Below are 288,358 nucleotides of genomic sequence, written 5' to 3' on the forward strand. Positions count from 1 at the left end.
TACATCAAGGCCAAGACTGGGATTTTAACTTCACTTCTCCAGTTACTGAATTTACTTGTTTCTGATTCGACTTGACGTCTTAGGTGGTGTTAGCGTCGTGAAAACAGTAAGCCTGTTTCAATAGTGACTGCTGTTTCAGTGACAAATAATGCAAATGGTCATGTAATAAACCGTAATTAGTGACATCACAGGAAATGCGCTCCGTATAATATTATTATTGTGTTATAGTAACTTTTTTTAACTTTTATTTTCCTTAATCGGCCTCAATTAATTACTTATACAACTCATGAAAACTTAGTCACATTTCGGCTTATATGTACAGCAACTGGCGTAAGTTCATTTATTTCTCTATTTAAATTTAACAATACTAAATATCTTTTAAAGCCTGACGCCAATTAAAAATGAAAAAAATTAAAAAACTACGCTTACGTTTGAAAATAACGAAATAATTCAGGATGGAGATTCTACTATCAAATGAGATTGCCGTGCCAGCATTTAAATAAGCTGCTGCAGGTGTATTTTGAAAACTTGAGATGGTTATAAGAAGTGCTGACATCAGGTTAATGGTTTGAAAGTGTCTGCACTAGGAGTTATTTTCATATAAGAGTATGACACTAACAGTGTCGTGGAAGCTGGTAAGGATGAGGAATAACGTAATGCTACGGTGAAGGAACTCTTTCCGTGAAATGCGAAATACTAAGGAAAACATCAAACAAACTGGAATATATACTGAGAAGTAGAGGCTCAGAGTGGTACAACAATGCAAACGAATCCTGCAGTTAAAGTCGTTATTCATTATGGTACCGTGAAATATATAAAAAGGCTCGTGTGCATCAGAAATTTATTTACCAGTTTTTGCTTCAAAATATGTTTCGGAAAGTAAGCAAGAATTTGTATTCAGCAATAGTGCAGTTTGATCACAGAGTACGATACAAAACCGCCTACGAGAGAATTTTTGAGTCTTTTGTTTCTGATTTCTTAGTGGTAGGAAACCTGATTACGAAGAATCGCGTTTCGCTAAAAAAGACGCGTTAAGTCTTTATCACTTCTCAGGTTGATGAATGGCTATTTTGAATGTTTTATTTTTTTATTCATTTATTCCGTGCTTCCTTCTGTAAGTTATGAATTACTTTGATTTCCTGTTAATTAAATGAATTTCTATTTGTACTAAATATTCCTGTAAGCTAATATCTGCAATGAATTATTGTATGACTTTTGAGCGTTCCTTGTTATCACTTAGCAGGACGTGTGTTTATGGAACTTTTTCTGCATTGCTTCGATCTCAAGAACCACCTGCTATTCCTCTTAAAGCTTTCGTGACCATCCTTTACATTGAGAGAGATTCATTAATAAAGCGGATATTTTAGAACCGCACAAATCTTTTACTGGAGGAAACCAGTTCGAATAAAAGAATAGATAACTCGAAAATTTCAATTAAATGCCTCGAATCTCTTACCTGCCAGACGTTGCCATCTCCAAATTCATGATTGCGGTTGGGGAACAACACTCGTGTGGTCGACGTGGAGGTAACCGTTTCGAATCCGGAGGAATTTTCATCGTCAATATTTAGCGGAAGGGAAAGAGAGATGGTGATGTAAAGTCGGACATTAGCACACCTTGCACCAATTTTTTGGGTTAAATTCCAAATCTGTCTGTAGCACTGTCTTATCAATCGTCGTACCACTCTCCTTATTTAGGCTTACCGTGATTTCTCTAAATTGGTTAAGGATAATGTCGGGCTAAGAACATGTATTACACTTTGATATTATCCATAAGACAATGCAGGGATACCTCCTATGAAAGGGTATGACTGATTTCATTCGCTAATCCGAAATTGTTCTCCGTCTCTAATGATATTATCGTCCACGTCATGTTAAACTTCATTCTCCCAGCCTCTCTTTTGACCATGTAATTTCGAAGGCTTTTTATGAATCGCCCTTGTAATATACCGGTTCTATTGCGGAAAGGACTGCCGCTACATTTATTACAGATAATAATGTTACATCGTTTTAATAATGGTCTACAAAAACAGGGCTATTCTTTTAACTGATTGTAATTGACCCATTTCTATTCATTACAATGTCTTTTAGTGGTAATTAAAAGCAATACACCACAAACATTTAATTAAGGGCCGTAATTTATTTTCTCAATAAAGGGAATGAGGAATAACACAGTTTTATTAGTTAGAAGTTTGTGTATGGTTTTTGTTGATTGTAACGTTTTATCTTTAGAGGGTATAATTAGTAATAACTGAAGAACTATTTAGTACTTGCGTTTTTTTTTTGTTGTTTTGGCACTTTCGAGGCTCACGCAGTACGCAATAATGCCCTTTGTGGCGTTTTTGGTATTTTCTCTGCATAGTGGTAGGAACAGGAATAGAAACAAAAACATAATAGGCAATCTGATGAAGTCCATACACACTTAACGGAAAAAAACGATGGCGAAGGGGTCTGGGCTGAAAGTAGACGGTTGGAGAAATCGGCAAATCGCTCGCCGTTTGAATAGGAGCAATGCAACTATTCGGCGATGTTGGCAGTAATGGATGATCCATAGCGGTACACGGTGTCAAGAAGGAAGCGGTCGCTCTAGAGAGATGACAGAACACGAGTACTGAGCAATCGTGAGGCACGCAGAGCCCCGGATTCATCACTGCCATCAAGCAGACGTTGTAACATTATGTGATTGTCTTATCATTTTAAATCATTCACTAATCGAGCAGTCGCTCGGCAACAGCTACAGTTAGCAAATAATGTTGCGAGAATGTAAAAGGTGAACGACCTGTGACGTAACTTGTTTATTGTCGAAGCGCCGTCAGAGATGCAGTGAGTTATTGACTTTGAAAACCGCGGCGCGAAAAACAGACAGAAGAAGAACACTTTTACACATTTTTTTTTGAGGTACGAGATATTCTCGATGAACAGTTACTCATTCTTCTCTTGTCTCTTGTGTCGAACGCGCATGTCTTGCCGCCGTATTATTATCGTTAAAAATAATATTGTTTTAGTGAAAAGTGAATGTGTAATACTAAAAGTGCCTAGCAGTAGATTTATTGTGCGACGTGTATGTGAAAACGTCGAAGGAATTGTTTTCGTTAAGAGAAGTGCCAGTCAAAACGGCATCCATGTTAAATCCGTCATTGCAATGTAAGTTTGTCTATTACTTGCCATAAATTCAGAGTTAAATGGAAATGGTGTATGGACTATTCATTTAATATAGAATCTATGTCTCACTCCTTCATGAAGTTATTTAATTTTCTTTATGTTTCTGCCAAATAGATAGTTCACAGTCACGAATTCTTTCGTCGAGGTCGGACGGAAGTTGCATGCGGCGAAATACTTTCTCCGCGCCATATTCTACTGGTAAATGCATGATAAACTACGGTCCCTTAGGAAATTCATGTTGAGCTATCCAAAATAATTATATTTTGAATAGGCATTTACTCTCCTATGCAATGCAACTTCCGACTGATCAGACGACGAACGGGGACATTTATAACTGTATGTTTATGTGTACACATTACGTAAACATATCGTTGCACGCAGAGCCCCGGATTCATCACTGCCATCAACCAGACGTGCAAGTGATGCTTCAGTGACCACAAGGACCATTAATAGGTGGTTGACAGAAAGGGGGCTGAGCGCAAGGGGCGCCGACTACCATTGACTTCTATAAACCGACAAACCCATTTGCAATGTTGTTGGAAATTTGCAGCCTGGAACTTCGTTGTCTTCAGTGATGATCCCGCTTCAAACTGACGCCGCTGGGCAGCGAAGAGGTGTATGGCAGCGGTGGGGTACCAGCCCGACTGCCACCCGTAATTATGCCCGACATCCAGGAGTGATGGTCTAGGCTGACATTTCATTTCATAGCAGGACCGCTTTCATTGTCTTCTGCGGCACCCGTACAGCACAGTTGTACGTCGACGATATTCTGCGTCCAGTTTTGATGACCTTCGTGGTAAACTATCCCGGGCTTACATTTAATCAAGATAATGGCCGCCCGCACACGGCGAGAGTTTCTGCTTCTTGTCTTTGTGCTTTCCAAGCCCTATCTTGGCCAGAAAGGTCACCCGATCTCTCCCTAATTGAGAGTGTTCGCAGCATTATGATCAGGGCTCTACAACCAGCTCGATGTTCTGACAGTCTAAAGCACCACTTGTGCAGAATTCGGCACAATTTCCCTCAGGAAGATATCTAACAAATTTGTCATTCAGTGTCAAGCCAAATAAAATTTTCATAAAAGCCAGGTATGGACTAAAGCGTTATGGATTGCTTATTTCTTTCTCTTGAATAAATAATCAATTTAATAGAAATGTAATCATTTGTTTGTGGAATACATGTAACTCACGTCACCTGATCTTCCTTCCATTCGGATAGTTTCTTCGTGCTACCCCCTTTTTTAAGGAAATTTTACATGAGGCAACAACCAGAAGTCAAGAAATTCTCCAGTATGCAACATGATTTTTAGACTGTCCTGAGTATGCTGCACTAATCATGACAGAAAGCTATTCCTATAGGAGGGGCCAGCGTTGTTTCTTGGAAAACTTTTCAGACTTTCGCCTCTAGGTAGCCCTGCGTTATAAATTTAATATATTTTCTTATTCCGTTTTGCATTAAGCAATCACTTCATGCACGCTGTGGTCTCTGCCTGAAAATAAAACAAATTACTCCGGAAAACTAAGGTTTCTCCAAATGTGGATTGTTCCAAGGTACAACAAGGTCATGTACCCAGGAACAAATATTCTATTGAGCTTTAAAGGTGTAGCAATAGAGAAAATACTGTATTTAGTAGTCCATGTGTCGTTATTACTCTACTACACATCAATAATCAGTAAGTGAAAGCAATTTAAGAAGTATTATCGAAAACCAGTTACGGGTTAATAACGTTTTGAAATAGAAGCAATTGATAACTAACACAAATTTCCGATTCCAAGACAAAGAAAGTTGTTAAAACATTAAAATAAACAATTCTTTTGCAAATATCACATCTTCCATGCCAAAAAAAATTTTGCATCACCTCGGCTCCGAGAGTTTCGGAACCTGTACAGAAAATTGGAATAGAGATCAACATAAACAACATTTCCGTCATTTTTATTCCTCATGAAAACCACACATTGCATGTTATACCACCATACTGCGAGACCTCCAGGCGTGGTGGTCCACATTCCTGTACACACCGGTGCCTCTAATACCCAGTAACACGTCCTCTTGCATTGATGCATGCCTGTCTTCATCGTGGCATACTATCCACAAGTTCAACAAGGCGCTGTTGGTCCAGATTGTCTCACTCCTCAACGACGATTTGGCGCAGGTCCCTCAGAGTGGTTGGTGGGTCACGTCGTCCATAAATAGCCCTTTTTAGTCTATCTCAGGCGTGTTCGATAAGGTCAACATGCTTGACACTCTAGTCGGACGATGTCGTTATCCTAAAGGAAGTCATTCACAAGATATGCACGATGGGGGCGCGAATTGTCGCCCATGAAGACGAATGATTCACCAATATGCTACCGATACGGTAGCACTATCGGTCGGAGGATGGCATTCACGTATCGTACAGCCGTTACAGCACCTTCTATGACCACCAGCGACGTACGTCGGCCCCACATAATGCCACCGCAAAACTGCAGGGAACCTTCACCTTGCTGCACTCGCTGGACAGTGTGTCTAAGGCGTTCGCCCTGACCGGGTTGCCTTCAAACTGTCTCCGACAATTGTCTGGTTGAAGGCATATGCGACACTCATTTGTGAAGAGAACGTGATGCCAATCCTGAGCGGTCCATTCGGTATGTTGTTGGGCCCATCTGCAACGCGTTGCATTGTCTCGCGGTTGCAAAAAATGGACCTCGCCATGGACGTCAGGAATGTAGTTGCGCATCATGCAGCCTATTGCGCGCAGTTTGAGTCGTAACACTACGTCCTGAGGCTGCACGAAAAGCATTATTCAACATGGTCACGTTGCTGTCAGAGTTTCTCCGAGCCATAATCCGTAGGCAGCGGTCATCCGCTGCAGTAGTAGCCCTAGGACGGCCAGAGCGGGGTACATCATCGACAGTTCCTTTCTCTCTGTGTCTCCTCCAAGTCCGAACAATATCGCTTTGGTTCACTTCTAGACCTCTGGACACTTGCCTTGTTGATACCTTCCTGGCACAAAGTAAAAATGTGGACGAGATCAAACCGCGCTATTGACCGTCTAGGCATGGTTGAACTACAGACAACACGAGTCGTGTACCTCCTCGCTGGTGGAATGACTGGAACTGATCGCCTGTCGGACCCCCTCCGTCTGATAGGCGTATCTCATGCATGGTTGTTTACGGTTGTTTACATCTTTGGGGGGGGGGGGGAGGTTTAGTTACATCTCTGAACAGTCAAAAGGACTGTGTCTGTGACACAATATTCACAGTGAACGTCTATCCTCAGGAGTTCTGGTAACCGGGATGATGCAAAAAGTTTTTTGACGTGTCTATAATGAATTCCTAGGTACACTATCCTCCATGTACAACAGTCCCCCCGGCTTCGCATTACTTACAACTTGAAAAGTATACTACGCTGCTAGATCGTTTGCTACTTAGCCCAATAAAAATACCCTCATGGTACCAAATCAATTGTTTTCCAAAACAAACGAAAAACTCCGTGGCCATAGCTACAATATTGTCCGAAACTGATCGCAGCAAGTACCTTAGTTTGGGAATTTCTATGTGATCGTTAGAGCTTTCCACGATGCTCACACAGAAATTAATTCTCAAATAGTATAATATGCGTGACGTCGCAGATCGGAACACATGGCATCTGATGAAAATGCTAACGGCTTTTTAAATCGTTCCTTATGTAATTATTGTTTCGTAAATAAATTTGACGAATAGGACCGGTAGATTAGTACTTCGTACTACTGATTAAGGGGTAGTATCTGTGTGTAGCAAACGATAATCCACAAATTATTTCAACCGAAAGCACTCTTGTGTCGAGAGAGTGACGGATTTTTCTTGACTTTTTCTTGAAAATCATATGTGGCTCGTATAATTCCAGACGATCGCGGACTGCCAGCATTTATCCAGTATTATGGGTTCTTTAGCTTTCAGAGTAGCAGACTGATATTCGACAAGTAATAAGCACTTTCGCACTTTAAATTTTGTTAACATATCAAAGAACAGTTTCACTTATTAAATCAGAGCGACATGCGTTAATAAAAATTCTTTAATACGTTCAACAAATGTAATTCACCGCGCTTAGCTGGAATGATGCACCAATTCTTACCGTTAAAGCTCGATGTTGAACGCAATATCCTGAAGTGGAAGTTTTTAAATCGCACGCAGCTCGCGTATCTCTGATTAAGTCGACAGAAACAATCAGCGGCGTAAGAGCATTGAGTCTCGCCTCTTCGCTCGCTTTTTGTTTGCACTTCTTACATTCAACTGTCGGAACAAAGGAAAGATGCTATAAGCCCAATAGCAGCTTTTACTTATAGACAATTGTGTGGTATACAAGAAAGAATTTTAATTAACTTGAAAGCGAGCGCAGCGAGGCGGCGAACAGCCGACTGCTTTGGCTGTTAATTTCGTCGCAATACTTTTACGCTCCGCTAAGAGGCGGCAGACGCTCTACGCTCGAGTTTAGATGCGAAGTCTTTCGCGCTTTCGCAATTACTTGCTTCTCACAAACAGGTCACTGTAAAAGTCATGTCCATTAAGCTGCAAATGCTGTGATTAAATTCTTATTGACGTTAGTAGAGTTGCAATTGTTTGTTCATTTCCGTTCTCAACATAACTCAGTATTGGTATCGTCTTTATCTTGGGCATCCTAATAAAGCAGTTTTTTTGCCAGAAATCGTGCTGAACTACGGACGTTTTCCTTACCAACGAGAGAAAGAGGGTAACAAGTTAATTCAAATACAGTCCCAGATACGAAAGTCGGCGTCTACACTTCAGTCCCCCAAGATGTACGGGCCATCTGGCTTTCTTAGTTATAGATCAAGAAGAAATTGCGATACCAGCCGTTGGCTTTGACCAATATCGTAATAGTAACGGCTGCTGTGACATCACTTGCCCTAAGATGTACGCACCATCTGGATTTCTTAGTTACGGGTCAAGAAGAAATTGCGATACCAGCTGTCGGCTTTGACCAATATCGTATTGGTAATAGATACTGCGATATCACTTCTTGATGCGTATTTTGAATTATTTTTCTCAATAGTGTTATTTGTTGTCAAGTATCCACTGGTTTCGAAATAAATTACTTTCAATCTCTGTTTTGTGTCAGAAAAGAAAATGTATTCCATTTCGACGGTAATTCTAAGATTCTGTCGACTTTTCATTCGTTTTCTTTGCAAAATATGGAGGCGGTTGCAGATCCAGGTACTGTGTCTGGTGTAATGATACTTCCCGAAAGTAGCGGTAGTTCGTTTCACCATTCTGAAATTAACTGAAGAGAGTAGAATTTTTATTAATGCTGTCAGCGTAGTGAAAATCTTTAATATCATGATACATCTACCGTTTAGCATTCGTGTCTTTATTCGAAACTGGACATCGTAAACTCCATGTGAGCTACATAGGTAAAGTGAAGAAAAAACATGAAAATTCATCAAAGTAACCAAGCGAAAGAGAATAAGAACGTCTAAAGGATGATACTGACAGAAAGTGTAAAATGGCTGAACAGGAATCGCTAGGTACCAAATGCAGAGCGGTAGAAGCATGCGTGACTAGAGGAAAGATGCTTGCCGTTTACAGAAAAGTTAATAAGACTTTTGGAAAGAAAAAAAGCAGCTGCATTAACGTCATGTGCTCAGACAGAAAACCAGTATTAAGTTAAGAAGGAAAAGCTGAAAGGTGGACGAAATATATAGAGGTGCTACCATAGGAAATGAACTCGAAAGCCATGTTGTAGAAGGAGAAGAGAAGAGAAGATAAATCAAGACGAAATGCTGATATGTTACTGCAAGACGAATTTGACATAATACTGAACGACCTAGGTAGGAACAAGGATCTTGGAGTAGACGATAATTCCTCAGAATATTAGGGCTTGTAAATAGGACAAACGAGACAGTTGAAGTGGATTTCAAGAAGAACGTCAGAATGAAATTCCATAAGAGACACTTGCTAAACCATCAATATAATAAGTCATGCTTGCAAAATACTGACACGAATTATTTAGAAAAGAACGGAAAAACGGGTAGAAGACGCCCTCGGAAAAAATCAGTTCTGGTTCACGAGAGATGCAAAGACACGCGAGGCAATACCAACCCTACTCCATATTTTAGAAGATAGACTGAAGAAATGCAAACCAACGTTTATGGCACTTGTAGATTTAGAGTAAGCCTTAACAACGTTGACTGGACCAGAGTCTTTGAAATTTTGAAGGTGGAAGTGATAAAATACATGGAGTGAAAGGTTATTTACAATCTGCACAGAAACTAGACGACACTTATAACAGTCGAAGAACATGAAAGCGGATCAGTGGTCGCGAGAGCAGTGTGACAGGTTAGAGTCTGTCCTCCATATTATTCAGTCTGTACGTTGAGCGAGTAGTAAATGAAACTAAGGAGAAATTAGGAAAGGGAATAAAATCTTAAAGGTCTGCTGTTGACATAGTCATTCTCTCAACCTAGTCGTCAAAATGTTGGGAAAGCAACTTATCGAAATGGATACTGTCTTGAAAAGAGGTTATAAGATGAATATAAAAAATGGATACTGTCTTGAGAAGATATTATAAGATGAACATCAACAAGAGTAAAACAAGCGTAATGGAATGTATTCTAATTAAGTCAGACGATACTCAGGGGTCTAGATTAGGAAGTGAGGCACTGAAAGTAGTAGATGAGATTTGCTATTTGGGCAGACAGATACACTACTGGCCATTAAAAATGGTACACCAAGAAGAAATGCAGATGATAAACGGGTATTCATTGGACAAATATATTATACTAGAACTGACATGTGATTACATTTTCACGCAATTTTGGTCCATAGATCCTGAGAAATCAGTACCCAGAACAACCACCTCTGGCCGTATTAAGGGCCTTGATACGCCTGGGCATTGAGGCAAACAGAGCTTGGATGACGTGTACAGGTACAGCTGTCCATGCAGCTTCAACACGATACCACAGTTCATCAAGAGTAGTGACTGGCGTATTGTGACGAGCCAGTTGCTCGGCCACCATTGACCAGACGTTTTCAATTGGTGAGAGATCTGGAGAATGTGCTGGCCAGGGCAGCAGTCCGACATTTTCTGTATCCAGAAAGGCCCGTACAGGACCTGCAACGTGTGGTCGTGCATTATCCTGCTGAAAGTTAGGGCTTCGCAGGGATCGAATGAAGGGCAGAGCCACGGGTCGTAACACATCTGAAATGTAACGTCCACTGTTCAAAGTGCCGTCAGTGCACCCCATACCATCACGCCGGGTGATACGCCAGTATGGCGATGGCGAATACAAGCAGGCGCTCCTGTCTGTGATGCAGCGTCAAGGGTAATCGCAACCATGGTCTCCGAGCTGATAGTGCCTGCTGCTGCAAACGTTGTCGAACTGTTCGGGCAGATGGTTGTAGTCTTGCAAACGTTCCCATCTATTGACTCAGGGATCGAGACGTTGCTGCATGATCCGTTACAGCCATGCGGATAAGCCTTCATCTCGACTGCTAGTGATACGCAACCGTTGGGATCCAGCACGGCGTTCCGTATTACCCTCCTCAACCCACCGATTCCATATTCTACTAACAGTCATTGGATCTCGACCAACGCGAGCAGTAATGTCGCGATTCGATAAACTGCAATCGTGATAGGCTACAATACGACGTTTATCAAAGTCGGAAACGTGATGGTACGCATTTCTACTCGTTACACGAGGCATCACAACAACGTTTCACCAGGCAACGCCGGTCAACTGCTGTTTGTGTATGAGAAATCGGCTGGAAACTTTCCTCATGTCAGCACGTTGTAGGTGTCGCCACCGGCGCCAACCGTGTGTGAATGCTCTGAAAAGCTAATCATTTGCATATCACAGCATCTTCTACCTGTCGGTTAAATTTCACGTCTGTCGTACGTCATCTTCGTGGTGTAGCAATGTTAAAGGCCAGAAGGGTAACTAACGATTGCCGAAGTAGAAAGGATATAAAACGCAAATTGGAAAATAGGAAGAAAAGCATATTTGAGAAAGATGAGTTTATTAACTTCTAAGCGAATTTAATTGTTACAAAGACTTTTCTTGGGATATTTTTCTCGAGTCTAGCCTTGAACGGAATTGAAAGTTGGATGGTAAGCTGTCCAGACTACTGGGGATTTGAAGCTTCAGAAATGCGGTGCTCAATACTGGATGGATTGGTCGTACAACTATTGAGGAGGTACCAGCATTAATTAAAAGTAAAAAGAAATTTATGCCACAGCTTGATCAAGCGAGGGGTTGATTGACAGGACACATCCTGTGATGTAAAGGAGTGGTTAATTTAGTGACAGAGTGGATGAATGAATACAACAAGCAGCTTCAAATGGAGGCATGTTGCAGTAGCTACGGAGAGATGAATATGCTTGCACGGGATAGACCAGCGCGAAAAGCTGCACGAAACCCGTCTTCGGACTGAAGATCACATCAACAAAAGCAGGAATGTTGATTTCGAAACTCAGCATGGGCGTTTCAATATTCTGAAATTAGAAATCCGATCACCTCCAAAATTTTTGAAAGAGTATAATGTCATATTTCAATTAAAGTTTTGATTTCCTTCTGATATATAAACATATTCGCGACAGTGCATCGTACACTCCATTTGAGCTGGATATCTATAGTTTCTAGTTTCATACCAGCTTCGTTGATGCTATGACGAATACATTATTTTTTACGCTCGTTTGCTGTAGCAGTGTCTCCATTTCAGCTGTAGAGAGGACCATGTGATTTTCTAGAAGTGCTTGGGAGTGAACTATTGCTTTCTTCTGATGATCTGACGATGGCCGAAACCGTTTATTTCTTGTTGAATTTATGTATGACTGTACCGGAAAGCAAATCATATTTAAAAAGGGAACTTCAAATTTAAACGTAGCCAAAGCCTTGTTGACAAGCAAAAACTGACAGAAGCTAAACTGAGTGTAAAGAGAGCAATACGCGACGCGATCTGAAAGATAATCCAAAGAAGTGTTGGTATTTCTTTAAGTTAGTATGTGGAACGAAGTCATCCGTCTAGACAGTCTGTGGCTATACTGGCACCGAGAAGGAGGCTGACAGAGAGGCAACCGAAACGAATCCACACTTGTGGTTTGTACACTTAGTATTTTCGTTTATTATGAAAGTTGCAATAAAATAAACATTGTCAGAACATGCGAACATTGCATTAGAGCAAAAATGAGGCAGAGAGACAGAGAGAGAATATCAGAATCGTAGATTTTGACAATGAGAGATTCAAGAACAAATTCTAAGATCCGACAGCTGAACAGCTGTTAGACCTCATTCCTAGGGCTTCAACTTGGAAGATTTTTACTTATACCGCATTTATAAAAATTTACTATTAAAAGTTCAGGATGTGTACAGTTCTTCATAGTTAAAAGTCCTAACAGTAAAACAGCAGTGTGTGTACTCGTATTATTCGTTAAAAAAGCGGAACATGGAACAGGAGGAAGTCAGCAAAGCTTTAAGACATCTGGAATAATAATGTAACTATAGATCAGTGGCAAAAGCAAGAGCAATCGGGAAAAGTTAACACGTATACATAAATTTGGTACTACAGACATTATGATCGTGGTCACTGAATATTTGAATCTTCGTTAGACACATAAATTGCTTATATGGAGAGACAATCGTTACGTGCCAGAATGAGAGGGAAATGAAGAAAACTCTACATATCGGATAAATTATCAGCAAAGGCTACGAAATGGGCTCACATTATTCTGGGAGCACGATTCATATTTAGTCAAAAAATAATTAGTGGAGTGAAAGTCGTAGGAAGGAGAGAAAATTATGAAGGATGGCTTCCAACGCTTATAGTAGTGTTGGGACTAATTTTGAAAATAGTTACACGATCATACTTAGTAACTGAAACTTCTTTAATTGCTCAGTAGTCCTAGTTTGGCTCAAAATTGGCTCTGAGCACTATGGAACTCAACATCTGAGTTCATTAGTCCCCTACAACTTAGAACTACTTAAACCTAACTGACCTCAGGACATCACACATATCCATGCTCGAGGCAGGATTCGAACCTGGACCGTAGTGGTCGCTCGGTTCCAGAATGAAGCGCCTAGAACCTCTCGACCACAACGGCCGGCAGTTCTAGTTTGGTAGGTGTGATTGAGGTTACTTTAGAGTAGACAGTAGGTAATGTCTAGAGAAAAAAGCAGTCCGATTCTTTGTGACATGGTTGCTGCCCATTTTAAATGGAGGTACGTAGCAGTAGCAATAGGGACAAGTTCTAATAATGATTTCCTTAAGACTTAAATGTGTAGAACACTTTCCGGACCACAGAAAACGGAATTTTATTGTGGTAGAACGACCCTTTCAGAACCTAGATGACGGGCAAAAACTTATCAACAAAAATATCAGTAAATGAAACAAATTATAGAATAATTAAAACTAACCGTCTTCAGTGATTTATTGCGACTATGAGTTTTTAAATCCTAACACATAAATATTACAAACAGCTTCACTTCGTCACAGTCAACGAAATTATGTCAGTGGTAGTACCGCTTCGGCGAGGACGAAACTGAAGTGAATATTGCAGTCAAAAATTAAGTTCTGAGTCACAGGTTGTTTTATAATGCATCACGTAAATAATGAAGCAAAACAGGGACAGATGTTAGTTGAAGCAACTATAGGTAAAACAATTCTCAGCGTTAACTGCTGCTAGTTTGAAAGCATTCAAAAAATAGCCAGATACATCGAAAATTAGCTTCTGGTTTCAAACTGAATATAGACAAAGAATTTCAATATTAAGAAGAGATGAAAGAGATTGATTACGATGCGAAGGGCTTAGTATAATCCATTTTGGGAAAAATATAAGTCCAAAATTTATCCTGCTCAGTGAGAGATGTTCTGAAAGTCGATGCCATGCTAGCTGCATATGAATATCAATAAACCTTACGTAATCGCAAGTCAAGGTTGGGACGCAAGGAGTTTATTTTCTCTCGGTGTCTTAGATAATTAGCTCTAACAGATTCCATGTAAGATTTGTAGCTGTACAATACTCTTAGCATAGTTTCCCCACAGAATGTCGAACACTGGTCGTAGTGAAACTTCCTAGCAGACTAAAACTGTGTGCCCGACCGAGACTCGAACTCGGAACCTTTGCCTTTCGCGGGCAAGTGCTCTACCAACTGAGCTACCGAAGCACGACTCACGCCCGGTACTCACAGCTTTACTTCTGCCAGTACCTCGTCTCCTACCTTCCAAACTTTATAGAAGCTCTCCTACGAACCTTGCAGAACTAGCTCTCCTGAAAGAAAGGATATTGCGGAGACATGGCTTAGCCACAGCCTGGGGGATGTTTCCAGAATGAAATTTTCACTCTGCAGCGGAGTGTGCGCTGATATGAAACTTCCTGGCAGTTTTAATCTGCCAGGAAGTTTCATATCAGCGCACACTCCGCTGCAGAGTGAAAATCTCATACTGGGCGTAGTGTTACGTTACGGCTACATCAACAGCTCATATGAAGAACTGTTGTTATCACGGAAAAGAATTAAACAGTAGAAAAAAGTATTGAGAAATTCGGGATATTGTTGAAAGTCTAAACAGACAGATATAAATTCCAAAACTTGTTTCAAAAAAGGAATACTGCAAAAATATTTATGTTAGCTATATTACTTTATTTGCTCTCCAACCTACCGTCTAAAGGCTAATGCAGATTCTACTGACGATTGAAAAATAAACAGCCCTTTTATTCTACTGATATTTCTTTATTTCGGCCAGGTTTTCAGCTTTTTAGTCCATCGTCAGGAAACATCGTAGTCCATCGTAGGAAACTAAACACTAGAAACAAAGATACTTTCAACACAAACAGAATCTTTGGTAGTGACGTCAGGTGAGAAACGTCAAATCGAGCGCTCATAACTGATGTTATGCACCATTAACATGTTAAATTGCATTATATTAGTGATGAACGCTCCGTTTGATTTGTTTCTCAGTTTACGTCATGATCAGTGTTTCTCTATTTGCTGACAGTATATTTGTTTCTAATATTTAATTTCCCACGCACTAGCGTCTATCGTACACACTAGTGTTTTCCTGACAAGACTTAAGAAGCCGAAAACACTCTGGAAGTAAACAAATATTAATGGAACAAAAATGCAATTTGTTTGTCTTTCAGTGCTAAATATAAAACTGTTCTATCAAAAAGTGATGCAAGACTTTACAAACACCATGTATTGGTTATCAGATTCTCTCGGCATAATCCGAACACACAGCTTTCGATGGTTAAGTACGTTGCATTTCGTGATTGGTGAGATCTTAACAAATATCATGTACGCTGCTCGACCGAACAAAAGGTTTCTCGAAGTAATCGTGAAGATAAAGTATGCCACACTAACCATAAACGAGCAGTTTTTGGGACTGTATGTGAAACGGTGATGCTTTTTCTTTTTTTTTTTTAAAAAAAACCTTTTATAAGCAAGCAACTGGTTTTCCGAAATCTGGTATCCAGTGTAGCGAGATTCTGCGTTCCGTCGGTACTATAGGCTGACTCTCACAACGGTCGGTGCGTGGGAATGCCGGCTGATGGTACTGAAAACAGCGATTGGAAACGTTTATAGGTTGTCTCACGCGCAGTTGGCCCTCTGCGCTCGATCTGCCCAACACCCGCAAATGTACAGCGGGTTTCTGCCGAAATTAACGCCGACCGGAAATCGCGCCTGTGTTCTGCTGTAAGTTCCAGCCCATTCATCCCGATGTCGAATTATGCTAGGGAAATATGGCCATAAAAGATCATAAAATTTTAGCGCCGGCGTGATTAATCGGAGGGCCGTCCGCTGAATGACGACTGCCAGATGGTAGTGAATTCCGCAATCCCAGAGTTAATGAACGCGTGTGCACCGAGTCCTCTCTCTCTCTCTCTCTCACACACACACACACACACACACACACACACACACATACACACTCGCTGTGTAAACAGTATCCAGCTCTACCTGGTCTGTTTCGTTGCAGTTCCTCTCCCAGCCGTTGCACACTTTCCAGGCCGTGGAGCCGCTACTATTCGGTCAAGTAGTTCCTCAACCGACATCACGAGACTGAATGCCTGAGTGCACCATGTAATATACAGGGTGAGTCACCTAACGTTACCGCTGGATATATTTCGTAAACCACATCAAATACTGACGAATCGATTCCACAGACCGAACGTTTGGAGAGGGGCTAGTGTAATTGGTTAATACAAACCATAAAAAAATACACGGAAGTATGTTTTTTTAACACAAACCTACGTTTTTTTTTAAAATGGAACCCCGTTAGTTTTGTTAGCACATCTGAACATATAAACAAATACGTAATCAATGCCGTTTGTTGCATTGTAAAATGTTAATTACATCCGGAGATATTGGAACCTAAAGTTGACGCTTGAGTACAACTCCTCCGCTGATCGATCGTGTGTATCGGAGAGCACCGAATTACGTAGGGATCGAAAGGGAACGGTGATGGACCTTCGATACAGAAGAGACTGGAACAGCACATTACGTCCACATGCTAACACCTTTTTATTGGTCTGTTTCACTGACGCACATGTACATTACCATGAGGGGTGAGGTACACGTACACACGTGGTTTCCGTTTTTAATTACGGAGTGGAATAGAGTGTGTCCCGACATGTCAGGCCAAAAGCTGTTCAATGTGGTGGCCATCATGTGCTGCACACAATTGCAATCTCTGGCGTAATGGATGTCGTACACGCCGCAGTACATCTGGTGTAATGTCGCCGCAGGCTGCCACAATACGTTGTTTCATATCCTCTGGGGTTGTAGGCACATCACGGTACACATTCTCCTTTAACGTACCCCACAGAAAGAAGTCCAGAAGTGTAAGACAGGAGAACGGGCTGGCCAATTTATGCGTCCTCCATGTCCTATGAAACGCCAGTCGAACGTGTACCTCACCCTTCATGGTAATGTACATGTGCGTCAGTGAAACAGACCAATAAAAAGGTGTTGGCATGTGGACGTAATGTGCTGTTCCAGTCTCTTCTGTACCTAAGGTCCATCACCGTTCCCTTTTGATCCCTACGTAATTCGGTGCTCTCCGATACACACGATCGAACAGCGGAGGAGTGGTACTCGAGCGTGAACTTTAGGTTACAATATCTCCGGATGTAATTAACATTTTACAATGCAACAAACAGCACTGATTACGTATTTGTTTATATGTTCAGATGTGCTAACTAAACTAAAGGGGTTCCATTTAAAAAAAACGTAGGTTTGTGTTAAAAAACATACTTCCGTGCATTTTTTTATGGTTTGTATTAACCAATTACACTAGCCCCTCTCCTCACGTTCGGTCTGTGGAATCGATTCGTCAGTATTTGATGTGGTTTACGAAATATATCCAGCGGTAATGTTAGGTGACTCACCCTGCATACGGGTGAACATTAATAAAACCGAAAAACTTCAGGGGCGGATTCTTGAATGGAGATGGAAGAAGAAAGGTCCTATCAACGTGTGTCCGGAAGTGCATCGTTGCCACTGTACACGGCGCTGATGTGAGACAGCTTTTCTGACGACATAACATGGGCTCCTTCTGTACTGCAGGGTGTGTGACTGACGTGGCGTACTGTAAGCAACGGAATGGTCCGATATTCATGTCGGAAACAAGCCTAGATGGTGCTTGCTATAGTCATGCAGATGGAAACGGTCGAGAGGCAGCACGGCTATGCCAAAACAAGTACCCTCACCGACACCAAACACATCAGACATTTCACGCCGTTTTTTAGCGTATGTATGATCATGGATCCTTTCAGACAGACGAACGTGCAGCGAGGCGAAATACTGTGTGTACAGCAGATTTGGGCTACCGGGTTCTGCAGGATATTGAGGCGAACCAGAGTACAAGCTCCAAGCAAGTGGCCCACCAAGTATGACTATATGTATCATGCATAACAACCACTACTATCCCTGTCACCTGCAATCCCATGGAGGCCACTTTGAACGCCAGTTGTAATGAGTATGTGATGAAGTTCTGGACTGTGTTCCGGGTATATTTGATGTCGTTGTATGCACGCCGTCAGTTTCCGGACACATGTTCGTAGGACCTGTTTTCGTGCATTTACAGTCAGGAATCGCTGCCTGCAGTTTGTCAGTTTCATTAATGCTCATAATGTTTAACGTATGCAATTTAGAGCGCATGTTAACCATACATTTTTCTTGGTTTGGTCCATACTAACAATTCTCAAAATATGCACAGCAAAGAGACTGCAGTAGCAGAAATTTCACAGTATCGAGGATCAAGAATTGCTAATAGCTCGTAAGGTATGAGTTTTAGAACCCATGTTTAGTTGACTTTTTTGTTTCGGAAGATCGTTCATATCATATCCTTGAATATTGACCATCACTTCTGAAACAGCCGGCCATAGTGGCCGAGCGGTTCCAGGCGCTTCAGTCAGGAACCGCGCGACTGCTGCGGTCGCAGGTTCGAATCCTGCCTTGGGCGTGGATCTGTGTGATGTCCTTAGGTTAGTTAGGTTTAAGTAGTTTTAAGTTCTAGGGGACTGATGACCTCAGATGTTAAGTCCCATAGTGCTCAGAGCCATTTCAACCATTTTTGAATTTCTGAAACAACCTGTATATGTGCATTGAAGCGCCAAAGAAAGTAGCATATGCATGCGTATTCAAATACAGAGATATGTAAACAGGCAGAATACGTCGCTGCGGTCGACAACGCCTATATATAACAGCAAGAGGCTCCTGCAGTTGTTAGATCGTTTACTGCTACAATGGCAGGTTATCAAGATTTCAATAAGTTTGAACAAGGTGTTATAGTCGGCTCACGGGCGATGGGACCAAGCATCTCGGAGGCAGCGATGAAATAGAGATTTTCCCACACGACCATTTAACGAGTGTACCGTGAATATCAGGGATCCGGTAAAACATCAAATCTCCTATACCGCTTAAGCCGGAAAAAGATCCATCAAGAACGGGACCAACGACGACTGAAAAGAATCGTTCAGCGTGACAAAAGTACAACCTTTCCGCAAATTCTGCAGAACCATTCAACGAAATATCATCGATATGGGCTTTCGCAGCCGAAGGCCCACTCGCGTACCATTGATGACTGCACTACACGAAGCTTTATGACTCGCTTGGGCTCGGCAACACTGACATTGTACTGTTGATGACTGGAAAAATGTTTGTGGTCGGGCGAATCTCGTTTCAGATTGTATCGAGAGGCAAGACGTGTACGGGTACGTAGACGACCTCATGAATCCATGCACCCTGCATGTCAGCAGGGGCTGTTCAATCTGGTGGAGGCACTGTAACGGAGTGGGGCGTGTGCGGTTGGAGTGATATGGAACCCATGATACGTCTAGATACGATTCTGACAGGAGACACGCACGTAAGCATCCTGTATGATCACTTGTATCCATTCATGTTCATTGTGCATTCCCATGGACTTTGGCAATTCCAACAGGACAATGCGATACCCCGCACGTCCAGAATTGCTACAGAGTGGCTTCAGGAACACTCTCCTGAGTTTAAAACACTTCCGCTGGCTCCCAAAATCCCCAGACGTGAGCATTATTGAGTAAATCTGGGATCCCTTGCAACGTGTTCTTCAAAAGAGATCTCCACTCCCTAGTCTTCTTACGTATTTATTGACAGCCCTCCAGCACTACTTCAGGCATTAGTCGAGTCCATACCACGTCGTGTTGCGGCACTTCTGCGTGCCGGCGGGGCCCTACATGATACTAGGCAGGCGTACCAGTTTCTTTCGCTCTACAGTGTATATCCGAGCTCTTAGCCAGGCTGTGAAGGCCCGAGTGATGTCTACCGCCCGCCGGATTAAACTCTGCCATGTGGCCCATACAGATGCAGTGTGGTGCCGCTTCTGGTCAGCACACAGCTCTCCCTGCCGTTGCAGACTTTCCACACCGTGGAACCGCTGCTATTCGATCAAGCAACTCCTCAATGGGCAAAACTAATGCATTACAACACGGTAGTTCTACCAGAACCACTCTACGCTGAAGAAACTACAGAGATTCATTGTCATACGAAACTAAGATAAATCTAAAAACAGGAATATTCTAAGGAAAATATTCGGACCTGTTTCTCGCGAAGAAATTTGGATAGCGGGATCACCAAAAGAGATCTACAAAAAGATAGAAACAATAACGGACACATTTAGAAAGAGAAGGATAAAATATTATGGATATATCAGTGGGGTGAATAAGAACAGGCTCATAAGGCAAATGTTTGAGATAGCAAATACTATCAAACACAGGATGAAACAAGTGAATGAAACAGAAGAAGACTTCAAGGAACTGAGCATCAGATATGACCACACAAACAATCGAGAACAGTTCAGAAACATCATAAAGAAACACAGGCCTACATTTGAACAAAAACACACCCGAAAAAGAACAGAAAATAAATGGTTGAGGGAGTGCCACAGAGAACACAGCTGGGGTACGAAGAGAATTTGGGAAAAACGAAGGAAGAATAAAAAAATCATGACTACTCAATTTCGGTCGCTCTCTTAAAACTGAATGGTCGAAAATGATGTATTATTTCAGTGCGGATGCACACTAAATCCGATATCTTGCGGTAATCCGAAATGGCGAGTGAGGGGTTAGTGGGTAGAAAAATGTTCAAATGTGTGTGAAATCTTATGGGACTTAACTGCTTAGGTCATCAGTCCCTAAGCTTACACACTACTTAACCTAAATTATCCTAAGGACGAACACACACACCCATGCCCGAGGGAGGACTCGAACCTCCGCCGGGACCAGCGGCACGGTTAGTGGGTAGGTGACGCTATACTATTGCTGTGTAAACAGCTAGGGATTCGGTTCGGATCATAGCGTGCTTGTCTGACCGAGGTGTTTAAGGGTACCGCTAGCTTTAAGCAAGAAATCCGGGTTCGAGTTCCGATTCGGCACACATTTTCGACTCTTCCCATCGTTTCATTTCGATGCTCACACGTCATTGAAGACCTTTGAACTGTCGTTTGTGGTTTTGCATAGCCAGTAATTTAGAAAGTGGACCTTACATTTGGGACAGATTGAGGACGATGGTAACGTTCCATAAAGGAAATGTCTGGGACGATAACTTTCCACAAGATAACGCAAGATCACAAGTTGCCCTTGTGGGTCGTCCAAGTTGAGTTCAACCCGATGCCGACTAGGACTAGAGGCGCCTTTCTTACCAGAGGTGGCTGTTCTATGAACTAAACGTCGCACCGTCTATACCTCAAATCACCCTCAAATTCAATTTTATGTTCTCCATACTAAACTATACTCACAACAAGGATATATTTAGTTACTGTCTATTCTTCAAGATCTTGCAGTTTTAATGACCAGCGACAGACAATTTTGTCACATATGACCAGAAACGTCGATAAAGCGTTACACCTCGTAAGAATGCAGACACGTAAAATATAATGATCTCAAGAAGACAATGAATCTCAGAAAAAAGAATATATGTTTTTCATGCAGTGATATCAGGAATGTATTAAGCACTATAAATGATTGTAAAGGGGGAGAGAGGACTGTGACGTGCACAGATTTTGTGGTTGCATTGCCTGACACACTGATATAAATGCTGAGCTACTTTTTCATGTCAACACAGCTGACGATTACCGTCAGTGACAACTAAAGAAGAGAAACACTGATTACATTCTGGCAGTCGATAGACAGCCTAGTTAATAACTCACTGACGCGGCACCGGCGATCTAATCCCGCCCCGTCCCGGAGCGGTGTCCCATAAATTCGGCATGACGCCGCCACAGCATGTCCCCGCACCAATTAACCAGGCGTCACCCACACCGGCGACGCATCACGCCCTCTGCACTATTCAACGCCTCCTGTTCTCCCCCTGAACACTCAGTGGCCTCGCAGAACGACGATCCAAGACTGATTCGTATGTAACAATAGTAACACTCCGTGCGTGGCCTGCTGGCTTGATATTGGGTTAATGCATTTTGTTTGACTTACTTTTACTGAGGTTGCGCAAGGCTTGTGTTGCTTTCGTACATAGTCGCCATGTTTTTTCAAGCATTTTTGGTGACATGAGAGAAGTTTTTTCCGATGCAGTATCGCACCAGGTCCTGTCCTGTGCTCATCACCAGTTGTTCACTATTAATGTGACTTCATCATGGTGGTGAAGTGCTAATCTTCAAGGCGACCTTTGACTTGGGGGGCCACACGTGAAAATTACTTCGGGCAAGATACGGCGAATATGGAGAATGCGGGACCACTTCCCAGTTGTGTGGTGTCACCGCCAGACACCACACTTGCTAGGTGGTAGCCTTTAAATCGGCCGCGGTCCGTTAGTATACGTCGGACCCGCGTGTCGCCACTATCAGTGATTGCAGACCGAGCGCCGCCACACGGCAGGTCTAGAGAGACTTCCTAGCACTCGCCCCAGTTGTACAACCGACTTTGCTAGCGAGGGTTCACTGACAAAATAAGCTCTCATTTGCCGAGACGATAGTTAGCATAGCCTTCAGCTACGTCATTTGCTACGACCTAGCAAGGCGCCATTACCAGTTACTGTTGATACTGTGCATAATGTACCGTCCAGAGCGACGTTCACCATTAATGGATTAAAGTTAAGTATTCCACCAGCTACGTCCGTTTTTTCTAAATTCTAATTTCCTTGTCCTGTTCCAGACCTCACGCCAGCCTGCGTGAGCTACAACGCGTGCCTTTCGGCCTCCTCTAGTAACACGGTGTTGGCTCTCCTGCCAACCAAAACAAGTTGAATCTTCCGAGATACGCCTGGATCGTCCGAGCTCTATGAAGCTCGAAATTGTCATGCAGGAACAGAACTTTGCGAGACAGAAGTCCATGATACTTTCTTTTGATGATACCGCACAGATTCATCAAGACATTACAGTACATCTGTGCGCTCATTGTGGTGTTGAGAGACAGGTAGTGAACGACATACACCCCCCGGTCAGTCTCAAAAGATGGTTGCCGTAAGTGTGACCTTTGCCTTTTCCGTGGCACTTTTGCCAAGTTTCTTCCATACCATACTGTTACGTTTTGTTTCCGGGGTCGAATGATTGACCCAGGCCTTATCCACGTTTGTATGCTCATACAACCTTCCTCATTGACGGATATTGACAGAGATAGTTTTTTTGTGCAAAAATAAATAAATAAATAAATAAATAAAATAAAAATAAAAAACGGAATGACGGAGTGCAGTTCACAAGTGGACACACTTTGTGTTAGTAACTTATTGCTAACTGGCAGCACATACCATGATGCTGTGGTGTGCATCGTAAGCAGGTGTGAGCGTTGTCAGCACAATCCGGTCGAACTCGCCAGCCCTCACAAAGCACGGGAGTACGGGCACAGTTTATTTTTCAAAAAGATAAAACAGGGAAACTTAGTTATTGGACGACCCTCGCACATCATTACTCTGTAACGAGCCATCCACAGTGAAAGTGAGAAAGAACTGAAGGACGTGTTGAATGAAACGACCGGTCTCGTGAGCAAGTGCTACGGATTTAGAGGAAACGGAAGAAGGCCAAAATTGGTGAGAACTAGCAGACAAGAAATTAGGGATAAACTTAACGCCGAAATTGGTACCACAAAATAGACGAAGTAAAGAAATTCTTCTATTTTGCAAGCAAATTAACGCACGACGGACGAATGACGGAGGACATACATTGCAAACTAGTACAGGCAAGGAGAAATATTTTGACAAAAGAAATCTACTAGTATCTAGCTTAATTTAAGGTAAAAACTTCTGAGAAAGTACATTTGGAAAGCGGAACTGCATGATAGTGAGACATGGAATTTGGATAACCTAGAAAAGAAGGAAATCGAATCGTTTGAGAAATAGTGATGTAGATGTATGTTGAAAATTAGGTAAAGTGGCAAAACAGGGAATGAAGATGTTCTCTGCGCAGCTGTATGAAATAGTAACATACGAAGAGCGTTGATAACAAGACATGCGTTAAGGTATCAAGGAATAACTTTCGTCGTACTTAAGAGAGGCGTAAAAAATAGTAAGTGTAGAGGTAGACTGCGATGTGAATGTTCCTAAGAAATAGTTGAGTACGTTGAGGGAAAATGCTCCTCTTAGATCAAGACGTTGGCACACGAGCAGAGGAATTCATGCGTGCCACTGCAATTCCGTAAAAAATCTGACGACCTTTCCCACGTCCCACCCCCGAAGGGCAATAAACAAATAAATAAATAAAGTAAAATAAATGAAGAAATGGGCATTGGGCGAAAACTCCATCGTGTAAATGTATTCAAGATAATCAGAACTCTTACAGTTGGATTTACCTTAGGAAAAAATGAAATTAAATGAAATAAAAAACGTAAGGAGTTCGATCCTTGGCAAGAGTGTATGAATTTAGACTGGTATTTCAGGGCACTTGCTCCACGCGTCTACGGAGCAATTTCTTACGCTTGTTCACTGTATGTTAACCATAGAAGTCAACAGTTGTGACAGGTTCCATCTGTTTGCTGTTACCGTCCCATTTGTAGGTGGAGAGCTTGGGAAGGCAACTAGCGGAAACATAACACAGGCGATTCCCTACGCAGATCAACAACCCCATTCTGTCTCCGTCCCTCTAGCCTCTAACCGTGGTGTAGTATTACCAGCATCGTCCCTTGTCACGTTTAAGCTCCTTTCTATTCTGCATATTTTAACATGCAACTGAATGACCAATATCTATTTGTAGTGGAGAGCATCTTTTGCAGCCCACGCAATACATCGGTTTCTATGACGACCATACCATAATAACGAGAAACAGAAAGCACTATTTCGGACAAAGGGTAGCTTCATCCATCCCGGAGGGAGTTCTGGCAGGAGTCGTAAGCAGTATTTTGGTCTCCAGCTTGAATATTCCGCATGGGAGGCCCCGAAAGAGACTCGAGAACGCTATAGCGGCCATCATATCCTTTGTAAACTCATTGTGTTCTGCCATATCGGACAATGACAGCTGGTCAATAAATAAACTCATGGAATTCACAGCTTTGCACATTAAAGTGGCTCTGTTCAAGACGATAAAAAAATTTAAATTTACAGTAGGTCTTATTTTAAACACTCTACTTGGAAACTGAACATATTAGCACCTTAGTTAAAAATAACGAAGCCCACACCTACTACAGTAGTACAAGTTTATATGCCAACTAGCTCTGCAGATGATGAAGAAATTGAAGAAATGTATGATGAAATAAAAGAAATTATTCAGATAGTGAAGGGAGACGAAAATTTATAGTCATGGGTGACTGGAATTCGAGTGTAGGAAAAGGTAGAGAAGGAAACGTAGTAGGTGAATATGGATTGGGGCTAAGAAATGAAAGAGGAAGCCGCCTGGTAGAATTTTGCACAGAGCACAACTTAATCATAGCTAACACTTGGTTCAAGAATCATGATAGAAGGTTGTATACATGGAAGAACCCTGGAGATACTAAAAGGTATCAGATAGATTATATAATGGTAAGACAGAGATTTAGGAACCAGGTTTTAAATTGTAAGACATTTCCAGGGGCAGATGTGGACTCTGACCACAATCTATTGGTTATGACCTGTAGATTAAAACTGAAGAAACTGCAAAAAGGTAGGAATTTAAGGAGATGTGACTTGGATAAACTGAAAGAACCAGAGGTTGTACAGAGTTTCAGGGAGAGCATAAGGGAACAATTGACAGGAATGGGGGAAAGAAATACAGTAGAAGAAGAATGGGTAGCTTTGAGCGATGAAATAGTGAAGGCAGCAGAGGATCAAGTAGGTAAAAAGACAAGGGCTAGTAGAAATCCTTGGGTAACAGAAGAAATATTGAATTTAATTGATGAAAGGAGAAAATATAAAAATGCAGTAAATGAAGCAGGCAAAAAGGAATACAAACGTCTCAAAAATGAGATCGACAGGAAGTGCAAAATGGCTAAGCAGGGATGGCTAGAGGACAAATGTAAGGATGTAGAGGCTTATCTCACTAGGGGTAAGATAGATACTGCCTACAGGAAAAGTAAAGAGACCTTTGGAGATAAGAGAACCACTTGTATGACCATCAAGAGCTCAGATGGAAACCCAGTTCTAAGCAAAGAAGGGAAAGCAGAAAGGTGGAAGGAATATATAGAGGGTCTATACAAGGGCGATGCACTTGAGGACAATATTATGGAAATGGAAGAGGATGTAGATGAAGACGAAATGGGAGATACGATACTGCGTGAAGAGTTTGACAGAGCACTGAAAGACCTGAGTCGAAACAAGGCACCGTGAGTAGACAACATTCCATTGGAACTACTGACGGCCTTGGGAGAGCCAGTCCTGACAAAACTCTACCATCTGGTGAGCAAGATGTATGAAACAGGCGAAATACCATCAGACTTCAAGAAGAATATAATAATTCCAATCCCAAAGAAAGCAGGTGTTGACAGATGTGAAAATTACCGAACAATCAGTTTAATAAGCCACAGCTGCAAAATACTAACACGAATTCTTTACAGACGAATGGAAAAACTAGTAGAAGCCGACCTCGGGGAAGATCAGTTTGGATTCCGTAGAAATACTGGAACACGTGAGGCAATACTGACCTTACGACTTATCTTAGAAAATAGATTAAGGAAAGGCAAACCTACATTCCTAGCATTTGTAGACTTAGAGAAAGCTTTTGAAAATGTTGACTGGAATACTCTCTTTCAAATTCTAAAGGTGGCAGGGGTAAAATACAGGGAGCGAAAGGCTATTTACAATTTGTACAGAAACCAGATGGCAGTTATAAGAGTCGAGGGACAGGAAAGGGAAGCAGTGATTGGGAAGGGAGTAAGACAGGGTTGTAGCCTCTCCCCGATGTTATTCAATCTGTATATTGAGCAAGCAGTAAAGGAAACAAAAGAAAAATTCGGAGTAGGTATTAAAATCCATGGAGAAGAAATAAAAACGTTGAGGTTCGCCGATGACATTGTAATTCTGTCAGAGACAGCAAAGGACTTGGAAGAGCAGTTGAACGGAATGTATGGTGTCTTGAAGGGAGGATATAAGATGAACATCAACAAAAGCAAAACGAGGATAGTGGAATGTAGTCGAATTAAGTCGGGTGATGCTGAGGGAATTAGATTAGGAAATGAGACACAAAGTAGTAAAGGAGTTTTGCTATTTGGGGAGCAAAATAACTGATGATGGTCGAAGTAGAGAGGATATAAAATGTAGACTGGCAATGGCAAGGAAAGCGTTTCTGAAGAAGAGAAATTTGTTAACATCGAGTATAGATTTAAGTGTCAGGAAGTCATTTCTGAAAGTATTTGTATGGAGTGTAGCCATGTATGGAAGTGAAACATGGACGGTAAATAGTTTGGACAAGAAGAGAATAGAAGCTTTCGAAATGTGGTGCTACAGAAGAATGCTGAAGATTAGATGGATAGATCACATCACTAATGAGGAAGTATTGAATAGGATTGGGGAGAAGAGAAGTTTGTGGCACAACTTGACCAGAAGAAGGGATCGGTTGGTAGGACATGTTCTGAGGCATCAAGGGATCACCAATTTAGTATTGGAGGGCAGCGTGGAGGGTAAAAATCGTAGGGGGAGACCAAGAGATGAATACAGTAAGCAGATTCAGAAGGATGTAGGTTGCAGTAGGTACTGGGAGATGAAGAAGCTTGCACAGGATAGAGTAGCATGGAGAGCTGCATCAAACCAGTCTCAGGACTGAAGACCACAACAACAACAACAGTTAAAAATACAACTATTAGATTACAACGTTACAGGGCAAATGAATTTTGTTATGCGATTTTCACATTGCAATTGTTCTATGTAAGTAACAGGTCTCCTAGACCTACATTTCCATGATTCGTAATAAAATATGGATTCATATAAATAAAATAGAGGGGCGTACAATAAGTAACGAAACATATTTTTTTCCTCGGGCAATTTCCGTTGAAATGTGGGATTTGTTGTGGGACATAGCGGAATATTCAACTTTGCAACGTCGGTGCGCTGCTTATGCTGTAGAAGGTCGAATGCTGTACTCTTGACGAAAACCATGCAGCACAGTTGCAACTGAACTGTACTTGTGGAAAGGGAGACCGCGAAACGCTTTATGCTTCCCGGTTGTCACCACCACGACTCGACTCGTATTTGGTGAAGAAAGGAGCAAGTTAACTAATTGCATCGGGCAACTCAAAACTTTATGACAACCTACTTAATCGCGCATTGTTTAACTTTTGGAACGTTATATAGCAGATATTCATGGGGCGAGACCAATTGATAGACGAGCAGCATGGCTTCAAACCGGGAAGGGCCACTGTTGACCTCAATTTGCAGTGAGGTAGCTCCGGGTGTACCAATGTAAGTTTGCGGAAGACCTCGTGACTGCCTTTCTCGACAAAGAAAAGGTATGTGATAGCGTTTGTAGAAGAAAAATTTGGGAAGCACTAAAAGAGACGGAAGAGGAAAAAAAGATAACAAGCAGAGTAGAGAAGATGTACATTTGATGTCTGAGACGTGTGAAAGCGGGCAACGAAATGGTTGGTTCCAGCAAAGAAGTGGTGTGAAACAGGGCAGTGCCATGTCAGTTCTCCTCTTCATTGTAATCTTGGATGAGATAGTGACTAAGGTGGCACAAAAACTAGAGAAGACAAGATGAAAGCAATGGTGTTGGCGGATGACTTGATGCTCTGAGGAACAGGCAGGAGGAGATTCAGGAAAAAGCTGGATGCTTGAAAAGAAACTGTGAGACTGTATGGAGTGAAATTTAGTGAATACAAACGTGAAATCCTGGTTACAACAAGAAAGACAGACTAACTAATGGGATAAGGATTGGAGGAGAACAACTGAAACAGATCGAAAGTGTCAAGTGCTTGGAAAATATGATAAAGGAAAATAGAAGAAATGAGATCAGTGAACGTGGCAGACAGGTTAAAAGCATTCCTGCGAAGATTTAGGAGCCTGTTTCGGAATAAATGTCCCACGAAAAAGCAAACAAGTAATATGTAGAAGTTACTGTATCCCAATTTGAAACATGGGTAATGAAGAAAAGTGATGTAAAAAGATTACAAGTATGCAAAATGAAGTTCCTCAGAAGTAGGATAGGTGCAATAAGGAGAGACAGAATGAGGAATGAAAGGGTAAGGGAAACAGCGAAAGAAGGAGGCTTGAAGAGTAAGATAAAAACATCAAGGCTAAGATAATATGGGCACTTAGAGAGAATGGAAAACAAGAAGGTTCTCAAGAAGACACATGAAACGGAGATGCGAAGGAAACTACCTACAGGAAGACCAGGTCACAGATCGCTGAAGTGTATAGAGGGGTATGTTGAAAATGAATTCAGGAAAATGGTGGGAAAACAGGATTAGATGGCGAGGCTTAGGTTCCGAATAGACCCAACCTGGGGCTGAACGCTCTTCAATATTATGATCATACAGCAGCTAATCTGCTTGGCATGCTTCCGATAAGTCGTTGATAGATTTTCGAAGGTATGTGGCAGTAGACATCTACGCGCAGGTCACGTGAGTCCCCTAAATTAAAGGCGGATAGTCTATCGGTGCGGACCTGGAGCCCAGTAGCGTCCCAGACGTGTTCCATGGGGTTCAGATTCGGTGGATTTTCCTACACGATAACGTGAGCTCACTATCATGTCCCATCGTCGTAGGATTATTATTCTGCTGCAACATGTCGTCGATCTAGGGAAAGGCATTAAGCACCAAGGGATGCAGCTGGTACGCAATGATATTCACGTAGTTCATAGCTGTAGCGGATCTTCTGATTACTACCACAGGGTCAGTGGAAGACCAGTTTTATTTCCTCTATAGCATAAAAGTGACCTCACCGACCTGCGTTCGTGGCGCAGTCCATGTCTCAAGCAGCTGTACGCCTGGATAACAACGTATCGGACATAATCTTCGGCATGGTGTAACAAAAAATGTGATTCATCATCTCAATCGACACATAACTTTTGGTCCACGGACCAGTCTCGATGATACCATGACCGCTGTAATTGATTTCAGCGATGTCGTTGATTCAACATATGATGAGGTACGCGACAACTGCTGCGGAGTTCCACGTTCAACAATGAGCACTGAACAGTCCGAAACACTTGTGCCGTCACGAGTATTGTACTCTGTCGTAAGATCTGCTACCAACCGCTGCCTAAAATGGTTCAAATGGCTCTGAGCACTATGGGACTTAAATTCTGAGGTCATCAGTCCCCTATAACTTAGAACTACTTAAACCTAACTATTCTAAGGACATCACACACATCCATGCCCGAGGTAGGATTCGAACCTGCGACCGTAGAGTTCGCGCGGTTTCAGACTGTAGCGCCTAGAACCACTCGGCCACTCCGGCCGTCAATCGCTGCCTATCTTGCTTTTCAGAGTGCACGGATTTCCACATTATGTGATGAAACGAGGAAGTCAAAAACCTCATAAACCCGTGGTTTCTCCGTTCTTCAAATACTTTCCATAGATGATCACCACTGTAGCATGCGGACAGCCGAATCTCTTTGCTGTTTCCGCGATGTACGTTCGTAGAGGCCGGATCACAACAGTTTTCCCTCTGCCAGAGTCGCTTATGCCAGTGGATCATGTCATCAGAGACCCTTATCGCCATTAGAATGATTCCCCATTCATCTGTACTCCTTTTATATACTTCCCTTACCGCGTTAACTGCCCTCAATGCTACCAATGCAACCAGGTGACATTCAGTCTCACAGGCAATGGTAATAATGTTTTAGCTCGTCAGTTTAGACTTGTAACATTGGATGACTCTTTTTGAAAAAACTTTATATTCTCGTAATCACACACACACACACACACACACACACACACACACACACACACACAGAGAGAGAGAGAGAGAGAGAGAGAGAGAGAGAGGTAATCTATATAAATAAAAATTAAAATCCCTTCGTTGGAAAGCGCATAAACTGAAAACGGACTGACCGATTTGGCGAATTCGTGATTTTTGGGGGGACTTTTTTGTCAATTCACGATTGGAACAATAGCTTTGCGTAATTCCTTTTTTGTTTTCCTTTTTCGTTTCGTTTCTGAAAATATTTTCAGGAAAAAAATCGGAGCTATTAAAATAAAAATTTTAAGAATTCGGACAAACTGCAAAATCAACAATGACTGACGATGGAAACGACATATTTGGTTCATTCGTTTTCTTGACTTGTTTCTTAGGCTACGAGGATGGAAATATCTAAATCGAATGTTTACAACTGAAAAAAATCTGGTGGATTTGGAGAAACTTGAGAAACGCATTCCGGTCTGAATTAAAATAAGGTTGCATTTGTTTTTACTTCTGCGTTTTTTCGAAATTTGTCCATAAATGTAGTCTCTTTATTTCCGTTATAACCCCGATTTATTTCCCTACTAAGACGTAAGGGTCATTTGATAGCTGACTGTCAGATTGTGAATCCAGTGATTTAATAGTGACGAAAAATTGATTCAGTTGTTTATGTTCAGTTGAATTGCGATTGTGGTCCAAGTTCATCAAGTTAAGATTCAGTGTGACTTCAACTTTAATGGAAGAAGATAAATCATTTGGTTGACATGAAATGCTGACTTAATTCAATAGGGAGTTAAATTTTGTAACGAAACTGTGTGGCTCCAATTGGATCACATTCCAGGCACATCGCACTTTTCCAGCATTTCAACGTTGTAATGCGGATAGAATACGTCTCACATGTAAAATTTCTCATTTTCGCACTTCCGAATGTACTCCTCCTCAAACTGAATATCCATGGTCACAACCGTACGATACAATGATGCCGGTCGTTGTGACAGAGCGATTCTAGGCACTTCAGTCCGGAACCGTGCTGCTGCTACGGTTGCAGGTTCGAATCCTGCCTTGGGTATGGATGTGTGTGATGTCCTTAGGTTAGTTAGGTTTAAGTGGTTCTAAGTTCTAGGGGACTGATGACCTCAGATGTTAAGTCCCATAGTGCTCAGAGCCATTTGAACCAACCATTTGATACAATGATCACTCAAAACTACGTTTTCTCATCTTTCTGCTTTATTTAAAAGTTTCCAATAGTTTTCCATAGATTGAAATAAGGTTCACAAACAAATTTATTGAAATTTAGAGAGGAAAACGTCTGTCGGGTCTCCTAGAAGGAAATGAAAGCAAAGAAAGGACGTCGGGATTTTTTATGCGACAGTGCTAGAAGAAAGGACGAAGGAGACAGACTCCTCTGGGATACGCCGAGAACAAGGAACAGATACGCCTCTAAGGAACACTTTCCTCTAAGAGCAGCTGAAGAGAGGAGACGCTCCTACGCCATATACGAGGCAGAACCGAGGCGCGCTGTCGGTGTCAAAGCCCCCGTGTGGCCGAAGCTGTATCTGACAACTGCCTCGCAAACACTTTGAGCTCTGCACGGCTAGTCAGCCACGACGCTCCCTGTTTCGGTGATTCGAGCGCCTCCTTAGTCAGGGTACAGGCTGTGGCGACGGGTGAGAGCCGGCCGCGGTGGCCGAGCAGCTTTAGGCGCTTCAGTCCGGAACCACGTGGCTGCTACGGTCGCAGGTTCGAATCCTGCCTCGGGCATGGATGTGTGTGATGTCCTTCGGTTAGTTAGGTTTAAGTAGTTCTAAGTCTAGGGGACTGATGACCTCAGATGTTAAGTCCCATAGTTCTTAGAGCCATTTGAACCATTTGACGGGTGAGATGGCAGGCACATCCACGAAGTTCTCGACGAGAGCGCGGACAGAGAGATGCAGGCACTGAACGTTGCAATGGTATAAGTTGTGTGTAGCATTGAAGAGATGACATGCCGTTTCTGGGTTATTTTTGCGTGCAGATTATGTAACCTGTGGAATCCAGCTTTGTAATCCACAAGCACAGATGTGAATAAACTATACACATTGCGCAACAACAATAAAGCATCACTTTTAGAAACCACGTAACTGTCACCTACTGCAACGCTTGAGTTTGACATTTCGCTCAAATGTGCCTACAACCTTCCTCTGTAATGGCGTAAAATACTGTGGCGCTGCGACACCACACAGTGACTCACGCATCGCTTAAAACATATAGGTGACGACACATGCGAGAAAACGGCCACAGGTCAGAAGTTCATGTGAACTATAAGGAGATTAATGTTATTATATTGGCACCGAGTTGTATCTCAATTCCCCCAAGCGCCGCGCTGGATGTTATAACTGCCCACGTCGTGTTGTGCCGACTCCACTGTAGCTTGAATAGATTTTTAAGTTCGTTTTATATGCCCGACGTCCAGTTCCACCACACAAGTCTCCAGGGTTGAGCAGTTATTGCCCGATGACGACACGCAATACAGTTTGTTAAAGCGGAGTTCGCCGTTATTATGTTTTTATATTTAGTTTTATTACTCGTACAGAGACTCAATGTTTACTAATTTCAATTTAAAAATGGTTCAAATGGCTCTGAGCACTATGGGACTCAACATCTTAGGTCATAAGTCCCCTAGAACTTAGAACTACTTAAACATAACTAACCTAAGGACATCACACACACCCATGCCCGAGGCAGGATTCGAACCTGCGACCGTAGCAGTCCCGCGGTTCCGGACTGCAGCGCCAGAAAATTTCAATTTACTTCCTATCTCAGTTCAGTATTTAACACAAATTATATATCAATGTTATTTCAGAGATATTACGTCAGTTCCACACTAACGGAATAACACGTAATTGTCATTTAACATCACTTTTATTAATAATCCTTTTTGTTATGACGTAAATGTTAATTAATGATCACTATCTAGGAGGAAAGAGGGACTGATCCTAATCATGAGATAATAGCTTTTAATGAGCTCGCAATCGTTAATTAAACAAAAAGTCACGTTCAAGGATGATAAACGAACAACTTTCGTTACGTCCGTTTTCATGTATCTGTCAAAACTAATCCTGTCGCCCACAATTCAAATTAACCCTGACCTTAACCCCTTTTGTCGGAACATCGAATCGTAGCTATTATGTGAAAGTTTATTATAGTGCCCGAATTAATTCCTTTCAGATACGCGCACGACCGAACAGCAGAACGGAACACAAAAGACTTGTTTTAACAACCGAACAACGCAATGACGTTACGTTACGACAATGTCTGCCCATTGAAAATCTCTTTGACTTTATCTTTTCTACTCTGCTTAGTTAAATTATTCCTAATCACAATTTATTCAGCTATTTAACGAAAACATCTAACAAAAAATAAAATAAATTTATCCCAACGTAAAAGATCTGTTATAATGTGTCACACGATGGGAGGGCCACCACAGCGCCTCTTACTCACATTTCACCCTTTCTTTTATCGGCGTGCGATAGACGTCAGAACCCCGACACCCGACGTTGGAATAACACGGTTTTCTTGTCGTCCAAAGAAGGGGTGAGTTGTGGATAGAAGGGAGTGTGACGACTCTCCCATCGTGTGACACGTCCACGATGGCGCTGAGAAGAACTGTGGTGAATTCTGGTATCAGTATGATGTCTTTAACCTACTTCACAACCGACATGAACGTCTGAGGTATAGCCTTCTTGCCGGCCGGAGTGGCCGTGCGGTTCTGGGCGCTACAGTCTGGAGCCGAACGACCGCTACGGTCGCAGGTTCGAATCCTGCCTCGGGCATGGATGTGTGTGATGTCCTTAGGTTAGTTAGGTTTAATCAGCTCTAAGTTCTAGGCGACTGATGACCTCAGAAGTTAAGTCGCATAGTGCTCAGAGCCATTTGAACCATTTGTAGCCTTCTTTTCGCATATATCGACGCCTTGCTGTTTGAAATATTACCGAGCCGGAGGGTGAAGTCGCGGGGCGCAACTACACTCCTGGAAATTGAAATAAGAACACCGTGAATTCATTGTCCCAGGAAGGGGAAACTTTATTGACACATTCCTGGGGTCAGATACATCACATGATCACACTGACAGAACCACAGGCACATAGACACAGGCAACAGAGCATGCACAATGTCGGCACTAGTACAGTGTATATCCACCTTTCGCAGCAATGCAGGCTGCTATTCTCCCATGGAGACGATCGTAGAGATGCTGGATGTAGTCCTGTGGAACGGCTTGCCATGCCATTTCCACCTGGCACCTCAGTTGGACCAGCGTTCGTGCTGGACGTGCAGACCGCGTGAGACGACGCTTCATCCAGTCCCAAACATGCACAATGGGGGACAGATCCGGAGATCTTGCTAGCCAGGGTAGTTGACTTACACCTTCTGGAGCACGTTGGGTGGCACGGGATACATGCGGACGTGCATTGTCCTGTTGGAACAGCAAGTTCCCTTGCCGGTCTAGGAATGGTAGAACGATGGGTTCGATGACGGTTTGGATGTACCGTGCACTATTCAGTGTCCCCTCGACGATCACCAGTGGTGTACGGCCAGTGTAGGAGATCGCTCCCCACACCATGATGCCGGGAGTTGGCCCTGTGTGCCTCGGTCGTATGCAGTCCGAATTGTGGCGCTCACCTGCACAGCGCCAAACACGCATACGACCATCATTGGCACCAAGGCAGAAGCGACTCTCATCGCTGAAGACGACACGTCTCCATTCGTCCCTCCATTCACGCCTGTCGCGACACCACTGGAGGCGGGCTGCACGATGTTGGGGCGTGAGCGGAAGACGGCCTAACGGTGTGCGGGACCGTAACCCAGCTTCATGGAGACGGTTGCGAATGGTCCTCGCCGATACCCCAGGAGCAACAGTGTCCCTAATTTGCTGGGAAGTGGCGGTGCGGTCCCCTACGGCACTGCGTAGGATCCTACGGTCTTGGCGTGCATCCGTGCGTCGCTGCGGTCCGGTCCCAGGTCGACGGGCACGTGCACCTTCCGCCGACCACTGGCGACAACATCGATGTACTGTGGAGACCTCACGCCCCACGTGTTGAGCAATTCGGCGGTACGTCCACCCGGCCTCCCGCATGCCCACTATACGCCCTCGCTCAAAGTCCGTCAACTGCACATACGGTTCACGTCCACGCTGTCGCGGCATGCTAACAGTGTTAAAGACTGCGATGGAGCTCCGTATGCCACGGCAAACTGGCTGACACTGACGGCGGCGGTGCACAAATGCTGCGCAGCTAGCGCCATTCGACGGCCAACACCGCGGTTTCTGGTGTGTCCGCTGTGCCTTGCGTGTGATCATTGCTTGTACAGCCCTCTCGCAGTGTCCGGAGCAAGTATGGTGGGTATGACACACCGGTGTCAATGTGTTCTTTTTTCCATTTCCAGGAGTGTATTTTGCACCATTACAGAGCCCTCCAACCATCTACGGACTGACGTCACTTCGGCGACTTACGTGTCGATGGGGATGAAATGATGGTGATAGGGACAACACAACACCCAGTCCCTGAGCGGAGAAAAATCTGCGACCCAGCCAGGAATCGAACCCGGGCTGTTAGGTATGACAGTCCGTCGCGCTGACCACTCAACTCCCAGGGTCGGACGACGATCTGATGCACCAGTTGGACAGAATCAGGCACGATATTCCTCAGCAAGACATGCAACAACGCTGTCAATAAATGGCACGGTGAATAACAGTTTGCATAAGGACGAGAGGTGGACCAACGCATCGTTGACCTGTTCAATTTATGAAGCTCATTCTTTCCAATAAATCATCAAAATTTTCTGAAATCGTTATCATTTGTTTGTCTTCACATATGCATCACATCTACCGATTTCCGTCCCATTCAGATAATTCCTTCGTGATGCGACGTGCTTTTCTCCTTCATTTTTAAGGTGTGCGACGGAGGGAACTTAGGTTACCACTATCATCTATTTTGTGTTCCATTCGCGAAATATGAGTGGAATGAAGCACTGCTAAACACTCTCTGAATTCGAAATATGTAGAATGTAGTTAGAATGGAAATAAATTCACAGTTCATTATGTAGCTGATGGTCAATAATTGTGTTCCACTTGCACGGTATTGAGAGTCGTGCACTTGTTTACGGTGCAATGAGACGAGGCGTGGGTTGTGCAGTAGTGCAGTATTTACCACAGACTCGGCGCAGACGGGGCGTCCCGGCTCCAGCGCAGTGGAACCGGTACGTCGACCGCATCGGCGGTTAATTAATTCTGAATGATTAAAAGTCGTGCTGGTGCATAATCCGGCGCCGGGAGAGAATTTGGCCATTAAAGCAGTGCATAATGCAGCAGCAGCTCCGCCACAGTGGACGCTGGGCTGTGGGAGCGAGTCCCAGCGGTGCCCCAAATACCGTGACCCGGCATTCGCTCAACAACTGTACGCGAGATTTCACTCTGATCCGTCGCCTGCCATTAACGGCACTAAACTGGTTCTTTGAAAATCGGTGCTGACTACCCAACATACAGGGCCCAATCTGTCCATTAATAACGGATAATTCGCGGAAGTCCTCCAGCTCACCATCCCTCGCCACTTTTTCCACAGATTTCTTTGTGAAGGCACCTAGACCTATACTCTGGAAGACTCCTAATGGTGTACCACGGGAGGTTCTATGGTGAACCATTGTTACTTCCACCTTACCCGTTCCAGTCATTACCGGTTCGCGCGAAGAACGGATGTTTATAAGCTTCCGTGAGAGCTCGATTATCTCTAGTTTTAACTTTACAGTCTTTTAGCGAGATACACCTTGCAGGAAACATTATATTGGCTGCCTCTACTATGGACAAACTCTCTCGAAATTTTAGCAGCTAAATCACGTCGTGAGGATGATGATGAGGCTTTTTGCGGGTGATGCTGTAGTATATCGAGAGGTAGTAACAATCGAAATTTTTTTCTGAAATGCAGGAGGATCTGCAACGAATTGACGCATGGTGGAGGGAATGGCAATTGAATCTCAATGTAGCCAAGTGTAATGTGCTGCGAATACATAGAAAGAAAGATAAATTATCATTTAGCTACAATATAGCAGGTCAGCAACTGGAAGCAGTTAATTGTATAAATTATCTGGGAGTACGCATTAGGAGTGATTTAAAATGGAATGATCATATACATCTACATCTACATCTACATCTATACTCCGCGAGCCACCTTACGGTGTGTGGCGGAGGGTACTTATTGTACCACTATCTGATCCCCCCTTCCCTGTTCCATTCACGAATTGTGCGTGGGAAGAACGACTGCTTGTAAGTCTCCGTATTTGCTCTAATTTCTCGGATCTTTTCGTTGTGATCATTACGCGAGATATATGTGGGCGGTAGTAATATGTTGCCCATCTCTTCCCGGAATGTGCTCTCTCGTAATTTCGATAATAAACCTCTCCGTATTGCGTAACGCCTTTCTTGAAGTGTCCGCCACTGGAGCTTGTTCAGCATCTCCGTAACGTTCTCGCGCTGACTAAATGTCCCCATGACGAATCGCGCTGCTTTTCGCCGGATCATGTCTATCTCTTCTATTAATCCAACCTGGTAAGGGTCCCATACTGATGAGCAATACTCAAGAATCGGACGAACAAGCGTTTTGTAAGCTACTTCTTTCGTCGATGAGTCACATTTTCTTAGAATTCTTCCTATGAATCTCAACCTGGCGCCTGCTTTTCCCACTATTTGTTTTATGTGATCATTCCACTTCAGATCGCTCCGGATAGTAACTCCTAAGTATTTTACGGTCGTTACCGCTTCCAATGATTTACCACCTATGGCATAATCGTACTGGAATGGATTTCTGCCCCTATGTATGCGCATTATATTACATTTATCTACGTTTAGGGAAAGCTGCCAGCTGTCGCACCATGCATTAATCCTCTGCAGGTCTTCCTGGAGTACGTACGAGTCTTCTGATGTTGCTACTTTCTTGTAGACAACCGTGTCATCTGCAAATAGCCTCACGGAGCTACCGATGTTGTCAACTAAGTCATTTATGTATATTGTAAACAATAAAGGTCCTATCACGCTTCCTTGCGGTACTCCCGAAATTACCTCTACATCTGCAGATTTTGAACCGTTAAGAATGACATGTTGTGTTCTTTCTTCTAGGAAATCCTGAATCCAATCACAAACCTGGTCCGATATTCCGTAAGCTCGTATTTTTTTCACTAAACGTAAGTGCGGAACCGTATCAAATGCCTTCCTGAAGTCCAGGAATACGGCATCAATCTGCTCGCCAGTGTCTACGGCACTGTGAATTTCTTGGGCAAATAGGGCGAGCTGAGTTTCACATGATCTCTGTTTGCGGAATCCATGTTGGTTATGATGAAGGAGATTTGTATTATCTAAGAACGTCATAATACGAGAACACAAAACATGTTCCATTATTCTACAACAGATTGACGTAAGCGAAATAGGCCTATAATTATTCGCATCTGATTTATGACCCTTCTTGAAAATGGGAACGACCTGCGCTTTCTTCCAGTCGCTAGGTACTTTACGTTCTTCCAGCGATCTACGATAAATTGCTGATAGAAAGGGGGCAAGTTCTTTAGCATAATCACTGTAGAATCTTAAGGGTATCTCGTCTGGTCCGGATGTTGATCGTCGGTAAAGCAGATGCCAGACTGAGATTCATTGGAAGAATCCTAAGGAAATGCAATCCGAAAACAAAGGAAGTAGGTTACAGTACACTTGTTCGCCCACTGCTTGAATACTGCTCACCTGTGTACGATCCGTACCAGATAGGGTTGATAGAAGAGATAGAGAAGATCCAACGGAGAGAAGCGCGCTTCGTTACAGGATCATTTAGTAATTGCGAAAGCGTTACGGAGATGATAGATAAACTCCAGTGACAGACTCTGCAAGAGAGGCCCTCATTATCTCAGTACGGGCTTCTGTTGAAGTTCCGAGAACATGCCTTCACCGATGACTCAAGCAGTATATTGCTCCCTCCTACGTATATCTCGGGAAGAGACCTTGAGGATAAAATCAGAGATATTAGAGCCAACACAGAGGCATACCGAGAATCTTTCGTTCCACGAACATACGAGACTGGAATAGAAGGGAGCACCGATAGAGGTACTAAAAGTACCCTCCGCCACACACCGTCAGGTGGCTTGTGGAGTATGGATGTAGATGCAGATGATGATTGGTTTGTGGGGAGCTCAACAACGCGGTCATCTGCGCCCGTACAAAGTCCCAGTTTTTACACAGTCCAATCCAGCCACTGTCAGCGCGGGATTAGCCGAGCGGTCTAGGGCGCTGCAGTCATGGACTGTGCGGCTGGTCCCGGCGGAGGTTCGAGTCCTTCCTCGGGCATGGGTGTGTGTGTCTGTCCTTAGGATAATTTAGGTTAAGTAGTTTGTAAGCTTAGGGACTGATGACCTTAGCAGTTGAGTCCCATAAGACTTACATACATTTTGAACTAACCACTGTCACGAATGATTATGATGATGATGAGGAGGAGGAGGAAGGAGAACACAAACACCCATTCCCCGGGCAGAGAAAATCCCTAGTTCGGCCGTGAATCGAACCCGGGATCCTGTGATCCAGAGGCAGGTACGCTAATCAGTAGACCACGAGCTGCGGACTCACACCATGATGAAAAACGCTTCTCTTGTAGCGTCAACAACTGAAGTTGAATTATCATCTCTGTGACGCTGTTGCTCTTACTAAATGAACCTGTGACGGAGAATGCTTGTCTGCTTTGTCAATACTATCTGGTATAGACCCCAGACTGCCAAAGGAAATGTCCCATCTGATTCATTGGTCTATCATCGACCAACCCAAACAGATACGGTTAGAAACTTGAAATTAGGAGTTAGTGTGGGCATCCTTTAAGAAATGATTTTTCAAAATTCTAGTCGTAAGGGGATGAAAGGCTTTTTGAAAATATCTTGTTATCAAGACAGTTTTGAAACTAGAACTACGAAAACGGGTATTTGGTTCCACGGTCAGAAATAAAATAAACATGTGTTTCAGCATTTTTGGAAATTCAACCGCTCACGAGGTGATATAGAGGGTGAAAGTTCTTTTTGTTAAGGAACTACGTCTATGAAAATTTGTATTTGACCTCGCAGTTTGAAATAAAAAGCCGCTCGGGATTAGCCGCTGCAGTCATGGACTGTGCGGCTGGTCCCGGCAGAGGTTCGAGTCCTCCCTCGGGCATGGGCGTGTGTGTTTGTCCTAAGGATAATTTAGTTTAAGTAGTGTGTAAGCTTAGGGACTGATGACCTCAGCAGTTAAGTCCCATAAGATTTCACACACATTTGAACATTTTTTGAAATAAAAATGTGCTTCGGTGTTTTTGTAAATTCAACCCCTAAGAGGGTGAAATCGGGGACGAATATTTGTATGAAAATATTTTGTTACAGTAAGAGATAGAGGTGTTGATCTTCTACTGTAGGCATTATCTAAGTAGTGATTTTTCGAAATTCCAACCCTAAGCGGGTGAAATTGTGTATGAAAAAGTTTATGAAAATATTTCGTTGTATTAACCTCTTTTTGGTCAGAAGTACATTCGGAAACGTCCATGCCACTATGGCATTAATTAGCGTGAGAAGTTGCAACGTGTAAACCAAATGAAGGAAATCTGTTTAATAGTCTCCACGAGAACTAGGTTTTGTCAGCATTACATAGAAAAAGAAACTGATCTATATACTATCAATTTTTCAGTAGGCCTAATATATGTTTATAAAATAATTTTGCTTATAAGTACTACTGAAACTAATCAATCCGATTCCACTTACAATAATATCCATTCCAGATATTTTTAGACTGTTGATTTGAGCACAAACAATGTGCGTAAGAATAAATAAATTCAACTTTTTTTTTAAATGTGCAAATCGTAAACGAAGATTTCCCTTACTAAATTTTAATACCCTACACTAGATATATTGTTTGCACAATATGTACATTTACACAAGAGTAACGGGCGTAGCAATACAAAAATTCGATTGAAGGAAAAAGAAAGATGCCGGCCCGAGTGGTCGATCGGTTCTAGGCGCTACAGTCTGGACCTGCGTGACTGCTACGGTCGCAGGCTCGAATCCTGCCTCGGGCATGGATGTGTGTGATGTCCTTATGTTAGTTAGGTTTAAGTAGTTCTAAGTTCTAGGGGACTGATGATCTGAGATGTTAAGTACCATAGTGCTCAGAGCCATTTGAACCAGAGTAGATTAGAATCCTACTTCTCCGTTTGCTACATGTATCATGGGAAGACTGTAGCCCTAATATCCTCCCCGTCTGTGGTTCTTCATCACAGACCATAGGAGGCTCGTTTATATGTTCCGAAACGAATACGATTCAGTCATTTCCAGTAAAAAAATTCTCAAGGTCATCTAACAATAGCATGGATACGAAAGAATGCACCTAGGTCGATCCATAACGAAAGACCCATTTCTGAGTGATTGTACGATAGCACAAATCATCAGATTTTAATTTAGGCTAATATTGTTTAGTGTATGCACTGCTGCTATTCGTACGTTGTCTTCATTGTGGTGCAGTTTCTTAGTTGTAGGCAAAAAGCATCGTATTTAGAAACTTACCTGTCCCTAATCTTACATCTAGCTGTATCCTGTCTTTCATCCATTCCCTGACAAGGTCGATGATTTAGATGTTTAAGTGTTGATGACACACTACAACCTTGCCTTACTCCCTGGTTCGTCCGTATTTCAAGTGTAAATACAGTGCCATTTGTTATTTTGATGTTTTTATATAAATCTTGACATAGTTTTTGCAGATGTCCAGGGTAACTTCTTTTCTTGACCGTGGACCACAGCTTTTTTCTGTGGATGTTGTAAACTGCATTTTCATATTGAATCATCTGTGTTCGTATTGTATATTTATTCGTAATAAAGGGAAGAGAGTTTAAACTTCTAATTGACGTCGAAGTCATTAGAGCCGTGTTCTTTTTAGAGGCATTGTCCCAGTATTTGCCTGAAGGAGCTTAGGCAAGCCATGATAAACCTAAATACGGATAGCCAGCAGAATCCTTTCTTAAAATATGGCAGTAGGAGTAGACTGTTCAGTTACACGGTTCTCTCTAACTGGAATAAGAAATACTGAGAATTATATAATCTATCGACTTCGAACTTAATATACAAATGCTGCAGTACAGGATTATACTTGGCTCACCCTCATCCAGCTAGGGTATTCTGTACAACATGGCGCACTACAGATCATTCACGGCAGTAAAAGCATACAGGAGCAGGGTGTGGACGGCCAGTGATAAAATGACAGCACGAGGACGCCACACCACTTTTCAACCCCTTCGCCCCTCTCCCTCCACCCTTGCACTTCCGGTCACGATATCTCTCCCGGAGGTACATTACTGGCCCACCTGTTGGGCCCTCTAGAGAGGAGTCTTTGGTCTAACATGAAACGAACTGGACGTGAACGCGACACATTGCCTGAAGATGACACGTAGTAGATTCGTTGAAACCTTGCAGGGACACGATACCACGAGCCAGCTGAAAACCCAATAAAATTTCTTCAATTCAAAAGATAGTAAGTTGGTTTTCTTAAGAGTGCTAGTAGAAACGGAAATCTGGCAAATTATTTACTAAAAATTTCAGCCTAAACGTTCAAGGAAACGTTCTTCGATATTCTACTGACTGCCATAGTTTCAGACGTGAATACACCGCATTGTGTAAAGTCGTCTAGTTAGTGTATAACGTGTAGTTGCATTTATTAGTACTGTAATGTGAAAACTACAGCAAAAGTACCATACCAGGGGCGATTTCCGGTAATTCTGGACCACGTGCTTTCTAGTAAGATACTGCAGCGCCTGTGTTGTTCATTAAGTTAGATTCAGTGATCCTGTGGACATACATGCATGGATGTCGGAAGGGGCAGGTACTGCCGCGACTGCTGCCGTAATGAAATACATAAAATGTGTTCGCAGTTGCTAATGTGGACAACCATCAGCTGTATAATGGAATGACGACAGTGAAAATTTCTCCCGGAGCGGGACTCGAACCTCGATATCCCGCTTATAGTGAGCAGTCGCCTTACATTCAGGCTATCCGAGCACGCCTCACTGCCAGACCGAAACTTCCAGGTCGTCAACCACGCAAGAATGTCTGAAGGAACATTCCATCTTAATTCGGAAGAACACAGGTACTGCAATATCGTATTCATCCGCCAACACCGGGCAAACAACATGTAAGTAAAATGTCTCCCCTGTATGGGAATATACTTAACGGATGTTCTATTGCAGGTTGTAGACATATGGATGGCGACATATTGATTGGGTCTGGTGTGACGCGTGTTCGGATAGCCTAATGTTAAGGCGACCGCTAGCAATAAGCGGGAAACCCGAGTTCGAATACTGGTCCGGCAGAAGTTTCCTTTGTCGTTATTCCATTATAAAGTTGATGTTTGTTCATATTCACGACTGAAAATACATGTCATGTATATTGTAGTGTCGTCACTGATTCACGGGAGGTTACTAAACCCTTCCACGATGTCTTACTCAAATCCTGTGTACTAAATCGGGCCATTAACAGGTGTAGATAAAGTGATACAAAGATGGAATGACGATCAGGTCTTAGGAAATCAATGTTTGAGGAAACTACGAGCCTCTCTCACATCGTATCTTGCTTACCACACCACGCAATCGTGTAAATGAGTTCAAATAATTGGTTCATAATGACGGATGCAATTAGGCGAAAGGAACAACTGTTGAACCACAGTGAAGTTTTAGAAGCAGAATCATGTTACCATCAGAAATGCGTCTTAGTCACGCACATAGCTCATAAACGACGCCTTAAAAATGATATATTCCATTACGTGCGCCTTTTTAACGCGAGTATAGTAAATAGAAATGCCGTGTGGCTAGGGCCTGGTGCAAGTCTTTCGAGTTGACGCCACTTCGGCGACTTGCGTGTCGATGGGAATGAAATGAGGATGACAAGGACAACACAACACCCAGTCCCTGAGCGGAGAAAATCGCCGACCCAGCCGGGAATCGAACGCGGGCCGTTAGGTGTGACATTCCGTCGCGCTGACCACTCAGCTACCAGGGGCGGACGCGAGTTCGGTAATGGCCTGCTATAGGTAGTGGACTTTTAGCGAGGCCTTTGTTCGTACTGCTTGCGCTAAGAGTGGGCAATCGTGTGGGAAGTGATCTACATTCGTGAATACCTGTCGCGGGGCGTTCACTACGCCATGTGTACCGTACTGCAATCTGAACCGTGCGATGCATGGTGATCACGGACTTACTATCGTGATATCTGACTTTGAGTACAATGGTTATCGCGACGGACAAAATACCGTTTGCTCATGAGAAATCAGTCGCTGGAGTTGTGTGATCTCGCTTAGACACAGATTCTAATGTGATGAGTGCACCCAGGAAAAGTAACATTCGAAAACAGAAATTAAATTCTATCCGAACTTTGTTATTTTGAACAGAAGAGCAGTAGCACCCACCCACTCACTGCGAGTTGAATTACTTGAACACTATAATATTTCTGGCATCGATAGTGTCACAGAGGAAGTAGCGGTCCTCCACAAACCTAGGGACAAGTGATTTAGGTGCCGGTTATTAAACATTCCCTTCATCTGCCTGTGAGGACATTATTAATGTTATTATTCTTGCGTATATAGCGCCGTTTATATCAGCGCGGGCCGCTTTGAACTCATCGCTCTTCGAAGTTTGCCGGCAAGCCCCTGAATCACTCCTTTACACCAATTCCAGCCATATTTTGCTATTGTGCACCCACATTGAAACGTCCCCTTAGAAAATTAATGAATTACTGTGCTGATAAACCTCTAACATTATTTGATTTTCAAACATCTGAGCAGAACCGAACGTACTCAGACATTTCGCTCTTTACCTATTCTGATCAACACTAAACTGACACACAATATTTGTAGCGCAACGCAATCTGACTTTCAATAATCCCTACAAAAGAGTGGCCCTGACTAACATTAAACTATACCTTTCACAAATCACTTACCTCACAAAAATCTTCGTTACTCAAACTACTGCAATACAGCGAGCGCCACTACTGCCAGGTAAATAAAAGATTCAAACTACTGAAGGCACTAACTTCTGATAGGCATAGTTAGCAAATGAAAGATTTTGATAGAGAACAAACAATGTATTTACCTTAATAGTGGTCAAAAGTCATAATATATATAGCAGTTCATGACATCCAGTCTTACAAATTTACTGTCTCTGATGGACACACGTCCAGATCATCCGCTCTCAAAACTCCGCCATTTCTCTCCCCACATTCACCACTGCTGGCGGCTCACTTCCAACTGCGCAACGCTACCCGCTGTTAACAGCCAACTGCCCAACAATACAATAGCAAATTCCAACAATGCACACCAGCCACTGACTGCACACAGCACAGTCAGTGATATTCATACAGAGCGCTACATGGCGTTACCAACGTAAAAACCGAAACAGCCTACTTACAACATAGCATTTGTTATGATCATTTAAAAAATACATCCAAAAATGTAAAACAAAATCTAAAAGTATTATATTGGAATAAAATATTTTAGCCGTTTGCAAGACAGTTCTATAACCGGCAACGTCGCTGTACAGCTGTCATGTGTAAATAAAGCGGAGATGTTTTCTGGGGAATGTTTCTTGTATTTGGAGTGGCACTTTTACAATCGCTATATTTGTAGCACTAACGTCGATGCAGGAAATCGCCCAGCTGCATCTGTCACTTGCATCGAAACAAGAATTCGCAGAATATCCGACTGTAAAAGACATCAGTCTCTATAGAGATTCGCGACTGAATTTGCTGACACTATAACCGTCCGTTTAAGAGATGGCTATCGTCGCCGTCGCACGGCATGAGGGGGTGGAATTGTCCGCAGGCTATCGGAGTCCGCTGCGATACAATAGGTAATCCTCTATTGAAGAAACAGTTTCTTTCACAAAGATTTTTCACAAAGCCGCTTCACAATGTGAGTCCTTCCCTATGTACTTTGCAGGAACTGAGAAGTAAGAGGTAGAAAGCCAACAAAAGTAATAGACAGGAAGGGAGACGTCACGGACGTTATAAAGCGAAATGTAAGTCGTAGAGAACCCTTAGCTGGATGGGGAAACGATCAGATTACTTGCTCCACCACCAAACCCAACGCTTTCACACGGCAAATACTAAAACTGGGCAGCTGGTAGCGCAGTGAAATGCCACTTTGAGGAGAATCAGTTGGACAATACGGCCAACTCCCCTCATTTAGTTCCAGTCCTATCAATTATTTCTCCGTAGCACTGCTCTAGAATGAGAGGAAATAAAGCTGGAAGGAAAAAAAAAGAAACGAATCATTCTTACCACGAAAGTGGTTTATGTCTTGAGAGTCTCATCCGCGCCAAAATATGATAAAAGAAATTTTTCAAATGAACGCGTGATAGGTGAAATAATAATTTAATCTTTCTCTCCCACAGTTTCATGTATTGCTGTATTTCCTTGCAGAAGTGCGAATTTTAGGTAGATGTTGCTTACGATTAATGTAACTTATTTTTAAATGTCACGTACCACATGACGACGAACTTGCATATCAAGAGAAGACTGCATATCGAATTAGATATAAGGATGACAGGAAACAGACTAAAAATCTTGTAAGGGTGTTGTAGAGTAGGGTGTTCTGAGAAATAATCGTTAGTAAAAAAACATAGATATGTTGCGCCGTTTCCAGGTTATTTAGCATTGAAGACACCAAATCAGGCCGCCGCTGTGCGCTCAAACACAAGCTGCCCTACAAATACAATTAGTATCCGTTGTTCTCACAGTGTACATAATAGCGCATGAGACTGCCCAGCCTTTGGCTCCGGTTCGGTTCTTACTACCGTCCAACGTCCAATTTTTGTATCGCTGTCTAGTCCGGTTTTAGGAAACCAAACGAAGCACGCTTTTGGCGACACTGTCTGTGGCGGGCCTCCAGAATTTGCTCGCAACTGTCTGATTAACTATCTCCAATGCTAATTAAGACGTTAACTTCGCAGCCTATCGAATTTTTTTCTTAACAGTTATTTCTCAGCACAGCCTAACCTGCAACACACTTACAAACTTTTAAGACTGTCCCTGACCACCCTGCATATCTCTTTTACATTACGTCGAATGAAACTGTGACGCTCGAGGTGAATCACCTAGGCGGGCACATCGATACCGATCGACCGCCGTGTCATCCTCTGCTAATCAGATGCGGTATGGAGGGGCGTGTGATCAGCAAACCGCTCTACTGGCCGTTGTCAGTTTTTGTGACCTGGTGCCGGTACTACTTTGTCACGCAGCTCCTCAACTGGCATTACAAGGCTGTGTGCACCCGTTCCAATACTCCCACCAAGGAAACAGGAAAAATCCATAGCAGTGCCGGGAAGTTAACCCGTATCCTCCGCATGGCAATTAGCTGACCACTCAGCTGTGTGACACTACAGTGTCTGTGGCAGAGATTTTTGAATTTTTTATGAATGTTCTTGGGCTGCCCTACAGCTGACTTCCACACAATGTAAAATGAGCTACGTGAAGTTTGAGCTCAGTAGAATACGGAAAAATGGTGCACATGGACTTTAAAAATTTGAAAATCCTGAAAAAATATCTGACAAGGAGCTACGTTGGTACCCCATCACTGTCTGGAGCGTCTCCAGACACGTCATCAGCCTGGAATTTCATAGACTGGAGAAGAATTGTCTTCAGTGATCAGTCCTCCTTCGAACTGAGTTCTGATGACAGGCTAACACGTATAAGGAGACGCCTCAGACAATAGTGGGACACCAACGTGACTGTCGACCTCCATTCGGCCCAACAACCGGGAGTGATGCCCTGGGCTATCATTTCATTTCATAGCAGGACCCCGTCGATTGTCATCTGCAGTACCCTTACAGCATAACGGTACGTCAGCGATATTCTAGGCCCCGTTTCGTTGCCCTTCTTGGCAAGCCACCCTGAACTTACATTTCACACGGCGAGAGTCTCTACTGCTTGTCTTAGTGCTTATCAAACCATACCTTCACCAGTAAGGTCACCAGACCTCTGCGTGAGTGGGAACGTTTGGAGCATTATAAGCAAGGCCCTACAACAGACTCAAGATTCTGACAATCTAACGCGCTAATTGGACAGAATTTGGCACCATGTCCTCAGGAAGACATCCAATAAATCCATCAACCAATGCCCAGACGAATAGCTGGCTCGCATAAGCGCCAAAGGTGGAGCGACGTGTTATTGACTTTCTCAATTTGTGAAGCACTTTCTTTTAAATGTATCATCCAATTTTTCTGAAACTGTAATAATTTGCTCATATGTGCATGTACGTCACATTTATCGTTTTCTGTCCCATTCGAATAACTCCTTCATGGTTTTTTTTGTTTTTTTTTTGTTTCACAGTGTATTTGTAAACCTTCCTTGTAAATCACTCTACCCATTGTTAAAAACCGTAGCAAAGTCCGTGCAGCAGTTCCTGAGATTAGCGCGAATATACGGAAAGATATGAGCAAGAAAATTCAGTTTTTATATCTAGAGAAGACAAGCGTGCTTTAGATTAGAGTAAGATGCTCATCATAGCTGACAGTGAAATTTCACTGCCCTCTTTGTACGGACGGTGTTAGAAGCATTACCGTTCGCGAGGTCGGGCCATGGTGTGACGAGGTCCTTGGGTTTCCGAAAGAGGTGCTACAATTCCCCGTCCGGTTATTCCAATATCGGTTTCCCGCGGTTTTCCTAACTAGCTCAAGCCAAATATTGGAATGGTTCGTGTCAAAAGATGCGATACAGTCGCTTTGTCCATTCTGAGCTTCAGTTCTGTGTCCACTCACCTCGCCGTCGAAAAGACATCCTAATCATCGCTCTCTCTCTCTCTCTCTCTCTCTCTCTCTCTCTCTCTCTCTCTCTCTCTCTCACACACTCTTTAAATCCTCCTGTCTTTCAGAAAACTTTACTTAATAATTTTTTCCCCGAAACCCTACATATTCTCTCATTCCTGCCTTTACAACACAAAATTCCTCTAAGTAGTTCTTCGCGATCGCGTGTATTTATTTAATGGGATAGGGTAAATACATTAGACGAGTATTGAAAACATCGCAGCATTTTTGGATACACAGCGAAAATCCTGCTCGTCAGTCACTACAGATCGTGGATTGAGGCAGAAATGTTTTATTAATGGGTATACGCGTGAGAAACTCTGCGAAAATGACGAAAAGTTGGCGAGGACAGTAATCCGACTCATTCCTTACATAGATTGCTTGAGAAGCTTTCCAATTCTGAGCCTCTGCTAAGGTAAGGTTTTCGCATTGGTGCTGCCAAGAATCCCCCCTTGGAATTGCTATTGGAGATGTATTGCGAGGAAATCCCACGATTCGCCAGCAATCAAACTGAAAGCTTTGCGACAAAGACGCTTCGCGGAGCGCCGTCGCGTTTGAAGCAAGAAGCCATTCGACGTCGCTGCGTCTCAAGTTTGTCTCACGACGAGGGAACAGACCGCCAGACGTGAGTATTGTCCACCGCTCGTGACGTAGAAAAGAGCGTCTCGCTACGTCCCGATACCCACCTCGTCACCTTCTCATTTGTACTTGCGTATATACTTTCCCACACTGGAGTAGGGAAGACGAATATCCGCACGTCTATTATTCGAGCGAGAGGAATTTTTCAGCTGACATCTTGACGTCAGAGTGCACTTAGTCTCTTCAGTGACAAAGAAATATGTTTCAAAACAATTCTTTCTCGCTAACATCAAATTAATCAGTTTAATTTGCAATCCATTTTTAAGTTCATCATTTTATTCCAAACGTTTTCGAAATACATGGTCGTCTATACAAGTAATCAAAACGTTTTTTTTAAATTTAGAATTTCCTGTCCGTCTGCTAATAATGAAATCTTCCAGTAATTCAACGTTACTCTGTGACTTCTCCATTGAATCGCGCAAGTGTTGGAGTGGAATGTCTAAGGTTAATTGATAAACTAACAGGGAATGCCATTCCGCAGTAGACATAAAATAAGCCGCGGATCAAAATTAAAGTCGATCAGTTACAAACTGAACTGTAATATTTAATCAATGAATGATTTCGAGAAGTCACATATGTACTCTCCTTTTCTAGACACGCCATAGTTTCGACCATTCTTGGTAACGTGGGATAAATTTCTTCATACGTAATACATATAAGTCCACGCCCACTTATTTTAACCAACGCTTCACTAATACTTTCAGTTTCTGTCTGAAGTCGAAACGATTAGACAGAAGAAATTTTTTGAGATATTTTTTCTGTGTATGATGATCTGTGAGCATTAACAGACCCAATACACACATATAGTTTGCGGTAGCTTAATACCGTCAGTGACGGTTCTCTAAAGTTTTATAAACTTCGGGAAGTTCCAAAGATATACCATACTCTCAGAGAGACCATCTGCTAAAACACAAGAGCAACCACTTCCTGCCATCATGAATATCCTGTCAACCTTCCTTCAGCTAAAGAGGACATTACCTGCCTCTCTAATGATTCATTACAGAAGGCAACTATTTGCCTCAATTGATGGTGAATTTAAATTGGAATATGCCCTCGTTGCGTTTAGGTTCATAATTACTAACTAACGCTCAAAATCAGTGGAATTATTTCTTAAACGTTCATTTTAGCACACTGTCTTACGAAGAGGATGGAAGACAATGAATCCTTAAATGATAGCATTATGGAGCTTACATTATCAGTTAATGCTCGTTCGAATTATATAACCAATAGTTATTATCAGTCACTTCAATCTGAACAGTGCTCTGTATCTGCAAACTCAAGATGACTGATTTCCATTCATAAGTGGACCTGGAAAAGGGAAACAACACGTGGAAAGAGAGCTAATAAACTTGATTTTCCGTCACAGTTACAAGTCACCCGAAATTTATTACGACGATATTAGTGTAGTGGATGAACGTGACGAGGTGGTAGAGGGACTTAGTAACAGGGTATTTACAAGTATTTAAATTTTGCAGTTGTTATGTTTCAGTAAACTTAAATTATATGATATTTAAGTTCCTCGGTCCTTATGTAGCTTAAAAGATCTGACCACTGTTTATTTGTTCTAACTCGGGATATAAATTAAATTCGCTTTGCCCCCTTGCAGCATATGCACTACACCATGTGAGGCCGCGTGAAGTGGCCGCGTAACTTGAGACGCCAAGTCACGGATTGTGCGGCCCCACTCGCCGGAGGTTCGAGTCCTCCATCGGTCATGGGTGTGTGTGTTGCTCTTAGCATAAGTTTGTTTAAGTAGTGTGTAAGTCTAGGGACCGATGACTTCAGCAGTTTGGTCTCTTAGGAATTCACACACACAAACACACACCATGTGACATATGTGCGTCACTCGTTTTCTATTTTACATCTTCCCATTAGGTGGTTGTGGTGTCACCGCCAGACACCACACTTGCTAGGTGGTAGCTTTTAAATCGGCCGCGGTCCATTAGTATACGTCAGACCCGCGTGTCGCCACTGTCAGTAATTGCAGACCGACCGCCACCACACGGCAGGTCTAGAGAGACGTACTAGCACTCGTCCCAGTTGTACAGCCGACTTTGCAAGGAACGGTTCACTGACAACTACGCTCTCATTTGCCGAGACGATAGTTAGCATAGCCTTCAGCTACATTTGCTATGACCTAGCAAGGCGCCGTATTCAATTGATATTGATATTCTATTAATGTATCATCAAGAGCGATGTTCTACAAATGTGGATTAAAGTTAAGTATTCCAGAAGCTACGTACTTTTCTTTATAGCACTCGTTACGTATCCTATTTCAGACCTCACGCCAGCCTGCGTGAGTTTAAGCGCGTGCCTTTCGGCTTCCTCTCATTGTGTCTAGGCTGTCTTGTCTAGACACAACAGTGGTAGCATCTGCCGTAAGGAAGTTGTTTATCGTAGTGACAGCATTTCATAAGAAATAGAGTTAATTTGTTATTGTTTTTAGTAATTTTTGACTAGAACTTGTTCAGAATATGCTAGAAATTACTAATATACTCCGCCGGACAGGTGATTGTCAAATCAATGATATGTTTTTTTTTTTTTCCGGTGTAGCTCTGGCAGCATTGGGAACGATCTATAACATGCACATTACAGTGGCATTGTTTAAGTAATTTTTAGGTATTTGATTTCCACTTCGCGGAGTCCGGGCACACGAGAAAACCTCACGCCCTTGCCCTCACCTATGATTCATATTGATCGAGAGAGTAGATCATGGCTAGGACTTCAAAATACGAAAAAAGTAAAGCGTAAATCTCAACCGTTTTCGAGAAAATTTAGTTTGAAAGTTCTAGGCATGTATATATACTAATGCGTGGTCGCTAGCGGCCAAGGAGTTCGTAGCCGACCCAGTAAGCGCTTGGTCTCATAAGATGGAGGACTCTTAACTGAATTTCACTCCCGCTCTCTCTTTTTTTTACTTCGTTCTACGTAATCCTAACGCTAGGTTTATTATGACTGTGCAAATTATCAGTGTCTATGGAATCATTCACTGTCAATATAATCTTCACCTGCATAGTATTGTATTGTATTGTATGGAACTGGGGACCTAGAAACGATGTAGTGGCTTCGTCCCCGCCGTAGCCCGCAGTGGTTCACAACCCCACAACAGGCTACAGCACTCCACTCACCCCACCGCCGGACGGGCTGTGACTGCATTGCTGCAGATATGCTTGGGACCACCATGAGTCCATTTCCCTCGTACAGGCACAGGTGCAGTACGAGTCACCGTATGAACCCATTTTTCCGGTAATGCTGCATTTAGTTTTGACCCACCAGGTTCAAATGGCTCTGAGCACTATGGGACTCAACTGCTGTGGTCATAAGTCCCCTAGAACTTAGAACTACTTAAACCTAACTAACCTAAGGACAGCACACAACACCCAGCCATCACGAGGCAGAGAAAATCCCTGACCCCGCCGGGAATCGAACCCGGGAACCCGGGCGTGGGAAGCGAGAACGCTACCGCACGACCACGAGATGCGGGCTGACCCACCAGAAATAGCTGCAAGTGCACAAACGATTTTCGGCTGGTGGAGGGAGAAAGGGAACAGCGCTTACAAACACGAAGAATACTTCATTCGTACGTCAGCCTCCGAGATAGGCTCTTACTTCGACAGCAAGAGAGCTTAAACTTCATTGCAAATCCGAATCGCTTTACAGTGCAGTTTCAAAAGTACAATTAGAAACGGCACTTGTGCGCAGTGAACAGCTCCTCCTCCAAAATAATCTCGTCGTTTCGAAATATTCTGCGGTGGCAATAAAAGAGCACATGGGTACCGCAGAAGAAATATTTCGCAGAATTTTCTAAGTCCTAGCGGAGTGGTACAAGACGAATTAGTTGCTCACCAAGACATCGATGAAGAGGCTGTGTTTGAAGAAACTGAAAAGTCGCTTCGTCTCCATTAAACGATAACGAGGCCGAAGAGAAATAGTCGAAAATGGACAGAGATTGCGTTTCTCAGTATTAAAAGATGAGGGTCGTCAATCTAGGGACAGTGCGTCCAAGATGGAGTCTGATACGTTTCGTAGAGAGGGAGCTTCATGCCTCGAAAGCATAAAAGATTTAAAAAGATCGGAAGAACATATAAAACAAGGTCTGGTCAACTTAAAACAATTGATTCGTGGAAGAGTGATCGTTTCATAGATGCTACAGAATGTAATCTTCATGTGACGACGAAAGACCTGCAGCAGTGGGCCCTAGAGCGCGTGGCGACTCCGCGCGGCAACAGGAGAGATGATGAACTATGTTTCCATTGAGAGTGATCTGTTAGACGGCTAGAAGAATATTGGATTTGGAAAGTCGGTTAAAATGCTCAATTTACATTCACACCTTGTTTCCTTTCTGGAAAATTCTGGAGTCGTCAGCGATTAGCAGGGTGAACGCTTTCTCCAACTCATGCTTGCGGTTAATTACCGTTATCAAAGTCATTGTAAGCCACCTATGATGGGTGATTACTGCTGGAATCTTGTTAAGGAGAGTGAGGAAACGGGAAACAAAGAAAGACATAGTTGTCACTTACCAAATTAGAAGTTGAATATATGTTGTAAATTAATGTAGACCTTCCATGGGTATCACGTCAATATATAAATATTAAATAGTATAGGGTTATGAAGTTTCGTATATGTATTTATAGTTAGTTTCAATTCTGTCATCATTCACGAATACTGAAACTTCCTGGCAGATTAAAACTGTGTGCCCGACCGAGACTCCAACTCGGGACCTTTGCCTTTCGCGGGCAAGTGCTCTACCATCTGAGCTACCGAAGCACGACTCACGCCCGGTACTCACAGCTTTACTTCTGCCAGAACCTCGTTTCCTACCTTCCAAACTTTACAGAAGCTCTTCTGCGAACCTTGCAGAACTAGCACTCCTGAAAGAAAGGATACTGCGGAGACATGGCTTAGCCACAGCCTGGGGGATGTTTCCAGAATGAGATTTTCACTCTGCAGCGAAGTGTGCGCTGATATGAAACTTCCTGGCAGATTAAAACTGTGTGCCCGACCGAGACTCGAACTCGGGACCTTTGCCTTTCGCGGGCAAGTGCTCTCTCTGATTCACGAATACTGCTTTCGATTGCGCTGCATAACTAGAAAATGTGACGTGATAGTGAAAAACTGCTTTCACCAATGAATTCGGCACCCCTAAATTAGGTAAATTCACTCACTTACAAACAACATGCAGAAAAAAAATTTTAATTTGTTGACTCATGTTATGATGAGATGCAGGCGCTGTTTCCTAGTTAACCACTAAAAGTAATTAAAGTATTCATTTCTCCATCTTCAGACCCCCTGAGCGGAAAGTCTGTTTTAGACTACCGCTACCACTTTGAAATACGGTGTTCATTACTCGTTTCGAAATACATTTCACTCGTGTGGTGCGTTTCAAATGAGCATACGAATAAATGGCTCTTTCTCTGCGTAGCCAGAGAGGAAGTTTTTATAATTAAACGTCAAATGTGTCCCCGGAACTAAAATAAAAAAAAAACGAAATAATAATTTGAGCACCCGAAAGTGGGAAACATTATTTTACATTCAAGATAAATATTTTGGTTTTTGTAATGAAAAGTACCCAACTTCACTTTTTTGTCTGGCAATTTAATTGCACGGCGGACGGGCGCTATGCTCACCCCCCTCCGCCCTCCCCTTTCCTGCAGGGTTTATTTAAATTACAGCCGCTTGCTGCCGCCGGCAGGGCGCCGACCTTAATTTGAAAACCGTGTACCGCCAGCTGCGGTGCCACCTAGCTGGGGCCAGCCAGCATCTTGTAAGCGCGTGATTCGGCGCAGGCGCGCCGTGTTTTATTCCACCAATTGCGGCCAGGGGGGGAAACTCCATGAATACAAATTTCCCTACACCCCCCAAGTTCCCAGGCGGGAACATCCAGAAAATAATGCAGAGATAATTCGCAGGAATTTATTAAGCTTTTCAAGTAGATGAGCCTGAGGGAAAAATTCACATTTAGATGAGGAGCTGCGACTAGTACCCGAAAATCACAATACGACAGGATAGTTGACATTAGTACTAACAAACTCAGAACCGCATCAACAAGTACTAAAACAACCGGTTTGCTCTAATGTGTCATACACTGCCGCAAAAAAAAGGTACAATCTATAAGAAAAAAAAAAGAAATAATAATTTAAGCACCCGAAAGTGGGAAACATTATTTTACATTCAAGATAAATATTTTGGTTTTCGTAATGAAAAGTACCCAACTTCACTTTTTTGTCTGGCAATTTTATTCCACGGCGGACGGGCGCTATGCCCCTCACCCCTCCCCAACCACCTCGAAAATAAAGTTCTATGTACTGACTTGGCGGAAAAGCCTAAGAAATTTTGGTCTTATGTCAAAGCGGTAGGTGGATCAAAACAAAATGTCCAGACACTCTGTGACCAAAATGGTACTGAAACAGAGGATGACAGACTAAAGGCCGAAATACTACATGTCTTTTTCCAAAGCTGTTTCACAGAGGAAGACTGCACTGTAGTTCCTTCTCTATATTGTCGCACAGATGACAAAATGGTAGATATCGAAATAGATGACAGAGGGATAGAAATACAATTAAAATCGCTCAAAGGAGGAAAGGCCGCTGGACCTGATGGGATACCAGATCGATTTTACACAGAGTACGCGAAGGAACTTGGCCCCCCTTCTTGCAGCGGTGTACCCTAGGTCTCTAGAAGAGCGTAGCGTTCCAAAGGATTGGAAAAGGGCACAGGCCATCCCCGTTTTCAAGAAGGGACGTCGAACAGATTTGCAGAACTATCGACCTATATCTCTAACGTCGATCTGTTGTAGAATTTTGGAACACGTATTATGTTCGAGTTAATGTCTTTTCCGGGGACTAGAAACCTACTCTGTAGGAATCAGCATGGGTATAGAAAAAGACAATCGTGTGAAACCCAGCTCGCGCTATTCGTCCACGAGACTCAGAAGGCCATAGACACGGGTTCCCGGGTAGATGCCGTGTTTCTTGACTTCCGCAAGGCGAACGATACAGTTACCCACAGAACAATGAACAAAGTTAATGAACAAATTAAGAGCATATGGCCTATCAGACCAATTGTGTGATTGGATTGAAGAGTTCCTAGATAACAGAACGCAGCATGTCATTCTCAACGGAGAGAAGTCTTCCGAAGTAAGAGTGATTTCAGGTGTGCCGCAGGGGAGTATAGTAGGACCGTTGCTATTCACAATAGGCATAAACGACCTTGAGGATAACATGGGAAGTTCACTCAGGCTTTTTGCGGATGATGCTGTAGTATATCGAGAGGTAGTAACAATGGAAAATTGTACTGAAATGCAGGAGGATCTGCAACGAATTGACGCATGATGCAAGGAATGGCAATTGAATCTCAATGTAGACAAGTATAATGTGCTGCGAACACATAGAAAGAAAGATCCCTTGTCATTTAGCTACAATATAGCAGGCCAGCAACTGGAAGCAGTTAATTCCATAAATTATCTGGGAGTAGGCATTAGGAGTGATTTAAAATGGACTGATCATATAAAGTTGATCGTCAGTAAAGCAGATGCGAAACTAAGATTCATTGGAAGAATCCTAAGGAAATGCAATCCGAAAACAAAGGAAGTAGGTTACAGTACACTTGTACACCCACTGCTTGAATATTGCTCACCACTGTGGGATCCGCACCAGATAGGGTTGATAGGAGAGATAGAGAAGATCCAACGGAGAGCAGCGCGCTTCGTTACAGGATCATTTAGATATAGCGAAAGCGTTACGGAGATGATAGATAAACTCCGGTGGAAGACTCTGCAGGAGAGACGCTCAGTAGCTCGGTACGGGCTTTTGTTGAAGTTTCGAGAACATACCTTCACCGAGGGGTTAAGCAGTAATTGATCCCTCCTACGTATATCTCGCGAAGAAACCGTGAGGATAAAATCAGAGAGATTAGAGCCCACACAGAGGCATACCGAGAATCTTTCTTTGCACGAACAATACGAGACTGGAATAGAAGGGAGAATCGATAGAGATACTCAAAGTATCCTCCGCCACACACCGTCAGGTGGGTTGCGGAGTATGGATGTATGTATAGATGTAGGTAAGAGGATTCCATTTCACTCGGGATTTATTGTTGCAAACGGTGCGTATGGAGTACACGCAATGACTGTATTTACAGATTAATAGCACAAGCAGCTCTGAGGTAAAATCTGTTGACCCATGCTGAAACACCCACATTAGTATTTGGTTTAGCCTCCATAGGCGTCAATGCACGAGCTCACTCTGGCATCCGGTCGATCGTGCAGATGGCGAATACTGTCCTGGGATACGTTACTCCCCGCCTGCTCCAAGTATTCACATAGTAGAGTATTCATAGTAAGAGCTCTGGTTTGACGAGTCGTACGAGTCGCTTCTCGTGCCATTATATCCCACACGTGTTCGACTGGAGACATGTCCGGAGATCGTGTTGGCCAAGGAAGTTGCTACACGTCTTGAAGAGCACGTTCAGACCCATGGGAAGTGTGTGGGTCTGCATTATCTTGTTGGAACAGTACGTACTTCCGTGCTGCAAGAAATGAGAAAGAACGGACCCAACAACATTCTGCACGTACCGCACGCTGGTTAGAGTCCCCTCCAGAAACACCTAAGGTAAACGAGAGTTGTAGCTTACTTCACCTAGCACCACAAGGCCTGGGGTGGAGCCAGTATGTCTTGAACGAATGCACTCTAGGAGACAGCGGTCACCATATTTACGTCGTACACGCGAACGACAATTACTTGCTTGGAGGCAGAAACTGCTTTCATCGCTGAAGACCACGACGCACCATTTCATCTTCAAAGTGATTCTTAGACGGCACCAGTCAATCCGTGGACGTTGTTGCTGAGACATGATTAGAAGGCGCGCTAGAGATGTGCATGCCCGTATCCCACCACTAATAACCGGTTCGCAACAATTCGTCTGGGCTCACAAGCCTCTTATCTGTGCTGTGGTAGCTGTGCGACCTATCACTGCTGTACGTAGAGTACGACGATCTCGGCGGGCGTCTGTGTTGCATGGTGCAAAGAAAATGATGGAGGAACAAACGCTGGTAGCACTTACTTCTGTAAAATATCTGGGAGTATGCGTACGGAACGATGTGAAGTGGAACTATCGTATAAGATTAATTGTTGGTATGGCGGGTGCTAGGTTGAGATTCATTGGGAGATTCCTTAGATAATATAGTCCATCAACAAAGGATGTGGCTTACAAAACACTCGTTCGACCTATACTTGATTATTGTTCATCGGTGTGGGATCCGTACCAGGTCGGGTTGACAGAGCAGATAGAGAAGATACAAAGAAGAGCGGCGCGTTTCGTCACAGGGTTATTTGGTAAGCGTGATAGCGTTACGGAGATGTTTAGCAAACTCAAGCGGCAGACTTCTGGCAGCGTGCATTCCCTATTAAAAATTAGACAGATGGTGCTCTGATAGCTATGCCACTACGCTATCTGTTGGCTGATGACGTTGAAACCCCTGTGAGGACATCTACTATCCCAAAGTTGGCATATGCCGTCATCAGATCAAAATCTACGTCGTCTTTCCAGGTGTACTAATTATTTTCCAACGGTGAATGTAGTGTCTGAATGCGTCCGGATAGCCATGTGTGTTAAAGTGCCGCTTCCGGGATGTGGAGAGGCGCCGGCTGCGGATCTAATCTACCCGGCGAATTAACGACGAGAGTCGGTTCACCGGATGTGGTTTTTAGGTGATTTTCCGCATCCCACTAGCTGAATATGGGGCTGCTTCCCAAGTATCGCCTCAGATACACGATTCGCAGATACTTAGAAAACTTTACCTCACTTTCACAGAAATAACATACACATAGATAGTTGGGATGCACATAAGAGTATTCCATCATGGGGGTTAACGGAGGGGGACAATAACGGCTTCCAGCCACCCTTAAATTCCCCATTCCAAATCCGTTAATAAATATGCGGATCCTAGGCCAATGCGGGAGAAAGGTACAACAAAAAGAAGAACTGTAACATAAGGGACAGTCAAATGAAAACCGAACATCCGCGACAGCGGCACTACGGAATCGTTCCATACGAAAGTAATCACCTCGCGCATGAAGGGGTTATATGTGAGAAAACACACGGGTACGTATAAACTAATGTAACTCTTACTGTTTGAGAGGTCATTGAACAACATTTAGAACATGTCATCATTACGGTATTAGCTATAATCTGAATTTTTAAAGTTTTAGTCAAATATTCTGATACGAAAGTCGCTGGATACTTTTAAAACACATGTTATTACGTGAGGAGCAGTTTTTCAATGGTTACTTTACCTGTCGCTTTCAAAATATGGTAGGTTATTCTTAGGACTTAGATAAGCAAGCCTGTGTACCAGTTTTTTAAAACTATTCTTAGAATTCTCACAGTACTCGTTTTAGTCTCGTGTGTACGACAAACAGCGATTATTATTTTAAAACATTTTTAAAACATTTTGACAGTAATGCTCTTTGAAAAGTTTTCTAAAACAAAGTTATGTTGTAGTATGTACTGTACAAAGCCTGTAGCAAATTTGACATTTTAATCTGCAATGGTTCAGCAGAAAATGTTCCTTATACATATAGAAATGAAAATTGTGGGTAATGCAGAACAAATAATTTATTAGCATTTATGCCAGAAACAAGTAAATTTATGCCAGGAACAAGTAAATTTTGTCTTTCTGGTCTTCGTGTAGCTCTTTTCTTCTAATCTGATCTTTCTGGTGTGCCCTTTGGCAATGTCCTTCGGTGAAATTTCAGGACTAGTAATATGCACATCATCAAGCTTCTTGAATAGATTTTCAGTGACGCAACCCGTATCAAATCCTAGTCCCCTAAGGGCCATTATTCTTCCATTATTACCATCTTTTAACACCGTACAAGCATCATATGAGAAAACTTTAACGATAGTAAATGAGTAAAATGTTGTCTCTGGGCGTCTCCTCTAAATGACGTTATTAAAGCTTTCGTTCGGATTTTGTGTTCCGGCATATCAGCCTTTCTTTAATAAATCGTAATTAATCGCTTCGTGCTCTACAGAAGTCTTATTTAACGGCAGGAAATTATAAAATATCATAAACAAGGACGGATTCTTGTAGAAAAGGGGCGTGGTACTGCGTCTGGTTTGAAACAAGTTGGCATTTACGTCATTTGTAGGGCGAATTAAACTCTGAAAATTCTAATACTCTTCGAAAAAATTTCAGCATTTTTTGACCAATTACACACACATTCAGCCTTAAGATACGAAGATGAGACGGACAGTTCCTGTTTTGTAGAAAGCAGTCGGCCGTTGACAGAGCGAAGACGGCACCCACTCCTGTGTTTAGTCGACCGAGTAAAACCAAGGTCCACGCATGTCTCTCTTCAGGTCGCCGAAGATGTGTAAATCACGCGGTGAATGGGCCAGGCTGTACGGATTATGTTGCAGTGTTCCCCAACCGATCACTGAAGCGTAACGTTCGTCCGATTGGCAATGTGAGGAAGGGTGTTAACGTGAAAGAGGATGATTTTTGCAACAGAGTGACCCCTAATGAGCAATCAGGCGGTACTGAGGCAGGGGAAAGCCATCAGCTAGCCAGTAGGCTGGTCTCATTATGAGATTGGTGTCAACAGCGGCTTAAACCGAGCCGGCATGCTGGCGGAAATTAGGTAATCCCTCTCCAGCGGGTACTTGTTCTCATTTTTGTTGTGTTCGTGCCCGCTACAGCAGCACGTACGCAAATGGTATTAGGGTGAAAGAGCTCCCATAATTTTGTACCCGACGGTTGTTTTTCTCTGACAGATAACTGCTGTATCGGATGTTCTGGCAGAATAACAAACTATGGATGTCACAGATGAGACTTATACACACTTCAGATGTAATGTGAGCGGAATAGTAGATCATACTAATTCTTATTTCATATGAATGTACCCGACATCACTGGTTTAGTTGGAAGAAACGCACCAGAATATGGCCACCTTGATGAAGGAGAGATTGTTGAGCCTAGAAGATAGTGTACCTAGGTACACATGACCTTTCTTGGTCGGTATTCCAATCTAGTGACTAATTTTGAATCAGGTGAAGGAAGTGCACTAGAAGCTGCCATAAGCAGTTTCAGACATTATCTATCGTTTTTGTTGTTGTGACACATGGGGTTATTCAGCGTTTGTAAATATTACAAGTTCTACATAGTTAAGTGATGTATAACATAGTAATGATGTTTAAAGGATAGTGTTAATTCTTCAGTTACAGAGTTTTATGCTAAGTACAATTCCATATATTTTAAAAACTAGTTATATAATGTGTGAGCGGCTGACTTATACTTCGTCAGTTGTGCACTATCTTGTACCTTGAAACGGATGTGTTCTACCATGGAACAGATGAAGTCTGCTAACAAACTGAGATTCTTTAATATATTAGCAATTTCCCCTCTCTTGAAAAATGGAAATTTGTGTTAATTGCCAATAGTTTCTATTCCAAAACGTTTTTAACTTGTAAGTGATTTTTTTGTTATATGTGTTCTTAACTTAATTTCACTTAAGACCTACAAATTATTGGTATATATTACAGTAACAATATCACTAATTGTTAGATACACTATTTACGAGGTTTTCTCGAGTGGAACACTTTTAAATACGCGAACTAAGACGCCGCTCTGAAGCAAGGTGACACTACATGTCGTAATAGAGAATTTTTTCTTTTTTTTTTTTAAAAAAAAAAAAGAAAAAAAGGGAAGGACTATGGAGTAGGAAAAGGAGATTTACTGTCTGTAATAGAACATACAGTCACCATTAATCTTTATTTTGCAATTACCATTGCCAATCACTTAACTTTGTCGCAGGTTCGAATCCTGCCTCGGGCATGGATGTGTGTGATATCCTTAAGTTAGTTAGGTTTAAGTAGTTCTAAGTTCTAGGGGACTGATGACCTTAGAAGTTAAGTCCCATAGTGCTCAGAGCCATTTGAACCAATTACTCCACTTTCTTCTTGTAGAGAAAGTAAATGGCTTATCAGGAACAAGCGTCCCATAAGGAACTTTAGCAACGAGTCCTGTACTCTCTGTTATACTCTAAGTCTTCCAAACCAAGATATTAGCATCAGGAAGAGCATGTGGCGGTCATGCAGATTATGGTGGCCTTGAATCTTTCCCTGATGCTAATATCTTGGTTTGGAAGACTTGGAATATAACAGAGTGTACAAGATTGGTTGCTAAAGTTCCTTATGGGACCCTTGTTCCTGATAAGCCATTTACTTTGTCTACAAGAAGAAAGAAATAGCTGAATGCAGACGACTATCTTTTTATCTGGGCCAAAGTTGGAAATGGTAATTGTAAAACCTGTGTCGTTGAACCTTGGAACAGATACCCAACCGATTAGAAGCCGTTTCAAGGTTAAGAAAGCTGACAACGAACGGAAGAGCGTTGAGCTCACAATATGCCCATCCATAATGCATCTGGTGATGCCACTGGCAAAGGATGACATCGCGGTCGGTGGAACCCAGTTGGCCCGTCTAGCTGTATAACGCGGAATTTAACCTTCTTCATCCATATTAAATATGACGGTTCAAAAAAATAATACTCCACAATTTTGCTCTCGGAACATGTTTATTCTTATGAGTTAGAATTTGGTGGCAATGTCAGTCAACATTTCTTTTACAGTGCCTTTTTTTTCTCAAATGTACCCATCACGTTCAATAGCCCTACGGCGGCGTTAGACAAGAGCATATACTCCATGTTGGTAAAACACTTGTGCTGGCAGCCATGTTTTCACCGAAAATTACCAACTCGTCCCCTGAGAAGTGTGTCCCATGTGGAGAATCTGTAAGTAGCCCAAACAGGTGGATGTAAGAGGATACCAGGTCTGTGCTCTTGGGTGGATGATATGTTTCCCGCTCCTGAGACTTGGCTGTCTCCATGCATTGTAGTGATGGAGTCAGCTTTCTTTTGGATTCTTGTCAGACCTAAGACTTCGGAAACGTTTCTTGAATTTCTTCAGAATGTTCACATATGCCTCTGCATGAGGGGATTACCCTTTTGGCAACACATTAACGATAAAGATACCATTACTGTCCTAAAAGACTGCCACCATGACTTTGCTAACGAGGGGAGCTGCTTTTTATTTTGGTGGCTAACAGTGGTACCACTCCAGTTATGGTGTTTTTTTGTCAGCCGCCTCTCAACAGGCATATTCCGCATTTCTAGGTTTCTGAAAAGCATTCGATGCGGTACCCGACTGCAGACTGTTAAAGAAGGTACGTGCATACGGAATAGGCTCGCAAATATATGATTGGCCCGAAGACTTCTTAAGTAATGAAACCCAATATGTTGTCCTCGAAGGCGAGTATTCATTGGAGACAGGGGTAACATCAGGAGCGTCTCAAGGAAGTGTAATAGGACAGCTGCTATTTTCTATGTACGCAGATGATCTGGCGGGCAGTATGGGCAGCAATCGGTGGTTGCTCGCTGATGATGCTGTGGTGTACAGGAAGACGTGGAAAATAAGTTACTATAGGTTGATACAAGATGACCTAAACAAAATGTCTAGTTGGTGTGATGAATGACAACTTGCTCTTAATCTAGAAAAAGGTAAGTTAATGCGGATGAGTAGGAAGAACAAACCTGTGATGTTCTGGTAAGCATTAGTAGTGTCCTGCTTGACACAGTCACGTCGTTTAAATACCTGGGCGTAACGTTCCGAAGCGATATGAAATGGAACGAGCATGTGAGGATTGTGGTAGGGAAGGCGAATGGTGGAATGTGTTTATTCGGAGAATTTTAGGGAAGTGTGGTTTATCCCGTAAAGGGATAAACCACACCTACGGTCGCAGGTTCGAATCCTGCCTCGGGCACGGATGTGTGTGATGTCCTTAGGGTAGTTAGGTTTAAGTAGTTCTAAGTTCTAGGGGACTGATGACCTCAGAAGTTAAGTCCCATAGTGCTCAGAGCACTACCCATACGACGCTGGTGCGACCTGTTCTTGACTACTGCTCGTGTCTTTGGGATCCGCACCAGATCCGTTTGAAATGAGACATCGAAGCAATTCAGAGGCGAGCTGCTAGATTTGTTTCCTGGTAGGTTCGATCAGCGTGCAGTGCAAGTGTCAAGGACATGCTTCGGGAGCTCAAGTGGGGACCATTGGAGGGAAGAAGACAGACATTTTGAAGAACACTACTGAGGGAGAAAGGAGAACCAGTATTTTAAGCTGACTGCAGAACGATCCTACTACCACCGACATACATTTCACATATGGTCACGAAGATATGATACGAGAAATTAGGGCTCATATGGAGGCATATAGATAGTCTTTTTCCACCCTCACTCGATATGCGACTGGAAAAGGAACGGAAACGACTAATTGGAAAGGGTACGTTCTGCCATGCACAGTACGGTGGCTTGCAGAATATATGTGTAGAGGTAGATGTAGATCTGTAACAGAAAGGTCTCTCCATTCGGTCGGCCGGGGTGACCGTGCGGTTCTAGGCGCTACAGCCTGGAACCGCTCGACCGCTACGGTCGCAGGTTCGAATCCTGCCTCGGGCACGGATGTGTGTGATGTCCTTAGGTTAGTTAGGTTTAAGTAGTTCTAAGTTCTAAGGGACTGATGACCACAGATGTTAAGTCCCATAGTGCTCAGAGCCATTTGAACCATTTGAACCATTTTGAACCATTTGAACATATGGTTTATACCCTGACGAAAAAAATGCACCTGGAAAGATGACGTTGATATTGATCCCGCGACGGCATATGCCTCCTGGGGTATAATAGATGTACCGGTAACGATTTGATCATCGACCGCGAACAGGTAGCCTAATGTAGTAGCTTCCCAAGCGCCATCTGTGTCTGCTTTTTAATAGGGAATTCTCGCAACAGAAGGCTCATTGTGGTGCAAACGTGTGAAGCAAGCAGGTAACTATGCAACAGGAACATCTTCGTCCATCCTACAGCCAACTGAACGAGTTCCAAAGGAGTCAAATTGTGGCCTTGCGAGTGGTGGGATGGTCCTCTCGGAGAACTCCCATACAAGTTGAACGTGCTGCATTAGTTGTCCAACAATGCTTCATCCGTGGCCACGTGAACATTCTCACATCCGCAGACGAGGTTCTGGACCTCCACGGAGCACATACGCCCGCCAGGATAGTCGTATTGTAAGGGCAGCAGTGGCATGTCGTACAGCTACCACAGCACAGATAAGACGGCCTTTGGGTCCACACGTGTCGCCGGCCGGACTGGCCGAGCGGTTCTAGGCGCTACAGTCTGGAACCGCGCGACTGCTACGGTCGCAGGTTCGAATCCTGCCTCGGGTATGGACGTGTGTGATGTCCTTAGGTGAGTTATGTTTGAGTAGTTGTAAGTTATAGAGGAGTGATGTCCTCAGAAGAGCCATTTGAACCATTTCCAAACGTGTCAACACGAACTGTTGGGAACCGGTTATTAGAAGTGGGACTACGGGCACGCACACACATCCAGCCCATCTTCGACTCACACCACAGCATCGACGTAGACGGCTCGACTCGTGCCATCACAGGATTACTTGGAAGATGGAGTGGCGCGCCGTGATCTTCAGTGATGAAAGAAGAGTCTGCCTGCATGCAGGCCACTGTCGACCTAGACCTGGTGAGTGCTTTCTCGCAGAGTTTATTCGTTCAAGTAACACCGGCCCCAATCGAGGCCTCATGGTCTGGGGCGCGATAACGTAGAGCCCTCGTTCACCTCTGGTGTTTCTGGAAGGGACTCGAGCCACCGTTCGGTACGGCCAGAATGTTGTTAGGCCCATCGTTTAGCCGTTCTTGCAACGGGAAAGTATGTGTTGTCCCAACATGATAACGATCGCCCACACACTTCCATGGCCAGCACGAGTTCCGGACTTGTCTCCAGTCGAGTCCGTGTGGGGTATGATGGGATGAGAAGTGACTCGTCTTTCTCATCAGCAAACAACACTTACAGAACTACGAAAATAGGTCGAGCAGACGTGGCATAACGTATCCCAGGACAGTACTCACCACCTGCACTATCGACTGGATGACAGAGTCAGAGTCTGCATTACTGCCTGTAGGGGTTACTAGACGTACTAATATAGATGATTCAGCGTGGGTCAATACATTTTAACTCAGAACCGCTTCGGCCAGTGATCTGTAAATGTAATCATTTCGTGTACTGCATATTCACTGTAGCAACAATAAATCTTGAGTAAACTGGAAACCTCTAAAAGGGCGCACAAACTTTTTTTCTGGCAGTATTTTTTGTATACTGCATCTCTAAGCATTATAGAATTTCTTCCTAATTCTAATAACAGAACAAGTTACTTTAAAATTTTTGAAACAGATTAAATTTCTTCGCCAAGAAAACTATTTCTTGTATCTTTGACATACGTCTTTTAATGACCAATATAAATTAATCGACAACGGATACTTAAAAAGTTTCATACTGCATTACCTTTGGTATCCATATGCTTTCGAAGACAAAGGTTTTTTTATGAAAATTCTCTCAATATTCAATTCGTAATAGGCATGCAGTAATAATCTACAATTTGCACATTTTTATATATCTGTAACATCTCTAAGAAACTCAGATGTCTGACTGTGTAGACTTTCCCGGCGTATTAGTATATAAAATTCTTGTCGGGTTCCAGCCGGGTCAAACTGTCATCTAAACACAATATTTCAGCGGTCCACCTGGCCGCCATCATCAGGTGAGGAAATCTACGCTGCTCTCGCCAGTAACTAATTCCACTCGCAATACTTCCGATGCATATAAAGGTGCAGTCATTTGCGAGTGGAATCAGTTATCGGCGAGAGCAGCGAAGCTTTTCTTACCTGATGATGGCGGCTAGGTGGACCGCTGAAGTATTGTGTTTAGATGATAGTTTGATACGGCTGGAAACCCGACAAGAATTTGATAAACTCCGATATCTGTTCTTAATTTTAATTAAAACCAAAGCCATACGTCTTCTTGAAACAGGATACGTTTTCGCGTTCGATAATTGTTTTATGAACAGAAATTGCAGAAAAAGACGCAAAAAGAAACAAGGGTCACCAACTACGTTTATATTTAGGGTTCTCAGTCGATAAAAACGGATCCCTTGTAGCATCACTTTGTTCTCCATTTGCCTGCCTGTGTGTCTGCCTGCCTAACTGTCTGTCCGACTTCTCAAATCCCTTTTTTCTCAGGAGCAGGTAGTCGCATTAAGTTGAAATTCGCGTCACATTTTAAAGTCTGCAGTTCTTTGTCGATGTAAAAAGTGAAGTTTTTAAGTCACATATTTTGACATTTGCAAACTCACTCGTCAAAACCTACAGGTCACTTCCCATTGACTGAGAACCATGAAATTTACAAAGAAGCAAGGATCAAATAACAACAACGAAAGGAAAAAATTAGAAAATGGTTAATTTGTAATAGTTGTGCACATAGTCCCGCGTAGTTAGTGCGTACACAACTTTCCCACTAGAGCGCGCCCCGCTAAGCACAACAGCACAGGCGCAGCACTCGTCCATCTCCGCACTACGAGATGGCGCTGCCATAGAGACGGACAAAATTCTGCTTCCGCCGATTCGCGTATTAATATGTAACGCAGCCAATGAGATTGCTGCTAACGTAGAACCTTTTCTCCTCGCGGGTCACACTCGCGCAGTGATACAAGAATGCGCGAGGTATTATAACGAGTGTACAGACCTCCGATTAGGCAGTCTGCATTTGTCTGTACCGGTCTGCATTAGTCTGTACCAGTCTATAGTCAAGTTTCAGTCTGCGCTTAATAAGATTACCCTATTCCTGTACATAGCCATGAAGATATATGTATAGACACTTTTGTCAAGTATCAGAGATATATGTGAGAATAAGATTAACGCACCAATACCCAAAGGAACTTCAGATTGTCAATTGTAAATAGCATCCAGAAACAAGTTAAGTAATTTTTATGCTTGTTATTATTTTAATAAATGTGTGTGAAAATTAATAAAGTTCTGCTTAAAGTTGGTTACCGTCAATCTGCTACTCTAACTGTGCAAGTGGCATTTCTATCGTCTGACCTAACAGCAGAAAGTCCGCCGCTCGTGGTCTCGCGGTAGCGTTCTCGCTTCCCGAGCACGGGGTCCCGGGTTCGATTCCCGGCGGGGTCAGGGATTTTCACCTGCCTCGAGATGACTGGGTGTTTGTGTTGTCCTCATCATTTCATCATCATCCAGGAAAGTGGCAAATTTGGACTGAGCAAAGATTGGGTAATTGTACGGGCGCTGATAACCGCGCAGTTGAGCGCCCCACAAACCAAAACATCATCACATCATAACAGCAGAAGATAAACATGCCACGATAAGACCACGAGACATACTGCTGACACTCGTCTACTTTGTTAGACCGACAAGTCAAATAATCTGATGGTGTGTGTACTGAAGGTTACAGTACGCACTCCACAGTAATTATATCACACGAAAAATATTTCTTATCATTTGTTATGAGACTGTCTGCCTGTTCGTCCGTCCATCCGTCTGTTAAGACCCACAATTCTCCGTAACAGATAGACGTAAGACGTTGAAATTTATATCGAATATACAGGACTCAGTTGCCTTGACGGTGTAAAAAATCAAAGCTTCTAAGTCAATGCAATCAAAAGACACAGCCATTTATATCACATATTTTGCTACTCGCAAACTCAAACCTGTACGAGTAGATGCCCTTCAGGTAGTACCATGAACTATGGCGAGGGCAAAGGTTTCATAGTACAGGCAAAGGAAAAATGTCAGAAAACTGTTAATTTATAATTGTATTGCACAAAAAAGTTTTCATTCATCATTTGTCATCCGACTTCAGACTTGAAATTAAAACATTTTCGAAAGTATTGGAATCCCTGGAACTGATGTATTACCAGTATCAATGTCAACAACAAGCAAAAGTCGTCGAGATTCCCGATTACTGGAATGGAGGATATGTCCATATGATGTTGTTGTTGTTGTTGTGGTCTTCAGTCCAGAGACTGGTTTGATGCGGCTCGGCATGCTACTCTATCCTGTGCAAGCCTCTTCATCTTCGAAGAACTACTGCAACCTATATCCCTCTGAATCTGCTTAGTGTATTCATCTCTTGGTCTCCCTCTCCGGCGGAGGTTCGAATCCTCCCTCGGGCATGGGTGTGTGTGCTTGTCCTTAGGATAATTTAGGGTAATTAGTGTGTAAGCTTAGGGACTGACGACCTTAACAGTTAATTCCCATAAGATTTCACACACATTTGAACATTTCTCCCTCTCCATTCCGTTCAGCTGCTCCTCCAAGTCCTTTGCTGTCTCTGACAGAATTACAATGTCGTCTGCAAGCCTCAAAATTTTTATTTCTTCTCCATGGATTTTAATTACTACTCCAAATTGGTCTTTTATTTCTTCTGCAGCTTGCTCAATATACAGATTGAATAACATCGGGGATAGCCTACAAACCCTGTCTCGTCCGCCGCTCGTGGTCTCGCGGTAGCGTTCTTGCTTCCCGAGCACGGGGTCCCGGGTTCGATTCCCGGCGGGGTCAGGGATTTTCACCTGCCTCGAGATGACTGGGTGTTTGTGTTGTCCTCATCATTTCATCATCATCCAGGAAAGTGGCGAAATCGGACTGAGCAAAGATTGGGTAATTGTACGGGCGCTGATAACCACGCAGTTGAGCGCCCCACAAATCAAACATCATCATCATCAAACCCTGTCTCACTCCCTTCTCAACCACCGCTTCCCTTTCATGCCCCTCGACTCTTATAACTGCCATCTGGTTTCTGTACAAATTGTAAATAGCCTAACTCTCCCTTTATTTTAACCCTGCCACCTTCAGAATATGAAAGAGAGTATTCCAGTCAACACTGTCAAAAGCTTTTTCTATGACTACACATGCTAGGATCGTAGCATATACGTCCATATACATAATTAATTTTGTATGGAACCCTGAGCGCACGGGTCCTACTAGCACCTGGCCAATTTCTTCATTTGCCTCGTGTTTGTGTTCCATGTTTTGGACAATAACACCATAAACGGTTGTGGAGGTCGTTGAAAACGTCTCGCGTGTCTCTGCCACTCAGCACGTGTATTTTCGAAATGTACTGAGAACTATCGGAACACACGCAGAGATAGTATGACACAAGCTATTCGATATTAACGAATTGTTTGTGTGTACACTGCGCACTTGCCTCCAAGGAGACGGGTGTGAGCTTAGGAAGTTCAGAAAGAGCGAGGTTCAGCCAGCGTTGCCCGTGTTCCTTTTCCGTGTGCATTCTTAGCCCCTTCCCTCTAACAGACACGAGATCGGCAAAACGGTGACACGACCGGGTGGAAGGCTCTTGCTTGTATCGAAATCTACACGCCGGAGGAGGCCGGGGCGAAATGGAGTCAGGTGGCGAGATAAGGTGAGGAGCTCGCAGCCTGATGGGACGACACTGCGTCAGGGAGTCGAAGCCCCACAGCGGAACGGGAGGGAAACGGACGGGGGTTGGGGGTGGGGAAGGGGTGGGGGTGGGGGGGAAGGGAGGCAGGCGGCGAATCGAAAGAAGCAGCGGAAGGAAGCTCGCCGAGGAGATGGCGGCCAGATAAGTACAGCGGGTCCTGGTGGAAATTGGTAGAGATAAGTGCCCGCTTGAAAGGCTGGCGCCCGGCCACACGCCGCCGGCAGATTACCGTGTAATAGAACGATTCCGATAGAATTTAATAAGGCGGCGAGCACTTTTAAAGCAGACGACTCTCCACGCGGGGCGACTTTCATTCCGATCTTGCACTCTGCACCACCAAAGAAGACGAAGTAAATACGCCACTGCCCATTAAAAATTGCTACACCAAGAAGATATGCAGATGATAAACGGGTATTCAATGGACAAATATATTATACTAGAACTGACATGTGATTACATTTTCACGCAGTCTGGGTGCATAGATCCTGAGAAATTAGTACAGAACAACCACCTCTGGCCATAATAACGGCCTTGATACGCCTGGGCAGTGAGTCAAACAGAGCTTGGCTTGCGTGTACAGGTACAGCTGCCCATGCAATTTCAACACGATACCACAGTTCATCAAGAGTAGTGACTGGCGTATTGTGACAAACCAGTTGCTCGGCCACTATTGAGCAGATGTTTTCAATTGGTGAGAGATCTGGAGAATGTGCTGGCGAGGGCAGCAGTCGAATATTTTCTGTATCTAGAAAGGCCCGTACAGGACCTGCAACATGCGGTCGTGCATTATCGTGCTGAAATGTAGGGTTTCCCAGGGATCGAAAGAAGGTACAGCCACGGGTCGTCACACATCTGAAATGTAACGTCCACTGTTCAAAGTGCCGTCAATGCAAACAGGAGGTGACCGAGACGTGTAACCAATGGCACCCCATACCATCACACCGGGTGATATGCCAGTATGGCAATGACGAATACACGCTTCCAATGTGCGTTCACCGCGATATCGCCAAACACGGATGCGACCATCGTGATGCTGTAAACAGAACCTGGATTCATCCGAAAAAATGACGTTCTGCCATTCGTGCACCCAGGTTCGTCGATGAGTACACCATCGAAGGCGCTCCTGTCTGTGATGTAGCGTCAAGGGTAACCGCAGCTGATAGTCCATGCTGCTGCAAACGTCGTCGAACTGTTCGTGCAGATGGTTGTTGTCTTGCAAACGTCCCCATCTGTTGACTCAGGGATCGAGACGTGGCTGCACGACCCGCTACAGCCATGCGGATAAGATCTCTGTCATCTCAACTGCTAGAGATACGAGGTCGTTGGGATCCAGCACGGCGTTCCATATTACCCTCCTGAACCCACCGATTCCATATTCTGCTAACAGTCATTGGATTTCGACCAACCCGAGCAGCAATGTCGCGATACGATAAACCGTAATCGCGATAGGCTACAATCCGACATTTATCAAAGTCGGAAACGTGATGGTACGCATTTCTTCTTCTTACACGCGGCATCACAACGTTTCACCAGGCAACGCTGGTCAACTGCTGTTTGTGTATGATTAATCGATCGGAAACTTTCCTCATGTAAGCACGTTTAGGTGTCACCACTGGCGCCAACCTTGTGTGAATGCTCTGAAAGCTAATCATTTGCATATCATAGCATGTTCTTCCGGTCGGTTAAATTTCGCGTCTGTAGCACGTCATCTTTGTGGTGTAGCAATTTTAATGGCCAGTAGTGTGCTTCAGAATTCGAATTAACAACTACCAATATGAGTAACTCAAAAGTAAAAATCTATGTGTAGCGAAGCAGCTTGGATCACTTCATAAATGCAAATCCTCCGGTTCGTATTATATAGAAGTCAGGTACCTTTCAGATTATGCTGAAACAATAAGTCCATACTTCGTAATCATATATAACCGCTAGCTCGTCGATGCATCCGTACCTAAAGATTGGAAAGTAGCACAAGTCATCCAGTACCCAATAAAAACAACAGGAGTAATTCTTTGAATTACAGACCAATATCAATAACGTTGAATTGCAGTAGGATGTTGGAACATTCACTGTGTTCGAACATTATGAATTACCTCCAAGAAAATGATTTATTGACATGTGCTGAACACAGACTGAGAAAATACCTTTCTTGTAAAAGAAAACTAGTTTTTTGATTTTTTATTTTCACGATGAAATAGTGTTATCTGTTGAATCTTGCCTAGTCATCGAATATGGGAAGTTTAGGAAATCTGGGATCGCTAGAAAATAATTCAAGCATATCGTATTAATGAGTTTCATTACAGAAAATAAATGACAACACTTAACTTTGAGAAATACAGAAGTGTCGCAAGCAAAGGGTGACATGCAAAATAAACGATGTTCTTCAGTATATACAATTCCTAAGGTGTCCTACGAATCGCCTGTCGTGACAAAGGTTCAAATGGCTCTAAGCACTATAGGACTTAACATCTGAGGTCATCAGTTCCCTAGACTTGGAACTACTTAAACCTAACTAACCTAAGGACAGCACACACATCCATGCCTGAGGAAGGATATGAACCTGCGACCGTTGCAGCAGCGCAGTTCCGGACTGAAGCGCCTAGAACCGCTCGGCCACAACGGCCGTCTGTCGTGACAAGGGACAAATAAATTTAGCATATAAATGGATATAAGAGGGAGGCAAGCTAGTCGGCAACTTTTCTGACGCATCTCTGTTGTTGGTCGACCAATGGATTTTACTGAACACACCAGAAGAAGACGTACATAGTCTGAAAATGTTTCCACAAACCCTCTACCAAGCACTGTAGTGTGAATTGCAGAGTGGCCACGTAAAAGTAGATTTAGACATGGCACAACACAACAACGCGAATCTCTCGTTTCGTACAGATACACACTGGTTTTAATAGCTTCTAGTACACCATCGCCAAGGGAGATTCCATCTACACTTATCTGTTACTGGAGTGAGACGGGTGTTAGCCTTTCCAGCATGTTACTCAATTTGTACATTGAGAATATGGCAAAGGAAACCAAAGACGACTTGTAAGGGGAATTAGAGTTCAAAGCATGGAAATAAAAACTTAACACGTTTGGTGATGTAATTCTAGCAGAGTTGGCAGAGGATTTGATCAGTTGAATGGCATGGATGATGTTTTGAAAAGATACGGACAACAAAGTGTAGTAAAGTCAAATGTTGCTGAGGAAATGAGATTAGGAACTGGGAAACTGCGAGTAGAAGACAACTCAAAATGGCCGAAGTACAAGAGACTTTAAACTGGGGACTGGCAGTAGCAAGAAAAACCCTCGTCCATAGCTTGCGTGATCTGCGCGGTTGACTGACATACGGGGGACACAGATTCGATTCCCAGTACTGCCAGGGATTTTTCCTTGGTGGTAGGGCTGATACGGTGTGCACTCAGCCTCGTGAGGCAATTGAGGATCTGCTAGACCGATTAGTAGCGGCTCCAAGGTGTTTTATTTCTTCTAACCTGTATGTTGTGGCAGCTGCCACAGAGCCGATGTTTCTCATTGACAAAAATGTGGAAGAGATCGCAACGTATCGAAACTGGAAGAGTTTGTGGAATTTTAGAGGGTTTCTAATAGCTATCCGAAGGTGATGACCTACACAGTTCATCTCATCTTCCACAGTGAGAGGGTAGCGGATGCCTCGGTGTTCCATTTTGAAGAGCATTGTTTCTTGCTTTGGCAGTCATGCACATGATTACTGTCTCTGTGTTGACCATCGCTCGTGCTACTAGAAGATACTGTTATCTTATTGGTAAATAAATAAATAAACTAAAAAAAACATATGGAGGGCATCGCAGCTTATGGAAGTAGAATGAGTCGGCACCATTGAGGGACTCTTCCAAACAACTGTCTGAAGGTGATCACCTCCACATTTAATCCCTTGTTCCACACTGACAAGTAACAGATATCCAATGTTCTACCATGGCTCTCTCCATCTCAACCAAGTGGTGTCAGTGAATCATTATGTGGTAATCAATAGCATACCAGTGGATGGATGGGAAGGACACAGTTGGTATGGGACTGTAATACGCACCGCAGTTGATAGCCCGTCAATTTTAGCAATTTCAGCAGCTGCTCCGTAATTTCAGTGCCAGCCAATGACACAACAGAATGCTTCCCAGTCCATGTATCATCGCTAAATCATTCCTCCACTACTTTTCAATTACCATATACTACATTGCAAATGCAGACAGATGACTTTGCAGTACGTTCACTCTGTCTTATGCACCATACACTGGATTGCAAATACAGATGGATGACCACGCAGTATTTCCATTCGATCATACACACCGAAGTATACCAGACAGCGTCCTATACCGATGCATTTATACCTATTTCTAGCACATCGATCATAGTGCAGAATTTACGATTACGAATGGCCATCTTTCCCTGTGTGGATGGGCGTCACAGAGTATTGTCGCATTCGTAAGATAAAGTTTGAGATTGACAGATCCCTCACCCATTATCCTTGACCAGTCCTCCCTGCAACAAAAAGTGGTTCAAACGGCTCTGAGCACTATGGGACTTAACATCTATGGTCATCAGTCCCCTAGAACTTAGAACTACTTAAATCTAACTAATCTAAGGGCATCACATAACACCCAGTCATCACGAGGCAGAGAAAATCCCTGACCCCGCCGGGAATCGAACTCGGGAACCCGGGCGCGGGAAGCGAGAACGCTACCGCACGACCACGAGCTGCGGACTCCCTGCAATACCGTCGCCAATTTAATCTGTAACTGACGAAACATATGAGGGTCTTACACCCACTACATTCCTTGTCTCATGAAGGAACAAGGCGAGCTGTGTCCATAAATGCTATTCAGCGAAGACTGTTCCGCACCAATGATACCCAATGCACCCATCCAAATGCAGAAGATCTCCCTAGATGCGTGCATGTCGGGGAAGGTGGCACTCCTAATCAGTATGTCGTAGACATGAGTGTGTTGCACTTGATATAAGAGGCGGTTAATAAGAAACATGTGGTTTATGCATGACGGGGCTCTAGATGGATGACGTTTGAAACATTTCATGCAAATCAGCTGTGGTGTCAATTATGAAGTATTACTCCACTGTCTGGTGTCAGTTAACAGGATGGTACTCGCATGATAAAAACGACTATAGAGTTTAAACACACACTCCTATGGCTACACGGTTCTGCACCCAAAAATTCTATATTGTTAAAGCAATTTCCTTTGTAGGCTCATTGCATTTTCCTGTTATTTATGCAATGAACCGCAGCCTATCATCTGCTTGACCTACGCATGAGCGTATGTGATTATTCCATTTTACACCCCTATAAATTGTATGGGTCGACCTATTCCAATTATGACTTACTGATGTCGTAGTTTTTTTCCTTTCCGTGAAGTGCAACATTGTAAATTTCTGAAGATTTAAAGTACTGCACCACTTTGAATCCTATTAAGATATGACTTAATATTGGTACAGCATTTCTCGGACAGTACTTTATCCTGGGTAACAACATTATCTGCGAAACGTTACTGTTAACCCGCGTGAGCGAGGTCGGGTACGTCATACCTGAGAAGTAGTTGTATTTAAGCCCAGATTATTGGATGTCGTTCCACGCAGATCTCGTCGACTCAGTAGCTAGAGGTAAGAGAGAGAGGCGAGGTGCAGTATTTAGTTTATTGTTATGCTGGTGTCAGCTGGAGATACACGTGTCCAAAGGTGGCTGCGGTACGTCATACCCAACGTCGTAGTCGGTGTTACATATTTTATTTGTCAGCAAAGATTATGAGAAATAGTTATTTATAGTACTCTTTGATTTATTTTTAGATTTTATATTTCTCACGACGTCTTAAGAAAATAATGAATGTCGGCTACAGAAATTATTGGGTGAAGTCTTAGAAAACTGTTCAAGTGTTAGTGCATGTAACTTCGAGAGCGAAGAAGGAATTGACAACGTTTGTCAAAGAAGAAAGTGATTCGAAGCAGGATGGAATTTTGTATGTTGTGGAAGAGCCAAAATATGTGTCGGTAACATTTAATCAGTCATCTGCGGTATGTAAGGTATTTTATACATCCAAAGATGGTAATTTTGGATGAAGGACTGTCATAGACAAAGCGTTCGTATTCCTTCTGAGAATATTATTAATAATTCTCCAAGCGTAAAAGATGCTGCAAAACTTGGCGAATCAGAGAATGAACGTTCGAGTCTCTTTATAACAAACATTACATTCGATACTATACTTGCATATGCAAATAATCAAATGAGGAATGAAAGGGGAAAGCGTCCATAAAATAAAGAGCAGTATCACATGTAAGAGGCAACGATGGAGGATTTGATGGCATTGATGGGACTTTCATACGCTTATCAGCCAAAACATTATGACACCTGCCCACGGCGACGTTGGATGCCGCCTGTTGACGTTGCGATTACGTGACGCGGTAACGAAAGAATGTAATCGGAGCAGTCACGAAGAAGGTATCATCCCAGGAAGATACAAGCTGGAAATGGGGAAATGGACTGAGATAAGCGACTCTGACAAAGGGCAGATTATTACTACGCAGGGCCGCTGTCGTGCTACTGTCGTGAGCGTGTACAGAAAGAGGTAGCAGGACAGTGAAACTACCACCAGGCGCTAAATGGTTGGATGTCCACGAGTCTTTACAGAACATACGCTTCAGAAGTTTGTCTGCTCTGTAAAGTAGGATAGATGGTGATCTGTGGAATCTCTGCCAAAAGAGTACAATGCTGGTGCGCACACAAGTGTTTCGGAGTACACCGTTTTTCGAGCATCGTTGAATACGGAGCAGACCACCCATACTTGTTCACATGTTAACCCAACTACAACGTCAGTTACGACTGAAGTGGGCACAGGACGATCGGGATTCGAACGTCGATCAATGGAAACATGTCGGCTCTTCTTGAGAATCAAATGTTTGCTGCACTAGGTCGTTGGTGGTCTCCACAGACGCCGTCATCGACGTGAACGGCTGCTCGAAACATGCAACGCCCCACGGATGCAGGCTAGCGGGGGCTGTATTGTGCTATGGGAGACATTCTCCTGCGCTTGCATGGGACCTGTGGTATTCACGCTGACAGCTGCGAACCAGCTGCATCCCTTCATGCTCGATGTCGTCACCGACGGCTATGTCATCTTTCAGCAGTATAACCGTTTGTGTCTCGTGTCCACAAACGTGCTACAGTGGTTTGAGAAGCATTGTAGTGAACTCACGTTGTGACAAGATTCGCTCAATATAAATCCTGTGGAACCAACCCAGGGTGCTATCCGGCGCCATCACCATGCATGCAGACCATCGGATGGTTAATTACTCGAATTACATGACCTGTGCGTAGGAACTTAATGCCACATGATTCTACAAACCTACTAACAAACTGTCGGACGCCTGATACGTACAATCAGTATTCTATCTCGTTCCAAAGATGGACAAACAAGCTATTAAGCTGGTGGTTTAAATGTTTTGGCTCGTCAGTGTATCTATGGGCCCTAAACTGGTCAAATAGACAAAACTTGAACCATTTGTAGCTTGCAGATGATATTGGAGTTGCAGTCTTTCGGATTACAGTGTCACTACAAAGGTTTAGCTTTCTTCAAAACTGTTTGAAATTCGATGATAGAAACACCTAGAACCAAAGAAAAATGCTGCTGAAAATACTCAGCAGCGTTGTACGCGTTCTGAGAACCTTTCTATTGAAGAGGGCGACGTCCTTTCCGTATATACGTTCCAAATAAACTAGCCAAATATGACACAAAAACACATTCTCTTGTAGATGCGAAAACATTATATATCCTCAAACATGAAGTGTACACGTGAAAACAACCATAAAGTCCTTACCAGCTGAATAACAAAGCGTATTATTTCGCAAGCCGTTTAGTGGAAGTAATAAAAAAAGCTAGTAGGAACATGACTTTCGATAATTGGTTTACTGTTTGCCCCCTTATGACTTATCTCTTCAAAGCGCATTCATTCACTTCTGTTGGAGCAGTATGTAAAAACGAGACAGGTGTACCTGAGATTCTCAAAAAAGGAACAGAAGAAAATAGCTCTCGATTTGGGTCCAAGAATGACATTACATTGGTGTCACCTAAAAAAAATAAAGTTGTGCTGGGTATGTCAACTTTAAACCATGACAAAAATATAGATCAGTGAACAGAGGATAAAGAGAAAACAGAGAATGATTACTTATTATAATACAACTAAAGCTGGTGTCGATGTCATAGATCAACTTAGTGCTACTTACAATCTTTCCCACAACAACAAACGTTGGCCTATGACGATTTTTTATGATGTACTCTATATGACTACCATTAATGGCATCATAATCTGCTGAGACAGTGACATAGATAGGAAAACCCGCATGAAGTGCCAAGATTTCATTTGTAACTTAGCTTTGAATCTAATAAATGATAGTCTTTGCATGAGAAAACAAAACATATATCTTCCAACAGAAACTCGATAGAAGACTGCTGACATGCTGGGAGAACCTTTATCACCAGTTCCCAAGAAAATGGCTGATGGATGTGTCAGGTGTGGTGACAGCTCTGAAAAAGGGATACAATAACAAAACACTGCTGTTCGAAGCCTGAGAAGCCAATATGTATGGAGCACTCGATTTGTGTGTGTGTGGAGAATGTGCTGGTTTGTAGGTGTAATGTTAGTGCTGCGCTAACTGATCTCATAAGCTATTCTTTCTGTTTTTGTAATCATAAGATAATATAGTTGTGTTAATTAGCCAAGGAAGCTGTAATTTTATTCGAAATTTATATGAGATAATATTAAACTTCTAAAACTTATACTTTCTCAAAGAAAGTGTAGACACTGCCTTACTTCACTGAAAAAATTTACTCATCTTCTTTAATAGATTCTATTACTAATTTCCAAAAATACTTAAGAAACAAAATATCAAAACTTCCTCATCAAACTTTCGGGCATCTACTACCACATCATAGCTGGTGTTACAATTTCTCTACTCATTCACGCCTGGTTAATACTGTCTGTAAAATCATTCAAAGACAACATGAGCTGCAGGGATCTCAACACATTTCCGTGGGTCACACGAGATGTTACTTCTTTATCTTTCGATAACTCTCCATCCATAACAACGTGTTGCATTCTCCCTACCAAGGAATCCACAATTTAGTCACAATTTTCGCTTGGTACCCTCTTACGATCGTAATTTAGATACTGTTAACTAATTGACTATTCAAGTAAGTAAAGATACCTTCATGCATTAGTTTTGAAACGATATTAGAATTTATTGCATTTCGGCTATTATCGCTTTCTTTTAGAAAATTCCATGTTTCGCGTAAAATGACGCTTCCTAAAACCAGGTTGTGGGTGATGTACGACAGCATTCCTTTCCAATTGTGCAAGTACTTACGTGCTGATAGTCCTTATGTTGACGGTACTTAATCACTTCCACTCGTTCCATACATTGTATGTTTATTAGTTCCTTCACGTGACTGAGAATCATCAATTACAATAATAATAATAATAATAAATGATCATTCTCAGTCACGTGAAGGAACTAATTAACAAAGAATGTCTGGGACGAAGGGAAGCGATTAAATGCCATCAACATCTGCACTATCAGCACCTAAGTACTTGCCCAGTTGGAGAGGAATGCTGTTGTAAATCACCCACAACCAGGTTTTCGGAACCGTCATCGTGTTTCTTCCAAGCTATTAGGGGAAAGCACGAACAAGCTCAGTGCCTTGGAAGTCAGTTTGAACACGCTTGAACGATACGTGGGTCTCACAGTCTTCCTTATAAACGACACTGACAGATTTTTATGCATAATTTTCGTCGATTTTTGTAGATGATTGAAATCTTACATCACTTGTAACTGAGAACTTTGTGAAATAACGGTGGATAAAATCACACTTTCAACGGGAGCGAAGTTAATGTAACCTTTCTTTTCCTCTCGTACATTTATTAAAACTTTATAACAACGTATCAATCTCATTATAGAATAACATTAAAAAATCAACATATTATTTCAGATCCACTAAAGAGTTAAAACGCATCCCTATATCTGTTCACGATGTTCACATGCTTCTGGCACACAAAATAATTTTGCAAATACAGCAGGAAGCCTTTTTTCACTCTCGTGTTTTGGTCTGAATTCGTTTCGAAAACTGTGCGCCGTCAGTTGTATCGCTGTTTTAATTATTTTTGTCGATATCCACATACTTAGAATCTTGGTGTTAATTGACAAAGTTGACAGCCACAAAATTAATTCGTAATTCGCGACCTATAGAGTGACGAGAAGATTTGCTCACACACAAATATCGGTTTGCGCTTGTTAGGAGTGGTGTTAGCCGGCTGCGCAGGAGGTGGATGTGCGCAGTGTGGTGGGTGTTAAAAAATTAAATTTGCATCCCGATCTTCAGTAAATGAAAAAAAAGAACAGTCTACGAAGTCATGCTACTAGAATTTGTTGCCATGTATCGCTTGCAGTTCAGTTGCTCGTTAGATCATGAGCTAGGCAACTACTGAGTGGCAATTCTTGGTTTTATTCAGCTTCTTCATCACAGTCTCTCTTCCCCCCCCCCTCTCTCTCTCTCTCTCCTCTGTCTGTCTCTCTCTACTTACCTCCCTCCGTCCATCTCCTATTCTCCCGCTCTTCCACAACTTCCATCGCTGTTTCTCTCTCTCTCTCTCTCTCTCTCCTTCTCTCTCTCTCTCTCTCTCTCTCTTTTACACACACACACACACACACACACACACACACACACACACACACACCCGCACACCTTCTTTCCATCCCTCCCCTTCCTCTACCCAACCCACACTCTATGGGTATAATGATGAAAACATTGGCCCCAGGTGGACATGACATTCCAAAAAAACCTACGAAACCACGTCCAGTATATTACGAGGTCATAGGAGAGAACGTACAAACGCAAGTTGGACAAAAATTATGAAGGAACTCTGGCCACCTTCCTTGTATCAACTAACTCGGGTTCCCGTAGAACGACGTAGTGAAACCGAAAAAATTTAGATCTGGATGAATGGTCTTACAGGGTTTCGAAAGACACACCTTACTGGAACGAGACTTGTGCCATTACCAATACGTCACGTCATTCGGTTTCGTCCAGGAATTTTTCCAGTATCCCAAGTATAAGTAAGAAGAGGAAATACGGATCTAACGGAAGTACCATTAGTTACTGCAATGATAGATATGTCGGTATATGGCTAATATCGACCTCTTGTATGTGTACGTGTATCTAATACTGTCGATGTATCGGCAAAATCTATTAGCGTACTCGTTACATTGGGCTGTTTAAAAACAAGGAAGAAGATTACGAGTTTAAAAAAAAAATGGCTCCGAGCACTATGCGACTTAACTTCTGAGGTGATCAGTCGCCTAGAACTTAGAACTAATTAAACCTAACTAACCTAAGGACATCACACACATCCATGCCCGAGGCAGGATTCGAACCTGCGACCGTAGCGGTCGCTCGGTTCCAGACTGTAGCGCCGAGAACCGCACGGCCACTCCGGCCGGCAGATTACGAGTTTATTACAACGTTTGCTCTTGGGGATAAACCTGAATGAAATCAGAGTACGCTTTCGAATAAACTATCCCCACAATTGTCATAGTTATTTGGGGAAACCACGAAACCATTAAATATATATGGCCAGAAGAGTTTTGAACAATCATCTTCCCCTGTGCAATTCCAGTGTCTTACCACTTTGCCAACTCGCGCAGTTTTCGTAATACTCCATATTTTACTTGTTAGTGTAAATCACGATTAGAGCAGAAAAATGGTATAACTACACATATACAAATTAAAAATTGGTTTTCTACAGAAATAAGATACAAAAATAAGAAAAATATTTATGTTAGTTTTGGATGTTAGAGATACACGATTTGTGGCACATCACCAATGTTTTTAAAAGAGAGGCTAGTCTTTAACAGACCACTTTTTGAATGAATTATAGTGCAGTACTTTTCGGTACACGTTGTTTGAACCAACATTGAACTACAGAAAGGAAGTTTAAAAATAATTAATCTTCCTGATTTCGAATTGATATTTTCAATTTTCCTCTGACAGCCATACATATTATAAAAATAAGTGAATGTATGTATGTATGTTTCACATGGCCTCCTAAACTAATGGACCAACTTGTTAAACATTTCAATTACTGTCAGGAAAGAATCGCTGTGGAGGAAAGAACCAGCTACCTATCAAAGAAATGGGTGTGGCGATGCAAAAATGTACAGCTCACGACGCACGAATATTCAGATTTTATTCATCCTGTATTTTAGAATGATATAACTTAGTGACTTGCAACAAACTTAACACATAATTTAAAATCTCTACGAATTTTTCGAAGCCGAAAGCCTACTCTTGTATGACTTCTCGACACAAAGCCTTACGCCTCGTCTGGGCCCGTCAACAACGACATTGGACTGTAGATGACTGGAAACATGTTGCCAGATCGGACGATTCTCGTCTCAAATTGTATCGATCGGATTGACGTGTACTGGTATATAGACTACCTACTTGAATCCATGGACCCCGCATGTAAGTAGGGGACTGTTCAGTTTGGTGGAGGCTCTGTAATGGCGTGAGACGTGTGCAATTGGAATTATATGGGACCCCTGATACGTCTAGATACGACTCCGACAGGTGACACGTACGTAAGCATCCTGTGTGATCACCTGCATCGATTCATGTGCAGTGTGCATTCTGACGGACTTTTGAAATTCCAGCACGACATTGCGACGCCCCAGACGCTACAAAATGGCTCCAGGGACAATCTTCCGAGTTCCATCACTTCCGATGGCCACCAAACTCCCCATACATGAATATTATTGAGCATATGTGGGATGCATTGCAACGTGCTGTCCCCAAAGAGATATCCATCCCCTTGTACTCTTACTGATTTATGGAAAGCCCTGCAGGATTCGTGGTGTCAGTTCGCTCCGGCAAAACTTCAGACATTATCTCCATTCATGCCGCGTCGTGTTGCGGCACTTCCGCGTGCTAGCGGATGCTCTACACGATATTAGGCAGGTGTACCACTTTCTTTGACTCTTCAGTGCATTTCTGGTGTATGTTATGTAATTTTATGCGCTACATTGGAAAAGAAGTGGACTGTATATACATTCTGTATGTAGGTCTGGTTTCCGTTTGGAACCGGTATTTATCTTCATTTGTAACTCTGACTTTTTAGTTGTTATTCATTTACAAAGCATACAAATCTGCGGTGTATGCAACAGCGTAACAATACTTTTCAAAATACACTCCTGGAAATTGAAATAAGAACACCGTGAATTCATTGTCCCAGGAAGAGGAAACTTTATTGACACATTCCTGGGGTCAGATACATCACATGATCACACTGACAGAACCACAGGCACATAGACACAGGCAACAGAGCATGCACAATGTCGGCACTAGTACAGTGTATATCCACCTTTCGCAGCAATGCAGGCTGCTATTCTCCCATGGAGACGATCGTAGAGATGCTGGATGTAGTCCTGTGGAACGGCTTGCCATGCCATTTCCACCTGGCGCCTCAGTTGGACCAGCGTTCGTGCTGGACGTGCAGACCGCGTGAGACGACGCTTCATCCAGTCCCAAACATGCTCAATGGGGGACAGATCCGGAGATCTTGCTGGCCAGGGTAGTTGACTTACACCTTCTAGAGCACGTTGGGTGGCACGGGATACATGCGGACGTGCATTGTCCTGTTGGAACAGCAAGTTCCCTTGCCGGTCTAGTAATGGTAGAACGATGGGTTCGATGACGGTTTGGATGTACCGTGCACTATTCAGTGTCCCCTCGACGATCACCAGTGGTGTACGGCCAGTGTAGGAGATCGCTCCCCACACCATGATGCCGGGTGTTGGCCCTGTGTGGCTCGGTCGTATGCAGTCCTGATTGTGGCGCTCACCTGCACGGCGCCAAACACGCATACGACCATCATTGGCACCAAGGCAGAAGCGACTCTCATCGCTGAAGACGACACGTCTCCATTCGTCCCTCCATTCATGCCTGTCGCGACACCACTGGAGGCGGGCTGCACGATGTTGGGGCATGAGCGGAAGACGGCCTAACGGTGTGCGGGACCGTAGCCCAGCTTCATGGAGACGGTTGCGAATGGTCCTCGCCGATACCCCAGGAGCAACAGTGTCCCTAATTTGCTGGGAAGTGGCGGTGCGGTCCCCTACGGCACTGCGTAGGATCCTACGGTCTTGGCGTGCATCCGTGCGTCGCTGCGGTCCGGTCCCAGGTCGACGGGCACGTGAACTTTCCGCCGAACACTGGCGACAACATCGATGTACTGTGGAGACCTCACGCCCCACGTGTTGAGCAATTCGGCGGTACGTCCACCCGGCCTCCCGCATGCCCACTATACGCCCTCACTCAAAGTCCGTCAACTGTACATACGGTTCACGTCCACGCTGTCGCGGCATGCTACCAGTGTTAAAGACTGCGATGGAGCTCCGTATGCCACGGCAAACTGGCTGACACTGACGGCGGCGGTGCACAAATGCTGCGCAGCTAGCGCCATTCGACGGCCAACACCGCGGTTCCTGGTGTGTCCGCTGTGCCGTGCGTGTGATCATTGCTTGTACAGCCCTCTCGCAGTGTCCGGAGCAAGTATGGTGGGTCTGACACACCGGTGTCAATGTGTTCTTTTTTCCATTTCCAGGAGTGTACACTGAGGTGATAAAAGTCATGGCATAGTTCCAACTATCGTGTCGGACCTCCTTTTGCCAAGCGTAGCGCGGCAACTCGACGTGGCACGGACTCAACAAGTCGCTGAAAGTCCCCTGCAGAAATATTGAACCATGCTGTCTCTATAGACGTCCATAATGGAAAAGTGTTGACGGTGCAATATTTTGTGCACGAAAGTAGCTCTCGGTCACGTCCCATATTTGTTCGACGGGAAATCTTTTGTACACAACGTTTGTAAGTAGACTGTTTAGGTTTTTATGTTGGTAACGCCACGTAGCGCTCTATATGAAAATCACTGGCTGTGCTGTGTGCAGTCTGTGGCTGGGTGGCATTGTTGGAATTTGCTATTGTAGTGTTGGTTAGTTGGCTGTTAACAGCGCGTAGCATTGCGCAGTTGAAGGTGAGCCGCCAGCAGTGGTGGATGTGGGGAGAGAGATGGCGGAATTTTGAGAGCGGACGATCTGGACCTGTGTCAATCAGAAAGAGTAAATTTGTAATATTGGATATCATGGACTGATTAGATATTATGACTTTTGAACACTATTAAGGTAAATACGTTGTTTGTTCTCTATCAAAATCTTTCTTTTCTTAACTATGCCTATCAATAGTTAGTGCCTTCAGTAATTTGAATCTTTTATTTAGCTGGCAGTAGTGGCGCTCGCTGTATTGCAGTAGTATGAGTAACGAAGATTTTTGTGAGGTAAGTGATTTGTGAAACGTATAGGTTAATGTTAAAATGGTTCAAATGGCTGTGAGGACTATGGGACTTAACATCTGTGGTCATCAGTCCCCTTGAACTTAGAACTACTTAAACCTAACTAACCTAAGGACATCACACACATCCATGCCCGAGGTAGGATTCGAACCTGCGACCGTAACAGTCGCGAGTTCCGAACCTAGCTCATAGAACCGCTAGACCACCGCGGCCGGGTTAATGTTAGTCAGGGCCATTCTCTTGTAGGGATTATTGATAGTCAGATTGCGTTGCGCTAAAAAAATATTGCGTGTCAGTTTAAGCACAGTCATGTATAATTTTTCTAAGGGGACGTTTCACGTTCTTCAAACCAACTGCCAACCATTGTGGCCCGGTGATACGGCGCATTGCAATACATAAAAATTTCAGCGTTTTTTTGGAACATGAAGTCCATGAATGGCTAAAAAATGGTCTCCAAGAAGCCGAACATAACCATTTTCAGTTAATGATGGGTTCAGTTGAACCAGAGGAATCAGTCCATTTCATGTAAACACATTGCGGAACAAACACTGGTAGCAGTTACTTCTGTAAACTATCTGGGAGTATGCGTGCGGAACGATTTGAAGTGCAATGATCATATAAAATTAATTGTTGGTAAGGCGGGTACCAGGTTGAGATTCATTGGGAGAGTCCTTAGAAAATGTAGTCCATCAACAAAGGAGGTGGCATACAAAACACTTGTTCGACCTATACTTGAGTATTACTCATCAGTGTGGGACCGTACCAGATCGGGTTGACGGAGGAGATAGAGAAGATCCAAAGAAGAGCGGCGCGTTTCGTCACAGGGTTATTTGGTAACCGTGATAGCGTTACGGAGATGTTTAACAAACTCAAGTGGCAGACTCTGCAAGAGAGGCGCTCTGCATCGCGGTGTAGCTTGCTGTCCAGCTGTCGAGAGGGTGCGTTTCTGGATGAGGTATCGAATATATTGCCTCCCCCTACTTATACCTCCCGAGGAGATCATGAATGTGAAATTAGAGAGATTAGAGCGCGCACGGAGGCTTTCAGACAGTCGTTCTTCCCGCGAACCATACGCGACTGGAACAGGAAAGGGAGGTAATGACAGTGGCACGTAAAGTGCCCTCCGCCACACACCGTTGGTTGGTTTGCGGAGTATAAATGTAGATGTAGATGTAGATGTAGAACCCACACCATTAAGGAACCACCACCAACTTGCACAAAGCCTTGTTGCCAACTTCCATTGCTTAGTGGGGCGTGCGGCGCATTCGAACCGCACCATCGTCTCTTACCAACTGAAATCGGGGCTCATCCGACCTGGTCACTGGGGCATAGGGCCACTAGGACCCAACCGATACAGTCACGAGCCCAGGAGAGGTGTTGAAGGAAATGTTACGCTGTTAGGAAAGGCATTCGCCGTGGTCATCTGCAGCGATGGCCCAATAACGCCAAGTTCCGCCGCACTGTCCTAAACGATAAGTTCGTCGTACGTCCCACATTGAATTCTGCGATTATTTCACGCAGTGTTGCTTGTCTATTAGCACTGACAACTCTACGCCGAAGTCGCTGGTCTCGGTCGTTAAGTGAGGACCGCCTACCACTGCGCTGTCCGTGGTGAGAGGTAATGCCTGAAATGAGGTATTTTCGGCACTCTCTTGACACTGTTGAAGGCGAAATAATGAACTCCGTAACTATTTCCGAAATGGAATGTCCCATGCGCCAAGCTCAAATTACTGTTCTGAATTCGAAGTCTGTTAATTCCCGTTGTGCGGCCGTCGTTTACATCGGAAACAGTTTCAGATGAGTCAAATGTTCAAATGTGTGTCAGTTCCTAAGGGACAAAACTGCTCAGGTCATCGGTCCCTAGACTTACGCGCTAATTTAACTAACAAACTCACTTATGCTAAGAACAACACACACACCCATGCCCGAGGGAGGACTCAAACCTCCAGCGGTAGGGGCCGTGCAATCCGTGACATGGCGCCTCAAACCGCGCGGTCACTGCGCGTGGCTTCGATGTCTCACCTGTGTACAAATGACATCTCCATCAATGCACTGCCGTTTCATACTTGGTGTACGTAATACTACCGTCATTTGTGTCTGTGCATGCTGCTATGCCATGACTTCTGTCACCTCAGTGTAAACTGGTGTACGATGCAAGGCGGAGGGTAAGATCTCAAGAAAACGGAAATATATATTCTCACAGTATTGTCACGTACTTGACTAATATACCTCTATAAAAAACAAAAGAAATACAAAAACTTGACGGAAAGTTCACTACAATCTTCTGTTAGCGGAGAAAAAATAGTCAATGTCGAATGGTTCTATAAAAAATTTATACGAAGTAACTGAAAATTTTACCCACATGAACACCTACTTCTACACACCCCAGTTTTGAATGTTTTTCGTCCGTCACTTTCATTTTAGCCGTCCTCTGTTCATGGCATGCAGAAAGAATGACTGTTTAGAATCCTGAGTTTGAGCTCCATTTCTCCATCTACTTTATTAATCTCATCTGTTAATAGACTCGACTGACGAGTAATACTGAAGGGTGCTTCGAATGAAATGTTTTCAAGCTGCTTTTGCGTGGATAAAACCTTTTTCGTTAAGACTGTTCCAATGGATCTCACTGTGGCATCTGCTGCCACTGTATTCGGTTATGTGGCCGCTCAAAGTTAGAGAATTTCGGACCCACACTTCTGGATAATTCACGTTATAACTGTTTCTACTGATTGATCACCAATCGTGTAACTGAAAAGTAATGAGTCTTACCAGTTATTTGTGCCAAGTAATCGTTTCTCTCCAGGTCTTCCTGCAGTTCGTTACAAACATATGGCGCTGTGGCCATTCGGTGTACATCACCATTACCTACTGAGGACCTCATGAAGTTCGAATGTGCGTGAATTCCTAAGGGACCAAACTGCTGAGGTCATCGGTTCCTAGTCGAACACACTAGTTAAACTAACTTTCGCTAAGAAGAATACACACACACACACACACACACACACACACACACACATGCCCAAGGGAGGACTCGAACCTCCGGCGGGCCGCTCTGCCCGTGACATGCCGCCTTAAACCGCGCGACCATTCCGCGCGTCTCACGGAGTTCCCGACGATATGTAGGCAGCGGAGTAAGTGGGGCATACAAGCTGTGGCGCCTGCCTCGGGCTTCGTTTTGCGGGGGCGTGTTTTTCTGACTGACGAAAACAAAAGAGGAAGGGAGAAAGAGAAGGGAAGAGGAAACGGGAGGAGCAGTGGGGAGAATATGTAGGAGGAAGGGTTGTGGTAATAGTAGCAGTATTAGTAGTAGTTGTTGTTGTTGTTACAGAAGAATGAGAAGTAAACGGTTAGAGGGGACTAAAATGGCAAGGGTGCGGATATACATGAAAGAGAGTAATAAAGAGATTCGACTGTGTTGCATAACACAGTATGTATTCGAAACAGAGACACTTGCAGTGTGAAAAGTGTATTTTCCACGTGTTGAGACTTGCAGTGATCGAGAGTGAACCGATTATAAAAAGCCCATTATTTGTGCAAGCATAGCGAATTTGTAATGTGTATTTACCAACAGGATGGGAGGGAGAGAGAGAGAGAGAGAGAGAGTGGGGGTGGCGGGGGAGGGGGGAGGGGTGCAACGTTGAAGGTTGCTCTGGGCGCCGATTACCCTACTTATGACACTGTGTCCAATGGTAACTCCAAACTCTTAAGGCAAACACCTGTTATTTTGCTAAGCTAACCTAGTGCATAATGTAGTAAGTAGAAAAATTATATTAATCAGTTTAGTTTTGCGAACTTTCAGTATAAATACAAGACATCTTGTTTAAGCATTAGAAGTAAAAAATTGAAAAACTTTATCATTAAACAGAGACATGCATTATTCTGTCATGAGGGTGATCTGGGTCAAAATCGTGTTTACCATTTCATTTTCTTTAGTGAAGATTTCTGTCATTCTTAACCATTTCAGAAAAATTCCTAATAATTATATTTTAAGATTTACGTATTTCGCCTTGACGGACTGTTATTGGAGTGTGCCACCCACGGACATATCATTTCTCGTTTTTCTAGATAAACACACATCGTTTTACCTCGCTCAGGAGGTAAACTGAACAGTGTTACTGCGATGTTAATAATTTTAAGACAGAAAACAACTGACTTCACGTGTCGATTGTTGAAGATTGATGGCTGTTGTCCGTGAGTAACTGCCATTCGTTGGGAGCTCCAGTTAATTCAGACTCGCTTAAAAGTATCGTTCATCGTTCATTTCACTGTATATTGTGTAGTAATTTTGTTGACTAGTAATACATAGAACGCAGTAACTGTATTGTCTAGTAACACGTAGATTGTGTTATTTAAGTTACTTTGACGATTAATTTAGGTTAATTTTAAAAGTATTGTCTAATAATGAATAAGCAGTATGATGTACCGTACAGCGATTCCGGCAAACCTTTTAATCTCAGCTCGTAAATGAATATATTGATCGAGGACATTCAGGTCTACCATTGACGTAATTTCGACAAGTGAGTAAGACGCGTAGATTACATTACTGTAAAAATATTGTTGCCGGAGTTAAGCGTCCATAAATGGTCAGCGCGGGATAATTGTTTTAACACTTAACTACGTGGACCCTTCAGTTATACTGTTCGCGATTCTAGGGACAAGTTCTCTATAATGCGAAATGGTTAACAGGTTTAGTAGAGTGGCTGAATTGATTATTACTACTCCGTTGGTTGCTGTGTTGGAATTACGACGATGTGAGCGCTTATTGTAATCGGAAGGGCGATGGAGAGCGAACGGGATAATAGAAAAAAACGGCAATAGATGGCAGTGTGCCCAAGAACGAACAAGAAATAGATTAGATCGTGAAACGAAATGGAATCATGTAACGCGAGGAGATTCGGGAAAATGGGAATGGATGAGGCAGCGATAGATGGTGCGTGAAGGAATGGGGCTCTCTGCTGCCCTCCATGGGTACCGCGCGTGCGCAGTTGCTCCTTGCAGCTACTTGTTCCGCGCAGCGCAGCGAATAAATATGCCGGATAGCAGAGAGAGCCGAGTGCCCGAAATGCAGCAGCAGCCATCAAACACTATCGCGGCAGCCTGGAGCTCATTGCGGTCAGGAAGAGAGCATCCGTTCTATAGCACGGCGGCGTGTCTGCTAACTTCACTGCGAGATGAAAAGCTGCGCGTAAAGATGGCATGGAGAATCTTCCTCGTCCTGGAATAAGTAGACCCTGTGCTTTTAGGTGTCTATATTCTGAAGTATATCTCTCTTACTTCAATGCAAATATGTAACGCTATTCACAGTGTGTGTTCTCAGTCACTGAAATTTTTGCTTCAGTAAAAACTGTAGAATATCCAATAGAGATGTCAAATTACATTAACTGCATTAAGACAACAAATTAAGATAGAAATCTGTTTAGTCCTTTACACGAGTCAAAATAAAAATGTCACCGATTGTCTTCATTTACTCGTACATCGTCTGTTTTATTTCCTTTTTGTCAATATGCGAATATGTAACGCTATTCACAGTGTGTGTTCTCAGTCATTGAAATTTTTGCTTCAGTAAAGACTGTAGAATATCCAATAGAGATGTCAAATTACATTAACTGCATTAGGACAACAAATTAAGATAGAAATCTGTTTAGTCCTTTACGCGAGTCAAAGTAAAAATGTCACCGATTGTCTTATTTACTCGTACATCGTCTGTTTTATTTCCTTTTTGTCAATACAGTTAGTTCACGGAGTTTGGCTGTATACATGAAGTGAAGTATTAAATAAGACGGAATAGTGTGGTTATCAGTATAAATAATCATTGTAGTATTGTGGGATTTTTAAGTGTTACTTAACACTCTTGACATATTTTATTTAGATATGTCGTAATATCTAATTTTAAATTCCACAGTAGAAGTAAATGAAGTAGGAATTTGAAAAACAAAAAACAGGTCTGCCAAGGGGGAGCGAGATAGTACTTTATGCCCAGCTTATGGAAATATTGTAATCTAGACGATTACTTTATATTTTAAAATTTTGAAGAAATGGTTAAATGTTTATTATTATTATTATTATTATTATCGTATGCATCAATTACAGTAATACACATTTAGCAAAACAAAGAAATATATATAAAAATGAACATGTGAACATATATACAGTGCACAAGTTTTAAAACGGCTCAGACATCACTCGTATGTTGATGGACTCGATCCAGAGGAGTGCCTCGTGGGATCTTTTATGGAGCTTCTCAATGCCACCAGGGAAGCGTCTGATTGGACATTCATTCACAATGTGGCTCATTGTTTGGGTGTCACCACAGTCACACACAATGTCACATGAAAAGCCCCACTTGTGCATGTTGTAATTGCACCTACCCTCTTTGGTCAGATATCTGTTTAACTGCACCCACACCTCCCTAGGTTGGTGGAAGCCTGGAACTGGAACTGTTGGATTGTCTACAAGTTTGTGGTTTCGAGTTCTCGTAGCTTGCCACTCACGTTTCCACTCTGTGTCCTGGTCGAATCCTGTGGATAGCATTTCATATGCTGGTCTTCTAGATTTGAGGCGTTTCCTGGGCAGTGACAGAAAATCGTCATGAAGAGGGATCGAGTTGTTTTTAGAAACTTGCTGACAGAGGTTGTAAAGAGCAGCCTTTCGACGGAGGTCTGATGGACAGATGTTTGAAAGCACTGGTAGACAGCAAGTAGGTGTAGACCGGACTGTACCACTAATTACTCTCATAACTGAGTTCAGTTGGACGTCTACAAGAGGTACGTGGGTGCTTCGGAGCCAAACTGGTGCACAGTATTCTGCTGCAGAGTATACCAGTGCAAGGGATGCTCCTCGGAGAACTGATGTGGTTGCTCCTCATGTACTGCCTGCCAGCTTTCTCACAAGGTTCACTCGTGTTTGTATCTTCTTGGCCAAGTTGGAAAGGTGTTTTTTGTATGTTAAAGTTCTGTCCAGAGTGACTCCCAGGTATTTTGGGCTTTCGTTGTATCTGACTGTGCCAAGAGGGCCGAACTGTGGACTGATCTTTGCTGATGAAAGGCGATTAGGGAGGTGGAACTGGCTTACCTCGGTTTTAGAAGCATTTGGTCTCGGTCACCATGTCTCAAAATACTCATAAAGTTTAGTAAGGCTGTTTGTTAGGTGTTCTTCACATTCAGAAAGGTCTTCACTCTGATATGAAATTGCCAGGTCATCTGCATATTGAAATTTTCGGCAGGTCAAATTCGGCAGGTCAGCTGTGTAGGGATTGAATAACACTGGAGCAAGAACAGAGCCCTGAGGTTATCCGTTATTGAGTACATGCCATCTGCTTTTCTCTTCTCCTTGATGTACTTTAAACTACCTATTTCTTAACATGTTACTTAAGAGCTTGCCTAGAGTTTTGCAAGGTATTGCTCTCAAAAATTTCAATAATAGGCCCTCGTACCACACCGTCTCATAAACTGCTGACAGGTCAATGAACACTACTCAAGTTTTAAGTTTCTTTTGGTATCCAGATTCTGGTGAGTAGTCAAGGAGAGCACTTGTTCACAGCAGCTTCTATAAGGTCTGAATCCAGTTTGTTCAGGTGGTATCATATTAAATTGTTTTATTTAATTATCAGTTAAATAAATGTTTTAAATTTTTCAGTTAAAGTGAACCCAAAAATTTAGGTCTATGTAGAAAATGTCACTTGCCTCTGTGAAAGTTATTCAATATCTTCAGGTTCAAGACCTTACATACAAATCAGAATCTCTTTAAACTGTCAACAAAACAACAAAAGGAACGAAATATGCCTTTAAAAAAAGTTTTTTTATCGTGCTCATAAAGCTCGGTAGTGCACAGTATTGAAAATGTATTGCTATTGCTAAGAGTGTGACAAAAGGTAGTTTCAGGTTCTGGACCGAGCACGAGATAAACTGGCGAAGGCCACAACAAAAAGTCCTGTAACTCACGTCTAGAAAGTATAGTAGGATTTTACTGCACGTTAATTCTAACTTTTCTGTTGTACCGTCTGCATTATGCCACTTTTACGATTCCGTGGCTCAGTCTGTAAAAAAACGGAACTTTTATGGAATCGCTTTGTTGTCACTCAGTCTGTCTGTCTCCTTTCCGACTGTAAAGAACACTTCCCTCAGGAACAAGTAGATGCGTCAAGTTAAAATTTATGTCAATCATTGAGATCTATGGTCCTTTGTCAGTGTAAAAATTTCAAGCTTGTAAGTCAATGTACTCAAAAGACACTGCAATTTATGTCACATATTTTGGCACTCAAAAATTACCTCAGCAAAACCTATAGTGTATCTCCCGTCGAGCTATAATCATGAAATTTGACAAGAAGCGAGAGCTTTGACAGTACGAGTGAAGAGAAAAATCGAAAACTTTAATTTGAAATTATCTCACACAAAAAAATGTTTCTTCCGTCATTTGTTATCCGACCTCGAAATTAAAAAGTACTCGAAATTCTTGGAATCCCTGGGACCCATATCGATGTCTTACCAATATCATTGTGGACAACAAGCAAAAATCGTGAATACCCTCGATCCCTCGAATGGATAAACTGTCTCTATACATACCAAATGAAAGGATCGGTTGATTGGACGCAGCCTGTCGCATCAGAGCATGATTAACATCCTAATGCAGGGAAGTATGGTGAGGGAGGCGGAGGTTGGGGGTAGGAGGCAAAAATTATGCCTGTACGGAAACCTCAACGTGCGAGTCCTGCCCACGCATGGACAACTTTTTGATGTTGAAATCGAACGACATTGTAAGTTGGGTAGTACATAGCACTCGTTTGCAAGAGTATGTGAGTTGATATCACAGATCAGGCAACCAGAGGAAATTTTTCTGCGTTATCCGTAAATCAGTTTAAGCGAATATCGGATGTTTATTTATTTCTTGCCCCATTGTTCCCCAGTAAGAGACAGCCTCTGACGATCTCATTGTAGCTTGGCCAATAGCCAAAATGATAAAATGTTGTTCTTTCCTCTCCTTGAATGTTTCTGATTCGTATATTCAAAAGCATATTTATACAGATTCTACCTCTCCAAAAGTCTTCATACTACGACTTGCACCTTATCCAACTCAGAATTTAATCTTCCAATTTTCATTTTAAGGATGAACAACAGTTTGATGATGAGCGTATACCCCAACTATGCTACTGGTATCTGAACGGCTTACTTTCCCCATAAATCACTGCTGTATTATCCTGAATCACGAGACGGAGTTCTGTGTTCGCATCACAGACAAGAGTTGAGGACGGCGCGGGCGGATGTGACCTCAGTATCGGATAACCAACCAAAGGTCACCAGTTGGTTGATTACCGGCGGCGTTTAATTTAGGGCATTAGCCCCGCGGCATCCCCTTCCGATATTAATAACCGCCAACCCGGGGGCGACGGCTTCAGCCAAGTGCAGCGTACCGCTGCTGACCGCAGTTCGACGGTTCAGCTCAAGACCCTGTATGGTAATTCTTGCTAGTCCTCCCGTATCATAATGCCTCTCTTATCATCACGCACACTCCAAGATGTAATGCAAAAATAGAGTCATAAAGCATAACATATCGTCGAGTTTAAAATCGAACTACGAGATTCTTGTGATAAATAATGAATATTTTGGCAACACTAAGGTTTAGGGTAGTATAACAATGGTGAAAATTAGGAAACTTAAAGAGCAGGATTTTGCGAAGTAGTTCGTTTTTTCATTTCATCCATTCTGCTGTCTGCCTTCAAGTGACTTGTTTATGAAGTGAAGCGTGAATGAGTTTCTTATATTACGATTACGGAAGATCAAATGATATCTATTGCAGGTAGACTATATTTTCTTCAGGTGTTTACAGAGTTCACCGTATCTTCCGAAGACCTCAAAATCTCTACTATTACAGTTGTCTGCTGTCCGTCACTTACTGCACTCCCTTATTAGATGTTCTCCACTGTCATCTTCGTATTCGCCTTTCAGATGTGAGTCACTCCCAAAACTTTACAACTCAAAATGGTTCAAATGGCTCTAAGCACTATGGGACTTAACATCTGAGGTCATCACTCCCCTAGACATAGAACTACCTAAACCTAACTAACCTAAGGACATCACACACACCCATGCCCGAGGCAGAATTCGAACCTGCGAACGTAGCAGTAGCGCGGTTCCGGACTGAAGCGCCTAGAACCGCTCGGACACAGCGGCCGGCTTTTACAGCTCACTTTTTCTTTTCTGTTCTGTTCTTATAAGATGCCCATACCACAACTGCTTGGTTGGTTCTACCCTCATTTACTCTGTCCAGTAACATTAACATGACCACTGCTTAAGGTCGACGTCAACGTGCAATCTCGGGATAGCCGCGCGGTCTGGCCCCTTGCCACGGTTCGCGCGGCTCCCTCCCTACGAAGTTTCGAGTCCTCCCTCGGCTCGGGCATGGGTGCGTGTGTTGTCCTTAGCTTAAGTTACTTTAAGTTAGATTAAGTAGTGTGTACGCCTAGGGACCGATGATCTCATCAGTTTGGTCCCATAGGAACTTACCACAAATTTCCAAATTTTCAACGTACAATAACCACTCCCCGACGGCAAGCGACAGAGCTAATAGTGGAGGATATATAAGGCGTGTCGGGAAGACGCGGAAAACAGTGCAGTCGTTGGCGTAATGCGAAAACTGGTCGATTTATTTGACGCTCAAAAGGCCGTGATCGTTTGCTTTCGGGTCAAGTGTGGAAGCATTTCTCAAACGGCTAAGTTTGTGAACTGGTCGCATGTCGCAGTGGTTAAAGTGTACCCGAGGCAATTGTGGTGTACCACGGACCATAGGTGACAGCTGTAACCGACAGCTGCTGAGAATAATTGTACGGGCCAATGGACGTGCAACTTTTGAGCAACTAACTGCCCAGAACACGCTACTCAACGACCATTCAGTGAACTTCCCTGCGTATGATACTCTGCAGCAGGTGCCTGATTCATGCTGCCAAGCTGACTGCTGTTCATCGGCGACGAAGGGTGGAATTAGCACATCAGTATCGTAAGTGGACGTCGACTGGGTCGCGGCAGGTGGCCTTTCCAGCTGTATGCTCTACCGGACAGATGGCCGTAGGCTTGAACGGCGTGAAACATCTGAAAGCATACGGATCCAGGCCAGAGAAGGCAGCCTTAGGGTCTGGAGAATGTTTCTGAGGCATTCCCTGGGTGATCTCGTCACTCTGGAAGGCCCACTGGATCAACAAAATTATTCACCCATCCTTGAGGACTATGGACCACCTCTACATGCAGTTTGTTTTTCCTTGGCAAAGTGGCATCTACCAGCAGGACAAGGCAGTTCGCTGAGTCCGTGGACCACCTCGATTGGGCTGTTCGCACCATGTGTCCTCAATCGAGAAACCTAGGACAGCTGGCCACGCCGCTGAAGTCGACGTGACTCCATATTCCTGTTGGTACCTTTCAGCATCTCATTTACCGTCTTTATGCAGATCTCGTAGCGGTCCGCGATGCATAATGTGGCTGTTCAGGTTTTTGACACGTGGTTGTGTTCTTTGTGGGAAGAGACCAAACAGCGAGGTCATCGGTCTCATCGGATTAGGGAACGATGGGGAAGGAAGTTGGCCGTGCCCTTTCAAAGGAACCACCCTGGCATTTGCCTGGAGCGATTTAGGGAAACCACGGAAAACCTAAATCAGGATGGCTGGACGCGGGATTGAACCGTCGTCCTCCCGAATGCGAGTCCAGTGTGCTAACCACTGAGCCACCTCGCTCGGTGACAAGTGGTCACATTAATGTGACTGGACGGTGTAATTCCATCTCTCAGGTTTATTCTTTCCTCTTCAGTTATAAGTGCACTGAAAAAAAAAACAAAAAACGTTGTAACCCCAGGGTACATCAAGCTAACCCAGTGTAAAACCTCTTCTAGTCTTGATAATGGAATCAATTCGGGTAGCAAGGGAACCAACAGTGGTACATACAGCTGAAGCTGGTCAATGATTGTTTGATCCAGAAGAGGTACCAAAGTGAGGGGATACTGGTTGCTACATTTCACCTGCTGTTCAAATTAGTCTCGAACATCGTGATCTAGGTGGTCCCATAGATTCTCGATTGGTGCGAATCTGGGGAGTTTGGTGGGCGGGGAAGTGGGGTAAACTGATCCTGTTGCTCTTTCGTCCACACATGTACACGATGAGCTATGTGGCACGTTGCATTGTCCTGCTGGTAGAGGCCACAATGCTGAGGAAGCACAGACTGCATGCAGGGGTTGGTATGGTCTCCAAGTCAGATGCATACTCGTTTTTATCCATAATGCCTTTCACAATGATGAGGCTGCCCAGGGAATCCAAACCTTAATGTTCCTTCCTCCTAGCTGGGACCATCCGATACTTTTCGCAAGGTGTTTGGTTTCAGAAGTTTCACGCCCAACACGCCTACGGCCATCTGTCCGATGATTCATCTGGAAAGGATACTTGTCGCCACTAAGTGGACGTCCAATTTTGGTACTACCGTGCAAATTCCAATCTTCGTCGCCGCTGATCCGCATTCAGTATGGGTGTATGAAACAGACCCATGCTGTGAAGGGTCATACACAACAACATACGGTGAACTGTTCTTCAGTAGACATTGTCCGTAATGCTCTGGTTCATCTCAGCACTAGCACGTCTGCCCGTGCACATCCACGCAGCCGTCGTTCAGCCCTGTCATCTATGACGCGCAGTGCATCTTAGTTGTCTAGGCGCCCGTTTTGGGTAGCGCCAATTTTCACGATGCTCTTTAACCACTGCGTCTCGCGAACAGTTTACAAACTTATCCATTTCGCAAATCATTCCACCCTTGGACAGAAAACCAGTAATAATCCCCTTTTGGACGTCAGATAAGTCGTTCTGTTTCCGCGTAACATCAGCTGCACACTGTTTTCCGCATCCTCCCCCCGCCCCCCGGCCCGACATGCTCTACATACATTCAAACGCTAATGCTGCTACATGCAGTGTGTGAGTAATTATTTCACGTTGTTGTCGTACATTGTTACTGGTCACATTCGCGTGGCTGGGCCGTGTACCTACTAAATCTCATTTATATATCATACACTTTCTCCATAGAAAACAGAGAAAATCGACAACTAAAAATAATTTCCGATTCCAAATGCCTTCCAGCGCTTGCTGGACGTTTCCTCAATCATATGGCTACTCACTTACGCCCCACACTCAGTTAGTATGTGACCGGGTGTTGGCGAGCGAAGCAACTGCCGATCTTATGCTTCCGCGCCGAGTGCAAAGTACGCTTTTACGCTAGGTCGCCACGTGGATGTAGTGCGTTGATTTCAAGGGGTTGCAAGAAGTTGACTAACAATTTGTCCAACGAGCTTATTGTATTTAATGCTGTTGTTCTGATGAGTGTGCGAGGTATATTGTTTTGTAAGTAGAATGCAGAAGGCACGTTAAAATGACAATTGTAATTAGCAAACGATAGGAATGGAGAACTATACGAAACAAATGTTAAGATTGATGACAGCAAATGCAGTTCATTATTGCTTCCAGATCTGTTTACATTGTTTCTTGCATTAAGTCTTGTCTTAAAAGGGGAGCGTCTGACATCTGGATTAACAATTCTGATCAAGTTTCACAAAGACGTTCTTTGTGAAAATTAAAAACACATGTATTTCGACTTTTTGCTGCACACAATCTATTTTTTGTGAAAAATCGAGGTTAATTTTGATGACGGGAAATCATATTTTCAACGGTAAACATCGAAACACTATCTACAACAAACATTACTCATTAATAATATGGGGTCGAAGTTAATTATGTTATTAACGTCTAATTGTTTTCTTGCCGTAATTTTGGTTCCCATGATTGAATGTACCTCGGAGAGCAAGGTGGTCGACGTTGACCAGATGTGGCGTTGCACTACCAAACTGCAGATACGTGATCGAATCTTAGTCGCGACTTCTCTGTTATTCGATATTTCTTTTGGTTTCTCTGATAATATTCTGATAATCGAAATTCTAATTCTGTTCTTTGTCTTTTCTTGAAGCGAAACGTCGGGACGTGTGATTAATAATCAAATAAACGTATATAATATAGTTGCAGTTGTTTTAAGTGTGATATATAGTACAAAAATACACCTAAAGTATGATAATGCATAATCCAAACTCCTACTCTATTCCTGAGCGTTCTCACAATCAGTAGGCGAAACTTATCATAGAAACAGCTAAACACAAATATTTCTCACGACGTGCGCAACACGCCAACGAAATTTCGCCGCATTGTGCACGTTTTCCAGTTCGTTGTTCGTGAAAAACATACCTGATTCACGTTGCTAAACACAGATCTATCAGATACCATTTTGGATGCGTATCAAACGCGTAAAAGCAAATCTTGAAACACGGGCGCGGGCAACTGGTTATGAACCAACGATTGAATTTCGATAGTGTTCGCCCTATCTCGTAATTCTCTGCTCTGCTGTGATGTCACATGATTTCGAAGTCGTCCAATAAAATTCTTTATTAGTCGGAAAAGTAAACGTTATATGGTTGACAAAAAGAGATACATTCCGGTGGTTATGTATAATGATGAAAATACTTGTCAGTACGTTACACGCATTTGCTTGATTATTATTCATTCCTCTCGCCTTCTGACGATTTAATTTAAAGAAAGGGAAAGATAAACCGAAAAAAGGTGCGATGAAGAATAGCACCACCAGTTTTGTAGTTTAACGCCTTGGCCGTTCAACCGCCTATCTCGCTCTGTTAGACATACTGAATGACGTGTACTCGAGCTACAGTATAAAAACACAAAGACGTTAATAATGCGAACAGTGCTGACTTTGGACTCCATATTATATTAAAGAGAAATATTTGTTTTTAGACGATCTTTCGGAGTAGAGAATCGAAAATACGGCATCCCGCAATCAACTTTGAGCTCAGTTCTTTTTTTTCAAAAAATAGGGAGTGTCTAGTAAAACGCCGAAACAAGTGTCTTTTTACACTCCTGGAAATGGAAAAAAGAACACATTGACACCGGTGTGTCAGACCCACCATACTTGCTCCGGACACTGCGAGAGGGCTGTACAAGCAATGATCACACGCACGGCACAGCGGACACACCAGGAACCGCGGTGTTGGCCGTCGAATGGCGCTAGCTGCGCAGCATTTGTGCACCGCCGCCGTCAGTGTCAGCCAGTTTGCCGTGGCATACGGAGCTCCATCGCAGTCTTTAACACTGGTAGCATGCCGCGACAGCGTGGACGTGAACCGTATGTGCAGTTGACGGACTTTGAGCGAGGGCGTATAGTGGGCATGCGGGAGGCCGGGTGGACGTACCGCCGAATTGCTCAACACGTGGGGCGTGAGGTCTCCACAGTACATCGATGTTGTCGCCAGTGGTCGGCGGAAGGTGCACGTGCCCGTCGACCTGGGACCGGGCCGCAGCGACGCACGGATGCACGCCAAGACCGTAGGATCCTACGCAGTGCCGTAGGGGACCGCACCGCCACTTCCCAGCAAATTAGGGACACTGTTGCTCCTGGGGTATCGGCGAGGACCATTCGCAACCGTCTCCATGAAGCTGGTCTACGGTCCCGCACACCGTTAGGCCGTCTTCCGCTCACGCCCCAACATCGTGCAGCCCGCCTCCAGTGGTGTCGCGACAGGCGTGAATGGAGGGACGAATGGAGATGTGTCGTCTTCAGCGATGAGAGTCGCTTCTGCCTTGGTGCCAATGATTGTCGTATGCGTGTTTGGCGCCGTGCAGGTGAGCGCCACAATCAGGACTGCATACGACCGAGGCACACAGGGCCAACACCCGGCATCATGGTGTGGGGAGCGATCTCCTACACTGGCCGTACACCACTGGTGATCGTCGAGGGGACACTGAATAGTGCACGGTACATCCAAACCGTCATCGAACCCATCGTTCTACCATTCCTAGACCGGCAAGGGAACTTGCTGTTCCAACAGGACAATGCACGTCCGCATGTATCCCGTGCCACCCAACGTGCTCTAGAAGTTGTAAGTCAACTACCCTGGCCAGCAAGATCTCCGGATCTGTCCCCCATTGAGCATGTTTGGGACTGGATGAAGCGTCGTCTCACGCGGTCTGCACGTCCAGCACGAACGCTGGTCCAACTGAGGCGCCAGGTGGGAATGACATGGCAAGCCGTTCCACAGGACTACATCCAGCATCTCTACGATCGTCTCCATGGGAGAATAGCAGCCTGCATTGCTGCGAAAGGTGGATATACACTGTACTAGTGCCGACATTGTGCATGCTCTGTTGCCTGTGTCTATGTGCCTGTGGTTCTGTCAGTGTGATCATGTGATGTATCTAACCCCAGGAATGTGTCAATAAAGTTTCCCCTTCCTGGGACAATGAATTCACGGTGTTCTTATTTCAATTTCCAGGAGTGTATTTTCATTTTTGCCATTGTCGGCACTGTTTCAACGTTTGACCTAAGTTGGAAATATTTTCCCGTCTGCTAGATACGAGATCGCTTCCAGAGCGATTGTTTATCTGCAGTCCAGCAAGGAAGAAGTGAACAGCGAGAGTACGAAGCGGGGGGAGGAAGCGGACAGTTGTCACGGCTTGCTTCATAAACAGACGTCCACAGCTGGTATGGCGTGTGTCCTTAAGTTTATACTCTGAAAGATTATACATGGGCCTGCCGTATCCTGCTGGTCCCGTACGATGGAAGAGTGTGCATTTGTGGTTTGGCTACTCTTGCTCCTCGTGTGAAAAGGTTCTGTCATATTTTCTGAGTTGGGTGGTAGTGAGCTGTATCAAGTCCACCGACAGTTGGGTTCCGGTATTACAGCACAAAGAAGGTTTCTTGCGGCGCTGAAATGTCTGCTTGCTTTTTTCTGAATCCGAGTTGCTCTCGCGTGATTAACTACACTGAAAAGACAAAGAAACTGGTACACCTGCCTAATATCGTGAAGAGCCCCCATGAGCACGCAAAAGTGCAGCAACACGACGTGGCATGGACGAGACTAATGTCTGAAGTAGTGCTGGAGGGAACTGACACCATGAATCCTGCAGGCCTGTCCATAAACCCGTAAGAGTACAAGGGATTGGAGATCTCTTCTGAGCAGCACGTTGCAAGGCATCCCAGATATGCTCAATAATGTTCATGTCTGGGGACTTTGATGGACATCAGAAGTGTTTAAATTCAGAAGAGTGTTCCTGGAGCCACTCTGTAGCAATTCTGGACGTGTTGGGTGTCGTATTGTCTTGCTAGTATTGCCCAAGTTCATCGGAATGCACAATAGACATGAATGGGTGCAGGTGATCAGACAGGATGTTTACGTTCGTGTCACCTGTCAGAGTCTTATCTAGGGGTCCATATTACTTCAACTGCATACGACCCGCACCATTACAGATCCTCCACCAGCTTGAACAGTCACCTCCTGAAATGCAGGGCCCATGGATTCATGAGGTTGTCTCCATATCCGTATATATCCATCCGCTCGATACAATTTGAAACGGACGTGGCAACATGTTTCCAGTCATCAACAGTCCAATGTCGGTGTTGACGGGCCCAGGTGAGGCGTAAAGCTTCGTGTCGTACAGTCGTCAAGGGTACAAGAGTGGGCCTTTGGCTCCGAATGCCCATATCGATGTTGTTTCGTTGAATGGTTGGCATACTGACACTTTTTGACTGCACATCATTGAAATCTGCTACAATTTGAATTATACTCTTCAGTCGTCGTTGGTCCAGTTCTTGCAGGATCTTTTTCCGGCTGCACCGATGTCGGATATTTAATGTTGTTCCCAGTACACTCATGAAATGGTCGTACGGGAAAATCCGCACTTCATCGCTACCTCGGAGATGCTGTGTCGCATCGCTCGTGCACAGAGTATAACACAAGCTCAAACTTACTTAAACCTTGATAACTTGCCATTGTAACAGCAGTAACCGATCTAACAACTGTGCCAGACACTTGTCTTATATAGGCTGACCGCATCGCAGCATTCTGCCAGCAGTTGTAGTCAAAGGAAAAACTGGTGAACTGCCTTGATATTAAGAATAATGATTACCGGTTTTTAATTATAATCTGTCGCACGTTCGATTCCGTTAACATTTATTACTTGAAAGACTCGTTGCGTGAAACACAGGCCACATGTGGGAAGGAGTGTATCGTCCCTGTGGCCGATTGGTTCTAGGCGCTTCAGTCAGCAACCGCGCTGCTGCTACGGTCGCATTTTGGAATTCTTCCTCGGGCATGGATGTGTGTGATTTCCTTAGGTTAGTTAGGTTTAAGTAGTTCTAAGTTCTAGGGGACTGATGACATCAGATTTTAAGTCCCATAGTGGTCAGAGCCATTTGAATTTGAAGGAGTGTGACGTTGGTGTAGCACGCAGTGAACAAGAAAAGCTATCGTTTTTTATTCCTTATATTATCATGAACGCGATGTTTCTACTCTAATAGCATTTTTAATGTTAGTCGGTCGTGTTGAAAGATACTTTTGCCTATGACTGCTGTAACGTTCTCCAAGCAGCTTCATTCCCTAGGTCTGGGTGATAATGTGCCCAGAAGAACCACATGAATATGATTTGCCTTTGGTATTTCTGGTAGCATGTGTATATTGCCTCGTTTTCTATTTAATATTTTTCATTGAAATTCCATTGAGTGGCCTTTCTTAGCTAAAGTACATTTTCGTCAAGGACATTGTAGTTTATAGGGCACAATTAGGTACTGCTTGTCAGTTTGTTAAATATCTAAAGCATCCATTCCTTCTTCAGATAAGAATTTCTTTGACTGTGGCGTTACATGTCAGCCTTTCTTTTCTTTCTGATATTGTATGTATTTTCTGATTTCAACGTTACTGTCACATTTGTTTAAAAAAATAGAAAGACAGTTTGGCTAAAGCTGTCTTGATGAGACGTTATTTACTGGACTGTTTTCTTAAGTGAGTCATGTAAGTGAAGGATTAAGTCTTTTAAGTAATTTTGGATTGCTTTTAAATCATATTTCTTTGAGCTGTGAGACCATGTTAGCTGACTTTGGAATGTTGATGTGAGTTAATGATAAATTTAATAAAAGTTTGACAAAATGTTTTATGTGAAATGTGTGACTCAAGCAACTATCAGTCACTCCACCTTTCTGCTCCTGATGGCCCAGTACTCTGCAACACAAGTACAGAACGTTCATGCAAAACCAGATCAAAGTTGGTGATCCACATGTCAGACCTTCCTTTTGTTATGTTGTTGTTATGGTCTTCAGTGCTGAGACTGGTTTGATGCAGCTCTCCATGCTACTCTATCCTGTGCAAGTTTCTTCATCTTCCAGTACCTACTGCAGCCCACATCCTTCTGAATCTGCTTAGTGTATTCATCTCTTGGTCTCCCTCTACGATTTTTACCCTCCACGCTGCCCTGCAGTGCTAAATTTGTGATCCATTGATGCCTCAGAACATGTCCTACCAACCGGTCCCTTCTCCTTGTCAAGTTGTGCCACAAACTCCTCTTCTCCCCAATTCTACTCAATACCTCCTCATTAGTTCTGCGATTTACCCATCTTATCTTCAGCATTCTTCTGTAGCACCACATTTCGAAAGCTTCTATTCTCTTCTCGTCCAAACTAGTTATCGTCCATGTTTCACTACCATACATGGCTACACTCCACACAAATACTTTCAGAAACGACTTCCTGACACTTAAATCTATACTCGACTTTAACAAATTTCTCTTCTTCAGAAACGCTTTCCTTGCCATTGCCAGTCTACATTTTATATCCTCTCTACTTCGACTATCATCAGTTATTTTGCTCCCCAAATAGCAAAACTCATATACTACTTTAAGTGTCTCATTTTCTAATCTAATTCCCTCAGCATCACCCGACTTAATTCGACTACATTCTATTATTCTCGTTTTGCTTTTGTCGATGTTCATCTTATATCCTCCTTTCAAGACACTGTCCATTCCGTTCAACTACTCTTCCAAGTCCTTTGCTGTCTCTGACAGAATTACAATGTCATCGTCGATCCTCAAAGTTTTTATTTCTTCTCCACGGAATACCTATCCCGATTTTTTCTTTTGTTTTCGCTTGCTCAATATACAGATTGATTAACATTGGGGAGAGGCTACAACCCTGTCTCACTCCCTTCCCAACCACTGCTTCCCTTCCATGCCCCTCGACTATTATAACCGCCATCTGGTTTCTGTACAAATTTTTAATAGCCTTTCGCTCCTGTATTGTACCCCTGCCACCTTTAGAATTTTGTTAGTCACGAAATAAAAATGTTTAATTTTCGCAGTTCGTGGCACGATCTCTTCCTGCAACTGAAATGATGCCATGAAATTTCGCTCTGTTTCTGAGGAAGTCTCGGTACTTTTTAACGAAGTAGGCGCATTAGCTGCCGTCCCTTCTGCTGTGGAAAACAGCTACTGCCGTCACGGGCGTGGCGCGCCTGTGTACGGAGGCGTGCGACGCCGCCCCCCGGCAGAGGCGGGAGCTCGTAACTGCCGCAAGAGTTGCGACAGCGGCGGCTCCAGGCCCAGAGGGGTTGAGTTAAACTGCGGTTGGCCGCGCTACGCCTGCGTCACTCCAACCACCGCTCCCGGAAACATGGCAGACAGGACGCCACGCACTCGTACTTCCGGTTGAGCACGCCCACGTAAACACAGCGCGGCGCCCGGCTCGGCGCTCAACTTGTGCGGTGCATTGCAGTGGGGTACCGGACGACTGCCTCTGAAAAGGCTACCCCTGAAAAGGCTGCTATTAACGTAACTTCACTCGTTGAAAGACAGGTAGAAAATCAGTGTATTTGATATGTCTGCGTATGCAGAAGAAACTAACGATCAAAGTCCGAAAACAATTTATTGGACTGTTCAATTAACCAAAACAAATTCTCCATGTATAACACCAACTCAAAACAGTGATCCGCCTTCGAATCACTACATAAAAGAATAATAAAGAAAATAACGGAAATAATTTACTACTAGTCTCCGGCAGAGACATCTCCGATATACCAAGCCTAATCCAGAGATCAGCGAGAGGATCCAAGCCGGGCTACCGGGGCGGCAGCTATCCGCGTCTACTTGCGGTCGATGAACTGCCGAAGTGTGGCCGAGCGCCGGCCTTTGTAGCGCTTCGGCGGATGATTACCTCGGAACTATTTGTCCATCACGTTGTTTGACGTGTGAAAATAGTTCCGGGATCTGCAGCGACCTCTCCCTTATGTTTATGGGACCGATGACCGTAGCAGTCTGGTCCCTTTAATCCCACAAACCAACCAACCAACCTTATGTTTAAGTGGGCCGGTAGTGGCCCCTGGTGGCCGCTGGTGTCTTTGCTGTTGTGTTGTTGTTGTTGTTGTTGTTGTTGTTGTTGTTCCTGCTGTGTGCCTGTCCGTTGTGTAGTGCTTCGGTGTGTCTGCGAAGGGGGCAACCCGCGGCTGCAGGATGTCAGTTTGGTTGCTGATACTGTAGGCGCCGTGATGTCTGGTGGAGAAGGCCACAGCAGTATCACACTCGACAAACAACAAGCAAACTCAAATTTTTCAGACCACTGATGTACCAACACGGTCTAGTCATAATATCAAGTTATATGTAGAGTTGTAAAACTATTGTAGGATCCGTAGACTACCAAAAGTAGGCGTAGACTATGGTAGTTTTCCTAGCAGACTTGTTCAGTTAACATCGTAACTGCGTTACTTGTACATTAAGTGGGTTGCATACCTATCGGGCTTTACCTCATTTCAATCGCTTTGTTTGCATATTCGACCAGTAGCGTCCCACGTAAACCAGAATCGGTGAACCGTCTTGAATCTAAGTGAGAATATACACTATGTGATCTGAAGTATCCGGTCACCTGGCTGAAAATGACTTACAAGTTCGTGTCGCCTTCCATTGATAATTCTGGAATTCAGTATGGTATTGGCCCACTCTTAGCCTTGATGACACTTCCACTCTTTCCTACATACGTTCAATCAGGTGCTTTCTTGGTCTGGAACCGCGCGACCGCTACGGTCTCAGGTTCGAATCCTGCCTCGGGCCTGGATGTGTGTGATGTCCTTAGGTTAGTTAGGTTTAAGTAGTTCTAAGTTCTAGGGGAGTCCCATAGTGCTCAGAGCCATTTGAACCATTTATTTTTTTCTTGGGGAAAGCCAATTCTTCACGGAGTGCTGCACTGCGGAGAGGTATCGATGTCGGTCGGTGTGGCCTGGCACGAATTCGGCGTTCCCAAAGGTGTTCCATAGGACTCAGGCCAGGACTATGTGCAGGCCAGCCCATTACAGGGATGTTATTATCGTGTACCCACTCCGCAGCAGGCCGTACATTATGAACAGGTGGTCGATCGAGTTGAAAGATGCAGTCGCCGTTCTCGATTTGCTCTTCACCAGTGGGAAGCAAGAAGGTGCTTCAATGTAGGCTCGTGCTGTTATAGTGCCACGCAAAACAACAATGATTATAAGCCCCCTCCATGAAAAAAACGACCACACCATATCAGTACCGACTCCGAATTTTACTGTTGCCTCTACACGCACTGGCATATGACGTTCACCGAGCATTCGCCATATCCACACCCTGCCGTCGGATCGCCTCACTGTGTACCGTCACTCCACACAACGTTTTTCCACTGTTCAGCCGTCCAACGTTTACGCTCCTTACAACAATAGAGGCGTCGTTTGGTAGTTACCGGCGTGATATGTGGCTTATAAGCAGCCGTTCGACCAAGAAATCCAAGTTTTCTCACCTCCCGCCTAACTGTCATAGTACTTGCAGTGGATCCTGATGCAGTTTGGAATTCCTGTGCGGTGGTCTGGATAGATGTCTGCCTATTACACCTTACGACGCTCTTCAACTGTCGGCGGTCACTGTCAGTCAACAGACAAGGTCGGCCTGTACGCTTTTGTGCACTACGTGTCCCTTCACGTTTCCACTTCACTATCACATCGGAAACAGTGGACCTAGAGATCTTTAGGAGTGTGGAAATCTCACGTGCAGACGTATGACACAAGTGACACCCAATCACCTGACCACGTTCGAAGTCCTTCCGTTAAGCGCCTCATTCTGCTCTCTCACGGTGTCTAATGACTACTGAGGTCACTGATATGGACTACCTGATATGTTTTTAGGGGTTTCCGGAATCTTTCGATCACATGGTGTATATAAGCGACCGTGTAACAACCGGAACATTTCTGTTCTACATAGCTATCCTCCTGTCTGTTTCTAAAAATAAACAGTATTTATAGCAAAACTGAGGTTTTCAACGTTTAATTCAGGTTTTATTAGACAATTGTTGAATTGTAACGTGAAACAGAGGGGTGTTGTAGTAAAAATTAAAATATAGCAATGCAGATTTATTATGTGGCGCTAGCGTGAAAAAGGTAAAAACTGCAAAACAAAAATATATCAGATACTGCTTCAATGCTTTGTCGAGGTTGTATAAAATATTTTTCTGCTATTCGGAACCCAATGAAGTGGCGCGGTGGTTAGCACACTGGACACCCGTTTTGGAGGACGACGGTTCAAACCCGCGTCCGGTCATTCTAATTTAGGTTTTCCGTGATTTTTTTAAATCGCTTCAGTCAAATACCGGGATGGTTCCTTTGAAATGGGACGGCCGACTTCCTTCTCCATCCCTCCCTAATCCGATGGGACCGATGAGCTCGCTGTATGGTCCACTCCCCTCAAACCAACCAACCAACCAACCAACGAATCTGCTATTCGGAAACAACTTTTGCACTTATCAATAATAACAGGTATCGCTTGCCTTCGATCGTGATGAAGAACGCTCCTTTAGCTACAAAATAACATGAGTAATTATATAGAATTTTACATGTTTGTGCATATAAATTGTACTTGCTCAAAAGTAATTATATTGGTTTCATTAAAGCGCAGAAGTCATGCGATCAACAAATTTTTATTGTTCATAAAATGCAATTAGCATTTTGTAAGGATACAAAATACACAACGGCCTAACACTGAGCGATGTGCGGTTTTAAGTATGTGAGAAACAAACAAAGAAACAAAAGACAAAGCTATGTTGTCGGATCTCAGTTTCTCTCCATTCATTCATTTACTCATGTTCCTTCCCCTACCAATGCTACCAATACTATCGGTAATCCCACCATTTACTACGTCTTTTAATGTTGTGTTTCCAAACTACCGAACCATAGCTTTAGTAGATCGCAACTCTAGCTATGTGTTGAAAGCTGTTTCCTGTGAAAGACTTTCATGTCATGTAATCGTACGCAAGTAGCTAAGCACTTGTGTAAGTCAAAGAATCTGTAGTCACTGTTCCCGTCTGCTAGAGTTGCCTTATAACTTCTTCGAAACTGCAAGTTATGTCTCTAATTAATACTGCGAACGTCGAGTCTAGCCAGCCACTCACACTGCTTGGTGCAGAAACTTGAGTTCATTACGACAGTGTTTGACTGGAAGCAGCCGTGAACAATGCTTTCCCTTGCTGGCGTCTTGTGATACTGAGATGGGTACACTGCAGATACATCTTCTAGGAATTTGGTGAGATGGTTGCTTGCTCATGCTGGATTTGCGTATTTATATGTGAGCAATGCCAATTCTTTGGTTGAAATTGCACCTTGATTAGGACACGTACGGATCTATAGCTAATTTGTGTTGAGTCATCTGAGCATATAAGTCGCTTATCTCATTCTTCATACTCCTTAAATAGTTTCATTGACGATTGTATGGATACAGGGGCGTTTTTCTCTCTTTTGCAAACCTGTAATTCAGTAATGACACTTGGTCCGTTGGAGGACACTGATGTGTATTATTCACGACGCTTTTTAACCATATTTTGAATAAGTTAACAATTTTTATGCAGTTTTTATGTATTTTGGATGTTTTACGTAACTAGTTTCCTGTAGCCATTATTCTAAAACCATCACATGTGCTCACTTAAACCTTGTTCGTGAAACAACCCATTCGAATGCGATACATTCACACATGAAAGCACATGAATTGCTTTCAGAAGAGACAGTATTTCCTATTATAGTAATTCTCATTTTTGGATGAAATTTTCGGCAGATAATATAAGTGTGGATTGCAATGGGCCTTCAAAACATGTGTTTGTCTAGCGATGAGGACACTAGTATTTTGCCATTAAATGAGTCGTTTAAAATTTCTTAAGTGTTGTAGCAAACAGTGTGCAAACAGACAGATGTATTTCACGAATCGTTACTTAAAGGAATTATTCACCAAAATTTATAGGTTTGATTACATCAACTGTACAGAATCAATTATTCCGTTACTGTATGAGAAATTTCACAACAGGATACTAGCTAAAATTTGTCAGGTCACGATATTGTTCATTCATGGACTAAATTTCACATAAAGAAGAATGTTTCAGCCATCAAAACCAGCGTCATTATGTATTATGAACTCATGGGCTACAGTTTAAAATTAGTGACCGCTTTTACTGTCTATTTATTCTAGTTCCTCAACATATATAACGAGTCAGTAAAATTACCAATAAGGTAAGATCACCAGACAAAACATTACTCACCCCTCATGTAAGTAGACTGGTCGTTTTGGAACGCTCTGTTTGTTGGCATTCTTATGAGTGGTTTCTAATCCTTATTGCTTCAGCCATGTTTACACAAATAAAAAGGAATTTTCTGCAATAACGATAAACTTACGGCATCGAAAAATTACACATATGTTTGTTTTCAACGAGGTTTTGAATTTTTGTCACATTGTTCTGAAAAATTTCCTGCCGCTTTCTTCAGTGTAGGGTGAGGAAGACCAACCAAGTTACGAAACATTGTAAAAAAAATCTGAAATTTACATTATCACCATGTACTGTAAGGACAAAAAGTTGGCTGTTTTGCAAAATTTTTGTCATCGCCAATGTACATTCATTGACTGAGTCGAATGTATTGCACATAATCACGAAGACAAAAGGAAAATACAAAACTTCAGACATAAAAAACCTTATGTGGAAGCTTGTAACGTCACACAAGACGAAGAATCTGAAATGTCCTACTTTGGTGTCTCAACTATGTGCACTGAGAAAGGATATTCTATATTTTTATATAAAAGGGATATATACAAGTCGGGAAAAAAGGCTCGAAAAATATTTCAAGCTTTTTCATACTGGCGACCAAACCTGTATCATCAGCTCCTGAAGCGTTAACGTATTTCGGGCCAGGTGGTATCCACTTGCACTCACAGAAAAAATTAGAAATTAGTTTTTTTTAGTGTTTACATATTATCAGACACAACCCTGCGACCTGTAAACGTCTGTACAACAATTTATCATTTCAGTATTGTCTAATTACTACAAATATTCTCAGTTCCTGTTTCAGCAATGTATCGCAATATTTAGATGCCCATTACTTTTTTTACATCCGAAGACAGCCAAAATTTTCTGAAACCGGTAATGTGGTGATTTGTAGTAACTTGGTGAACTAGACATTATAAATTATTATAACGCGGGAAAAACCGAACTCAGTGCACTACACGCAAAAAATTCGTATGTAACGTAAACCAAGCAAAAGTACATTCACAATACATCGTTATTGAGGTTTTCGGCTTATGCTTCTAAGAATTTTTTTAGGCTATTAAAATGTTCTCTCCCCTCATAAAGCACCACTCATGTTGGACAATGGTCTTAGCGAGGGACGGTATGTGTAACTTATTTTCTGAAGTTGCTACGTAATAGGCAATGGCTGATACCTGTCCTATCCTTGTCGAAGCAGAAATGTAAATATGAAAATACTTGTATACGAATTATGTTACTTTTGTTGTTCTCAAACTGTAATACTGTGACATGTCCAACATACTTGTAAAATGTTTCACTGATGAATAAAGCTGCTAGTATTACCACACTTTTTTTCTGAAAGGAGGTTTCCTTCCTTTGGGATTACAATATGGTCTATTATTCCCGACTCTATTGGTTTTCTAAACCCGCTTTTTCGGTGTAATCTCCGTTCAACGCGTCGACCTCAAGCCATCTCACTGAGACGTTCCGTATGTCAGCACTGTACCACTTTACTGGTCGACGCCATAGCCAAAGTCTTAAGTATCAATAAACTCCCCGTCTTCCACGTACTGCTTCCCGTGGATTGCATCCTTCGTCAGGCCAAACTGATGGAAGTCGGAAAGTGCGGGATCCGGGGTATAGGGTGGATGAGAAAGAACAGTCCAAGGAAATATTGTGATCTCCTGTCGTTCGAAAACTTGTTTGAGGCGTTATTATGGAGACAGAGAAGTTCGTTTGCATTTTTGTTGCGACAAACATGCTGAAGCCCTAAGGTTAATACTGTACAATGCGCTTCAGCTTTGATCGCAGCACCATGAGGGTAGACATCAAACAGTATAACGCCCTCAGAGTTCCACATGAGCATCGCCATGACTTGAACAGCTGAGGGAACTGCTTTGAACCTTTTCTTCGTAGAGAGATGGTGCGATGCAACTCCATAGACTGCCGTTTTGTTTCCCGTTTGAGGTAAAAAACCCATGTTTCATCGACTACGACGAGGTTCTACACGAAACTGTCAAGACCAGCCTCGTAACGCACAAGAAATTCCGCACAGACAGTTCTTCTTTGCTCCTTATGGTGTTTTGTTAAGCGGCTAGAAACCCAGCGGACACACACCTTGTGACCTCCCCTTCTCTCTTTGCTCCGTTTCTTTCGCTGATCTTTCCTTTTATTTCTTCCTTCTTCGTACCGCGGCTATATCTCAGGGTTTTCAATGCAGAAATGTAGTGAGAAGGGGGCACATGTGTGTGGTGGTTCACGATATCGTAGTGCTGTGAGGGAGCATCACTCTTGCCTATGGTTAGAGAAGACTGACGACTGAAGTACGAAAACTTCTCAAAGTAAAACAGGTATGTGCTCTCTTTTCTTTTAAAACTATAAATAGTAGCGTGGATAATACTGTCTATCGTTCTACTAAACTGAATTAGCGCGACACCATTGATGAAGTTTCAACCTCGAAAGACGTTTATTAATACGAATTAGCTGAAATAAAATAAAAAACTCATCACATCCAGAAGTCACTCAAAGTTAGGGTAATTAGTTTCTGATGTGTGCGTAGTGGTCATTAATACTTAAAAGATCATTTCAATAATTTTATCACTGACCGTTTATGAGTTGCCACGCAACGTATGAACAAGCTGACTATGCAATGATTAATATTTGTCGTACCCCGACAATAAATCGCTTCTCACTTGCTTTAAGCGTCGAGCTTTAAGCATAAATCATTGATAGTTATTATCAAGCTAATGTCCGTAAATTGCTGTTAATGTTACTGAATCACACACGTGACGATAACGCCCGATATCCAGCGGCGTATCTTGAACTCCGCGCCGATATTTGAGAATTCGCGCGCGACTTTTTTGCACCAAAGTCGGGCTGTGGTTCCCTAGAATAATTTTTAAATCAGCTGCGGTTTGTAAATTAATAGTTCTATGCCCATTCATGAAAGTTACAGCAGATCCGCACTCGACGACTACTTGATTGCGCACACGAGCAACACGGAAGGTTTTTTTTTTTTTTCTTACAAAGAGAAAACATATCATGCATAATGCAACAAGGTTATTTACTATGTCTAAACATATTTATATCGATCTCCTTAAAACTCATTACCTATTAAATGTTGCCGGCCGGTGTGGCCGAGCGGTTCTAGGCGCTTCAGTCTGGAACTACGTGACCGCTACGGTCGCAGGTTCGACTCCTGCCTCGGGCATGAATGTGTGTGATGTCCTTAGGTTAGTTGGGTTTAAGCAGTTCTAAGTTCTAGGGGACTGATGTCCTCAGATGTTAAGTTCCATAGTGTTCAGGGCCACCCTATTACATGTTGTACATAATTAATCTCTTTACTCTCCAAATAATCAATAAAATTTAGAAATGAATGACATGAATAAAAAAATCCTCAAGTTGCTATGACGTCATGTGTCACTACTGGTTTCCACTCCCATACACTCACGTGACGCAAAGTTGATCCGACTATATAGGACATACTCATGTAATGTTACAACTTTCGAGCACCAAAAATGGTGGATGAATGTGTCAGCACTACTCACAGAGAAGTCCAGTTGAGAAGCGAGGTGTTTGATTGTGATCTGTGGATCACCTCTTATGAGAGTGTCCGCACGTTTCGTCGTTGGAAGTGCCACATCTGTGTGTAACCGGCCAGCGCGGGTAGATCGGACAGGATTGTGCGACCTTGTGCTTTTGTTTAATACCGGATCAACGTAGACATTCTGCAAGCGCCTATAACTATCTGCGATGCTCTGGTTTCCCGCCAAAAGACACTCAATTGTAGCGTACGATCCTCCATTACAGACGCCGGTTTGGAGGCTAAATTTAGCGGTGCCACCCATCGGAACTTTATGAAACTATAGAGATTGAAGTGGAAATATTCCACTACGTCCCACAACAAATTACACATTCTTTCAATCGATACTGACCGAGAAAAAATGTGTTGCATTACTTGTTGAATGCCTGTCAGAATTGTTTTTCTGGGGTACTCCAGTAGCCATGACAAACATTCTTAGTTCTACAGCTACATATCTACATATATATTCCGCTAGCCACCAAGCGGTGTGTCGCGGAGGGCACAATTCGCGTCAAATTCATATGTCAACCCCCCCCCCCCCCCTATTCCACTCGCGAATCGCACAAGGGAAAAACGACTGTCTGAACGCCTCAGTACGAGCTCTTATTCCTCTTATCTTTGAATAATAGTCATTACGCGATTTCGAAGTTGGTGGTAATAATATATGCTCTACATCCTCGGTGAAGATTGGATTTCGGAATTTAGTGAGCAGCCCCTTCTGTTTAGCGCGTCGTCTATCTGCAAATGTATCCTACTTCAAACTTTCCATGATATTTGTAACGCTCTCGCGATGGCTAAATGTACCACTCACGAATCTTGCCGCTCTTCTTTGGACCTTCTCAATCTCTTGAATCAGACGCAACTGGTAAGGGTCCCATACAAACGAAAAATACTCTAAGACTGGACGAACTAACGTATTGTAAACTATTTCCTTTGTTGAAGGACTGCATCGCTTCAGGATTACACCAATAAACCGCAATCTGGAGTTCGCCTTACCAGTTACTTGTGTAATATGATCAGTCCATTTGAGATCATTTCGAATAATCACACCAAGATACTTGACTGATATTACCGCTTCCAAACACTGATCATTTATTTTGTACTCATACATTAATGGGGATTTTCGCCTTATTATACGCAGTTGGTTACACTTACTAATATTGAGAGATAACTGCCAGCCATTACACCACGCATTTATTTTCTGCAAATCCTCATCGATTTGTTCACAGCTTTCGTGTGATATTACTTTCCTGTAGACTACAGCATCATCGGCAAACAGTCTAAGGCCGCTGTCAATAACATCAACCAGATCGTTTATGTAAATCGTAAAAAGCAGAGGAACTATTACGCTGCCCTGGGGCCCACCTGAAGTTACTCTTGTTTCTGTTGAAGTTACCCTGTTCAGGACGACATACTGCTTCCTGCCTGTTAGAAAACTTTCTATCCAACCGTAAGAGCGCACTTTTTGTAGCAAGCGACAGTGCGGAACTGAGTTGTGAACCGTTCTAGGATTAATGTACTGGAACATTGTCTACCAGCAGAGGTAGTGGACGCTGGAATTTGACGTATAATTTGAAACTAATAGAGCTCAGTTTGAGCATAGCCCGTCGAGTCGTCGCCTATAGCGCGAGGTTTTTCGATCCGGTGGGGCCCTGGCTGGTAGGCATCCCGCGGCGCAGCCTGCAGCCCGCTTGTGGAGTTGGCAGGCGGCCAGCGCGGAGCGGCGGCGCGCGATCAATGTGGGCCCAGGGCGCCAGCAGCAGCGGCACCGGCAGAGGCACAGGCGAGCCTCCCACATTGTCCCGCAAGAAAAATCGACACCGGGAGGCCCGCGTTTGCGGAAGGAGCGCGCTGCGCCGCGCCGCGGGCCGGGGACGGCCGCCCATCGAGGACGGGGAGAAGCGGAGGATGAGGAGGAGGAGGAGCACGAAGAGGACAATGGCACCCCGGCACCGGAGGCTCCTGCCGTCCGCCTGGGGCCACCAGTTAACCCGACGCACCCACCACACGCTCTCCCATGTAATCTCGTCTCGTGTACCAAGACCTTCTGCAGTTGTTTAAAAGTTGCCGACTCGCTTTCAGCTATTAGAATTTTATTTTACGATTGCAGTTTCAGCATTAAGGGGCTCCGGAACGCCCTATACTTGCAATGTTAAAATAACGCTTATAAATTACATCTTTCCTCACAAAGTATTTGAGGTAGGAAGTTGAACCTTTTACAGATTATTTATTGGAATATGGGATACAACTTAACACAGGGATTTTACAAAATTTTAGTTCAGTTATTAAAAATGATTTTTTTCAATTGTAATGAAAATTCACAACATTTTTTTTGCAATTTTTTATTTATATATTCAAAAATATACAGTTTTTTTGGAAAAAGGCTGTGTTAAATTATGCAGAAGGTACTGTGTAACATTTACTGAAAGTTTGAAACAAATATGTTTGGAAGATCCTTAGAAAACATGTAATTAGTATGAGAAAATAAAAGTTTGGGAATCGAGCGACAAAGATTCGATTAACTTTTTAGTGCATTCCAGGTCCATAGGATGGATTATCTTCATTCTCTGCAAACTCCTCCTCCAGCTTCCTCTTGTTCCTCCTCCTATTTACTCTTGCTTGTATTTCTAGACTCTTTACAGCCCTGTCTGCAGCCCGAAGGCGTTCCTTGTCTAAAGCAAGCATTGCTCGTACCATGTTAGAACTTATCTTCATTCCCATATTTCTAAATACATTGCACCTTACAATGTTGCCATCATTGAAAGCCGCAACAGCAACTTTACTTTTACTCATTATTATACTTCAACAAAACAGAGACTCAAGAAACAGAATTAATTACGAATATTTTCGAGATAACGACAGAGTAAATAAACATGAAACAATCGACAATCACACCAGCGATATATATTGAACCATCACAGGTTAGCCACAACACATACTTTATCTCACATCACTAAAATGTACCTGATGAACACGGACGTTAATAATAACACCATTTGACAGCAGTTTAACAGCGCCACAGTGGGTCACGCCCATGTAGAACACATTTCAAAAAAAATTTAAAAATAGTTGTAGTCTTCGGAATTGAATAAATTATATATCTATTAAAAGGTAATAGTCTGCAGATTCAGAAAACGCAAAAAAGTAAAAATTGAACTTTTCATGATTTTGAGCCTTTCCGGAGCCCCTGAAGTTATTTTCAAGCATCTACAAAACATAACAGAACGTGAAAATAATCATTTACAACGGGTTAACAATAGGTACACCCAATTTTGTAGTTTTTTGACGTTTATATACCGTCCTCACATGATTCTGACATATACACTACTGGGCATTAAAATTGCTTCACCACTAAGATGACAGGCATATCATCTGCATGGCTGTGACGGATCGTGCAGCCACGTCTCGATCCCTGAGTCAACGGATAGGGACGTTTGCAAGACAACAACCATCTGCACGAACAGTTCGACGACGTTAGCAGCAGCATGGACTGTCAGCTCGGAGACCATGGTTGCGGTTACCCTTGACGCTGCATCACCGATATGAGCACCTGCGATGATGTACTCAAAGTCGAACCTGTGTGCACGAATGGAAAAACGTCGTTTTTTCGGATGAATCCAGATTCTGTTTAAAGCATCATGATCGTCGCATCCGTGTTTGGTGACATCGCGGTGAACGCGCATTGGAACGTGTATTCGTCATCGCCATACTGGCGTATCACCCAGCGTGATGGTATGGAGTGCCATTGGTTACATGTCTCGGTCACCTCTTGTTCGCATTGACGGCACTTTGAACAGTGGACGCTACATTTCAGATGAGTTACAAGCCGTGGCTCTGCCCTTCATTCGATCCCTGTGAAACCCTACATTTCAGCAGGATAATGCACGACCGCATGTTGCAGGTCCTGTACGGGCCTTTCTGGATACAGAAAATGTTTGACTGCTGCCCTGGCCAGCACATTCTCCAGATCTCTCACCAATTGAAAACGCCTGGTCAATTGTGGCCTAGCAACTGGCTCGTCACAATGCGCCAATCACAACTCTTGATGAACTGTGGTATCGTGTTGAAGCTGCATGGGCAGCTCTACCTGTACACGCCATCCAAGCTCTGTCTGACTCAATGCCCAAGGTCATCAAGGCCGTTATTACGGCCAGAGGTGGTTGTTCTGGGTACTGATTTCTCAGGATCTATGCACCCAAATTGCGTGAAAATGTAATCATATGTCGGTTCTAGTATAATATTATTTGTCCAATGAATACCCGTTAATCATCTGCATTTCTTCTTGGTCTAGCAATTTTAATGGCAAGTAGTGTAATTACTATTCTATTTTGTGGAGTGCCATTTTGAATGGAATGTATATATCACACATCTAAAAGTGTGGACTTACAACACTTTGGGGTAAATGTCTAAAACAATCGCGAAATTTTTAATCCTGAGGTCTGTTTGTTCCCTGAGTACGTATTGAGGTTATCCTTAAAGGCTCTATAAACTTCAATTTTTTCTAGAGCATCCACTAATCTACCTTTCTCTATCCTATGAAGTACCTTGAAAGCTTCCTCGATACTGCTGGTGACGTGACTGTAGTTTCGCAGATGCGCACTATTTGAAGATTTATAGTCCTTGCTCAGTGGACTATTGAACACAGTCAACACAAATCTACTCATCATGCCACTTGAGAGTTTGCCATCTCGTAATCTGTCTATCTGGTAAATTTTGTAGTAACGTTTGTGTTTTAAAACATACAGGATTCTGTTAGTACAAGCCCTTCTTTAAGCTGGTATTAAGTACTGTGAACTCATTCTGACCTTCGTGATGAGAGAGAATAATTTCCATTCAAGATTAGTATCAATGCTGAGGCCATGATCCATATAAGAGAAAAAGTGAACAGTCACATACAATAGCCAAACTCGAGAGAGATTCCCAAAGGATAATATGTTTTGTGCCATTTATCAAAAAATTTGAAGCCCATTCTTTTCCCGAAAATGAGAAAACTAACTCTCAGTTGCGAGAACCGGCCAAAAACGTCATTATTCAACGTAACAGAGCACCACCACACTGGCACATGCACGTACGAACATTTATTAATAATGAGATGCCTCTGTGATGTTTCTGTGATGAGGGCCAGGCGAAACTCTCGTTGCAGCATTAGTTCCCAGGGTCACCAGATCGCACAGTATGTGATCCTTTTTGGTTGTGAGTTTGTGAAAGATCCGCCCATGTACCTCCTCTTTCAACAATTTTGGGTGATCCGCGACGCTACACAGCAAACAGCAGTAAAGGCAGAAATTACAGGCATGCTCGTAAAATAACGGGACTCCGTGGTCTATAAGTTTGCCTTTGGTCTGCTGTAATGCACATTGAACGTTTCTGAAAGGTACATAAAAATTTTGATCTTAAAGTGCTGTATGTGTGGCCATGTGAATTGCAGGGTGCTCGACAAATCCCTAACTATTGCTGTAACTAGGCTAATATTTGTCTCTTTATTGCTGGTAACATGACAGATGTTGACCACAGCACAATGAATCAATGTTGTAAGATGGAGACTCAATGGACTACCTTTTGCTGAGGTTACCGTACAGAAGCCACATCGTAAATAGTCATTAGAGGTTTGGTCAACAATTTCCCGTGAACTGAGAATGTTTGTGAGGAGAAACGTTCTGGGCGGCCGTGGAAGCCATAACGACAGGATATAGAGCAGAGTCCGAAAACGTCGACACGTCGTCTCATTTGGGAACACGGCATCCCAAAGCACACTATGTGGCAAACCTTGCGATTCGTACTGAAGAAAAAGACGTATCACACCCAGGTGCTCCATCACATTGAACCGGAGGACTAAGTGGGACGCATGGAAATGTGTCATGACTTAAATGTGGTAGTAAATAATTAACATTTGTTGGACGTCCTTGCATATCTGTAGTCTCGTCAACCACAACAACAGCAGGATATGGGCTGGTGAATAACTACACATCAGCACGGAAGGGGAACGTCCCAATCCGGAGATAAATGTGTGGCTCGACCTCATCCAATAGCACATTTACGGTCTATTGTCTCTTGCTGAAGCAATAATCATGTCAACATCGCACCTCGACATGCTTGATCAATTCTTGGAGTGCCAACCTTTTGCCGACAACATTCTCTATACGGTGGTGTTTCAACAGGATATTGCCACGACGCTGGACTCAACAAGGCCGACTGCGGTTCTGGGCAGCACGATCGTCTGATCTGACACCCTCGGTCTTCTTTGCCTCGAGTGACATCGTAATCAGGTGCAGAAGGTTGTAGCGGTACCACCAGTTAATATGGGAAAAGGTTAGCTTTGGTGCAATATTTCGGAGTGCACAAGTTACAGCCAGGTACGGGCCTGTTGAAAGTAAGTTACGCAAACAGCGATTGCGAAGTAGAATGAAGGCCACAGGGCCGTAGAACCACTGACAAAGAGTTAACGCACGGGGTTTGCATGGCGCAAGTTAGTGGCAGAAGGGGCCCACTGGCGTACCTAGGTGTTACGAGTACGTGACTCAGAGTGGCGCATTAGAAAAACAGAGACGCGCAGCCACATATAAATAGGCGCCAGTTCACTAACAAGGCATTCAAGTGTGGCACTTCTCCTGGACGGCAGGGCGTGTCACACCGCCGGCTACATGCAGCAGCAGACGGGGTGCCAGCGTTCCAGTCCACGGCAGGTCACTGGTTCGACCCTCTGAGGCCACAGTGTGGTCTGCAGCCAGCCAGTGGAGGGCCACGCCGTGGCTAGCTACCGTGTGCAGTCTTGTTGGCTCCCAACACACGATAGAGGCATCCTGGGGCAAAGGCTGCTGAGGCGGCTTTCGTCGCATCCTGACGTCATCGCAACTCTGTGGCCATATAAGGCCGACACACAGCAGTGCATGCACGGGTCGCTGAGGCAGCCATTCCACGTCAAGACGTTTCACAGGCAGTGAAGTGGTGTCCTCAGCATTCCAGAACCCAGTGGCACAGACCGAGAGGAATGGCGGCACTGTAGCTGGAAATAATAAATTACTTGGGAAATTTGGACGTGTTTTAATATGGCACATACTGACAGTTTCCAACCACGTCCAACATCCCCTCCACAAGGTGAATATTAGGGAACTGAACCACCCTCTTGAATTCATTTCGCAACAGTGCGTGTAATTTTACCGCAGCAGTGTTGTAGCGTGTGTTCATGTGCACCAAGGAGAGATGGCAACTCTGCTTGGATGTGGAGGACATCCATGTCGAACGGCAGCGATTTCATTCAAACACGGTGTCTTCTACCACGTTATATCCACATCCTTGTCCGCAGCTCGTGGTCGTGTGGTAGCGTTCTCGCTTCCCGCGCCCGGGTTCTCGGGTTCGATTCCCGGCGGGGTCAGGGATTTTCTCTGACTCGTAATGACTGGGTGTTGTGTGATGTCCTTAGGTTAGTTGGGTTTAAGTAGTTCTAAGTTCTAGGGGACTGATGACCATAGATGTTAAGTCCCATAGTGCTCAGAGCCATTTGAACCGTTCCAATTCCTTTCATACGGTAAACATTTCATTTGAATGAAAGCGCTTGTTCCCAGTAATTGTTTGGGACTTCTCCTACATTCCGTTTATACCAGTGCTGAACTTGGATGCATATTCTGAGAATAAAAACATTGTTGACCTGTATGTAAGTTAAAATTGACCCGAAGTTCCTGTCTTAGATTTTTTTCAAATCGGATGACTTTTTTTGAAACTCTCTGTACTGGATGGATGCCAGTAGAAGTCGCAACAGCTTGTGGTAGTGTTAGCTGACGTTGATGCTACAGCCACAACTTCCAACAGTGGCTCACTTTACACTCTGACACTGAGACGTCTAATGTTTGCTACAAGACACTTTCCTTTTATCACACTCATTGCCCGTCTGACAACGGACAACACGTATAGTACATACATTTCGGAAATTTCTGTTTACAACCACCTCCTCACCTACACCTACTGCTATTCTACGCGTGTTATCATTAGAGTATGTTACAGAGTAGCTGTTCCAGTGCAGCTTCGGAGTGACAGAACACTGTCTGATGCCTGTCAGCTCGCTCGCGGGTAGGTGCGGCTAGTATACGCTACTCACTATACGGCCATATCACACGCAACCTATGCATGCGCGAAACATTTAGCCAATCCCACCTGCATGTGTCTAGCCGTTGCAGAACTGACTCGTACGTGACTTTCCACAGCCTAACTGCCAATGCGTCAGCCGTTTGCCCAAACCTGCCTACCAGTACCCGGGGGTGCCCGGCTGTCCGACTATAGTCACACAAGATGGAACACTGTTATTACTGAGAGCACACTGTGCACCACTGTCATATCCCATATTAATGTTCCAGCCGCAAAAGCCGCGCGAGAAATGCGACTGTAAACCTCCTTATGAGCTTGAATCCCTGTCATTTCACTTTCTTGTTCATTTCATAAGTCAATGTGGAAAAGAAGCAATTTTGCCTAACTGGTAAAGGACAAAATATCTTAGATATGCCATGACAGTAGTAGATTGGCTCCACAGAGACACTGTCTGTGTGTCTCTCGCAAGGAGGGCCCATTTGGTGTTATGCTTTTGTAGTGATACGTGAACGAACTGTTGCGCTGAGTGGTTCATTTAGGTGGTCAGCGTGAGCGGAATTCCTCTGAGCAGGGACTGCAAGTACGTCAGCGCCATAGAGGCACTTGAGGTTAAGAAGGCAAACTCTGCAGTGTGGCCGTGTCTTCGTCACAGGAAGCGGGGGAAATTTTCCACTGTCTTGCATGGTGCATGCTACACCGCGACTGCATAAGATATATGGTTCAATTGGCTCTGAGCACTATGGGACTTAATATCTGAGGTCATCAGTCCCCTAGGACTTAGAGCTACGCCGGCAAGAGTGGCCGTGCGGTTCTGGGCGCTAGAGTCTGGAGCCGAGCGGTCGCTACAGTCGCAGGTTCGAATCCTGCCTCGGGCATGGACGTGTGTGATGTGCTTAGGTTAGTTAGGTTTAATTAGTTCTAAGTTCTAGGCGACTGATAACATCAACAGTTAAGTCGCATAGTGCTCAGAGCCATTTGAACTTAGAACTGCTTAAACCTAACTAACCTAAGGACATCACACACATCCATGCCCGAGGCAGGATTCGAAAGTGCGACCGTAGCGGTCACGCGGTTCCAGAATGAAGCGCCTAGAACCGCTCGGCCACAGCGGCCGGCGCATAAGCTATATTTTGTATTCAAGTGAAGCGTTCCTGTAATGAGATGTCGCTATATGCCATAATTTGGTTTATACATTTTTGTTGAACGTACATTATGTCGCCTGTCGATGCGTGACTTTCTGGGCGGTACATACATTTCGCTGAGCTGTCGATGCATATTCCTCACTAATGTGGGAACCAGACCGCAAGTTTCAACTCAGTTTGGTTTTGTCACTCTATTTTGATGTGACATGTAGGAAGCACAGGCTACATTAAATCACGTATTTTTGTACTGCTCTCCTCACGCCACGAGTTGAGAGAAAATCGAGACCTTGGTGCCTTTACGTTGATTCATTTGCTGTAGCAAGGTAATGTGCATTGTACAGAAAACTAGGCTATACCTAGTGAAATGCATAACTGTAACTTACAGCCAATGGGAAACATATGTTGTGTTCATCAAGTGTCCACACAAGAGCCAATGGGAACACTAGAAAAGTAGGTAACATAAACAGCACTGATGATGTCTAATACGAATTGGTGAAAAATGTTTGGGTTAAAATAAAATAAACATCTTGTTACAAAAAAAACGGAGGATGTTATGATGTTTATTATTATCTACATGATAAACATGGGGGAAATAGCAGCTGAGGAGGAATGGCCAAATATATTAATATTACGGTAACATCTAATGCACTTTACTATGATTTGAGACTATTGAACAATTAGTTCCAGCGTCCTCTACGAACTGACTTAGCGGTTAACACTTGCTCTCCAAGTCTGTCTTATCCGACTTGCCCTGACTACTGACCTTCCCACACCAAACTTTCCTCTATCAACGTGCAGGAGCAGCTATTTTTCTTAATGGAAATTTCCATTGATCCTGTGCGTCAAATGAAACGGATGAATAGTAGAAACTATTCTAGCTTAATCCATGTTTCGTTGTAGCTGTTACCTTCAGTATGGCGACAGATCCTGGGCAAATTTGTTTCTCTCTGCGTAGCTACTGCGAACTACATCCACCTGAACTTCTTACAGTACTTAAGCGTTTGTCAAGGTTCACAATTCTAAAGTCCTACACTTCCCTCCAATCCCAAATGAACTATTCCATGATGTCTCGGAAGTTCCTGTCGGCATATCCCTTCTTTCAGTCAATTCGTGCCGTAAATCTCATTTCTTGCAAATACTACTTAGTACCACGCCGTTAGATTTTCAGTCTATCCATCTAAGCTCACCTACTTATGCAGAGCCACCTTTAAACAGCTTGTATTTTCGCCTCGTCAGTACTGTTTGTCGTCCACATTTTACTTCCAGGTAACAATGAAATTGAAAATATCTGCCGAAATATCAGTGAGAATGTTCCTGACGCTTCGTAAATGCTGCGCATGCCTCTGCTCACTGGGTGGTGGAGAGTGCATTCTATCAGTATTATCGGCTTTGTTTCCTACTTCTTTCTCGTGTTGGGCGAAGAGAAACTGTTTTTACGCCCCAGCCAAAAGGATTTCGTAACAGCTACGTCTGCGTTTCTCCACAGAATCACAATTAAGTTGCCGGACCATTTCTATTAGACTTTCGTGTCGGTTGTACAAACCTATTAACGATCGCAGTGGCATAACTCGGAATTCATGCGATGTTGTGCTCTCATTACTGCTTGGTAAAGACTACAAGCATTGGAACAATACTCTAGAATTGCTCTCACTAGCGTCTTGTATGTGATTTCCTTAATAGGCGCAAACAAATTTCACAGACCTCTTTCAACTAAAGAAGAACATCCACTCGCCTTCCCCGACACTGATTTTACGTAAGTGACCCTTTTCACATCGCTTCTTATTATTGCTTCTAAATACGAGGGTGAGTCAAATGAAAACCTTAAATATTTTTTAAAATGTTATTTATTGTGCCGAATTGGTTCAAAGCTGTATCACTTTTCAACATAATCTCCCCCACGCTCAATGCAAGTCCACCAGCGCTTACAAAGTGCATAAATTCCTTTTTAAAAAATTCTTTTGGTAATCCGCGCAACCACTCATCCGCCGCGTGGCGTACCTCTTCATCAGAACGGAACTTCTTTCCTCCCACTGTGTCTTTGAGTGGTCCAAACATATGGACATCACTTGGGGCAAGGTCTGGTGAGTACGGTGCTTGAAGAAGACACTCAAAATGCAGGTCTGTGATTGTTGCAACTGTTGTACCGGCAGAGTGGGGCCTTGCATTGTCATGTTGCAAGAGGACACTTGCTGACAGCAGTCCACGTCGTTTTGATTTGATTGCAGGCCGCAGATGATTTTTTAGGAGATCTGTGTACAACGCACTGGTGACAGTGGTCCCTCTAGGCATGTAATGCTCCAAAATGACTCCTTTTTCGCCCCAAAAAAGAGTCAGCATAACCTTCCGTGCTAATGGTTCGGTTCCAAACTTCTTTGGTTTTGGTGATGAGGAATGGCACCATTCCTTGGCTCGCTCTCTTCGTTTCCGGTTGGTGGAAGTGAACCCAGGTTTCGTCCCCAGTAATTATTCTTGCAAGGAAGCCATCACCTTCTCGTTCAAAGCGCCGAGGAGGTTCTTTCCAAGCATCAGCACGCCGTTCTCTCATTTCAGGAGTCAGCTGCCTTGGCACCCATCTTGCAGACTCTTTGTGAAACTGGAACACATCATGCACAATGTGGTGTGCTGACCCATAACTAATCTGTAAACATGCTGCAATGTCATTCAGTGTCACTCGGCGGTTTTTCTTCACTATGGCTTCAACTTCTGCAATGTTCTGTGGAGTCACAACTCGTTGTGCCTCACCTGGACGAGGAGCATCTTCCACTGAAGTCGCACCATTTGCGAACGTCCTACTCTATTCGTAGACTTGCTGCTGTGACAAACATGCATCACCGTACTGAACCTCCATTCACATCTTCACTACGCAAAAACCGAATAACAGAACGCTGTTCTTCCCTGGTGTAAGTTGCAAGTGGGGCGGCCATCTTTATACTGATACTGCGACGGTATGTGTGCATGTGCACTATGCTGCCACCTACAGGCCATTCTGCACGTTGTTTGTAGCACGTTTACCAACTTACAGGATAACGGCGCGAAATTTCGATTTGTTATTACAAATTTAAGGTTTTCGTTTGACTCACCCTAGTACTTATACGATGTGATGTGTTCAAGTCATTCAACCACTAATCTTGTAATCACATACTGTACGGCCCTTTGTCTCTGTTATAGGCATTCACTACATTTGTAGACAGCTATCATTCTTTGTGACCGTCTGAAATTTTGTGCCCGCATCTCGTGGTCGTGCGGTAGCGTTCTAGCTTCCCACGCCCGGGTTCCCGGGTTCGATTCCCGGCGGGGTCAGGGATTTTCTCTGCCTCGTGATGGCTGGGTGTTGTGTGCTGTGCTTAGGTTAGTTAGGTTTAAGTAGTTCTAAGTTCTAGGGGACTTATGACCACAGCAGTTGAGTCCCATAGTGCTCAGAGCCATTTGAACCATTTTTTTGAAATTTTGTTCGTATCTTTCTGCAATTAATTACTATCGTCCATCGACCAAATTCGTAGGAGAAACACCCATTACATTGCATTTCATTTTAGTCAAAATGGTAGTTTAGAAAAACGGAGAACTGTAATCGCTGTGAAAAGTAGGAAGAGAGAAATTCGGAAGAACGGGAGAGGAGAAGGTGACTGCTGAAGCGAAGAGCAAACATATCCGCAGGGTGCGGCACGGTATAATGTCGCATCCAAATGGTGGCCAAATGTGCCGTGATTTACTTGCGCCGATCGACAAAATTAGCATCATTGGCGCCGGCTAATTACGCTCAGCGCGCGTGACGAATTTGGGGCTGCGCGGTCTCTGCATGGAATTGGGGTTGAGGGGCGTTAGCACAGTGGGGACTAGGGGGAGGGGAAGTAGAGTATGCGAGGCTCACATAAATGTACCAGCATGCTGCCCAGCCGTGCCACGATTCCGCGACTCGTCGATAAATGACCACTGCCACCGGCTACACCGGCGGCTGTGCGCTGAGCTGGAATCCGCGGAAATGCGTAACCTAGTTGGGACAGCTCAGCTCCCAGTGCCCGGAATTTCCGAGTATTTGCTCTCTTTAAGTGCCGCGTACGATGCGCTTAAGTGCAGCTGCGATCGAGCGCGAGAGAGACGTATCAGATTACACGCGCAGCGAAATGAGCGCAGCGCGTGTGGTGATTAGTCATCCCGGAACCGAATTGCTTCGGCCATCAAGCGTAGCTCGAATTACGGTTTAGTTAGACATCTACGCGACCACTAAACGAATTATCGTAGTTACCATTAAATGCTAATATTCTTCCTCAAAATTGATATGTGATTTCAAAACACGGTCCATGTGTTGTGAACAAGATAATACTCATTATCACGCACAAATGAAGGCCAATGTTGGACATAACGCTTCTCCAGACTTGTCACTGCATTATGAGGTTCTGCTGTATATATTATTCCACCACGTGTTGTCTTTAATTCACCTACCAACATTTCATTTGGTCACCCTTTCCATCTTTCCTTGTTGTTGTTGTTGTTGTTGTGGTTGTGGTGGTGGTAATGGTGGTTTCGGGGGTGTCCGTTCTGAAGGCTGGTGTGATGCCGTTCTCCACTGTAGTCTGTCATGTACAAGACTCTTCATCTCTACATAATTTTTGCAATCTACAGTTGGACCTGCTTACTCTCTTCAGACCGAAGTCTTCCTGACTTCCCTCCTTTATTAAATTATATGAGTCCTTGATGCTAACCATTTCCTTTCCTTAATATAAATTCGCCGTTAATTAATTCTCTTCCTGATTCAATTCAGTATATCTTTAGCAGCTACCTGATCTATACAGTCTTCAGCATCTTTCTGCAACGCCGCGAAAGGTTCTATTTTTCTAATTTCTCTTTTGTTTATCACCTACATTTCACTTCCATACAAGCCTACAACGCCAGACAAATACATTCAGGTAACACTCCCTAATACATTTACATTCGATGCTAGAAAATTCCTATTTTTAAGGAATGCGTTTCTTGCTGTTGTCAGTCTACATTTTGTGTCCTCTCTACTTCGAACTTTGTCATTTATTTTGCTGCCCAAGCAAGTAAACTCATCCACAACGTTTAGGGTCTAAATTCCTAATCCTTATATCTTGGAATCTAACATAGAACTTTATTGCTCCATCCAACACAAAATCTTCCAGTAGCATGTCACGATCTCCTCCATTCGATTTTCATTACGGTCATAATCACATTCATAGCATACTTTTTTCCACTGCCCTCCAAGCAACGTTCAGTTTAGAAAGGGTTATCACATTGAAAGTCTAAGTTTCACTTTCATATATGCAATGTGTTAATACATTATGAACTGTAAGAGCTGACATCGCCAGCTGAGGGAGACAAACTACCATGATTAGTTATTAGAAATTTTAATATTTTGCCACCAAGACTAGAAAATTTGTAATAAAAATATAGGGGATAGGCAAAATAACGTGAACAGTGGTAGTAATGGAATGGTTGTATTTGACGGTCAACAACGCAAGTAAGGCATGTGTCGCGTTGGACTGTGCGTGTTCATTACGGACTAGACATCAGTGCAGGTTGTTTACGAGTAGTGCATACATCGTATTTACATTCAGAGGCCGAGGTCGACGTGCAATGAAAGACCTAGCTTAGTTCCAAAGAGGACAGATTGTGGGGGCCCGATTAAATGGAGCGTCAGTAACCAAGACCGCCGATTTATTGAATTTTTCCAAAGCAGCTGTTTCAACGGTGAGGACACCGTACACAAAACACGGAAGGCTATCATCGTGTAAACGTAATATTGGGCACAAATCAAAAATAAATGACAGAGATCGTGTCAGAACAACACAAAACTACGGCGGCATAGCCATCTTCGAGACCCCGTATCTATCGACACTGTCCGCCGAGAACTCCATAAAGCGAATATTCATGGACGAGCTGCTGTACCTAAAACATTAGTGAAGACAACCAACACAAAGAAGAATAAAACATGGTCTCAGCAGCACAAATCTTGACGACTGATAGGTGGAAACACGTCGTATGGTCCGGAGAGTCAACGTTTCCGTTATTTCCAACATAGGATCGGGTTTACGTCGAGAGATGCCAAAAGAACCCTAAAATCCGGATTGCTTGCTTCCAACTGCTAAGCATGGAGTTGGAAATGTGATGGTGTTGGCTGCCACATCATGGTGTTCTGCTGGACCCACCATTACTTTCAAAGGCCGTCTTACAGCCAATGACTATTTGAACATTTTAGGTAATCAGGTGCACCCCACATTCAAATGTTGTTCCCCAACTATGATACCATATTTCGGGACGATAATGCACCCATTCACAAAGCCAGAACATTATAATCGTGGTATCAGAAGTATGCAACTGAACTGCAGCGTCTTCCCTGGGCAGCACAGTCCCTGGATTTGAATTTTATCGAACCCTCGTGCACGGTATTGGAGAGCAGACTCCAGAGCAGATTTTCGCCTCACTCGTCAATACAGGAGATAGAAAAGGTCCCGATCGAAGAGTGGCATAACATATCACTAGAGACTAGACAGTCATATGCTTCTATTCCAAGAAGAATCACAGCTGTTTTACGGTCAAACGGAGGTCCAACACCTTATTAGTAAACCATTCCCAAGAGTGTACAGGTGTTCACATTATTTTGCCTATCCCCTGTACGTCTGACCGTAAGAATTACATTTTGTGTGTGCGTTTCCGAGTAAATTCATCCGTAAGAAGAAGAGGGCTTACTTACGAATGGACAGAATTTACTCAAATTGCGTTCCTAAGAACTGGTTTCTTAACGAAATATATTTTTTGTTGGGCCAGTCGTAATATGTCAGATTAGGCACTGGATTTTTAACACACCTAACAGGAGATGAAACAATATATGGAACTTACTAGTGAGGGTAAAAATTACGTATGCACGGGAAGTCATGTTGGGGCAACTTCTGGCAGGTCCCGTCTGCCGAAAGATAGAGTGACCTTAGGTTCCTATACCGATCAAGCATCAGTCTTTGTTTCCTCTCGCTCTCCATAAACTGCCACTCATGCCTTATTGAGTCCATAGCTCCGATCGCAGTTAAAATTTTTAAGTTTCTAATCTCCTCCTTTGTAGCGGAAACCCAATATTATGAGCCATGGTCCAAGACTCTCGTCTTCTCAAATTGTGTTGTGTGTTCTTTATCCAGGCACTATTCAACCATGGATGCCTATGATTGCATAATAATTTATTACGTCAATGATCGCTTAAATACATATACGACATTCACATCACCGACTGCGGCATGTAGCTCTCATCTTCGGATGTGACAAAATCCTCTACAAAGATGCATACAGATATGTAACGGAAACAATTAAACACTGCGTGACGTTTGAAGTCAACTTAAAATATTTCAGTGGATGTGCATCATATCGTCACACGGCAAAAAAGATTCGTAAGCTTTCTTTGCTTGAGTTGTCGCTTGTTCTCAGCATAATTATCGGTTCCAGTGCGTCATGCTTTGGCATTGACAGGGGATACCATAAACACTGGCACTCGAAGATGTAAATCGGGGCGTAACAATATTTACAATCTTTTTTTGGGGTGGGGGTGGGGGGAGAAGGATGAAGGGATGAAGGAGTGAATCAGTGAATCATCGGTCACAATCCATAACTTCGTTGCATGTATCTCATTTTGTTAGTCGACGCCCCACAGTATCGCAATACGTGCCAACCAAAAGTCAGGATTAAATTTTTATCGACCAGTAGTATCAACAGTCTTCCACTCAGACGCGTCCATTACGACAAGTCCCTGCAGTCAAGGATCGTCGGAACTTTGACTAAATTCCCTGCACTTAGTGTAAGCAGACACTGTACACACCACAGGGTCTTGTGGGGTGTATGTGAAGATGTTGAGACTATGACTGTGATTTTCTGACACATAGCAACAAAGCGCTTTTTCAGTGATTAACAACTTTTGTAATGATAATGGTATATAATTTATCAATCCGTAATTCTTTTATTTGTATTTAAGTGTAAATGAAATTCGCTATATTCTATGAATATGTTGTAATGGTGACTTTCATTGTATGGAAACTGTATGTAAAAAAATGGTTTTATTTGTGCAAGATACTATTAAGGAGGAAATGACAGATGGAAGAAGTCAGCCGCTGTTCGGACTCAGTTACATAATGACAGAGAGGAAGGATGTGTTGATTAATTAGTGAAATGTTTGGTAATAGTAAGGACATGGAGGCAGTTTCTTGATGGCGAAAGTCAGAAGGTTTTTGTAGTGGAACCAACTGCAGTAATAAACTGGAGAAAACAGTTTGATTATGCAGAGACGCACAGTGAGCAGAATTTTCCAGAAAGATGTCATTACAGCGTTGATCCAGCAAAATACTAAGCTTAGAGAGGAGACTCGTTTTATTTACGTTGCCAACAAAGAAAAGGGGATTTAAAAGGGGAAGATGCAAGAAAGAAGAATCCATGCCATAAAATTCAGGGGAGGATTGACTCAGAAGGACACAAGGATGAAGACATTGAAAGTACAACAAAGAACCAGTCGACATTGCAAAACGTGAGTAAGTGGTGAATTCACTGAAACATTATACCGAATACCTACCAGTTTTATTTTGGTTTAGGAGAGACTGAACTGCATTGGCAATACGGATTTCGTTGTGAAAAGTGAATGTTTAGCAATCCTTCGTATTTGGAGAATCTGGGCTCGGAACGGCCATCTGTTGCAAAATTAGTTGCTGTGACGACAAAAGTACCTATGGTTTGAGGAGTGAAGTCCAAATAAAACTGATGCCATACTACTAAAATACAGCATTGCATGGGAGCACATTGATGTGTGCGTAAAGTAGTGTTTATAACTCAACTCGAGCACGTATCAGACCCATACTCTTTCTGCAATAATTTAAAGGTTTCAACCATGAGCGTCTTACAACGGAAAACGTCATCAGAGTATTTACTTTTCTAAATTAATATCCCTGTCCTGCACGTTCCCTCGAGTTAAATCCCATCGAGGACTTGTGAGATGCGTTGGGCAGACGTTCTGCAGCGCATCCACTTGCTACAGCGTCCATCCAGTAATTGTCAACAAACGCTAGTGGAGGAATGGAACCCTCTACCACACCAGCTCCTTGCTAAACTTGAGACCAGCATAAGGGCACATTGCAGACTATGCATTGCTATCCGTGATGATCACACACCCTGTCTAGAACCATGTCCTACCGTCTGCAGTTTCCATGGGTCAATCAAAAATCGCGGTGACCGCAGTGTAATGATGGTCTTTGAGTAAAACTGTCACTTCTGTTTGTCCCATTGCTTCCGTCTTTCGTCGCGTGTAGTAGCCGCGAGGTCTGGGGCGCTTTGCCACGGTTCACGTGGCCTCGGAGGTTCGACTCCTCTCTCGGGCATGGTTGTGAGTGTTGTCATTAGCTTAAATTAGTTTAAGTTAGATTAAGTAGTGTGTAAGCCTAGAGACCGATGGTCTCAGCAGTTTGGTCCCATAGGAACAAATTTCAAAATTTTTCTTTATTTCATTTACCTTCTGCATTATAGATTCGTCTGGGTCTGCCTTGAGCGAAATATAATTTTTCTTTTTTTTTTATTTCCCAGACATGTTACGCTGCAGCTGCAGCATCATCAGTGGGTTCCTTTATTATTTTTCTATAAAAACAGAAAAGTGCTCTTTACTACCCGTTCAATGTGGAGCTCTTAATTAGTATTTAATATTTAAATATTTGAAAAAAAAACAAAATTTTCTATAAACATCTTGTTATGATATGCTTCGATATTCCTGTATTTATATGTTTTTATTGCTTTGTTTCACAGAGTATCATCTACAGTCATACATAGCTTAATGTAGAATAGTTTAACTTGAAATTTTACGTTTGGGATGTTGTGTTTATGCCTGCCATTCACTAATCCTCTCTCTCTCTCTCTCTCTCTCTCTCTCTCTCTCTCTCTCTCTCTGTGTGTGTGTGTGTGTGTGTGTGTGTGTGTGGCCCCTCGTGCGTTGGGCCTGTTTTCAAATGGACCAAGCTCCTTTAACTCGAAGGAATGTGTATTTAAGCTGATGTAAAACTTGAGACAATAAACGCACGTGCGTTAGGCCTGTTCTCAAATGACCCAAACTCTTTTAACTCGAAGAAACGTGTATTTAAACTGATGTAAAACTTGAGACAATAAACTCTCACATACAAATGATCCCGTGTGGTACCTAGATCATTTTAGAAACTGGACCATTTCATAAGAAATTTCAGACACCTTTAGCAAGATGCTGCAGATCAACACTAAAATGTAACATGAAATTACGGCGGTGCGCAGGTACCCCTAAGGGCCACAGCATTCGGATCATTTAACTCTTCCTTCGTTAATACAAAGTTAGTAATTTTCCTGCTCTGACCGGTGTGTTTTGCGAAGTGTTCCGTTACGTACTCACTGGCAGTCAGGTTCTCAAAAACATTAGAAACTGCAGATGGAGCAAGAATGCTAGTGTATTATTTTCGACCAGTCCTGGTTGAACCAGTGCTAACTTGCCAATGTACTTGAAATCTAGTAAATTGAAACTGCGCGAAATTTAGTTTTCTACATGTCTAGTCACAATTTCAGACTCATCTACACTTACGTTTGCCGGACCAATAAATAGGTCCAGTGGTGCACTACCACCAGTTCACGGTAACCTCGGTATCAGTGAATCCGGCACGTCTTTGAAATCTCGACTACCGATTGCCTCAACATCAGTGCCATGTGGTAACACACAACTGAAACTCTACGAGAATTCTTTGTACATTCATTTCGAGAAAAAACAAAGAGTATCACATCTACCACGCCGTATGAATGTATCTCTGGGCGCAGCCTGAGGCCATACAATGCGCATTTAGTGGTGTGTCTGCATACTCTCACCCAGTTATTAGGGACGATGTTGAACGTGGTAATGAAACAGAGCGGAACAAAATTGCGGATGAACTATTTGCAATATTATAAAACCCGATGGCTTAGAAACAAAAGGCAAAGCAAAAAAGAATGTCCGAAATTGGTAGGCGAGGAAAATTGTATTCAAAAGCAATTTCCAGACGTGCAGGCGTTTGTAATATTCCGAAATCGTTATGCCGCCGTTCCCACTAGTAAATAAGTAATCAGAACCCTATTATTGCAGTGAAAATAGATGTATAATAAAACGGAACAGTATTTCACGTCAAAGACCGCTTTGATCTCCCGAGAGACTGATGCGGTAAACAATAGCGTCGCACTCAAAGCAGTGGCTGTAGAAATATTAATGTTCCGTAGCAGTGTTTTACACTCGACTTTTTCAGCTATGGCTGGATTGGAGTGCCGCATGTGCGCGTGTTTGAGTTCATGATGAGTTATTGATCGTCTACGCCCGGAAGAGTCAATATTTTTGACAGCAAGAGAACGCTGAAACGTACCTATTGTTATTTATGTTATAACATAGTGAGAAATAGCATTTAATTTGCGGACTATTGCTAGACAACATGTTTGGAACTTCTCAAAACATTTCCTGACAGTGTGTGTCTAATTCAGACATCGGCACGTGGTCGTGTAGGCGGTTTTCGGTGACCGTTTCCAGTCTTCGATTGTATCGCCAATGCAGGGCATTAGATCCTTTAGGGTTAGGGTAACTTACAACTGTATCTCTGTACAAGTTTCTTGACTTAAACAGGTAATATATTATACCTGTTCTGTAAATAAAACCGCCTTTTCCTGCTGCCACTTAATTTATTTTTCACAGATGCGTTTCGCCTTTTTCTTATTCTAAGGCGTCATCAATGGGATCTATGAAGATACAGTTTTGTTATTTTTAGGTTACCAAAAAGTTTACATCACGATTTTTGTATGTAAAAATGTAATTACATATGATCTGCTGATCTGAGTTTCCTCTCATTTGGTCTGGGGGTCACACTTCCATTTTATTACGAACATATAAGCACAACTTTACGTTCTGACCATTTTCACACTGTCCACCATGATTTCCATTTTTTGTGATGTACTGCTGTTCCTTTTCCACTATATATAACTATTTCCTCGGACACCGCTTTTAACAACGGAAATATTGCAATTCCATTACGAGTTTCCTCTTCTTTAGTGTGTTTACCTACTTGTTGCCAGCCTAACAAATTATATGTTAAAAACCAACTTCTATTCGTGATGTTTGTACGTGTGTGTGTATATGAGAGAGAGAGAGAGAGAGAGAGAGAGAGAGCTGAAGAGAGCTTCTGCTGTGTGTGTGTGTGTGTGTGTGTGTTGAGGGGGGGGGGGAGTGTTGGTGGTTTGAGTTTATGGTGCTGAATATGAGTGTACTAGCTGTTAGCGACTAGTTGAAAGCTTTGGTGACAGCTGATTAGATATTTAGTGACAGTGTTATATTCAGAGTCTGTGGGTAAGTGAGTTTAAAGAAGTTGGGTGGTATTATTGTTATATTGCACGTTATTATTACATTAATTCTCTTTGGGAGCCTTATTCTATTATTTTATCTATCTGTGTAAACAATGAATTGATTGGCATGTGTATTTGATCATTCAACAGGGTTTTCCTTTCTGCTTTCGTTTTCTGTGTGTGGTAATTTTCTTGCAGGGTTAGGTGTTTCTTATCGTTGATTCTAATTATTTTCATGTGTTCTTCTCTAGTGAATGGTTTGTGATCATGTTCTCTTAGGTGTTCTGCAAATGTGGAGTGGTTTGTCCCATGCTCTCATGCGTTCTTTGCATCTGACATTAAATGTTCTGCCTGTTTGTCCTATGTATCTGCTTCACAAGTGTTACATTGTAGTTGATAAATACCTGCTTTCTGGTATTTGTCTCTATTTTTTCAGTTTTCGGGGGAATATTTGTGTAGAATTTTTTGTAGTGTACGCTATATTTACTCCCTGTCTTTTGAAAATGTTGGTTATTCTTGTGTGAATTTGTGTTTGTATATCACTGCATACCATCTTGTGTTTTCTTTCATCTTTTTCTGATTATCCTGTGTAGTAGTTATGGGACTGCGTGTTGCGGTTGGTTCTGTTGTGTTATTCTGTGGTTTGGTGTTTTCTGCTTTTACTTTAGTTTTAATTTTGTTGTTTAGCTTTGTAACTAAGTTACTATAGTAACCATATTTTGTGCTATCTGCAGTATTATGTACAGTTCTTTTTGGTAGCTTGCCTTGGTGAGTGGCACTGTGTTGATTCTATGGAACAAGAGTCGAAGTGCTGCTGGCTTTCGTGAGTGTGGGTGGTTCGAAAATTGGGGAATGATAATGACCGTTGCTGTGGGTTTACGGTAAATTTCAAACAGATACTTATTGTTTTGTTTTCTGATTGTTGTATCCAGAAATTTAAATTGGTTATTCCTGTCTCTTTTAATTGTGAATTTTATATTGGTCTTCATTCCTGAGACTGGTTTGATGCAGCTCTCCATGCTACTCTATCCTGTGCAAGCTTCTTCATCTCCCAGTACCTACTGCAACCTACATCCTTCTGAATCTGCTTAGTGTATTCATCTCTTGGTCTCCCTCTACGATTTTTACCCTCCACGCTGCCCTCCAATACTAAATTGGTGATCCCTTGATGCCTCAGAACATGTCCTACCAACCGATCCCTTCTTCTGGTCAATTTGTGCCGCAAACTTCTCTTCTCCCCAGTCCTACTCAATACTTCCTCATTAGTTATGTGATCTACCCATCTCATCTTCAGCATTCTTCTGTAGCACCACATTTCGAAAGCTTCTATTCTCTTCTTGTCCAAACTATTTATCGTCCATGTTTCACTTCCATACATGGCTACACTCCACACAAATACTTTCAGAAACGACTACCTGACACTTAAATCAATACTCGACTTTAACAAATTTCTCTTCTTCATAAACGCTTTCCTCGCCATTGCCAGTCTACATTTGATATCCTCTCTACTTCGACCACCATCAGTTATTTTGCTCCCCAAATAGCAAAACTCCTTTACTACTTTAAGTGTTTCATTTCCTAATCGAATTCCCTCAGCATCACCTGACTTAATTCGACTACCTTCCATTATCCTCGTTTTGCTTTTGTTGATGTTCATCTTATATCCTACTTTCAAGACACTATCCATTACATTCAACTGCTCTTCCAAGTCCTTTGCTGTCTCTGACAGAATTACAATGTCATCGGCGAACCTCAAAGTTTTTATTTCTTCTCCATGGATTTTAATACCTACTCCGAATTTTCTTTTGTTTCCTTTACTGCTTGCTCAATATACAGTTTGAATAACATCGGGGAGAGGCTACAACCCTGTCTTACTCCCTTCGCAACCACTGCTTCTCTTTCATGTCCCTCGACTCTTATAACTGCCATCTGGTTTCTGCACAAATTGTAAATAGCCTTTCGCTCCCTGTATTTTACCCCTGCCACCTTTAGCATTTGAAAGAGAGTATTCCAGTCAACATTGTCAAAAGCTTTCTCTAAGTCTACAAATGCTAGGAACGTAGGTTTACCTTTCCTTAATCTTTCTTCTAAGATAAGTCGTAAGGTCAGCATTGCCTCACGTGTTCCAGTATTTCTACGGAATCCAAACTGATCTTCCCCGAGGTCGGCTTCTACTAGTTTTTCCATTCGTCTGTAAAGAATTGGTGTTAGTATTTTGCAGCTGTGGCTTATTAAACTGACAGTTCGGTAATTTTCACATCTGTCAACACCTGCTTTCTTTGGGATTGGAATTATTATATTCTTCTTGTAGTCTGAGGGTATTTCGCCTGTTTCATACATCTTGCTCACCAGATGATAGAGTTTTGTCAGGAATGGCTCTCCCAAGGCCGTCAGTAGTTCCAATGGAATGTTGTCTACTCCGGGGGCCTTGTTTCGACTCAGGTGTTTCAGTGCTCTGTCAAACTTCTTTCTCAACCTATATATGTTGAATTGCTTTGCTACTATTTTTGTGAAAAGATCTGTTCAATATGGTTTACAAAAGTACTTTTAGTCAACTCCCTGCTGAAGAGATTGAGGAGTTAGAAGCTTTAATAAAGCTCATCTTCCACTGAAGTCACACCACTTGCAAACTTCCTACTGCATTCGTAGACTTGCTGCTGTGACAAATATGCATCACTGTACTGAACCTTCATTCGTCGCTGAATTTCAACAGGTTTCACACCTTCGCTACGCAAAAACCGAATAACAGAACACGGCCATATTTATACTGATACTGCGACTGTATTTGTGCATCTGCGCGATGCTGCCACCTACAGGCCATTCTGCACACTGCTTGTAGCACGCTTATCAACTTACAGCATAACGGTGCGGAATTTCGTTTGGACTCACCCTTCACAAATTGTTTGCTTACTAGCAGACAAATACGGAAAAACACGTTATTGAAGACCGTGATTGTGTTGTAGAGGTTTATGATAAGAACAGAATTAAGAGATGGGAAATATTTTAAAATGCATTTTATTGTATAGTCAGTGCGTAACTATGTTCAATTTTGATTTGAAGCACTCGACGATGTGCTGCTACTGCAGAGATCTGTTTTTGACGGGTAGACGGGTAGTTAATTATTCGTCGTGAGTATGTTCTGGCGTACGCATTCATAAAACGAAAGAATAAAAATTTGCTCCAAAATGAGGCAGACAGAAAATGTTCTGGAAGTAAAAAATGCGAGTGCAAATGAGAGCGAGAGATGAGCAGTGGGTAACAAATTACTGCCTGCTCAACAACTACCCGCCGGATTACGCGTCGATGGAAAACACCGGATGAAGTGCATTAATCTACGTCACTAATAAAGTAGGAGCCCACACATCCGCGTGCTGCGAGCCCACGTCCCTTCACGTAAATAGAGAAGTGAAACTACGATTTAATTGGGAGGGAGTCACTTCGTTACACACAGTTATATATCTACGCGCCGTTTGCCTTTTTATGGTAATTAATAAATGTACAACACCACGATAATTATGCTTACACTACAGTTTTTAATTACTGAAGGAATGAGGTACTACAATTATCTGAACTCACATGTTACAGCAGTTTAATGAAACAAATACATTTATACCCACATGTAAAGCGTTGATGTAAGTTATTATGACATACTGTAAAGTAAATTTGACTGTCGACTCACATTAATGTGGTCACCTGGCAAAAGATTGAATAATCACCTTTGGCAGCGTGAAGTACTCCGGTACGTGCACGAAGGGAAGTCAGCGAGTTTCTGGAATGTACCAGCAGGGATATGGAGCCATGTCGACTCCAGTGCCGTGGAGAGCTGCAGTGGGTTTCTCGGTTGAGGATCTATGGCGCGAACAGTCAAGGTGGCCCCAAGGATGCTTTGATGGCTTTAAGTTCGAAAGTGGCCAATGGAGTACCTCAAACACATGCTGGTACTCTTCGAGGCACTCATGTACGCTGCGAGCTGTGTGACATGCATTATTCCGCTAGTGGAGGCCATCGTGCAAACGGAAAACATGTAGGAGTGATCATTGTCCCCAAGGATAAACGCACACCTATGTTGATCCATTGTGCCTTCCAGAATGAGTAGATCACCCAGGGTATGCCATGGAAACATTCATCAGACCACATCGTTCCCTCCAGTGGCGTGATTCAGACATTTCACGCCTTACACGTTTCCGGTCATTTGTCCGATGGACAATAAAATGTAATGCATCTGAAAAGGCCACCTCTCGCCACTCGGTAGACTTCTGGCTGCGGTATTGGCACGCAAATTCCAGCCTTCGTCGAGGATGAACAGCAGGCATCATGGGTGCATGATCCAGGCGCCTCCAACTGAATACCATAACCAGCAATGTTCCCTGAAGTGGTCGCAGAAGTCACCGTTGGGCTCCGAAGTCGTCGTCATTCGTTTCATCTATGGCCCGTGGAGCACAATTGCCTAGGTGGTGATTTGGGTAGTGTCGCTTTACCATGCACGATATACACTGAAGAGCCAAAAAAACTGGTACACCTGTCTAATATCGTGTAGGGCCTAGGTGAGCACGCGAAAGTGCCCCAACGCGACGTGGCATGGACTCCACTAATGTCTGAAGTGGTGTTGGAGGGAATTGGCACCATGAATCCTGCAGGTCTGTCTATAAATCCTTAAGAGTACGAAAGGGTGCAGCTCTCTTCTGAACAGCACGTTGCAAGGCATCCCAGATATGCGCAGTAATGTTCATCTCCGGGAGTTTGGTGGGCAGCGGAAGTGTTTAAACTTAGAAGGGAATTCCTCGAGCCATTCTGCAGCAATTCTGGACGTGTGGGGTGTATCATTGTCCTGCTGGAATTGCCCAAGTCCGTCGGAATGCACAGTGGACATGAACGAATGCAGGTGATCAGACAGGATGCTTACGTACGCGTCACCTGTCAAAGTCGTATCTAGACGTATCAGGAGTCCCATATCACTCCAACTGCACACTGTTTACGCCATTACAGTACCTTCAGTAGGTTGAACAGTTCTCTACTGATGTGCAGGGTCCATGGATTCATGAATTTGTCTCCATGCCCGTACACGTCCATCCGCTCGATACAATTTGAAAGGAGACTCGTCCGACCAGGTCACATGCTTCCAGTCATCAACAGTCCAATGTCGTTGTTGACGGGCCTAGACGAGGCGTAAAGCTTTGTGTTATGCAGCCATCAAGGGTACACGATTGGTCCTTCGGCTCCGAAAGCTCATATCGATGATGTTTCGTTGAATGATTCGCACGCTGACTCTTGTTGTTGGTTAAGCACTGAGATCTGCAGCAATTTCTGGGGGTTGCACTTCTGTCACATTGAACGATTCTCTTCAGTTGTCGTTGGTCCCGTTCTTGCTGGATCTTTTCCCGGCCACAGCAATGCCGTAGATTTGATGTTTTACCAGAGTCCTGATATTCGCCGTATCCTCGTGAAATGGTCGTACGGGAAACCCCCACTTCATCGCTAGATCGGAGATGCTGCGTCCCATCACTCGTGCGTCGACTCTAAAACCACGTTCAATATCACTTACATCTGACGTTGTAGCAGCAGTAACTGATCTAACAATTGCGCCAGACATTTGTCGTCTTAAACTTGCGTTGCCGACCGCAGCGCCGTTTCCTGCCTGTTTACATGTCTCTGTGTTGGAATTCGCATACCTGTACCAGTTTTTTTTTTGTGCTTGAGTGTACTTTAACCACGACGGCTCGCGAACAAACTTAGCCCTTTCGGAAATACTTCCATCTTTGACCCAAAACCCAATGATCGGCCCCTTTGGATGTCAGAAAAATTGCTGTGTTACCGTATTACGACAATAACACTACTGTGTCCCACGTTCCCCCGACACGCTTTGTATGTCCTCCAGTGCTGATGTTGCCGCCTACCGCCTGTGATCGGCTGTTGCACATTGACGTCGCACACATGCGGTGGTCTCATTAATGTGACTTAGCGTGTAAAAGCCAGTGGAAATACTTTATTGAACTGCCATAGATTAATGGAACCGTATGCTACAAACGGCACAAATTCTCTTCATCACTGTGGAATAATATCGCTATGGTATGTACATAAAGCTTCCTACGTATGCCCAAAGAGACAATTATTTAGGATGCAATCATAATCGTGAAGGGCTTGAACGGCCGGCCGGTGTGGCCGTGCGGTTCTGGGCGCTTCAGTCTGGAACCGCGTGACCGTTACGGTCTCAGGTTCGAATTCTGCCTCGGGCATGGATGTGTGTGATGTCCTTAGGTTAGTTAGGTTTAAGTAGTTCTAAGTTCTAGGGGACTGTTGACCACAGATGTTAAGTCCCATAGTGCTCAGAGCCAAGGGCTTGAACGGAAATATCTCGTTGCGATGTATACTTTGTTATAAACATGCAGGAGCGGAAAGTAGAGCCTGTAGTTAGTAAGAATCGTTTCCTTACAAGCTCACATACCACGAGAAATCGACCTATGTCCACATAAAAATACAGTAGAGAAATGCACTTCATTCGCAGTTATTACTTTCAGCTCCAGAATTTGAGCTATCTCATAAAACGAGTCGTGTGTCGGAGTTCCGTGAGTAATCCACATAAAACAAAAATATAGTCTTCCAATAAGTACAGCAACAAGCAAGCTTTGGAAGTGATAGAGCAGAATCATCTTCTTTTATGTCGTGAAAAGAATCACAGAACGGAGCGGCAAGAAGTCTCAGGCGGCTTTGGACACAATTTAAAAAAGTATGCTGATAAGCCAAAAGTGCTGGTCCACTTTGTGGAACGTAATATAACGGCGATTTAACATGGCGTGGATTCGGTAACTCCTTTCTATGTCTTCGCAAGGGTGTGACACCATATGTCTAGGCTCACTTCACGCAATTGTCGTAAATTACGCCCGGTAGTTTCCTGCGCTGATGTGCACCCGTTAACGTCAGAGATGTGGTTTTTTTTTTCGGATTCAGATCAGTCGAATTTAGTGGCCAAGACTCGAACATGTGCTCACTATGATTCTCCTGTAACGACTGTAGCATGATTCGGGCCACGTCTCAAGCATAGTTAACCTGCTGGAAAATGCTATCGCTGCCGGGGAAAATATCAACCACGAAGGGACGCAGCCGGCCACGGTGGCCGAGTTGTTCTAGGCGCTTCAGTCTGGAACCGCGTGACTGCTATGGTCACACGTTCGAATCCTGACTCGGACATGGATGTATGTGATGTCATCAGGTTAGTTAGGTTTAAGTAGTTCTAAGTTTTAGGGGAGTGATGACCTCAGATGTTAAGCCCCAAAGTGCTCAGAGCCATTTTCGAAGGGACGCAGATGTTTCGCAACAATGTTCACGTAGTCCACAGCTGACATGGTGTTTTCGATAACTACGCGGTGCATGTTTCGTGTAGCCGTTCGCCTTAATGATAGCATATCCCCACAGGACCACCGATCCAGTGTGACAAGAAAAATAATTCATTCAATCATATGACACGTTTTCATTGATTCACTGTCCAGTCTCGATGATCAAGTCCCCATCGCAATCGTGAATAACTGTATCGTTGGGTCAACATGGAAACACGTTGCAAAAATGTTCTCCAGAACCACATGTTCACCAACGTAACTGAACAACGTACTCCGAGACACATGTGCCTGAACCCGTATTGCACTCTGTCATAACATCTGTCAAAGATCGTCGCCTATCCTGCTGTACAGAGCCAAACAGCCTCTGACCTCCAAGTTCCTTGATGATGTGTGGACTTAACAAACACTTTTCTCCTACTTGTAGTTTTACCGTCCTTCAGCATTTTTCTATATAATCTCACGGCAGTAATAAGCGAACAGTCGACAAAATTGGTTGGTTCCAAAATGCAGTAACAATCTGCCCTTTGTCAGAGTCACTTATGTCACTGGATTTCGTCACTTGTGGCCCGTATCGTCGCTAGAATGATTCACCATTTGTCTCTACTCCGGTTATACTACAGGGTGATCGAAAAGTCCGTTAACATTTGAAAACGCACAATTCACGGAATAATGTAAGTAGAGAGGTAAAACTTGACAGACAGACTAGAAATCACATTGCGTTTTATTGAAATGAAACACGAGTGCAAAAAACGGCCAACAGATAGCGCTGGACAGCAACACGTCAGTGACCTCGCATGAGGGTGCGAGGTACGTCGCCATGTTACAGGATCGCATCATCTAGCACGCCTGCTAAACACCTGTTGGAAGGTACGGCTCTTTTTGCAGGATGGCGCTCCACCCCATACTGCTGCACATGTGAAAGATCACTTCCGTTCATCGTTTGGTGAGGATCGGTTGCCGAGCAGTCACTTCCATCATGCTTGACCTTCCAGAACCCCAGATCACAAATCATGTGATTATTGGTTCTGGGGGTACAAGTCTACAGCGACCATCCGGCCTCGTTTGCGATACTAAAAGGCAACATCCGGCGTCATATCTACTGATACGCTGTTCACAACTTACTCCCTCGACTGCCGGCCGCAGTGGCCGAGCGGTTCTAGGTGTTTCAGTCCGGAACCGCGCTGCTTCTACGGTCGTAGGTTCGAAGACTGCCTCGGGCATGGATGTGTGTGATGTCCTTAGGTTAGTTAGGTTTAAGTAGTTCTAAGTCTAGGGGACTGATGACCACAGATGTTAAGTCCCATAGTGCTCAGAGCCATTTGTACCATTTGATTTGCCCCTGTACTACATGTATTGTTGATGAATGACTACAGACATGGTAAGCATTTGTTATGAAGAGCATGGTCTTTGCTGAAAATAAATTGTTGCGATATTTATTGCTTTGGTATAATATGAATCATCTTTACTGGTCATTCTGGACAGCTTTTTTTTTGTTTCAGTAAAATCCCACGTCATTGCAAGCATGTGTTTCTACCTCTCTACCTACGTTATCCCGTGAAGTATAGAATTTTCAAATGTTAACGGACTTTTGGGTTACCCTGTATATACTACTCCTACCGCGTCACGTGGTGCAACGGCACCAGGATTGTTTAAAATTGCAGTCTACAGTGGACAAGATTTTTTCGGCTAATCAGTGAATGTTACACACCACATTCCTTTTAAGATACTGACGATGTAACAAGTGAAATTAAAAGCGGCACGCAAAATAGTGGTTTTATTACCACGGTAAGAGATTTTTAGTCTATTTAATCATGCACATCGGTATCTTGGATAGTATTCTTCTATGGGTTGGTTGGAGACCCTCCCACTCTGTGAAGTAGGATATGTAATATCGTCCAAAGATCGCGGTGCCACTCCAAATTCGGTAACGCATCGATAGCACGGTGTCTCGCTGCAATCTGCAGCGACGAGCGGGAGGCACTCCTGAAGGCACGTCCTCTCTCTCAGCACCAAAGCGTCATCGCACAGAAGTTGATATACATCCGAGCATGGACTTACTTTGCCACAGTTCGTGATATCAGCTGTAACAGTCATCATCATCTAGTTAGGACACCAGTGCTACTCAAGTCTCAGTTGGAACTGTATTTTCGTAAATGTTGAATATCGCACGTTTGCGCTCATGTGACGTGCACAGTTACACTGCGGGAAGTTAATTTCGCTGTCGGGGAGGACATCGTGCATGAAGGAAGGAAGTGGTCCGCAATAACGTTCCCATAATTCGCAGTTGTCATACTGCCTTCGATTTCTACAGGTCCCATGGAAGCTCAAGTGAATTTACTCCATAACACAATTCTGTCCGCGTAGGCCTTCATCCTTGGCGCGGTAAATATTCAGAGCAGCACGACCGTTGATTTAGTGTAACACTAAATCAACGGTCGTGCTGCTCGGAAATTAAGGACATCGCTCGCATGTAGCCACGAGAAGCCACAATAGACTACACGTTCTGTACCACAGATACTGTTATCAGCTTAATTTTCCAGTTAACTATACACTTCGGAACGATATGAGATCGGAAGGCAATAAAAAGAAAGCTTCAGATATTTTCTTCCACTCGCGGGCAACCTACCGAAGCGCAGAGACCCAAATCGATTTCCGTTAAATCGTCTCCATTGTTTTCCGCTTGAGTTACCATACAATGTCACTCCACCTGGACATCAATCACCATTAAACTTAGATACGTCGCGCCTGGCGGGCCTCATCAATTTCAGGGTGTCTCGTCACCGGCTTCTGCTAACACGTGCCAGAAAAGGTCAGTGATAACACCAAAGGCTTCACGTGGGTGGGTAACCTACTCTTATAATCTCATTACTGTGATGGAACTGAGTCAGACTGTTGTACTTGATGTATGGCCTAGTGAAAGTGGTTCATTTATTTAAACGTAATTATCCAACTATTGATCTTTCCTCCATATACTCAGTGTTACTTGTAATTTATATAAAAAAGAGAGCTTTTGCACGGGTACATCAGCACAAAAGTTAATTTGGAAGGATGTACGAGACTAATATCCAAACCTGGATATACTTATCGTCAACAGAAGAGGATCAGAAGTTTTGGTCATTCTAACATACCTTCAGGACCGAGTAAAAACTTTCAGTGATTACATATAGTTATTTTATTATTTTAAACTTGATACTGCACGAATTGCTTAGGGAAATCATTTACTTCTTTTTCTTTGATTTGTATGATGCTATACAGGGGATGTTAACATCACTGGTTGTGTGGTAGTACTACGCACCAGCACCGCTCCTTCATCAGAGCCAGGAGGGCGAGGAAATATTGTTGTTGTTGTGGTCTTCAGTCCTGAGACTGGTTTGATGCAGCTCTTCATTCCACTCTATCCTGTGCAAGCTTCTTCATCTCCCAGTACCTACTGCAGCCTATATCTTTCTGAATCTGCTTAGTGTATTCATCTCTTGGTGTCCCTCTACGATTTTTACCCTCCACGCTGCCCTCCAATACTAAACTGGTGATCCCTCGATGTCTCAGAACATGTCTTACCAACCGATCCTTTCTTCTAGTCAAGTTGTGCCACAAGCTCCCCTTCTCCCCAATTCTATTCAATACCTCCTCATTAGTTATGTGATCTACCCATCTAATCTTCAGCATTCTTCTGTAGCACCACATTTCGAAAGCTTCTATTCTCTTCTTGTCTAAGCTATTTATTGTCCACGTTTCGCTTCCATACATGGCTACACTCCATACAAATACTTTCAGAAACGACTTCCTGATATTTAAATATATACTCGATGTTAACATATTTTTCTTCTTCAGAAACGCTTTCCTTGCCATTGCCAGTCTACATGTGATATCCTCTCTATTTCTACCATCATCAGTTATTTTGCTCCCCAAATAGCAGAACTCATTTACTACTTTAAGTGTCTCATTTCCTAATCTAATTCCCTCAGCATCATCCGACTTAATTCGACTACATTCCATTATCCTCGTTTTGCTTTTGTTGATGTTCATCTTATATCCTACTTTCAAGACACTATCCATTACATTCAACTGCTCTTCCAAGTTCTTTGCTGTCTCTGACAGCCGAGGGGGTAGGGCAAGGGATTCCAGTCCCAGGTTCAATCCCAGAGAGGTGAGTAGACTTTCGCTCTTCCCATTCCCTCCAGGGCGGCCCAATATCCACTCAGACTGCTGTCAGAATAAGTACCGGGAATATTTCCCTGAGGTGAAGACAGCGGGGACGTGGGACCGAGAATCTCTGTCACTCCTACTGCCACAGCGAGTAGAAAGACAGTACTCTACCCGGCAATCAGGCCAATAGTTCATTCTCAGGCATTCTACACAGATTTTAACTTAAACTTCTCCCTCACTCACTCACGCCCCCACCCCCCCTCTCCTCCACCAAACAATCTCATCAAATAGTACAGTTTCTACAAACCCCGATTTCCACATACGCATTTTGTAGAGTTCTCAGAAACAGCATAGTGGAATGTGTTCATTTCTCTCTTTAAACTCATTTTTTTCTAGAATATAAACGTAATAAAGAGTTTTCAGGCTGTGCCTCGTTCTGTACAGTAAATCATATGATTACTGACGAATCGAGGGAGTTTTGCTTTATACCTAACTTGGGCGCTGCTTATTGTCCCAGACGTTCATCCATTGCCAGGACCCCTGTTTACAGGATTGCAAGTCTTTTCTACGGGAGAAGCGAAATGTCGAGCTCTAAGTGGAGACACACCAACGAATTCTCTGTAACACGATGAAATCACGACATTTATGAAGGTTTATCAGTCTTTTGATTTTATATACATTCATTGCAGACATGCCAGTGGATCCGGCTACCAGACAAGGGATCTCAGTCGAATTCTCTCTTCGATATGGTGGAAATACACTCGAAGACAAAATACACAGTGCAACAGGAAGAAATTATCCGAATGGGACGGAAGTCTGTAGATGTGATGTGTATTCTGTGCTGGATGCACGCGCATTGCCCGAACTCTTACGGGACTCGGTAAGATTCTCTGCCGCGAGTAATGAGTGTAATGGGCGGGGGCAATACGAATGTAGTGAGTGGGCATGTGGGTCTCATGGGAAGCGTGCAAGGGATAAATCCATGCAGTCGCACTATCCTCTGTGCCCTCGGTGGCTCAGATGGACAGAGCGTCTTCTATGTAAGCAGGAGATCCCGGGTTAGGGTCACGGTCGGGACACACATTTTCAACTGTCCCCGTTTATGTATATCAACGCCAATCTACAACTTAGGGTCTTGATTTAATTATCATTTCATTCTAAGAGAGCTGCATGATCACCGATACGATTTTTGTACAAGAGAATCAAAGAGAAGTTGTGCCCAATAAAAGACAGCCTTGTTCTTTGTGTTCCTGGAATTTTTAAAATAACTTGTCGACGTGTTAGCACATTCTATGGTGAGGCAATTCAAATAATTTTAGAACACTGCACAGAGCCCCGACGCCCAGTTAAAAACCGTGTTTTCGACAGGTCTGCTGTTGCCGAACACACCGTCATGAACAAAGATATGGCTATGTTTAATGAAATGGTAATATTGCCCCACGCACATAGTTATTGAGTGTCTGTCCTGAAAGAAGGCGTTGAAATCACAGTGAGTGACAACAACATTAACCGTATCAGCGGCTGCACCCTTAGTGATGCATGTAAACGGGTGCTTCATGCTGCAATCAACAAAGATCTTACGGTCATACACCGAAATCAACATCACTAACATTGTTCTTCAGTCACAGGCATTGGCATACTGTGCGGTCGCTGATTTTGTTGAGGCCTCTATCATTTGAACAACCAAAGTAACAAAAGGCCTTCTGTAATGTACTGACTATGAAGACGGAGGAAACCGTCGGAAACTCAAAATTGGCAAATCTGACTCTGTTGTTGTTATGGTCTTCAGTCCTGAGACTGGTTTGATGCAGCTCTACATGCTACTCTATCCTGTGCAAGCTTCTTCATCCTCCAATACTAAATTGGTGATCCCTTGATGCCTCAGAACATGTCCTACCAACCGGTCCCTTCTTCTAGTCAAGTTGTGCCACAAACTTCTCTTCTCCCCAATCCTATTCTATACCTCCTCATTAGTTATATGATCTACCCATCTAATCTTCAGCATTCTTCTGTAGCACCACATTTCGAAAGCTTCTATTCTCTTCTTGTCCAAACTATTTATCGTCCATGTTTCACTTCCATACATGGCTACACTCCATACAAATACTTTCAGAAACTACTTCCTGACACTTAAATCTATACTCAATGTTAACAAATTTCTGTTCTTCAGAAACGCTTTACTTGCCATCGCCAGTCTACATTTTATATCCTCTCTACATCGACCATCATCAGTTATTTTGCTCCCCAAATACCAAAACTCCTTCACTACGTTAAGTGTCTCATTTCCTAATCTAATTCCCTAAGCATCAACCGATTTAATTCGATTACATTCCATTATCCCCGTTTTGCTTTTGTTGATGTTCGTGTTATATCCTCCTTTCAAGACACTGTGTATTCTATTCAACTGCTCTTCCAAGTCCTTTGCTGTCTCTACCAGAATTACAATGTCATCGGCGAACCTCAAAGTTTTTATTTCTTCTCCATGGATTTTAATACCTACTCCGAATTTTTCTTTTGTTTTCTTTACTGCTTGCTCAATATAGAGATTGAATAACATCGGGTAGAGGCTACAACCCTGTCTCACTCCCTTCCCAACCACTGCTTTCCTTTCATGCCCCTAGACTTTTATAGCTGCCATCTGGTTTCTATACAAATTGTACATAGCCTTTCGCTTCCTGTATTTTACCCTTGCCACCTTCAGAATTTGAAAGAGTATTCCAGTCAACATTGTCAAAAGCTTTCTCTAAGTCTACAAATGCTAGAAACGTAGGTTTGCCTTTCCTTAATCTAACTTCTAAGATAAGTCGAACCGCGGTATGGAACGTCTACGCATGGTTGAACTACAGACTACAAGAGATATGTACCTCCTTCGTGGTGGAATGATTGGAACTGTTCGGCTGTGGGACCCCCTGACTCTATGAAGCATTTATTCATCAGATTGAGTTATTTGTAGTTTTTTTTAACTTTATTAGTCACTTTTGTCGCGTTTTTCCTCCATCTTCATCAGTACGACGTGTGATGTTATCGCGCCCATCTGGAATACAGAATGGACCCAAACAAGCTCTTCTAGGCTGTAAAAAATGCTCGCGCAGAACAATGCGTGAGAAGGCAGAGCAGCCCGTAACCCGTAACGCGTAATGTGCGCAACCGGACGGCATCGGCTCGGCAAGCGCACGGCCGCAAGCACTGGGGTGAGGCAGGCTGCATTATTCAGCGCGTTAATTAGCGCCTGATCAAATGACATTTTATTCGAAACCGCGCTCTCCGCTTCTGCCGGGGACAGCCCAATAATTACTTGCTCGCCGTGACTACCAGGATCCGCCCCGCGATCTGCGTTCAGGAAAAAAATGTGTGCACTCGCAACTGCGCCGACGTATGTCGAGGCATGGTGGCAACATTTTGCAGCATGCTACACTGACGCAACTCATGTATGTTATTCCTCAAGTCAAGCTTCCATTTTCTCGACACATACACACACACACCCTCAGACTTCAAGAAGAATATAATAATCCCAATCCCAAAGAAGCTGGTGTTGACAGATATGAAAATTACCGAACTATCAGTTTAATAAGTCACAGCTACAAAATACTAACGCGAATTCTTTACAGACGAATGGAAAAAGTGGTAGAAGCCGACCTCGGGAAAGATCAATTTGGATTCTGTAGAAATGTTGGAACACGTGAGGCAATATTGACCCTACGACTTACCTTAGAAGAAAGACTAAGGAAAGGCAAACCTACGTTTCTAGCATTTGTAGACTTAGAGAAAGCTTTTGACAATGTTGATTGGAATACTCTCTTTCAATTTCTGAAGGTGGCAGGGGTAAAATACAGGGAGCGAAAGCCTATTTACAATTTGTACTGAAAGCAGATGGCAGCTATACGAGTCGAGGGGTATGAAAGGGAAGCAGTGGTTGGGAAGGGAGTGAGACAGGGTTGTAGCCTCTCCCCGATGCTATTCAATCCGTATATTGAGCAAGCAGTAAAGAAAACAAAAGAAACGTTCGGAGTAGGTATTAAAATCCATGGAGTAGAAAAAAAACTTTGAGGTTCGTCGATGACATTGTAATTCTGTCAGGTACAGCAAAGGACTTGGAAGAGCAGTTGAACGGAATGGACAGTGTCTTGAAAGAGGGTATAAGTTGAACATCAAGAAAAGCAAAATGAGGATAATGGAATGTAGTCGAATTAAGTCAGGTAATGCTGAGGGAATTAGATTATGAAATGAGACACTTAAAGCAGTAAAGGAGTTTTGCTATTTGGGGAGCTAAATAACTGATGATGGTCAAAGTAGAGAGGATATCAAATGTAGACTGGCAATGGCAAGGAAAGTGTTTCTGTAGAAGAAAAAATTGTTAACATCGAGTATAGATTTAAATATCAGGAAGTCGTTTCTGAAAGTATCTGTATGGTGTGTAGCCATGTATGGAAGCGGAATGTGGACGATAAATAGCTTAGACAAGAAGAGAATAGAAGCTTTCGAAATGTGGTGCTACAGCAGAATGTTGAAGATCAGATGGGTAGATCATATAACTAATGAGGAGGTATAGAATAGGATTGGGGAGAAGTTTGTGGCACAACGTGACTAGAAGAAGGGATCGGTTGGTAGGACATGTTCTGAGACATCGAGGGTCACTAATTTCGTATTGGAGGGCCACGTGGAGGGTAAAAGTCGTAGAGGGAGACCAAGAGAGGAGTACACTAAGCAGATTCAGAAGGATGTAGGCTGCAGTAGGTACTGGGAGATGTAGAGGCTTGTACAGGATAGTGTAGCATGGAGAGCTGCATCAAACAAGTCTCAGGACTGAAGACCACAACAACAAACACACTTCAAAAAAGTTTGGCGTCACCCCGGCTCCCAGAATCCCTGAAAACAGACGTTGACTTAGGATATTGTGTTACAGACACAGTCCCTTTGAGAGTTCAGAGATGCCACTAAACCAGCCCAAAAAATGTAAACAACCTTGCATGAGCAGCGCCTATTATACGGAGGAGGCCGGCCGATGTGGCCGGGCCGTTCTAGGCGCATCAGTCTGGAACCGCGCGACAACTACGGTCACAGATTCGAATCCTGTCGCGGGCATGGATGTGTGTGATGTCCTTAGGTTAGTTAGGTTTAAGTAGTTCTATGTTCTAGGCGACTGCTGACCCAGATGTTAAGTCCCATAGTGCTCAGAGCCATTTGAACCAAGACGGAGGGTGTCCGACAGCCTTTCCGTTCCAATCATTCCACAACGTAGGAGGTACGTACCTCTTGTTGTCTGTAGTTCAACCATGCCTAGACGGTCAATACCGCGGTTCGATCACGTCCGCATTGTTACATTGGGCCAGGAAGGTCTCTCAGCAGGGGAGGTGTCCAGGTGTCTCGGAGTGAACCCAGGCAATGTTGTTCGGATATGGAGGAGAATCAGTGGGACAGGACCTGTCGATGATATGCCTCGCTCAGGCCGGCAAACGGCTACTACTGCAGTGAATGACCACTACCTATGGGTTATGGCTCGGAGGAACCATGACAGCAAGGCCATCATGTTGAATAATGCTTTTCGTGCAGCCACAGGACATTGTGTTGGACTCAAACTGTGCGCAATAGGCTGCAGGATGCGCAATTTCACTCCCGACGTCCATGGCTAGGTCCATCTTTGCAACCACGACACCATACAGCGCAGTACAGATGGACCCAACAACATGCCGATTGGACCGCTCAGGACTGGCATCACGTTCTCTTCACCTATGACTGTCGCATATGCCTTCAACCAGACAATCGCCGGAGACGTGTTGGGAGGCAACCCTGTCAGGCTAAATGCCTTAGACCCCCTGTACAGAGAGTGCAGCAAGGTGAAGGTTCCCTGATGTTTTGAGGTAGAATTCTGTGGGGCCGACGTAATCCGCTGGTGGTCATGGAAGGCGTCGTAACGGCTGTACGATACGTCAATGCTATCCTCCGACCGATAGTGCAACCATATCGTCCGCATATTGGTGAGGCATTTGTCTTCATGGACGATAATTCGCGCCCCCATCGTGCACATCTTGTGAATGACGTCCTTCATGAGAACATCGCTCGACCAGCGTGGCCAGCCTGTTCTCCAGACATTGACTCTATCGAACATGCCTGGGATAGATTGAAAAGGGCTGTTTGTGGACGAAGTGACCCACCAAATATTCTGAGGGATCTACGCCAAATCGCCGTTGAAGAGTGGGACAATCTGGACCAACAGTGCCTTCATGAACTTGTGGATAATATGCCACGACGAATGCAGGCATGCATCAACGCAAGAGGACGTGCTTGTGGGTATTAGAGGTACGGGTGTGTACAGCAATGATGTCTATTCCAATTTTATGTACAGGCTCCGGCACTCTCTGAACCTAGGTGGCTCTGAGCACTATGGGACTTAACATCTGAGGTCATCACTCCCCTAGAACTCAGAACTACTTAAACCTAACTAACCTAAGGACATCACACACATCCATGCCCGAGGCAGGATTCGAACCTGCGCCCGTAGTGGTCGCGCGGTTCCAGACTGAAGCGCCTAGAACCGTTCGGCCACACCGGCCGGCTCTGAACCTAGGTGATACAAAACTGTTCTTGATGTGTGTAGTAATCGTAGAGGAATGAATGAGTTATTGCTGGAAAGGGTTTTTAACCAGCTTCCGACACTGAATACCGATTTTGCGCTAAAACATACTGTTTGTGGAGAATTGTAATGTAAAAGAGACATTTAACTATCACAATCAAAAGAGTATCATGGATATGCACCTTCATACATAAATTTTACGAAGCTAAGTTATGACTTACGAATAGGGGACTCACTTTCCATATTATCTTATTACAAATACTATTTTTTTTGTTGCCGAGCAAGAGGCATAGAACATTTTTTAAAGGAACGTACCATCATTTGACTTTTTTATTGTTTATTTCAGTACAACTCAGGTTTCTGCATTTTATACCATTTTCAAGTATTTGATTTTATTGGCTTTAACGAATACTGCAGGACACTTAACATGTTGTCAAGCTAAAAGTTGGCCGTATCTTATTATTTCCCATACTCTTTGGTTTCACTATCATTACGTTTTAAGGACATGCGATCATCTTTTTTTTTACCAAAGTAAGCCAGTCTTTACTAAATATGACGCGCTCCCACGATTATTTACTAATCTGTTTCAAGATAATGATTTTACATCTGGCATTTGGTGGGGGGGGTCAACATTTTTCTTAATTTATGGACAACTTAGACCTCGAAAAGATGATAAGTATCCTGCACTGTATGTTAAAGACGTAAAATCAAATATTGAAAAATGACATAAAAGACCGAAACCTGGGTGCTAGATAAATAAACTATAAAACAGTCAAATGGCGGCGTGTTCCTTTAAAAAACCATTTTATTTGTTGTAAAGTAGTTATTAACTGGATAATTTGTATACAGAATTGTCGTAGATAATAAGCGTTGCCATTGCGTAGTGCAATATCTCTGTTCGACGTAATAGTTTACTTTTCTAAACAAATATACTTTCTTAAACGACAAATGTTCTATTGAGTTCTTATTTGCTTTAGATCCGCCAGGATTACCGCATAGACTTATACTAAAGAAAAACTCTGCTGTCATGTTCATAATAAACATGAATGCCAAATGGGGCTTCGACAATTGAGCATTCACGGTTGTAAATAAACTCAACAAATTTACTATCCATGCTCAGCTGATGTGACACCGGGAAAACTGCTGTAATGCCACGGATTAACTTAACACCATCTGATCCAAGCATGGCTTTTCAATTGACAACAAGGCAGTTGCCCATTGAAAATGTATTAGCGATCTGTATAAACAAGACGCAGGGACAAACGCTTCAAAGAGCAGGATTGTATTTACCAAATCCTGTATATACTCGCGAATAATAGTATGTATCCTTTCCAAGGGTAACTAAACCAACAAACATTTTTGTATCCCTTAACGAAAATGAAAAACTAAAATCACACGAAGATTACATTCTTACGTTAAATATCGATTTTACAGAGGTTATGCGCATAGAAAAGTATATTCAAGGATGTATCATAAATTCGTGTTTATTACTTGACGTCGTTTGGTTCATTTTTCAAGACATTTTCTCTTCATTTCGACAACTACCCTTTCCTAACGATTACACGTATTCCAAAAACTTCATTATTTAACACCACAAAAATGGGAAATTTTCGCACGGGTCTCTTAGTGGAAAGTGTTACACCATGTTTGGTCGAACGCTACTAGTCTGATACTCCAGTATTTCTCTAACTGTGCGATATTTCTACGTATCAGGGATTTTCAAACAGTACGTCGCAGATCCCAGAGGCGTCGCTGCATCACAGTACGGACACTGCGATGGTTTCATAAAAAAAATAACATCATTTATTCGCTTTCTGAGTGAAGGAACAACGTGTAAGGTACAACGGCGTGTCCAACGGGCTGGAAAGTAATGGTAGCGAGGCAGGTGTCGGTGAATATGTGACACATTTTTCTTCCGGTTGTTCTGCTTCTTTCCCTGTTTCCTGTTTCTCTCTGGGGTCGGAATGTTATATTGACTATTACAAATCTAGTGCTAGTTGGTTGTCGGATGCCTTCCTGACGCCACCACTTCCCATGGGACGAAATACGTGCACGTGATCTGTCTGTCTCTACTGTAAATCTCATGCTCAAGTGTGCGAACGTTATTTTAAGTGTTTGTATGCCGTCTCCCCGAGGAGGGACGTAGTAAACAGCCTAATATTTAACTAGTTAACCACAATTCAAAACCACATCCAGGCCTGACGGCCACCGGTCGCCGTTGCGGACCGGGACGGTCGCGCCTCCCCCTGACGCAGAAGCGATTGTCTATTAACACTTTGATACTTGGGTTGATCTTTATTTTTTTTAATCAGTAACAATCAATTACAAATATCTACGCACTGAGCAAGTTTCTCTAACCTATTACAATAAATCTCGCTGGCTTTCACTTACGAATGACTTGAGATTGGTGTCAGAACTCAAGTATGAACTTTACTCGTAATTTTATCAAGAGAAAAGCTTTAGTTCCGAGGAGTTCAGGGACAGTGATTTTATTTTGAAGCTGACATGTCTTTTTGACAGATTTGAAAAACCCATTCCTACGTATGTATCCCTTCAAGGTAATGAGACCAACATCCAGCTATCTTGAAACAAAATTTCAGCAATTGGTAAGAAAGTACCATCTTGGGAGAAAAAGTTGGGTGATGAATATATACATTAAATGATGGAAAATACATGATGAAATAACGACACTGATATGAAAACGGTAGATTGCTACTCACAATTTAGACTAGACACTGAGTAACACTCACGCACAAAAAGTCTCCTATACATGACAGCTTTCGGCCGAAAGGCCCTTTTTCTAGCGCAAAAAACACACACACATTTTTGCAAGTACACACAATGACACATGACGATCGTCTCTGGCCACTGAGTCCTGCTTCAGTGGCCAGAGTCAGTGGTCAGCTGTGTGTGTGTGTGTGTGTGTGTGTGTGTGTGTGTGTGTGTTTATATTTAGAATGTATTTACAAGATTGAAATGGATGTAGGCTGCAGCGTTTACGCAGAGGTGAAGAGGTTTGCGGTGGAGACCTTCATCAAACCAGTATTTCGACTGAAGACCACATCAAGAATGATTTTATGTTATTTCGAAGTGGTAAAGCTTCCGTGCGAAAATAATTTCAGAGATAAAAATGTGATTATGGATAGCAAAATGTTGATGTGTGATGGGAGAAGAGCGACATGTGGGAAAAATATTCTTCTGTTAGTAATTTTGAAAAAATATTATGTTCGCGTTCACAGTTAAGAAGGTCTGAGCCACTACCAGCTTGACTTCTCGTGGAATACATAATTTGCGAAACTGACGTGAAATTGGTACGGGTGCGGAACAGTGTTCTAAGAGGCACAACGTCCGTGGTTGTTTGTACAAACCATGACAAAGACAGATATTGTAGTTGTCAGTTGTTTGTATCATTTCTCCTGTTAGATTAAATGATTTATGAAGGCTAGTCAAATGGAAACTGAACACCAGCGCAAACGGGACGAAGGAATACTTCCATCTAATGTTAATAAGCATGTTATGTTATGTTAACCGGGGACCTAGAAACGACGGAGAGGCTCCGTCGCCGCCGCAGCCGTAGTGGTCCGTAACCCCACGACGACTGCCGCAATCCGTTTCACACCTCCGCCGCCCCACGCCAAACCCAGGGTTATTGTGCGGTTCGCCGCCGGTGGACCCCCCAGGGAACGTCTCACACCAGACGAGTGTAACCCCTATGTTTGCGTGGTAGAGTAATGGTGGTGTACGCGTACGTGGAGAACTTGTTTGCGCAGTAATCGCCGACATAGTGTAGCTGAGGCGGAATAAGGGGAACCAGCCCGCATTTGCCGAGGCAGATGGAAAACCACCTAAAAACCATCCACAGACTGGCCGGCTCACCGGACCTCGACACTAATCCGCCGGGCGGATTCGTGCCGTGGACCGACGCTCCTTCCCGCCCGGAAAGCCGTGCGTTAGACCGCACGGCCTACCGGTCGGGCTATTAATAAACATACGCGTTAAGGTATTTATCCTACTACGAGACGACATGATTAATTCCTGTTTCGCAGAACGCAGTCCACCACTGAGGGAACTACAACTGCACCCAGTCAGGCAGTTCCTGGCCAGACTCAAACCGACGTCCACGTACCTCTCTCTTCGGACTGACAAAAGGGTGAAATTCTCACAGTGAAAGATCCGGGCTGTACGGAGTATGCTTCAGTGTTTCCAAATCAAATCGCTGAAGCGTAGCCATCTTCCGATTGGCAGCGTGGGGGTGGGCGTTACCGTGAAACAGGATGATTCCGAGTGACAGCATACGTGGGCGTGTTGAATATATGGCGCGTCGCAGCTTCTGTAAAGCAGCTTCATAGCACTGCGCATTGATTGCGGTTCCACTCTCGAGGAATTCGGAAGGGCAGAGGAAGCATCCTGTCGTACGATAACGCACACCCACACAGAGCCAATGTGACAACGGTCACGCTTCAGCGAGTTGGTTGGGAAACGCTACAACATCCTCCGTACAGCTACGATTTTTCACCACGTAATTTTCACATATTTGGCGACTTCAAGAAACGCGGACGTCGATTTCGGTTGGACGACGAAGTGGAAGAGTGGGTGTGGTTCTGGATCTCTCTGAAGAAGACTGTTCGTCCTGTCTGTCATTGGGATAAATATTTTAACTTGTGAGATGATTATTTTTGAATGGACTAAATCCAAGGTCCCGTTGCAGTGCCTGTTCGTTTTTCATTTGACTGCTCCTTATATAATTTCACCAGGGTTCTACATCTACATCTTCATCTACACGGTCACTCCACAATTCACACTTAAGTGACTGGTAGAGTGTTCATCGAACCATTTTCATACTACTTCTCTACCAATACACTCTCGAATGGCGGATGGAAAAAAGGAACAACTAATCTTTACGTTCGAGCTCTGATTTCTCTTATTTTATTATGACGATCATTTCTCCCTACGCAGGTGGGTGTCAACAAAATATTTTCGCATTCGGAAGAGAAAGTTGGTGACTGAAATTTCGTAAATAGATCTCGCCGCGAAGATAACCGCCTTTGTTTCAGTGACTGCCACCCCATCTCGTTTATCATATCAGTGACACACTCACCCCTATTGCGCGGTAACATGAAACGAGCTGCCCTTCTTTACACTTTTTCGATGTCCTCCGTCAATCATACCTGGTAAGGATCCAACACCGCGCAGAGTTATTCCAGGCCGGCCGCGGTGGTCTCTCGGTTCTAGGCGCTCAGTCCGGAACCGCGCGACTGCTACGGTCGCAGGTTCGAATCCTGCCTCGGGCATGGATGTGTGTGATGTCCTTAGTTTAGTTAGGTTTAAGTAGTTCTAAGTTCTAGGGGACTGATGACCACAGATGTTAAGTCCCATAGTGCTCAGAGCCATTTGAACCAGTTACTCCAGCCGAGGACGGACAAGTGTAGTGTAGGCTGTTTGTTTAGTGGGCTTGTCGCATCTTCTAAGTGATCTGCCAACAAAGCGCAGTCTTCTTTTCGCTTTCCCCACAATAATATCTATGTGGTCTTTCCAATTTAAGTTGCTCGTAATTGTAGTTCCTAGGTATTTAGTCGAATCGACAGCCCTTAGATTTGTGCGATTTATCGTATACCCAAAATTTATCGGATCTCTTTTAGTACCCATGTGGATGACCTCGCACGTTTCTTTGCTTAGTGCCAATAGTGGATTCCGTTGAAATATTGGAACACGTGAGGCAACACTGACCCTACGACTTATCTTAGAAGCTAGATTAAGAAAAAGCAAACCTACGTTTCTACCATTTGTAGACTTAGAGAAAGCTTTTGACAATGTTGACTGGAATATTCTCTTTCAAATTCTGAAGGTGGCAGGGAGATAATACAGGGAGCGAAAGACTATTTAGAATTTGTACGAAAACCAAAAGGCATTTATAACAGTGGAAGGGCACGTTAGGAAGCAATGATTGATAAGGGAGTGAGACAGGGTTTTAGACTATTCCCGGTGTTATTCAATCTGTATATTGAGCAAACAGTAAAGGAAACAAAAGAAAAATTTAGAGTAGGAATTAAAATCTATGGAGAAGAAATAAAAACTTTGAGGTTTGCCGACGACATTGGAATTCTGTCATAGACAGTAAAGGACCTGGAAGAGCAGTGGAACGGAATGCACAGTGTCTTGAAAGGAGATTACGAGAGTTGTCCAGAAAGTAAGATCCGATCGGTCGCTAAATGGAATCCACAGTGAAAATCAGAAACACTTTATTTGCAAGATTTAGCTACACTTTCCAGATACTTCTCTGCATAGGCGCCACTCCGACTTCGACATTTGTCTGAGAGTTATACTAAATTTCCAACACCATTATTGTAGAAGGCTGCTATCGGTGCTTTCCGATAATTCTCTACACTGGTCTGTAGAGCGTAGCCTGCCCCCAAGTGTTGTCTTCGTATCGAGCGTTTCATGTAAACAGAGATGATACTCAAGACAAGCCAATCAGGGCTGTGTTGTAGGTGTTCGAACACTTCCCTTCGAAAAGGCTATAGGAGCGTCTTCACTGCCCCTGCAGATTGCAGCTCAGAATTGCCATGAAGATGGAAGTGCGTGGCAGTTGTGTTAGGTGGGCTGCATTCACTAAGGCGAAGCCCCTCAGAGGGCCCTCCTTCTTGGCGGGAGACATCGTTGTTCCAGGCACCTTTACTAACTCACAATGTGCTCACAAGTGAAAAGAGCGTCTTCATGCGATCTGTGGTCATACTAGAGACGCAGCTCAACACATCTGTGCAAAACTTCATCGTGTTCTCACTTTGGTGTCCATTTGGCGACCGTTCGGTACTTACTTTCTGGACAATCCTCGTATAAAACTTCCTGGCAGATTAAAACTGTGTGCCCGACCGAGACTCGAACTCGGGACCTTTGCCTTTCGCGGGCAAGTGCTCTACCAACTGGGCTACCGAAGCACGACTCACGTTCGGTACTCACAGCTTTACTTCTGCCAGTATCTCGTCTCCTACCTTCCAAACTTTACAGAAGCTCTCCTGCGAAACTTGCAGAACTAGCACTCCTGAAAGAAAGGATATTGCGGAGACATGGCTTAGCCACAGCCTGGGGGATGTTTCCAGAATGAAATTTTCACTCTGCAGCGGAGTGGGCGCTGATATGAAACTTCCTGGCAGATTAAAACTGTGTGCCCGACCGAGACTCGAACTCGGGACCTTTGCCTTTCGCGGGCAAGTTTCGCAGGAGAGCTTCTGTAAAGTTTGGAAGGTAGGAGACGAGATACTGGCAGAAGTAAAGCTGTGAGTACCGGACGTGAGTCGTGCTTCGGTAGCTCAGTTGGTAGAGCACTTGTCCGCGAAAGGCAAAGGCCCGAGTTCGAGTCTCGGTCGGGCACACAGTTTTAATCTGCCAGGAAGTTTCATATCAGCGCACACTCCGCTGCAGAGTGAAAATTTCAATCCTTATATAAGTTGAACATCAACAAAAGCAAAATGGGGACAATGGAATGTAATCAAATTAAATCAGGTGATGCTGAGGAAATTAGATTAGGAAATGAGACACTTAACATAATGAGTTTTTATATCTGGGAAGCAAAATAACTGATGCTGATTGAAGTAGAGAGGATGTAAAATGTAGACTGGCAATGGCAAGGAAAGCGTTTCTGTTGAAGGGGAATTTGTTAATATCGAGTATAGATTTAAGTATGAGGAAGTACTTTCTGAAAGGATTTGTATGGAGTGTAGCTATGTATGGAAGTGAATCGAGGATGATAAATAGTTTAGACAATAAGATAATAGAAGCTTTCGAAACGTGGTCTACAGAAAACTGCTGAACGTTAAATGCGCAGGATACAGTAGCACGGGGAGCTGCATAAAGTCAGTCTCTGGACTGAAGACCACAACAACAACAACAAAAGTGTGTAACACAGTTATAGTATGTCACCATATTCATCTATTCAGTACCGTTGCGATAGCACTACCTAGCGGTGCCCCCATTCATGTGCGGGCAAGTGAAAACTACGAGCTGCTAGTAAAACGCATCAACCATTAACAATATACGCCGCAGAGTGGCGTTTCCACGCTTTTCCATCAACGTATTTCGCAGTACGACCGCGACTGGGGCAATAACGTGGCAGAAGGACAGGGTGTGTGCGATGCCGTGTGGCGGAGAGCTTCGATTGGGCAAGTGTGTGCCGCTGTTTGGCAGCGGAACGGCGCCGCGCGAGTGCACTCGGCAGTTACAGCCGCGCAGGGCACCTGCCAGGAGCGAAAAGGTGTCCACCGCTCAGCTGAGAGCCCACCCGCTCTGCACGTTCCTGCTTGTCCCGCTCCATGTAACGTAAACAAGAAGGATAGGATAGCAGGAAATGGGCGCACGTTTGCCCTTTGAAACAGAGACATTAGTTACGATACCGCCTCGAAAGCGAGTTACATTGAACAGTGGGAAGTTTTGATAACTTCAGGATCCCCGACGAGCAGAAATGAGGAATGTCGTCGTCCAGACGCCCGTCGCGGATCGGTAGAGACGTGTTAGCAGGGCGCGGCGTGGCATTCTGCACGGTAAGTCAATCGCAGCGGGACATCACCGCAGTGAGCAGTCGCTCTGGGAAAAGTCAGTACCGGACGAGTCCCTATATGCTCAACAAACCATCGCCTAGGCACTTCAAAAAACTCACGACTGTAGTATGACAGAGTCACATTTGGAATTAGTATAATTACTTTGGGTTACGTATGTTATGTTGAAAAAATGGTTCAAATGGCTCTGAGCACTGTAGGACTAAACTTCCGAGGTCATCGGTCCCTAGAACTTAGAACTACGTAAACCTAACTAACCTAAGGACATCACACACATCCATGCCCGAGGTAGGATTCAAACCTGCCACCGTATCGGTCGCGCGGGTCCAGACTGAAGCGACTAGAACCGCTCGGCTATATCCGCCGGTAATGTATGTTGAAATACAGTATTTGGATTCAGGAAATAAAAATCCTGCACAATTAATACCTTCTAAAAAATAAAAAAATAGATGTGATGTGCTTGTGCAGACAAAGAAATAATTACAATTTCAGGAAAAATGGATGATTTATTCAAGAGAAAGAGCTGCACAAATTGAGCATGTCAATATCGCGTTGGTCCAACTCTGAGCGTTATGCAAACAGTTATTTTTCTTGACGTTGATTGACGGTTTTGTAAACCCTCGTCGCCAGTTTTTGTAAAGGCCTCACAGCTATTGCTCGGGAGGCCGAGTTGCCGCTGTTGTTATGGTAGGCTGAGTTTGTGAAACGGCTTCCTGTGCGGTACACCGCTAAGATAATTTCTCTCTGCCACTATTACACAGTTATTCCCCAGGCTCAGGTAACAGGAGAACACAGGTTCTACGACACTCCAACAACCTAATAACAAAGTCACTCAAAGGAGTTAAAAGGTTTACTTATTTTTCTGACTAGTTGAATCTTGTAGTCTGCAAATCTGCTTGCAGTATAACACAAAAAAGACCCTCAGTCGTTTAGTGCAAATAATCGTAGGTAAACGTCACTGTACATAGCAAATGCAGTTTACAGAAATTGTCTGTTCACTTCTAAGAGTTCACTAAATGACGTTTCCTCTCTAAGCCCGCCATGGACGATTATCTTTAACCAAGTGGGCGAGAGCTGCTCCTCCATTTTCCGAGTAGGGTTCTGTCCGTTCTCGTCCGGTTATTGGCGGATTGTACTCGGCTGGCAATTGGCCGAGGCGAAGTCGATATCTTCATCCTCAGCGCCGGCAGTGGTGCTCGTGGAGTTTGCGCAAGTGGCGAGTCTCTACGGCACTGGCACCAGCTCGCATCTTTACTCCTGTGTTGCTCTTGCCCTGGCTGTGTCTTCTTCAACGACGCAGCAGATAGAGTTGTTGGATGTCACCCTCAGGTATGTAGTGACAAATTCCGTCCAACTGGGGTGTTCGATCGTCAAAGTCTCGAGATCGTTGAAGGGACCTGCCCATAATGCACCAAACGCTCTCACTTGGGGAGAGATGTGGTAACGTTGATGAACGAGGTAGGGTTTTGCAAGCACGAAGACAATCAGTATAAGCAGTGGGCAGGTGTTATCTTGCTGAAATCTAAGCCCATGCAGGTTTGTTATGAAGGCAACAAAACGTTACATAGAACATCATCAACGTATCGCTGTGCTCTAAGGATGCCACTGATGACAACCAAAGTGGTCCTACTATGAAAAGTAATGGCACCACAGACTATTGGTTGTCGGACCGTATGGCACGCGACAGTCAGGTTGGCATCGTGCTGCTGTCCGGGCCACCTCCAGACATGTCTTCTTCGCTGTTCATCGAATCACAGGTCGAAGGAGGACTAATCACTGAAGAGAATTCTACTCCAGTCAATGAGATTTCAGACTGAAGACGTCTCAGGAGACGCCCCGGAGAGTGATGGGGAGTCAGTTCGAGTTTCGCCCCTCCATACAGCCAGTAGTGATGGTCTGGGGTACCATTTCTTTTCATAGCAGACCACTGTGGTTGTCATCGACAGCACCCTTACAGCGCAGTGTGGTATCGACGATGTTCTACATCTTGTTTTGTTTTCCTTCAAAAAAAATGGTTCAAATGGCTCTGAGCACTATGGGACTTAACATCTATGGTCATCAGTCCCCTAGAACTTAGAACTACTTAAACCTAACTAACCTAAGGACAGCACACAACACCCAGCCATCACGAGGCAGAGAAAATCCCTGACCCCGTCGGGAATCGAACCCGGGAGTTTTCCTTCACAACGAGCCATTCTGGGCTTACATTTCAGCAAGATAGTGCCCGCCCGTACACGGAAAAAGTATATAATGCTTATCTTAGTGCTTGCCAATCCTGTCTTGGCCAGCTAGGTCACCGGATGTCTCCACAGCTGAGATAGTTTAGAGCATTATGGGCAGGGTCCTCCAGCCATCTTGGGATTGGACAGAAATGCCACGATATTCCTAAAGAGGACATCCAACAACTCTATCAATCAATGCCAAGCGGAATAACGGCTTTTTCTAAAATAGTGATCATTCATCTGTCTCTACATGTACATCAGCTATACCGGTTTCTGTCCCATTCGGGTAATTCCTTCGTGATTCGACCCTTTTTATTTTATTTTTTGTCTTACAGTGTATATTTAGCTTAAAACTGATAATGGGGAATATAAAAACCCTAATCGCCTTCATTACATAAACGCTTTAGATACTATGGATATGGAGCAGTGACGGAGCATATTGGAATAAATGGAGATGCCAAACATTTGATTCAAGTACTCCAAGATACGTGTGCAAAAACAAAATGGTTTTATATCTAGAGAAGAAGTTAAAAGAAGACATTGTAATTAATCAAGGAGTACGCGAAGGCGGCAGCGTGTCTCTAATGCTCTTCAACATACTGTATTTTTTGGAGGTGATCAATTCATCTTGCAGAACGATGGAGGTAAGCTTAGAAATCATTATTATAATCGGAACGAACACTTCCGTTTAGGAAGTGCTAGTATACACACGACTCATGTTTTACCATCTTAAGACGACGCGGGCTCCAGTCTCACCATTCCACGTTGCTGAAATATTTTACGTTGTTTTTCGTTTCACCTTCAGGTAAATGTGAAGCGTTCACCCTCGTAACATATCGGAGACCGATTTATTGTTCATCTGCATATCTTTTCCTTTCCCTAGGTGAGATACGTACATTACCTCTCACAACCTTAATACGATGGTAGAAGAAGAAGTTTTTGTCTTTCTTCTGAAAGAGTTTCCTTAAGAATCTTTGGTCTGTATTAATAAGAAATAACTATGTTTTGGAAAAAAGGCCTGCACGAAGCTTTACTGACCGTACTTTATTTAGCTGTTGGTGGATCTCCATAATACCGTGGTTTTTAAAATTGGTCATTGACATCATATGTTAACCTAGATAACATTTCTCATTTTTATTGAAGGTAGGGACGAACAGGTAAACGGAGAGTTGTTTTACCAACGATTGAATACAAATCGTTAGATGATCAAAACTTTCGCGAGTGATTACTTAGTGATACCTACATACCGGGATTTGAGCAACTAAATAACACAGTTACGGTGAACAAAGCCTTTTCAGAAGAGGAAGAGAGAAGAAATGAGGCGGCCGAGGAACTCGTTATGACGCACATCATGGTACTAAAATGTTATTGGGATATGAATGACAAATTTGCTTTCATTACGCCAACGCTTTGACTCTGGAATATGAGAATCGCAACCCGGAAAAAAGTAAATTAATACTCGTAACGGAGGAAAATGAACTTTTGTTTTCCGAATGTGAACTGAAAGCAAGTGATCGGAACACAGAAATATTGGATTATCCGTATTTTTCAATTCACCATGCAGTATAAGGTCCACATTAGCCTGGTTAATATAGATCTTGCTGTGGCTTGAACTTCAGCCATAAACATGATTACGTGCTGCTGAAGTAATTGAAGAATTTTGTTAAAAAATAATTGAGTTGTGGAAAAACAGTAATGATTTAGTGGTGTGTGGAATATGAACATGGTCACTTCCATTCACACAATCTAAGAGCAGACGGTATACAAGTTCAAATGGTTCAAAGGGCTCTGAGAACTATGGGACTTAACATCTGAGGTCGTCAGTCCGCTAGAACTTAGAACTACTTAAACCTAACTAACCTAAGGACATCACACACATCCATGCCCGAGGCAGGATTCGAACCTGCGACCGTAGCGGTCACGCGGTTCCAGACTGAAGCGCCTAGAACCGCACGGCCACACCGGCCGGCTTATACAAGTTCAGTAAATATCAGTGAAATAATTAATGACTTTAGGATTTTTCACGATTTCAGTGGCATCATTTCGTCTAGGTTTGAGAAGAACGTACTTACCATTTAAAAACGCCAGAAGCGTACGGAGTCATAAAACAGATGCTATGTCAGCCATGTGTTTACTTCAATCTAAGTGTTTAATTCTACACAACTTTTGCTTTGGCGTTGTTCCAAAAAACTGGTATTCGCAAGTTGGGTGGAAAGTTGGTGGTAGCGACAGGTATTTGGGGTAGCAGGAGACAGCCACCGTTGTTGAGATAACTGGCAGACTTATTCCTGGCAGCTCATTTAACTTTTGCCAGGCCGCAGCACGCGATGTCGCGATGCCTGCAGGTAGGCAACCCGCGGTGCGCAGAGTGGCGTGGCCGCTGCCGGTGCGCGCCGGCTCGCCATTGGCCGACAGCTCCACTGCACCGTCGCGGCTGGGATTCCCCTCACGTCGCTCGCGAGGCCTCATCCGTTCTCAAGGACCGCTATTTGCCGCCAATCGCCGTTCACCATTCTCCCCGTTCGTGCCGTACAATCTAATTCAGGAACTGGGGCGCCGCCCGACTCATCTTCGACATCCGATGCCGGCCTTTTATCTCGGAAAAATTTGTCTGCCGCTCTTCGGGCACCCTATAACTCAGTCGACACTTCGATAGCGTGTATCGCTACATTTACTCTCGAAAGGTTTCTTTCTTCTGCTGCTGAACCTATCAACTTCTCTGCTAAGTTAGTTTCTTTCTGGCTGACAACTTTCTTTTGAGATTCCTTTTTTCGGTTTCACTGGCACAGTAATTCATCCAGTAGTAACACACCTGAAGATAAGGAACGATCAAAGCATCATTAGCTGTCTTCCACTAGGAAACAGAACACAGTGACGGAGATAATGAGATTTTCGTCAGAAGGTATGTACAGAATAACGAAAATAAGGATGTTCTACGATTTATATAGGCCTCCTCCTCACCCCCCCCCCCCCCCCCACAAAAAATAAGACCCTTCAGGATTTGAAAAGAGTTATTTGTTACTCAGACGACTCTGCTACAGAAATGTTTCAGAAACTGCCGATTCATCTCGGTCTAGGGAACGCAAAAGTTTAGCAGATGAGCATTGATCTTGCCTATGCACGTGTGTGTGTATATGGAACGATTACTAACTAACGGATGCAGTTGAGCTTCGTGATTGTTCCTTTATAGGGCGTATAGTAATAACGACTGCCAGCCTTAAAAGGTGATTTTACCTAATGCACGGCCACTTGCGGGCTTGTCTCTATCTTCAGGTGGTTTTACATTCAATTATATGTTTGACTGCTCAGTGTTGGAGATCAATGATTAAATGAAAAACAAATAATATGATAATGACCAAACAGATCCAACTGAAGCAAATGGAAGTTGCTGAGTGACATGTGTTGTAAAGCACTATAGTTCTTACATGCAACTGGAGTATTCAAGTAGTTTCAAGATTAAATTCATCACACTTTCATGAAAATATCTCGATTTTTGTGCAAAATGTGTTTCGTAGGGTGAGGTTCGAATTCCGTGCAAGCCAATCCATTTTCAGGGTTTTTATTGCCCACAGCTCATTGCGTCACTGATGCTGTTTTATGATAGGGTACATTGTCATAGTGAAACAATCATCGTCTGCGAACCGTTCCTCTACTGTCCATGGTACACAGTGTTGTAGAATGTTTTCTTACCCTCTAACACTTAGCGTTTTCTTTCGCGCAATAAGGGAACCATAAAATAACCGCGAGAAACAGCTCTGCACCCCATCTCCACTATCGCCGTATTTCACTGTACGTACTAGACATGATAGCAGGTAATATTCTCCGAGCGGTCGCCAAATTTAAATTCTTCCATCGACTGCCATAAGGAATAGCGCGAGTCATCACTCGAAAACATACGTTTATAGTCATCCAATATCAAGTGGCGTCACTCTTTACACCACAAGTGTGCTGACTACATAAATGTAAGACTGATGCGTGGCTGCTCGACAACGGTACTCCAGTCCTTTTAACTCTCTGCACACAACCATTGCACTAGCCGGAATGATGGTAGCACTTTTGAACTAACGTTGACCCCATCCTCTGATTTCACGCCATATTTTACAACTATCATCAGCAGTGCGAGGCGGTGCTTGTCCGTCACTATGATAGGCTCGCCTGGTTTTGGTTTAGCTGTGGCTGTTCATTCGCGTTGAGAATCACATCACCAGCAAACATCCCACTAGTCGTTCAACTTCGAAATCACTAGGCTCTCTGTCAGATCCATTCTACAGTTACTTTGTTTCTACTGACAACACAGTATTCCCCGCCATCTTTTACACTAGCGGTTCCACCTTTCATCACACCTCGTAAGCAATGACGCATTAAATAAGCATTTTCCGGACACTTTTGATGATAGAATGTATACTTCGGTAGAGTGTCACTTATTCTCCTTTTATGTAATTACACTACTGGCCATTAACATTGCTACACCCCGAAGATGACGTGCTACAAACGCGAAATTTAACCGACAGGAAGTAGATGCTGTGATATGCAAAAGATTAGCTTTTCAGAGCATTCTCACAAGGTTGGCGCCGGTGGCGTCACCTACAGCGTGCTGACATGAGAAAAGTTTCCACCCTATTTCTCATACACTAACAGCAGCTGACCGGCGTTTCGTGGTGCAACGTTGTTGTGATACGTACTGTAAGGAGGAAAAATGCGTACCATCACGTTTCCGACTTTGATAGAGGTCGGATTGTTGCCTATCGCGATTGCGGTTTCTCGTATCGCGACATTGCTGCCCGCGTTGATCGAGATTCAATGCCTGTTAGCAGAATATGGAATCGGTGAGTTCAGGAGAGTAATACGGAACGCCGTGCTGGATCCCAACGGCCTCGTATCACTAGCAGTCGAGATGACAGGCATCTTATCCGCATGGCTGTAACGGATCGTGCAGCCACGTCTCGATCGAGTCAACAGATGGGGACGCTTGCAAGACAACAAACATCTGCACGAACAGTTCGACGACGTTTGCAGCAGCATGGACTATCAACTCGGAGACCATGGCTGCTGTTACCCTTGACGCTGCATCACAGGCAGGAGCGCCCGCGATGGTGTACTCAACGACGAACCTGGGTGCACGAATGGAGAAACGTCATTTTCTCGGATGAATCCAGGTTCTGTTTACAGCATCATGATGGTCGCATCCGTGTTTGGCAACATCGCGGTGAACGCACATTGGAAGCGTGTATTCGTCGTCGCCATACTGGCGTATCACCCGGCGTGATGGTATGGAGTGCCATTGGTTACACGTCTCGGTCACCTCTCGTTCGCATTGACGGCACTTTGAACAGTGGACATTATATTTCAGATGTGTTACGACCCGTGGCTCTACCCTTCATTCGATCCCTGCGAAACCCTATATTTCAGCAGGTTAATGCACGACCGCAGGTCCTGTACAGCCCTTTCTGGATACAGAAAATGTTCGACTGCTGCCCGGGCCACCACATTCTCCAGATCTCTCACCAATTGAAAACGTCTGGTCAATGGTGGCCGAGCAATTGCCTCGTCACAATACGACAGTCACTACTCTTGATGAACTGTGGTATCGTGTTGAAGCTGCATGGGCACGCCATTCAAGCTCTGTTTGACCGTTATTACGGCCAGAAGTAGTTGTTCTGGGTACTGGTTTCTCAGGATCTATGCACCCAAATTGCTTGAAAACGTAATCACATGTCAGTTCTAGTATATTTGTCCAATGAATACCCGTTTATCATCTGAATTTCTTCTTGGTGTAGCAATTTTGATGGCCAGTAGTGTAAGTTGTAAGATACATTTGATTGAAAAAAAAAAAAATCTGTTGCGTAAACACTTAGGTCTTAATTATCATGTGGCGTAAGATTACGTTTGTGTGTCCCTCAAAACTATCTGCAACGATGGAAAGCTTTCCATGATGAATCTATCTCTTGAAGTCTCGAGGTCAGCAACATGATACAGCCATTTTTATCTAGAAAATCGAATATTTTTGCTCTCCAGTTATGGTAGTGCTGACTTTCCTCCAAGTAGCATTTCTGAGTTTCCATTGTGAGAGAGGCGGCAGAGCCAGGGACGGTGAGATTATCTGGCGGACATTCTAGAGGTCCGGACGGAGGACTGTAACCCGAGAGGCGGCGCTCTGCCCACTGTCGAGCTAATGGATCGGACGCCAGCCGTCTCCATTGCAGGACGACGCGCAGCTGACGTCGTGTGGACGCACAACCGTTGTAGTCGGCCACAAAGTGTTTCCTCGAAAAAGAGTTGCAAACTTTGTTAAGCAGCGAAGCTGGGGTCAGTAATTTGCAAACAAAGTTGACGAATTTTCTAAAATCATGCCTCATGTCAGGTTAAAGATTTTTTATTAGGTCCTAGGCTGACATAAGTGATAGACATTTGCTGAAAATGCGATGCAACTGGAAAAGAAATGTGCTACGTATACAAGCATGGAATGCAGCGAGCCACTTGCTTGCGCAAAAAAAAAAAAAAAAAAAAAAAAAAGGTTAAAAGGGCTCCGAGCACTATGGGACTTAACATCTGAGGTCATCAGTCTCCTAGAACTTAGAACTACTTAAACCTAACTAACCTAAGGACATCACACACGTCCATGCCCGAGGCAGGATTCGAACCTGCGACCGTAGCAGTCGCGCGGTTCCAGACTGAAGCGCCTAGAACCGCTCGGCCACTCCGGCCGGCTGCTTGCGGAAAGGTAGCATGTTTAGTTGGCTCACTTCGGATTGGCTCTTCCACATTATGATACAGTGACATTTATACTTGTTACTATTCTGCCTTGTGGCGTGGCGTAAAAAGGCACGCTACTGAAACTGTTTTCACGTGTAGCAAACCATTCGGAAAGATGCTATACACCAGTGAGTATTGTAAAATAACGGTTTCTTAAACATTCCTATCTTCCAACGATAATCAGCTTAAATAATGTGCGACAAAGTTGCGTTTTAATGCAGATGATCAATGAAGGTAGGCAATAGAGGCAGTTAAAGAATTTCTCAGCAGTAGCTAAGACGATCATTTATCTTAGAGTGTTAAGAAATTTTGGTCTTATGTCAAAGCGGTAGGTGGATCAAAACAAAATGTCCAGACACTCTGTGACCAAAATGGTACTGAAACAGAGGATGACAGACTAAAGGCCGAGATACTAAATGTCTTTTTCCAAAGTTGTTTCACAGAGGAAGATTACACTGTAGTTCCTTCTCTAGATTGTCGCACAGATGACAAAATGGTAGATATCGAAATAGACGACAGAGGGATAGAGAAGCAATTAAAATCGCTCAAAAGAGGAAAGGCCTCTGGACCTGATGGGATACCAGTTCAATTTTACACAGAGTACGCGAAGGAACTTGCCCCCCTTCTTGCAGCGGTGTACCGTAGGTCTCTAGAAGAGCGTAGCGTTCCAAAGGATTGGAAAAGGGCACAGGTCATTTCCGTTTTCAAGAAGGGACGTCGAACTGATGTGCAGAACTATAGACCTATATCTCTAACGTCGATCAGTTGTAGAATTTTGGAACACGTATTGTGTTCGAGTATAATGACTTTTCTGGAGACTAGAAATCTACTCTGTAGGAATCAGCATGGGTTTCGAAAAAGACGGTCATGTGAAACCCAGTTCGCGCTATTCGTCCACGAGACTCAGAGGGCCATAGACACGGGTTCACGGGTAGATGCCGTGTTTCTTGACTTCCGCAAGGCGTTCGATACAGTTCCCCACAGTCGTTTATTGAACAAAGTAAGAGCATATGGACTATCAGACCAATTGTGTGATTGGATTGAGGAGTTCCTAGATAACAGGACGCAGCATGTTATTCTCAATGGAGAGAAGTCTTCCGAAGTAAGAGTAATTTCAGGTGTGCCGCAGGGGAGTGTCATAGGACCGTTGCTGTTCACAATATACATAAATGACCTGGTGGATGACATCGGAAGTTCACTGAGGCTTTTTGCAGATGATGCTGTGGTGTATCGAGAGGTTGTAACAATGGAAAATTGTACTGAAATGCAGGAGGATCTGCAGCGAATTGACGCATGGTGCAGGGAATGGCAACTGAATCTCAATGTAGACAAGTGTAATGTTCTGCGGATACACAGAAAGATAGATCCTTTATCATTTAGCTACAAAATAGCAGGTCAGCAACTGGAAGCAGTTGATACCATAAATTATCTGGGAGTACGCATTAGGAGTGATTTAAAATGGTATGATCATATAATGTTGATTGTCGGTAAAGCAGATGCCAGACTGAGATTCATTGGAAGAATCCTAAGGAAATGCAATCCGAAAACAAAGGAAGTAGGTTACAGTACGCTTGTTCGCCCACTGCTTGAATACTGCTCAGCAGTGTGGGATCCGTACCAGATAGGGTTGATACAAGACATAGAGAAGATCCAACGGAGAGCAGCGCGCTTCGTTACTGGATCATTTAGTAATCGCGAAAGCGTTACGGAGATGATAGATAAACTCCAGTGGAAGACTCTGCAGGAGAGACGCTCAGTAGCTCGGTACGGGCTTTTGTCAAAGTTTCGAGAACATACCTTCACCGAAGAGTCAAGCAGTATATTGCTCCCTCCTACGTATATCTCGCGAAGAGACCATGAGGATAAAATCAGAGAGATTAGAGCCCACACAGAGGCATACCGACAATCCTTCTTTCCACGATCAATACGAGACTGGAATAGAAGGGAGAACCGATAGAGGTACTGAAGGTACCCTCCGCCACACACCGTCAGGTGGCTTGCGGAGTATGGATGTAGATGTAGATGTAGATGTAGAATAGTTTTGGGAGCACTATTGAGCTTTTGACAGCGTGATCGGAAGCCGCAATCATACTGTACTGATGGAAGTCAGAAACCCCTCAGTTTTTACGTGCCTCTCAATCTCTATTCTGTTATTTGTAATAAAATGCATTTATCCACATTCATCTACCACAGGCTTACGTGAAGTCGCATATTGGTATCTTTTACGAGGAGGGCGGTAATGACAGTGGGACGTAAAGTGCCCTCCGCCACACACCGTTAGGTGGCTTGCGGAGTATAAATGTAGATGTAGATACGAACAATTTATTCTAGTGTATTACTCCAATGTTTTTCACATTCGTTTGTGGTTTCAAAAATGGTTCAAATGGCTCTGAGCACTGTGGGACTTAACAGCTGTGGTCATCAGTCCCCTAGAACATAGAACTACTTAAACCTAACTAACCTAAGGACATCACACACATCCATGCCCGAGGCAGGATTCGAACCTGCGACCGTAGCAGTTGCGCTGTTCCGGACTGGGCGCCTAGAACCGCTAGACCACCGCGGCCGGCCGTTTGTGGTTTATTTTATATAAATAGTAGCACCATAACAGTCTATGGTACTTTCTATAAGTTTTTATGTTTCTTTGTATGCAATCCACCAAGTGATCACCCAACCTACCGAAATAAGGTCATGAGCAAGAAGGATTCTTATGTTTCGGGCTAATACTTTTCACAAAAATTCGGAGAGGTCTGTTATCTTCAAAAGGAAGTGAGAGTGGCAGATAGAAGAAGCGAGGAACTCAAAAACGGCGGTATTATGCCATCATTCTCGTGTATTGAGCCACAGAAACCTGGATAATACGGTGTTCTTGTCGAGAATTATGGATCGAAGAGTATAATGAAACCTTCAGGACCAGTCAGTGATATACTGCAGATGTTATAGTGGAAGGTAATTCTGTTATGAATGAAAAAAAAAAGAAAATTCTTATTCCTTTCGAAGGAACACCATGGGGCGATTGTTGAGATGGTACTTCTATGGACTTTTACAAATATGTAACTGATACTGCGACACGAATTGAAACTGAAGGTAATGTTGCCAATGCGATAGTATGCTAATCAGTTATTGACCCTAATATATTAACTATTATTTATGTAGCATGGAAATATGCTTTACACATAAAAAATGTTCGAAGTGCAGAGTGTAATGTGAAATATTCTAAAAAGAAACAATTGAAAAACAAATAAGTTTGAAAAATCGGATTTTCCTTCCATGTTTGTATCAAGACTCTGTGACTCCGTATTTGAGTTACAAAATACTTCTTGTTCAAAATGGGGTAACGTTTTTAATGTCTACTAAGTTTACAGAAATGTAAAGGAGGCGCAATGTTCCTAAATGCAACGAAGTACATAATAAAAAAGTTAGAGTGATGAAGGTAAACAAGAATTTTACTCAGGTTTTACGAAAATTTAGTACAGTGGAAAATGTCAGTTCTGCATCTACACTCCGCATACATCGATATTTAAGGACAGATGCCTTATATTATAATACGCAGAATTTTTCTGAAAGTCTTTCCGCAAGTCCTTACGATGATTTTAGACGAAAGTTAACGCTTACTTCCTTTCATTTGTAGATGAGGCCTATTTTACGAGGCCCGGTTATTTCACATGTAAGTGTAGCCATACACATATATCTATACATTTAAGTATATATTTCTCTAGGCACTCTAAAGTGCATGGCGGAGGATATAACGAACCAATAATAGAGATTTGCTATTCCATTTGCATATTGACGGAAAAGTGACTGTCTGTATGTGTCTACACTAGATCTAATATCTCATTTATATCTCATGGTGCCTATGCGACAAATAAAAAGGAGGCAACATAATAGTTATATCTTTCTTTGAATACTGGTTCTCTCATTTTTGAGACGTTTGAATTCCTTTTTGCTTGCTTCATTAACTGCATTTTTGTATTTTCTCCTTTCATCAATTACGCAGGTGTTGACAGGTGTGAAAATTAGCGAACTATCAGTTCAATAAGCCATGGCTGCAAAATACTAACACGATTCTTTATAGACGAATGGAAAAATTGGTAGAAGCCGACCTCGGGGATGATCAGTTTGGATTCCGTACAAATATTGGAACACGTGAGGCAATACTGACCCTACGACTTATCTTAGAAAACAGATTAAGGAAAGGCAAACCTACGTTTCTAACATTTGTAGACGCAGAGAAATCTTCTGGCAATGTTGACTGGAATTCTCTCTTTCAAATTCTGAAGGTGGCAGGGGTAAAATACAGGGAGCGAAAGGCTATTTACAGTTTGTACAGAAACCAGATGGCAGTTATAAGGGTCGAGGGGCATGAAAGGGAAGCAGTGGTTGGGAAGGGAGTGAGACAGGGTTGTAGCCTATCCCCGATGTTATTCAATCTGTATATTGAGCAAGCAGTAAAAGAAAAAAAAGAAGAATTCGGAGTAGGTATTAAAATCCATGGAGAAGAAATAAAAACGTTGAGGTTCGCCGATGACATTGTAATTCTGTCAGAGATAGCAAAGGACTTGGAAGAGCAATTGAACGGAATGGACAGTGTCTTGGAAGGAGGATATAAGATGAACATCGACAAAAGCAAAACGAGGATAATGGAATGTAGTCGAATTAAATCGTGTGATGCTGAGGGAATTAGATTAGGAAATGAGACGCTTAAAGTAGTAAATGAGGAGCAAAATAACTGATGATGATCGAAGTAGAGAGGATATAAAATGTAGACTGGCAATGGCAAGGAAAGAGTTTCTGAAGAACAGAAATTTGTTAACATCGAGTATAGATTTAAGTGTGAGGAAGTCGTTTCTGAAAGTATTTGTATGGAGTGTAGCCATGTATGGAAGTGGAACGTGGACGATAAATAGTTTAGACAAAAAGAGAATAGAAGCTTTCGAAATGTGTTGCTACAGAAGAATGCTGAGATTAGATGGGTAGATCACATAACTAATGAGGAAGTATTGAATAGGACTGGGGAGAAGAGAAGTTTGTGGCACAAGTTGACTAGAAGAAGGGATCGGTTGGTAGGACATGTTCTGAGGCATCAAGGGATCACCAGTTTAATATTGGAGGGCAGCGTGGAGGGTAAAAATCGTAGAGGGAGACCAAGAGATGAATACACTAAACAAATTCAGAAGGATGTAGGTTGCAGTAGGTACTGGGATATGAAGAAGCTTGCACAGGATAGAGTAGCATGGAGAGCTGCATCAAACCAGTCTCAGTACTGAAGACAACAACAACAACAATTGTTTCTCTAAATTTATCAATTTTGTCTCGCTATCAGTGGGACTTCATTCTTCCAAGAATTCATTCGCTTTGTATTCTCCAAGAAAAACTTTGCGTCTGGATTCCTTCGTCATCTGTTGTCAAGACTGTTCGATAAGACCCTAAATACTTGTACAATTCTCTAGAATTGGTCCCTATGAGATCACGCACATACTCGTATGTGTAGCGTAGCGCATGTTATATGCCGGGTATTCCCGTGCTGTACCGCTGCCCGTCGTGCCCCCTGTGACAAGGTGCGGAGCGGAAGAGCGCTACGGGATGCGGCTGACGCCAGCCCCTGAGAGGCGAACGGGCGACAGCGAATCCGGCGTCCCATGGAGGCCGGGATCTGCCGGCGGGCTTAGGCGCCGCGCCGTGGCCTCTCCAGAAATATGAGGGCGTCGCCATTGTGCGGTCGCCTTTTGTCACCTGGCGCCGCTCCCGATAAACCCAAACAAAGCCACGAGCCGCCGCCCCGGCCGGATACCTAGGAGCCGACACTGGCCGCTGCGTCTGCATCCGACCAGGTCGAGCCGCTCGATAGCCCCTGCTGGGACGGCACTGCAGTCGGACTCGCGTGTGTCTCGTCCAAGTCATCCTGTCCTCACCACCCCTCACACATGTGTCTGCACCGAATTTATCAAGATGAAGTCACCTTGTGTCTGCATTTATCACCAGTTTTCGGACCTTGGCAACACCTTTTTGAGATATTAGTGGGAACAGTCATAACGTTTTAATGATCACCTAGGAAAAATAACGCGTCGTACTTAATTTTTTATTCATATGCAGGTGTAAGTCTGCACTCCTAGTACACATGGATATCACCGTGCTACACTACCAGAGCACGTCGCCAGAAGAACCATAACGAAATGATAACGAACTGGCATACTGCTATGTCCTCCAGATGATATGGAACGAAGCTATATCTAGCTGCCTGAAACCCAGGTGCATCAAAGTTAAGATTAAGCTCCAAAAGAAGGAGCACATGTCACGTACTTGGTTACGAATCCACCTTCCATCATACAAATACACTACTGGCCATTAAAACTGCTATACCAAGAAGAAATGCAGATGATAAACGGGTATTCATTGGACAAATATATTATACTAGAACTGACATGCGAGTACATTTTCACGCCATTTGGGTGCATAGATCCTGAGAAGTCAGTACACAGAACAACCACCTCTGCCGTAACAAGGGCCTTGATACGCCTGGGCATTGAGTCAAACAGCGCTTGGATGGCGTGTACAGGTACAGCTGCCCATTCAGCTTCAACAAGATACCACAGTTCATCAAGAGTAGTGACTGGCGTATTGTGACGAGCCAGTTCCTCGGCCACCATTGACCACTCGTTTTCAATTGGTGAGAGATCTGGAGAATGTGCTGGACAGGGCAGCAGTCGAAGATTTTCTGTATCCAGAAAGGACCGTACAGGACCTACAACATGCGGTCGTGCATTATCCTGCTGAAGTGTAGGGTTTCGAAGGGATCGAATGAATGGTAGAGCCACGGGTCATAACACCTGTGAAATGTAACGTCCAATGTTCAAAGTGCCGTCAATGCGAACAAGAGGTGACCGAGACGTGTAACCAATGGTACCCCATACCATCCCGCCGGGTGATACTCCAGTATGGCGATGACAAATACTCGCTTCCAATCTGCGTTCACCGCGATGTCGTCAAGCACAGATGCGACCATCGTGGTGCTGCAAACAGAAACCGGATTCATCCGAAAAAATGACGTTTGGACATTCGTGCACCCAAGTTCCTCGTTGAGTGCACTATCACAGGCGCTCCTGTCTGTGGTGCAGCGTCAAGGGTAACCGCAGCCATGGTCGCCGAGTCGGTAGTCTATGCTCCTGCAAACGTCGTCCAACTGTTCGTGCAGATGGTTGTTGTCTTGCAAACGTCACCCTCTGTTGACTCAGGGATCGAAACGTGGCTGCACGATCCGTTACAGCCATGCGGATAAGATGCCTGTCATCTCGACTGCCAGTGATACGAGGCCCTTGGGATCCAGCACGGCGTTCCGTATTACCCTCCTAACCCACCGATTCCATATTCTGTTAACAGTCGTTGGATGTAGACGAACGCGAGCAGCAATGTCGCGATACGATAAACCGCAATCGCGATAGGCTAAAATCCGACCTTTATCAAAGTCGGAAACGTGATGGTACCCATTTCTTCTCCTTACACCAGGCATCACAACAACGTTGCACCAGGCAACGCCAGTCAACCGCTGTTTGTGTATGAGAAATCGGTTGGAAACTTTCCTCATGTCAGCACGTTGTAGGTGTCACCACCAGAGCCTGTTTTGAGTGAATGCTCTGAAAAGCTAATCATTTGCATATCACAGCATCTTCTTCCTGTCGATTAAATTTCGCGTCTGTAGCACGTCATCTTCGTGGTGTAGCAATTTTAATGTCCAGTATTGTAGTTTGCAAGTGGATAGCCGTCCGCCATATGTTGATATAAGCACAGACATAACAGCTCTATGCACTTCGATCGTTCGTTAGTTACTTAATTATTTATTTAGACAATACCAATCATTGAACATTATCAGTAATCTGTGTCCCCATATATTTTCGCCGTAGCTATTGCCTCGGCAAAATATTAAGGAAGGAATTTGAAATATGTAAATAGGAGGGAAATTGAAGTTATCCAGTTGTAAGGCCACATTATAAATTTATTTGAAAACCACCGACTTCGTTAATTTTCTGCACATCCACTAAATTTTTTTATTCTGTTACGTTCATAGATTGTGCTTTTTATCATAATACTATACCAGCAATACGTATCAGTTGTTCGCTTGAGGTTAAAAATTCATATTTTTCAACTTTTGTTTAATTGTCCTGTTCCCTTAGCATTTATTATGTGGCAGTGTAAAACTGGCGTGGCATGTCAAATGGCTCTAAGAAGTATGGGACTTAACAGCTGAGGTCATCAGCCCCCTAAACGTGGAACTACTTAAACCTATCTAACCTAAGGACATCACAAATATCCACGCCTGAGGCAGGATTCGAACCTGCGACCGCAGTAGCCACGTTGTTCCGGACTGAAGCGCCTAGAACCGCTCGGCCAACGCGGGCGGCTTGTGGCATGTCAACAGTACGGTTCAGCAGGTAAAATTTTCCGACTGCGTTAGTCGTACTTTGCGCTGTGTAGAGTAGAAAAAAAAAACCTCTTGAAGAGCAGTAATAACGTTTTCCTGTCCGCGGGATGAATATAAAAGGGGGAAGATTAAATAGATAACTGAGTTTAAAATCTCCAGAAACTTTCCTTATACCTTGTCTCCCTTAACGTTACGACAGTATTTGCCATACTGAGAAAATCTATTTGTGCAGTCGGTTCTCTGTTTTCTAAAAAAGCGAGAAGAACTAACATATAAAACGGGAAATACTAATATTATCCAGAAAGTAAGATTACCCAGGAACATCGTCAGGTCCTTTTGCGCAACGTTCCACGAAGTTTACAGACTCAAATTGCTTCACGTGGTGTGATCGTAACATAATAAATTCTTAACCTTAGTAATTAATTGCTGGTACTTATTTATAATAATATTTAGTTGTCAAGAACACTAATTTGTGGTGTTAAGTTCCTTTCAATCGGAAGTATTTACCCCATGGTGTTGCAGTTTTCCCATACTCTCTCGTTAATGTATATTTCAGTTCTTCGATTTCTTTGATGTCGGTAACAAATCGAAATGTTGTTTAGAGAAAGTATAATCAAACCACATGGTATTCAAACCAACTTAAATGGTTTGAGAAATGTATAAACTGGATGTCTGTCCATGAGCTTTTTTTTTTAAACCCAAACATCGACCGATTTCAATCACAGACCATATTCATAGATTCATAGATTCATAGATTAGGACTACTCATACGCAGAGCATCTCATGAATTCCAGTATACTACACAGGATGTCTAAAGGCAAACATACTAATTACATACTTTTCGCATGTTATTAGTATGATTGCCTTTAAAAGTCTTGTGTGATATACTGAAAATCGTGACAGGCTATACATGTGACTCTTCGCCATTATTTACGTAATGATAGGTGTGATGATGTGGCTTAATCTGTTTTTATCCTAATCCATAAAGATGGCTTGTGACTGAAATCGTGCGATGTTTGGGTTTTAAACAAAAAAGCAGCTGATTGTGAAACATGCGTTTTATATATTACTTGACGGCTGTTAGTAGTCACCTTCCAAAAATGCTATCGAGAAAGCCTGCAGTTGGCACACCTGCAACTCCGGAAGGCAGAGGAAAACTTGGTAGTTTTTCTCCGTGCAAGGAACGTCGAAGTTCGATATTGTGCTGGTTGTGCTCAGCTCCTCATAAGCCACTTCTGCAATCCTAAATTCAAAATACCGATGATGAATGGAAACCTCAAGTTCGTGAATGTACTTGAAGTTGTTTGCAAGCGTGAACCGAGTATACGTGTGCCGGTAACTCTAACAAGCAATGACAGGACCACAAGCACTACGAGTGACGCTACGAAGCCTTACAGCTGTGAATAACATTTCTGTAGGCGTGTCTAACCGGCTTTGTGTCAAAGAGGGATTAAGATATAAGCAGATAACACCGACTGTATCAAAACTTATTTGTATCTACGCAGACACTAAAAATGGAAGAAAGAAATATTTTAGGGATTTATGATCACAAATAACAATTTGTACCGTACGTCTTGGAAGTGGGAACGGAGGACAACTTGGACTGAATGACACGATCTAGCAACATAAAAAAAAAGACCAGAAAGACCGGATTTAATGTCCAGTCGGCATGAGAAATGAAGCACAGTCATGTTTTAGCAAGGCGAAGGAAGGAAACCGGCGGCGCCTTTTTAAAGAAAAAAAAGTTTTTCCACCGCCCCCGTGAACATGAATCCAGAGTCTTATTACTAAGCTACTTTAGTCAGTCATGTATCTATAATTATAGTTTTATACAAGCATGAGGATCTGATGATTGAATCGGTATTACGAGAAATACTGCATCATACAGTCAATAGAGGTGAAATGTGGCAAAGTAGAAAGGAAAACTCTACATCTACGTTTCGCAAGGCACAGTAAGATGTGTGCGAAGGACAGGTTGGGGGGATAGTACCTTTGTATACTATTTAGGCTGCCGCCTCTAGCCATCCCGTGAACAGAAGTTTAATTTTTTTTTCTAATTCCACATTTAAATTATGGGAGTCACTTTTTATACGCTACAGACTTGTTTTGAAATTACAAAAATTACTCCGGAAAATCAAGGGTTTCCCAAACGTGAAAACATGTTTCAAGGTACAACCTACTCATGTACCTAGGAACTAATACTGAAATATTTGACTGACATTTAAAAGGGTTGCAGTCGAGAAAATCTTGTCAATATTGTATTTAATAGTCTATCAGTAAGTGAAATCAAATAAAGTAGAAGTACTAACAAAAACCAGTTATATATTAAATGCTTTTCAAATCAAAGCTTTTGGAAACTAGCACAAATTTACATTTCCAGGACTAGTAAAAGTATTAAGATATTAGACTAACTCAGTTAATTTCCGATGATCGCATGTTCAGTGCTGAAAGACCTTTTGTTTCACGGTACAAGATGGCGTATGACTTAACAGTTCGCATGTTATATAAATAGTTTTGAAAGAGCATAGTATTTTATTCGCCATAAAATTCTGTACTTCGAAAATATATTCCAAATAGCTTCAACATTTCATGCAGTACTTAAACGTGCAGAAAACAAAATACTTTCAAATTCTGTGCAAAACAACCTCGTGTCTAAAAACAACAAAAACTGTAAAAAAAATTCGAAAACTGGCTATGAGAGCCTCTAGTACTGACTCTTTCATTTGATTCTAAAATCAACCACAGAGCCGACAGTAAAACATTCTGTGTTTCTAGTAAAAACGTTCCCCACTGTTTCCCGTTTTGTTTTATGGTTGTCTTATATCAAGTACTCTGGATAGCTGAGAGCTATATGCTGCATAAATAACTTGTTTAACACATGAGGGAGTACATGTTACTAATGTCGTTTCAACTACGCTGCATAAGTTTCCCTGGGAAGGCCTTACACGTCCTCCATACAGCACCGATCTCTTCCAAGCGAATTCCGTATTTTGGAGCGCTGAGGAAAAACATTCATCGCCGTCGATTTGTTTCGAAGGAAGAGCTGCACGCCATTGTACAGTCATGGTTCCTTAGGCAGCCGCAGACATGAGGTCGCTGGCCGTTTTGTCCCGCAGTGAGATAAACGTATTAACAGTTAGCGTGGTTACTTTTGAAACATGAACGGTTTACTTACTGTTTTACCATTTGTCTCGTTTTCATTTGACTGCATCCTATACATTCTGAAAGCACAGGCGAGAAAAACGTTCTTTACTTGTCACAACTTTAAAATAATTACTGCCGAAGCAGGCAGACTGACGCGCTACACAAACAATAAAATGGGTACTTCATCAAAGAATGGGATCTACAAAATTAACAGTAACAGCCACCAGCATTTTTTTATAGTTCAGATGGGACATAAATTCAACATTAGATTTAAAGAACACACTACGTTGCTCGAGAACAATAATTCAACTGTGGTGACACGGTCGAAAATGACTGCTCGCACTATTTCACAGGCCACTAAATCCCTATATATACTATAGACAAGCAAGTAAGGAAGAGTTATGGATGCACTCGAGGAAAGAGAAAAATGCATGCACGTTAAAAGTGAACGATACAATATTCTCAACGAACAAACAGAAGTATGTAGCATAACAGTTGTAGAGAATTTTAGCCGACTAATAGGTGACAAGGAACCTAATCAATGTTGCAAATAGGCAGACTGCAATTACGTTGTGTTATTACATGACAACTTACAACCTTGGAAAGTTTGTGAAGGTTTTAGATTTCAGTACTTGACGATGTTTGTTTTTAAGTTTTGATTTCATTTTATTGAATGACTTACTGCATTACATGACCATAGTACGAGATGGAATACCTGTTATAATAAGTTTAAACGCATTGACGAAAGATATACAGAGCGTTCCGAAATTCCCGTCATAAACATCTAGGTCCTCTAGAGGAGAACTAGTTTAATGTTTCGAATAGAAACCCATGTCCAGAACCGTACAGTTTCCTTTCTACGACAGTTCTAATTCAGATGTGGAAGTCATCCACTTCTGCTTGAGCAGCTGAATTGGACGTGACGCATTACAATTACAATTAGAAGAAAACCCAACGAAACATCCATTCATCACTTAAACACATTTTTTTGTATTAACACTTAAACATTATGTATTTACAATTGCTTCATAAACAAAAAAGTACCTAGCATACTGTACGTACAGAACAGCACTGATGCATTACAATAGCGGCTCGATGTGGCGACCATAAGAGTTGTTTCAGACATTGTACCTTCGAAGCACGTCCCGGTACATACTCTTCATCCCACCTGGTGACTCTCCAGCGGCAAGAACATATATCAGTAGATCTTACTCTCTACAGGAGTCCCATAAATTAAACATTGCATACAACCCCACAAGAAGTCGTCCATATGGGTTAAATAAACCGATCAAGGATACCATGCGGTTGGACACCCGAAACCTATCCACCTTCCCGTCTGTTGAGATGTCTCCGAACCGCACGTGAGAGGTGAGGTGGTACACCATCATGCTGAAACCACATTTCCTGACATTCAGTGGTACAACTTGCAAGAACGGATCAAATACGTTTTGTAGGAAGATCAAGTATGCAAGACCAATTAGTTTGAGTCGAAGGAGGTATGGCCCAATCACATGACAGTACAGAATACCTGCCCACACCCTATACCATACCGGTGCTGAAATCCCTAAACATGTGTGGTACGAGGCTTTTCTGCTCAGACATAACTGGCCCTAGTGACCTTACTTTCACCTGTGAACAGAACTTGATGTGGAACCAAGGGTGTGTCGATGCAGTGGTACAGGAACCACTTGCAGTAGGCAACGAGTTGTGGAAAATCAGCTGGACCTATAGCGTGTACCCTTTGTTAGTGTTAACGGATGTAATTGTCGCTCACGCAGAACGTCCTAGACGATACTGAAACTAACACCCATTGCACGCGCTAAATTTCAAGTACTCGTTGACCGATTCTCTTCAACGCGATGGAGTAAATCTTATTCAAATTCGGGCGTGCGACTTTTCCGTGGAGTACCATAGTTCTTAGCTTCTCCGTTATCTAGAGCTTCGCTACACACAAGGAGCATGTCTGTTTATTCCGAAAACGTGTACCGAGCCATGTTTATTGCATCAGAGACGCATAGGCAATGAATACACAAATCAGTCGCAACATTATGTTCACCTACCTAATAGCAAGTACGTCCACATTTGGCAGGGGCACCAGCGGAGACGCGCCATGGCATGCAACGAATGAGGCCTTGCTAGGGCTCTGGAGGGGCAGGCACTACATCTGCATACACAAGTCACTTAATTACTGTAAATTCTGGGGATGGGAGAAATTACCTAAATGCCATGTTCGATCACATCCGAGATATATTCGATCGGGTTCAAATCTGGAGGGTTGGGTGGGGGGGCAGCGCATCAACTTGAACTCGCCACTACGTTCCTCTTACCACTTCTGGCCTTCTCACATGGCGTATTATCTTGTTGAACAACGCCACTGCCGTCAGGAAAAATGAACGTACCTCGTCTGCAACCAGTGTAAGATATTCCTTGGCCGTCGTGCACCGTTGCACCAGCTCCGCTGGACCCATGGATGCCCACGTGAAGGTCACCTAGAGCATAATGGAGCTGCCGCTAGCATGTCTCCGTCCCGCAGTACAGGTGGGATTGACGCTCTCTCATCAGCAAGAGGAAGAAGGTATCGGGATTCATCATAACGCAAAGCTCTGCTACTGCGCCAGCGTCCAGTGGCAATGGTGACGTGACCGTTTAAGCCGTAACTGCCGATGTCGCGGCGTTGACCTCGACAAATGCGTGAGTCGTCGGCTGGGGAGCCCCACTGTTAGGAGAGTTCGGCGCACTCTGTGTTTAGACACACTTGTACTTTGCCCAGCATTAAAGTCTGATGTTAGTTCGGCCACAATTCGGCGCCTGTCCTGTTTTACCAGTCTGCCCAGCCTAGGACGTCCGACATCTGCAAGGAGGGGTGTCCGCCCAACCCCATGACGTCAGGACGTGGTTTCACCTTGGTTTCGCCACGTATTGAAGACATTCACCACAGCAGTCCTCGAACACCCGGGAAGTTGGGCAGTTTTCGAAATACTGTTGCCGAGCTTCCACACCATCACAATCCGCCCTCGGTCAAACTCAGACTTCGTGCTTTCCCCATTCTACACCCCGACAGCACGCTCACTGATACTACACGGGCCGTTCATGTGTCTGATTAACAGTCATTTCTCGTCAGGTGACGCTGCTGTCTCCTGGACGGGCTTGTATTGATAGTAGATCGGTGGACATAATGTCCTGGTGTAGGTGTCCGCCGCTTGTGGTCTCGCGGTAGCGTTCTCGCTTCCCGAGCACGGGGTCCCGGGTTCGATTCCCGGCGGGGTCAGGGATTTGCACCTGCCTCGAGATGACTGGGTGTTTGTGTTGTCCTCATCATTTCATCATCATCCAGGAAAGTGGCGAAATTGGACTGAGCAAAGGTTGGGAAATTGTACGGGCGCTGATAACCACGCAGTTGAGCGCCCCACAAACCAAACATCATCATCATCATCATCTGGTGTAGGTCTCGCAACAGGGCAGACGTCAAGCGATATGAGGTGACCGTCTGACGTAGTAAACGCCATACTGCCTACCCTGTTGCATAGCTGGACAAGCAGCTCCGAGAGATTTTTCTTTTCCTAAGCAGACGTGGACTTGTTACCCATCTGAATTGAAACTGTCGTTGAACGGAAACGGTACGTTTGCAGGAATGGGTTCCTGACCACAAAAGTGGTCCAGAAAATTCATGCTCACCAAATGTAAAGGTATTTACAAAAAGAAACGATCTGTTGTTTAAACTAAAAATGCACATAATTTTATAATCATGTAACAAAAATGTTCACATTGCAGAATAAATAAAAACGAAAACCCACTGATGATGGCACAGTGGTGGCGAAACATGTTTGGGTACTGAGAAAAATGGTGTTTTGCGGAACTGGCGGACCTCAAATCCCCAGAAAATTAATTAATATCCTTGAGCAAATACGGACTTACAATACTCACTCACAGAATTCCAGAAACTAGTTTTACATCTGACATTTAGCCTCGTTAAGAACTCCGCGTTCACTCATTTGCTTAGATTAATGTCAGAAACACATTATTTTAAAGGTCGGCACCTGCAGCCAGAATCAAATATGGTGTATAAAACCTTCTGCGCTGGTTGTTAAAATACCTTTATTAAAAAGTCACTATTGGTTTCGCGTCAATAGAGATGTATTTTCGATTGGTTTGTACAAGAAATTAAAACAACAAACAATTTCAGTAGCTTGAAATAGATGTGTGGTACCATACAGTTAAGTGGTGTTTTTAGTGAGCTCGCAGAATTATACGGTAAGCAGAAATTTAAAAAGGTTTATCCGGCTTCTTATCACTTATAGGTACTCAATCATGGACTACCGCTTTTATAGTACTGCACTGCAGCGCCAAATAAATTAGTATAGCCATGCGTTTTCATATACAGAGATATATAAACAGGTAGAATACGGCGCTGCGCTCGGTAACGCCTATATAAGACAAAGTGTCTGGCGCGGTTGTTAGATCGGTTGGTGGTGCTACAATGGCAGGTTATCAAGATTAAAGTGATTTTGAACGTGGTGTTATGGTCGGCACTCGAACGATGGTACACTGCACCTCCGAAGTAACACTGAAGTGGGGATTTTTCCGTAAGATCATGTCAGGAATGTACAGTGAATATCAGGAATCCGTAAAACATCTTATCTCCGACATCGCTGTGGCCGTAAAAAGATCCTGCAAGAACGGGACCAACGTCGACTGACAAGAATCGTTCAGCGTGACAGAAATGCAACCCTTCTGCCAATTGCTGTAGATTTCAATGCTGTTCTTCAACAAGTGTCAGCGTGCGAACCATTCAACGAAATACCACGGTATGGGCTTTCGGAGCAGAAGGCCCACTCTTGTACCCTTAATGCCTGCACGGCACAAAGCTTTACGCCTCGCCTGGGTCCATCAGTACCGACACTGGACTGTTGATGACTGAAACATGTTGCCTGGTCGAACGACTCTTGTCTCAAACTGTATGGAGCGGATGGGTATGGAGACAGTCCCATGAATCCATGGACCTTGCGTGACAGCAGGGGACTTATCAAGCTGCTGGAGTCTCCGTAATGGTGTGGGCCGTGTAATATGTGACCCCCGCTACGTCTAGATACGGCTCTGACAGGTGACACGTACGTAACCATCCCGTCTGATTACCTGCATCCATTCATGTCCACTGCGCATTCCGACCGACTTGGGCAATTCCAACAGGACAATGCAACATCCCACACGTCCAGAATTGTTACAGAACGGCTCCAGAAACACTCTTCTAAGTTTAAACACTTTCGCTGCCCACCAAACTCCCAGAGATGGACATTATTGCGCATATCTGGGGTGCCTTGCAACGTGCTGTTCAGAAGAGATCTCCACCCCTTCGTACTCTTACGGATTTATGGACAGGCCTGCAGGATTCATGGTGTCAGTTCCCTCCAACACCACTTCAGACATTAGTTTTGTCCGTGCCACGTCGCGTTGCGGCACTTTCACGTGCTCGCCTAGGCCCAACACGATATTAGGCAGGTGTACCAGTTTCTTTGTTTCTTCAGTGTATATGTTTCTATCTTGATGATGAACGATGGGCTATCGTGTGCCTAGTGCTCACAGGGAGACGTCGAACCTACCAGTAACATACGACTTTTGTAGATTCGATTATTTCCTCATATCTTCTGGAGATTATGTACGCCTACAAGTTTATCTTTTAGAGTTGGTCCTGCTATACAGTGCCAGCCAATAATCTTGTTTTCCATGTTAGGATCCTCTTCCCCGAACTTTTCGTGAGTTAGCTGGAAAAAGAGCTCATTTCTCTCCACGAAACATGTAAAGAATTCATAACATGAGTTCTATCATTTCAACAATATATTGTCAACATAACCTTGAGCTCCATGTACCTTACAATGAGCACCAAGCTGCTCCTCCTCCTCTCTGGTCAGTCAAATACACTACATTTTACATAACATTCATTGCCAATACAGGCTCTTTCGCTATTCTTTGGCGTAACACCATAACACCTTCCATCAGCGGCTGCACGGAATAACAAGCCCACCATAGTAAGTGACGACGTCCATTGACCGCTCATTCCCACGGCAGGTGCAACTCACGCGTATTTTCTTGGCACTGGATAAACAGAAGCCTAGCAACAGTGTTTTACTCCACTATAGTTTAATTAGCTTAATAGTTTTTCTCTCTATATTCACGTGAATACCTTCCAGTTCTCAAAGTGCCTAAGAGTACACCATGGCATTTGCTAACGAAATGTCATATTACACTACAGGACTTCGCTAGAAACTATCGATTTGCCGCGCCATGACTGTCAAACAACTGTGGGTATTCGTTGATATATCGCGCTTTACGATAGTACACATCCATTCTCAAGTCACTGTAACTTTGATTACAGTTTGATTTCTTGTGCAAATCACGTGAATATGTATCTATATTGATGCGAAACCTGTAGCGATTTCTTAATAAAATTATTTTAACAGCCAGTGCAGTAGAATTTACTCATGAATTCCGGCAGCTGATTCGGTACTCCAGAATCTCCGATTTTGACCCCGTGGCGACAGTGTGAAAACGGTTTCGAATGTCTATCGAAGTTAAATACCACGGAAGAGACCTAGTTGTCGTTATCTGCTTCCCTCTGGATCACAAAGACGAACAATGCGTACGACATTCGTCAATTCACTATGTGATCCACGCAGGGACTACTATACTTTTATGAAAATAACTCCCAGAAACTCCATTATTGTCGCTTAAAATGCACGAAAGGTTGGAGCATATCTAACCATGTCTGAAAAAAATCTATTAAAAATTGATCTCTTCTGGTCCAGTATTTGGCGAAATAGGTTAATTATTCAAAAAGTAAGACTCACTTTATAATGTTTTTCATCAACTGTTTTTGATTTACTAAGAGCTTTTGGAACCTTAGACAATTATCATGTTGCAACCACAAATAAAATAACCACAAAAAACAGAGAGTAGTGGTACAGTAGTTGTGAAATTAAAATTTTAATATTAATCTACAAGAGAAATTTAGAGATTATTTCGTGATCTGTGTTCAGGTCTATCTCGCAATGTCGAATGTCGTAACCATGGCTGTCGTGTGATTTTTTTAACGACAGTCGCAAGTGTCAGTTGTCTCCTGACGCAGGACTAGGAAGTTGAAAACCGGTTATTGAATCAGTAAATATAATTGCACGACACAGAGAATTATCATAACATCCTCACATTGAGGAGATGTTCCTTCTGCTTTGTAAATTCATGAAGATCATACTAGTGTTCGCTTCTACAAAGAAAAGTTCATAAACTGCAAAAATCGGTTTAAGTTTTGTATTGCATTTCCCAGTGGACAGAAGCAATCGTCATGTATGTTATTCAGCTTCTTCTCCTACACCACTAAAAGATAACAAAATGCACGCAAGATTAAAAGTTCTTTTATATGAAACACACCAGTGTAGCTGCTCAGATTAATTTTTCTGACCCATTTCAAACAGGGCCACATTGCTTCATGGAGGTTGTAAGCCAGAATGGTGCATAATGAAACGAAATTGAAAAACTGTGTTGGGTGCATGGCGGTGGAAAGCGCGTTCGTTCTGTCGTCCGGACGCTAACAACAGTCAAACAGAGGCATGTTTTTCACCGTGACACGGACTGCAGCTTAGGGGTTTTTACAGTAGAATACACAGAATACTGTCACACATTCAGTTGCTGTGCTAGAGAAAATTTAGAATGGTTTTTGCAATAAAAACAAGCAAAGTAGCTGTTATTTAGATTTGCGACAATCTTAATTTGATTTTAACAACTCTCTGGGCTTAGCTACTTTGTCTTAATGATACGCATTCTCAGGGTGTATAAGCGGACAAAGATAAAAAATTCCCGGATTTCTCCCGGATTTCCCGGTTAAAAATACATTTTCTCCTGGGTGAAAACATAGTTTTTCCCTGTTAACTGACAGTACATTTTCTCTCGGAACTGTATAAATTATGCATTCTTTGAATGGTTATGGTTTTATACACGGGCGTACAATTTCCCGGCGCTTTGGAAAACAAAACACATGGGGAAAGAAACGTTTTGGAAAGATCTTTGATGTGCATTAACATGTACGCTGCATATTTTTGTATTACGAAAGTATAAATTCGAATTCCACCAAAAAGCGCATGTTACTTTCCGAAGCACTGAAGTGCGCTTTTGTAAGCCAGTCATAGTTCATGTCACGTGATTTTCACCAGCGGATGATACCAGGTATTCAGAGCTTATGACACGTGATGAAATCAGCCAATAGCAACATCATTGTTAAGTAGCGCGAACACACAAACAGAAAAAGTTAATGGTTTAAATTAATATACATAGTGTTGCTACAAGAAAAGTAAAGCTTTCACTTATAATATTGGTCTATAAGATTAATACGCTGGAAGAGAAGCTAAGCTTTCACATATAATGTTGGTCTTTTATGTGCGTATTACAATTTAAGATATATCACACAAATGTGCCATTAAAATTTTTAATAACGATATAAATGTCTGTTCTTCTGGGCTCGAAATTCATCTAAATGGCTCGTCATCAAAGAGTTTATTTTTAATTGAGAGTCAAACGCTCTTTGATTTAAGAAATTCATCGAACATTCTCGTACGTAGTTCAACTTGCGTAAAAGGAAATTTTCTTTGATAGTAACGCTTTTCAAACCACCATTCAGAATATTTTCCCGCGACCTGTTAGAAATAGATTCGTTTCTGCAGTTGCCAGAGAGTGCCAGATGACAGGCGTCACCGCGCTTGCGCAGCTACGATGTCGTAGGGAGCCGTATGTTCGTACGTACAAAACATTAAAAGATCTTACATTAGGTCATAAAAGAAACAAGACATTTGAACCTGCGGCTGCTTACACAGCCAACAGCCACATTTCTGTAGCCAGATGCGGGAGAAGGTTCTACTCAACTGCGCATGCGCATGATTTCGCTTGTAACTGCTAAAACGAATCTATTGTAAAAAGTGACGTCACGCTCATCGGAGGCAATTTGTTGTTACCAATCATTGAATATTCTTCCTAAAGCCTTTGACAAATTTTGCTGTTGGCATACTCTTGTATGAGCACTTTGTATTGTTGATGTATATGGCGCATTTACTTTGCAGTTTAAGTTTTTATTTTCGTTTTTTTCACTCGTTCATGTTTTATTGCTGAAGTATTATTCTGCAGTAGCGGGATACAGTAATATTCTTTGTTAGAGTATCGGTTCTTACCAGTCAAAATTACAAAAATTTAACTGAAAACAATGAAAAATTCCCGGAATTCTAAAATATTCCCGGGTTTTTCCCGGTTTTCTCCCGGATGAAAAAAATTCCCGGGTGTTTCCCGGATCTCCCGGTTGTCCCGGATTGTATACACCCTGATGTGACCAGTTGCCTACAGTTTAGCCAGCAGACTAATCATCACTAAAGACAAATGGTTGATAAAACCAATAAACGGATACAGTACGGGGGTATTCAAGGTGGCCAAAAATGACTCTAAAATTCTTTAAGAGTATTCTCTCCCTCCCAGAGGCAAACTTACCAAAAACTTGGAAACGTTGTGTAGTAGAATTTCTACTCCAAGTTTCGGTCTATAGAAAGTACGTGTTTCATAAGTCTCCAGAAGAATTTGCCAGCGTCAGAGGCATATAATTATGTGTATCTGTCCAACGAGCATTCGTGAAAATGGGTACCACCGGTTATTTTTGCTGGGTCTGGTAACTTTCATCGCTGCAGCGACTATAATTAATTGATGCTGAAAGGTGAGTAGATCATTCAACGGTTCTATACGGATTCGCACAGTTATCCTATCAAATATACTACTCGTTCGGGTACCCGCGCGCTTTACCACGTCCCTTCCGGGATTCGGGGAGGCGCGTCGACCACACATGGATTCCACCCGACGAATTAACGACGAGGGCCGGTGTTCTACACGGGCTGAAAGTGGTTCAAGGGCTGCTTCCCACATATGACTAGGTGCAAACCGATCTAGTATCGACGTCCCTCCTCAATTAGAAGGTACGCAAACAATCCGAAAATGGTCACATATTTTCATACGGGATGACACTAAAAGCGGACATCTATCACTAAATGACACGGGATAGGGCCAGGAAAGGATGAAGAAGATTCCATCAAATATACCAAAAATCTGCTGTGTTGAAAGATCTTCGTTGATTTTAAAATCTTAGGTTTACTATCTCAGTATGTCATATAAGTATTTACACGATGAAAGACAACTTAAAAAGTACACGGATAGAGCTTGGTTTCTATATAACTGTAGTGCTGTACTGATAGGTTGCTACTATGATCGACGCTATGATTGCTAGAACAATTATAAAGTATGTTTCGGACGTACTGTAATGAAGTGCTAAAAAGGGCATAATATAGCGCCAAACCCAGCAACAGAAATCGCTACTGCCCACGAGTGTATAACGCAGGCCGTGAATGGCTGGTGAGAATTTCTCCACTAGGCACAGCCTGCTATCTCACGTGATCGCATCGGGAATTTACGTGCGCTGTCAGCGTGAATAGCTGGAACAGCTCGCGGCCTTGGCCGAAGCCAACGCTCTTTGTCCGAAGATCGGGAAACGAATATTTGCGCTTCGCCATTACGGCACCTATTGGAGTTTACGAGTATCGATAAATTGTGTTTACGTGACGAGCGGCCCATTATTTCAGAAGAAAGACTACGCCGTCCAGTCAAAGAGGTCTGTTTGAAACGGCACTTTACTGCTTTCAATACGTCAAAGGCTATTCTAAGTTACTGGCGGCAACGGAAAACAATGCGAAAACTGAAAAACAATATTACGTTTCGTAGTACAACTGAAGGAGAGTGATTCAGTAGGTAAGGTAATAAGGACTCTCTCGGATGTATAAATACCCCGAGCGAATTAACTTCCTTGTTTAGATAGAAGAGACAGACAAAGCTTTCAAACGGTGCAGATAGATGAAGGCAGTTGTGCCACTGCGCTTCGAAATATACTTTTAAGATGGGGGCGTTGATGAATGAATCGTCGGCAATTGAAATGCGATGTATAATGAGTCTTATGCGTTTAAAGAAAGCGCTCAGATCTGAAGTTCCTCTCCAGCAAATGAAAATTTACGGAACGAGAGTGACTTCACGATAATAGGTGTGGTTTTGCCACCAGGAATTTGATAAAGGAAGAACATAAGTGAGAAACGTGAAAAGATCAAGGCGGCCAAGCACATTCACCTCAGATAACAACGTGTGGTGTGTCGAAGGGATGACACAACCTGGGCGTCGCATTCATGTTCGGCAGATTGCACGTGCACTATGTATCACCATTATCACTTTAGCGCGATACTGGTGTACCGGAAGACTTGTTTTCGCTGGGTACCACGGCAACTTTCTGACGAGAGTCACGTAACGAAGCGGAAGGGGTTATATCGCCACCACTTAATGCAAGAGCGAGGATAGCGTATTCCAGTCCAGCATCGTTATGTCACAGTGGATGAAATGTGGGAGCATCACTTGGCTAAGTGTAGAAATACTCTCATATACAGAAAACTGGTATTCAGTGAAACAATTATCCAAGCGAAAACAAATCAAATACGCAAGTGAACGTCAGGAAAATATCCATGCACACACGAAGAGAGCATCAGTTTTACGGAAATATCAAAACAACAGTATCCGCGAAGGAAATTCTGGCCACAGTCTTCTGGGACATACAAGATATGCTGGTGGTTGGCGATTCCACATATGAGGACACCGTCAGTGCTACCACTTATTGAGCCACGCTGGAACGGATGTAGAAGGTAATTTGGAGGAAACGACCAAGAATGCTTTGGGAAGGTGGCATATTGTTGCACAACAAGGTCTGGAGTTTTCACGTGGTGAGTAATACATTACAGAAATGTTACAGCTAACGAGCAAACATAAACGTGCACTTCACTATACGATTACGAAGGGTGGTAGAAGTTAATAGTTTCACGTTGATAGATATGAAAGAAAGTTGTGATAGTGGAAGAGAGATGGAGACACTGGAAGGATTGAGACTTATTATGTAATTGTAAGATAGAGATTTCCAGGGTCAGATGTAGACTCTGACCACATTTTATTAATTATTAGCAGTAGATTAAAACTGATAAGATTCAAATGAAGTAGGAAATTAAAAGAAATGTGACCTGGATACAATGAAAGAACCTGAGATTGTTAAGAGTGTCAAAGGGACTTTTTGCCATCGATTCACTGAAACAGGGTAAGGAATACTATACAAGACGAATGGGCAGCCACGATAGATGAAATAGTGAAGGCATCAGAGGATTAAATAAGTAAAAAGACATTGTCTAGCAGAAATCCCTGCATATCTCAAGAGGTAGCAAATTTAATTGATGAAAGGAGAAAATACAAAAATGCAAAAAATGAAGCAGGCGAAAGGAAATAAAGACGTCTAAAAATAAGATTGACAGAAAGTGGAAAAAGTGACTCAGCCGGAATAGAGGACAAATGCATGGCTACAGAACCATGTATAGGTAGGCGAAAGACAGTTATCGCCTATAGGATAAATAAAGAGGTCTCTGAAGGAAACAGCGATATGAATGTGGAAGAAATATTTATAGAAGCTCTACGAGGGGAGTGATCTTGGAGGCAGTATTATAGAAAAGGTAAGAGGAACTAGATGAACATGAGGTGGGTAATATGGTACTGCAAAAAGAATTCGATAGAACAGTCAAACATCCAAATCGAAACAAGGCCCCAGGAATAGTCGCCATTCAGTCAGAAGTACTAACAGCCTGGAGAGCCAGCCATGACAACACTGCACCATCTGGTATGCCACATGTATGAGGCAGGCGAAATTCCTTCAGACCCGAGTAAGAATGTAATAATTCCAGTTCCAAACAAAGCGTGTGCCCACAGGTGTAAATATTACCGCTACTAGTTTAATAAATCATGGTTGCAAAAGACTGACACGCATAATTTATAGAAAAACGGAAAAACTGGTATAAGCTGACATCGGTGAAGATCAGTTGGGGTACAGGAGAAATGTAAGAACATGTGAGGCAAAATTGACCCTACGACTTCTCTTAGAAGATGGGTTGAGAAACAGAAAACCTACGATTATAGCAGTTGCAGATTCAGAGAAAAGATTTCACAGAGTTGCCTGGAATACACTCTTTGCAATTCTGAAAGCAGCAGCGGTAAAAACGGGGAGCGAAGGTTTATGTACGATTTGTACGAAAATCGAGGCGAAGGACACGAAACGGAAGCAGTTGTTGAAGTACGAGTGAAACCAGGTTCAGCCTACCCCAATTTTAATCAATCTGTACATTGAGAACACAGTAAAGTAGGCCAAAGAAAAATTTGGAGAAAGAAATAATGTTCTGGAAGCAGTAATAAAAGCTTTGAGGTTTTCAGATAACACTAATTCTATCAGGAACAGCAAGGCACCTGAGAGAGCAGTTGAACGGTATGGACAATGTCTTGAAAGGAAGAGATAAGATGAACATCAAGATAAGCAAACGAAGGGTAATGAAATGTAGTCGCATTAAATCAAGTGATGCTATTTGGAAATAAGATACAAAAAGTAGTAGTATATTGATGTAGCTATCTGGACAGTAAAATAGCTGATAAAGTCCGAAGTAGAGACAATATAATATGTCGACTGAAACTGGCAAGAAAAATTTTCTGAATAAGAGAAATTTGTTATTATCGAATATAAATTTACCTTGCTAATGAGACTTTCCTGAAGGTATCTGTCTAGAGTTTGGACTTGCATGGCAGTGAAACATGGACGATCAACAGTTCAGAAAGGAAGAGGACAGAAGCTTTTGAAATATTCTTCTGGATAGTAATACTAAAGATTAGAGGTATAGACCAAATGAATGTGGATCAGTTGGTAGGACACGATCTGAGACACGTAGGAACGGTCAGATTAGTGTTCGAGGGGAAGTGTGAAGCCGTAAAAATTGTAGAGGAAAACCAAGAAATGAATGCAGTAAGCAAATTCAAACAAACTGGTAGTGGATACATCTTGCATTAGTTATTTGGAGATGAAGGGGCTTGCACAGGATAGAGTAGCATGGATAACTGCATCAAACCAGCTTTCAGACTCAAGACCAGAACAACAACAATAACAAAACCAACGGGTACGTAGTTTTAGTTTTTAGTATCTGATGACATGTAATATGACACTGCGTTGAGGCTCGGATTTCCAGTCCATTTCGCGTAGTTCCAATTAAGGTCTTAGATGTGCTCCGTCAACCACTGGAAATGAATTCACATAGAGGAAGTGGGCAACTTCCCGGTCTGTTGTCATTTACTTTGTCTTTAATCACATCTGTATCGACGAATCGTTAAATCTACATTAAAATATTTTGAATCCGATTGATACGGGACGCAGTTTACTCATTCGTCACAATTTAATTAGCAGAATACATAAATCTCAAAATCAGCATAAATGTACATATGATTGCCAGAAGCAGTTCACATTAATTAGAAACTAAACTGAATGGAACTTGCCACAGGAGCTCCATTTCATGATAAAACGCGACATCAGGCGCTGCTTTGGGACTATTCGTTGTCACAGTGATTACATTCTCTCTCATCGCAAAAACAAAAGAGAAGCTGGGGGTAGAGGACGAGCTGGCGGCAAACGAAAGCCAGTGAAAGGCGTGTCGTGTCATGAGGGCCAGCGACGCAAGCGCAGAGATTTTGTGGATACGCGGACGGACGTTTGACCGCAGCTTATTGCGATTCGGGTAAAATAAAAAGTAAAAGGTCCGCAGAGTGGAGTACCGGGGCGGCGAACACCCTCGCTCTCCCTGGCGGATTACTGCGGACATGGCGCGGCTGACGAAATAAAAAGAGACAGCGCAGCGCGCCGTGCCGGGCGGAATAATGATTGGCCAGCGCTGTCGGGGAACCCCCGGCCCGTGGGCAGACAGGCTGCGCGGGGAAGCCCCGGCCTGCGGGCAGACGTGCCGCACGCTGCCGGGGCACACTCAAGTCCCTCTGCCTTTTGCTACTCACGTTCACACCCAGTTTCTCTTCTCTCAAGTGTACTCTGTGTAGTCGCATCGAGCGCATAGCGATGCGCTACACAGTACTGCATTGGTTTTCAGCCATTGGTAGTGCGTCATCGTTATTACTTATTTACTCGGTCATATGTACTGCCATATGTAAGACATATCTGACATGAACAAATGCAGTCGTTGATAACAATGCTACACTGCCAGCGCATCTCAGGGATAGGCATCTCTCTTTAGTTGGCACTGATTAATAAATGTACGGGTAGTGATAAAAAAGTAACAGGAATGTTTAGTTGTCTTAAAGAATCATTATTTATTCATCAACATCAACTCTGTCCCCTTCAAAGTAATTTAGCCCCTCAGTTATAACACACTAGTGCCAGCGATTTTTCTAATATGGGAAACACTTCTCGAACTCATTTTTCGTTACCATGATCAACTCCTTCAGCGATACTGTTTTCAGCTCGTCAGTGGTGGCACGTGGTGCACTTCAGGCTCTAGAATAGAAAAACGTCGCAGGTGGACATATCCGGCGAATACGGTGTTTGAGACAACATAACGGTTTTGTTTCTTGCCAAAAAAATCACGATCAAGCTTTGTAGTTGACCGGTAGCATTATCATGATTATATTTCCACGAGTGGTTTTGCCATAATTTTGTCGTTTTCTTAGAACTGCTTTGCGCAAACGGAGCATAATTTACAGGTATTATTCCTTGTTTATCATACGACCATAAGACAAGAACTCACGATGCACTATCCCGCTGTAAACGGGGAAAGCATTGAGACACCTGATCGAATTTGACTTACTTTTTTCGATCTTGGTTCTTCTTCCTTTGGGAAAATTTGATCTCGGTTTCGACGCTATACCCGTATACCGATGTTTTGTCACATTTTATGACCTCCTTTACAGGTTGTGAATAGTTGTCGACTTCATTCAGTAATTCCTGAGCTATGTCTATGCGATATCGTTTTTGGACGAAATTCACAATTTTGGAACAAACTTTTCTGCTACACGTATCTGCTCAAAACATCCGAAAAAATGTTTGTCTTGAGCTAAAGGATATGTCGACATTCTCAGGAACATCTCTGATGACGATTCGGCGATTTTACAGAAACATTTTCCTTATTTCTTTCACATTGTCGTCAGTAAATGATGCACTAGAGCGTCCAGGGTGGTCGTCGTCTTCATCGTCTTCACGACTCTCTCTGAAACGTTTAATCCACTCGTAAACTCTTGGCTTACTCATAGCGGATTCGTCAAAAGCCACAATCAACATTTTGAATGCGACGCTGTACTTTATTCCATTTTTCGAACAAACTCCTTGACCCATCTTTTTCGAACGTAAACATTCTCCGAGCACTCGAAAACACTTATAAACCTTTCGACTGTCGATAGTAAACTGAATATTCAGAATAGCTGAAAATGCGAACATATATCACAAATATGTGTACCAAAAAGACGAAATTTCGAACATCGGATGAATACAGCACATGAAACTGAAAAATTCCTGTTGCCTTTCGATCAAATCTCGTATTTTCAAAACCAAAGATAACTGGCTTATCCAAGGGCTACTGTGTTCTCGGGATTCACCTTCAAGAGTTTCTAGTCAATTCTGTATCTCGGAGGCTTGCCACCTCGAAAAGCGTCACTAAATGCCTTTCATGCCGCATATTCGTACTTTTTATTTTCTTACTGTCGAATAGTTGTTACATATTAACATTTAGTGAAACTTTTGGTACATAATATTTACAATTGTGAGTGAACAATTGTTGTAAAAAAGTGGACATTATTTGTTCATAGTTCTCAGTTGAGATATATATTAACGACCTGATACACTGTGTGTTGTTTATAACATTATGTCTTATGTTCTAGTTATAGCTTAATTTTCAAGAGAGTGGCATTAGTTTAAATACCTTCCATGATGCTATTGGACTTTTATGTTGGTAGCCGCGCGGGGTAGCCGTGTGGTCTCAGGGGCCCTGCCACGGTTTGCGCGGCTTCCCCCGTCGGAGGTTCGAGTCCTCCCTTGGGCACATGTGTGTGTGTGTGTGTGTGTGTGTGTGTGTGTGTGTTTTGTCCTCAGCGTAAGTTAGTTTAACTGTAAGCCTATGGACCGATGACCTCAGCAGTTTGGTCCCATAGAACTTACCACAAAAATTTAAGTTTGTAGCTGTTCTGTTACCCAAGCTGAAACTTCTCATCTGCATACACCAAAAGGTAATTTTCATTTTTATGTTTATTACGTATTTACAAACGGAAATGAGTGTAAAAATCAATATAAAAAGACGTGATGTATACTCATTTCCGGTTTTAAATGCATAATAAACAGAAATATAAAAATTACGTTTTACTGTTTGCAGATGATTAGTTGTAGATTGTATAGCAGAATAGCTACGAACATAAATGTGCAATATCACCATGTAAGGTACGTAAACTAATGCATACATCACTCTTTTTCCAATTAAACTACAACTAGAGCTTAAAACACAATGTTATAAACAACACACAGTGCATCAGGTCGTTAATACATATCTTAACTGTGAACTATGATTAAACGATGTACACTATTTTACAACAATTACTCATTCACAATTGTAAATACTATGTACCAAATGTTTCGCTAAATGTTAATGTTAACAACAAATTTACTGTAAGAAAATAAGAAGTAACCCACTGAAGACAACAGAAAAAGCGCTGCAACATGTCTGGGTAAAACTAAGCTAAAAAGGTGTCTTGCATAAGGTGGAATTCCTCGTCCTATTTCCATAGCAAGCAGGGACATAAGAAGAAGAACTGAAACACTACAAGATGATTATCGAACATTTCTTTTTGATGGGTCATGCGAGCTTCGAAACGATACTACAACGAATAGCGAAGCTGGGCGGCAGAATTAGTTTTCAGGAGGCCTCGTGGCCAGAACTCAAGGACACTCTCTCTTCTTTCTCCTGCCATGATAGCGACGAGCCATTCTGATTGGTAGTAAATGTGATATGAATTGTCCATAATCATACGTCTTCGTTCTAGGTTATGGTGAGACTGTTTGCTAGCTTTCCGTATTGGCACTGCACTTGCGCAATTGTACATTAGGTGGCTTATCCAGTTACGGAGAATTAGTTTTCTTCCTACTGTGCATTTTTCAGTTGTTTTTAATGTCAGAAACTTTGCATTTTCAGCTTATTTGGAATGCGTGGGGATCAATATCCCATTTTTATTCAGTTATCCAAGGTTGCAACCGACCTACCCATTGCTCTTCCATTCATAAAATAATGTTTCTGGCATTAGTACTAATATACGTTGATTTTCCTTAGTCTGTTGTATCAGACATGCAAACACTCATGGTCGGATGTATTGTATGCGCACCTGAAATATGTTAACCTGTGCTGTACTTAAACACCATCCATTACATTACATTGAGAACAACTGAAATCGTTACATGTTAGTTCATTCAAATTATTACTGGGTGATGAAGGGCACAGATTTCAAAAACATTTGCATTGCTCGAATTGCATCTGTAAGATACAATATTTTCACTTGTTTTATTAGTACCTACATGAAGCCTATAGCGGAAATATATTCAGTATTGTCTTGGTTATCTCATGTTATCTCCATCTTTTTCTTATTTTTCCGTTGTGATTTGCGATAGTAATTACCAATCAGACATTTTAAAAAAATCGGGCAGAATGCGTTTATTCGCATATGAGACAGATTCAATGTAAACCGCTAATATTTCAGGGCATGAAACCAGACACACAGTGCGTTATGAACTCCCAGATTAGAATGACGACAGGCTCCCCACGTGATCAATAGACACCTTTCCTGAATGAACCTTCCACTCTACAGTATAGTACGTTCTGGTGGGAAACGTTAAAAGCTAGTAAAACTTAGCGTTTTACACGGATTGGAAGACAGACTTTTGCCTTAAGCAGGACATGCAGTTATCGACTTCACTATCAGAGTATGACACGTGACCCACCCTCATAGCTGTATTTCCACCAGTAACTCTTTACCGCTTCTCCTATTTCACAGCAGCTGTCGTTGATATCCTGCAGGACTAGTACTCTAGGCGGAAAGGATATCGTGGTGAACTGGCTTCGCTCCAGCCTAAGATTTTTTCCTTATAACGACTCTCACTCACGAATAGTAGTCCCTCTCACTGATCCACCTTGGAAAATTTTCTAGCGATATATGCTAGTATAGTATAGAACCAGGAGTCAGCATTGTATGGACGGAATACCGAGTATTAATACCAGTAGTAGGGCTTGGGGTTTTCACAGCAGAAGCACGTGCCTTGGGAATTTAAATCACCGACGGAGGAGTAGAGATCTTTCAGATTCCTGACTGTGACGTTGGTAACTTTTGTAAAACCAATTGTATATGTACATCGCTCTCCCTTCATCCCCCTGAACCAGCGGCCTTGCCGCAGTGGTGACACCGGTTTCTGTCAGAGCACCGCAGTTAAGCGCAGTCGGGCTGAGCCAGCACTTGGATGGGTGACCATCCGGTCTGCCGAGAGCTGTTGGCAAGCGGGGTGCACTCAGCCCTTATGACGCAAACTGAGGAGCTGCTTGATGGACAAGTAGCGGCTTCAGTCTCGTGAACTGACATGCGGCCGGGAGAGCGAACGGTGTGCTGACAACATGCCCCTCCATATGTGCCTGTGAGTGAGGATGACACGGGGACCGGTCGGTACCGTTGGGCTTTCATAGCCTGTTCGGGTTGAGTTCCTACCTTTGACATAAATTTTACTCCAAAAACAAATTAAAATATTTCCAGCCCACCAGTTCCTCCAAAATTTCGAGACGTTTCTTTAACTGTCTACACACATACACCGCAAGCCAGCATATGATGCGTGGGTGAGGGTACCTCTTACCACTACTAATCATCCCCTCTCCTGTTCAACTCGCAAACAGAGAGAGGGAAAAAACGATTGGCTATGTGCCTCCGTGGGAGCCCTGATATCTCTTAGATTGCCTTCACAATCCTTACACGAAATATGCGTTGGAGGCTGTAGTATCGTTCTGCAGTCAGCCGTTACTGACGGATCTCTAAATTTTCTCAGTAGTGGTTCGTGAAAATAACGTCGTATTCACTCCAATGTTTTCCATTTGTGTTCACGGAACATTTCTATAATGCACACGTGTGGATGTAACGAACCAGTAACAAACCAAATACACGAGCAGTACTCACGAATGGGTCACCTGAGTGTTGTGTACACGGATTTCTTTATAGATGAACTACATAAAGAGAAGTCAATCATTCACTATCCCCAATACCGAAATTAGGTGCTCGTTCCTTTTCATAGCTTTTTGCAACGTTACGCTTACATTTCAAACAATTTCGAAAATTATTTTCCCTGACGGCAGTCACAAAATAATGAAACCACAAAAGTTTACCTCTTACTATATTTCCTCTATATAGTAAAACTTCAGCAACAGTCATCACGTTTTATCGTATTACTTTTTTGCTGCTAACTCTATTCGCAACAGATTCTGCAGATTGTACCACCATATAACATTGAATGTACCTGAAAAATGATAGTGACATTCAAACGAAGGCGAAACACGTTGAAATAAAGTAAGTAAACTGTTAATTATTTCAAAAGTAATCACCATACCTGATATTACATTTATCCCACTGTGAGACACAACAGCCAATGTCTTCACGGAAAAATGTTTTCGGTTGCCTAATAACTATGATGGTACTCAGGCGTGCATTCCTTCGTCCGAAGCAAATCAACGGCCACAAATGTCTTCCATCAAGGCCCCAAAAATATGGAAATTTCATGGGGAGAGTTCGGGACGATATGTAGGATGTGTAATGGATTCCCAGAGAAACGTCTGCATGTAGTAGAAATAACCTTGCCAACTGGTGATCTTCCCACGTATGAGTTTCGTAGGCAACCGCAAACATTTTTCCAAGAACGCATTGGCGATCTTGTTTCACAGTGTGATAGATCTCTTATTAACAGTATGCCGATTCCTTTGAAATAACAAACAGATTTCTTACTTTTCTCCATCTATCACGTTTCAATTTTACTGGTCGTTATGGAGGGTGGAAATTACTAAAACGGACAACCTGCAGGGACGCAGTCTTGCTTGGAAATGGAGGAAAAAAGATCCTATGAACACGTGACCGGAAATGCGTCGTTGCCACAGCCCATGCCGCCGAGGAATGAAAGTTTCTCTGATCATTTGTCATGTGTTCCTTGTGTGTTGCAGGCTGTGTTGTAAGTAGGCTGTGTAGCTTTTTTTTTACTGGTAACGCCACGTAGCGCTCTGTATGAAAATCACTGGTTGTGCTGTGTGCGGTCTCTGACTGGTTTGCATTGTTGTTGGCTATTGTAGCGTTGGGCTGTTGGATGTGAACAGCGCGTAGCGTTGCGCAGTTGGACGCGAACCGCCAGCAGTGGTGGATGTGGGGAGAGAAATGGCGGAGTTTTGAAATTTGTAAGACTGGATGTCATGAACTGCTATATATATTATGACTTTTGAGCACTATTTAGGTAAATACATTGTTTGTTCTCTATCAAAATCTTTCATTTGCTAACTATGCCAATCAGTAGTTAGTGCCTTCAGTAGTTTGAATCTTTTATTTAGCTGGCAGTAGTGGCGCTCGCTGTATTGCAGTAGATCGAGTAACGAAGACTTTTGGTGAGGTAAGTGATTTGTGAAAGGTATAGGTTAATGTTAGTCAGGGCCATTCTTTTGTAGGGATTTTTGAAAGTCATATTGCGTTGCGCTAAAAATATTGTGTGTCAGTTTAAGCACAGTCAAGTATAATTTTTCTAAGGGGACGTTTCATATGTCGACCCTTAGCCGAGGATAACTCACTGGAATCTTCTGACTTTTTCTTGTAGTTTTTGCAATTAGTGCAGCCTTTGTTTATTGCTAGCGCGTAATTGTAGAGAGACTTTCCTTTGTAGTTGTATTTCATTCTTGTACAGTAAAACAGTTGTGGCATGCATGTAGATTTGCACCAAGTATTTCGCAGCTGCAATTAACTAGATATTATTTTCAGTTCTATGTTAATGTGTTTTCTTATTTTGCTCTTCAAATTGTGCTTTTCTGTGTTGTCGTGTGAAATATTGTGACAATAATGGCGTGTGAAAAACGTAATACTAGGCTCCAAAGTAAACTGAGAAATGACAGTGAAGACGAAAGCATTATGTTAGCGCCACCGTGTAATGAATTAACTAATGTTCGAAGTAGTAATTTGCTAATTGTGCATAGGGAAATGGAGCGGGCTGCAAATAATGGTGTAGGCAGTGAAACAATTAGTGAACAGGGAAGCATTATCGATCGATCGGTCGGCAACAGCTTGCCTCAGGAATCCGAAATGACAGGACACAATCTTGCAAATACTGTAGATTCAGGTTTTGCGTCCTCGCCGTTTTCTCAAATAAGTCAAGACACATTTTCTGCTTTTCAAAATGCGAATATTGCCGGTTCAGACGCATTGCCGAATAGCACTGATGAACATGTTTCAGACATCAGTGCATTGTTATTACAATTAATGCAACAAATGGGACAAAAGCTTCAAAAGTTAGACACAATGGAAAAAAATCTTCAAAAGTTAGACGCAATGGAACAACACCAGAGACAAACACAGCAACAGTTAGACACAATGGAACAAAATCAGAGACAAACACAGCAAAAGCTTCAAAAGTTAGACATCACACTTGAACAAACACGTGAAGATTTAATTACTGAGTTACATGACATTGAATCGAAATGTCAAAAAGTCTGTAATGACGTAAAAACACAAATTTGTGAGCATTTTCAACATATTTTTTCGCTGCATGAAAATGCATTACAGAATCACGAAGCAGCCATAAAAGAAATGCAAACCATTGTTCATGAAAATCACGACACCTTGCAAGCTAAAATTGACTCAGTTGCATCTACCGATTCGGTTACGCAACTTGCAAAAACTCAGGAAAACTTAAAGTACACAGTAGATACGATTTCAACACAAATGGACACACTGAAACTTGGTTCAGAAAAACACACAGAGGAAATAATTTCACTATCGGAGAAAGTAGCCGAACTTTCGGATCAGTTCACTAACTGATCTGCAAAGGTAGATGATCTGAATGACACAAGACCTGTAGCCATCACTGACACAGAAGAGTATGAACAATTTAAGAAATTCAAAGAAAATCAGAATCAAATTAATACGCAATACAAAAGAGAAATCCGGGAAGTACAAGATCAGTTGGCACAAGTAATACAAAAATTACATATTTCAGAGGACACTCGCGCTCCAACACGGGAAGAGGAACTTAGAAATACGGAAAAGCCACAAAATAATAACACAGAGCATTTCGGAAATTATGAAAGAAATTGGCATAATATATATAGCAGTTCATGACATCCAGTCTTACACTTTTACTGTTTCAAAATTCCGCCATCTCTTTCCCCACATCCACCACTGCTGGCGGCTCACCTCCAACTGCGCAACGCTACGCACTGTTAACATCCAACAGCCCAACGCTACAATAGCCACCAACAATGCAAACCAGCCACAGACTGCACACAGCACAGCCAGTGATTTTCATACAGAGCGCTATGTGGCGTTACCAATAAAAAAACCTATACAGCCTACTTCTCACAAAAAATTTTACAAATTGTTTTGGGCACTGGCCAATACATATTTGTTAAGATTTTTTCACAATTACAATAACGAAGAAATCAAATGCACACACTTATTGATACAATGTTGGTCAAAAGCTAAAATTTTCTCACATTCCATAAAGACAGTCCTGATCGTTCATCACAGTAAAATAGCAGTGTTTTTCTCAAAGTCTGAGCAGTAAAAGAAAAATGCACACGGGAGTAGTGGATTTCCATGCAGTCTTGAAGAAGTAGTGTTGTCCTTCCAACGGAAAGACAGTGCTGACTCTTGACATGCAGACAGGCAATGGGCCACAACAGAGCAAACCCACAGCAGTCAGTCGAAGTTTTGAAGCATATTGGTAGGTAGGTCATCACAGAGCAGACCCACTGTAGTTCTGGTAGAGATTATGGTATTGGTGGGCCACCAGAGGTGCAGACCCACTGTAGTCCTGGTAGAAATAATGGTAATGGTGCGCCATCAAAGATGTAGACCCACTGTAGTCCATGTAGAGACGGCCAGCAGCCATCTGTTGCAACTGTGCAGGTGCACAATCACCATCGAAGAGTCTTGCGGACAATATAGCAAGTCTCTAAACCACCACTTGTGCACCCACAAAAAAAATTTTTTTTTGAAATGTCCTTAGAACAGCAATGCTGTTATCCAGTCCCTTGCTGAATTATTAACACACATGCAAACACTAACAGTCCTCTTTTTTTTCACATATTGTGCATATACTATACCCACAGAAATGTGTGCAGTGAAATGAATGCTTACAGGTTACTTAATTTGATGAACTGGTGTCGATTACAATTTTATAACATAAGAATACAATAACAAAGGTACAAAATACAACATTAAAGAACATAACAATACAGATAACATTTACAGTAAAACAGGCTTTACAAAACGTTGGGCTGTGGGATGTTAACAGCGCGTAGCGTTGCGCAGTTGGAGGCGAGCCGCCAGCAGTGGTGGATGTGGGGAGAGAAATGGCGGAGTTTTGAAATTTGTAAGACTGGATGTCATGAACTGCTATATATATTATGACTTTTGAACACTATTAAGGTAAATACATTGTTTGTTCTCTATCAAAATCTTTTATTTGCTAACTATGCCTATCAGTAGTTAGTGCCTTCAGTAGTTTGAATCTTTTATTTAGCTGGCAGTAGTGGCGCTCGCTGTATTGCAGTAGTTCGAGTAATGAAGATTTTTGGTGAGGTAAGTGATTTGTGAAAGGTATAGGTTAATGTCAGTCAGGGCCATTCTTTTGTAGGGATTTTTGAAAGTCAGATTGCGTTGCGCTAAAAATATTATGTGTAGTGTTGATCAGAATAGGAAAAGAGCGAAATGTCTGAGCGCATTCATTTCTGCTCAGCTGTTTGAAAATCAAATAATGTAAGAGGTTTATCAGCACAGAATTAATTAATTTTTCTAAGGGGACGTTTCAGTGTGATTGAAATAGCGAACTGTAAGCAACAAAATGATCCGGTGTTCACGTCGGGAAAAAGTCGAAATGGTGATGGTGTGTGTGTGTGTGTGTGTGTGTGTGTGTGTGTGTGTGTGTGTGTGTGTGTGTGTGTGTGCCAAACAAGTACCTTCACAGACGCCAACGACACCACACAACATTTTAATTCCTTTTTGGGCGTCTTGTCATCAAGACAAACAGACGATCATCCAGCAAGGTAGCGGACTGAGCGTACACCAGATCGGAGGGCAGGGCTGTACATGATATTAGGACGAACCCTAGTACGAGCACCAAGCAACTGGCCTGCCAACACCGTGTAAGCCAAAATACGATTATGACTATCCTGCACGACAACCACTGATATCCCTATGACATGCAACGAGTAGAAGGATTATCAGCAGCGGGTTTTTCTGTACAGGAAGGATTTTTGTCGATTGTTTTTGTACCAGACCATCAGTACTGTGGGATTTCTGTCATCAGTTCTCTTGACCGACGAAGGAACATTTACCAAAACTGTCATCATTAATCAGCACAAGCGCCATCTGTGTGCTATAGACAATCTTCGGGGAATGGCTGAGGCGTATCATTAGCATCGGTTCAGCATGTATGTGTGAACAGGGATTCTTAGTGACCGTACACCTCGACCAGTTATTATTCCACAACGTCTCGACGGAGGAACGTATCTGGACTTCCTACGGAATACCCTGCCTGGGCTGCCTGAAAAAGTGCCTTTAGGAATGTGATAGGTTATGTGGTTTCTGCATGACGGAGCACCGAGAGAAGTGGCGCAGTGGATAGCACACTGGACCCGCATTCCGGAGGATGACGGTTCAAACCCGCGCCCGGCCATCCTGATTTAGGTTTTCCGTGATTTCCCCAAATCTCTTCAGACAAATTCGGAGCACGGCCTGTTTCCTTCCCCATCCTTCGCTCATCAGTCTGGTCGCCTCCCCCAAACCAATCAATCAATCAATCAGAGCGGAGCACCACCAGCAGTACATTTCGCCGACACCTCAATATCTTCCCCAGAGGCTTGGTAGGATGGTTCAAATGGCTCTGAGCACTATGGGACTTAACATCTATGGTCATCAGTCCCCTAGAACTTAGAACTACTTAAACCTAACTAACCTAAGGACAGCACACAACACCCAGTCATCACGAGGCAGAGAAAATCCCTGACCCCGCCGGGAATCGAATCCGGGAACCCGGGCGTGGGAAGCGAGAACGCTACCGCACGACCACGAGCTGCGGAAGGCTGGGTAGGACGCGGGGGCCCTGTAGCGTGGCCTGCTACATCACTGGACTTAAACCCCCAGGATTATTAGCTTTGGAGGCGTCTGAAAAGCGTTGTGTTTGCTGATGCAGTTCTGATGTGCAGACCTTTCAATAGAATGTTCACGAAGCCTGTGACGCTATTCGGAGAGAGGCCGAAACGTGCGAAAGAGTGCGACAATTCATGATGCGACGTGTGAACTCGCGCACTGCACCCCACGTAGGCCACTTTGAACATCTGTTGTGACGTCGATGCGATGCAACTCTCTACTGTGTTCCAGGAGGATTTGTTGTTGCACGCACAAGGTCCATTTCAAGACACATGCTCAAAGGATCGTTTTCCTTACATTTCCACTCAGGAATCCGTCCACGCAGTTTACGGTTTTATTAAATTTCTCCCAGTATGTCATTGCACGACACAAAATTCAGTAAGTATTACATCATAATCATTGACATCTGTGAAAAAACAAGATTTTCTTAAAATGGAACGTCTTCAATCATGAAGGTTTTTCATATGTTTAACGTCATATATTTTACACGTTAACTCATTCGCATTGTCAGAACACTTAGAAGATAAAAGAACGCAGCATGTCATTCTCAGTGGAGAGAAGTCTTCCGAAGTAAGAGTGATTTTGGGTGTGCTGCAGGGGAGTGTCGTAGGACCGTTGCTATTCACAGTATATATAAATTGAAGCATGGTGCAAGCAATGACAATTGAATCTCAATGTAGACAAGTATAATGTGCTGCGAATACATAGAAAGAAAAATCGTTTATCATTTAGCTACAATATAGCAAGTGAGCAATTGGAAGCAGTTAATTCCATACATTATCTGGGAGTAGGCATTAGGAGTGATTTAAAATGGAATGACCATATAAAATTATCATCGGTAACGCAGATGGCAGCTTGAGATTGACTGGGAGAATCCTAAGGAAACGCAGTCCGAAAACAAAGGAAGTAGGTTACAGTACGCTTGTTCGCCCGCTGCTTGAATACTGCTCACCAGTATGGGATCCGTACCAGATAAGGTTGATAGAAGAGATAGAGAAGATCCAATGGAGAGCAGCGTGCATCGTTACAGTATCATTTAGTAATCGTGGAAGCATTACAGAGATGATAGATAAACTCCAGTGGAAGACTCTGCAAGAGAGACGCTCAGTAGCTCGGTACGGTTTCTTTTTCTTTTTTTTCCGAAGTTTTGAGAGCATACCTTTCTCTGAGGATTCAGACAGTATATTCCTCCGTCCTACGTATATCTCGCGCAGAGACCATGAGGTTAAAATCAGAGAGATTAGAGCCCACACAGAGGCATACTGACAATCTTTCTTTCCATGAACAATACGAGACTGGAATAGAAGAAAGAACTGATAGAGGTACTCAAGGTACCCTCCACCACACACCGTCAGGTGGCTTACAGAGTATGGATGTAGATGTAGATGTAGAAGGTAAGAAGACGTTTGATAATGTTCTCTACATGGGAGTTAGATTCCTTAAAGTATCCGAGGTGGGGGGGAGTGGAGCGCTGTTACTGATTTACTGCTACAATAGGGCTTATCTCAGTAATTATCACACGTGTCATTTCGCAATTCCTACGATCCTCGGGTTGTTGAAGACAGGCATTGGATTACAATCTTCCGCATCTGTATGCTCAGGTAGAGACGTTTTAGCACGAGACTGAGTTTTGTGAACGCCGGCTGCAGTAAAGGATAAAGAAAGGAGTCGTGCACGGAGGCAGAACCGATTCGTAGTCGCTGCGTGGAGGTCACGTCCGATGGGAAAACCCCCTCCCACCGTCACGAAAGACACATCGAACTGGAAGAGACAGTCGCGTCACACGGAGAGCCTCCAGAATAGCGAATGCCAAGTGGGAAGTATAAGTAAGGAGCAGGTGCGTTTGTGCATATCGGAGAACGGGGAAGGCGGTGGCTGGAAGCCCGGAGCAGTGGCGTCCCGGGGGAGCTGCGGTGCGGCCCTGATTGAGTACGATACGGGCAATAAGTCTGGCTGCCATGTGGACTGGGACACTGCGCCGGTATAAAGTCCTCGCAGACATTTACAAATTGCAGCGGAAGCCAGGCGGCCGGCGGAATACCCGAACAATGTGCCTCTACAAACATAATTCTCCGATGCTGGATGCTTCCAGAGGCTAAACTTTATATCTTTGCCGCTCTTTTTTTCTCCCCCCCCCCCCTCCTCCTCCTCAGTGCCTCCAGTGGAACAACGCCTGCGAGATATGTTACGTCCTGGAGCGCACGCCGAAACAAAGGGACGCTTCGCAGAACAGTCGTTAAGGAGACAAGTAATTCGCTATGAAGGGCTCTTTATCTCCGAGGGTCTCTCTCGGAGCTTTGTTTTTCCCACCGGGCGACCAATTTTAGTTCTTGTTGTTGCGACTGCACTCGACAAATAATTTCGGGAATGAGCTTCTGACATTTCCTGGCTCACATCTAGATCTCCTTAGCCTCTACAATGCATCCCACAATTACAGTATGAGCAGCGGTTCCGTAATTTAATTTACGACGCAGTTCACTTCGCAATCACCGTCGCTGATAACATTAAGACAAGTCTGCTACCCTGTTGTTCCCGTGGTCTATCTACTGTATTTGGCTGCATTTCAGTCTCACAATTTTGAAGCTAACGTTCACTTCGTAAATTTGCTTTGTTTTGTCGAGAGTTACTGCATTTAAGTGAGGGGAGGGGGCTTTCACCATCTTCTGCCTCGTTCGTTGGAAAACAAATAATGCTTTCTAGCCTCTGTATCGACGGTGTAAGGCAATCGAATTCGTCCCTATTTGCAGTCGGTAACTGAGTAACTAAGAAACAGAGGATGTGGACAGAGGTTACAACACACAAGAAAATTTTGTAATAAAAATAAATTGGTTAACATCTAGCGGCGGGAGGAAGACATGTAGGTAATTTTTTTATTTTATTTAACGTCTGTAATTTTTAGCAACTGTAGTATTATTTTTCAGGATAAATTTCAGCCATTAGCTGCCAATAAATTTATTTATTGTGAGTACCGGGCGTGAGTCGTGCTTCGGTAGCTCAGATGGTTAGAGCACTTGCCCGCGAAAGGCAAAGGTCCCGAGTTCGAGTCTCGGTCGGGCACACAGTTTTAATCTGCCAGGAAGTTTCATATCAGCGCACACTCCGCTGCAGAGTGAAAATCTCATTCTGGAAACATCCCCCAGGCTGTGGCTAAGCCAAGTCTCCGCAATATCCTTTCTTTCAGGAGTGCTAGTTCTGCAAGGTTCGCAGAAGAGCTTCTGTAAAGTTTGGAAGGTAGGAGACGAGGTACTGGCAGAAGTAAAGCTGTGAGTACCGGGCGTGAGTCGTGCTTCGGTAGCTCAGATGGTTAGAGCACTTGCCCGCGAAAGGCAAAGGTCCCGAGTTCGAGTCTCGGTCGGGCACACAGTTTTAATCTGCCAGGAAGTTTCATATCAGCGCACACTCCGCTGCAGAGTGAAAATCTCATTCTGGAAACATCCCCCAGGCTGTGGCTAAGCCAAGTCTCCGCAATATCCTTTCTTTCAGGAGTGCTAGTTCTGCAAGGTTCGCAGAAGAGCTTCTGTAAAGTTTGGAAGGTAGGAGACGAGGTACTGGCAGAAGTAAAGCTGTGAGTACCGGGCGTGAGTCGTGCTTCGGTAGCTCAGATGGTAGAGCACTTGCCCGCGAAAGGCAAAGGTCCCGAGTTCGAGTCTCGGTCGGGCACACAGTTTTAATCTGCCAGGAAGTTTCATATCAGCGCACACTCCGCTGCAGAGTGAAAATCTCATTCTGGAAATTTATTATACTTTACCGGTTTCGGCAAATTAATTTGTCATCTTCAGAAAATTAGTGCCTTGCTTCTTGCACAACAGATACATAGACGTGATTCAGTTATTGTAAATTGTCAAACAGTGTTCAAAATAACCACATACAATATTTAAATCTCTGTCGTACCACGGCGTTATCCTTGTTTGAAGAACATATTGACTGCCTGCTAAACCAAGCTTCTGAAGATGACAAATCAGTTTATCGAAACCGAAAGCATAAAACAATCACATCGGAAACAGTGGACCTCTGGGTGTTTTGGAGTGTAGAAATCTCGCGTACAAACGTATGACACAAGTGACACCCAATCACCTGACCACGTTCGAGTTCCGCGGAGCGCCCCATTCTGCTCTCTCACGATGTCTAATGACTACTGAGGTCACTGATGTGGAGTACCTGGCAGTAGGTGGCAGCACAATGCACCTAATATGAAAAACGTATGTTCTGGGGGGTGTTCGGATACCTTTGATCACATAGTGTACACACAGAAAACGATTCTGTTCATCTCGTCATATTTTGCAGTATCTGACTGGTAGAGCGACAAAATACTACATTATTTAGTGTGAATTTTCGAATGACTGATGTGACAGAATGTGATGCCTCAACCTAGTCACTTTGATATGTGTTCGTATGTCAAGATATACGGTTGTGTTCTTTCATGGTGGAAACTTCAACTGTTCGGGAAATTACCGATGTTTACTGGCGATTGGGGTATTTCGCTATTCTCAGAAATGACGTTTTTACTGTTGTTATCAATATATCTTGACGCATTTTTCGAGTAAGTGCTGTGTTTAAGCAGTCGCCTGCAGGATATGTACCTATGAAGGTAATTACAGCCGCGAAGCAATTACTAACTTAAAGAAACTTCAATCGATTTCGAAATACGCAGTGAATGAAACGTACCGGAAGAAGTGGTACTGCTTAACAAGGGTAAGTAGTTAAACAGTTCAAAGAGTTCCAGACGTAATTAGCGGTAACTAAGGGGATTCGCAATTACGATACTCCGAGTTGGCTAAAAGAATAGTTTTAGAAACACTTCTTCCGGAGTTATCGGAGCCTTATTGCATCAGAAAACTTCATCGTGGAACGTTGCAACGAGAAGAAAGAAACGTTTTGTCGTTGTTGAAGAAAACGAGCTGAAGATTTCCATTTTGTATATGTGTATGTTCAGACAATACAAGTATAATATGTACGAACTGAAAAGCCTTTCGATACATGATACACCGTCTAGAAATAATAAAAGAGCAGTTGAAACATTAAATATAAGCACAATCCAGCTTGTTTGAAGTTGTGAACAATTCTCGCTGTTGAATCAGCGGATACTAATCAGGTGATATACGCTGGTGTACAAACTACAGCAACAAACTTTTATTTCCCCTCCTTGTGTCTAATTCACGATATAATCATACAAACTGTCAAGAGATGTCGTTACGATCGTGATCTGCACGGAATATGGCATTCCGATCATCGGACAACCACCCCAATGAGATAGTGTTTTCAGAGTACTCCCACATCTATAATCACTATTTACACAGTACAGGCGGTGCAGTATGGCACAGAGAAGACGCCTGCAGACTCTCTGCTGTGGAGGACCATAGGAAGAATGGAAGCAGGAGAGACGCAAACTGATGTGGCCCGATGGCATAATGTGAATCGTTCTGTTGTTTCTAGGATAAGGCGATAGTTTACAGAGACCCAAACTTCGTCCCGGAGACCAGGACAGACACGTGTGACATCAGAATGAATGTACCGTTATTTGGCTGTAAGGGACGACGGTATCGCCTTACTACTACATAGCAATTGACACCTGTCATCGCAGAGTCCCCTGGAAGTGTTGTATCGAGGCAAATGGTGCACAGAAGGCTTCAGTAGAATTCCTTTATTGTTAGAGAACTGCTGTATGTTTATCTCTGGCGCGTCTTCACAGAAGGGAACGTCTGGAGTGGAGCCGTCAACATGCCACCTGAACGGTCGAACGGTGGGCCAATGTTCTTTTCACAGATGAGTTCCAATTTCGCTTGGAGAGTGATTCTCGACGGATTCACAGGTAGATGCCGTGTTTCTTGACTTCCGCAAGGCGTTCGATACAGTTCCCCACAGTCGTTTAATGAACAAAGTAAGAGCATATGGACTATCAGACCAATTGTGTGATTGGATTGAGGAGTTGCTAGATAACAGGACGCAGCATGTTATTCACAATGGAGAGAAGTCTTCCAAAGTAAGAGTGATTTCAGGTGTGCCGCAGGGGAGTGTCATAGGACCGTTGGTATTCACAATATACATAAATGACCTGGTGGATGATATCGGAAATTCATTGAGGCTTTTTGCAAATGATGCTGTGGTGTATGGAGAGGTTGTAACAATGGAAAATTGTACTGAAATGCAGGAGGATCTGCAGCGAATTGACGCATGGTGCAGGGAATGGCAATTGAATCTCAATGTATACAAGTGTAATGTGCTGCGAATACACAGAAAGATAGATCCTTTATTATTTAGATACAAAATAGCAGGTCAGCAACTGGAAGCAGTTAATACCATAAATTATCTGGGAGTACGCATTAGGAGTGATTTAAAATGGAATGATCAGTATAATGTTGATCGTCGGTAAAGCAGATGCCAGACTGAGAATCATTGGAAGAATCCTAAGGAAATGCAATCCGAAAACAAAGGAAGTAGGTTACAGTACGCTTGTTCGCCCACTGCTTGAATACTGCTCAGCAGTGTGGGATCCGTACCAGATAGGGTTGATAGAAGACATAGAGAAGATCCAACGGAGAGCAGCGCGCTTCGTTACAGTATCATTTAGTAATCGCGAAAGCGTTACGGAGCTGATAGATAAACTCCAGTGGAAGACTCTGCAGGAGAGACGCTCAGTAGGTCGGTACGGGCTTTTGTCAAAGTTTCGAGAACATACCTTCACCGAAGAGTCAAGCAGTATATTGCTCCCTCCTACGTATATCTCGCGAAGAGACCATGAGGATAAAATCAGAGATATTAGAGCCCACACAGAGGCAAACCGACAATCCTTCTTTCCACGAACAATACGAGACTGGAATAGAAGGGAGAACCGATAAAGGTACTGAAGGTACCCTCCGCCACACACCGTCAGGTGGCTTGCGGAGTATGGATGTAGATGTAGATGTAGATGTAGATTCGCATCCGGAGGGCGTGTGGAGCACGTTTTCGGGACCGAAACATTGTGGAAAGAGACCGATATCGAGGAGGATCCCTAATGGTGTGAGCAGGGATTATGGTGACCATTCTAACAAAAAAAAAAAGGTTCAAATGGCTCTGAGCACTATGGGACTCAACTGCTGTGGTCATCAGTCCCCTAGAACTTAGAACCACTTAAACCTAAATAACCTAAGGACATCACACACACCCATGCCCGAGGCAGGATTCGAACCTGCGACCGTAGCAGCAGCGCGGCTCCGGACTGGAGCGCCTAGATCCGCATGGCCACCGCGGCCGGCTGACCATTCTAACACCTCTTCATGAAATTGTACGAGTGAATAAGCAAGATTTGACTGCTGTCAGGTACCATGAGGAGATCTTTGGATCCCACGCGCGGTTATTGCGAGGTGCTGGGGGCCCAGACTTCGTATTGATGGACGATAATGCTAGAACTCATAGAGCATGACCGGTTGATGTTTTTTTGGAAACGGAAAATATTGCACGCCTGGCCTGGCCTGCTCGCTCTTCCGATTTGAATCCCATAGAGCATGTCGAGGTGCACTGGGGAGACGGGCTGCATCACGTCAGCATTCACCAACCACTCTCCAACACTTGTGAGCAGTTCTAGAAAAAGAGTGGGCATTAATGTCTCAACATGAGATTGATGACATCATTCACAATACATCTCGTCATTGTCACGCCCTCGTTGGTGCCAGAGGTGATCACACCCCATTCTGAGCATCTTAACGAGTTGTCCGGATGTATATGCAAATCTGGTAAGTTGGAAAAAAAAAAAACTAATGAAGAACATTTTCGTCTACCGTTATTCATGCTGCAGTTGATTACTTTCTGTATTCTTTACGTTGTTTCTACTTTGCTATCGCCTGTTAACACTGTTTTGTGGTAAAATAAACACAACCTTGCAAAATTTCCGTTTGTTGCTTTAATTTTGGACAGGAACGATCATTCAAAACAAAAAAAAGTCTAGCATGCGTCGGCTCTAAAATCCATACTGTAAGTGCTACGACCATTTCTTCGTTCTCTATACTGCGAGTTTCTACTGTAAGTTCCTTTTTTTCCATATTTAGGGAGGAGGCAGTATGGATCAAAACAAAAGACAGTTTCCTACTAAATGTGGGTCTAAAATGCATACTTTAAGAACTAGTACCACTTCTTCAGTTAACGTGATGTGTTTCACAGTATCGAAAACGAAAAAATGCCCCTAGCTTTAAGGTATGCGTTTTAAAGCATACGTTTACTAGCCCTTTTTGGCTTCGAATGGTCGTTCCAGTGGTACAACTGAATAATTACCATCCTTTGTGTAATATCCCGTATATACTAACGAACAGTACCGCATTTTGCCACGCATGCGTGACGTGTAATTTTACAGTGGCCAGTATTAGATGCTAATGTCAGTGAAATAATGTAACAGCACAATGTGTAATTGCAATAGCACGTGCGTATCCATTATGGATGTATGCAGAGTTGGCAAACTGTTTCACATTGTTGATATGTGTTATTAAAATTACAGAAACGCTTGTTCTCTTGCATGAAACAGCAACATACAAGCGGATTAAGCTGTACATGTGTGAGTGCGGTCGTGTATCGCAATTCATGAATGTCTGCTGCTATCGGCTGCATTGCCACGCACGTGGGAATGTCGTCGTTGTGCAAATTGCTCTCAGCGCCATCTGTTGCTGCGCACAACAGTTCACATCTTGCTCCAGAAGCGTAGTTGTTTGGAATATATCCTACCACAATAAAAAAAAATTCGTTTCCAAAATTTCTGCTTGAGGTAAGCAATTTAATAAGATCCACTTGGACAAAACCAGGAATCTTCTATATTACTAAACAGCTAAAATCACCTATACTAGTTACAGGTTACCAATCCAACGGCTCACAGGGGCAACAAAAATTTCGTTTCCAGTAGTTCATATAACTACGCACCAAATTTAAAGATTTAAAAAGTTGTCATACTCTGCTCATTAATTGGCATAATCGTATTTTAAAAGTTTAAGACAATAAGTACTACGGTTAAAAGCCGTGTGTATATCTTGATACAGCGACCCCTCACAGCGTGCAAATTACGAAAATTGTATTTATTCGGTATTTGTGGGAAAGAGCACTTAGCAACTTCCATCAAAAGTTGTGCATAATCTGAAATCTTTCAATGTACCTCCATCGGACAGACCGGAAACATCCGAACGACTGTCAATCTCGTCCCATGTATCTGCGAGGAGTTGCTGCATTCAATGCTGTTACTTTACTGCTTCACAGTTGACCAAAAGTGAAGCATATGAGAGGTACTTGGACGAATTTTGTCACGAATCCTACAAAACCTAACACATATTACTAGATTAGGCGACTTTGAATGCTAATGCTGGATTGCGAAATATATACGTCCCGTAAATACTGGTGAAGAAAATCATGATGGTTCAAAATGGCTCTGAGCACTATGGGACTCAACTGCTGTGGTCATAAGTACCCTAGAACTTAGAACTACTTAAACCTAACTAACCTAAGGACAGCACACAACACCCAGCCATCACGAGGCAGAGAAAATCCCTGACCCCGCCGGGAATCGAACCCGGGAACCCGGGCGTGGAAAGCGAGAACGCTACCGCACGACCACGAGATGCGGGCTAAAAATCATGATCCACAGCTGTAATTGAACTGCGCCTTTTTTTAAGCGCGAGCGTAAGACACATTTGGTTTCTGTGTCCAAGCATTTCGACTCGACGCACACTTGTGTAATCAACGAGCTAGTGGACTAACTGCTCCAGGGAGTCCTGTACCGAATTGTACAACGTAAAATTCACCCCAAGTTTTTGTCTTCGTTGATGTACAAGATATCGGTTTAAGAAATTTAATGACTTTTTTAAAACAGCCTCCACATCACGTGTCATTTGAATAGAACTGACAGTGACATAAAGGAAGAAAAGAAGAAGAAAAAAAAAGAGAAACAAAAACATGGTAGTTTACAAGGTAAGATACAATGAATACAATTTCCAAACACAAAGCTTTTGCGTAAACTAAGATAAGTTGCAAACTACTACTTGCCCAGACAGTGAAACGCATCGCAGTCCGAGAGAAAAGTCATTACGCCGTCATTTAAGTCAGCATCTCTATACGCCTGTGGTACAGTGAGATAAATCTTACAAGATGACGTTCAGCAGCACTTATTAGATTAGTATTAGCACAGGCATGTTTGTCAATACGTCAGTACGTATGAACAGGACTGAACCTGCCAATTCGTCCACTCTAAAGAACCAGAGAGAAACTACATAAACGCGGATTCTTGAATACTGATCGCTAGAAAACAAGTCTTCGCATGTCTGTTAGAGAGCCCACATTATTTCAGGCAAATGAATATGCTTTTTTGTCAGCGACAGCCTCTTACAGGAACGCTAATGTAATTTTCCAGATGAATTACTACGTATGCATGACGTATTTGAAACAGTTGTTTTAAACTACAGATTAATATACACACATCAAAAAAAGTTTTGCATCACCCCGGTTCCCAGAACTCCTGAAGATAGACGTTGACTGTGGATATTGTATCACACAGTCCCTTTGACTGTTCAGCGATGACACTAAACCCACCCAAAAATGTAAGCAACGATGCATGAGCAGTGCCTATTAGACGGAAGGGGTCTGACAGCCGATCAGTTCCAGTCATTCCACCAGGAAGGAGGTACATGGCTCGTGTTGTCTGTAGTTCAACCATGCCTAGACGGTCAATACCGCGGGTCGATCGCGTCCGCATTGTTACTTTGTGCCACGAACGGCTCTCAACAAGGGAAGTGTCCGTACATAGACAGGAACGGGCGATGACATGCCTCGCTCAGGCCGTCGAAGGGCTACTACTGCAGTGGATGACCGCTACCTACGGATTATGGCTCGGAGGAACCCTGACAGCAACGTGACCATGTTGAATAATGTTTTTCGTCCAGCCACAGGATGTCGTATTACGACTCAAACTGTGAGCAGCTTCACTCCCGACGTCCGTGGCGAGGTCCATCTTCGTAACCACGACACCATGCAGCACGGTACAACATGCCGAATGGACCGCTCAGGATTGGCATCACGTTCTCTTCACCGAGGAGTGTCGCATATGCCTTCAACCAGACAATCGTCGGAGACGTGTTTGGAGGCAACCTGGTCAGGCTGAACTTCTTTGACACACTGTCCAGCGAGTGGAGCAAGGTGGAGGTTCTATGCTGCTTTGGGGTGGCATTATCTGGGGCTGACGTACGCCGCTGGTGCTCATGGAAGGCGCCGTAACGGCTGTACGATATATTGGCGAGGCATTCGTCTTCATGGACGAAAATTCGCGCCCCCATCGTGCAAATCTTGCGAATGACTTCCTCCAGGATAACGCCATGAACCCTATCGAACATGCCTGAGATAGATTTAAAAGGGCTGGTTATGGACGAGGTTACCCACCAATCACTCTGACGGATCTACGCCGAATCGCCATTGAGGAGTGGGAAAATCTGGACCAACAGTGCCTTGATGAACTTGTGGATAGTATGCCATCAATGCAAGAGGTCGTGCTACGGGGTATTAGGGGTACCAGTGTGTACAGCAGTCTGGACCACCACCACTGAAGGTCTCGCTGTATTGTGTTACAACATGCAATGTGTGGTTTTCATGTGCGATGATTTTTATGTTGATCTCTATTCCAATTTTCTGTACAGGCTCCGGCACTCACGAAACCGAGGTCATCAAAACTCTTTTTGACGTGTGTAAGTTTTAGTTCAGGCAAATTGTCCAGCATAACAATAAACACGAATATCAAGCTATTAAAATTATGACAAAGGAAAGGAAATGTCTCTTTTCGTAAACACAAAAAGTTCGTGTGAACTGTAAGCTCCCCACCTGTTATTTAAATACCACAGTTTGTACGAAATTGGATCGTTCGAAGGGAACAATTAACAAACAGACCACTCCGGGCTAAGGATAAAAGCACGTGCATACTGTCCCTACAAAATTAATAACTGCTGATGTCAAGGATCCTCTGTAATAAAATTCGATGTCCATTGACTCAGTTTATTAATCTGTATACAATATGATACGCCTCAGTTCCGGTCATTCTGTCTGGCATAATTCACAAATCACAGCCCGTCTATTCCAGAGAAGCCCCAGTTTCTTCTTGTTCGCTCAGTATCAATCTGATTGTAAAGCGAGGTCAACTATACATTTTCCGTCGTGGTGTTGTAAACGCGTACTACACCATTCACGCTGATTCCGAAGTTGGCAATTATTATTACGTCAAAAGTAGACAAACACAAAGGTTTTAGTGGTTGCACCATATGATCTTTCCAGTTTAAGTTTTTATCGATATGCACACGCCCTTAGAACTTTCTATCCTGTTCATTATGTTGTTTTGGTAAACTAGGTTAAGAGTGGTAGTACAAAACTGTTGGGCAGTGTATTTTCAGTTTAGAGCTAGCGCATTTGTGCAAAATTTAGAGACCAAGATCACAATAACTACAATGTGAAGGAACGCACCGACAGTGCGGTAGAGACAGCTGCAGTGGCACGGAACGGTTTACGGGAGTGACGGTGAAAAGTGACGCCTTCTGTACCAGTCGCTGCCCGAGTGTCCATATTGAAAGACTTTCAGGCACCTACATTTAACTTGGAACACGCCGCACTGAATTACGAGCCCAAAATCTTCCATCAACCAGGAGTGCCAGTTACATCGTTCGCTACCCCTACTGGAATTTTAAGTCTGACTCCATCAACATGGCCATCGTTGGTCCAGATCTTCACAGATGGCCCCAAAGCAAAAGAGGACACTGGCTTTGCGTTCTTTTGATGTGATCCACTACCTTGAGCTTTCTTTAAGCTTTGGGACTGCTCGCTGATGAAATTCTTGCTGTTAGGAAGGCCCTTCGATATGCTGCAGATTAGTTGGACGACATGTTACTGTCACGGATTGAAGGTGTGCACTAGAACACCTAGGGAAACTGCATTGGAACTCCAACACTAACTGCCATGTGCTTCATGTAATTAAATTTACCTTCCAGTGTGAAAGACAAGATAAATCGTCGTGTTGTTTATGGATTGAGGGCAACTCTCGTACATCGTAAAACGAACTGGTGGACCGCCTGGCGAATAAAGTGTGACTGATGGCAAACCTTATTATATTTCTCTTCCTCATTCAGATGAAACAAGACCTTGAACAATAGTCGCATTTGTGACAGATCTCACACCAGTATAGAAGAAAATATTTTACCGCTATACAGCCAAGAATTCTGCGTAAAACTTGATTTTCAGAAAGAAAGCTGTCTAGACGCCATACCGCTACTACAACGCGAATCCGGATAGGTCACGTTATACCGTTATACAAAGAAAATTCAGCCTCTCCGTATTGCGGAGTACACTCAACTGTGATTGCAGAACTCAACCATGAGATACCTGAGTGTTCATGTCACGACAAGTAAAGGCGTCGGTTTCTCAGGGTCTTGACCTGAGCAGCAACTCCCTAACCTACTTCTGTGACAGACATGTTTCAGCAGCTGTCCACAGTGGTCTGTGTTAGTCTTGGCCTGTTTTTGCATGAAGCAGATACCCAGTTATAAATCAACCACAAAGGATCCAGAGTGATAATGTATGATACATGGACTGTGTTGAATGTGCATTGTAGAGAAAGCCTTTGATAATGTTAAATGGGATAAGATGTTTGAGGTACTCAAAAAAGTAGGAATAGACTATAAAGATAGAAAAAATGATATGGAACCTGTACAAAAACGAGACAGCAGTTATCCGTGGATGTACAAAACAAGAAGAGGTGCAGATACGGAAAGGTGTCCGACAAGGTTGCGCACTATCCCCTGTTATCTTTAACCTATACATTGAAGAGGCGCTGAAAAAAGTAAGGGAAAATTCACAGACAGGTGTAGTAATTCATGGCCAACGAATAGATATGATAAGATATGCCGATGGTATAGCTGTCCTGGCTGAAAGTGAAGAAGATCTTGTAGTCCTACCGAATAGAATGGATGAAGTTATGCGGGAAGAATATAATATGAGAATTAATAAAGCAAAAACAAAAGTAATGGCATGCGAAAAAAAAGATCAAGTGAAAGTCTATGTTCATGTAGGCAATGAACTGCTTGAACAAGTTGATAAATTCACTTATCCGGGCAGTAATATTACCAGGGATGGAAGGAGCAAGGCATAAGTGAGAAGCAGAACTGCTCAAGCAAAGGCTGATTTTAACAAGAAGAAAAACATCTTAACATGTAAGAGCATCAGCCTTGAAATCAGGAAAAGATTTTTGAAATCATATGTGTGGAGTATGGCATGCTATGGGTGTGAAACATGGACTCTCGCGACAGAGGAAGACCAGGAGCTAAATTCTTTTGAAATGTGGTGCTACAGACACATGCTCAAAATAAAATGTATCGACAAGGTCACAAACAAAGTGGTTCTGGAAAGAGCAGATGAGAAGAGAAGCTTCTGGAGTTTCATTGTTTAAAGAAGAGTGCAATTTACAGGCCATGTATTAAGACATAAAGGACTCCTGAACACAATCATAGAGGGATATGTTGAGAGAAAAAGACCAAGAGGAAGACCACGACTGAGGTACATGGATTAAATCGTGAAAGATGTGGGATGTAACGCCTGTAAAGAAATGAAGAGAAAAGCTGAAAGACGCACAGAATGGAGACAAGCTGCCATTGTAGCTGTTGCAAACCAATCCTTGGATTGACCACTACAGAGAGAGAGAGAGAGAGAGAGAGAGAGAGAGTGAGAGAGAGAGAGAGTATACTTCAATATGCGTATGTTGTATATACGATATTGTATACCACCTCTGTTGTTAGTTCTATGACTAAGTGGTTGACGCTGAAAGCCATGAAATCAATAAATAATAAAACCATCGAGCGTCGCCAGAGCGGGCAATGTAGGGCGTTGTCTGATACAAAACTGCCTTCGTGTATCCCTTCTTATCCCAGCGGCCTCGGCTTGGCACGCCATCTCGCCATCTCAGGCGACCCACACGATCTAGCAGGCCTACCTCCTCAGTGGATAAGCATCGCTATCCATATTCATCAGGCCCGTTCCAAGCACGCTATGGCCCTAATGAAGCTGCGGGGCAAGTTCGTCGCTCCCATCATCGTAATTGTAGTGCTGCTGGATATCACAAAAATTCAGGGTAGATTTACCCCTTTAGAATGATTTACATATGTAATATACTGGGTGGGGAGAAACAGCCTGCTAATAATGTCGGAGCAGAATGAGAAGTAGAATCGATTTTTTTTTCTTTATTGTGATTTTGAAACCCGTAGAACAGGTAGGCTGGCAGCAGCACAATACGCCGCTCTTCAGCGGGGAAAAAACAGTAGACACATGAACATAGAAAAAGATGAAGCCATTCACACTCGATAACAATCCATACTACAAACTGTTGACACGAAGCACAAACACTGAAGATGTCGATGGCACTGGTGAACGATGGAGTGGGACGGTGAACACTGAACACTAAACACGACGGCACACACGAGACACTGATGGCGATGATCTCTGGCGCGCGAATGTCCACTTAGCGTGTGCGAGTCCGGGGACCTGCCAAGAGGGGAATAAGGGTGAGGTGGGGGAGAGGGGAGAACAAGAATGCCAATGGCTGAGGAGATGGGGGGAGGAGGAGAGGGACAGGGGAGGGGAAGCCCGGGGGAGGAGTTGGGAGAAATGGAGGAGGGAGGGAAGAGGGAGAGAAGGGAGGGAAGGTGCCCAGAGGAGCAAGAACAGGAGGAGGGTGGGAGGATCAAAGTTGGTAGGAGGGGTAGACGGAGGGAAGGAGGGCATCATCAGGGAGAGGGAGCTGGCGGAAGCCACCTTGGGAGAGGGTAAGGAGGGTGGAGAGATGGAGACCGGGTGGGACGTGAGAATACAGGCGCGGCAGTGGGCGGGGGTGGGAGAGGATGGGTGAGACAAGCGGGTGAGGAGGATCGAGTTTGCGGGAGGTGTACAGGATCCGGATCCTTTCAAGGAAAAGGAGGAGGTGGGGAAGGGGATGAGATCGTACAGGATCCGCGTGGGGGAGGGGAGACGGATACGATAGGCGAGGCGGAGAGCATGGCGTTCAAGGGTTTGGAGGGATTTATAAAAGGTAGGGGGGGGGGGCGGAGGTAGAATCGAGCAAAAGTTTCCATACAACCGAAGGTCTGAAATACGCCGTCGTGGAGCTACGGTCACAAAACGACAGCAGCCAATCAGCGAAGAGCGCACACACATCTGAGGCCATGCCAGTCATTCGCAACATGATCCATATTTTCAAATGGGTGCGTCTATTCATCCTTATCTTATTTGACGCTTATCTACTATATTACCAGATGAAAACTGTTGTGTACATAGTTCCGCGTAGTCAGCGCGTACACAAGTTTCGCCCTAGAGCGCGCCCCTCTAAGCACAACAGCGCAGGCGCAGCGCTCGTCCATCTCTGCACTACGAAATGGCGCTGCCATAGAGAAGACCAAATTCTGCTTTCGTCGATCCGCGTATTAATATGTAACGCAGCCAACTAGATTGCTGCTAACATAGAACCTTTTCTCCTCGCAGATCACTATCGCGCAGTGATACATGAATGCACGAGGTATTATAACGAGTGTACAGACCTCCGATTAGTCAGTCTGCTTTTGTCTGCACCAGTCTATATTCAAGTTTCAGTCTGCGCCTAATAAGATTACCATATTCCTGTACATAGCCATGAAGATAAATGTATAGACACTTTTGTCAAGTATCAGAGATATATGTCAGAATAAGAAAAAAATGGCTCTGAGCACTATGGGACTCAACATCTTAGGTCATAAGTCCCCTAGAACTTAGAACTACTTAAACCTAACTAACCTAAGGACATCACACACACCCATGCCCGAGGCAGGATTCGAACCTGCGACCGTAGCAGTCCCGTGGTTCCGGACTGCAGCGCCAGAACCGCTAGACCACCGCGGCCGGCTCAGAATAAGATTAACGTACCAATACCAAAGGAACTTCAGATTGTCAATTGTAAATAGCGTCCAGAACCAAGTTAAGTAATTTTTATGCTTGCCATTATTTTAGTAAATGTGTGTGAAAATTAATCAAGTTCTGTTTAAAGTTGGTCACTTTCAATCGTCTACTCTAAGCGTGCAAGTGGCATTTCTATCGTCTGACCTAACGGCAGAAGATAAACACGCCACGATAAGACCACGAGACATATTGCTGACACTCGCCTACTTCATTAGAGCGACAAGTCAAATAATCTGATGGCGTGTGTACTGAAGGTCTTACAGTACGCACACCACAAAAATGCAGCAGCCACAAGGACAAGGTCATTTTATTACCAGATGAAGTGTGATCCTGTTCATCGTTGTAGGAGCACATGATATCAGATACAGACCAAATGAATTACTTATCACAGTGAAGGGTGCCAAAAGAGTCGCATCAATACAGAATGTACACAATGTACGAAGGCTTGTATTCTCGCATGCAGACGAACATAGAGGAACCCGGATGACATCCCGCAGTAGACTGTCCGAAGCATGTTGGATCCTTTGTTGCAATTCCGCAGTGGTTCTTGCAGGCTCTGGAGAACGACTAAGTTATCACATCACCATGCAGCAAAAGTGTGTGAGATATCTGGTGCTATTGCTGGCCAGGGCAGTTACTGTTCAGCCTTAAGCCGTCGGCACACGGACCGTGCTTTCGAACGTTGAGCGTTGAGCGTGCCAGTTTATGATGTCATAGTGTGGAAGAAACACGTTGGGGAGTCTTTCAGAACCTTGCAGAGCAATATCTAATCTACATTTTGAACGTACGTTTGTTCAATGAGATGGAAGAACGCCACCTACGTCACATGCACACCGTCTCTCTTCAGTACAGACTCGGGAGACGCCGTACTGGTTTTCAATAGAAAAAATGATTCAAGTGGCTCTGAGCAGTATGCGACTTAACTTCTGAGGTCATCAGTCGCCTACAACTTAGAACTACTTAAACCTAACTAACCTAAGGGCATCACACACATCCATGCCCGAGGCAGGATTCGAACCTGCGACCGTAGCGGTCGCTCGGTTCCAGACCGTAGCGCCTAGAACCGCACGGCCACTCCGGCCGGCTTTCAGTAGAAACCCATATGTATATAAGCCTCAGAAAACTGAGCGTCTCTCAAAAACCCATCATTAATTGTATTACTTGTTGTTATAAAATAGTGCCAAACATCATTCAGTGATTAAAGAATTATTGTCGCTTCTGTAGTATGAAAGTATGCCGTTTCAAGGCGATGGTACACTGAGGATTCATAATAAATGCAATGTTATTGATACAATTTGTTAATGAAATGTCAGTTAATAAGATATCTAAGATTAAAGCTTTCAGTAGATGGTAAGTTCTAAGCTATGGTCGTTGAACAGTCGTGTTCGGTTTTGTAAAATGATTAGCGTCGCATAATTTAAGGTAGCTGGTGATCCAAATATTTCTATTACTATTCTACGGTTTTTTAACAGGGTCTGATATATTCTCATTAGTTTAGTAAAAGTTTATTTTATAATACATGATGTTATGTAAATACACTCCTGGAAATTGAAATAAGAACACCGTGAATTCATTGTCCCAGGAAGGGGAAACTTTATTGACACATTCCTGGGGTCAGATACATCACATGATCACACTGACAGAACCACAGGCACATAGACACAGGCAACAGAGCATGCACAATGTCGGCACTAGTACAGTGTATATCCACCTTTCGCAGCAATGCAGGCTGCTATTCTCCCATGGAGACGATCGTAGAGATGCTGGATGTAGTCCTGTGGAACGGCTTGCCATGCCATTTCCACCTGGCGCCTCAGTTGGACCAGCGTTCGTGCTGGACGTGCAGACCGCGTGAGACGACGCTTCATCCAGTCCCAAACATGCTCAATGGGGGACAGATCCGGAGATCTTGCTGGCCAGGGTAGTTGACTTACACCTTCTAGAGCACGTTGGGTGGCACGGGATACATGCGGACGTGCATTGTCCTGTTGGAACAGCAAGTTCCCTTGCCGGTCTAGGAATGGTAGAACGATGGGTTCGATGACGGTTTGGATGTACCGTGCACTATTCAGTGTCCCCTCGACGATCACCAGTGGTGTACGGCCAGTGTAGGAGATCGCTCCCCACACCATGATGCCGGGTGTTGGCCCTGTGTGCCTCGGTCGTATGCAGTCCTGATTGTGGCGCTCACCTGCACGGCGCCAAACACGCATACGACCATCATTGGCACCAAGGCAGAAGCGACTCTCATCGCTGAAGACGACACGTCTCCATTCGTCCCTCCATTCACGCCTGCCGCGACACCACTGGAGGCGGGCTGCACGATGTTGGGGCGTGAGCGGAAGACGCCTAACGGTGTGCGGGACCGTAGCCCAGCTTCATGGAGACGGTTGCGAATGGTCCTCGCCGATACCCCAGGAGCAACAGTGTCCCTAATTTGCTGGGAAGTGGCGGTGCGGTCCCCTACGGCACTGCGTAGGATCCTACGGTCTTGGCGTGCATCCGTGCGTCGCTGCGGTCCGGTCCCAGGTCGACGGGCACGTGCACCTTCCGCCGACCACTGGCGACAACATCGATGTACTGTGGAGACCTCACGCCCCACGTGTTGAGCAATTCGGCGGTACGTCCACCCGGCCTCCCGCATGCCCACTATACGCCCTCGCTCAAAGTCCGTCAACTGCACATACGGTTCACGTCCACGCTGTCGCGGCATGCTACCACTGTTAAAGACTGCGATGGAGCTCCGTATGCCACGGCAAACTGGCTGACACTGACGGCGGCGGTGCACAAATGCTGCGCAGCTAGCGCCATTCGACGGCTAACACCGCGGTTCCTGGTGTGTCCGCTGTGCCGTGCGTGTAATCATTGCTTGTACAGCCCTCTCGCAGTGTCCGGAGCAAGTATGGTGGGTCTGACACACCGGTGTCAATGTGTTCTTTTTTCCATTTCCAGGAGTGTATAAGTTTGCTCCTTCTGAGGAGTGAGTTTTGTTCGATTGGCTTTATCTATAAGACAGCTTGCGCTACTTGGAGTAAGATATTTTATACTTTCTTGTTTTAAGTTTTTTATTTCATATTTTTAACGATTCTGCTACTGCATAAAAATAGTGATCAATTACGAATTTGTCTCGCGCTATTTATTATGGAACTTTTATTGGGCGATGTCCTTACTGACTGGAAATGGGCGTTGTTTTTGCCTTATAACGTGTCCAGAACAGAACTAGCGTATGGACAAGGGAGGAAATGTGCGTTTTAATACAGCTAACGTACGAAGTTTACGCTTATCCATTTCGTAAACAGTGTGAAATGCGAGCCAGATACAGCCGACATCTACCGCTGGAGCGCTCTGCAATCGCGTGTACTTCGTTGAAGTACGCGCACCATATGCACAAGACGCTTAATTTCTGAGCCTTCAGCGGCACGTTGAACTTGCCACGCGCAACACTGACGTTCAACAGCACGGTCCATGTGCTGACAGCTTTACGTGAACGTGCATTACCCCGCTGAAAACGCGTATCACCTCCATGTCGAAGAAATGGGAATAGCACAGGGATGCAACAATGCAGCGGACACTGGTTACTGCACCCTGCAGAAACGTCATATGTGATCGCGAGTTGTAAATAATGCTCTCCGTACTATGAGGGGTGGGGCCTGTGTGTCGTGAGTACATACACACCGTGCTTGCTGGTGTCAAGGTTTCAATGGCTTCCTGACCAGAGGCGCACGTGATCTTTATCCTGCTGTTAGGTGTGAGAACGGTGCACAGAATACTGCCAAAGCTAGCGACGTACTGCCGACATATTGTGCCCAACATATGCAGAAATTCGTCGATGCTTCATCTAGCTTCCTGCAGGCCCACAATTACTACAGTTATTCAACAGGACGACGTACTCGTCGGTGGCGCAAGGTTTTAGCCTAGAATGAACGTTGCAACTACTGTTCACCTCAAAACTCAGCACAATTACTGTCTGCAGAGAACAAGCGGCGGTCATACAGACAGGCCCCCTGAGCGCCATCAGATCGCCGATGACTGTGACAAATAAATCACTAACACCACAACTCCTCAGTATGTATGTATTTTCACCTGGTGCTACTGAACACAGTTCTTCAGGATGTTGCATTTCCTTCCCGCACTGTATAACTTTATACGTGCTGTCTGCACATCATTATACATGAAAGGCAACGTCCTGATTGACTTACAGACCCATCATCGTCTAGCCCAAACCACCAAGGATAGAAACTTGAAATTTGGACGAGGTGTGGATCTTATTCTGCAGGCGTCGTTTAAGAAGGGATTTTTCGAAATTCGAAACCTAACATGTGAAATAGGGGATGGAAGGATTTTTGGAAGTATGTCACTATTAGGGGAATTTTGAAGCTAGTACTATGGAACTCATATTTGGTTTCTCAGTCAGAAAAAAAAAACGAGTTTCAGCGTTTATGGAAATTCATTCACTAACAGGGTAAAATAATGTGTGAAAGTTTGTTTGAAAATAAAAAATTACTGACGTACTACTAAAGAACGTTTAAGGCTACATCTGTAGGAATTGGTCTTAACTTCTCGGTTAGAAATAAGAAAATACATGTTTCAGTGCTTCGGAAATTCAAGGCTTAGAGAATGTAATATGGGATGAAAATTTTTAACAAAATATTTCGTTGCATTAAAAACAATTTGAAGCGAAAAATTGGTATTTCACTTCTGGGTTAGATATAAGTAAATATTTTTTAGGTGATGAAAGCTGCTATGAAAATATCTCCATAAGAACGCAAACAAATGCTTTGGGCTCCAGCTACCAGAATCGATTTTGGGCCAGAAGTACATTCGGAAAAGACCATGCCCATACGGCGTTAATTAGCGTGAAAAGTTTAGAAGGCGTTGCAATTTGAGAACAACATAAAAATTCTGTCAAATAAAAATAAATAAATACTCTGCTCGCCATTCAGTTTACGCGAGCGAAGCAACTGTCACTAAGGTAGTTAGGAATAACTGAAACGCTTGACATCAAGGATTTCATTATTAATAAGAATGCACTGTTATTACACTACTGTTCCTGAAAATCGCAGCACCAGGAAGAAAAGTTATGACTACAACGAAATTAATTCCACAGATTAGAGACATGGCAGTACTAAAACGATTAGAACTAAAGAAATGTACATGCACTTTTATAGCGGTGATTCAGTACGGTGTGAAACCGCCAAATGCTGTAGTCGAGCGTGGAATGAAAAAGGTCCTATATATGCAGAAAAAGCATGTTACCAACAAGTGAGTGTCCTCAACGTGGACAGTAAGCTTTCTTTTCTGAGAAGTAGTTGTAGGTTGTGCTCACTGTGGTCTGAGAATTGCCTCATCGTTCTATGAAAAAGGGGTTGTTAGAAATAAACAGTATAAGCTGTCTCATTGTCTTTTTTTCTTCTTCTTCTTTCGTTTCACCCTCTTTGGGGTACGCTGGATCAATCATTTCTTTGCGCGTTGTTCTTTTCTTAGGGCCCAGTATTTCTTCATTCTTTCCGATCTTCTCATCTCTTCTTCTGAGATGAAGGGTTTGGACTTTTGTGTAGATTTGTCTTGGAACCTTATGTTTTCATCTTTAGTAATTAATTTAGCTGTTCGATCGATAAGTGAATTTTCTGAAATCTTTAATTCTACTAGGTCTTTCTCAGTTTCTTTAAACCAGTTGGGTTTCGTTTTGCGGTTACGGAAGAAGTCAAAGATTTGTTTAGTTAATCTGTTGGAATTCATTCTGCGAAGATGACCATAAAAATTTATTCTCCTTTTTCGCACAGAATCTGAAAGGTTTTCAATTTTCTTGTAGAGAGTTACATTTTTGATGTATATAATCTTATTGTCTTGAAATTTTGGCCCAATGATTTTTCTTAAAATTTTTCTCTCCTTATCTCAAGTTTCTCCAGTTGGCCTTTGAAATTCATGTTAAGTGTTTCTGCTGCATACTGTGCTTCTTGTTTAATCACTGTCTTGTAATGTGTAATTATGGAGCCCCATGAAAAGGATTTTTTGCTGTATGTATTTTTTGTTAGTTAGAAGGCCAATTCAAGTTTATTTTTTCTGGATGCCATTGCTCTGCTTTCCCCAGCATTCCAACTAGCCCATTCTCATTGTCTTATTAGTTCGTGGTTTAATAAAACATATACAGAAACTAAATATCATTTACCTTTTAGAAATAAAAAGGGACGAAAGAAAATTCTTTTTCATTCTAAAGTTTAGTTACACGTTAACACTGATAATGGCGGGGAAGATGGGCGAGGGAGCGAAAGTACTAGCTAATATCTGATTAAACTTTAGGACCTTAGAAAGGTTGGGAATCAGTGTACTTAATGCACAAGCTACTGGTTTCAAATTGATAGAGTAAATTTAAATACTTCACTGCACATAACCTATCCTGCTGCACACTTGCTCAAAGGTTTAATGGCTGATTACGAGGCTGAAAAATAGATGCGGCATGTAGATTGTCCTGCGGCCGTGCTGTTTCTGCGGTACACCTTATTATCTTAAGAAATTAATGGCGTCGTTATATCGATTCAAAGTTTGCCCACTACACGACACAGAAAATTCGCGTACCCCCTATCCAACCATGGATAGGAGATTAAAGTTTGCCTAGCTTCGACTTTCCGGCTCAAACAAATTATCTGCAGTTATTTTAATTAATAACAGTGCTCTGTAGCGTACCGGGAATAACCTGCGGCGAGTTTGTGTAAAAGAACACATTTTGCGCGATCGCCACTAATTAGCTGTCGTGTTATGGACCTAGCACCACATCGGTGCATTTCGGACCTATAGTTATTTGGAAAATTTTGTGCGCTTCGACGTCCCATAACATGAAGCGATCTCATTATAGGGTTGCCTTTCTCATCGTCTATGGTAATGTGTTAAGGATTTACAAATTTCCAAACTTATCTAGATTTATTAATACGTCTTCCAGACCAACATTTGGTGTTACGTTTCCGCAAAGTGTATTAAGTTTTTTCCCTTTTAGGTACGCAAGTTCAACGCGACTACCATGGGTTATGTGGCAAACATTCAATTTCAAGTCGATTTCTTGCCAGACTTGCTTCGGCTTGTCATGCGTAACGATCGTGTTATCTTTGACAGCTGCCCCAGTTAAAAAATAAAAGGTTTCACGTTTCTAAATTGTGAGGAGGCGGAATCAGCGCACCCTGACTGTTTCATTTAGGTGAAAAGAGGTCATTGAGGAAATCACGGATATCTGTGAGGACGCATGGGAGTGCTCAACCTCGCATGAATTGTACGCTGCATTTGTGGTTAGTCTTATCAGTCAGAAGAATTAAAAGATTTTCCAGCATATCTAAGTAATTATTCTATTGACTGTTTTCTCCTTGAAAGGGCCGCATTTCTTGCTCAGTGCTAAAAAGAAGTTGGCCGACAAGATAAGAGCAATAAATTCAATCATATGGTGCAAGATTATCTTTAGTGCCATAATTTTATAACCTGAAGTCGTCGTTCAAAAATAGTAATCTTGGTGACGCCTGATCATGTAGTTGTTACCGTTAATGCAAAAACTTAAGCTTGCATGAAAATAGTAAGAACAATTGTTCTTCGTCAAAAAAATGCAGACTTCTAACTCGAATGACGTACGTAGTAACTTGAATAGGATGGTATGCTATGGCGCGCCATCGTTGCGTCACCAAATCCACCACTTACAACCAATTTAACCCTTTCGTGGTTGATGGGTCATATATGTCCCACTAACTTGGAGCGCCAGTTCGAGTGTCGGGATATATGTTACCCAGCTCTGCATGGTGCTGCCATATAGCGACGACTGTACTGAACCTAAGAAAAAAATCGGGACTGCACTGCAAAGGCAATAGAGAAGCGTTGACTACTTTTGTTGACTGGCGTGTATATATGGCCGCTGCAACGCCACTTATTTGTGTCATTCTTCAGTTTTCATCATTTCTCACTTTCCAGCGACGTCTGAAGTAAGTAATTCATCTTATTATTAACTTAATAATCTTTTTCAGTACAAATACAGTGTAGAATGTACTTCTCAGCGACTGTACTATCTTATAATCGAAATAAAATTAGTGGGACACATGTGTCCCAGCAGACATTATTTGTAAAGATTAGCAAGACAATTGATTAATGGGTATTCATCCAGGAAAAAGAGGGGATCAATGTCCACTTTCTTCCCAGCAAAGGGAGGAGTCTCTAGTGTGCCAGATGACGCCCGGCTCGTGAATGTAGGCAAACGTGTACCGAAAGACAGTGGCGCTAGGAAGCGATGCATATTCTGCAGCACAAACTCTAAAGAGAAGAGAACAAAAGTCGTTTGCACTGCTTGTGGTGTACCATTCTGTGCCACACCATGTTTTTTCCAAATTTCATGGCATGTAAAGTTTTGTAAGTATTGATCATGTATCACGAAACTGAAATGTAATGAATATTTTTTACACTGGCTCTACACAAATAAAAAGATTACATGCATGTATAATTTGTAGTTATTTTATTCTCTGCAAAATCCTGTTTATGGCTAAAAAAATAAAATTACAAAATCAGTCAGTCAGCAGAAAAGGTATCTTGCGTTGGTTCATGGGACATATGTGTGCTACTTCCTGTTGTGAAAAAATGGAGAACTTAAAAAATATTTTGGTGGTGAAAATACAATAATGGGACTGAAAAGAAACTGTTATCATCTTAATATTTTAAAAATCTGTAAAAACTGAATTTTATCCATGAAAGGGTTAACAGGGTTATGAATACTTAAAGGAGTTTATATTGGTGGAATAGGGTTTTACATTCGCCACTAGGACTTAAAAGATAATGCTTGTTAAACATTTCACTATAATTTCAACATGATATGAAGTTTTGTATACAGGACCTCCTCATGGGGAAGCTATAAGGAGATAGAGTTGAGACAAGACATAGGATTATGATGAGAACAGCACAACACTCAGTCCCTGAGTGGAGAAAATTCCCCGACCCAGCCCGGAATCGAACCCGGGCCCAGAGAACTGACAACCCGTCACGCTGACCATTCAGCTACTGGGACCGGACTAATACAACAGATAAAACAATACATTAGAAACAGAAAATTCCGATCGATAGCGGAATATGAGTCAGAGGTGAACTTTTGACAGTTTAATTAAATCTTTGACATTGAATGATAACGTCTTGCCGGCCGGTGTGGCCGTGCGGTTCTAGGCGCTTTAGTCTGGAACCGCGTTGCCGCTACGGTCGCAGGTTCGAATCCTGCCTCGGGCATGGATGTGTGTGATGTCCTTAGGTTAGTTAGGTTTAAGTAGTTCTAAGTTCTAGGGGACTGATGACCACAGATGTTAAGTCCCATAGTGCTCAGAGCTATTTGATAACGTCTTCATGAAATGTATTAGCAGCTGTGAATACGAAAAACCGTCAGCTGCATAAGGGAATGACGACAATGAAAATCCGCAAATCGAACGCGGGTTTCCCGCTTTACGTGCGCAGTCACCTTTACCGCTTTGGCTACCCGTGCTCGACCAGCGGCCACACGCAAACTGTCATATGTCGTTGTTCCTGCGTCACAGCCTGTAGTCGTAAACACTTTATGTGATTCCCATACACGGGAGGAGACGGGCACTGCCGTATCTCATAACGATGTGTTACAACTCCGTTGTGTATATTACCTTTACCAATTATGTGAAAGGTCGCCCCCATCACTGAAGATAATATTTCCACTTAAACATTCGTCTTTATCGAATCGATGTAAGTCGTTACGAGCACTCCTATCAATGCCTTTTAGTTCTTACATCATTATCAATTTATACGAAACTTCCTGGCAGATTAAAACTGTGTGCCCGACCGAGCCTCGAACTCGGGACCTTTGCCTTTCGCGAAAGGCACACAGTTTCGGCACACAGTTTTAATCTGCCAGGAAGTTTCATATCAGCGCACACTCCGCTGCAGAGTGAAAATCTCATTCTGGGATCAATTTATACGGTTCGAAACGCAAATACCTTCATAATAAACGCTGGACTGTTAACAACACTTTGCCTCACTTCCACTATGACGTGGCGAGATACACGTGTGGAAATAAAGATTTTCTATGGCTTACCTAGCACCATGTTTCAACAAAGCACTTGTACTAGTCATAAATGGTTGGCCTACTGTGAAGGCTTTATCGTCCTCGCAACAAAAATTGATATACACAGCTGTCGCAGACTGTGATTCTACCAATCAAAAGGGACTGCGACAATGTTCGGGACCAGTGAAGGCGGCCATCTTCGCTACGACTGCGACTGTCATTAGTGCTTGTGGTGGCGTGAGTGGTGCTGTCGTACTTATCTATTTTCTTATAAAATTACGCAGTAGTTAAGTCTGTAAGTCGTATTAATAAGTTCGTATGACTTTTTGCAGTTATAAAGTCTGTTTAGAAACACCCTGCATTTTTACATTTTTATTGGCACCTGAAGACTTATTGCTTGTGTTTATCTGATACATAGTGTTTGTTTCTTGCAGGACGTCATTTAATTGCTGGAGCAAACGGGCCGAGTGGAACTCATACGATACTAAATGCAAAAAAGGTTTTACACAGACCAGGTATACCTACTTGTATTGTATTGAAACAGGGGACCTAGAAACGACGGAGAGGCTTCTTCCCCGCCGCAGCCTCAGTGGTACACAACCCCACAACAGGCTACAGCCGTCCACTCACCCCACCGCCGCCCCACACCGAACCCAGGATTACTGTGCGGTTCGGCCCCCAGTGGACCCTCCCGGGAAAGTCTCACACGAGACGAGTGTAACCCCAATGTTAACGTGGTATAGTAATGATGGTGTACGCTTACGTGGAACAGTATTTGCGCAGCAATCGCCGACATAGAGTAACTGAGGCGGAATAAGGGGAACCAGCCCACATTCGCCAAGGCAGATAGAAAACCACCGTAAAAACCATCCAACGATTGGTCGGCACACTGGACCGCCGGGCGGATTCGTGCCGGGGACCGGTACGCCTTCTCGACCTACTTAGTCAAATTCTGTTACTGTCCCACAAACTTTTTTACTATAGAGGAGGATTCAAAAGTAACTGTATACAGGTCATGGGTGTAATGTATACGTCAAAAAAAAAATCGTTCAAATGGCTCTGAGCACTATGGGACTTAACTACTGATGTCATCAGTCCCCTAGAACTTAGAACTACTTAAACCTAACTAACCTAAGGACATCACACACACGTCCATGCCCGAGGCAGGATTCGAACCTGCGACTGTAGCGGTCACGCGGTTCCAAACTGAAGCGCTTAGAACCGCACGGCCACACCGGCCGGCTATGCGTCAAAATGAGAGGAAAATGTAAAAGTTTTTTTTCTGAATTTGCTTTATTGCCGAGTTGGGATGCATAATTTTATTTGTGGTAGGCACTAAATTATGGGCTAGTAAAGGCTTCACGATTGTCGTGTTGGCCTACGTATCGACTGAGGTTGCTTTGCACACCCATCTAAATCGTCTGGTTCATTCTGGAGCGAAATGCCTTTGTTTACTTAACTTCGGTGTGGTCCGTTGTGCTATGTGGCGCTATTGTAGTGTAGTGTGTACGGTACGACGGCGTACTTGAACGGGGAATACGTGGATATGCACCTCCTTTGTGGCGCAGCAGAGGGCAATGCTCGTGCAGCAAGACGAGAGTATATGAAAATGTTTCCAAACAGAACACTACAAAACTATCAGACTTTCATAGCTGTGGACAGGCGTTTAAGAGAGTGCGTCATTTGTGTTCCGCCGCGGTTAAATTGGCGGCAACTGGATGGAGTGGGTGTTGAAATATCCTGGATAGGGTAGGTGAAGTTCCGACCATAAGTACCCACCATATAAGTGCCACTGTAGGGGATCGTCAATTCTGTACGACGCCTGCTTCGGAGACAGCAGTTCCACTCATTTCGCCTTCAGAAGGTACAGGAGCTGACAACTGTATACTACCCTAGATGTCAGGATTTTCGTCAGTGGTTTCTGGAACGCCATGCTGCTGAGCCACTGTTCGATCGGCAGGTATTGTTTACGGTTCAGAGTCTCTTTACCCGTGTGAGTATCCTGATAGCGCATAATAAGCAAGTGTGGGCATGTGAGAATCCTAACGTAACTACGATAAGAGGATATCGACATCATTTTGCAGTGTACATTTTATGTGGCATAATAAACAAACAGTTACTCGGCCGCATGTTATTCCACGTCTGACTGACAAGAGTATATCGACAGTTTTAGGAACATGTACTAGGTTGTGTGCTTCATGATGTTCCACTCCCTACACGAACTAACTTATGGATTATGCATGACGATCCCCCTGCACGTTTCTGTCGGGAGCCAAGAGAGTACCTCGACGTTGCTTATCCCGAGAAGTAAATACACTACTGGCCATTAAAGTTGCTACACCGAGAAGAACTGCAGATGTTAACGGGTATTCATTGGACAAACATATTATACTAGAACTGACATACCACAGTTCATCAAGAGTAGTGACTGGCGTATTGTGACGAGCCAGTTGCTCGGCCACCATTGACCAGACGTTTTCAATTGGTGAGAGATCTGGAGAATGTGCTGGCCAGGGCAGCAGTCGAACATCTTCCGTATTCAGAAAGGCCGTTCAGGACCTGCAACATGCGGTCGTGCATTATCCTGCTGAAATGTAGGGTTACGCAGGGATCGAATGAATGGTACAGCCACGGGTCGTAACACATCTGAAATGTAACGTCCACTGTTCAAAGCGCCGTCAATGCGAACAAGAGGTGACCGAGACGTGTAACCAATGGTACCCCATACCATCACGCCGGGTGATTCGCCACTATGGCGATGACAAATACACTCTTCCAATGTGCGTTCACCGCCATGTCGCCAAATACGGATGCGACCATCATGATTCTGTAAACAGAACCTGGATTCACACGAAAAAATGACGTTTTGCCATTCGTGCACCCACGTTCGTCGTTGAGTACACTATCGCAGGCGCTCGTGTCTGTGATGCAGCGTCAAGGGTAACCGCAGCCATGGTCTCCGAGCTGATAGTCCATGCTGCTGCAAACGTCGTCGAACTGTTCGTTCAGATGGTTGTCGTCTTGCAAACGTCCCCATCTGTTGACTAAGGGATCGAGACGTTTCAGCCATGCGGATAAGATGCCTGTCATGTCGACTGCTAGTGATACGAGGCCGTTGGGATCCAGCACGGCGTTCCGCATTACCCTCCTGAACCCACCGATTCCATATTCTGCTAACAGTCATTGGATCTCGACCAACGCGAGCAGCAATGTCGCGATACGATAAACCGCAATCGCGATAGGCTACAATCCGACTTTTATCAAATTCGGAAACGTGATGGTACGCATTTCTCCTCCTTACATGAGGCATCACAATAACGCTTCACCAGGCATCGCCGGTCAACTGCTGTTTGTGTATGAGATATCGGTTGGAAACTTTCCTTATGTCAGCACGTTGTAGAAGTCGCCACCGGCCCCAACCTTCTGTGATTGCTCTGAAAAGCTAATCATTTGCATATCACAGCATCTTCTTCCTGTCGGTTAAATTTCGCGTCTGTAGCACGTCATCTTCGTGGTGTAGCAAATTCAATGGCCAGTTGTGTAGGCCGTGCAGGATCAGTTGTTTGGCCCGCCAAATTAATGGATTTTAATCCACTGGACTTTTACCTCTGACAACGTCTCAAGGAGCTCCTGTATGGTGTTTCAACTGTGCAAAATGAGATGAACAGATCCTGCAACATTCCGAAATCGGTAAGGCTTTCAGCACGTCACTGCTTTCTTGTACGTGGACTTAATTTGGAACATGTTCTGGGGTACATGACAGTACGTCTCTTCGTGTCGTTCCTTTCTGAGAAGAATTAATTTCGTATTGTCGTTGGTGCACTTGTGATCCCTTGTCTTCTGCGTACATCGGAAATAAGCAATTTCAGACTAAAATTTACTTAACATTTTATTCTTATTTTGATGCATACAATACACTCACGAAGTGTGTGCAGTTACTTGTCAGTCATCCTGTGTATTTCAGTGTTATGTCACTCAAACCTGCCATTACATGTTTACACTTATTGCCAAGGTATAATTAGCTGACCTGTTCAAAATGAGAGAAAATGAGGATAGTATAACGCTGAGAAAGTAAATTCCAAATAAAACTAACTTCTAAATACAATTGAACGTACTTGAATATAGTATCTGCGGTCTGCTCAAGGCTGTAGTTATGACTACAGAACAGTATAAAGCTGATAACTCTTCAACTTCTAGCTACCATACGCGATGTAGATATAAATACTCACACATTACGAAGTACACACAGCTAACAGTAGCAGTGGAATTACTTTGCACTTTCTAAACAATTTCATCGGTAGCACCTATCCAAACGCTGTGGTCTGTACTTGACTGACTGCGTTTATTTCCGCTCCTAGGTGATAATTTGGTGGTGGACTAGCAAATTACTGCGTGCTGACTGTTTTTAACGACATGGGTAAATGGCTTTACCACGAATCTATGTCGCCCGACGAGGAACGAGTACCGTATGATGTAATTACGAAAAATGTATTACTACGGGAAATGCGTTTTCCTGTGAAAATTTGTTTCCAACTAAATTAGATATTCGGAAAAAGCCCGATAAATAAGCTACACTAATTAACCATTTAAATCACACACTAAGTATCACCATTGTAAAACAGAAGCCTGTCTCGAATCCTATAATGTACTTACTTTTACTTACTTTCATACTTATAACTCTGTGATTTAATTTATATTATAATTTTATTGTTGTTTTGGAATTCTCATAATAGATTTATATTGTACGTAATAACGTTTTTTCCTCATTATCAACTGTAACGATTGTTCTGTGAATCATTTACGACCCAGAAATTCCTGGACATTGCAAAAGCTTCGCCATTATGGAATGCATTACGATAGGTAAATGTGAATATTGCGCATCTCTATACTCTGCAGCTTGCAAGTATTTGTTAAAAAAAACAGGTTGCTGTACACTATGAGATGTATACAAGATGTTTTTCAACAAAGTGTGCAAAATGTAACACGTGTCATTGCAGAATAAATCATTTTGTTTTTTCCCTTTTTAAAAAGACATATCTTTTATCGTATTTAAAAAGATCATATCGTTATTTGTAAAATGCCAGACATTTTCAACTCAATAACTACAAAAGTGTGACCCCATGGTGAAGAACTGTCACGGCTCATGCAACATCTGAATGCAATCCATAAGAACATCCAGTTTACGATGGAAATAGAGAAGGATGGTTGCTTGCCGTTTTTGGACGTCTTGGTTACTAAGAGAGTGTATGGGTCATTAGGACATTCTGTCTACCGTGAGCCAACACATACGGACCTTTACCTGGAAGCGTCGAGTTGTCATCATCCTTCACAAACTACTGGCGTCCTTAGAACTTTGGTGCACCGAACTCATGTTGTTTCTGATGGAGACAGCCTTACAAAGGAGCTGGAACATTTAGAGTCGGCATTCAGAGGTAATGGTTACTCTCCGCACCAGATTAGAACAGCGCTAAGAAAGAAGAAACGTGACCACCCACAACATCAACAAGATAACGAGCTATTCATGTCCAGGGCATTCCTTCCGTACGCCGGCAACCTTTCGTCTAAAATAGGCAGGATCCTAAGGAAGCATCAAGTTAAAGTAATCTTCCGGCCACCGACGAAAATTAGTGCCCTTCTCGGTTCAGTAAAGGACGATCTGGGTCTGCGGAAGGCCGGGATCTACAAGATTCCTTGTGAGTGTGGCAAAGCTTACATCGGTCAGACGACACGCACAGTACATAAAAGGTGCGTTGAACATGAACGCCACACTAGCCTTTCGCAGCCCAGTAAGTCGGCCGTAGCTGAGAACTGTATTACTACAGGACACGCTATGGATTTCTCTGCCACGAAAATCTTGGCCCCAGCGAAAACGTTTTGAAATTGCGTAGTTAAAGAATCTGTGGAGATATGCCTAGCGCAAAGTCCTATAAATCGTGATGGCGGTTTTCAACTGGACAAGGCTTGGGACCCGGTGATCTCTCTAATTTCCTCTGAGAGAAGACATTTTATTCATAATGACGCATCTGGCGACATCTGACGTGTGTTTTTAGCGACGCGGGCGCGCATTCCGACAAAGGACGGACATGTAGTTTTCACCTTTACGCATGCTCCTGCACTCCACAGATGGAACAGTAGCTCCAGAGGTCGCGGATTTCGATAGAGGACGCCCCTGTGACGGAGGCCAATGCGCATGCGTTTTCGCGCCAATTTTTTGCAGTCTCCAGTGACGGACACTCACCTGAAGATGGCTGGACCCGAAATATCGTGGCGAGAAGTCAACGTGATCGGGCTGCAATCCCGAAATCTCATCGAACATTCAGTACGACGGGAAAACTTCAAGAATCTGTATCTTCCTACTCATTTGCATTACCTTCAGTTTTTCCACATTTAGAGCTAGATGCCATTCACCACATCAACTATCAATTTTGCTACATCGTCTTGTATCTTCATACAGAAAGTCAATTTCGCCACCTTAGCGTTCATCAGAGTATTATCAGCAAACAACCGCCTATTTCTGCCCACCCTGTCCGCCAAATCATTTACTGTATATACACTCCTGGAAATGGAAAAAAGAACACACGGCACAGCGGACACACCAGGAACCGCGGTGTTGGCCGTCGAACGGCGCTAGCTGCGCAGCATTTGTGCACCGCCGCCGTCAGTGTCAGCCAGTTTGCCGTGGCATACGGAGCTCCATCGCAGTCTTTAACACTGGTAGCATGCCGCGACAGCGTGGACGTGAACCGTATGTGCAGTTGACGGACTTTGAGCGAGGGCGTATAGTGGGCATGCGGGAGGCCGGGTGGACGTACCGCCGAATTGCTCAACACGTGGGGCGTGAGGTCTCCACAGTACATCGATGTTGTCGCCAGTGGTCGGCGGAAGGTGCACGTGCCCGTCGACCTGGGACCGGACCGCAGCGACGCACGGATGCACGCCAAGACCGTAGGATCCTACGCAGTGCCGTAGGGGACCGCACCGCCACTTCCCAGCAAATTAGGGACACTGTTGCTCCTGGGGTATCGGCGAGGACCATTCGCAACCGTCTCCATGAAGCTGGGCTACGGTCCCGCACACCGTTAGGCCGTCTTCCGCTCACTCCCCAACATCGTGCAGCCCGCCTCCAGTGGTGTCGCGACAGGCGTGAATGGAGGGACGAATGGAGACGTGTCGTCTTCAGCGATGAGAGTCGCTTCTGCCTTGGTGCCAATGATGGTCGTATGCGTGTTTGGCGCCGTGCAGGTGAGCGCCACAATCAGGACTGCATACGACCGAGGCACACAGGGCCAACACCCGGCATCATGGTGTGGGGAGCGATCTCCTACACTGGCCGTACACCACTGGTGATCGTCGAGGGGACACTGAATAGTGCACGGTACATCCAAACCGTCATCGAACCCATCGTTCTACCATTCCTAGACCGGCAAGGGAACTTGCTGTTCCAACAGGACAATGCACGTCCGCATGTATCCCGTGCCACCCAACGTGCTCTAGAAGGTGTAAGTCAACTACCCTGGCCAGCAAGATCTCCGGATGTGTCCCCCATTGAGCATGTTTGGGACTGGATGAAGCGTCGTCTCACGCGGTCTGCACGTCCAGCACGAACGCTGGTCCAACTGAGGCGCCAGGTGGAAATGGCATGGCAAGCCGTTCCACAGGACTACATCCAGCATCTCTACGATCGTCTCCATGGGAGAATAGCAGCCTGCATTGCTGCGAAAGGTGGATATACACTGTACTAGTGCCGACATTGTGCATGCTCTGTTGCCTGTGTCTATGTGCCTGTGGTTCTGTCAGTGTGATCATGTGATGTATCTGACCCCAGGAATGTGTCAATAACGTTTCCCCTTCCTGGGACAATGAATTCACGGTGTTCTTATTTCAATTTCCAGGAGTGTATAAAGCGAACAACAGCGGTCCTATCACACTTCCTTTAGGCACTCCTGACGTACCCTTGTCTCTGATGAACACTTGCCATCGAGAACAACGTACTGGGTTCTATAACTGAAGCCACTCACGTATCTGTTGAACCTATTCCATATGCTCGTACCTCCGCTAACAGCCTGGAATGGGGCACCGAGTGAAACGCCCTCAGAAATCTAGAAACATGGCATCTGCCCATAGTTCGCAGTATATCACGTGCGAAAATTGCAAGCTGAGTCTCACACGAGCGATGCTTTCTAAAACCATGCTGATTCGGCGACATAAGCTTCTCCGTCTCAAGAAAGTTTATTATATTCGAACTGAGAGCATGTTTAAGGATTCTGCAGCATGTTGGGGGTCTGCAGTTTTGTGGGTCCGTTCTTTTACCCTTCTTATATACTTAAGACACCTGCGCTTTCTTCCAGTCGCTTGGGACTTGTCGCAGGGATCCACAATAAATGCAAGCTAGGTAAAGGACCAATGTCACAGAGTACTTCTTGTGAAACCGAACTGAGTTTCCATCCCGACCTGGTAATTTGTTCGATTTCAAATCTTTCAGTTGTTTCTCTACGCTAGCGATGCTTATAACTGTCGTCCATACGGGAGTCTGTTCGATGGTCAAACGACAGTATGTTTGAACGATTCTCCTGCGTAAACGTTTTCTCGAACGTGAAATTTAAAACTTCAGTTTTCGTTTTGTTATTTCAGCTTTCACCCCAGACCGGTTAACAAGGGACTGGACAGAAGCCGTAGGCCGCTCAGCGATCTTACACAGGACCAGAATTGTCTCGGGTTCTCTGCCAGATCTGTTGCTAAGGTGTGAGGGTGGTAGTTGTATGCTTCGCGCGTACTTTTTCGTCTTTCCTTAAACCACTGAAGAATGTTGGAATGATCTCCTTGAATAGTCATTGCAATTTTTCCTTCCCAATCATATCCGTATCCAAACGTTGGATAATTCTCTGAAACGTCTTCGTCGATGGGACGTTAGATCCCAGACTTCCTTGCTTCTTGATGTCTGAGTGGGTTTCTGTTTTATTGTAGAGTAACGTGAAAGTTGAAATGCGTCCGCTCTCGCTAGCCTTCTTTTTCGTATCACCAACACCTGACCGCCAAACGCGAGTTTCTTGTTCCCAGGGTGCCTCGGTCGCTGGCGTCTCCACATGTACACGGAGTCAATCTTTGCAAAGCATCTCGAGGTTTTTCTTGGTCGCTAGCGGACGGCAAAACAAGGCGCGGGTCGCCAAAATTCGTTTTCTAAGGAACCTCGTCTGGTTGGAGAAAGCTTTTCCTCTGCTTCTGCTTTTTCGTCTCGTGTGTTTCGAGATGGGTGTATTCAACCTCCTACTGCAAAGGATTTGATGCGATCGCAGATTATTTGGTGTATTAGCGTTTTGTCTATGATGTTGGAGTGCCATGTGCTGTAAAGCCATTCCAAATCAAACTAATTTTGCGAGTTACATTTTCATTCGAGATGCTGTGGGGAATTTAAACTCTTTTTACCCAGTCTATTTCACCGGAGCATGTAGCAGCTAGGATCTGATCCGTGGATACAGGTGCACTGTTGTAACATTTTTAAGTAGTTTTGGCTGTCAATTTATTGTTTTGTATATGATTGCAACCACGTTTTCCACACCTCGTTATCTACATTTTGACAGTTACGTCAAAATAAATGTGCCCCATTCACCTTAATTGCATTTTTGACATCGATGACAGCATTTACTTTTCGTATAACCCTTGCTATTATTTTCCGTAGATTTTTACTTTAATGCAGATAATTCAACTCGAAGCAGCGTTACGAGGCATGTGGTTGCAGAAACAGCGTCACTGGATTTCACATTTGCCACAGCAGCTCATCGATTAATAGTTTATTCTCAGGGAATATAAGTGACAAATGAGCTGTACATTTGTCCTGCACAAGTCGTGGCTACAAGGCACGCCTTAATACACGGTGAATGAACGCTATTCAAAGTTTGTAGTCAATATTCTAATCTTAATTTTTCGGAATAACGTCGAAACGACACATTTTGTTGCGCTTGCAAGATTCTGGCACCCACGAGGCATTAATATTATAGTCATATAGAGTAATCAAGGGTTATGTTGAATATCTCATGCATAAATTTAAGGGCGTAAGCAGATTCATAATTAATCATGAACAGACAGGTTAAATTTTACAAGCAGTGGTAGGCTTTCAAACTGTACGATGTTATCCGAATGTACATTTACGAACTTTTCAAGATTGACAGGTCCTGTCGGTTTCGCTTCATTTAGCTCTGAGTTCTGGTCTCTGCTGTAACATTTACAGGATCACCAGATATCCAGTATCATTGGGGTGACTAGTGGGAAGAATTTGTGTGCTTTCTTTGAACCTGTGGCTATTTATTTCAGATGGACTATGACATCTTTGGATTACTCGCACATTGTAGAACACGCTCAAAAGGTTCTGGGACTTAGCCTTCCACGTTTGCTTGACGATATCATTGAGCGATATCAGGGTGATGGTAACACGAGTGACGAAAAATCAACATGTTTTGTTGCTATTATGATACATATTTAACGTGCCAATACTATCAACGGTGGTCAGGTCTAAGTGGAGCTGTGCGTTTCTCTCCAAACGCAGCTGACGTGAATAATTTGGATTTTGGTGCCTGCCGCCATCTGACAAGCGGCATGGATGGTATTGCTGCTAACACAGAGGAAGAGATGTTACAGATAATTTTGAATATAATGTAATTCAAATACATATTTCCGAATTTTCAAGTCCACGTTGTCTACAAGAATAAAGATAAATATTTGGAGTGAATTTTAACTTACGCATAGGACTAAAAAGTTTCAGTTAACAGAAGAAGCACCCGATTTTATCGATATTTTCCATGTGCGGTCTCAGAACGGATTCACACTACTCTCTACTTTGTTGTTAGTCAGCATCATTCGATTCACCTCGGTAATCAAGGTTGCTTACGCAGAAATGTGGAGTTGTGTTCTACTAGAAGGTAAGCCGGTTCAAAAGCAATTTTCACTGTCAACATTCGGCTGGGATGGAGAGGAGAAGTGGCGGCGTAAAGTTCTTGATCAGCAGTTTTCGCGCCAATGCTGTGGATTAAATTCCAATCCTCTCCTCACTCTCTCATGAAGTGGCGACATGTGACTCTGTTGATAGTGATCCGTTTATCTGATACAGACGTTAAGCTTGGCGGCCCCTATGGTGCTATTTGGGTGGAGTAGGCTAGTTGCCGGCACGGGGTTTCACCCTCTACCTCCTCTCATCACCACCATACAACACAAACGGAACACAACACTATAGGTGTATCCACTACACTCTTTTGCACAGACTTTCGAAACCCCTTCACCAAAGAAGACAAACTAAATATTCCAGAATTTGAATCAAGAACAGCTGAAAACATGAGTAACGCAGAAATAGATATTCTTGGAATAGTGAAGGAATTTAAATCGCTTAACAAGAGCAAGTCTTCCGGTCCAGACTCTATACCAGTTAGGTTCCTTTCAGAATATTTTGGTACAATAGCTCTACACTTAACAATCATAAATAACCGTTCGCTCGACGAAATATTCGTACAAAAAGACTGGAAAGTTGCACAAGACAGGTAATAGGAGTAATCCACTAAATTACAGGCCCATATCATTGACGTCGATATGCAGCAGGATTTTGGAACTTATACTGTATTCGAACATTATGCATTACCTAGAAGAGAACGGTTTACTGATACACAGTCAACACGGATTTAGAAAATATCGTTTTTATGAAATGCAGCTCTTTACTCGCACGAAGTGTTGAGTGCTATTGACAAGGGATTTCAAACTGATTCCGCAATTCTAGATTTATCGAAGGCTTTTGACACTGCACCACACAAGCAACTTGTAGTGAAATTGTATGCTTATGAAATGCCGTCTCAGTTATCTGTCTGGATTCGTGATTTCCTGTCAGAGGGGTCACAATTCGTAGCAACTGACGCAAACGTATCGAGTAAAACAGAAGTGATTTCCGGTGTTCCCCAAGGTAGTGCTACAGGCCCTTTGCTGTTCCTTATCTGTATAAACAATTTAGCACACAGTGTGAGCAACCGTCTTAGGCTTTTTCCATATGATACAGTCGTTTATCGACAAGTAAACTCATCAGATGACCAAAACAAATTGCAAAGCGATTTAGAAAAGATATCTGTAGGTGAAAAAGTGGCAACTGACCCTAACTAATGAAAAGTGTGAGGTCATCCACATGAGTGCTAAAAGGAATCCGCCAAACTTCGATTACACGATAAATCAGTCAAATCTAAGGGCCGTAAATTCAACTAAATACCTAGGAATTACAATTACGAAAAACATAAATTGAAAGGAACACATAGAAAATATTGTGGGAAAGGCTAACCAAAGACTGCATTTTATTGGCAGGGCGCTTAGAAAATGTAGCAGATCTACTAAAGAAGCTGCGTACACTACACTTGTCCGTCTTCCGTCTTATTTCAGAATACTGCTGCGCGGTGGGGGTCCTTACCACACAGGACTGACGGAGTGCATCGAGAAAGTTCAAAGAAGGGCAGCAGATTTTGTATTATCGCGAAATATGGGAGAGAATGTCACTGAAATAATACAGGATTTGGGGTTTTTCGTTGCAGCAGAATCTTCTCACGAAATTTCAATCCCCAACTTTCTCCTCTGAATGAGAAAATGTTTTGTTGGCACAGACCTACATAAGGAGAAACGATTATTATAATAAAATAAGGGAAACTAGAGCTCGCACGGAAAGATGTAGGTGTTCGTTTTTCTCCGCACACTGTAAAAAATTATTGTGAAGATGGTTCGATGAACCCTCTGCCAAGAACTTTGCAGAATATCCATCTAGATGTAGATAAAAACACGTATGACTCAACTCTCAAATATCCGCAAGGGAAGGGGTGAATGTACGCGGAGGAAAACACTCGTTCCGACAGGTGGCTGAACCCGTCCTTCCAGATTTCCCAGCCATCGTTACTATTTGATATTTATATTTTTACCATCAAGATGGGCTCGTAGCAACTGAATGATACGCGGTTTGAAATTTAAACGCTGCCGCAAAATATGCCTGACAAACACACTAGGAATATTTAATCAGCGTAAAAACGCTCCTGTCGGAGCAAAACAAAAATAAAGGTTATTACATTGCTCTTTAAAAGATGAAAAGAGAGAAAAGTGGGGAACCAGTTGCCTCAGTTCTCATTCCGCCTGCCTCGCCAAAAATTTTGTCATGAGCATATTCGCACTCTTTTAACGCAGAACGCTCTAAAGGCTTTCACCCAGTTCCATTTGAAGTCTAGCATCCATACTCAGCATCTACCTCGCACTGCCACTATGTGTCCCTTTGCTGGCGTCTCCATTTTCTCCGATTTGTTTACAATATATCCCACTGACACTGTCTTCTCACTTACTTTACACTGTCTCCGTTTGTCTTTCTGTCTCACTACCACTGTATCCACCATACCTTGGAAACTCAAAAATTCTGTGTAGGAGCGGTTCCTTCCGTATACTCTTCCACTGTCTGCCTTCTCTTTTGCTGGCGCTGATTCTGTTTCCATCCACCTCTCTTTCTTTTTTATCCCCTCTCTGTGTGGCTTCCACTGCTATTGTCTTCGCCCATCTATGTGTCTCTTTCACTGCCACTTTCTATCTACCACCAACACTTCCCTTCCCTCCTCCCGATCGCCAACTGGCACTGTCTCCTTCGTCTTCGTACGTCGTTGTCTCTCTGCGGCTCCCTTTCAGCACAAAATCGTGAATATATTCGCATCTCAAACTATTTGGTGAGGAAGGCGGAATGAGGACTGAAATAGCTGGTTCCACACATTTCTGTCAGAGTCTTCTAAAGAGGTATACATTCGCCTTTTCTGTTCCCCGCCAGGAGCAGTTTCCCTTTGTTCGCTTCTTTCCCCTGCTGCAGCAGTGTGTGCCACTTGTATAAAACGAATTCTATAGGCCACCACAGATTTTACACTTTATTTATACACGTCGACACATTTACATACTTCGACACAGATAAACAGCAAATAAGTACGCATAATATAAGGTTAACACAAAATCGTGTGCTGCACGTTTTACATGGATGCTTTGCTCACCGATCGCAATTCATGAAGACGTCCAGCTTATCATTTCTATCTCAAAAGAGTAAAATTACTATAAATATTTTACTGAATTTTCAGTGTTTTAAGTTTTACGTAATTTACGGCAATCATTTTAAGCCCTTTCCAGGAGGGCTAAGGCTCTTTGTTGCCAATATTTTTGTCACTGCAGTACCAGTTTGGCATATTTCAATAGGCGTGTAGTACCCATTACACGGAGGTAGCACGTCGTAAAATTTTATTGGTCAAAACCTGCTGACAAAAAACATAGCTTCGTGACCTTAGAGCCCTTGCGGTGACTGTAGTACCCTTGTCTCGCGCCAACTTAAACTGCATTTACGCCTCAGACCGGATGTTACTTGCATATTTTACGCGCAGAAGTGTGGTATCATTGAACCTGCGGATCTCGGTAACGGATAACGGATAAAATTTGCAAGGTTCCCCACGATCAACATCGTAAGAACATATGATTTGCCAAGAACAGAAGTTATAGAAGTAACCATCACCAAAATTGATAATTTTGGTATCCAAATTCATGTTTTTCCGATGTAACTTGGTAACAGATAAAGATTTTAAAAAAGGAGAAAATTTCGTTTCTAGAAGAATGTCTCAGGAATGTACAGTTAAAATTCTAGCCATTTTCTACTGTTAACTATTTAGATAATAGCGGCCGACTGTGCATAAACGGCTAAAACGCCTTTCTTTGCATAACAACCACTGGATCTCATTAACGAATAATTATATTGAAAAAAGTTTCCAAATTTCCCAAGAACATCATCTTAGGAACGTACGAGTATTATTTCGAGGATTTTTCGTGAATGGATATCACGGAAGTTGCCATTCCTGCAATTGGTACTTTCGTATCTCAAAATCACGGTTTTTGGAGTTTTTTCCCGGACCGCCTTTGAAGAAATGGTGTATTTATAAGCTGCCTAAGGTCCACCCTAGACCACACGTAATGCAAAATAAATAAATAAATAAATAAATAAATAAATAAATAAATAAACAATCGATTTGCTGAACTTGCCTGGGCTGAAGGAATGTGAATTTGGTGAGTTTTGACCATGTACTGTAGGGGAGCTACAGTATACTCATCCTTCTGACCGGTGTGCAAACGGTCGCTAGGTAGAGGGCTATCAAGAACCCTTGACTTCTTATCTTTGTAATAAACAGAGCCTGAAATATGACCGTCTCAAAAACTGGAGCTCGGCTTTTTGCAATGTATTGGTACCTTACACTGGATGTACCGATTCTCGGCGAGGACTGTTCTGTGGACTATGCGCGCTTGTGTAGTGAAAGAGCACACGATCCGAACACTGCATTACTTCGCGCATAAGCAGTCACTCACTTCAAACTGTTGTTCGAATGTTTTCAACAGTACAGTAAGCTGTACTGTATCCTCTACGAAAATCACGCAACACGTCTGTAACTGCACCTCTTGAAAACGGAGAACGTAAAACTTATTTGTTGCTGTCTAATCGATACCTCAGTACGACTCACGTCAGGTAATGAATGAGCGGGAAAACTAGTTATGGCAGGTGGACCTCTAGCAGCAATCACAAACTCAGGTAGTTTATAACTCACCACGATTCGATTCGTAATACGCGTAGTGGCACATTTGCAGGGCTCACAACTAGAAGCAGGCGTGACAATACATGTACAGAGGTTCAACAAAAATATGGAAACCTATGATAAATGTATGTTTGAAAACAAATGTTGTGATGCTGTATTTGACCACGAAGTGCACCTATGCAGTCTCCTTAATGCTTTGCAAGTGTAAGTTGTGGTCAGAACAGTGTTCTATGTAGTTGCGACTACATTATGTCGGAGGTAAATGAATTCGAAACTGAGTCAAACTCCGGTGCTCGTGTAGCAGATGCTTCCGTAACTACGGGAGCCAAAGTGTTTTGTGTTACAAGAGGTGCCCTATGCAACATTTATACCCCATACATACAAAGCGGAGAAATATCATCCACTGAGTCACATCGCGGCCGGAAGTGAGTATTAAGTGATTGTGATAGACAATCATTGAAGAGGATTGAGACAAAACATAAGAGGACAACAGCTGCAAAAGTTCCTGCAGAAATGTATGAACCCCGCCAGCATCACAACAACACATAAGGAATTCCATAAGCAAGAAACTGTAGGGTGCGCGGGAATTCCAAAACACTCATCACTGATAAAAATGCCCGTAACAGGAAAGCAGGGTGCCACAACCGCAAAACCTGGACTATGAAAGAATGGAAAAAACTGATTTGATCAGCTGAGTCTTGTAGCACACGGTTTCCAATTTCTGGACGAGCTCACACCCCAAGAGTTCTACATAGCTTCCCCAATGTTGCTTCTGTTAACACAGCTCGCATCGTCCTGGACTAGTTTTTAAGCATCAGGACGAATTATGGGATATCTCTGGCCACCAAAGTCACCAGATCTCGGTATTAGTAGGCCTTTTATGGTGTACTTCGGAGAAAGGCGTCACCTGCACTTACCATTATCTTACAGGAATAACGGTATGAGACACCTCAGAAAACTGTACAGGTACTGCATTTATCCATTCCGACACGACTAAAAGCTATTTTGAATGCCATAGGGTTTCTTGCACCGTATTTAGTCACAGTAGTGTGCTTTGTTTGTGCTGTTTCCACTGTTTGTAGACAAGTCATGTGCACCATATTATCGTATCATGTTAGTGTGACCGTGCGGTCTAGAGCGCTTTTCCACGGTTCGCGCAGATCTCCCCGTCAGTGGTTCGTGTCGTCCCTCGGACATTTGCGCGCGCGCGTGTGTGTGTGTGTGTGTGTGTGTGTGTGTGTGTGTGTGTGTGTGTGTGTGTGTATGTATGTATGTATGTGTGTGTGTATGTTGTCCTTAGCGTATGTCAGTTCAAGTTAGATTAAGTACTGTGTAAGCCTAATGACCGATGACCTCAGCAGTTTGGTCCCATAGGAACTTACCACAAAATTCCAAAATTTCCATAGTAGTGTGCATAGGCAGACAGGCAACACAATGAACAGATTTGCAAAGAGGGCTGCTGTCATTGTGCGTTACTGGGCAGCAGCAGCATCAATTTCAACGTAAACGTTTAGTTTCAATGCGTAATTTAATGTGTACCACAAGTTTCTGTTTTCATCCACGTAGACGATATAATCTGTGGAATGGGATGATTTGTTGGTTGGGTGATTTGGAGAAGGGGACCAAGCAGCGAGATCATCGGTCCCATAGAATTGGGGAAGGATGGGGAAGGAAGTCGGCGTGTCCTTTCAAAGCAACCATCCCGGCACTGGCCTGAAGCGATTTAGGAATGATGGCCGGCAGCGGGTTTAGAATGGGATGAATCTTATTGAAGCAACATGTACTTCTGGAAAATTCGGAAATATTCAGGAGATGTTGGCCAGAATTCTTACACTCAGTGTGGATTTCAGTTCAGTACTGCGTCCATGAGATCCCTTCGAAAACTATACGCGGCCTATATTTATCAATTCCGAGATGACTTCGTATCTTGCACCCATCTGCAAGAACAAAAGTCTAAACACATACATTAACAGGTAGTAGTGAAGAACAAAAGTATAAACACATACATTAACAGGTAATCGTGTGGAGTAATTGTATTCTGTAACTGAAGCATTCTTCAGGCCCAGTGAAGACTGTTGAGCCGCAGCTGCGCTGTGGGAATGTAACGAGAAATCTAACGAGGTGCGCTGCGGTGGTCAGTGAAGTTCAGTGCGAGCACGTCATTCCGGGCGTAATTTCCCATCCGGAGTGTCTGCGCCGCGCCTGATCCAGGGCCGCGGTGGGTGGAGCGCCTTTCTGGACGGGCTGCCTATCTCGTTACTGAGCCTCCACAAATTCAATATGGCCTCATCAGCCCCGGGAATTGGTGGGCGGCGCCGGACCGACCCCTACCCGCCACAGCGTGCCCGCTCACGTTATAACGCGCCGCACAGGACGCGCATAATGCAAAGGCCGCGAAGAGGAAGGTGCAAACAGGCAGCGGCTCGTACTGCTCCTCCTGTTCGGCACCTGTTCGTTTGACCGAGAACGGGTAGAGTGAAGTTCCGGTGACTGTCGAGTGTCACTTCTTGGAAGGTGACGCGAAGCCTTTACCAGACATTCTACATCTACACTCATGCTCATATATTAAGGATAACTGCAGAATGTGGTGCCACATAACGTGGCACTACACAACCTGGCGCTAATGCATAGGCACATAGGGAACACACACGACACACCGAACTTTAACTCCACGATATTGGTGATAAGTTGAGAAAACCGTCCCGGAGCACAGGTGCTACAAAACGCCGCCGTTTTCTGCGCATGTGCCCCGATATTAATATCGGATATTATCACATTGCACACGTACACAGGGCACAAAACTGGTTGACATACTCTGGATCAGCTGGTCGAGCAGCTGCTGGGGTATAACCTCCTATTCTTGCACCAGTGCCTGTCGGAGCTCCTGAAGTGTCGTAGGGGGTTGAAGACGTGCAGCGATACGTCGACCGAGAGCATCCCAGACGTGCTCGATGGGGTTTAGGTCTGAAGAACAGGCAGGCCACTCCATTCGCCTGATATCTTCTGTTTCCAGGTACACCTCCTCGATGGCAGCTCGGTGGGGCCGTGCGTTGTCATCCATCAGTATGATAGGGCGGACATACTGGTGCAAGATGACGTCCCGATACACCTGACCTGTTACAGTTCCTCTGTCAAAGACATACAGGGATGTACGTGCACCAATCATAATCCCACCCCACACCCTCAAACCACGACCTCCATACAGGTCCCTTTGAAGGACATTAAGGGGTTGGTATCTGGTTCCTGGTTCACGCCAGATAAAAACACGGCGATAATCACTGTTCAGACTATACCTCGACTAGTCCGTGAAGATAACACGGGATCACTGTTCCAATGACTATGTACTGTGTTCTTGACACCAGGCTTTACGGGCTCTCCAGTGACCAGGGGTCAGTGGAATGCACCTTGCAGGTCTCCGGGCGAAAAAACCATGTCTGTTCAGTCGTCTGTAGACTGTGTGTCTGGAGACAACTGTTCCAGTGGCTGCGGTAAGGGCCCGAGCAAGGTTACCTGAAGTACTCCGTGGCCGTCTGCGAGCACTGATGATGAGATATCGGTCTCCTTGTGATGTTGTACACTGTGGACGTTCTGTAGTGTAGCTCCTGGACAAGTTTCCTGTTTGCTAGAATCATTGCCATAATCTTGAGATTATTAGTAACAGGCAGGTTTGTGGCACACAGGGCCAGTGCCACGTGTTGTTTTTGACTAGTCTAGTATCTGGTTCCTGGTTCACGCCAGATAAAAACCCGGCGAGGATCACTGTTCAGACTATACCTGGACTCATCCATGAACATAATCTGGGACCACTGTTCCAAAGACCATGTACTGTGTTCTTGACACCAGGCTTTACGGGCTCTCCTGTGACCAGGGGTCCGTGGAATGCACCTTGAAGGCCTCCGGGCGAATAAACTATGTCTGTTCAGTCGTCTGTAGACTGTGTGTCTGGAGACAACTTTTCCAGTGGCTGCGGTAAGGTCCCGAGCAAGGCTACCTGCAGTACTCCGTGGCCGTCTGCGGGCACTGATGGTGATATATCGGTCGTCTTGGACGTCCCGTACTGTAGCGCCTGGACATGTTTCCTGTGTGCTGGAATCGTTGCCGTAATCTTGAGATCACACTTTGTGGCACACACAGGGTCTGTGCTACGACCTGCTGTTTTTGACTATACCCCAGTCAGCCTAGTATTCTACGCCTCATAACGTCATCAATATGTGTTCTTTGAGCCATTTTCAACACACAGTCACTATTAGCACGTCTGAAAACGTCTGCACACTTACTCGCTGCACCGTACTCTGACATGCACCAACCCACCTCTGCATATGTGGAATGCTTCCAGCGCCACCGTGCGACGACCGCAGGTCAAATGCACCGCATGGTCAAGCCCCGAGGTCATTTAAACCCTCAAACCGTCCACCAGAGCGTTGTTTCACCGTGCGTCAGCATTATCCTTCATTTATGAGCATGAGTGTAGATCAGACACAGCTTTTTGTTTCAGAACTGGGGAAGGCTGCGAATCTTTTACTAATATGGTCAAATTCCCGAGTATCAGTGAGTGCTGACTACTTTTTGTCACCTTCAGTAATGCTTAAAAACATCGGTTTGTATCTAAGTCCCACCACGATTTCAGAAAACGAGTGCACAAAAGCTACTGGTACAAGGAATACAGAAAAGACACTCATGTTAGAGGATACAGGATCTCTCCAATATTTTAACTCACATTACAGATGATGAGTATGGGCATCGTTTGTGACACAGCGAACTTCAATACGAGCGTGCAGTTCACTGAAATCGCTGCAATCTCAAAGCAACTGGCACCGGAGACGTATCAAGTGGTTGCCTACCTGCAGGCGCCTACCGCTACTTCAAAGGTTTCTTCTGTAAACGCACATGTTTAAACTACTCATCGGATGGAAGCGGGTGCCTCCGAGATTATTGTCGAACTGAAGTGTCTTACAGGGACCCTCTACCGTTTTATTCACGCGTGTGTCAATGTCACACCCCTCCATGATCATGCCATAGGAGGGAGTGAATTAGGAGCACCAGGAGCACACAAGTCCCCTCTGAAGCTTTGGATCACATACAGATTTCCTCGGGCGGTTCTGAACGATCCTTAGTGGTTTCACTCTGCACACTACAGCAAATATTGCGGTCGCACTGCTCTCCATGGGGGTTAGATAACGTTCAGCTGGCCTACTAGCCCACGATGTCCTTAGAAGAAGGTTGAAGCGTCAGGTAGAGGTCAGCGGTATCAAAGATTGTCACGAAAATCTTCCTGTTGATCATCGCAGCGTAAACTGTCGGTGTCGAGTGCGGAATTTGTGGTAGTCAACATCCCAAGGAAAGGGGTGGTTTCACTGACGCCCTTTAGCCACCTTCTGAAGAATTTTCGTGACGATTCCGAACGGCGGTGTGTCTGAACTGTTTTCCTCGTTCAATCACAAGAAAACCGCGCGATTTTAACACTGGACGTCGTCGTTTAGATCTCTATCGGAGAGGCGTCAAAGGAGGGGATGAAATTTGGATAAGGCGGAATGTGACGACTTTCCAACCGTGTGACACGTCCACATTGGTGTTTGGCAGAATTGTGGTGAGTTTCGCTGTCAACGGTACATAATGAACTCACCTCACACCTCACACTCTGAGCTCTGGTGTTTTTTCGCACGTGTCGAAACCTTGCTGTTTCCAGCGTCGCCGAGTCTGGGGTGACGTTGCAGGGCGCCACATTTTCACACCACTACAGAGGAAGGTCCTAGGCACCTTTGAGCCAAGTATCAAACTCATACGTCGTAATGTGATACAATTAGGCAAAGGGCTTGCCGCAGTGTCTACACCGGTTCCCGCGAGATCTCTGAAGTTAAGAACTGTCGGGCGTGGTCGGCACTTGGATGGGTGACCATTCAGGCCTCCATGCGCTGTTGCCATTTTTCGGGGTGTACTCAGCCTCGTGATGCCAATTGAGGAGCTACTTGATTGAATAGTAGCGGCTTCGGTCAAGAATACCATCATAACGACCAGGCGAGAGGTTTGCTGACCCCACACGACCACCCCGCCCCTATCCACATCCTCTACTGAGGATGACATGGCGGTCGGATGGTCGCGGTAGGCCATTCGTGGCCTGAAGACGGAGTGCTAAATAAATGTGATACAATTACGAGGTTTAGAAAAGGTGATACTTTAATACTGCTGCGCAGTGAAAAAACAGTCGCCTGCTGTTGCAATGTGTGAGATGTAAAGTAATTATCTCTTTGTACAGGCCAGGTTTGGTCAATCTGAACCAGAATATTTAGCTGAAAACATAAATGTGTCCTTTACTAGCAAAAATAATTAGTAACAGGCAGGAGAAGCTAATACTGAGTGACAGCTTACGTGAATTTAGATCGTTGACTGGAAAATTCTCGTCATGTCACACGACGTTTCATATGGAGAATTATTTGGCCAAACAACCTTTCACATCAGTTACGACTTTAGCATTGAATTCGTTTGCATACTACCAACGATTTTCGAAAGAAAAGTACTTAATTTTTGCTTTTGTATCTTCACAGGCAAGAAGCAGATTATATTTTGTTCTCGCTTCCCACGCCCGGGTTCTCGGGTTCGATTCCCCGGGGGTGTCAAGGATTTTCTCTGCCTCGTGATGACTGGGTGTTGTGTGATGTCCTTAGGTTAGTTAGGTTTAAGTAGTTGTAAGTTCTAGGGGACTGCTGACCATAGATGTTAAGTCCCGTAGTGCTCAGAGCCATTTGAACCATTTGAAGCCATTAGACATATAGAAGTGGACAGGTGTGCCTGAAAGCGGTTTTAGCTTGAATTTTTTAAAATAAGTGCAATAGAGCGGTTGCTGGCTTCTGACACGTAAGTTCAAAACATTGTTTGAAATCATAACATAACTTTTTATTTTCCTTTTCTTTGTGTTCGATTTTCTCCATTTTATGTGAGTTATCTGTTGTTTTAATTCATTCATAGGCAAAATTATTTACGTCGGGCACTAAAGCTCTGTTGAAGAATAAAGTGCGAAGCAATCGGTCTTAGTTTTTCAACAGCACATGTTTGACTTTCGGTTTTACACTTACAGTAACGATAACTGAAAATCTCCAATCATAGTGTGAACATAATTCTTGCATCGCTAAAAACTTCCATTTTTAAATTTCTGATACAGTCCCCATACATGATACAGGAACTATTCATTTTCGGTTCTCTGTCCCGTTTGTCGAAACATTTTGATTTTATACCGTGTTCCGAAACTTGACCAGGCCGTATAGCTTAATGCGCAGCGACTATGTTCCAAGACATGGAGAAATGTGAGACAGACGTGGGTCAAATCCATGCTTCTTTAGGCAAAGCGCTGAAATGCAATAACACGCAGAAATCAGTTGGCACGGCTCACAGATGGCGTGCATGATATTCCTCACTTAGGTTAACTGACATATGTGGTGACAAGAGTAGCATCCAGCCGCCAGTTGAAATAAAATAAATCATGTAAACAGTGTACTCCACACGACGAGATAAAACCTAGAAAAGAGCGATTCTATGTACAGAACTTTATTTGCAATCTGTCAGTAATAGCATTTCTGATTTACGCAAAAAACATTAATAGCACTTTATCAAATCGTTTAATTTTCTTTCACAAAATGAAAAAGAATTGTTGAGGTAACTACAAAAGACCGCTATTTCCACAGGAAACAACTGGGCACGGGTTGAAAGAAACAGTGCGCCATCGAATTCGCAGTTGTTCTAATTCGGTCCAGTGGCAGAGCGAGTGGAACCGCATCGCCTTTCCTCGACGTCTCTTTTTAGGGCACGTGCAATTAGGGTGAGAATAGGGGCAACAGATGCGCAGTACCGAGAGGGGCGTGAGAAAAAGAAAAAAATATATTCACCCTGTGAACAGCTGCAGTGGAACCCAGAATGGCAAAACACACACGCGATACGCAGCTGCGGTCTCTACCGGACAGCGATGTTAATGCCGGAAAGGGCATCGTTTGGGGACGCGAAGCACCCTCCGCCACTGTCAACGACGAGAAGAACAGAGGGTCCCACATGGAGGAATACGAGAGAAAGGACGCTCCACTACGGACCAAAGTCTACAACACCGATGCAGCGCGATGAACGCTGAATGAGACTACTGTTTCTCTGCCATATATTAGCGCAAGGCTGATACACAGTGCGTATTTATCCATTAATTTTGTTTTAAAGTAATTAAATGAAAAGCGAGTTCAAAACTTTTGTATCATTTCAGTAAAAACAGCTTCGAAATCGGAAACTGCTGAAGAGTAGCAGCGAGCTGCTCTTTCGTTGTATGGTGCGAATGCTGAATACATAAATTGTGCAAACGTCAGCTTCATAGTAAAAGAGCTGTGAAATATGGATACACATTATTGCAAATGTTACTGTGCTTCGGGAATGCAATGAAAGAATGGTTCAGTACAGGAATAGAAGAAACTCAAGCAAAATAAGTACCAATGCAGAGATTCACAGACGACATAAGATTTCTGATTTAATCACGACCACAAGGATATATCGAAATATAAATTAATGTGCTGCGGAGATACGGTCTTTAAGAGTCAGAATAAGGAACGCAGCAAACCGACAGGTGTTACGAGTTTCAGTACTCGTAATTACGAACACATTACGTAGAATGGAAGTAAATGGCGAGATCATGCCACAATAATGAAAGAAAACGAAGCTGCTGAATAACAGTAAACTCTCGACGAAAAACGGCAAGACTATTAAGTAGGCATTCTGAGAAACTGATTGAGAATGCAGGAAAGCAAATATCTACGTTTAATTGTTTCTTTTCCTCTTCCTCTTCTTTTTTTTCATCTTTAGTGTTCAACCCTTAGGATGGTCTGCAGCACTACGCTATTCTACTCATCTGTCTCCCTTCTGCTTCATTTCCGCATATATTATTCTTCTTCATGTGCTGCTTTTATGACTTCGGGTCGTCACAGCAATTCCTTCCCTTAATTTTTCTTTCCTCTGCTGGTTCTATGATGTTATCATGTTTCAAAATGCGCCTGCGAGATGTTCACTTCTTTTTCTGTATGTGGATCCAGAGAGACTGGGCTTACTTTACTGTATTCCACTCAGAACTTCTTCATTGTTAACCTAACCCCTGTAGCTGATCTTCCTTGAGTAGCACCATATCTCCAGGGGCTCTACCGTCTTCCCTCATATTTTCCTGTTGTTCAAGTCACACTCCAAACAAATTCTTTCATAATGGTTCAAATGGCTCTGAGCACTATGGGACTCAACTTCGGAGGTCATCAGTCCCCTAGAACTTAGAACTACTTTAAACCTAACTACCCTAAAGACATCACACACATCCCTGCCCGAGGTTCAAAAATGGCTCTGAGCACTATGGGACTCAACATCTTAGGTCATAAGTCCCCTAGAACTTAGAACTACTTAAACCTAACTAACCTAAGGACATCACACACACCCATGCCCGAGGCAGGATTCGAACCAGCGACCGTAGCAGTCCCGCGGTTCCGGACTGCAGCGTCAGAACCGCTAGACCACCGCGGCCGGCCTGCCCGAGGCAGGATTCGAACCTGCGACCGTAGCGGTCGCGCGGTTCCAGACTGAAGCGCCTAGAACCGCTCGGCCACACCGGCCGGCACTTTCATAATACATTCGCCTGTTTCCATACCGATGATCTTCCAGACGAGGAAGTACTTACTGAGACTAACTGCAATTTTAGCCTTCTGTTTCTGCTTATAATTATTCTTTCTAGCTTCCACCATCCCTTGTGATCCTTCTTCCCAGACACGTACATTCTTCTATCACTTTAACTCCTCTACTCGAATTCTTATTTTTAATCTAATCTTTTTTTATTCTGCATACCATCACTTTCGTCTCTCCTTCGTTTATTCTCATTTTATACTAGGCGAGGAGCCCCTTCAAATCTTTTTACAGCTCCCTGACCATATAAATACTGTTTGCATATCGCAGTATGTGTCTCTTCGGCCCATTAATTTTGATCTCATATCAGCTGTTCCGCATACTTGGTTTGCAGTATCTTGGATGTCGCATTGAAAATACAAAGGTGGAGGGAACACGCTTATTCCACAGCTCTTCTAATGTTTGCGTCTTGTCCCATATGAAAATTCATAAGCACAGCCATTTTGTTCTAATAGAAGCTGACTCTCATCGCATGTCTTTGTATTTTAGACCTGCTTTCCTCAGCACTCTCAACATCTCTTATCAGATTACATTATCAACGGCTTTCTGTTCACCTACAGAAGCAACATAAGTTGGTTTATTCTTCTTTAACTGCTTTCGATTCGAAGTCTCAGTATGACAATCGTTTATCTTGTTCCTAATCCCGATTTTAATCCAAAGTTCTCTTCACCCAACATATTCTCCACCCTCTTTTCAACTCTGCTCAGAATCATCGTTATGAGAATTATTGATGACGGTGCTACTAGGCTTTAGGTTCGGTACTTGTCACAGTGTTTAGCTACTGCATTCTTCAGTATGGGAAACAGGATGCAACAGGATGCAACAGAATCAGGCAACAGCATAATACTAGAGGAGAGGAGGCAGGTAAGAAAATTTAGACTAAGTACGTACTGTGCAATGGTTAAAGTGATGAGGATATTGAAAGGAGAATAGTGACTTCTTCAGTACTGAAAATATGTAAAACAAAATAGCAGCAGTAACAGAAATACATTTGATACATATAGAAACTGTTAACGTTACTGAAGGCCGTAAAGGTCTTCAAAAACAAGTGGCACTAGGTATAGAACACTTTTATACAAGAATTTTTTGGAGCGAAAGCATGCGACATATTTCTGACACTGTAAGTCCGAATCACCGCGTGTTTTTATTTGGACGTGGAACGTGGGTCATATCAGGATATAAGAATAATAAACTGAAAGAAACACAGCTGTGGTACTATAGAATTTTGGTAAAACGTCAGTGTATAAATCTACATCAATACTTCGCATGCTATCTTTACATATGCGGCTGCGGGTATATTGTATACCAAAGCGGTTTCAACAATGAAAAGCTGATTTTATTAATGAACGTTGCCCATCCGATCTTTCTCATTAACAGTTTAGTTTGGTGTGTGATACAAAGAAAGCGACTAAAGCCAAAGACACTGCCCATGTATTATGGTTGTCAGTCACCAAACATTTACGTATCTGTTCCAGTTCGTATCTGTCCACACACGATGGCGACGGTGATAGAATATGAAATTCATTCGTAATCCTAGCAGCATCAGTTGCCAGTTCATACTTTGTGTGCGCCATTTGAGTTGGATTCAGCAAGTGTCGACAATTGAGTTATTACTTAATGGGTTCGGTTAGTCATCAGTAAGGATTATTCAATTTAAATGTATGTGCATTGCTTATGGTCGTGAGTAAGTAACTCCAGTCTGTAAATATTGAGATGTCCATTCTGTCGCTGTAGCCACCATTTACCCAAGGGAAGGAAGCCGTGTGCGGGATCTGTCTGCAAATTGTGAAGATTTAGGTCTGTGTGCGATGATATTTTTTCTGTTGGTTCTTAGGATTTTCTGAGGCGGAAAGTGGGAACAACCCAGCATTCGCCCAAACGAGAGGGGGAAACCGCCTAAAACCACGCTGAGGCAGGCCGGCGCACCAGCTACACTCGTCAATCCAACCCACGGTCTCGGTACTGGTTAGTCTCGCCTTTCTGCCTCGCAAGTCACCGCACAGTGCTTCACACTATACGAGCAGGTTATCGATGAAACCAACGTACGTATACGAGTAAAATATACTGATGGATAAAAAAACGCCTCACGAGAGAATAAGTAACTTAAAGCAATGAAATTTCAGAAATACATTTGTCTAGGTAACTTATTTTAGTGAATAACACTGCAACATGTGCGGTTAGTGCTGGTTGTGGATGACGCTGGAGTTTTCGTCTGATGACGTCCCATATGTGCCCGACAGGAGACACATCTGGCGATCGAGTAGGCTGAGGTATAATGTCGGCACTCTATTGAGCATGTTGGGATGCAACAATGATATTCGGGCCAGAATTAGCCTGTTGGGAAACATACCACGGAGTGCTGTTCATGAATGGCAGCACAACAGGGCGAATCACCAGTCTGACCGTACAAGTTTGAGGTCAGGACGCATGGGATAACCACGAGCGTGCTCTTCCAATCATATGAAATTCTGTCCCAGACCATAACTTCAGATGAAGGTCCAGTGTGTCTAGAGCACAGACGGGTTGGTTTCGGACCCTCAACTGGCCTCCTAACCAACACACTGCCATCACGGGCACCGAGGCTGAACCAGCTTCCATCAGAAAACACAACCGACCTCACCCTGCTCTCCAAATGGACTCTCGCTTGACTGCGACTGAATTCGCAAATGGCGGTGGTTGGTGTCAGTGGGATGCACGCTACAGGGCGTCTGGCTTGGATCTCACTTTGAAGAAACCGATTTCTAACTATTCGTTGCGTCAGTGTGGTACCGACTGCTGTTCTAATTACTGCTGCAGATGCAGTAAAATGCGCAGGAACTGCACTCCTAACATTTTGGTCTCCTCTCGGTGGTGCCACATGGCCGTCCGTGACCCAGTCTTCTTGTGACAGTACGTTCTCGTGACAACCGCAGTCAGCAATCATGTACAGTGGCTACGTTCCTACCAAGTCTTTCTGCAGTATCTGAGAAGGAACATCCGGCTTCTCGTAGCCCTATTACAAGACCTCGTTCGACTTCAGTGAAGTATTGATAATTGCTCCCCGACGATCGTTCTACCCGTCACAGAAAACTGCAACTCTAATCATTTTCTTTCCCATCGATGGTGTACAGCCGGCCGGTGTGACCGAGCGGTTCTAGGTGGTTCAGTCTGGAACCGCGCGACCGCTGCGGTCACAAGTTCGAATCCTGCCTCGGGCATGGATGTGTGTGATGTCCTTGGGTTAGTTAGATTTAAGTAGTTCTAAGTTCTAGGTGACTGATGACCTCAGATGTTAAGTTCCATAGTGCTCAGAGCCATTTGATGGTGTATATGTTTATGAAATTACACTGCCACACGAACACGTCTTCTGGGTACTCCACTTTTTTTGCCAGGCAGTTTATATCCCAAGTCAGTTCAAAGGTTGAATACAAATCAGTACTGATTGCGGTGACGAGGTGGATTAAGACAGTGAACTGGCATTCTGAGGAACGAGGGTAGAAAAACCCTGTCCGGACATTCATATCTAAGAATTATGTGGTTTCCCTAAATCTCTCAGCTAAAATGTTGGTTTAGTCCATCGAAAAGAACACAGCAGATCCTCTGCTCCAAACTTGCCCAAACAAAGTTTACTTTACATCAATGTGGACCTTGTCATCGACGTGACATTAACCTGTTACTTTCCTACCTTCGCACATCGGTTCGCGGCAAGTACTACACTCACATTGTAATTGGCACTTTTCTGGTAGTGGAGAAATCTGTAAAAGTCCGATATATTCGGGCTAGTACGGACTGTTTCCACCTGTTGTCATCGTTACCTAGGAAACAGTACAGCGAACAGTAGTAATACAGCGTTACAACAAGCTTTTACAATGTAATATTCACACTACTCCATCGTTGGCTGATTGATACAGCAACCGGTAATCGTGATTATACTGAAAATAAAACCGTCATTGTTGCATAGTTATTTTTGTTTAAAAATATCGCGTTTCGCCGTGTTCAAATATCATCAGCTTATGCAGAAACTGAGACATGAATTTCATTGCGCTGGCTACCAAAGTTCTGTTCAACCCCATACAAATAAAACAGTCTGATTGAAAATCCCGTAGTCAGAATTACTAAAAGGAACGGTAGGATTTTTGAACTATTATAGCAGAGTTGTAGGGCCACTACTGGTTAGACCGCCTAGTTGTTTGATATCCACGCCAATACCGTATGACGCACGCATGGCTCTTCGCTGGGCTCTTCATGTTGCTAGAACTGTTCAAAGGTTCCCACAGTTCCTTTTAGCACTCTGACCACCGAATTTTAAACCAGATGTATGTGATAGCTAGTGCAATGAATTTCATTTGACAATTTTTATAATCTGATGATGGTTAACGACGGCGAAATGCGGTATTTCTTAAAAAAATGGAAAAGAAAACAAGTTCGCAACGGCGATTTTTTTAATATAGTTAATAGCTATGCAATGTTGTGTCCAGTGAACTCTTTGCCCTGCGGGACGAGACAGGGCTTGTTACCCAAGACCTTATCCGTTCACACAACAGCCAATATGCTTGTCGGTGACTACGTTCTTTTGACCCAAGCATCCTCAGCGAAGACTGCCACGCTGTATTTTGCTTATAGTACCAGCATACTGGCATACCAGAGTAGCACAAAGCGTGTTCGAACAACATTACCACAGTGTGCAGTGGCTCCTGATTTTCAAAACACACACACTCACACACACACACACACACACGCACACACACACACACACACACACACACACACACACACACATTCGCTAATGAAGCACGTACGAGAAATAAAACAAAAATGTAGACTTTGAAATTCTTGTAGCGCCACCAACTGCGTCCAGCTAAATAAAAAATCTGAGGTGAAAACTCCAGCGAATTTGCAATCGGAAAACGAATAGCGGCTTTGGGAAGCGGAGCGGCCACAAGCACGGGAACGCTTTTAATATGGCGGCGCGTTCCGCTGCTGAGCGGCGATCAAGGTATTCGGCGGATTCCTGCTGCCGGCAGGAATTCAAATTTAGTTTCCCGCGCTCGCCGCCTAATACGCGCCGGTTTCCGACTGCAGGTTATTGGAATATTTCGTCGCAGCTCGCCGGGGGACCGCGCTGGCTGACTCCGGTCACCTTCTGGTTCCCGCAATGTCCTGAAAATGTCACTGCGACCAAATGCGATGTACCACATTTCATTCTCATAAAGCGGCATCCTAATAATGTCTTCGAGGAATGTCGCTGGCAAACTCGCTAGACAGTAGTGGGTTCACGATGACTTTCACTTACGTTGTATTCACGTGGGGAGTCGACGCTAATGTGGACGCGTTGGACGAGTTTGCGACGTCTTAAAGTAAAATACGGCATTGAGCAGCACTGCCAACACGATTAGTAGGATTAAACAAACAAATTTTACGCTAAGTAGTGGAGAGTACTTCGTATTACTTTCCCCCATTTCCTGTTCTAGACGCGAATTACTAACGAGAGGAATAATCATTGATAAGCGTCCTGGTGGCCAGAAACTCTGTAATTTTATCTTGATGGTCTCCTAGCGGTATATACATGGGATGAACCAACATGCTGGTTAACTGTTCTAGGAATGTATGTTCCCGGAACCAGGTCAAGATGCAGAATGCCTCTCTTGCTGCCCCTGCCTCTGAGTTGATGCAGAATCTCCGTGACGCTTTTGCCCTTGCTAAATGAACGTGTAACGGAATGTGCGACCTCTTTTGGATTATCTCTGTTTCCTCCAACAATCATATCTGAAGCGCATCCCTGCCTGAGGAGTAGTATTCAAATATTGTTCAAACGAGGGTTTCAAAAATGTTCAAATGTGTGTGAAATCTTATGGGACTTAACTGCTAAGGTCATCAGTCCCTAAGCTTACACACTACTTAACCTAAATTAACCTAAGGACAAACACACACATCCATGCCCGAGGGAGGACTCGAACCTCCGCCGGGACCAGACGCACAGTCCAGGACTGCAGCGCCTTAGACCGCTCGGCTAATCGCGCGCGACCGAACGCGGCTCTTATAACATATGTCTTCTTGGGGTAGACTGCATTTGCTGAGGTGTTGCTCCAACGACTGGCTTCTCACTTACCTGCGATTAATTATAAGTGATCGTTCCACTTTAAACTGCTCCTTGCGCATACTCATACATTTTTAGGTGACGTTCTGCCTATTTATGCGAAATACGTTAGACTTGTTGATGTTTAGGATCAACGGAAAATCCCTACACCATGCGTTGACCCTGTGGGGGTTTTCCTCTATTTCGCTACAATTTTCTAGCATTTCAACTTCTCTGTGTACAACAGCTTAATCCGCTGAAAGCCACATGGAAAAAATGTTTCAAATGGCTCTGAGCACTATGGGACTTAACTTCTGAGGTAATCAGTCCCCTAGAACGTAGAACTATTTAAACCTAACTAACCTAAGGACATCACACACATCCATGACCGAGGCAGGATTCGAACCTGCGACCGAAGCGGTCGCGCGGTTCCAGACTGTAGCGCCTAGAACCGCTCGGTCACACCGGCAGGCAAAGCCCCATGGATCTTTCGACGTTATCTACTAGTTAATTTCAAACTTGTGAAAAGTAATAGTCCTGTAACACTCCCTTCAGTTACACCCGAAGTTACTTTTGGGACTGAAAATGCGTTTCCACTGAGAATGACATGGTGTGTTCTGCTTGCTAGAAATTCATCAATCCAGTAACACAGCCGGTCTGATGTTGTGTACGCTCGTTCATTAGGTGACAGTGTGGAACAGCAAAGAACGCCTCCCGGAATTCAGGAAACACGGCATTAACCTAGGCCCCAGTACCTAAGCCCATTCTGGGGTTCGTGGACGAACAGAGAAAGCTGGTTTTACGCCGTCTTAGTTCTCGGTGCCAATGTTGTTTCTTACACAGGAGATTTTAGGTCTCCGGAAATATCAGATACGCGAGCATAAAACACGTTACAAAATTCTACAAGAGACCGACATCAGGGATGTTCTAAATCTAGGTGGCTAAGTTTGTAAGTATCGCATCACAAGTGCAAACCTATAGCTCCAGACGATCTAGGAGGTAAGCTCTCGCTGGTACACGTTCTTGGTAACGATGCGTCGTGCATTGTAAGGCTGTTCAGTAGCTCTTTTGGTAAACGATGTCGTTCCTTGGAAGCTGTGTATAGGCTTGAAATTGTCCTTGGTGGAAACTGACTGTGTTTTACTCAGTCCAGAAATGGTTTGCAGCATCCACATCTAGAGAGCATACTGGCCAGGCCATGGGGTAAATTTATTCAACAGTGTGTAATTCATCCGCCAGCATTGCAACTACACTCCTGGAAATGGAAAAAAGAACACATTGACACCGGTGTGTCAGACCCACCATACTTGCTCCGGACACTGCGAGAGGGCTGTACAAGCAATGATCACACGCACGGCACAGCGGACACACCAGGAACCGCGGTGTTGGCCGTCGAATGGCGCTAGCTGCGCAGCATTTGTGCACCGCCGCCGTCAGTGTCAGCCAGTTTGCCGTGGCATACGGAGCTCCATCGCAGTCTTTAACACTGGTAGCATGCCGCGACAGCGTGCACGTGAACCGTATGTGCAGTTGACGGACTTTGAGCGAGGGCGTATAGTGGGCATGCGGGAGGCCGGGTGGACGTACCGCCGAATTGCTCAACACGTGGGGCGTGAGGTCTCCACAGTACATCGATGTTGTCGCCAGTGGTCGGCGGAAGGTGCACGTGCCCGTCGACCTGGGGCCGGACCGCAGCGACGCACGGATGCACGCCAAGACCGTAGGATCCTACGCAGTGCCGTAGGGGACCGCACCGCCACTTCCCAGCAAATTAGGGACACTGTTGCTCCTGGGGTATCGGCGAGGACCATTCGCAACCGTCTCCATGAAGCTGGGCTACGGTCCCGCACACCGTTAGGCCGTCTTCCGCTCACGCCCCAACATCGTGCAGCCCGCCTCCAGTGGTGTCGCGACAGGCGTGAATGGAGGGACGAATGGAGACGTGTCGTCTTCAGCGATGAGAGTCGCTTCTGCCTTGGTGCCAATGATGGTCGTATGCGTGTTTGGCGCCGTGCAGGTGAGCGCCACAATCAGGACTGCATACGACCGAGGCACACAGGGCCAACACCCGGCATCATGGTGTGGGGAGCGATCTCCTACACTGGCCGTACACCACTGGTGATCGTCGAGGGGACACTGAATAGTGCACGGTACATCCAAACCGTCATCGAACCCATCGTTCTACCATTCCTAGACCGGCAAGGGAACTTGCTGTTCCAACAGGACAATGCACGTCCGCATGTACCCCGTGCCACCCAACGTGCTGTAGAAGGTGTAAGTCAACTACCCTGGCCAGCAAGATCTCCGGATCTGTCCCCCATTGAGCATGTTTGGGACTGGATGAAGCGTCGTCTCACGCGGTCTGCACGTCCAGCACGAACGCTGGTCCAACTGAGGCGCCAGGTGGAAATGCCATGGCAAGCCGTTCCACAGGACTACATCCAGCATCTCTACGATCGTCTCCATGGGAGAATAGCAGCCTGCATTGCTGCGAAAGGTCTATATACATGTACTAGTGCCGACATTGTGCATGCTCTGTTGCCTGTGTCTATGTGCCTGTGGTTCTGTCAGTGTGATCATGTGATGTATCTGACCCCAGGAATGTGTCAATAAAGTTTCCCCTTCCTGGGACAATGAATTCACGGTGTTCTTGTTTCAGTTTCCAGGAGTGTATATACCCGTCCACATTAAGCTGAGAGATAACGTGGGCTGCACTGTTATTTCTCTCCATCGTGTCTTCAAAGCATGCTTACCAAATGTACTCACAGTGTACGATGAAGACGTGCACGTGATTCTTAGTGTCCTGGTGCAGATGATAAGTATTCGAGCTACGTGATTCGTCATCTGACATGACATTGTAAATGCACTGTAAGCAAGCCATTGCACGTATGCAACATCGAAAGCTTTCCAGCATATCCAGGACAACCTCCATATCTAGGGATGGTGGCGATGTTATAACATCGAAAGCTTTCCAGCATATCCAGGACATTCTCTACATCTAGTGAAGGTGGCGATATTATAACACAGAAAACTTTCCAGCATATCCAGGACAACCTCCATATCTAGGGATGGTGGCGATATTATAACATCGAAAGCTTTCCAGCATATCCAGGATAACCTCTATGTCTAGGGAAGGTGGTGATATTATGCAGGATACATGGGCATCTGGAAATAGGGGGAACAAATTGGCGGATTCAGCAGCCAAGGAGACATACACAGTACGTACAGTGGCTTAATGTGCAGTTAGTGACACTAACTGGACTCGGGGAAAGGGATCCTGCTTCTTTATGAGTAATCTTGACTCGAAGTGACAGATCTGAAATTGCGATTGATGAAGCCAAACACCATACCGTGGCAAAATTCCTTCCAACTACACAGGCGGAGAGAGGTGTTACTAAGACGCCTCGGTGCTGGACATCCTACCCCGACGCATTGTATTATCCTCCGGCAGGACCAATCTACTGTTGCTGTTACGTACCACTGACGGTACATCATACTCCTTAGTTCGCACTATTTTATTTGCTGAAGAGAGAGCACCCCTCCAACTGTCTATAGTCTTGTCCTATTATATATGTCGACTAGACCAGTGTAGGTAGTATTTTAAAATTTTGTGAGCAACAGGACTATTTTGAAAAATAATATGGCATAGATTTTTTATTGGTGTAGGGATGAGTAACCTCTTCCGGTTATTATAGCAGTGGTCAGTCAGCCACAGTCATCTACGAAATAGTTTTAAACAATTATATTTCATTATATGACTTTATAATATTTCATCATTTTATGAATGTAGAAACGGCGGGCAGCCAGTGCAACTAGGTAGCGTGAAATTAGACAGACATGAAGCAAATTCAAACTCTCCATGTGAGACGAAGCTTCCTGCCAAGCACAGTATTACAGTAACACATTAAACACAAAGTTATTCTGCCAGATAATTAATTACGTAGCGAAGAAACCAAATTAATGTTTTGACAGCGGCTCTGCAAGATTTATGGTAATTAAAATGTCGACATAGTAATTTGCTAGAACTGGTACCTGGCATTTCATTAGCACCTTTTTTCCACTTTCTCCCCAAGGTGTACGCTGATAGCAGACCAAATTTACATCTCCCGTCGTAAAAAATTTATAATGACCGAAGTTAATTATAATCAGAAAAAGAGGAAAATGGGAAGAAAAATATGCAAACAATCACTGTAAGTGACCATCAAGTCAGCTCTGCAGACTACTCCGTGCATTACCTTCCAAATTAACGCATCCATGTTGCTCCCGTTTGTTTTGAATTGTCATCTACCCACCTACCGTTATCCGGTAGTTCTTTTCTTATTTCTTCCAAGCAAAGTAAATAATTTCGATAATGAGATTTTCACTCTGCAGCGGAGTGTGCGCTGATATGAAACTTCCTGGCAGATTAAAACTGTGTGCCGGACCGAGACTCGAACTCGGGACCTTTGCCTTTCGCGGACAAGTGCTCTCCCAACTGAGCGAACCACGCACGACTCACGCCCCGTCCTCACAGCTTTTCTTCTGCCAGTACCTCGTCTCCTACCTTCCAAACTTAACAGAAGCTCTCCTGCGAACCTTGGCAGAGCACTTGCCCGCGAAAGGCAAAGGTCCCGAGTTCGAGTCTCTGTCCGGCACACAGTTTTAATCTGCCAGGAAGTTTCAAATATTTTCGTTGTAAATCTACCATCCATTTGGTTTACTAAATGTAGCACTCATTTCCAATTTCATTACAGCTATTATCACGACCTTTAATGTACTACGTGCGTTCATCTCTTTACATTGTTCTATATCTCTTCTAGTAATTGCTAAATGAACCTCTCCATTGCCCGCTTATAAAAGCACAGATTTTTCAAGGCTTTCGCACTGAAAGTTTCAGACTGACAGCCGTAAGTGAAAACAGACAATACAAACTATTGTCAGCTTATCGCTTCAACCGCCTAAGAACATGATTTTTGGCCATTTTTACTTGTTCGTTTAGTTCTTTTTCTGTTCATACGATCGTTCTATTCAAATGACATAAATAAATATTACTAAAGTAAAGACCCTGTACTGTTTTTCTGTCTGTACGTTAAGTAGGGCATTTGATACGGTTTTCACAAATAGATATACTGATTCACGAGGAAGGTTCGTGTATATAATTTATTGCCGCTTCGCCAGATGAGTCATCAAGCCGTAGATATTAATGCTACTAATGCTAAAATGTGGAGGTACCTACTGATTCATAAAAGTTAACGGCTTGTTCTATGACTTACATTATAAAATCTGAAGTTTTCGGTCTGATGTGCTGATAACACATCTTTTTTTTATCAATCGATATTCAGGCTTACTTCGTAGCTTGTATTATTCATCTCCTCCATTATGTAGTATATCTTTACTAGAAGTAAGCAGAATTATGACATCAGAAAGGAGAGTATGTATAAACACTCATTCTTTCTTATTTTTCGTAGTGTAAGAATCCTAGAACTTCCCGCAGGGCAGTTGAAAACAATAGTGAGGCTATGGTATCTTCTAGCCTGTTTCTACTTTCAATTCTAATCTTTCCCCAACCTGAGGAAATCTAATACAATGTGGCGTACTTGCAACGTATATTTTCTTCGGTAGAGTAAACTAAGTGTCCGGGCGCCACGGGAAGACGGGAAGGGATGTCGCACGTAGAGGTGTTCTGCGTTTAGAGAGGTTAAGCTACTGTAGACAACAGTAAGTAAGCGCAGACTACGGTAGTTTTCCTAGTAACTTTGGTTAGTTAAGGCCGTACCTGTGTTACCTTCATGTTGGATGTGTTGCATACCTATCACGTGTTACCTCATAACGATCGCTTTCTTTAAGTAACCGACTAGTGTCTTACTAGATTCCACTGAAAAAGAGAAGCGGTGAACTGTCTAGAAATTGAGAGAAGATATATAAATGGCTGGGTAACGTAGGAAACATTTTTGTTCTACATAGTTATTATACTGTTTGTAACATAAGAATAAACAGAATATGTAGCAAAATTAAAATTGTCAATGTTTAATTGAGGTTCTATTCGAAAATTGTTGATTTGTCACGTGAGGCAGAGAGATGATGTACTAAAAATAAAGAAAAATACAGATTTATGATACGATATACCGCTAGAAAACACAATATCCTCAAAAAAAAAAAAAAAAAAGAAGAAGGCTCTCGATGGAGGATTTAGACAAAGTGTGTCCCACAACGTAGGACAAGGGAGGGGGGGGGGGGGGGCGGGGCTTTGCAGGCGTAGGGAAGCCAACCCTCCTCCTAGGGGAGTAAACCCTAAAAAAGTCCAAGTCCTCCAAGTCGGTGGTTGGGCGTGAGGCTAATAACCCCACCCCCGAAAAAAGTGTTGTTGCATACTATACACATGCCTCGCAACGGAAAGGATTACCTGTTGACGACCCGGCGAGAAAAACGGTTTAAAGAGAAGGAACACGGATATTCGGATAGCCACCTGGAATGTGAGGACACTCAAGAGGCCTGGCAAGCTACAAGTAATTGGGAATGAACTAGATAAGTATCAAGTGAAAACAGCAGCAATACAATAAACTAGGTGGAAAGGGCAAGGAATTATAGCATCGGTGGAACATTTAATGATGTATAGCGGTGGAGATAGTGCCTTTATGGCACTGGTTTCCTTCTATATAGGTCTATGAAGGCTAATGTAATTGGTTTAACGTCAATAAGTGACAGAATTCATTCTCTAAGGATATGGGCAAAATTTTTTAACGTTAAAATAATGAATGTCTACGCCCCTACGGAGGAGGCAGATGAAGATGCAAAGGATATATTTCATGCCAAATTGGAAGAAGAAATTGGTAAAACTCAAAGGCACGATATGAAAATAATACTTGGAGACCTAAATGCAAAAATATGGAAAGAATAGGTGTATAGAAGTATAAAAGGAAAGGAAAGCCTACATAATGAAATAATGATAATGAGCTCAGACTGGTAGACTTCGCCAGTGGGAAGAACATGATAATAAAAAGATATTAAGAAATGTACATGGGTATCACCAGATGGAAAGACAAGAAACCAAATAGAGGAGGAGGAGATTAGTGTTTAACGTCCCGTCGACAACGAGGTCATTAGAGACGGAGCGCAAGCTCGGGTGAGGGAAGGATGGGGAAGGAAATCGGCCGTGCCCTTTCAAAGGAACCATGCCGGCATTTGCCTGAAGCGATTTAGGGAAATCACGGAAAACCTAAATCAGGATGGCCGGAGACGGGATTGAGCCGTCGTCCTCCCGAATGCGAGTCCAGTGTGAAACCAAATAGATCACGTACTCATAGACAAAAGGCATCCATCAGATATTATGGAAGATAGCATCTGCAGAGGGGCAGATGGAGACACAGACCACTACTTAGTACGAATTAGATATAGGCAGAAGATAGATTTGGTAAGAAACTAAAGGAATAATGTAAGAATGATACACAATATACAAAGACTCCAAACGAAGAAAAGACAGGAAGAGTATTGGAAGATAGTAGAAGAGATGTTGGAAGCAGAGAGAAACACAGGGAATGAAGATAACGTGGAAACTAAATGGGAGTCATTGAAAACTGCCATTAGCGTAGCTGCAGAAGAGATGCTGGGTAGAGAAAGCAAAAGGGTGGTTAAGTGGTTCGATGAGGAATGCTTAACAGTAATACACGAGAGAAATGAATCGAGACGGAGAAAGTTGCAAAGGAACACGAGGTTAGTGGCAGAAGAATACAGAGAAAAGAGGAAAAGAGCGGATAAGCTTTGTAGGGTAAAGAAAAGGCAGCGTGAAAGGAGAAGGACAAAGCAGCTGGATGAAATGGGAGGCAATAAAGAGATCAGAAGGTTCTACGAAAGAACAAGAGATTTGAAGAAAGGTTTCCAATCTCGAGCAGTTATTTATAAGGATAAGGACGGTAACCTCATTGGAGATAAAAGCAAAGTCCTAGAAAGGTGGCAGAAGTATTTTATCGAACTGCTTGACGGGAAAGAAGGGGATAAAGAAGAAGGAACCGTGATTGAGAATGAAAGGGAACAGGACTCAGATTTGGAATCAGAATTAGGTGTAGAGGATCGGGAAGGGGAAGTAGTACCAGAGCTAGAGGAAGAGAAGAATGCTATAAAGAGCCTAAAAATAATAAAGCAGCAGGAGAAGACGGCACAGAGGCTGAATTATTAAAATATGGGGGAAGAAAATGGAGGAGGCAGTCCATGAATTGATAATGGAAATATGGATAAAGGAGATAATGCCTAAGGATTGGAAGATGTGAATTATCTGCTCATTACATAAAAAAGGCGACAAGTCAGAATGTAGTAATTATCGTGGAATCACTCTCTTGGACGTAACGCATAGATATGTAGTAAAATTTTAGCCTCCAGACTTGAAGGGATGATAGAAGGGATGTTGGGGGACTATGAGGCAGGATTTAGGAGGAACAGATCCACCATGGATCAGATATTTTTATTAAGACAAGTGCTAGAGAAGTTTTATGAGTATGGCAAGCAACTACATCAGTTGTACATTGATTTTAAGTAAGCGTACGACAGCCTACACAGGAAGAAAATCATGCAGACCATGAAAGAATTTAGAATCCCACTAAAACTGATCAATTTAACGGAAATGACAATGAAAGCAACAATGTGTAATGTAAGAATAAAGCAAGAACTGTCTGGTGAATTCCAAGTACAGAGGGGGCTACGACAGGGAGATGTGATCTCTACAATGTTACATAATTTAGTTTTAGAAAAGGTGTTGCGGCAAATGCAGATAAACCCACAAGGAGCAATACTTAATAGTCACGTTCAAGTGGTAGCATATGCGGATGACGTAGCATTAATGGCAAGGAACTTAAGGGCACTAAAGGGGAACTACGATACGTTAGAGGAAGCAGCAAGACAAGTAGGTTTAGAAGTCAACATAAACGAAATAAAGTGTTTGGTGATGGTGGAGCCCAATATAAACGGACAAAAGAATTCAATAATAATTACTGAGAAAGGATATGAAAGAGTGAAAACATTTAAGTAAACAATAAAGTAGCAGTAGAAATTCAAGGAAGGATAGCGACTAGAAGTCGTTGCTGTTTTACCTTGCAGAACGTATTTAATTCCAGGAATGGTAGCAGGAATACAAAAACCAAAATATGCACGACCATATTAAGATCTATAGTAATATATGGATCAGAAGGCTTGGTATTGACATTAAAGGAGAATTGGTTATTGAGATGGGAAAGAAAGATACTGAGAAGGAGTTTTGGAGCAGTGAGAAAGGAAGATGGCCGGAGAGTAAGAACAAATGTAGAGCTACAAACTCTTTTTGGACAGATGGATATTGTTGTTAAAATTAAGCAGGGAAGAATAATATGGGCAGGACATGTACAGAGAACGCCAGAAACTCGGAGTGTCAAGAAAGTTTTTATGGGAAAACCTGATGGGAGAAGGAGAAGAGGTAGACCCAGGAAACTGTGGCTGGACGATATGAAAGAAGATCTAAAGGCGATGGGAATAAGAAATTGGAGAAGGAAGGCGATGGACCGAGAAGAATGGAGGCAGTAGATACCGGAGGCCAAGGTTATTCAAGGACTGTAGAACCAACCAAGAAGAAGAAGAAGAAGAAGAAGAAGAAGAAGAAGAAGAATTGACCTTGCCTACCCAACAGACAAGAAAAGGAAATATTAGGACGGGATAAAGGGAAGATGGGACGTTGTGAGTGTTGTGTTGGCAGAAGAGCCAACACCGTGTTACTAGAGGAGCCCGAAATGGACGCGTTTTAGCTCACGCAGGCTGGCGTGAGGAGGGAAGGACTATAGTGACGTGAGATCTGGAACATGACAAGGAATTAGAATTCAGAAAGCGGACGGAATTAGTTTGATACTTAACTTTAATCCATTAATGACGAACGTCGCTCTTGACGGTACATGAGTCACAATATTATCTGTTCAGAATACTTTCCTAGTAACTTAATATGGTGCCTTGCTAGGTCGTAGCAAATGACGTAGCTTAAGGCTATGCTAAACTGTCGTCTCTGCAAATGAGACCGTACGTAGTCAGTGAACCATCGCTAGCAAAGTCGGCTGTACAAATGGGGCGAGTCCTAGGGAGTCCTCCAGACTAGGCCTGCCGTGTGGCGGCGCTCGGTCTGCAATCACTGATAGTGGCGACACGCGGGTTCGACGTATACCAACGGACCGCGGCCGATTTAAAGGCTACCACTTAGCAAGTGTGGTGTCTGGCGGTGACACCACAGAGAGGATGGTAAGAGCATGTGAAAAGAATACAAGACGATAGTTGTCCAAAGAGAGAAATTTCGCGGGAACCTCCTGGAAGCAGAAGACGAAGACCATGGAAAAGGTGGCTAAGTGTTAACCAAGAAGTTATGGGGACAAGAGGGATAGGAAACGATAAGAAAGAGTAGTGACAGAGATGCGGGATGTAGGACCCTCGCGGCAAGAAGAAGAACTTTGAAATTTTGAAAACAGTTGAATAAAGTAACATCATTTTATACCTGACTTGACATGCCAGGATAAGAAACATTATGTTTGTCTTCACCTGCTAGGTAAAGCAAGGGCAAATAACACATGGTTTCGCATACCAGGATTTTAACAGACAGAAAAAATATAAACAATGTTTCCTCAGACGTTTCTGTTTTCGATATAAGATAGTTACCGCTATTGACTATGAAACGCCCTGTATTTTCTAAAATGTTAGTTGGAGCGAGCACAGGAGAGGACACTGATTAACCACAAAATTTTTGGCAGGAGTGTGTCCCACTACGTCCAGAAAAGCGAGAAAACTACGAAGTTGCTGGTGGTTACGCAGTGATTCGAAGAAACGACGAGAGGAATCGGTGAAATATCAGCGAATCGAGATCCCGTTACGTCAATAACGACACAGGTTCCGTCAACAAGTGATGTCTCCTGCTCTCTCGTCCTCGGGCTGTGTTCCTCTGTCTGGCGGTCTTTTCGCCGCCGAGTCCGTCGTGCAGTGAATAATTCATACTCCCGTAATGGGGGCTGCTCTTAAGGCAATGAACGGCCGTATGGAGCCCGGATGACGTGTGCAAAGTACGGTAGGGGGTGGTGGAGGGGGCGATGCACTCCCGGCTGTCGGCGCAGCGCTGATGAGATTGCTCGGGAGGGCGCTGCCGGCGTTAGTGAAGTGCAAATACTGCACACATTTTATACCCAGGGGCGTGCCTCCGCGGAAACCACTGCATGTCGATTCCGGCGGCAAGTTCCGCGAGCTGCCGACTCCGCGTTAAAATCTGTGTTTGCCGGCTCATTAATAATGTAGTCACGTTGCAGTTTCGTCAGCAAATATTCCGTCTCATGTTCGGGTACAAATAGTTGCCACAGCTCCAAGATGATGCTCGGTACATAATGTGTGTGATGACGAAGATAGCATTTACATAATCATCTACATCGGTAGACACAAGACATCTTGCGGCTGTGGTCGAGGCTACACGGAGAGCACCAGTAAACATAATCTGCGTTGCTTTCTATTCAGTTCGTTGATAGTGCTCTTGAAGAAGGATTGTCATTATTCTTGCATGTAAGCAAAAACCTTATCTAAGAAAATGTTCAGCGTGCATAAAGTTTGCAACCTGCGAATTACTGTGTTCCGTGTATGGTTAGATCCTTCTCTTTTGCATATTATTAACGAGCACAGTGACGCAAATTAAATAACAATGGGTTATCACTACTTGACACTAATCACTTTACGTGTGACATATAGTCAAATTTAAGAGCAAAAACAAATACGCTACTGGCCATTAAAATTGCTACACCACGAAGATGACGTGCTGCAGACGCGAAATTTAACCGACAAGATGAAGATGCTGTGATATGCAAATGATTAGCTTTTGAGAGCATTCACACAAGGTTGGCGACGGTGGCGACACCTAAAACGTGCTGACATGAGGAAAGTTTCCAACCGATTTCTCATAAACAAACAGCAGCTGACCGGCGTTGCCTGGTGAAACATTGTTGTGATGCCTCGTGTAAGCAGGCGAAATGCATACCATCACGTTTCCGACTTTGATAAAGGTCGGATTGTAGCCTATCGCGATTGCGGTTTATCGTATCGCGACATTGCTGCTCGAGTTGGTTGAGATCCAATGACTGTTAGCAGCATATGGACTCGGTGGGTTCAGGAGGGTAATACGGAACGCCGTGCTGGATCCCAACGGCCTCGTATCACTAGCAGTCGAGATGAAAGGCATCTTATCAGCATGACTGTAACGGATCGTGCAGCCACGTCTCGGTCCCTGAGTCAACAAATGGGGACGTTTGCAGGACAACAACCATCTGAACGAACAGTTCGATGACGTTTGCAGCAGCATGGACTATCATCTCGGAGGCCATGGCTGCTGTTACCCCTGACGCAGCATCACAGACAGGAGCGCCTGCGATGGTGTACTCAACGACGAACCTGGGTGCCCGTACGGCAAAACGTGGTTTTTTCGGATGAATCCAGGATCTGTTTACAGCATCATGATGGTCGCATCCGTGTTTGGCGACATCGCGGTGAACGCACATTGGAAGCGTGTATTCCTCATCGCCATACTGGCGTATCACCCGGCGTGATGGTATGGGGTGCCATTGGTTACATATCTCGGTCACCTCTTGTTCGCATTGACGGCACTTTCAACAGTGGACGTTACATTTCAGATGTGTTACGACCCGTGGCTCTACCCTTCATTCGTTCCCTGCGAAACCCTACATTTCAGTAGAATAATGCACGGCCGCATGTTGCAGGTACTGTACGGGCCTTTCTGGATACAGAAAATGTTCGACTGCTGCCCTGGCCGGCTCATTCTCCAGATCTCTCACCAACTGAAAACGTCTGGTCAATGGTGGCTGAGCAACTGGCTCGTCACAATACGCGAGATTCTACTCTTGATGAACTGTGGTACTGCGTTGAAGCTACGTGGGCAGCTGTACCTGTACACGCCATCAATGCCCAGGCGTATCAAGGCCGTTGATACGGCCGTAGGTGGTTGTTCTGGGTACTGATTTTTAGGATCTATGCACCCAAATAGCGTGAAAATGTAATCACATGTCAGTTCTAGTATAATATATTTGTCCAATGAATACCCGTTTACCATCTGCATTTCTTCTTGGTGTAGCAATTTTAATGGCCAGGAGTGTACTTTTTCTTCAACTCTACTCACGCTGCTTCTTTTTTTTTTTTCTCGTCTGTTTTTTTTCCGCGTCTCTACTGCGTCGACATAGTTGTCTGCTTTGCGGCAAAGTTAGAGACAGTTGGTGGCCGGCCCTTGCTGACACCCCAACTCCTCACAGGACGGAATCTGTGTTCCCCATCTGTCAGCGTCTAGAGAAAATCTCATCTTCGAATGTGGTGTGTTTCTGAGGCAGGACGTGGGTAACAGCCCAGTGTTTACCTGGTTGGAAGTGGAAAACCGCCTAAAAACCATGCCCAGGCTGGCTGGTTCACATCTCTGTTTATTCGTGAGTCGGATTCGCTGCGGGGCAGATTCAGCTCCCATAATCCCGAAAGGGTCGCGTTAACGCAGTCGATTATCCGGACAGGTTTTTTACACACGCTAGTACTTCTTAGTTTAAAATTCGTCTAGCGAGCCGAACGAGCTGTTTCAGATGTCACTTTTACGGTTGGCTGTACAGTTTGCTATGGTGTCTTTTAGCTGTATTATGTGACTGTTTATTAGATTCGGCACGACTGGGAAATTGGTTCTAGTCTTAATCCTGTGAACATTGTTATTCTGCCCAAGATGTTAGGCAGCCTGACCAGTCTTTCACAACGTAATGTTGAAGTGGTTACAATACCTCACTCCATAACACTCGCTTATCAGACCACATGGAGGAACTACCACATATTACTCAAACCGCCCTCTTTGGTTTTAAGTCCTATCATTCTATAATCGTCATCTATGTGACCATATGTTACAGTTCCAATTTCTTTCCAATGGCTGCCTGGACATTTAAATGAGAATTCATAATAGACAGGAAATAAACCATACCAAGGAAAGCTAATATTCTTGCGTCCACGTCATCATCACTTCCACCATCGTTAATATCGATGTCATCATCATAATCATCATTATCATCATTATCATTTTTATCACTATCGTCACCTCCACCACCATCGCCCTCGATATAATTTATATGCGAAAATCTAAGGTGTCATGTTTTCAAAGCAATTCTACAGGTTCTAAAGAACTTCTTACATTATTGATTTCATTAATTTCTTGCTTACATAAATTTTCTGAAGGAAGAAGCGCACAAAACTGGCTAGAGAAAAACAAATCGCTATTGTAGCTCACACATACACGCGATGAATTCGTAACACACGTTGTCAATAGATTTACGTATTTTCTATTCTACAACATATTCCACAACAACTGGACTGTCAGAAACATTTCCGTATTTTTTTCAGTTGTTTTGAAGTTTCATGCAGCCGCCTCTCACCTCCTCGCCCTGTATCATCGCCTGTTATCCACTTGTTTCGTTAGCATCAGGATCGTATTTCCATTTTCAGCGAGCTCAATGTAGCGATGAACACAGCTTGCACCTATGAGCTATTAACAAATATCTTTCAATTAATATTTAACCACTAGAAAGCTTTTAGCTACTTTGACCAAGGTATTTATGATCACAGTTCCAGGTTCGCATTAATAATTCAAGCAGTGCATTAGCACAGTTGTGGCACTTTTTGGCAACAATATAGTTACTATGCTTCATCCTATTCGCACTACATAATAACAATATGTAAAACAACGTATAAATATAACAGAAAAATAACATCCATTTCGCTCACAAACTTCGAAATAAATCATTTTATTTTCCTATTTTTTTAATCCTAAAAATGCCCTAAAACTACTTTGTTATTGTTGGGTTATGGAAATGTAATTTCACTATCAAAAAAGGTACCATATGCAGGATGGGACAAATAAAAGTGCTGCGGAGAAAAGAGTTCCAGGATATAAGGAAATACAGCAGAGGAAAGTAAATACGTTACTAACATGACTATAGCAGATGTTGAAAGTGATAACCATTCATATCGTTGCACTTTTCAGACTTGGTCAGCAAGTTGCTGAAAGCGGATCAAAGCTGAACACCTGGAACTGCTGTAGTCTCATCCGAAATGTTCAACTGCACTTCTTGTAGGTTATGAAGGTTGTTGCGATTCACCTTACACCTGAGGACTTGAGGACTCCCCACACTAAGTAATCGCACACTGACAGATTATGTGACTTGAGCGGCCAGTTAGGGCCGCGACCATACTGATCATTGCTAACAACTCTTTCAGGAACAAATACTGAATAAATGTGCTCCAAGATTCTATGGGCAGCTGCTCCATCGTGTTGGAAGTAACTGTAGGTCTTTCCCTCCACCGTTAATGCTGCCACAGATTTACGTGCATTCGTATCCAATCGTTCGGGCTACTTTTGTTTCCCTCGCCCCATCATTATGTTGGGTATTGAATAATAGAAATATTGCTACTCTTCAGTTCATCAAGAGCTCGAATGTTTGCTCCCAGAATTCTACGAAGATGGTTTCTTTCTTTTCCTATTTCTGAAGTCGCTGATCACAGAGGCCCTTATGACAATGTAATTTTTATCTTCCGAAATGTGAGGAAACAAGTGTTCTGCTGGTGTTTTGAAGGTCAAGGAATATTATGGTTGAACGTCCTGCTTACACGTAGGTTACTAGAGACGTTTCCACCTGGATGACACTTTTCGCATTTTCAGGTCGTCATGCAGGATTGTGTGCACAGAACCCACAGAAATGCCAACCCTGGAGGCAATCTGTTCAACAGTCATTCGGCGATCCCCCGAAACAATTCTTTCCACTTTCTCGATCATGTCGTCAGACCGGCTTGTGCGAGCCCGAGGTTGTTTCGGTTTGTTGTCACACGATGTTCTGCCTTCATTAAACTGTCGCACCCATGAACGCACTTTCGACACATCGATAACTCCATCACCACATGCCTCCTTCAACTGTCGATGAATTTCAGTCGGTTTCACACCACGCAAATTCAGAAAACGAATGATTGCACGCTGTTCAAGTAAGGAAAACGTCGCCATTTTAAGTATTTAAAACAGTTCTCATTCTCGCCGCTGGCGGTAAAATTCCATCTGCCGTACGGTGCTGCCATCTCTGGGACGCATTGACAATGAACACGGCCTCATTTTAAAATAATGCGCATGTTTCTATCTCTTTCCAGTCCGGAGAAAAAAAATCGGAGGCCTTAGAACTTGAAAGCACCTCATACATCAGATGAATTAGCGTGAGATCGTAACAAGTGCAGTAAGGGAGATTCGAGATAGCCTGGACAAATATTTCCTGCTCCACATGCGACTATGATAGAATGGTAAGTGGTTAATAATGGTCAGAAGTACAAGACGTCAAGAACAATGCAGGTATTAGCTAAGAAATGTGTATTCGTTGCGAGCGGAATCCAATAGTCCGGAAAAAAAAATGTATGACTCGTTGTTGTGACTGCGACGTTCCGGAACTAAGCTACATACAGGCATTGCGACGCTTTTGGTAGTGACAAGTAGCCAAGGGTTCTCAGGGTCGGTTCTGGCAGGTGTGCACTGAGTGCAGCCAAGAAGCCCGCTGTTGCTTTGGAGTGGCTACGCATTCGCTACCGGATCAGCCATGACCAGCGATGGAAAACATCAAATGATTCGAAGAATTGTTTGCAGATTTGGTATTTACCGAAACAAAAGAATGATGTGTTGGCAGAGACTCGAAAAATGGCACCTTCATGGATGGAGAAGCTGCCGTCAGCTTACTGTGGGCCATTGTACATGTTGACACGAGCGAGTCATCAAACGCTTGTTGTTACTGCGTTAGTGACAGGAGTTTACGGATGCTGTCGGCAGCAACTGACTGACTGACAACTCGACAGGAAGTGGAGCTTGCAAATTTCAAATATGCAAAAGAACATTTGTTTGTTCTTCTTCTACGCGTTCCTATGGAATCCATCCGATGAATACGGGACTTTTGTGAGTTGAACACACGTCCGCAAATGTTTTTGTGGGGTTAGGAAACAACAGCCACCCACAGGATTGGAGGTAAAAATGGGGTGACATACAAGCTTCATTAACTAATTCCTGGAGCAATTTCAATTATTATTCAATATTAGTGTCACATTCATAGATTTCTGGCTCGGTAGATGTTTTGGTGGCAGTCACGATGACGTTTCACCACTACAGTCGGTGGTAAAGGAGGTGGAGAGGGTGGAAAGGCAGTGATGTATCAGAAAATCTCTGTAATACTTGAAGCAATTGCTATCAAATATGACACACATATCCTTTGTCATGTGGAGAAATTGACTGTGACAGTAAGACACCCCTAGAACTCCTACGACGAACTTTTGGGTGAAAATGCTCAACATAACAAACTCAGGATAGGCTGCAGCGATTTCAACAAAAGTCGGTGTATACACAACTGAATATTTGTATATTAAAGCTTTGGGAAAAAGATACTCCTATTACCACCACGGCTAAGGCTGAGTATGAGAAGCCGTGACATGCAGAAGCGTCCGACAGCAATCTGTTGTTATTTCGCTCTTGCAATTAGTTAACTTGGAGTACTTTAAAAGTAAAAGTTGAAATCTGTCTCTTATTTGCATTGTTTAGTGCATTAACCATATCATTTAGGGAGAAGAAATAAAAACATTGAGGTTTCACGACTAAATTGTAATTCTCTCAGAGACAGCAAAGTTCTTCGAAGAGCGGCGGAACGGAATGGTCATAGTCTTGAAAGGAGGACATAAGATGAACATTAACGAAAGCGAAACAAGGGTAATGAAATGTAATCGAAGTAAATCAAGCGATGCCGGGGAAATCAAATTAGAAACCCAGTCACTAAAGGCAGTGGGTGACTCTTGCTACTTGGGTAGCAAAATAAGCGAAGATGGCCGAAGTAGAGAGGATGTAAAATGTAGACTGGCAATGCAAGAAGAGAAATTTGCTATCATCAAATATATATTTATGTGTTAGGAAGCCTGTTAGAAAGGTTTTTGTTTTGAATGTAGCCTTTTATGAAAGTGAAACGTGGATGATGGTTCAGGCAAGAAGAGAGTAGAAGCTTTTGAAATGTGACGAACTGTCTATTGGCTTCTGTCTCGGGTTCTTCGGCCGACGTTCAACTAATGATTTTACTGACGTTTCGCCAGCACGAGTGGCTGGCATTGTCAAATCTTCACCCTCCTGACGTGCCAGGTACATATAGTCTGCGGCCGCGAACTCGGCTCCAGTTCACTACCGGCAATGGAGGGTGAAGCTTTGACAATGCCACCGACTCGTGCTGGTGAAACGTCAATAAAATCATTAGATGAGCGTCGGCCGAAGAACCAGGGACAGAAGCCAATAGGCAGTTTGTGAAAAAGTAGCAACGAAAGCCTTTACAATTTTGTATCTTTTGAAATGTTCAAAAATGGCTCTGAGCACTATGAGACTTAACATCTATGGTCATCAGTCCCCTAGAACTTAGAACTACTTAAACCTAACTAACCTAAGGACAGCACACAACACCCAGCCATCACGAGGTAGAGAAAATCCCTGACCCTGCCGGGAATCGAACCCGGGAACCCGGGCGTGGGAAGCGAGAACGCTACCGCACGACCACGAGATGCGCGCTTTTGAAATGTGTTGCTACACAAGAATACTGAGTATTAGATGCGTAGATGATTTAAGTAATGAGGATGTAGTGAACAGATTTGGGAAGAAATGAATTTATCGCATAACTTGATTAAGAGATGGGTTTGGTTGATAGAACACATCTGAGATATCAAGGCGATCACCGATTTAGTACTGGAGGGGAGTGTGTGTGTGTGTGTGTGTGTGTGTGTGTGTGTGTGTGTGTGTGTGTGTGTGTTTGTGAGTGGAGGGG

The sequence above is a fragment of the Schistocerca cancellata genome, chromosome 3 (genome assembly GCF_023864275.1).
Source record: "Schistocerca cancellata isolate TAMUIC-IGC-003103 chromosome 3, iqSchCanc2.1, whole genome shotgun sequence".
Classification (NCBI taxonomy): Eukaryota; Metazoa; Arthropoda; class Insecta; order Orthoptera; family Acrididae; genus Schistocerca; species Schistocerca cancellata.